Here is a 210356-nt window from a genome sequence, read left to right as displayed (position 1 = left end):
GTTTATGCATGTCAGTGGAGGCTTTGTGAAACAGAAATGTAGTTTGTGGTTGAAGGGAGTAGTTATGCACTTTAAAAGAACCTCATTAAACATTAAAGAAGGATAACATCTGGATGACATATAATGAAATCTGGCTGCTGAATCAATTCATAAGTGAAAACTGACACAAGGTGACAACACAAACATGTTTCCAAAAATTACATTGGGTAACAAACCGAGACAACCAACTGTATTAAAGGCAAAAAGCAAAACACATTTTTAAAAAAGAAAAAAAAGAGTTGGTCAAACTGGGGAGCACAGCGTTGTGGTGTCTAACACTGTTTCCTCACATCACTACGATTCTGGGTACTAATCTGCTACTAATCTGTAGTCAAAAGGCCACCTGAACAGGGTGCCGCTCGCGGTGTGGCAGCTGGGATATATTTTTTTATTGTTGGTGAAGAACTAAAAACTCAGAATTTTGGTATATGCATCATTTCCTTCTATTGTTAAGTTACCTCCTGCATCATATCACTTTTACAAAAAACACAAACATTTTACAGACATGCAACAATATTTTATTGAGATCAACAACTGGTCCTACATATTGTACAGTGTACTTTTCACAGAATATATGTAAAAGATGTAGAATTGAATTTAAATTATAACTACTTGCTTATGAACCATAAAATGGCCTGAGATGTTTACTGCATACAAACCCAATAGGTTTCTAAGGTCTGCAACATCTGGTCACTTGGAGCAAGAGAATTCAAAATACTACTGAGGCTATGATTATAATAAGACGGCCGGACTCACGAGGTTGGCAGGTGTAAACAAACCCCGGGGGGGTGGAGTCGTTGAGTTGCGAAAAGTCATTGGGCTGTTGCCATGTCTCAGTCAAGCAGAAAAAGTCAAACTTACGGTCTGTTAGGAGATCCTGGATGAGATGTCCTTTGTTCGTAAGCGAACGGATATTAAGCAGGCCGAAGTTGACGGAAGTACTGTCGGACTGGATGAGAGTGTTGGGCGACCTAGGCAGGTTAGCCAAAACATTGTGGTCAACAGACCTGCCGGGGTTCCGTTGAGAGCGACCAGAGGTGGACCAGAAGGAATGAATTGGCTTGGAATTATCCTGATGGAAATACCGAAATGTTAAACTCACACTAACAGCTATACAATGCAGTGACCTGTGGCAGCTTCGCAACTGAAGAACTGACTTTGTTGTAAAGACAAGATGAGCAAAGTTAACACAAACCTCAATTGGTCTCTAACCTTTGTAATAATACATAAATAAAATAACAAACTGGGGACAAGAGATGCCACAAAGGGCACATCCAATTAGAGCAGCCACACTTTGAAAATGTGACAGGAGTGGGCATGGTTTATGTTAAGGTTATATTTGGTTTGGTGTGTTAGGTGAAAAAAAAAGAAAGAAATCTTCTTAAACTTCCTAAAGTATTAATAGTAGTAATTAGTAGTATCAGTATTAATTTCTAGAACTCTGTGAAGACTCGGTGGATAGAGCCAAAGCTTTAGTGCCACGCTTACACTTTCAACTCATCCATGCACTCCAAAAAGGCACTGAACATTCTGCTCCTAAAAATACTAATAAATAAACGCTAATAATACAAATTATTACAGCCACATTAGGAGCAATATTAGACTCTTAGTTTTGTTCAAGTGTTAACATCGATGACATAAAGATCCAGACCCACACAGACAGTGCATAGATCCTGAGAGGCCACATCATGGACAGGAACAACCGGACAGAGACACCGGTGGGCCGTAGAGACAGGAACAGGACAGGAATCCGTAGCGACAGCGATAGCGGTGAGTAGCGGCAGCAAGTCGCGCCAGCGTTCACTCAACCGGAAGTATCCCTTACGGTTGAGTGAACGCTGGCGCAAGGAATCTAAAATCTCACAGTTCGGATCGGAGCACGGTTTTAAGTCATGGATCGGATCAATTTTCGGATCAGCAAAAAAAGAAACAAAGACAAAATTTTAACATTTACTTATTCACTTATTGAAGTATTTTTTTGCCTGTTAAAAACACTCTACTCAAGACTCATTCCACGCAATTGTTAAAAAATAAATAAAAATGGTACAACATAGGGCAATATAGGGCTTTGTATCTACCACTCAATTCAATTCAATTTTATTTATAAAGCGCCAAATCACAAAAACAGTCGCCTTAAGGCATTTCATATTGTAATTTAGACCCTACAATAATACATACCGCTCATTATATCGCACTCCGCTGTGATATAATGAGCTGTCACGGTCACGTATCTTTCCGTTGCCCTGGAGGTCCACCCATTTGTAGTAGTTAGGGCAACAGAAGATGCCTGGGACAGTTCAGCCATAACTTAAATCTTTTCCTGCTCATACATGCTTGGAACGATCTTGCCACTAAAGTGGACGCGCTACGGGATATCATAGCGTGGCTCAAGTACGTTCATCATAGTTTAAACCCCTTGTTTTGCACAACGGAATACGGCCTCACGTCTGCAGCTAAACACCCCAGTAGCTTTTGTAATAGCTTTAGCCCGGTCAGACTGGGCAGCAAAGGGCTGCTTAAATACCAAAAACTCCTCTGCTCCTCCACTTGGACTGCTAGCGCTGACAGACCCACTATCGCTTGACAGACCCACCACGCGCACCATACACATACTTTTTTCTTTTTCGAATCTTCGGATCACGTGCGTACCAAACCGTGGAGTGGGATCAGTTCGGATTACGGAACAACCGTGATCCGTTGTACCACTAGTGTTTATTCAAGTACAATACACCATGACCATTATAGCTGCCTTGCATACAAAGACACCACAGGATGTAACGTCCTGCTGTTTAAGATGTTTGCCGCAGACTACTCCAGCTGCTACATCACCCACAAATGTTTGTTAAATTAACCAAGTTAATATACCCACATAGCAAAATTGGTATGGTCCCGATCTGGCCCACACAATGTGCTTACACATGGCCCACATACTGCAAAGAATGACGGCCCTTTGGTGGCCCAGATCAGGTTTGCCAGAGGTGGCACACATGGGCCAGCACAAGGCCAGTTGCAGACACACTGGTGGTCCTGTGCTGGCCCATGTGTGGATGGTTCGGTTGTTGTGGGCAATCACTCAAGGTCAGGTAAGGTTCGTTCATTTAAATTAGATTCTAAGCTTGATAAAAGTCTAATAAAAACCAATGCCTGCAATTACTGTCATGAAAGGTCACTGGAAGGCAGAATTTCCAAGGTTGCAGGCCTCTGCACCTGTTACATGAGTTACATGTGCAAAATGCCTGATGATGTTTTGTTAATTCCTGCTGTTTGGAATGCTATAGTCCTCTTATTAGGGATGTTTTTGTTTTCTTGGTGGGAAGTGGGGATAAAGTCCCAGTTAAAATTCTGAGTGATTCAGGAGACTATGACTCCTATATAGTGAACCTATATAGTGTGCTGCCCTTCTCGAAGGAGTCTGACACAGGTGACTGCCTCCTCAGTAGTGGGAGGGGTTTGACCACCCTCCCTGTTCCTTTGCATAAGCTAACCAAACCATTAAGCTAGCACCATTACAACTTATTCTTCTGATAATGGAACCTTTTGAACATCTTGTTCTATACTGTGTGGGTCTTTTGCTGCCCTCAACATCTGGAAATAAGTATCTTCTTGCAGTGATGTGTCAAAGTACCAAAATTCCTGCTGGATATCCACTGAGGTCAATGACGAGCAAGGCAGTGGTGACAGCTCTAACTCAGTTTATTTCGGTGTGAGTGATCAGAGTTCACATTTTTCATCTCACATGTTCGCCAAAGTTTTGAAAACCCTGCACATAAACCATAATTGGCAATCAAGATACCATGCCCAAAGCCAGGGGGCTCTGGAAAGGTTTCACCAGATGCTAAAGTCTCTTTTGCGTACCTATTGCAAGCTTAGTAGAGACTGGGAAGAGGGTCTGCCATGGCTGATTTTGTCTGAAAGAAAACATAGGTTTCAGCCCTAATGAGCTTGGGTCTTGACATAGTGTGCGTCGGCCCTTGGCTGTAATAAAAAAATAAAGGGGTTTATTCCGAGCCACCTAAAAAACTTGGTTGAGTTTGTAAATGGATTTAGACTTTGATTGCTTGTAGCTGGGATTGCTAGTTGTCAGTTTTGTTGTGGGGACCAAGTTTCAGCCTTTTTGCCAGTTGTGGGATCTCTGTATCGTCCCCCATTTACAGGCCCTCACAGGTCCTTAATGAGAAACTTTAATATAAATTACTTTCAACCCTAAAATGAAAAAAGTTGGTTCAGCACTGTCATGTAAACTTACTCAAACCGTATTATGCAAGTGACCAAAATTCTAGTCGGTGTGTTAAGGACACCGTTCACCCTTGTTTGTTTCTTCACTTCCTTTTCTGAAATTGATGAAATACCAGAGCCTGATGACAGTTTGGTCATTTGAGAAAATTTCAGTCTCTTTGTAATCTGGATAAATTCCTGTCTCATTTGATAAATGCAATGAGCTGTCAGAACTGATTTTGTATTGCTGTTTGTTTGGTGAGGTTTCCACTTGCACGGACTTGATTGATCACGATACTTTTTTGTTGTTGTTTTCTTTAAAATGGGATTGTTTGGTGTTCTTTCCCATTTTTTGTCATAAGTCATGAGCCAGGTTGTGACATTTATTAAATGTCAGCATGGCTGCCTTCCAGACTGGGCAGAGATGCCAATGCATTTTCTTTCCATCAACGAACTGTTAATTAAGCAGATTTGACACAGTTTCTTGAGCTAGTTCAAAACTTGCCCCCTCCCTCTGCTATAAGTGTACCATATTTAATTCCAAATAATTAATAAAGTTAATCAGGGCCAGAGTTGGAGATTTGTGACTCTCTGAATGAAGGTCTAAAAATATCAGAGAGAAAACAGCACTTTGGACTCTCCAGGTTATCTTTTCAGCAATAATGCTGTGGCAATTTGTGGAGGATTGTGGAAGCTCAGAGCATGCGCATGATGATAAGAGGTGTACGGGACATTCACTCTATTGGTCTTGCTGCAAACACCCAGGTAATACAACACTTACCTTTCTACTGTTAAACTGGTTCTAAAAGTAATGCAGGTTCAGTAAAAATGTGTTTTGTAAATTTCTTTTTGTACTTTTCTCTCTTGAGAATTTGTTTACATGTATTATCAGACTGTTTTGATGCTTTGTTGTTTATCAACCTCTGACTCAACCTGGCTGTCACTGCACACATGTGCTTTAATGAGTCATAGTGGTTTTAATGATTTACTTTGAGTTACTAAATTGTGTTTAACATGGTTAAAGCTGTTCAATGTTTTGCAAAAAGACTGATTTATTAAAAAAAGCTTAGGACACTGAGAATGTGGTTCGGAGAATGGGAAGTGTTTTACCATTTCAGATAAACTGTGGCTAAGGAGGATTTGGAGTAAATTATTTCAGTAATTCATATTAATTGCAATTTAATGTAAATTACACTTAGCACTAAAAAAAAGTCTAACATTGCTCCTAATGTGATTATGATAATTGCAATTATGAGTGTTTATTAAATAGCATTTATAGGAGAAGAGTCTGGAGTGGGTGAATTGCTTGAAAGTGTGAGTGCACTGCCTTTGCCAGTGTCCAACTTCTTGGTGAATATCTCAAAAAAAGTTGACTTTTTATCTATACATAACGTTTCCTGGTGGGGGAAATGTTTCTTCACTCATCCAAGTGATTTCTCAGTCTAAGCTGACTGCACGCTTCCACTTGTTGAACAGTACTTTTGCATAATGACTGAAGTTTCAATCATTATGCAAATTTGAAAATGCTACGTCCTGATGAAGAGAATCAACTTTTTAGGGATTTCCTTACCTGAAGGGCTGAGCATGCATCTAGACTTTTTGGTGAATATCCTTTGAGATCAGGTCAGCAATATGAGAATGCTTTGGACTGTTGAATGATTTTCTTACCAGTTAAATTTCTTTTCAGGTTTATGATTTCCTCCTTATAGTTGTCAGCTGGTGATCAGCTGATCACGGGGCCGGGTTTAAAAGAGAGACGCTACCCACCTGTTCGCCGCTCAGACATCGTTCTCTTCATGTCAGGAGCTCCGAAACCTTGCCGACGTCAGTCTCCGCCTGATTCAGCAACTGAGTGTTTTTCCTCTCGATTCTTTTTCTCATCCCGGCTCCGCTCGCTCTCCGTCTGTAAAGCCAATTCCGAAGTCACGCTTCATGCACTGATCGTTACTAGAATAACTGTGTGTCTGTTCCAACCCATCGCTAGGTGGAAACCAAACAAAACACGCATTAAGAGGCTCAAATGCCCGTGTCTCAATCTCGAGTCTCATAATGACGTGAAGAAATGCTTTTTTAAATGATTTAATATGAAGGCAATAGCAGAGTGTTACAGGCATAGCCCTAAAGAATGTAGCCTCATGGGCAGTGTAGTCCGTGCTGCAGAGAGAATGGACTGCCATACACATTATGTATCTATGAGCGAGGGAGGGAGAAAAAGGCGAGTGGAAAAGTAGAGTTGTCATCGAGCAGAAACGGGAGCTGGACGCATGTAAATATAATAATTACCACTGCAGCCAAAAAAGAGTGTCTGACGAGCCCAGCTCTAAGTAAGCTATTAAGACTCGAGTGTACACCGTGTTCCTGTTTTCCTCCGAAACATTAAGTTCCGCTGGAGCAGCCTTTCAAAGCCTCTCACTGTCTCTCGCCAGCAAAGTTGACCAAGACAACAAAGTAAAGCTAGTTTACGGCTATGAGCCTGACACGGAAATCGACGTGTTAGCCAGAGGTCCCTTTACTACGGTTCGGAGCCGCGGACCTATTTTAAATACGTGTGGAATAGTTTTCTATACAAGATCGCTGCAAAAAGTGCAGCCTTACCTAATGTCCATCTACAGTTACTTATTTTACATTAAGATTTTAAATCTTAATAAGATTTCAAATCTTAATATAAAATGAGTAACAGTATTTTTTTTTTTTTTTTTGCCTGTCCCGTTTGGCTCTTTTGCCATCAGAATTATTGTCTAAAGGCGAAGAAAGATGCCCAACGGATTTTCTTTACCAAATTGACCATCCCAGCTTTGCTGTAATGGTCCATTTGATTCACCTTTTATTCTTTATTTTATTTTCACTTGCTGAATACGGGACAGACTTGACTGGGGGAAAGAAAAGGGAGAAAGAAAGAGAGAAAGAAAAACAGTTGAGAAGAGGGACGGGGGAGAAGGGCAAAAAACAAAAACCAACAGAATAAGCAGAAAAAAATAAATAAATAAAAAAAAAATACATATATCGATCACCTGGATCACCTGTTGAGAAAGAAAAAAGAAAACAAGCAGAAGAAAACGAGAGTAATACAATAAACAACATCACAATGATATATGGGAATATGACAGTAAATACTAAATATTAAACATTATTGTGCAGCACGTAAGATCGACAGCACAGTGTGCATTGAGGTAGGAGCCAAAAAGGGTGTAGTTTGTGTGTGTGATCACCCGTGTGTACACCTGTGAGCATGGACGCGCTTGTTTTCTTAAAAGGTTCCCTCATGTAATGATCTGCTAGAGGGTGTGGGGGGCCACTGCCCCGTCCTCCAGGGCATGAAGCAGGTATGGAGGAGATCAAAACTCCAGACATCCAGAGGCCCTCAGAACACAAGAGACCAAGGAAGACCAACAGAGGGGCAGCTGTGCCACTGTCCCAGAAAGAGCCGAGGAGAGTCCCAGATGAGGGGTCACCCAGCAGCCACGGAGCAGAAGCCAGGGGGGGTTGCAGTGACGTGCCCGTGAGCTCCGCCGGCAGCCAGCTGTGCCTGAGTGACCGAGCCCCAGGCCGAGAGGCCGGGGACACCCCACCTCCGAAGTGGCCCAAGCGAGCCCCAGGCTCCAGGCCCCGATAAGCAGCCGCCAAGGAGTGAGCCGGTGTGTACCCGGACGCCCACCCCCGGACACAAAGAACCACCAACGCACCGATGTCTGAGGGAGTCCGCCCCCGGCAGGGGAAGTGGTGGGGGGAGATAGGCCTCCAAACCTTGGAGGGCCTGAGCTGTCCTCAGAGAGGTGGCGTCTGATACCCAACCTCACATATGGACACAGACATACAGGCACACACAGATACAAACATCCATTCCCACCCTCATGCTCTCATATGCACTTACTCCACACTCAACCAACGTGGAGACAGACATAAAGAGACGCTGTACACACAATCACACTCCCCAAGCGTACTCTACGAACCGGGTCTAGGTACCCTTGCCCCTGGAGGGGGGAACCGCACCCAGACCCAGGTTGTGTTACCCTTTTCCCTGCGGTGGGGAGAAGCAGACCGCCCCGACTCCGCAGCAGCAGGGAGGCCCCACATTCCGGACCCCAGTCGGACGGCCAACTTCTCCTCCTAGCCCCCCTGCTCCAGCAGACCGCAGAGAACGAGGGTGAGAGAAGACTCCTAACCTCCCTCCACCCGCTCATTGTAGTGTTGATGTATGTGTGTTCTAAGGTGCATTTAAAACCCAGGAGGGCATGGAGCTACCTGCCAGAGAGCAGCAGGTAAGCGCATAGTCCCTCCTGCTAGCCCTCAATGTCTACATGTATTTAAAATTGAGAGGTGGGCAACGACGCCAGGGGTGAGGTGTACACCCTGATGGTAATTGGGATTCCGTGTAGCGTGCCCACCCCCAAGATCCTATATGTATGTGTAATGAGAGTGTGAGTAATGTGAATGTCTAAGTTGCGGGATAAAATTGAGGCAGAGGCAGCCAGAAGGGGACAGAGGGGGGGGGGTTACCTCCTCTGCACCCTGGTGACACACCCCTACTCCAAGGCCCTGCATGTGTGGGTGGTTGTGGTGGAGCGGGAAGAGGGAGGCAGCTGGAGATGGGGAGGGAAGGAAGGGAGGGGCAAGTGACCCCTCCCTGGGGCCAGCTCCCCCGCTGACCCCAGTAGGCACCCCCATACTCCGCGACCCGCCAGGGAAGGGGGGCCCAGGCCCATCCGAACCAGGGCCCAGTGCAGCGGCGCCGCCCGGCCCCACAGAGCCCGGGGCAGTCCACCCAACCCCACCACAGAGAAAACTGCACCCACCCCATCATCCACTCATCTTCCAGACTACATAAGACAATAGACGCCCAGGCTGAGATCTTCCTCCACCTCTCCTGTATCTCCCCCTCTTGCAGAGAGAGTTCCTGAGAGAGGAAAGCTCCTGCAAGATGTGACAACCCCCCCCCCCCCCCCCCCCCCCCCCCACCAGTTGAAGAGCCCCCCAGGTGGCTCGGCGCACCGGCGGCACCCTGCGCCAGTGGCGGGCCCCCACATACCCACCGGCCCACAACCCCGGCAACACACCAACCAGGACCCAGGCCCCCGAGGCCCGGCCAGGGCCCCAGGCCAGAGCCGGAGCGCCCCCAGAACCTCACGCCCGTCCCGGACCCACCCAGGGGCAGCCAGGCTACTAGGTCAGTAACCCCCGTCCGTCAGCACAGACCCTCCCCTAGCCCTGCTGCACGTAGCCACGAGGAAACCGTCACCTGAGAGCCAACAGAGCCCCCAATTGGCCATGACCGCTACCCTGGGTTGAGCCCCCCAAGGAAGATGCTCCCGGGGAACCCCCCGACGCCCTAAGCCTGACCCTACCCCCACACCAATCACAACAGTGAAGGCGAGACCAAAATATGACCCCCCACCCCCACTAGGTGATGGAGCTGATCAGAGGAGCCCAGAGCGATTGATCTGATGTGGTGGCAGAGGCTGTATCAAGACTAATGTAATCTAATAGATAATTTCTATATTGGTTAGAATTAAGATTGTTTTTATTTTTCCAGTTCATGAGGACTGTTTTCTTGGCTATGCATAGGGCAGTGAAAACCATATGGGCTATATTCTTTTCTGAAGTGACATTATCTAAGCTGCCCAACAAACACACTAAGGGGGAAGTTGGAATGTTACATTTCAGACACTTTGATAAGTCTTCACATATCTCGCGCCAAAACTTCTGAACTGGTGGACAGAACCAAAGAGCATGGATATAATTGTCCGGTGAATTGGTTTGGCAGTGTGAGCAGTTGTTGGTAGATGCAAAGCCCATCTTGAACATCCGATGACCTGTATAGTGCAGTATAGTGTAGTATTTTGTATTGAATTAATTGAAGACTGGGATTTCTGATTAGATGAAAGGTTTTTAAGCAAATCTGAGACCAGAAGTTTTGGTCTAAGTTAACTGATAAATCCGCTTCCCATTTTGCAATAGGAAGTGATATTGATTCATCTGTTTTAGAAAGCATTCTGTATATTTTGGATAGTAATTTGGGGGTTTTAAGAGTAAAAAATTGAACCACACTTGGTGGTGTTTGTAGTTCAACTTGACCCGGTTTAAATTTCTTTTTTATTATGGATTTAATTTGTTGATATTCTAAAAATCTTTTCTTGTTGATCCCATATTGTGTAACTAGTCTGTCAAATGAAATAAATTCTGTTCCTTCTAGTATATGTTCTACATATTTGATTCCTTTACCATTCCAATCTGAAAAGTTTATCATATTATTGTTTTGTAATATGTCAGGGTTGTTCCAGATAGGTGTACGTTTGCATGGGATTAATGAAGACTCTGTCAACTTCAGAAACTTCAGAGAAGAGCTGATGTTGATGCTTTTGAAGCATTCATGTCGTTGGATGTTTGAGCTGATAAATGGTAGATCTGAAATCTCTAGATTATTGCAAAGTGCTTGTTCTACATCTAGCCAAGGTTCATCTAAAAGGGTATGTTTTAGCCATCCTGAGATAGACTGAAGCCTGTTGGCTAAGAAGTAGTGCTGAAAGTTAGGTAGTTCTAATCCTCCTTTATCCTTGGTCTTTTGTAGTGTTTTTAAGCTTATACGTGGGGGCTTATTTTTCCAAAGGAATTTGGACATATATGAATCTGCCCTTAATTGCTGAATTCTGTCTAATTGCTGCTGCTAGTGGTTCGATAAAAATTGCAAACAGTGAAGGGGAGAGTGGGCATCCTTGCCTGGTGCCCCTCAGGAGACATAAGCTGGAGGATGTCTGGTCATTTGTTCTGACACAAGCTGTTGGGGAATTATATAATATTTTTAACCAGTTGATGAAAGAGGGTCCAAAACCAAATTTGTGTAAAGTTGCAAATAGAAATTTCCAGTTAACTCTGTCAAATGCTTTTTCTGCATCTAAGGAAAATATTGTAGTTTCAAGGTTTTTACTGTATGAGTAGTCTATCAAATTAAGTAATCTACGTGTATTTGTTGATGAGTGCCTACCTTTTATGAAACCAGTTTGGTCAGGATGAATTAAGAGGGGGGTTATTTTCTCTAGTCTCTTCGAGAGAGCTTTGCAGATTATTTTGAGGTCTACATTAATAAGGGATATTGGACGATAGCTTGAGGGATATACAGGGTCTTTGCCTGGTTTTAGCAGGAGATTAATGTTTGCAGAATTCATATTTGATGGAAGTCTGCCCTTTTCTTTGATTTCTAACAACGTTCTGTAAAAAACTGGTGCTAGAATCGTCCAGAATTCTTTGTAGAATTCTGCAGGAAAGCCGTCTGGACCTGGAGCCTTATTATTGGACATACTTATCAGGGCTTCCTGGAGTTCACCTGATGTCAGTGGCGAATCCAGTGCTATTGCTTGAGAGTCTAATAATTTTGGGAGAGTTATGTTGTCTAAAAATTGATCAATTTCCTTTTTAGATGGGTTTATTTGTGGTGAATACAAGATTTTTTAGAAATCCCTGAAAATGTTATTTATTTGTTTCGGTTCATATATTGTGTTCCCAGATGAATCTTGAACAGCACATATAGTTGTTTTTTCTTTATTTATTTTTAGCTGGTTTGCTAGAAATTGACCGGATTTATTACTATGTTCATAATTTTGTAAGCGTAGTCTTTGTACTAAGAATTTTGTTTTTCTATCAATTATCTCATTTAATTCTAGTTTTGTTTTGCGTATTTTGTTCAATGTTTCCTGATCTTGGTGGGACGCGTAGGCTTCTTCTAGTGATTTGATGTTTTTTTCTAATTCCTGAATATTTTTGTTTTCTTTTTTCTTTTTATGTGATGAGAAAGAAATTATTTTACCTCTCATCACAGCTTTCCCTGCTTCCCATAAAACAGAAGCTGATGTTCCGGGAGTGTCATTAAAGTCTAAATATGAAGTCCACTCTTTTTTAAAATATTTAATAAAGTCTTCATCTTTAAGCAGTGATGTATTAAATCTCCAGTTTTTACTTGGCATAGTATTATTCTTGTGCATTAGTGTTAAAGATACAGGAGCATGATCGCTGACAGCTATAGGGTGAATCTCAGTGTCTGAAACGTCACTCGAATTGGGAAGAGGACCCTGCGTCGTTCCAGGATCTCTTTGGGGAACTGATCGTTCACGCTGAAGTCCGTTCCTTTTAATTCCCTGCCGCGTCTTTTCACATGTTGCTTTTGTTTGAAGTGGCCGAATTTGGCCACGATAGGACGTGGTCTCCCGGCCGTAGCCCGAATGGGGCCGAGGCGATGCACCCTATCGAAGACGATGTTCTTCACTGTGTCCTCTGGCAGCTTCAGGTGGGTTTTGATGAAGCTTTTTACCGTGGTCTCCGCGTCCTCTCCAGCGGCTTCTGGAATACCAGAAAATACTAGATTATCACGCATGCTACGAGCTTGTAGATCAATAACCGTTTCTTTTATTTTTTTATTTTCTCTATTAAGCTGGGTAACATTTTCTGTGAGAGATTTCACCGACTCCCTTAGCGTGGCATTTTCAGCAGCGAGCGTTTCCACTTGCTGCTGGCTGAACTCCAGGGATTCTCGCAAGCATTTAAATTCCCGGTGAAGAATCTCCACCAGGGACAGCCTTGCGTCGAAACTGGACAATCGCTTGTCGATTGACTCCAGTATGTCGGCAATATCTTTGCCAGCTGGCGATGTTGTGCCGGGGTAATCTGCCGGGCGTTGTCTTTTCGACGACGGCGTCTCAGATTTGGCCGGGGAAGCTGCACTCTGGGCCTTCTTCATCACGAGATCCTGAAAGCACTGATCAATATAATCTTGGAGAGCCTCTAAACTCTCCCCGTTGTTCTCCAGGGTGTTGGAGATTATTTAGACAAATATTGTTAGTTATGAGACAATTGATAAGTGTATTTGGTAATACTGAAGCTTAAAGAAATTTGTTCAAATCTAAACTACCATTTGCTTTAATTTTCCGCCAAAATCTCCGGCGTCTGACGTCAGTTACAACATGAGTCGCTTACCTTGACCGTCACTTCCGCTTACCTCAGTGAGTAACAGTATTGTTATGAAGGAAGGAAGGCTCAGGGTTGAGTAATCAGCATCATGGGCTCATCGGATTAGAATAAGAATAAGCAGTCATCTAATCATTCACAGGGTTCTCCTTTTATTCTCAAATCAATAAAGCAAAGAAGGAAGGAAGGAAAGACACACATGGACTGCCAATGCTGAAAGAAAACAGAGATTTAAGTTACTCATTACCTTAAACAATACATAAAATACAAAACCTAAACTGAACCTCACCTCTGCTGCCGCCCCGTGTGGGAGTGAAGAAAGAGTGAGCCAAAAGTAAATGCAGTCCTTATATAATGTGTGACAGGTGAGTGCAATTGAGGACAAGCACCACACCCAATCAAAGGTGAGAGAACTAAACAAGGTGCATCTGGTGAAGTGAGTGGGTGTGCTGGGATGTGCTAAAAGGTGGGTCTTTACAACAAGTATGGTGGACACATTAGGCAAGGCTGCACTTTTTACAGTGATCTCGTATAGAAAACTATTTCTGTATCAGTAATATGTTTTCTTTTTCTCTGTTGATAATCATGTGGAACTGCACATGATTATTTTCAGCTAGCATGTTGCTAATGCTATCCATCAAGTCTAAAAACAGTATGTTACAATGTGGAGATAATCTGATCAGATTATATTCTGATTTGTAATTAGGCGTACATGTGCACTATGTTTATTCAGAGAGGTTAAGCTTGTGTTTCTGTCATGGAGGGATTGTGCTCAACTGAATGAAGCTTATTAGACATGAAACAGATGATACGTAAAAGCGAATTTTGCCAAAGTTCTTCTTTTTTTAAATTATCTTTTTCTTAAAGAAATCTACTACATCATGTGTAATTTTTTTTGTCATGTATAATTTCCATTGCAAATATTAATCACAGTTAAATTATGAGAGGATGGCAGTAAAAACTCTGGAGGTGTGATGCCATCAATTACACTGCTGTAGAACGATCGCACTGCGTTCTCGGGAGCACTCCCGTGTAAACTTACGAAGTCTGGACTAGCAAGAACACGAGGACTGGCGTACTTGAGTATTTAGAAATGGCCTAACAGTCTGCAGTCTATGAACTAACGTCAGCTAACAATGTTAGCTTGGTGGCGAGTAGCATTCAGTAATTGTAATAAAAATCACACAGCAATAATACATCAAAGATACTGAGGTTTCGCCCATCCCATTCTTTTTATGAAGTGGTGTTTTAATTTCCAAGTAAGAAAAGCATTCATGTCCGTTCACTGCTGGCCCTGTTATTCTGGCTCTGGGTCCATTGTGTAACGGACGCCAACAACATTAACAGGACGCTTACATTACACTCTTATTGCACGTTTTGTCTGGGTTTCCAGCAATCAAAATCAGAGTATTCCCCATGTATTCCCTTACTCCCAAACACTGCTCACTCAGCATCAATTTGCCATGCGAAAGCCAATCAGGGGTAAAAAAGACCCCCAACAATGTAGCCCCGAGGACCCTGGGACAAACAAACCTCTCCACCATGTGACTCACAGATTTTTCGTTCCTGTGTATATTTTTTTATCTGTCTTATGTAGAACCAGTATGGAGCAGATCAGAGATCTTCGTGTTTTCAAGCATAAAAACTACAATTTTCTGGTCGGTATTACAACTCCAGAGTACATAGACTCTCTTGAGAGTTTTGAAATAAAAGACAGCGATGTCTTCCTTGTCACTTATCCAAAGTCAGGTTGGTGAAAAATCTTACACATTATTTGTATTTGCAGTTTTGTGCTGGCCAGACTGATCCACTGATCATCTCTAACGTTTTCCCCACATCAGGCACTGTATGGGCTCAGCAGATCATCATTTCCATCTACGAACTGGATGGGAATCAGACTAAATATTCAACCAACGTGGAGAGGATGCCGTGGCTGGAGTACAAGACAGCTGAATACACTCTTCTTCCCTCTCCACGAATCTTCGCCTCACATCTCCCTGAACATATCATGCCTCCAGGAGTGAAAGAGAAGAAGGCAAAAGTCAGTACTTTATAGAAGCTCAATTCTTCTTGAAGAAAGAGGCAGTCTTAAATAGGGCTGTGCAATATGACCAAAATCTCATATCCCGATATAAGAATTCTATCGTCCGATAACGATATAAATCACAAAAATGTAACATTTTCTGTATATTCTGTGAATCTCGGGCAGCTTGACTTGCGGGAAGTGTTTCGAGCTGCGCGTCGTGTACCTGGAGTCGAGTGTTTTAACCGATGCATGAAACGATACATTTTTAGACATAAGTTGTAACGGCCGTCGTTTTCTTTGTGAGTATTTATTACACGGCGTGCTGCGGGGAACGGCCTGTTCTAACGTTTGAGTCTAAGGTTTATTTTTTAGCACCTGGTGGCTCTTTTTTACTTCTCATCCGTAAATAATCTGCTCTTTCACGTGATTCAGTTTATTTTGAAAAGTCTCAACAGGATCTTGAGCTTTATTGTGAAAGGCTTATGTGGAACATAAAGAAGCGGACACGCGATGGTGTTACCGTCGTTGTTGCTAACCACAACGCATAAAAACAGGCGTTTGTCCGTCCGTAGTGTGGTTATATTAAATATAAGAGAAAGAGAGAACTTTAAGAAATTAATATAGCCACTGCAGTGACCATCAAAACGATGAAAAAATATTGTCGTAAACAGTTTATTTTGCAACACCACGAAACAAACGATAGCGTAAAATGAAACGATAGACGTTGTAATGGGGTCATAAATCAAGGAATCTGAGGGTCATTTTTATCATAGACTTCTACACAAACACATGGTTCCAGGTCCAAAAAGCTAGCACTAGCATTTGTTTTATTTCAAGTGATTCTGTGTTTCTATTTCAGTATATTTTTTTTGTCCTTTTCCTTTCTTACGATGAGGTCATTGCAGACTAAGAGGTTCATCAAATCAAGTAGAAATAGGAGAAAAAGAGCTATAAAAAATTACAGCCTTTAAAATATATTTAAAAAATATTATTTGAAATAAATTTTTTAAATTATTTTTCTTTTAAACTAATGACTTTCAATTTTTACATTTAAGTAACAAACTGTTAATATTCGGATTTTTAAAAAAATATTTATCAGATCGTGTATTTGATGAGGAATCCAAAGGACAACGTGGTGTCTTTTTATCACTTCAGCAAAGCCATGACAGTCCTGGAAACTCCCGAGAGCTTTGACCAGTTTTTTGAGTGGTACATAACAGGAAACGGTAAGTTTCCTCACTTTCGATCCACATAATGATGAATCAGTTAGTGGTTATTATAAACACACTATATCTATTTATTATCTATATCTTTATTCACATAAATGTTTAAGAATTGTCGAGGTAGAATTATTGATAGATTATCATGGGCCTTGCACCACAGACTGCAGAAAAAAACAAATAAAACTTTTTATTAGTGTGCAAGGCTCAGAGTAACACTTGATAAGCTAGAGATGAACAAATGGCTGCCACTCCTCCCGCTCCTGTGCTTTGAAAAATGTACTATGTAAAGTGTTACCTTTGTTCTAGAATTTTTTGGAGAAAAATTACTGATTCATTAAAGTTTAAATTCCAAATACTGGACAATTCAGATTCAGTGGACTATGAGACAGGGTGTTTATTCTGAGTTAATATTTACTGAGTTAATATGACAAATGTGTCAAAACACCTGTTTTTCTTGGCATGCACCAGCAGGAAGGTCATGTGCACTCTATGCCCATGCAGTAATCCATGTTTTAAAAGGTACAGTTTAAAATGTATAAAAAAAAATCTGTTGCTAAACGTTTTATCTTTTCTGTCATGTGATTCATCTCACAGCTCTTGCAGCTCTACATACTTGAAAGACTTTGGTTTCTGTGACCTGAAGGTTTCAGTGTGTGGCAACAGTGGTTCCACTTTAGTACTCAGTGATTTTGTGGTGCTGTGCTAGTATTTAGCACCAACACCAGTTTTGTGTGTGTGTGGATTGAGCACATTGACAAAATCTGTACTACATTCGGAGGCCCACTATTCAATTCAATTCAATTCAATTTTATTTATATAGCGCCAAATCACAACAAAAGTCGCCTCAAGGCGCTTCATAGATACAGAGAAAAACCCAACAATCATATGACCCCCTATGAGCAAGCACTTTGGCGACAGTGGGAAGGAAAGACTCCCTTTTAACAGGAAGAAACCTCCGGCAGAACCAGGCTCAGGGAGGGGCTGCGACCGGTTGGGGTGAGAGAAGGAAGACAGGATAAAAGACATGCTGTGGAAGAGAGACAGAGGTTAATAACAGATATGATTCAATACAGAGAGGTCTGTTAATACATAGTGAGCGAGAAAGGTGACTGGAAAGGAAAAACTCAATGCATCATGGGAATCCCCCGGCAGCCTACATCTATTGCAGGATAACTAAGGGAGGATTCAGGGTCACCTGGTCCAGCCCTAACTATATGCTTTAGCAAAAAGAAAAGTTTTAAGCCTAATCTTAAAAGTAGAGATAGTGTCTGTCTCCCGAATCCAAACTGGAAGCTGGTTCCACAGAAGAGGGGCCTGAAAACTGAAGGCTCTCCCTCCCATTCTACTTTTAAATACTCTAGGAACAACAAGTAGGCCTGCAGAGCGGGAGCGAAGTGCTCTAATAGGGTGATATGGTACTACAAGGTCATTAAGATAAGATGGGGCCTGATTATTTAAGACCTTGTATGTGAGGAGCAGGATTTTGAATTCAATTCTGGATTTAACAGGAAGCCAATGAAGGGAAGCCAAAACAGGAGAAATATGCTCTCTCTTTCTAGTCCCTGTCAGTACTCTTGCTGCAGCATTTTGGATTAGCTGAAGGCTTTTCAGTGAGTTTTTTGGACATCCTGATAATAATGAATTGCAGTAGTCCAGCCTGGAAGTAATAAATGCATGAACTAGACAGGATATTTCTAATTTTAGAGATGTTGCGCAAATGGAAGAACGCAGTCTTACATATTTGTTTAATATGTGCGTTGAAGGACATATCCTGGTCAAAAATGACTCCAAGGTTCCTCACAGTGTTACTGGAGGCCAAGGTAATGCCATCCAGAGTAAGAATCTGGTTAGATACCATATTTCTAAGCTTTTCAGCGCAGAGTACAATGACCTCAGTTTTATCTGAATTAAGAAGCAGAAAGTTAGTGGCCATCCAAGTCTTTATGTCTTTAAGACATTCCTGCAGTTTAACTAATTGGTGTGTGTTATCTGGCTTCATGGACAGATAGAGCTGGGTGTCATCTGCATAGCAGTGAAAATGTATGCTATGTCTTCTAATGATGCTGCCTAGGGGAAGCATGTATAATGTAAACAGAATTGGTCCTAGCACTGAACCCTGTGGAACTCCATAATTAACCTCAGTGTGTGAAGAGGACTCTCCATTTACATGCACAAATTGGAGTCTATTAGATAGATATGATACAAACCACTGCAGTGCAATACCTGTAATACCTACAGCATGTTCTAATCGCTCTAACAGGATATTATGGTCAACAGTATCGCACTGCTGCACTAAGGTCTAGCAGGACAAGCACAGAGATGAGTCCACTGTCAGAGGCCATAAGAAGATCATTTGTAACCTTCACTAAAGCTGTTTCTGTGCTGTGATGAACTCTGAAACCTGACTGAAACTCTTCAAATAAACCATTCCTCTGCAGATGATCTGTTAGCTGTTTGACAACTACTCATGCAGCACTACCACTGCATGATTAGCATGGGGGACTGATCATGCCTACAGTCATGCTGTAGGTAACTACAGAGCTTACACTTGAGCTCTTCTTGTGACATGTGGGTTGTATGTGAACTCAATTAAGTCAGAATGCCAAATAACTGGATGCATTATGCAACTATACAGTTTTTGCGTCATCCTGGTTTGACCACGTCAGGGAGTGGTATTTAAACAGAGACCAGTACAACATCCTCTTCCTGACCTACGAGGAAATGATTTTGGTAAGATGTTTCTTCACACTTTTGTTGTTCCTAAGGAAACTCAAATAAAATATCTGGCAGAGTTTAAGGTTCTTTTTCTGTTGTGTTCCTGCTTTTCTTTCAGGACCTGAAAGGATCAGTGAAGAAGATCTGCAACTTCTTAGGGATAAACCTGACTGAAGCTGCTATCAGTCAAGTTGTGGAAAAAGCCACATTTCAGAACATGAAGAATGACTTGAAAGCAAACTATGAGCACATTCCACCAGAGACGTTCAGTGGAAAATTCCTGCGCAAAGGTAACATAACAGACCTGCAGCTGCTGTGCAGAAAAATGTGATATCAGGGTATCAGGTGTTGTGTTTTTGTCTTTATTACAGGTCAGATTGGAGACTGGAAGAACACACTGAGTGTTGCACAGAGTGAAAGAGTGGATCAACACCTTCAGGAGAAACTTGGTGATTTGCCTTTAAGATTCATCTGGGAATAAGCAGAGCAGCTCTTCAGGGTCTCCCAGGAGTTTTAAAAGCATTGATTTCTGTCATGATATGAGGTAATTAGACGCAGGGTTTCTTCAGTACAAACTGCTTTTATTGAACCGTAGCAGCAGTGTACGTGGCTGCATCAATTTTCTGAAAAAACATATACACATACAGTGTTCCAGCGTCCTCTAGTGGCCGCCCCTCACGGTATCCTTACTAGGATAACATAAACAAATCTCACAACAATTTCATTAATCAGAAAACCATAAAATTGTGTTTTTCTGCTATTTAAATAATTAATAAAAACATCAACAAAAGATTGTTTGTTCACCCAAGATGAATTCATGTCATGTAGATCATGATTCCAGAAATCAACAAAGTTCATTAATAAAATGTTTATCAGTCAACATATCTGACATGCCTGAAACCAGTACACGGTGCTTTGGATTCTCATAATTTCTGAATAGTCACTAACTGTTAATTGTGTTTTTGAATCACATTGCTTTTGAAAGTAGCCTTGACCTTCAAATATAAGAAATTTCTTGAAATACATGTACTTTTGCCATGAAGACAGTCTGACTTTTGGTTTACCCACAAGTGATTTCTCCTCCCATGAGTCAACATTTAAGACAGAAGTATCTCATTTATTTGTGTAGAAGAATCAAAAGGAAAGGATCCTTTTTTGGTAAGAAACAAAACATTACAAGAAGAAATTGTGCAATTGCAGTGTAATTTTGGTTAAAGTCTTGTTCAGCATGACAGTCTTCTGTTATTTAATCTGATACAGAATCAAACCTCAGACCTGTAAACAGCATCCACTGAATATCATTTAATTAATATGTGACATACAGCTTGTTAACACATGATTTATTGCAAGATAGTCTATTAAAAAATAATAATAAAAAAAATAATCTCATTTCTTTAATGTGACTTCCGTTTCTGAACATTACTAAACATTTTCATTTTCAGTGTTATGGCTGTAAAATGTAACTTTGATTTTCATACAAGAGTGAATGCTCTCCTCTGGAGGCAAGAGTGACATTTTGAATTTAGGTAGTTTATCTGTATGAAACTCATCTCACACAAGTAAGCTGATCCAAAGATGAAAAAACTCCACATTATTCATTATCATATAGAATAAAACTGCATGTTTCAAACACAAGTTTGTCAGGTTTTGAGAGTTTTTTTAATATCACTCCATTTGTGGTTTTAAATCTGAATAGCCTTCATTTTTCACACCAATCTTCCAGTAACGTCATTATTATGTAGTAATCAGGACACAGCATAAGTCAAATGTACACATTTTTTAGTATTAGTAAAACAGTAAAGCATAAATTAACACTTCACTTCAACATTAAGTATAGTACCTCTCAAGGAACCTATAGAATATTGTTACATGGGGTGAAGAACAGCATAAACTGTGTCACTTCCCCTCATCTATCTGTGTGATTCAGAACTAAGATGGAGCAGATCAGTGCAGGTATAAGAACTACAACTTTCTGACCACTGTACATAGACTCCCTTCAGAGTTTTAAAATAACAAACAGCAATATCTTACTTGCGTCTTTTACAAAGTCAGGCCAGTGAGAAATCTCTGTAGCATCCCATTATTTTGCAGTTTTATTCCGTGCAGACTGATCCGCTGGTTACATATAATATCTCATTAAGTTTCCATCAGAAGGCTCAGCAGATCATCACTTCTATCTATGAGTTGGACGGGCATCTGAATGAATGTTCTAACAACTCGCAGAAGATGTCATGGCTGCAGTTCACAGGGGTGCATACACTCCTAACCCCTCTCCACAGCTCTTCAGATCACATCTCTCCCAGGTTCTCATGCCTCTAGGACTGAAGGACGAGAAGGGAAAGGTCAGAGCTGTATAGATGCTCAAGCAGCCTGAAGAAAGAGCAGGTGATCCTTGACTGACTCTTGGTGGCGCTGTCACTTGGTGTTCGCTCTCTCTGCGGTAGAGTATTGATGGGATTTCCGGCTCTTTTTAGAGAACCGGCTCTTTCAGCTCGGCTCACTAAAAAGAGCCGGCTCTTTCGGCTCCCAACCGGCTCTTCAGGTTGTTTCGTTGCTTTAATTAATTTATTATTAACAACAATATAAAATTATGCACAAAAGGAATTATTAATGTAAAAAAATAAACTGTGGTTTTATTTATATATGTTTATATATAAATATATACGGTGGCCCCTAGAGACAAAGCATGTACAAACTCGCCACATGAAATGTAATAAATAAATCATAATACAAAAACCAACTATTTACATTTCAACTTTTAACTATTTAAATTTTCAGCTTCCTTTTAAACAAATTTAAAGTGAAACAACACAAAACACTGCAAACCACAACACTTTATTATTTTTTAATAGACTATTATCTTGCAATAAATCATGTGTTAACAAGCTGTATTTCACATATTAATTAAATGATATTCAGTGGATGCTGTTTACAGGTCTGAGGTTCGATTCTGTATCAGATTAAATAACGGAAGACTGTCATGCTGAACAAGACTTTAACCAAAATTACACTGCAATTGCACAATTTCTTCTTGTAATGTTTTGTTTCTTACCAAAAAGGGATCCTTTCATTTTGATTCTTTTACACAAATAAATGAGATACTTCTGTCTTAAATGTTGACTCATGGGAGGAGAAATCACTTGTGGGTAAACCAAAAGTCAGACTGTCTTCATGGCAAAAGTACATTTATGTAAAGAAATTTCTTATATTTGAAGGTCAAGGCTACTTTCAAAAGCAATGTGATTCAAAAACACAATTAACAGTTAGTAACTATTCAGAAATCATGAGAATCCAAAGCACCGTGTACTGGTTTCAGGCATGTCAGATATGTTGACTGATAAACATTTTATTAATGAACGTTGTTGATTCCTGGAATCATGATCTACATGACATGAATTCATCTTGGGTGAACAAACATTAATCTTTTGTTGTTGTTGTTTTTTTTATTATTATTTAAATAGCAGAAAAAACACATTTTTATGGTTTTCTGATTAATGAAATTGTTGTGAGATTTGTTTATGTTATCCTAGTAAGGATACCGTGAGGGGCGGCCACTAGAGGTCGCTGGAACACTGTATGTGTATATGTTTTTTCAGAAAATGATGTAGCCACGTACACTGCTGCTACGGTTCAATAAAAGCAGTTTGTGCTGAAGAAACCCTGCGTCTAATTACCTCATATCATGACAGAAATTAATGCTTTTAAAACTCCTGGGAGACCCTGAAGAGCTGCTCTGCTTATTCCCAGATGAACTTCAAAGGCAAATCACCAAGTTTCTCCTGAAGGAGTTGATCCACTCTTTCACTCTGTGCAACACTCAGTGTGTTCTTCCAGTCTCCAATCTGACCTGTAATAAAGACAAAAACACAACACCTGATACCCTGATATCACATTTTTCTGCACAGCAGCTGCAGGTCTGTTATGTTACCTTTGCGCAGGAATTTTCCACTGAACGTCTCTGGTGGAAGATGCTGATAATTTGCTTTCGAGTCATTCTTCATGTTCTCAAACTTAGCTTTTTCCACAACTTGACTGATGGCGGCTTCAGTCAGGTCTTTCCCTAAGAAGTTGCAGATCTTCTTCACTGATCCTTTCAGGTCCTGAAAGAAATGCAGGAACGCAACAGAAAAAGAACCTTAAACTCTGCCAGATATTTTATTTGAGTTTCCTTAGGAACAACAAAAATGCGAAGAAACATCTTACCAAAATCATTTCCTCGTAGGTCAGGAAGAGGATGTTGTACTGGTCTCTGTTTAAATACCACTCCCTGACGTGGTCAAACCAGGATGACGCAAACACTGTATAGTTGCATAATGTATCCAGTTATTTGGCATTCTGACTTAATTGAGTTCACATACAACCCACATGTTACAAGAAGAGCTCAAGTGTAAGCTCTGTAGTTACCTACAGCATGACTGTAGGCATGATCAGTCCCCCATGCTAATCATGCAGTGGTAGTGTGCCTCCGAATGTAGTACAGATTTTGTCAATGTGCTCAATCCACACACACACACACACACACACACACACACAACTGGTGTTGGTGCTAAATACTAGCACAGCACCACAAAATCTAAAGTGGAACCACTGTTGCCACACACTGAAACCTTCAGGTCACAGAAACCAACGTTTTTCAAGTATGTAGAGCTGCAAGAGCTGTGAGATGAATCACATGACAGAAAAGACAAAATGTTTAGCAACAGATTTTTTTTTATACATTTTAAACGGTACCTTTTAAAACATGGATTACTGCATGGGCATAGAGTGCACATGACCTTCCTGCTGGTGCATGCCAAGAAAAATGTGTTTTGACACATTTGTCATATTAACTCAGTAAATATTAACTCAGAATAAACACCCTCTCTCATAATCCACTAACTCTGAATCCAGGATTTGGAATTTAAACTTTAATGAATCAGTAATTTTTCTCCAAAATATTCTAGAACCAGACACGGAGAAGCCGCATTCAGCTTTTATGCTCCTTATATCTGGAACAAACTCCCAGAAAGCCTCCGATCAGCTGAAACACTCAGTTTATTTAAATCCAGGTTGAAGACTCACCTGTTCTCAGCTGCATTTGAATAAAGCACCAAATCCACACTTAGGCTTAAATTTCAAAACTCACATTTTAATTACTGATTTTATCTACTGTTCTGATTTTATCTGTTTTGATTTTATATACTGTTTTGTTTGTTTGTTTGTTTGTTAATTTGTTAGTTTGTTTGCTTGTTTTAATCAATTTTAAATCATGCTTTTTATTTGTTTTTGTTTCTAATGTCTCTGTAAAGCACTTTGAATCACCTTGTTGTTGAATTGTGCTATACAAATAAACTTGCCTTGCCTTGCCTTGCCTAGAACAAAGGTAACACTTTACATAGTACATTTTTCAAAGCACAGGAGCGGGAGGAGTGGCAGCCATTTGTTCATCTCTAGCTTATCAAGTGTTACTCTGAGCCTTGCGCACTCTAATAAAAAGTTTTATTTGTTTCTTTCTGCAGTCTGTGGTGCAAAGTCCATGATAATCTATCAATAATTCTACCTCGACAATTCTTAAACATTTATGTGAATAAAGATATAGATAATAAATAGATATAGTGTGTTTATAATAACCACTATCTGATTGATCATTATGTGGATCGAAAGTGAGGAAACTTACCGTTTCCTGTTATGTACCACTCAAAAAACTGGTCAAAGCTCTCGGGAGTTTCCAGGTCTGCCAGGGCTTTGCTGAAGTGATAAAAAGACACCATGTTGTCCTTTGGATTCCTCATCAAATACACGATCTGATAAATATTTTTTTTTAAAAAAGAACAATTTGTTACTTAAATGTAAAAATTGAAAGTCATTAGTTTAAAAGAAAAATAATTTAAAAAATTGATTTCAAATAATATTTTTTAAATATATTTTAAAGGCTGTATTTTTTATAGCTCTTTTTCTCCTATTTCTACTTGATTTGATGAACCTCTTAGTCTGCAATGACCTCATCGTAAGAAAGGAAAAGGACAAAAAAAATATACTGAAATAGAAACACAGAATCACTTGAAATAAAAGAAATGCTAGTGCTAGCTTTTTGGACCTGGAACCATGTGTTTGTGTAGAAGTCTATGATAAAAATGACCCTCAGATTCCTTGATTTATGACCCCATTACAACGTCTATCGTTTCATTTTACGCTATCGTTTGTTTCGTGGCGTTGCAAAATAAACTGTTTACGGCAATATTTTTTCATCGTTTTGATGTTCACTGTAGTGGCTATATTAATTTCTTAAAGTTCTCTCTTTCTCTTATATTTTATATAACCACACTACGGACGGACAAGCGCCTGTTTTTATGCGTCGTGGTTAGCAACAACGACGGTAACACCATCGCGTGTCTGCTTCTTTATGTTCCACATAAACCTTTCACAATAAAGCTCAAGATCCTGTTGAGACTTTTCAAAATAACCTGAATCACGTGAAAGAGCAGATTATTTACGGATGAGAAGTAAAAAAGAGCCGCCAGGTGCTAAAAAATAAACCTTAGACTCAAACGTTAGAGCAGGCTTTTCCCCGCAGCACGCTGTGTAATAAATACTCACAAAGAAAACGGCGGCCGTTACAACTTATGTCTAAAAATGTATCGTTTCATGCATCGGTTAAAACACTCGACTCCAGGTACACGACGCGCAGCTGGAAACACTTCACGCAAGTCGAGCTGCCCAAGATTCACAGAATTTACAGAAAATGTTACATTTTTGTGATTTATATCGTTATCAGGACGATAGAATTCTTATATCGGGATATGAGATTTTGGTCATATTGCACAGCCCTATTTAAGACTGCCTCTTTCTTCAAGAAGAATTGAGCTTCTATAAAGTACTGACTTTTGCCTTCTTCTCTTTCACTCCTGGAGGCATGATATGTTCAGGGAGATGCGAGGTGAAGATTCGTGGAGAGGGAAGAAGAGTGTATTCAGCTTTCTTGTACTCCAGCCACGGCATCCTCTCCTCGTTGGTTGAATATTTAGTCTGATTCCCATCCAGTTCGTAGATGGAAATGATGATCTGCTGAGCCCATACAGTGCCTGATGTGGGGAAAACATTAGAGATGATCAGTGGATCAGTCTGGCCAGCACAAAACTGCAGATACAAATAATGTGTAAGATTTTTCACCAACCTGACTTTGGATAAGTGACAAGGAAGACATGGCTGTCTTTTATTTCAAAACTCTCAAGAGAGTCTATGTACTCTGGAGTTGTAAGACCGACCAGAAAATTGTAGTTTTTGTGCTTGAAAACACGAAGATCTCTGATCTGCTCCATACTGGTTCTACATAAGACAGATAAAAAATATACACAGGAACGAAAAATCTGTGAGTCACATGGTGGAGAGGTTTGTTTGTCCCAGGGTCCTCGGGGCTACATTGTTGGGGGTCTTTTTGACCCCTGATAGGCTTTCCCATGGCAAATTGATGCTGGGTGAGCAGTGTTGGGGAGTAAGGGAATACTCTGATTTTGATTGCTGGAAACCCAGACAAAACGTGCAATAAGAGGCTCTAATGTAAGCGTCCTGTTAATGTTGGTGGCGTCAGTTACACAATGGACCCAGAGCCAGAATAACAGGGCCAGCAGTGAACGGGCATGAATGGTTTTCTTACTTGGAAATTAAAACACCACTTCATAAAAAGAATGGGATGGGCGAAACCTCAGTATCTTTGATGTATTATTGCTGTGTGATTTTTATTACAATTACTGAATGCTACTCGCCACCAAGCTAACATTGTTAGCTGGCGTTAGCTGACGTTAGTTCATAGACTGCAGACTGTTAGGCCATTTCTAAATACTCAAGTACGCCAGTCCTCGTGTTCTTGCTAGTCCAGACTTTGTAAGTTTACACGGGAGTGCTCCCGAGAACGCAGTGCGATCGTTCTACAGCAGTGTACTTGATGGCATCACACCTCCAGAGTTTTTACTGCCATCCTCTCTTAATTTAACTGTGATTAATATTTGCAATGGAAATTATACATGACAAAAAAAAATACACATGATGTAGTAGATTTCTTTAAGAAAAAAAGATAATTTAAAAAAAGAAGCACTTTGGCAAAATTCGCTTTTACGTATCATCTGTTTCATAATGTCTAATAAGCTTCATTCAGTTGAGCACAATCCCTCCATGACAGAAACACAAACTTAACCTCTCTGAATAAACATAGTGCACATGTACGCCTAATTACAAATCAGAATATAATCTGATCAGATTATCTCCACATTGTAACATACTGTTTTTAGACTTGATGGATAGCATTAACAACCTGCTAGCTGCAAATAATCATGTGCAGTAGTTCCACATGATTATCAACAGAGAAAAAGAAAACATATTACTGATACAGAAATAGTTTTCTATACGAGATCACTGCAAAAAAGTGCAGCCTTGCCTTATGTGTCCACCATACTGTTACTCATTTTATATTAAGATTTTGAAAAAATCTAGTTAGTATTGATATGGCGTGTGGCCTTCAGTAATAGTAAAAAAATCACATAGCAATAGTACATTCATGTAGTTGTAAAAAACATAACGATAAATCAAATCAAATCACTTTTATTGTCACATCACATGTGCAGGTACCCTGGTACAGTACATGCGAGTGAAATTCTTGTGCGAGCTTCACAAGCAACAGAGGTGTGCAAAAAATACAATAACATAAAACAAGCAAAATATAAGAATGGCTAAATCTGAGAGTAATAAATATATGTACAATATAAGAGTGTATGCATTACTGGATGTGTACACTAAATATGTTTTTATACATGTGTGTGTGTGTGTGTGTGTATACATATTTTACAAATTAAATAGAGTAAACAATAAATAAAATATATAAAATATACAGAGGTTGGTAGTTGGATATTGTGCAAAACAAGTGGCATTTATATACAGTGTGGATTGCATAATGTTGAAGTTCCAGTAGTGAAGGTGAGGTGTCTATGAAGTGTTCAGCAGTCTGATGGCCTGGTGGAAAAAGCTGTCTCTCAGTCTGCTGGTTCGGGACCAGATGCTGCAGAACCTCCTTCCTGATGGAAGTAGTCGTAGAACAGTTTATGGCTGGGGTGACTGGAGTCCTTGATGATCCTCCCCGCTTTCCTCAGGCACCGCTTCCTGTAGATGTCTTGGAGGGAGGGAAGCTCACCTCCAATTATCCGTTCAGAGCGCCGCACTACTCTCTGGAGAGCTTTGTGGTTGTAAGCGGTGCTGTTTCCATACCAGGTGGTGACGCATCCAGTGAGGATGCTCTCAATGGCACAGCAATAGAAGGTCCTGATGATGCAGGGGCTCATGCCAAATCTTTTCAGTCTCCTGAGAAAGAAGAGGCGCTGCTGCGCCTTCTTCACTGTTTTGTTTATGTGTACTGACCACGTAAGATCCTCAGCCAGATGTACACCAAGGAAGCGGAAGCTGCTCACTCTCTCCACAGCAGCGCCGTTGATGGTGATGGGGGTGTGTACTTCTCTGCACCTCCGGAAGTCCACTATCAACTCCTTTGTCTTTGCGACGTTGAGGGTGAGATGGTTGTCTTGACACCGGTGGGTCAGGGCGTTGACCTCTTCCCTGTAAGCCGTCTCATCACCGTTGGTGATAAGACCCACCACTGTAGTGTCGTCCGCAAACTTCACAATGATGTTGGAGTTGTTAGTGGCCGTGCAGTCATATGTAACCACGGTGACTTCTGTCCCCACTTCCGCTAGTCCCTTTATTGTGGCGGGAATGAACCCCATATAACTTCCGGGTCAATCAGCTGCATCTTCCCTGCTTCCCCGGCTGCTGTTGTCCCTGTGGTTGGCGTACTTGTCAGATATTGACAAATTTTACATTGCATACTAGTTGACAGCGTGCAATAACCCGGCCGATTCATTCATCTTTACACTACCTCACAATCGACTCAACGGTGAGTTATTTGTTTGTTTTGTTCGGTCGCAATCACTGTAAATGCGGAGCGGCGGTCGCACGTCCTAAAATGCCGGTAAGCTGATGCTAGGCTAGCGACAGTAAGTTGAATTACTGGTTTTATTCATTGAATATTGTTGTCTTTGTTTATTCTACTATGGCCGAATTTCAAATTAACGTATCTAGAGTTGAACGAGTGATTTGATTTCTGTAGTTTTGTCCGTTTTGGATGTTTTTTGTTACTTTTCTGATGAAATGCCAAAACGGCCTATGAGATTTTGCATTGAGTTAAAATCCATTTAGATTATTGAATCTGTTGCGCAACATCTGTGATTAAATGAGTTTTGTAAATATATTTGATAATGTTATGATAATGTTGGATAATGTTTATTAGCTTTATTGCTGATATACTTTGATGGGACCCATGATAATGTTTTTCTATAATAGTATTTTGAATGAGATTCATTATAAGAGAAGATGGTTTATTGATGGTTGTATGACACATGGCATTAATTACTTGACTTTGTTATTTATGGAGTTATGTATTTATTTTGTCACAGCAGTAGAATGCTGTTTCATTTTCTTCTGTGAATGATAATTTATGTTTTTGACCTTGTTTAGGTCAGGTTTTTTTCCCCGCGATCAGCCCTGATCAGCGCGGGATGGCGAGCCACCCGACCACCGCTATGTTGCAGTAGGAATCATAAACCTATGGACTGAATTACAAAAACTGTTGTCACATGACCTATCACAGGTCCATGGAACTGAACCAAATCTCATACTGGACTAAACCTCATCCCACCTCCTTTTGGAACATAATAAGCTGTTTTGTATTGTTAGCATTATTTTGTTTGTGATATATTATACATATATTTTTTTTGTATATCTGTCTCTATATTTATCATAACAAACACAATATATATATATTTTTGAGCTCTACTTTTGGTTTCCTGTGTTTTCTTCGCACACTCAGGCTCCATAGTCGAGACTACTTCTGAAAGCTCATTGTCTATATAGCTGCAGTCAAGCGCCCTGGTCCTTCAACCGCGTTGCAAGTGGCGAGCCAGCCAGGAGCCTTTGTGTGTGAATATTTTGGGGTCACGAACACAACTTTTCTTTACGTAATTGCTTCGTTTTAGTTTAAAATCAGAAATGGATTCAGTTGCACTTTCCGGCATAAATATATCACAGTCTGTGATGATCTCCGGTGTGTCTAACACAAAAGCTGATAACGAAATACTTGATTACTTGCGTACTTATGGTAATCTTAAGCGTCATTTTTATGTAAATGATCCTGCGAGTACCTTCTTTAAAAACCTGATCGCTGAGTTTGTGGATACCACTGCTTTTACAACTCTAGAGCCGCTTCTGCCATACACTTACTGTTCTAAAACTGTTGCCGACCTTGTCTTCCGCGTCACAGCTTTGGCCTGTGAGTACGCCGCCACAGAGGACAGCAGCAGTCCCCCTCCCAATTACCTCAAGGAGCTCAAGCATATTGCTGATCGTAGCGGGCACCGGTTTGAAGATGTCTTGAAGACAGTAATGGGGCAGATTGGTCAACATTTGCATGACGCAGGAGCAGGTGATGATGGAAAAAGTGAATATGATGAGGAAAATGGAGCAGACGAGGACATTGGCGTAGAGGAAGAAGAAAGGGAACTGGAGCGGCAGAAACTGTCTTCACCTCCTGCCAGACAGGTTTCCACTGACCAGCAGGGGGCACGACCTCGTCTGAGCCAGACTGGACCAGCTCCAAGAGTATCACTCACAGCACATGATCTCAACCCACCACAAATACAAAGGGTTGTTGTTGAGCATGTGGTCCGAAACCCAGACATAAGCGCCACAACTTCACTACGTCTCCGTGCTTTTTCAGGAAGGATTCCTAAGCCAAGTAGTGAAGCAGATTTTGAATCATGGCGTTCCCAAATTGAGCTACTGCTTGCCGACCCCAGTTTGTCAGCTCTATACGTCACCAGACGTATTATAGAGAGCCTGTTGTCACCTGCTGCTGATTTGGTTAAAGGTCTAAGTCCCAACACATTGCTTGCAGTCATACTCAGTGTACTTGACTCAGCTTTTGGAACAGTGCAAGATGGTGAAGAATTGTATGCTCAATATTTAAATATTCTCCAAAATCCAGGTGAACGACCATCCGCTTACCTCCAAAGACTGCAGCTAACCCTCAGCACTGTTGTAAAGCAAGGAGGACTTGCAGCTGCTGACATGGATAAACATCTGCTGAAGCAGTTTTGTCGTGGGTGTTGGGATAACACTATACTAACCAAATTACAATTAGAACAGCAAAAGGACAACCCACCACCTTTCTCTGACTTATTGTTGTCGTTACGGACAGAAGAAGACAGACAAATTGCTAAGGAGTCACTTATGAAAAAATACATCGGTTCATCAAAACAAAAAGCCAACATCCAATCCCAAAATACTTGTTATTGTGGGCACTCTACAGCCAATGAAGAGCTAAAAGAAATGAAAAAACAACTCCAAACCCTCCAACAGCAAATGTCCCAACTTTTGTCCCGAAAAAGTCCAACCGGGTCAAAGTTTAAGCCACGACAAAACAAGACCTGTCATTCTTCACCTCAGTCAAATACCAAACCCAAGCCATGGTACTGTTTTAACTGTGGAGAAGATGGCCATGTTTCTTCCACCTGCAACAACAGAGCAAACCCCTGTCTCGTTGAACAGAAAAAGAACCAATTAAGGAAAAAACAGCAAGAATGGGATGCTAGAAATACTTCATCTTTAAACTAGAAGGAGCTTCTGCGGTGGGACACACAGGAGCTGCGTGCACTAACAGTCCCAGAAACCACAAGAAAGTTCTATTGCTGCCAAAAGGGCTTGTGGGGACCAAAAGCACAGGACAAATTCAAATCAAGGGCGACCATTTCAGCTGTCTTCTTGATTCTGGCTCTCAGGTTACTACCATTCCTTATTTCTTCTATAATACTTATCTTTCAGACCATCCAATCAAACCATTAAATGATCTGTTGGAAATAGAAGGAGCAAATGGACAAGCCGTACCTTACCTGGGATACATCGAGATTAACATGACGTTCCCAGCTGATTTTCTTGGTTCATCTATTAATGTTGATACACTTGCTCTTGTCGTGCCTGACGTCCAGCAATCACACCCAATGATACTTGTTGGTACCAACACTCTTGACAGCAAACACTGTGATACCCACTCTGAGCAGTCATTCCTGCCAACTGGTTCCGGTTACATTGCAGTTTATAAAATCCTCCAGTGTCGCCGTGTCCAGAATTCAGATGACCAGTATGCTCCTGTGATCTTGAAATCAGACCAACCACATACCATTACTGCCGGCCAAACCATTGTCCTTGAGGGATCCCTGGTCACAAGGCTATTCCAAGGCGAGAAAGCGGTTATTCTGGAATACCCCACCTCCAGTTCTCTGCCTGGTGGACTCCTAGTAAAAACCTGCCTTGTGGACTTACCTAAACGTCGGCCATGTTTTCTGCCTGTTGTAGTAAGTAATGAGTCTGACCATGAAATCCATATTCCAGCTCGAGCTATTATTGCAGAAATCAGCGCCTTCCAGGAAGTCATTTCCAAAGAGCAACACATGCATTATTCAGATCCATCTACAGAGCCATTACCTCCATCTCAACCAAATTACAACTTTGGAGATTCCCCTTTGACTCCAGACTGGAAAGAACGCATTGTTCATAAACTCAACAGTATTCCTGAAGTATTTGCCAAACACGATCTGGATTTTGGCAGGACCGACAAAGTTAAACACCAAATCAAATTGTCTGATCCAACTCCTTTCAAGCAAAGACCACGACCAATTCACCCTCAAGATCTTGATGCTGTAAGGAAACACCTGCAGGAACTTCTTGACTCTGGCGTTATCAGAGAATCAGACTCCCCATTTGCCTCTCCAATTGTGGTTGCACGTAAAAAGAACGGCAGTGTACGTCTTTGTATTGACTACCGCAGACTCAATCTGCAAACAATCAAAGATGCTTATGCTCTGCCCAAACTGGAAGACACCTTCTCCGCACTTGCAGGATCAAAGTGGTTCACGGTGCTAGACCTCAAGTCGGGATACTACCAAATTGAAATGGAGGAGAAGGATAAAGCAAAGACTGCCTTTGTCTGCCCATTAGGATTTTGGGAATTTAATCGGATGCCACAGGGGATTACCAATGCACCAAGCACATTCCAACGGCTAATGGAAAAATGCATGGGAGAATTAAATCTAAAAGAAGTCCTGGTTTTCATTGACGATCTCATTGTTTTTGCACCAACTCTTGAGGAACATGAAGCTCGCCTGATGAACGTTCTCACCAGACTGAAAGATTTTGGCTTGAAGCTTTCACTTGAGAAATGCATGTTCTTCCAGACATCTGTGAAGTATCTGGGCCATGTAGTGTCCCAGGCTGGTGTTGAAACTGATCCGGACAAGATTTCCACACTCACTTCTTGGCCAGTGCCGAAAAACTTGAAGGAATTAAGATCTTTCCTTGGTTTTGCTGGGTACTACAGACGTTTTGTCCAGGGATATTCAACCATTGTCAAGCCGTTGCATGATCTCACTGCTGGTTATCCACCTTCCCAGAGGAAACTGAGACGAACAGTAAAGCCAGACAATTACCTCAACCCCAAAGAGCCATTTGGAGGACGATGGACGCAAATGTGTCAACAAGCTTTTGAGTCCATTATTGACAACCTAACTTCTGCCCCAGTTCTGGCATTTGCTGATCCCAGAAAACCATACACACTCCACACTGATGCCAGTGCCACAGGTCTTGGTGCGGTGCTGTATCAAGAGCAGGATGGAAAAAAACAGAGTTGTAGCATATGCCAGCAGAGGTCTTTCCCAGAGTGAGTCAAAGTATCCCGCCCACAAATTGGAGTTTCTTGCTTTGAAATGTGCGGTGACTGAAAAATTCCACGACTATCTTTATGGTGCTCAGTTTACAGTTGTGACCGACAGCAACCCATTAACATACCTCTTATCATCAGCAAAACTTGACGCTACCGGTTACAGATGGCTTTCAGCTTTGTCCACTTTCACCTTCAAATTAATCTATAGAGCAGGAAAGCAGAACTCGGACGCTGATGGTCTGTCTCGCCGACCTCATGGTGGATTGTCTGATGATCCTCTGTCACAGAAAGAACGTGAGCGAATCTGGAGATTTGCATGGCAATATCTCAATGAACCAGATCATGTCTCTATTGACCAGCATACCATCAACGCAGTTTGTGACCGTCATCTGGTGTACAGTTCAAGCACTGATCCTGATCTTGCTCTGGTGTTATCCATGTCTGTCAATGTCAACAGTCTGCCTGACAGTTTCACGGACGACATCCAGTTCACCTCCATGGTACTCCCCCAAATCTCAACAGCTGACCTTGCAGCCAAACAACGCCTTGACCCTGTCATTCGGCATGTCATAGCTCAGGTCGAGCAAGGAGAGTCACCACCGCCATTCCTGAGGGAAGAACTTCCCGGACTACCTCTATTACTGCGAGAAGTAAATAAACTGGAGCTCCATAACACCCTTCTCGTCAGGAAGAGACAAGTGGGAAGTGACTTCACATACCAGCTAGTGCTACCCGAGGAATATCGACCAGTTGTACTACACCACCTACATGATCAAATGGGTCACATGGGAATTGACAGAACGCTGGACTTGGTCCGTTCCCGGTTTTATTGGCCTAAGATGACTAGTGATGTGGTCAATAAAATAAGACACTGCGAAAGATGCGTGAGACGCAAATCCCCATCTGAACGAGCCGCACCTCTGGTCAATATCAAAACCTCTCATCCCACGGAACTGGTGTGTATGGATTTTCTCTCTGTGGAACCAGATCGTGGAGTCAAAGACATACTTGTCATAACTGACCATTTCACAAAATATGCCATTGCTGTGCCAACACCAAACCAGAAAGCCAGGACTGTTGCCATATGTTTATGGGACAACTTTCTTGTGCATTATGGTATCCCAGAACGCTTGCACAGTGACCAAGGCCCTGACTTTGAATCCAGAATCATCCGAGAGCTTTGTGAAATGGCTGGGATCCACAAAATAAGAACCACTCCATACCATCCAAGAAGCAATCCTGTTGAACGGTTTAACCGAACATTACTGGATATGCTAGGAACACTGACAGCTCAACAGAAATCTCATTGGAAAGATTTCGTAAAACCCCTGGTGCATGCATACAATTGCACAAGAAATGATGTTACAGGTTTCTCACCATATGAGCTTATGTTTGGCCGCCAACCTCGCTTACCGGTGGACTTGGCCTTTGGACTACCCCATGCCAAAGAAGGAACAACATCCCACACACAATATGTGGAAAAACTAAAGTCCCACCTGGAAGAAAGTTACAAGCTGACCATCGAAAACTCAGAAAAGGTGATGAAACGTAACAAAAACAGATTCGATAAAAATGTCACTGCGTCACAGCTGAATGTTGGAGACAGAGTTCTTGTAAGGAATGTGCGGCTAAGAGGCAAACACAAGCTTGCAGATAAATGGGAGTCATCTGTGTACATTGTAGTGAAGAAAGCCGGCACTCTTCCTGTGTATACAGTTCGACCCGAAGGCCAAGACAAGCCCCTGCGAACTTTACATCGAGACCTCCTACTGCCCTGTGGGTATTTACCACCTTCTGAAAAGGACATGCTTACTAAGCAGAAGAGAAAATTGCCTGCCTTACCTGTGTCTCCTGTACATGCTGATGATGATGATGACAATGACGAAGAAGAACCCATCTCATACCTACCTGTTCCTGTCTGTGCTGAACCTGTTACCTTCACAACAACCATTGACTTACCCAATACTCCGCAACCTGTTCCAGTTATCAACCAGCCAGACGTCCCTGTAGTATTGGCTACAGAGGAAGAGAACGCTATTCTCTCAGAAGAACCTATACTTGTACCTGTTGAAGAGGAACAAGTCATTGATAACGAAACATTGGAAGCTGGCTCTGTGCCAGTTACTCTTGCTGAAACTTCTCCCGATGAAGAAAGTCTGTCTGCTGATTCAGAAGCATCCAGGAATAACTTGTCACAACACTCACCTACTGAATCAGAACCTCTCAGTCCTGAGGCAGAACCACCCTTGAGGCACTCAACCCGCGCCAGGAATCCTCCTGATCGGCTGGAGTACATCAAGCCTGGTAAGCCTCTGTTAAAGAGCGTTCAGACCTTTCTGCATGGGTTAAGTTCTGTCTTCTCCTTCGCTCTTCAAGACGATGAAGAAGAGGAGACGATGCCTTCGCACCCCAGCCAACCAGTCATTCGCTGCCAGCCTAGTCCATGTACGAGGACGTCCATGAGATTGGGAGGGGAGAGTGTAACCACGGTGACTTCTGTCCCCACTTCCGCTAGTCCCTTTATTGTGGCGGGAATGAACCCCATATAACTTCCGGGTCAATCAGCTGCATCTTCCCTGCTTCCCCGGCTGCTGTTGTCCCTGTGGTTGGCGTACTTGTCAGATATTGACAAATTTTACATTGCATACTAGTTGACAGCGTGCAATAACCCGGCCGATTCATTCATCTTTACACTACCTCACAATCGACTCAACGGTGAGTTATTTGTTTGTTTTGTTCGGTCGCAATCACTGTAAATGCGGAGCGGCGGTCGCACGTCCTAAAATGCCGGTAAGCTGATGCTAGGCTAGCGACAGTAAGTTGAATTACTGGTTTTATTCATTGAATATTGTTGTCTTTGTTTATTCTACTATGGCCGAATTTCAAATTAACGTATCTAGAGTTGAACGAGTGATTTGATTTCTGTAGTTTTGTCCGTTTTGGATGTTTTTTGTTACTTTTCTGATGAAATGCCAAAACGGCCTATGAGATTTTGCATTGAGTTAAAATCCATTTAGATTATTGAATCTGTTGCGCAACATCTGTGATTAAATGAGTTTTGTAAATATATTTGATAATGTTATGATAATGTTGGATAATGTTTATTAGCTTTATTGCTGATATACTTTGATGGGACCCATGATAATGTTTTTCTATAATAGTATTTTGAATGAGATTCATTATAAGAGAAGATGGTTTATTGATGGTTGTATGACACATGGCATTAATTACTTGACTTTGTTATTTATGGAGTTATGTATTTATTTTGTCACAGCAGTAGAATGCTGTTTCATTTTCTTCTGTGAATGATAATTTATGTTTTTGACCTTGTTTAGGTCAGGTTTTTTTCCCCGCGATCAGCCCTGATCAGCGCGGGATGGCGAGCCACCCGACCACCACTATGTTGCGGTAGGAATCATAAACCTATGGACTGAATTACAAAAACTGTTGTCACATGACCTATCACAGGTCCATGGAACTGAACCAAATCTCATACTGGACTAAACCTCATCCCACCTCCTTTTGGAACATAATAAGCTGTTTTGTATTGTTAGCATTATTTTGTTTGTGATATATTATACATATATTTTTTTTGTATATCTGTCTCTATATTTATCATAACAAACACAATATATATATATTTTTGAGCTCTACTTTTGGTTTCCTGTGTTTTCTTCGCACACTCAGGCTCCATAGTCGAGACTACTTCTGAAAGCTCATTGTCTATATAGCTGCAGTCAGGCGCCCTGGTCCTTCAACCGCGTTACACATAGGTGTAGAGTGAGTACACGAGAGGGCTCAGTACACACCCCTGTGGTGCACCAGTGTTCAGTGTGATGGGGGATGAGGTGATGCTGCCCAGTCTGACCACTTGGCATCTGTCAGACAGGAAGCTAAGGATCCAACTGCAGAGGGAGCTGCTCAGTCCTAGATCCTGCAGTTTCCTGTCCAGCTTCGAGTGAACGATGGTATTGAATGCTGACCTGTAATCTCACATGCGTGTCTCTCTTCTCCAGGTGTGACAGGGCAGTATGTAGTGTCAGGGCTATGGCATCATCAGTGGACCTGTTGTGGCGGTATGCAAATTGTAGAGGGTCCAGTGAGTCGGGTAGTGAAGAGCAAACAAAGTCCCTGACCAGCTTCTCGAAGCATTTGCTCACAATGGGGGTCAGGGCTACAGGCGCCAGTCGTTCAATCAGGAGATGGTGGAGGATTTGGGTACAGGGACGATGGTGGCCATTTTGAAGCAGGCTGGGACTACAGACAGAGAGAGGGAAAGGTTGAAGATGTGTGTAAACACTCCAGCCAGCATGACTTGAGGATGCGGCCTGGAATCCTGTCTGGACCAGTAGCTTTGCGCGCGTTCACCTTCCTGAAGTACCTTCGCACATCCTCCTCAGACACAGTTTGCGCGCTGACGTCATCCGCGGTGCGCACACCGTCCGGTTTCATGGTGTTTGCTGTGTCGAATCTAGCGTAGAATACGTTTAGATCCTCACACAGAGAGGCCGTGGTCTGCGGTGTGCTGGTTTTCCCTCTAAAGTCTGTGATTGTGTTTAGTCCCTGCCACATCCTCCGAGGGTTGTCAAACTGTTGTTCCACCCTGTCCCTGTACTCACGTTTGGTTGCTTTGATCGTCTTCTGGAGCTGCCAGTGCCGTGCGAACATCTCTGTTAATCCAGGGTTTTTGATTTGGGAAGGATTTAATTGTTCTGGATGGGATGACACGCATTTCCTAATGAATCCGCAGACTGAGTCTGTGTACTCATCGATGTCATTAGCAGCCACGTGAAACATTTCCCAGTCCGCGTGATCAAACAGTCCCGCAGCATAGACTCCGATTGGTCCGACCAACTGTGCACCCTCAGGGTTAGAGCTTCCTGTTTCAGCTTCTGCATGTAGGCGGGCAGGAGCAGGATGGAGCGGTGATCTGATTGGCCAAATGGGGCGCGGGGGAGGGCTTTGTACGCATCCCGGAAAGAGGTGTAGCAGTGGTCAAGTAGCCGGTCTCCACGAGTGTTGAAATGGATGTGTTGGTGGAGTTTTGGTGAAACTTTCTTCAGGTTTCCCTTGTTAAAGTCCCCGGTCGTGATAAATGCCGCCTCTGGGTGTGCGGTTTCCTCACTGCTGATCGCGCTGTACAGTTCCCTGAGTGCTCGGTCAGTGTCAGCTCGTGGGGGAATGTAAACAGCCGTAATAATCACTGCTGTAAATTCCCTCGGTAGCCGGAATGGCCGGCACTTAATCATCAGGTACTCCAGGTCCAGTGAGCAGAAGGATTTGACCAGGTGCACGTTCGCATAATCACACCAGCTGTTTTTGATCATGAAACACACACCACCGCCTCTGCTTTTCCCAGTAAGATCCTGTGACCTGTCCGCGCGGTGCACAGAGAACCCCCGGTAGTTGTATTGCGGAGTCCGGTACCTTATCCGATAGCCAGGTTTCTGTGAGGCAGATCACGCAGCAGACCCGCATCTCTCGCTGGAATGAGATCCGTGCCCGAAGCTCGCACAGCTTGTTCTCCAGAGACTGCACATTAGCCAGTAATAAACTGGGTAACGGTGGTCTGTTAGTGCGCCGTCTCAGTCGAACCAGAACGCCAGATCTTCTCCCTCTGCGTCGGCATTTGCGGCCTCCAGGGTCAGAGAACAAAGGCGTCTCAGGTGAGATGAATGGGGGGGTCTGCAAACGGAGGGCCCGTGTTGCAAAACTTGAACTCCGCAAAGTGATGAGAAAGTCCGTCTTTTATGTCCAGTAAGGTTTGTCGGTCGTACACAAAGAGACATGTACTACTCGTGAAAAAATAAAATAAAAGTAAAATTAAACACAAAAAACAGCTGTTGCTTGGGGGAGCTCGCGACGAGGCTGCCATACTCGGCGCCATCTTCGATAGATATATTAAATAATCACAGTATTCAGAATACGTTACTCTCCGGTAACAACTGGCAATAAGTCAGACTTGTTCCGGTGGCTGTTTGACTCTGCCACAGCTGCGTTTTGTCACTGATTATTTTCATAGTTTTTATGGGGAGAATATGTGCTGCTCTCAGCTAATAGGTTTCCTAACCTGTAAGACCGAATTGCCCTGTTTTGGTCTGTTTGATATCTGACTTGTTCAGTGTGAAAGAAATTGCTGCGGCGTTTTGTTAACGGCATGCACTGTGCTTTTTTTTTCAGGAGAGCTGCCCTAGCAGATGCACAACACACATAGCTCATGGTTCTGTTTCTATATATTGCAGATGTTGCAGTGGTTTAGGTATATCGAGGTCTTGTTCACAAGTGAATGGAGAAGAGGAGTGGGAGATCAACAGACGAGATGATGCGTTCCTTCAAGCATTCCTTGGGAAAGATTTCCACTCCGACTGTTGCATGCAATTACCAGAGGAGACAGAGCTCATCCAGAGGACAGGAGAAGTATGGTTAGAATTGTTGTGGAGGACATGCAAGTTGACTGCAGAAACCCTAAATGTGCATCTTGTGAAGAAGTTGCTAAAATCATTGTAAACAGATACCCTCAAACATTTGCAGATTTTACTGAAAAGGGAGAAAGACTGGGTTGTGGACATTATTCACTACTAAGAAGCATCAAATCTAGAGTTGAACATGTTAATCGAGATAATACAACACATAGACTTCGTCAAACAAAGAGAACCAGGAATGAGGAAGATTGCAGTCCCAACAGTAATGCAACCCCTTCTAAAAAAGTTAGATGCCTTGTTGATAGCTATGGTTGTATTAATTGGCAGCCAGTTGAACTTCCTGAGGGGGAAACGCCAGCTTCTTTAGAGGAAAAGACCGAAGTCTTGGTCAACTTTGCTGGCGAGAGACAGAGAGAGGCGTTGAAAGGCTGCTCCAGCGGAACTTATTGTTTCGGAGGAAAACGGGAACACTGTGTACACTCGAGTCTTAATAGCTTACTTACAACTGGGCTCGTCAGACACTCTTTTTTGGCTGCAGTGGTTATTATTATATTTACATGCTTCCAGCTCCCGTTTCTGCTCGATGACAGCTCTACTTTTCCACTCGCCTTTTTCTCCCTCCCTCGCTCATAGATACATAACGTGTATGGCAGTCCATTCTCCCTGCAGCACGGACTACACTGCCCATGAGGCTACATTCTTTAGGGCTATGCCTGTAACACTCTGCTATTGCCTTCATATTAAATCATTTAAAAAAATATTTCTTCACGTCATTATGAGACTCAAGATTGAGACACGGGCATTTGAGCCTCTTAATGCGTGTTTTGTTTGGTTTCCACCGGTGTGGAATTACAAAAAATAGAGAGGACATAGCCTAACATATGAAACAGGAAAAGACCGCAGTGTAATCCCTTTATTTCAACAAAGTAACTGCACTCTAAATACCACCCTTTTAAACTGTAACGGAATACAGTTACTCATATTTTGTATTTTAAATACGTAACGGCGGTACATGTATTCCGTTACTCCCCAACACTGATGGTAGTATACCAATTTCTTAATCACAGTATGATCTTACTTTGTTGACGTAATTTACGACATAACAACATAACAAAAAGAAGCTACGGTGCGTTACCATAATTTGTCCAAGAGTATCATACCACAACAGCAAAAAAATGGTATCATCCTGCAAAACGGTAAGCTACCGTAACACGGCGTCACGGTATGACCCTGGCAACAGTGACGCCAGTATGTTACCGCAAAGTGGAGACGAAAAGTCTAACAGTGTACTATAGGAATCTGTATTTAAAAACAAATCTTATCAGAATTGTTGCTTGAAAATTTCAGTACTGCATCCAGAATGAAACCTGTATTTAAGACTCAATGCTATTGAGCCAACCAGAAAGCGAGTGCCAAAAACAACGTGAGTGCACATTTGCACTGTTTGAATGTGACTCTCAAATTAAGAAATGTGTTAAAATGTGTTACACTAAACACAAGCAGTACAGAAGAAAAAGTTGATCCAATCAAAAATGTATTATTGTAAATGTATTATTGTAAATGTATTATTGTAAATGGCGGACATTGAACAACTGGTTTTACAGTTGTAGTTCAGAGAAGTAGAATTTCTCTATCACGCATCTTATGAAGGACTTCATATCACCAATGCAGGCAACTCTACTTGAAATAGAATAATTAGCTATGGCACAGACAGAACTGATAAGATTAAGTCAGCAAACAGTACTATTGTCACGATCAGGCGAATTACACACAGTAATTCGGCGTGCCCGTGTGGCGTGCTGGCTAGACCCAAAAGCGGCGAAGGCTAGCGATGGGTTGGAACAGACACGCAGTTATTCTAGTAACGATCAGTGCACGAAGCGTGGCTTCGGAACTGGCGTTACAGACGGAGAGCGAGCGGAGCCGGGATGAGAAAAAGAATCGAGAGGAAAAACACTCACAGTTGCTGAATCAGGCAGAGACTGACGTCGGCAAGGTTTCGGAGCTCCTGACATGAAGAGAACGATGTCTGAGCGGCGAACAGGTGGGTAGCGTCTCTCTTTTAAACCCGGCCCCGTGATCAGCTGATCACCAGCTGACAACTATAAGGAGGAAATCATAAACCTGAAAAGAAATTTAACTGGTAAGAAAATCATTCAACAGTCCAAAGCATTCTCATATTGCTGACCTGATCTCAAAGGATATTCACCAAAAAGTCTAGATGCATGCTCAGCCCTTCAGGTAAGGAAATCCCTAAAAAGTTGATTCTCTTCATCAGGACGTAGCATTTTCAAATTTGCATAATGATTGAAACTTCAGTCATTATGCAAAAGTACTGTTCAACAAGTGGAAGTGTGCAGTCAGCTTAGACTGAGAAATCACTTGGATGAGTGAAGAAACATTTCCCCCACCAGGAAACATTATGTATAGATAAAAAGTCAACTTTTTTTGAGATATTCACCAAGAAGTTGGACACTGGCAAAGGCAGTGCACTCACACTTTCAAGCAATTCACCCACTCCAGACTCTTCTCCTATAAATGCTATTTAATAAACACTCATAATTGCAATTATCATAATCACATTAGGAGCAATGTTAGACTTTTTTTTAGTGCTAAGTGTAATTTACATTAAATTGCAATTAATATGAATTACTGAAATAATATACTCCAAATCCTCCTTAGCCACAGTTTATCTGAAATGGTAAAACACTTCCCATTCTCCGAACCACATTCTCAGTGTCCTAAGCTTTTTTTAATAAATCAGTCTTTTTGCAAAACATTGAACAGTTTTAACCATGTTAAACACAATTTAGTAACTCAGAGTAAATCATTAAAACCACTCTGACTCATTAAAGCACATGTGTGCAGTGACAGCCAGGTTGAGTCAGAGGTTGATAAACAACAAAGCATCAAAACAGTCTGATAATACATGTAAACAAATTCTCAAGACAGAAAAGTACAAAAAGAAATTCACAAAACACATTTTTACTGAACCTGCATTACTTTTAGAACCAGTTTAACAGTAGAAAGGTAAGTGTTGTATTACCTGGGTGTTTGCAGCAAGACCAATAGAGTGAATGTCCCATACATCTCTTATCATCATGCGCATGCTCTGAGCCTCCACAATCCTCCACAACATTTCCACAGCATTATTGGCTGAAAAGATCATATGGAGAGTCCAAAGTGCTGTTTTCTCTCTGATATTGTTAGACCTTCATTCAAAGAGTCACAGATCTCCAACTCTGGCCCTGATGAACTGGGAGACTTTACACTCAGCCTACTTCTACAGCCACCTCTAGATTACTTGATTCTACTTCATAATTACTTCATTAATTATTTGGAACTAAATATGGTACACTGATAGCAGAGGGAGGGGGCAAGTTTTGAACTAGCTCAAGAAACTGTGTCAAATCTGCTCAATTAACTCAGTTCGTTGATGGAAAGAAAATGCATTGGCATCTCTGCCCAGTCTGGAAGGCAGCCATGCTGACATCAAATAAATGTCACAACCTGGCTCATGACTTATGACAAAAAATGGGAAAGAACACCAAACAATCCCATTTTAAAGAAAACAACAACAAAAAAGTATCGTGATCAATCAAGTCCGTGCAAGTGGAAACCTCACCAAACAAACAGCAATACAAAATCAGTTCTGACAGCTCATTGCATTTATCAAATGAGACAGGAATTTATCCAGATTACAAAGAGACTGAAATTTTTTCAGTTGACCAAACTGTCATCAGGCTCTGGTATTTCATCAATTTCAGAAAAGGAAGTGAAGAAACAAACAAGGGTGAACGGTGTCCTTAACACACCGACTAGAATTTTGGTCACTTGCATAATACGGTTTGAGTAAGTTTACATGACAGTGCTGAACCAACTTTTTTCATTTTAGGGTTGAAAGTAATTTATATCAAAGTTTCTCATTAAGGACCTGTGAGGGCCTGTAAATGGGGGACGATACAGAGATCCCACAACTGGCAAAAAGGCTGAAACTTGGTCCCCACAACAAAACTGACAACTAGCAATCCCAGCTACAAGCAATCAAAGTCTAAATCCATTTACAAACTCAACCAAGTTTTTTAGGTGGCTCGGAATAAACCCCTTTATTTTTTATTACAGCCAAGGGCCAACGCACACTATGTCAAGACCCAAGCTGAAACCTATGTTTTCTTTCAGACAAAATCAGCCATGGCAGACCCTCTTCCCAGTCTCTACTAAGCTTTATGCAATAGGTACGCAAAAGAGACTTTAGCACCTGGTGAAACCTTTCCAGAGCACCCTGGCTTTGGGCATGGTATCTTGATGACCAATTATGGTTTGGCGAACATGTGAGATGAAAAATGTGAACTCTGATCACTCACACCGAAATAAACTGAGTTAGAGCTGTCACCACTGCCTTGCTCGTCATTGACCTCAGTGGATATCCAGCAGGAATTTTGGTACTTTGACACATCACTGCAAGAAGATACTTATTTCCAGATGTTGAGGGCAGCAAAGGACCCACACAGTATAGAACAAGATGTTCAAAAGGTTCCATTATCAGAAGAATAAGTTGTAATGGTGCTAGCTTAATGGTTTGATGAGCTTATACAAAGGAACAGGGAGGGTGGTCAAACCCCTCTCACTACTGAGGAGGCAGTCACCTGTGTCAGACTCCTTCAAGAAGGGCAGCACACTATATAGGTTCACTATATAGGAGTCATAGTCTCCTGAATCACTCAGAATTTTAACTGGGACTTTATCCCCACTTCCCACCAAGAAAACAAAAACATCCCTAATAAGAGGACTATAGCATCCCAAACAGCAGGAATTAACAAAACATCATCAGGCATTTTGCACATGTAACTCATGTAACAGGTGCAGAGGCTGCAGCCGGTTTAATAAAAGATGTAATTCTTGTGGTTTTGGCCTGCAACCTTGGAAATTCTGCCTTCCAGTGACCTTTCATGACAGTAATTGCAGGCATTAGTTTTTATTAGACTTTTATCAAGCTTAGAATCGAATTTAAATGAACGAACCTTACCCGACCTTGAGTGATTACCCACAACAACCGAACCAGAACCTCTCCTCACACTGTCTGCTATCTTTACTTTGCACGCTGGAATATTACTCTTATGGAAGAGTGCAAACTCATCTGCCCGTGTTCCATATTAACTGGTGTCACAGATTAACTGGTAACGGTCAAACAGATGTGTAGAAGACAACAAACCAGGAAATAAAAAGTTAATATTTCATCTGTGACATTTGTCAGGTTCATTTAAACACACTCCGTCAGTCCTATTGCTCCTGACCAAGTTGTGTCAACTAGCTCCAGCTGTGGCCAAGTGCCATAGCCTACAGCCAAATTAACATCTGACTTGCATCTGCACCTGGCTCTATCACCACGTTTTAATTCCCGTTTCATGCGAAATTAATTTTTAACTTTTAATGTTTTAGGTTACTGCAACTAAATTAAATGGTACTGAGTATTTATTTTTGGCCTACATCAGTAAAAGATGACAAATTATATACATAAAGTTCTAAAATCGCTACTCCTAATGTTCATGATTATTTAAAAAATATTTTTTTCCATAACAAAGAATTATGTCATAAACAAATATTATGCATTAATATTTGACTAGTGTTGTAACATCACATCTGATTAGCATAGTCTGCTGTTTCTTTTCTCTGGAAATAAACACTTGGGGTCAAAAAAGATAATATAGATCGACACAGCTGGAGAGAGCTGGTAGTTATATACAGTATATGTAACCCACATAGCAAGCATGTCTGGCCTGGATTTGGTATCAGGCCAGTACTGCTGGTTGACTTCTGGCATGATAACACGTATTTCATCCAGATATGGGCCAGGCCTGGCATTGATGGCACTGTTTATGTGATCGCATGCCACATCTGGCCCGATTGTGGTTTGGGTTTTGTGGACAAGCTCATAGAAAACAGCTCTGGTCCGGATCTGGCATCAAGCAGGCACTTCTGACTGACCGGTGTCATGGCAGGGTGTATGTCAACCAGATGTGGGCCAGGTCTGGCAATGATGGCACTATTTATGTTCCTATTTTAGTTAGAAGAGCCAAATGCCACGTTGCAATACTATACTGCTATAGTAGCCAATGTTTCAAAGGCAGATTTGACAGGTTTGTGAGTGTACACTTTATCCAAAACCTAGTGACGATCTACTCATGCTTACCTCTGAGTGGCTGCAGTTTAGGCAGTAGAGCAGGTCACCTGCTGATCTGAAGGTTAGTGGTTTGATTCCTGGCTCCTCCAGTCTGTAAGAGTGTGTATATGTACAGCTGTGTCCCAATCCAGCGACCACACGCTTCGTAGTGCGCATTTGTAGATTGATTATGTCACAGCGACGCGCCGAAGGGAGTCCCAATTCGAAGTGTACTCCAAATGCGATCGACAAACGCACAGTTAATTTTCCCAAATTTGAAGGGCGGGTCCGGTGTGTAGACTCCGTGGTCCCGTGTATCCCAGTATTCCTAGTGCGGCGGTGCGTGTGGATATTTCTACGGGAAAAAAGGCGGAGCGGCCGAAGAGTAAACTTTCAAAAGTTAGTACTGAATATGATGTCACTTATTAGGGGTGCAACGATACACAAAATTCACGGTTCAGTTCGGTTTGATACTTTGGTGTCACGGTTCGATATTTTTTCGATACAAAAAAAATGTTCATGCCTTTTTAATTTTTAATTTAAGAAAATTATAAATATATTTTAACTCAAAAGTACAGTTTTTAAATTTAATGTTGCTGAAACAAAGTAATAAAAAAATAAATCTATCTGATTGAGGAATCACTCATCTTTGGAAAAGAGAGTTTATTACAGAGAAATGGCTCTTTCCAAAATAAAAGCTATACTATACGCTTCTTCTGGGCTTTATTCTCAGCAGCATATTAAACATATCAGGTCCCCATAAGGAGAATCATGTGCTAACGGCTGTCTAAATGACTCGGGTAAAGTTTGTAGCATGCGTGCTTGTTGTTTTTGTCTGCTTCAACTTGTCTTTGCACTAGGATGATGTCAGAGTAAATGTGCAGTCATATTCGCTGTGTTCCCACTAGTGCTGTCAGTTTTAATCTCGTTGAAATTACGTTAACGCCACAACACGGCAAATCTCCGTTAACGAGCTACCGCTGATCGCCCCGTGCATGGGGCTGGACGGCCAACACGTTAACGAGCTAAATGTGCTAACGCACTGGTTCTCACCAATGTAACTGAGCATTGTGGCACATCCGACATACTGTTTTACTTTTGTCCATGACGCGCTTACCTTCAGGGTCATACGTCACATGAAGACCAAAATAGTTCCAAACGTCAGATGTGAATGAGGGTGGGGGAGGTTCAATTTGCCATGTTGCAAGGAGAGCTTAACGTCTGTCTCGCTAGCTTGCACTGTGCTCAGTGAATCTGCGTTCGACTACTCCGCCTAGGCTGCACTGTCGAGCGCAGATCCACTGAGCGCTCAACACAGACAGCACCGTCAGAAGGAAAGTTGATAAAATAAATTAAAAATTTTGTATTGTTCATACATATGCGTACCGAACCAAAATCACGGTTGATCCGTAATCCGAACTGATCCCACTCCACGGTTCGGTACGCACGTGATCCGAAGATTCGAAAAAGAAAAAAGAATGTGTATGGTGCGCGTGGTGGGTCTGTTATGTTATGGCTGAACTGTCCCAGGCATCTTCTGTTGCCCTAACTACTAGAAATGGGTGGAGCTCCAGGGCAACGGAAAGATACGTGACCGTGACAGCTCATTATATCACAGCGGAGTGCGATATAATGAGCGGTATGTATTATTGTAGGGTCTAAATTACAATATAAAGCGCCTTAAGGCGACTGTTTTTGTGATATGGCGCTTTATAAATAAAATTGAAATGAATTGAGTGGTAGATACAAAGCCCTATATTGCCCTATGTTGTACCATTTTTATTTATTTTTTAATAATTGCGTGGAATGAGTCTTCAGTAGAGTGTTTTAACAGGCAAAAAAAATATACTTCAATAAGTGAATAAGTAAATGTTAAAATTGTGTCTTTGTTTCTTTTTTTGCTGATCCGAAAATTGATCTGATCCATGACTTAAAACCGTGCTCCGATCCGAACTGTGAGATTTTTGATCCGTTGCACCACTACATATAAACATATACATGTTTGCAGGATGGCATTTACTGTAGACTGTACTTAACACTCGAACAAAACTAAGAGTCTAATATTGCTCCTAATGTGGCTGTAATAATTTGTATTATTAGTGTTTATTTATTAGTATTTTTAGGAGCAGAATGTTCAGTGCCTTTTTGGAGTGCATGGATGGGTTGAAAGTGTGAGCGTGGCACTAAAGCTTTGGCTCTATCCACCGAGTCTTCACAGAGTTCTAGAAATTAATACTAATATGACTAATTACTACTATTAATACTTTAGGAAGTTTAGGAAGATTTCTTTCCTTTTTTTCACCTAACACACCAAACCAAATATAACCTTAACATAAACCATGCCCACTCCTATCACGTTTTCAAAGTGTGGCCTGCTTTGCAAGGTACTCTTGGCAGCACATGTCAAATATTTAGTGCAGGTTACAATAACAACAAGTCAATAATTATATCGCATTTTCTAAATGCTGGTTTTGATTTTACCATTATCTTTTGGATTTTCACAATATGATAGTCACATAAGATGTGTTGGTGGCTCTGCACCTGCCCACAAGATGAGGACAATGTGCATGGATTGTTTACTGTTCTCTCATTCAAGTACATGCAACTTACATACATGAACCTCCAGTCTTTACACATGACTGCACCTGGCAACTGTCCTTTCTGAAATCCTGTCACTGGTTTTCAAAATAACAAGATAATGCTGCTGACTCTTGCTGTCGTATGCATTAAAACCTGGTTTACAGGTTACACCTGTGTCTTTTCAACATTTTGCTACTGGAAATTCTCCATTATATTATTACTTAATTGGATGTGCCCTTTGTGGCATCTCTTGTCCCCAGTTTGTTATTTTATTTATGCATTATTACAAAGGTTAGAGACCAATTGAGGTTTGTGTTAACTTTGCTCATCTTGTCTTTACAACAAAGTCAGTTCTTCAGTTGCGAAGCTGCCACAGGTCACTGCATTGTATAGCTGTTAGTGTGAGTTTAACATTTAAAGAAAAAGATCAGTAAGCCAGTGATGAGGTGTATGCTTGGTTGAGTGAGCGGAAAGGCTTGAGTCCATCAGCCAAGGAGCTTACTTACCATGCAGCGTGAAGAGGTGACATAATGGCGGTGCCTTATCTAAACTGGGCCACAATCAGCCCTGATGACAAACAGCTGCCAAGAAATCCTCTGCTTCCTCTGAGTCACATGACCCAACAAAAAAAAGATGTTTTTTACACCCTGAACTCCTCAAGGCTAGGTTTCTAAGGTCTGCAACATCTGGTCACTTTGTAGTGCACAGTTAAGGAACTAAGCAGAGCTTAGATGTTTTTTTTTTACCTTATAATATTAAGAGCCTTGAGGAGTTCAGGGTGTAAAAACATCTGTTTTTGTTGGGTCATGTGTCTCAGATGAAGCAGAGGATTTCTTGGCAGCTGTTTGTCATCAGGGCTGATTGTCTCACATGTCACATCTCACATGTTCGCCGAAGTTTTGAAAACCCTGCACATAAACCATAATTTTAATTGGTAATCAAGATACCATGCCCAAAGCCAGGGGGCTCTGGAAAGGTTTCACCAGATGCTAAAGTCTCTTTTGCGTACCTATTGCATAAAGCTTAGTAGAGACTGGGAAGAGGGTCTGCCATGGCTGATTTTGTCTGAAAGAAAACATAGGTTTCAGCCCTAATGAGCTTGGGTCTTGACATAGTGTGCGTCGGCCCTTGGCTGTAATAAAAAATAAAGGGGTTTATTCCGAGCCACCTAAAAAACTTGGTTGAGTTTGTAAATGGATTTAGACTTTCATTGCTTGTAGCTGGGATTGCCAGTTGTCAGTTTGTTGTGGGGACCAAGTTTCAGCCTTTTTGCCAGTTGTGGGATCTCTGTATCGTCCCCCATTTACAGGCCCTCACAGGTCCTTAATGAGAAACTTTGATATAAATTACTTTCAACCCTAAAATGAAAAAAGTTGGTTCAGCACTGTCATGTAAACTTACTCAAACCGTATTATGCAAGTGACCAAAATTCTAGTCGGTGTGTTAAGGACACCGTTCACCCTTGTTTGTTTCTTCACTTCCTTTTCTGAAATTGATGAAATACCAGAGCCTGATGACAGTTTGGTCATTTGAGAAAATTTCAGTCTCTTTGTAATCTGGATAAATTCCTGTCTCATTTGATAAATGCAATGGGCTGTCAGAACTGATTTTGTATTGCTGTTTGTTTGGTGAGGTTTCCACTTGCACGGACTTGATTGATCACAATACTTTTTTGTTGTTGTTTTCTTTAAAATGTGATTGTTTGGTGTTCTTTCCCATTTTTTGTCATAAGTCATGAGCCAGGTTGTGACATTTATTAAATGTCAGCATGGCTGCCTTCCAGACTGGGCAGAGATGCCAATGCATTTTCTTTCCATCAACGAACTGAGTTAATTGAGCAGATTTGACACAGTTTCTTGAGCTAGTTCAAAACTTGCCCCCTCCCTCTGCTATCAGTGTACCATATTTAATTCCAAATAATTAATAAAGTTAATCAGGGCCAGAGTTGGAGATTTGTGACTCTCTGAATGAAGATCTAACAATATCAGAGAGAAAACAGCACTTTGGACTCTCCAGGTTATCTTTTCAGCAATAATGCTGTGGCAATTTGTGGAGGATTGTGGAGGCTCAGAGCATGCGCATGATGATAAGAGGTGTACGAGACATTCACTCTATTGGTCTTGCTGCAAACACCCAGGTAATACAACACTTACCTTTCTACTGTTAAACTGGTTCTAAAAGTAATGCAGGTTCAGTAAAAATGTGTTTTGTGAATTTCTTTTTGTACTTTTCTGTCTTGAGAATTTGTTTACATCTATTATCAGACTGTTTTGATGCTTTGTTGTTTATCAACCTCTGACTCAACCTGGTTGTCACTGCACACATGTGCTTTAGTGAATCATAGTGGTTCTTTTAGTCATAGTGATTTACTATGAGTTACTAAATTGTGTTTAACATGGTTAAAACTGTTCAATGTTTTTCAAAAAGACTGATTTATTAAAAAAAGCTTAGGACACTGAGAATGTGGTTCGGAGAATGGGAAGTGTTTTACCATTTCAGATAAACTGTGGCTAAGGAGGATTTGGAGTATATTATTTCAGTAATTCATATTAATTGCAATTTAATGTAAATTACACTTAGCACTAAAAAAAGTCTAACATTGCTCCTAATGTGACTATGATAATTGCAATTATGAGTGTTTATTAAATAGCATTTATAGGAGAAGAGTCTGGAGTGGGTGAATTGCTTGAAAGTGTGAGTGCACTGCCTTTGCCAGTGTCCAACTTCTTGGTGAATATCTCAAAGTTCACTTTTTATCGATACATAACGGTTCCTGGTGGGGGAATTGTTTTTTCACTCATCCAAGTGATTTCTCAGTCTAAGCTGACTGCACGCTTCCACTTGTTGAACAGTACTTTCGCATAATGACTGAAGTTTCAATCATTATGCAAATTTGAAAATGCTACGTCCTGATGAAGAGAATCAACTTTTTAGGGATTTTCTTACCTGAAGGGCTGAGCATGCATCTAGACTTTTTGGTGAATATCCTTTGAGATCAGGTCAGCAATATGAGAATGCTTTGGACTGTTGAATGATTTTCTTACCAGTTAAATTTCTTTTCAGGTTTATGATTTCCTCCTTATAGTTGTCAGCTGGTGATCAGCTGATCACGGGGACGGGTTTAAAAGAGAGACGCCACCCACCTGTTCGCCGCTCACACGTCGTTCTCTTCATGTCAGGAGCTCCGAAACCTTGCCGACGTCAGTGTCCGCCTGATTCAGCAACTGAGTGTTTTTCCTCTCGATTCTTTTTCTCATCCCGGCTCCGCTCGCTCTACGTCTGTAAAGCCAGTTCCGAAGCCACGCTTCGTGCACTGATCGTTACTAGAATAACTGCGTGTCTGTTCCAACCCATCGCTAGGTGGAAACCAAACAAAACACGCATTAAGAGGCTCAAATGCCCGTGTCTCAATCTCGAGTCTCATAATGACGTGAAGAAATATTTTTTTTAAATGATTTAATATGAAGGCAATAGCAGAGTGTTACAGGCATAGCCCTAAAGAATGTAGCCTCATGGGCAGTGTAGTCCGTGCTGCAGGGAGAATGGACTGCCATACACGTTATGTATCTATGAGCGAGGGAGGGAGAAAAAGGCGAGTGGAAAAGTAGAGTTGTCATCGAGCAGAAACGGGAGCTGGAAGCATGTAAATATAATAATAACCACTGCAGCCAAAAAAGAGAGTGTCTGACGAGCCCAGCTCTAAGTAAGCTATTAAGACTCGACTGTACTACAGTGTTTGTGTTTTCCTCCGAAACATTAAGTTCCGCTGGAGGAGCCTTTCAAAGCCTCTCTCTGTCTCTCGCCAGCAAAGTTGACCAAGACAACAAAGTAAAGCTAGTTTTCGGCTACGAGCCTGACACGGAAATCGACGTGTTAGCCAGAGGTCCCTTTACTACGGTTCAGAGCCGCGGACCTATTTTAAATACGTGCGGAATAGTTTTCTATACGAGATCGCTGCAAAAAGTGCAGCCTTACCTAATGTCCATCTACAGTTACTCATTTTATAGTAAGATTTCTTATCTTATTAAGATTTTAAATCTTAATATAAAATGAGTAACAGTATTGTTATGAAGGAAGGAAGGCTCAGGGTTGAGTAATCAGCATCATGGGCTCATCCGATTAAAATAAGAATAAGCAGTCATCTAATCATTCACAGGATTCTCCTTTTATTCCCAAATCAATAAAGCAAAGAAGGAAGGAAGGAAAGACACACATGGACTGCCAATGCTGAAAGAAAACAGAGATTTAAGTTAATCATTACCTTAAACAATACATAAAATACAAAACCTAAACAGATCCTCACCTCTGCTGCCGCCCCGTGTGGGAGTGAAGAAAGAGTGAGCCAAAAGTAAATGCAGTCCTTATATAATGTGTGACAGGTGAGTGCAATTGAGGACAAGCACCACACCCAATCAAAGGTGAGAGAACTAAACAAGGTGCATCTGGTGAAGTGAGTGGGTGTGCTGGGATGTGCTAAAAGGTGGGTCTTTACAACAAGTATGGTGGACACATTAGGCAAGGCTGCACTTTTTACAGTGGTCTCGTATAGAAAACTATTTCTGTATCAGTAATATGTTTTCTTTTTCTCTGTTGATAATCCTGTGGAACTGCACATGATTATTTGCAGCTAGCATGTTGCTAATGCTATCCATCAAGTCTAAAAACAGTATGTTACAATGTGGAGATAATCTGATCAGATTATATTCTGATTTGTAATTAGGCGTACATGTGCACTATGTTTATTCAGAGAGATTAAGCTTGTGTTTCTGTCATGGAGGGATTGTGCTCAACTGAATGAAGCTTATTAGACATGAAACAGATGATACGTAAAAGCGAATTTTGCTAAAGTGCTTCTTTTTTTTAAATTATCTTTTTTGTCATGTATAATTTCCATTGCAAATATTAATCACAGTTAAATTAAGAGAGGATGGCAGTAAAAACTCTGGAGGTGTGATGCCATCAAGTACACTGCTGTAGAACGATCGCACTGCGTTCTCGGGAGCACTCCCGTGTAAACTTACGAAGTCTGGACTAGCAAGAACACGAGGACTGGCGTACTTGAGTATTTAGAAATGGCCAAACAGTCTGCAGTCTATGAACTAACGTCAGCTAACAATGTTAGCTTGGTGGCGAGTAGCATTCAGTAATTGTAATAAAAATCACACGGCAATAATAAATCAAAGATACTGAGGTTTCGCCCATCCCATTCTTTTTATTCAATTCAATTCAATTTTATTTATATAGCGCCAAATCACAACAAAAGTCGCCTCAAGACGCTTCATAGATACAGAGAAAAACCCAGCAATCATATGACCCCCTATGAGCAAGCACTTTGGCGACAGTGGGAAGGAAAAACTCCCTTTTAACAGGAAGAAACCTCCGGCAGAACCAGGCTCAGGGAGGGGCGGCCATCTGCTGCGACCGGTTGGGGTGAGAGAAGGAAGACAGGATAAAAGACATGCTGTGGAAGAGAGACAGAGATTAATAACAGATATGATTCAATACAGAGAGGTCTGTTAATACATAGTGAGTGACAAAGGTGACTGGAAAGGAAAAACTCAATGCATCATGGGAATCCCCCGGCAGCCTACATCTATTGCAGCATAACTAAGGGAGGATTCAGGGTCACCTGGTCCAGCCCTAACTATATGCTTTAGCAAAAAGGAAAGTTTTAAGCCTAATCTTAAAAGTAGAGATAGTGTCTGTCTCCCGAATCCAAACTGGAAGCTGGTTCCACAGAAGAGGGGCCTGAAAACTGAAGGCTCTCCCTCCCATTCTACTTTTAAATACTCTAGGAACAACAAGTAGGCCTGCAGAGCGGGAGCGAAGTGCTCTAATAGGGTGATATGGTACTACAAGGTCATTAAGATAAGATGGGGCCTGATTATTTAAGACCTTGTATGTGAGGAGCAGGATTTTGAATTCAATTCTGGATTTAACAGGAAGCCAATGAAGGGAAGCCAAAACAGGAGAAATATGCTCTCTCTTTCTAGTCCCTGTCAGTACTCTTGCTGCAGTTTTTTGGATTAGCTGAAGGCTTTTCAGTGAGTTTTTTGGAAATCCTGATAATAATGAATTGCAGTAGTCCAGCCTGGAGGTAATAAATGCATGAACTAGTTTTTCAGCGTCACTCTGAGACAGGATATTTCTAATTTTAGAGAAGTTGCGCAAATGGAAGAACGCAGTCTCACATATTTGTTTAATATGTGCGTTGAAGGACATATCCTGGTCAAAAATGACTCCAAGGTTCCTCACAGTGTTACTGGAGGCCAAGGTAATGCCATCCAGAGTAAGAATCTGGTTAGATACCATATTTCTAAGCTTTTCAGCGCCGAGTACAATGACCTCAGTTTTATCTGAATTAAGAAGCAGAATTATGAAGTGGTGTTTTAATTTCCAAGTAAGAAAACCATTCATGTCAGTTCACTGCTGGCCCTGTTATTCTGGCTCTAGGTCCATTGTGTAACGGACGCCACCAACATTAACAGGACGCTTACATTAGAGCCTCTTATTGCACGTTTTGTCTGGGTTTCCAGCAATCAAAATCAGAGTATTCCCTTACTCCCCAACACTGCTCACCCAGCATCAATTTGCCATGGGAAAGCCTATCAGGGGTCAAAAAGACCCCCAACAATGTAGCCCTGGGGACCCTGGGACAAACAAACCTCTACCACCATGTGACTCACAGATTTTTCGTTCCTGTGTATATTTTTTATCTGTCTTATGTAGAACCAGTATGGAGCAGATCAGAGATCTTCGTGTTTTCAAGCATAAAAACTACAATTTTCTGGTCGGTCTTACAACTCCAGAGTACATAGACTCTCTTGAGAGTTTTGAAATAAAAGACAGCGATGTCTTCCTTGTCACTTATCCAAAGTCAGGTTGGTGAAAAATCTTACACATTATTTATATTTGCAGTTTTGTGCTGGCCAGACTGATCCACTGATCATCTCTAACGTTTTCCCCACATCAGGCACTGTATGGGCTCAGCAGATCATCATTTCCATCTACGAACTGGATGGGAATCAGACTAAATATTCAACCAACATGGAGAGGATGCCGTGGTTGGAGTACAAGACAGCTGAATACACTCTTCTTCCCTCTCCACGAATCTTCGCCTCGCATCTCCCTGAACATATCATGCCTCCAGGAGTGAAAGAGAAGAAGGCAAAAGTCAGTACTTTATAGAAGCTCAATTCTTCTTGAAGAAAGAGGCAGTCTTAAATAGGGCTGTGCAATATGACCAAAATCTCATATCCCGATATAAGAATTCTATCGTCCTGATAACGATATAAATCACAAAAATGTAACATTTTCTGTATATTCTGTGAATCTCGAGCAGCTTGACTTGCGTGAAGTGTTTCCAGCTGTGCGTCATGTACCTGGAGTCGAGTGTTTTAACCGATGCATGAAACGATACATTTTTAGGCATAAGTTGTAACGGCCGCCGTTTTCTTTGTGAGTATTTATTACACGGCGTGCTGCGGGGAAAAGCCTGTTCTAACGTTTGAGTCTAAGGTTTATTTTTTAGCACCTGGCGGCTCTATTTTACTTCTCATCCGTAAATAATCTGCTCTTTCACGTGATTCAGTTTATTTTGAAAAGTCTCAACAGGATCTTGAGCTTTATTGTGAAAGGTTTATGTGGAACATAAAGAAGCGGACGCGCGATGGTGTTACCGTCGTTGTTGCTAACCACAACGCATAAAAACAGGTGCTTGTCCGTCCGTAGTGTGGTTATATAAAATATAAGAGAAAGAGAGAACTTTAAGAAATTAATATAGCCACTACAGTGACCATCAAAACGATGAAAAAATATTGCCGTAAACAGTTTATTTTGCAACACCACGAAACAAACGATAGCGTAAAATGAAACGATAGACGTTTGTAATGGGGTCACAAATCAAGGAATCTGAGGGTCATTTTTATCATAAACTTCTACACAAACACATGGTTCCAGGTCCAAAAAGCTAGCACTAGCATTTCTTTTATTTCAAGTGATTCTGTGTTTCTGTTTCAGTATATTTTTTTTGTCCTTTTCCTTTCTTACGATGAGGTCATTGCAGACTAAGAGGTTCATCAAATCAAGTAGAAATAGGAGAAAAAGAGCTATAAAAAATACAGCCTTTAAAATATATTTAAAAAATATTATTTGAAATCAATTTTTTAAATTATTTTTCTTTTAAACTAATGACTTTCAATTTTTACATTTAAGTAACAAACTGTTAATATTCGGATTTTTTTAAAAATATATATCAGATCGTGTATTTGATGAGGAATCCAAAGGACAACGTGGTGTCTTTTTATCACTTCAGCAAAGCCCTGGCATACCTGGAAACTCCCGAGAGCTTTGACCAGTTTTTTGAGTGGTACATAACAGGAAACGGTAAGTTTCCTCACTTTCGATCCACATAATGATGAATCAGTTAGTGGTTATTATAAACACACTATATCTATTTATTATCTATATCTTTATTCACATAAATGTTTAAGAATTGTCAAGGTAGAATTATTGATAGATTATCATGGGCTTTGCACCACAGACTGCAGAAAGAAACAAATAAAACTTTTTTAGAGTGTGCAAGGCTCAGAGTAACACTTGATAAGCTAGAGATGAACAAATGGCTGCCACTCCTCCCGCTCCTGTGCTTTGAAAAATGTACTATGTAAAGTGTTACATTTGTTCTAGAATTTTTTGGAAAACATTACTGATTCATTAAAGTTTAAATTCCAAATACTGGACAATTCAGATTCAGTGGACTATGAGAGAGCGTGTTTATTCTGAGTTAATATTTACTGAGTTAGTATGACAAATGTGTCAAAACACCTGTTTTTCTTGGCATGCACCAGCAGGAAGGTCATGTGCACTCTATGCCCATGCAGTAATCCATGTTTTAAAAGGTACCGTTTAAAATGTATAAAAAAATCTGTTGCTAAACGTTTTATCTTTTCTGTCATGTGATTCATCTCACAGCTCTTGCAGCTCTACATACTTGAAAGACTTTGGTTTCTGTGACCTGAAGGTTTCAGTGTGTGGCAACAGTGCTTCCACTTTAGTACCCAGTGATTTTGTGGTGCTGTGCTAGTAATTATTACCAACACCAGTTTTGTGTGTGTGGATTGAGCACATTGACAAAATCTGTACTACATTTGGAGGCACACTACCACTGCATGATTAGCATGGGGGACTGATCATGCCTACAGTCATGCTGTAGGTAACTACAGAGCTTACACTTGAGCTCTTCTTGTGACATGTGGGTTGTATGTGAACTCAATTAAGTCAGAATGCCAAATAACTGGATGCATTATGCAACTATACAGTTTTTGCGTCATCCTGGTTTGACCACGTCAGGGAGTGGTATTTAAACAGAGACCAGTACAACATCCTCTTCCTGACCTACGAGGAAATGATTTTGGTAAGATGTTTCTTCGCATTTTTGTTGTTTCTAAGGAAACTCAAATAAAATATCTGGCAGAGTTTAAGGTTCTTTTTCTGTTGTGTTCCTGCTTTTCTTTCAGGACCTGAAAGGATCAGTGAGGAAGATCTGCAACTTCTTAGGGAAAAACCTGACTGAAGCCGCCATCAGTCAAGTTGTGGAAAAAGCTAAGTTTGAGAACATGAAGAATGATTCGAAAGCAAACTATCAGCATTTTCCGCCAGAGAAGTTCAGTGGAAAATTCCTGCGCAAAGGTAGCATAACAGACCTGCAGCTGCTGTGCAGAAAAATGTGACATCAGGGTATCAGGTGTTGTGTTTTTGTATTAATTACAGGTCAGATTGGAGACTGGAAGAACACACTGAGTGTTGCACAGAGTGAAAGAGTGGATCAACTCCTTTGGGAGAAACTTGGTGATTTGCCTTTGAAGTTCATCTGGGAATAAGCAGAGAAACTCGTCTCCCAGGAGTTTTTAAAGCATTGATCATTAAGTGCATTAATCAGAAAACCATAAAAATGTGTTTTTCTGCTATTTAAATAATAAAAAAAACAAAATAAAAAAAAGATTAATGTTTGTTAACCCAAGATGAATTCATGTCATGTAGATCATCATTCCAGAAATCAACAACGTTCATTAATAAAATGTTTATCAGTCAACATATCTGACATGCCTGAAACCAGTACACGGTGCTTTGGATTCTCATAATTGCTGAATAGTCACTAACTGTTAATTGTGTTTTTGAATCACATTGCTTTTGAAAGTAGCCTTGACCTTCAAATATAAGAACTTTCTTGAAATAAATGTACTTTTACCCCTAAGACAGTCTGACTTTTAGTTTACCCACAAGTGATTTCTCCCATGAGTCAACATTTAAGACAGAAGTATCTCATTTATTTGTGTAGAAGAATCAAAAGTAAATCGGAGGAAAGGATCCTATTTTTTGGTAAGAAACAAAACATTACAAGAAGAAATTGTGCAATTGCAGTGTAATTTTGGTTAAAGTCTTGTTCAGCATGACATTCTTCCGTTATTTAATCTGATACAGAATTGAACCTCAGACCTGTAAACAGCATCCACTGAATATCATTTAATTAATATGTGAAATACAGCTTGTTAACACATGATTTATTGCAAGATAATAGTCTATTAAAAAAATAATGATAAAAAAAATAATCTCATTTCTTTAATGTGACTTCCGTTTCTGAACATTACTAAACATTTTCATTTTCAGTGTTATGGCTGTAAAATGTAACTTTCATTTTCATAAGAGTGAATGCTCTCCTCTGGAGGCAAGAGTGACATTTTGAATTTAGGTAGTTTATCTGTATGAAACTCTTCTCACACAAGTAAGCTGATCCAAAGATGAAAAAACTCCACATTATTCATTATCATATAGAATAAAACTGCATGTTTCAAACACAAGTTTGTCAGGTTTTGAGAGTTTTTTTAATATCACTCCCTTTGTGGTTATAAAATCTGAATAGCCTTCATTTTTCACACCAATCTTCCAGTAACGTCATTATTATGTAGTAATCAGGACACAGCATAAGTCAAATGTACACATTTTTTAGTATTAGTAAAAAAAGTAAAGCATAAATTAACACTTCACTTCAACATTAACTATAGTACCTCTCAAGGAACCTATAGAATATTGTCACATGAGGTGAAGAACAGCATAAACTGTGTCACTTCCCCTCATCTATCTGTGTGATTCAGAACTAAGATGGAGCAGATCAGTGCAGGTATAAGAACTACAACTTTCTGACCACTGTACATAGACTCCCTTCAGAGTTTTAAAATAACAAACAGCAATGTCTTACTTGCGTCTTTTACAAAGTCAGGCCAGTGAGAAATCTCTGTAGCATCCCATTATTTTGCAGTTTTATTCTGTGCAGAGTGATCCACTGGTTACATATAATATCCCATGAATTTTCCATCAGAAGGCTCAGCAGATCATCACTTCTATCTATGAGTTGGACGGGCATCTGAATGAATGTTCTAACAACTCGCAGAAGATGCCATGGCTGCAGTTCACAGGGGTGCATACACTCCTAACCCCTCTCCACAGCTCTTCAGATCACATCTCTCCCAGGTTCTCTTGCCTCTAGGACTGAAGGACGAGAAGGGAAAGGTCAGAGCTGCATAGATGCTCAAGCAGCCTGAAGAAAGAGCAGGTGATCCTTGACTGACTCTTGGTGGCGCTGTCACTTGGTGTTCGCTCTCTCCGTGGTAGAGTAGTGATGGGATTTCCGGCTCTTTTTAGAGAACCGGCTCTTTCAGCTCGGCTCACTAAAAAGAGCCGGCTCTTTCGGCTCCCAACCAGCTCTTCAGGTTGTTTCGTTGCTTTAATTAATTTATTATTAACAACAATATAAAATTATGCACAAAAGGAATTATTAATGTAAAAAAAATAAACCGTGGTTTTATTTATATGTGTATATATAAATATATACGGTGGCCCCTAGAGACAAAGCACGTACAAACTCGCCACATAAAACGTAATAAATAAATCATATAATACAAAAACCAACTATTTACATTTAAACTTTTAACTATTTAAATTTTAAGCTTCCTTTTAAACAAATTTAAAGTGAAACAACACAAAACACTGCAAACCACAACACAATTAAATATAAATTAAAATATTAAAACAAAAAGAAGATGCACATTCTCTGTCATATGGGCCTGCTTTATCATCTGCAACTGAAAATAGTGGATGATTATTATACCTTTCTAATGTGACGTTGTTGTCCCTCGCGCTCTTTCTCTCTGGCTCTGTTCCTGTGCTACTGCGAGTGTAACTAACGCACCTCTGCCCAGCGCAAAGTACAGGCCGCGCGTGCGGAGTTTAGCGGAAAAAAGGGCGAGAGAGAGACGGTGAGAGAAAGGAAAAAAAAAAAAAAAACCTCGGAGCCGGCTCGCGTCGTTCACTTCAAAGATCCGGCTCTAAGAGCCATTTCGTTCGTGAATGACCCATCACTATAGTGAAGCAGAAAAAAGTGCGAGAGAGAGGGTGAGGGAAAGAAAAAAAAAATCCACGTCGTTCACTTCAAAGAGTCGGCTCTAAGAGCTGTTTCGTTCGCGACCGACACATCACTACGGTAGAGTATCACTATCACTTCCTGTTCCTGCTCAAACAGAGTGGTGTTTTTGAGTAGCTTATCTGCTTAGCAGTTTAATTAAAAACTGTTAGATACATTCTTTTTTCATAATATAATCTTAACATGCTTTATCCGAAGCACACTTCCTGTGTACTCACCACCTAACTTATAGCCAAAGTATTCACTCACTGTGCTTTTACTGTTTCGCTAGCTTAGCTTAGCTCATAGCCAACTCGCTATCAGCATTGCCTCTTCACCTGTCCCTACTGCACTTTCCTTCTCATTGTGTCAGATGTTTAGTTACTCCTCGGTCTCCTTTAGCAGTAATAATACTTGTAACAAATGTAGCATATTTGCAGCTCTGGAGGCCAGGATTACTGAATTGGAGACTCTGCTTCGCACCCTTCATTCACCCGTAGCTAGCCAGGCCCCTGTAGCTGGTGCAGCCGAAGATAGCGTAGGCCCCACTAGCTGTTCCCCGGCAGACCCCAAGCAGCTGGAGGAAAAGGGCAGCTGGGTGACAGTGAGGAGGAAGCATAGTCTTAAACAGGTACACCACCAACCTGTTCATGTGTCTAACCATTTTTCCCAAACTCTGGTAATTGATGATTCTGTTCTCAGACATGTGAAGGTAGGGCAACCCTAGTCAATTGTCTTCCAGGGGCCAGAGCAGGCGACACTGAGGGAAATTTAAAACTGCTGGCTAAGGGTAAACGTAAATTCAGTAAAATCATAATTCACATCGGCAGTATGTATCTAACAGTTTTTAATTAAACTGCTAAGCAGATAAGCTACTCAAAAACACCACTCTGTTTGAGCAGGAACAGGAAGTGATAGTGATACTCTACCGTAGTGATGTGTCGGTCGCGAACGAAACGGCTCTTAGAGCCGACTCTTTGAAGTGAACAATGTGGATTTTTTTTTTCTTTCTCTCACCCTCTCTCTCGCACTTTTTTCTGCTTCACTACGCACACGAGCCTTGTGCTTTGCGCTGGGAAGAGGGGGAAGGGGCGGTAGTTACACTCGCAGCAGCACAGGAACAGAGCCGGAGGGAAAGAGAGAGAAAGAGAGCCAGGGACAACAACGTCACATTAGAAAGGTATAGCAATCAACCACAACTATTTTCAGTTGTGGATGATAAAGGATTCAGAAAGTTTATTCATTCCATATGACAGAGAATGTGCATCTTCTTTTAATTTATAATCTATATCTATAGATATAGTGTGTTTTGTGGATCGAAAGTGAGGAAACTTACTTACCGTTTCCTGTTATGTGTGTTATGTGTGTTGTGGTTTGCAGTGTTTTGTGTTGTTTCACTTTAAATTTGTTTAAAAGGAAGAAGCTGAAAATTTAAATAGTTAAAAGTTGAAATGTAAATAGTTGGTTTTTGTATTATATGATTTATTTATTACATTTTATGTGGCGTGAATAAATAAAAGTATATTTACGGTGGCCGCTAGCGACAAAGAACGTACAAACCCCGAAGCACGTACAAACTACAAAAAACATACAAAACACAACAGAAGTGCTCCAGGATGCAGGCGCAGTGTTGAGCTTTTGTTACCTAGTGGCTACACAAGCCAGGAAGTACCAACGACTGGTGTGTGGTAGTAACAGGTAAATGAACATTTTTTTGAATTATTTGAATATATATGAGTGCTTGTGTATAAATACACAAACAATACACATATGCTTTCAGTTGTGTAATTTAAGTAATCTAGGTAGCTCTGTTTTGGAGCTCAGTTAACGCTATAAATGTGTTTTGGAGTTTGTACGTGCTTTGTCTCTAGGGGCCACCGTATATATTTATATATAAACATATATAAATAAAACCACGGTTTATTTTTTTACATTAATAATTCCTTTTGTGCATAATTTTATATTGTTGTTAATAATGAATTAATTAAAGCAACGAAACAACCTGAAGAGCCGGTTGGGAGCCGAAAGAGCCGGCTCTTTTTAGTGAGCCGAGCTGAAAGAGCCGGTACTCCCCACACAGGTAGGGCTTTGGGGTGCGGGTGTGTCACCAGGGTGCAGGGGAGACATTCCCCCCCCCTCTGTCCTCTTCTGGCCACCTGTGCCTCAATTTTATCTCACAACTTAGACATCCACATTACTTACACTCTCATAACACACACACACATATATATATATATATATATAGGGCCTTGAGGGTGGGCACGTTAACGGCGTCCAGTAGAGGTCTGTGTATTCAAACCTACCTCTGGCGCCGGTGCCCACCTCTCAATTTTAAATCCATGTAGACATTGAGGGTTCTCGGGAGGGGCCGTGCTAACACCTGCTGCTCTCTGGCAGCAGCACCATGCTCTCCCTTGTTTTAAATACACTTTAGAGCAACACGCAGCAACACTACACTTGAGCGGGAGGAGGGAGGTATGGGGTCTTAACACACCCCCGTTCTCTGCTAGCCATCGGGGCGGGGGGGCTGGGAAGAGATGCTGGCTGTCCGATTGGCCTCCCTGCTGCTGCGGAGCCTGGGGCGGTCTGCTTGCCTCCACCCCGGAGGGAAGGGTAACATCTCTTGGGTCTGGGTGCCGTTTCCATCTCTGGGGGTGAGGATACCTGGACCCGGGGTATAGAGTATGTTTGGGGAGTGTGATTGTGTGTACATGTCCATTTACGTTTATTCCTACGTTGGGTGAGTGCTGAGTGTTTGTATATGTGTGCATGAGGGTGGGAATGCATGTCTGTGTCTGTGTGTGCCTGTTTGTCTGTGTCTATATGTCAGGTCGGGTCTTAGACTCCACCTCTCTGGGAACTCCAAGGCCCTCCAAAGTGTGGAGGCCTATCTCCCCTCACCACACTCCCTGCCGGTGACTGATGCCCTCAGGGGTCGGTGCATTGTTGGTTCTTGGTGTCCAGGGCTGGGCGCTCAGGTCATGTGCCAGCTCACTCCCGGTGGCTACTTGGCGGGGCCTGGCACCTGCTGCTCGGTCAGGCCTCTTCCGGGGCGCGGGGGGCCCTCGGGCCTCCGGCCTCTGTGCCTGCGGCCCGGTTCACTCTGGCACAGCTGGCTGCCGGCGGGCACGCCGGTGCAGCCCCCTCTAGCTTCTGCCCGGTGGCTACTGGGTGACCCCTCATCTGGGGATCCTCAGCCCTTCCCATGAAGGTGGCACGGATGCCCCTCCGGTGGTCCTCCTTGGGCTCTTGCACTCTGGGGCCTCTGGATGTCTGGGGCCTGGATCTCCTCCATGCCTGCTTCATGCCCTGGGGGACGGGGCTATGGCTCTCTACATCCTCTAGCAGACCATTACATGGGGAAACCATTTGAATACAAGCGCGCCGATCCACACAGGTGTGCACATGGGTGTTCACTGTTCGTAGACTTAAATCACACCTTTCTTGGCTGCTACTTCAAAGCACATTGTGCGCTGTCTGTCCTGCGTGCTGCACAACAACATTCAATATTTAGTATTTACTGCTGTTTACACTTAGCTAGATTAATGCGATGGTGTTGTGTATAGTATGTTGCATTGTTTTGTTTTTTTTTGCTTGTTTTCTCTTCTTTTTCTCTCAACAGGTGATCCCGGAGATATTTTTTCTTCCCCCCTTTCTCACTGTCCCTCTCCCCTTCTGTTTTTCTTTTCCTTCCTCTTTCTTTCTCCCTTTCCTATCCCTCACTCATGTCTGTCCCGTCTGTAACAACTGAAAATAAAATAAATAATAAAAACAAAGGTCGATCAAATGGACCAATACGGCAATGCCATGATGATCCATTTGGCAAAATAAATCCATTGGGTATCCTTGTTGGTCTTCAGACAACAATTCTGACGGCTAAAGAACCAAATGGGACAGGCGGGAAAAAAAAAAAAAAAAAAAAAAAAAAAAAAGAAAGAGCCGGTACTACTACTACTCGGTACTACTCTACCGCAGAGAGAGCGAACACCAAGTGACAGCGCCACCAAGAGTCAGTCAAGGATCACCTGCTCTTTCTTCAGGCTGCTTGAGCATCTATACAGCTCTGACCTTTCCCTTCTCGTCCTTCAGTCCTAGAGGCATGAGAACCTGCACTGTTAGCCTTTGCAGTAATTTCCATAGCTTAGTACTGCGAAATCAACAGTAAAAAACTCTAAAGGATGTTAGCAGTGTAGTACTGTAATTTGCATGTAATTGTGGGAAAATTCCATGAGATGACATTATTTTTACGGTAACTCACCGTACTCATGGAAACAGCTGTAAAATACAGCAAATGTAACAATTGGCGATGTTACTGAGATTATACTATTACACCATCCGGATTTCTGTTGTTTTCTACTGTAGATCTAAGAGTAATTACTTAAATCCTCATCCAGAGTGTATTACTATAAAATGCAATTCACTGTGAAAGTAGTATAACATATAAACTACAATATACAGCATAATTTTCAACTTAAGGAGTAAGTTGCAGCCACACCAAAATTTAATTCCTTGAACTGAATGGAACCTCATATATTAATAAATGTATTTGTTTATTCAACCAATGTGAAACATTATTAATACTATTAATTAATAGTATACTTGTATGGTTAGTATTGTGATAGATTCGAGTATATTTTAATTATACTCTTGTAGACATTATGACATTATGCTAGTACAATTATGGTGAACAAAAAGTACATCTAAAAGTTAATTTCAAGAATACTGTTATGTACTAAAACGGGGGCCAATATAGTCCCAAGAAGCATTATTAGTATACGTACTAGTTAAGGTATACTTGAGAAATATAATTGAAGTATACTTATTTTTTGTATGGCCAGCAACAAAAACTAATGGCTACATTTAGAGTAATGTTTAAAAATGACTTCATTTAGCAGGGTGTTCCTTTTTTCTCTTCTTATTCTTTCTTATACTGGACCTTCATTTGTTTTGTATTTTTGTACTTTTTAAGACACCTCTGCCTAACTACAGTGAACTAACCTAATAATATGCTCTGGTCGTCATTTTACATAAGTTAAGGTGTCACATCCATGAAACCTACACCACTAACCAGCATCAGTCCTACAACTTCACTCTCAAAATTAATAAATTCTGGGACAAGCAAAAACTGTATTTTTAGCGGTGCATTATGTTGCAGGCCAGACTGCTATTAAATGCACTCTCCTAAAGAAATAATTCCTTTGTAGCACCACTTTGTCTTGGTTCAGAAGAGATGTCCTGGATATACGTGATAATGTAACACGGGTGTTTATGTTTGCTCATGTTTAGCGCGTTGGGTTGTGTTTTTAAAGCGATTGTTACGTTTTTAAAGCTTTTTAATGCGACAGGTGCGATAGCCGACACCACACCTTCACCTGACGTACAACGTGACGTATGACGCACACGTCGGGTATTCACTTTCAAAACAGCAATGGGGATAGAAAATATTGCTCGAGGTTGTTAATGCTCCTTTCACTGGTTGCCAACCACCATTAAATAACAACAAGAAGAAAATTTTGATCTGCTTCTCTTAGTTTTGCACATTTAAGCTGCAAGTCAGACTCAAACAAAGCTGCAAAGCAGGAGAACAACATGGCCATCAACTATTCTGTGCCACAGATCCAGTTCGCTGCAGCACAGAGTGATGATGAGACCGTTAACATGTGCAACTTAGAAGTAGTCAGAGGTAACTGGATGTTTAATCGGGTTAAATGCAAGGTTGATTGGATTATATCTGAAGATCATAGGCTATTCGTGATAACTCTGCTAGACTCCAAATTGCTCATCCATGCGGGAGTATCTCAAAATTAAATGAAACCACTTAACACTTTTTCCCTAAAACGGACTGACATGGGACACATTAAAGTTAGATCGCAACCAGCTAATCAGTCTGAAGGTAAGTGTTTTTTTCACCTATTCGAGAGAAGTCCGAAATGTGTTCTTATTACTGTTTGTTTTGACTTTTAAGCTACCCTACCAGGATATTTTCATTCAAATGCTAAGACAAAATGTCAATATCTATGAATGTGGAGACTCAAAAGACTAGTTAGGTAATAGTTGCCAATGGATTTATGAGACTTGATAGAAACTTGGACGTTTGCAACAGGTGAATTGGTGAGCTACCGAGGTTGCGCCCAAATGCTTAATGCTGTTAGCTGGTCAGTGTTTTCAGGTGTGCTTGTACTACCTGTACGGTGCGGAGTGCTGACTAAGTCATGTTAAACCCATTAAAGTGTCGAGCTCAAATATCTTTTCATTTTTGTGCACTGTTCTCTTGTCGGCACACATTTTCTGTTTATTGAAGCCCTTTGTGAATCATTTTGATCATGTAAAAACTGGGAATTGGTTCCTATTGACAATACTCTTATTTTTTGCATTGCATATGTCATTTAGGAAAGGTAATTGGTCACTGAACTTTTTGCAACTATGTGTATTTCTAAATTTTGTGGCTTCAGTGCACGCAAATTTATATTGTTCAGTTTGCATGTTAAAAGCCTGCCAAGCACCCCAAGGCTGATTATGCTTGGTAAGAAGTCATTTATGAATTAGAGCTGATTAGACCATATTACAATTTCTGTTTGGCACAGGAGCTTTTTGTGGACACAGGTATCCAGTCTCTGTTTTGTTAGCTCAAATTTCTGTAATTTCCTTTATAAACCAAGGTTGTTGGATATGTGTCTCAGTGAATTCAGCAAAGTAACAATATCAAATTTCACATTACATATTACTGATCAACATAGTAGTCTAGCTACATTAACAGCAGAAATACTGAAGTCAATACTGTAAAGTTTAACAGCAGCACAAACTATAAACTCCAAAATAACCATACAGTTGATTCATCTCCGGTAATTTAATTGGGCTGACTCTTTGTTAGGTGTGTTTAATGTGCAGAATAATTCCCAATTATGTACAATTATAATATGTTAAGACGGACTTGTGTACATAAGACCATTAATAATCAACTGTACGTAGCTATTTGCTTTATGACTATCTAGACAGTGTGAAGAAGTGAAGTATTGAAATTATTTTATGTTGCATAATGACAATGTTGCCCCTATACATTTAAGGACAAAGTTCAATGACCGCCACCTGCTGGATGGTGAGTGCAGAGGGGCGTGTAATTGTCGAGCTGGACAAAGAGAACACCTTTGCTGATGCAATGTCAGTCTTCTTTGGTTCATTCTATGTATTGAACCTGGAATACCAGGAGTCAGCGCAGGGGCGATTTTAGCCCAGTTTTGGAGGTGCTTCAGCACCCCCAAAATGAATCAAAGCACCCCCAAAGATGTCTTACTTTTTTTGAAAATATTTGCTGTTTGTGGGACACACTACTAAAAGTATAAAAAGCATACAGTACTTAATTGAAGGAACAAGGAACAAGTAGTAGAATTTAAGAGTGTAATAACGGACTGAAACAGAAGATGGCAGCACTGCATGTACAAGGATGCCAGCTGCCGTTAAACCCCGAAGAAGAAGAAGGAGCTGTGTCCCAGAATTCATAGCGCAGCCCAGCTCAGTTTCCAACAATGGCGGCAGCTAGTTAGTTTTAATATTACTCTTATTATTCTTTCTGGGTCACAAAATAAACGTTTAGCATATTTTCAGGCGAGAATGTAGCTGTGTAAACCTCAAATATCTGTTCAGTTTATCAAGACACCACATATTTTCAAAAGCGCTCCTACATTTTCGGAGACGTCTGTTACCCACTAGCTTGATAGCTAGCCGGGGGCAAGGCTCACTAGAGCCCGTGAGAACACCGGACTCCGGCAAATCGTTTTCAAACCCACTGCGGTCTTTCGCTACTCAGGTTAAACATGATATATAAGTCACTTAGATAACTTATAAATGTTATTGTTTGGCTTTTTTTAGTATTTTATTTGTTCCTGAGTAAATCGGTTAGGCTGAGATTAAAGTTATAGTTTTTACACAGCTGAATAAACGTCAAGCAGACAACTGATTATCAGAAGTGTGAGATGCTCGAGAATATACTCCGGTGTTCCGTTATATTTTAGATAACAATGAGTTTATTAAACTTCACTGAAACAATCCGCAAATTTCATTCAAATTTAATAAACTATCATCTTGTCTTTATTTTTAGTCAGCACAGACCTTAAACACTTAGAGCTGTAAGCTAATGATTATATGAGAGCAGATGCATGCTGGTGCAATAAGCTGTACACTGTACATCCAATGGATAATGATCTGATTAGTCGACTAATTGCAAAAATAATCGGTGACTAGTCGACTATCAAAATAATTGTTTGTGGCAGCCCTAGTTGAAAACGTGTTTTCCGACGATGTTTGCTCTGTAGTAAAATTAGCGATATTTGACTGCCCTGTTGATCTCATTGAAATGTATGCAGCCTATTTAAAATCTAAAACTTAACATTGTCCGTAGCCTGCTGTTGTTACCACTGTCCTGTTTGAAATGTAATGAGAGAAATTGGTTATTTTGCCATATGTGCATGTGCCGATATTGAACCCAAGGTACTAACTAGCTAACTGACTGGATGCCCATTAACCTTATAACTCCTGTTGTGTGTGTGTGTGTGTGTGTGTACAGATTGTCAGTCCAAAGAGGGAGAGAGGAAAGAGGGGAACATGAGGACAAAGTACAAGATCAGGAAGTACTAGGTAAGAAAACAGACAGGGAGAACTAACAGGCAAAACAGGAACTGTTAAACTGGCAAAGAAAAAGAAAGACAAACAACTAATACAAACAACTCATACAATCTGGAAGTTGTGTTCTCCCTATATTAAAGCTGCTATACAGAATCTGCAAAACAAACTGGGTTGTCAGCCCTGGCACTGCATTACCATATTGAGCTTCAGTCAGAGGAAGTCACGGTTGCCAAAGACTTTATAAAGCTCAAGAGTGAGGCTGGTGCCATTCCAGATATGTTAACATTGTACAATCTTCTGGATAATCAAATCTTCCCCAAACAGAAAACTGTTATTCAGGTTGCCCTAACAAACCCAGTTAGCAGCTGTAGCTGTGAAAGGTCTTTTAGTGTCTTGAGTCAGCTCCATACCTGGCTGAGAAGGACCATGGGTCAAAGCAGACTCCAGCACCTGGCTGTGATGTCAGTTGAGAAAGAGATGCGTGAGAGACTTGACCACCAAAATGTGATAGACAGATTTACCAACCTCAAGGTGAGGCGACATAGGTTAAAAGAAAAGAAAAAATCTGCAGAGCCATAGTAGTATCTGCAGTAAAGATATTTTCATACATTGTATACATTGTACCAAAGTCCAAGTGTCTCCATTTTCTAATAATATTTTGTATATTTCAAGGACTCTTCTATTTTTGGAGTGTATTTTTTATGTATCTGTATTGTATTATACATACACTTTAGAAGTGAATCTCTGTCCAAAAAATGCACTCAGTTTACTTTTTACTCACTATGAGCATCATTCATCATTTTTCCCCAGTAATTAAGGTTAGGATATGTATTTTTTTTTAAAAATTCCAATCCATTCTTCTTTGGCAGCATTTTAATAACCTTGATCAGATTTGATGGTTTTGTTACAGACTTTTCAAAAAAGTGTTTTGCTATTCTTTCAAAAATGTGGGGATTAAATTGTGTTAAAATGTACAAAACAGTGATGTCATGTTTTGTGACGAGGACCCAGGCACAGAGAGACTTGATGAATTTAAGAAACTTATGATTTAATAAAGAAATTTGCAGACTTGCAAAGAGAGGGTAAAATTATGATGACTGATAATGGAGATGAAGACAACAGACGATGAGGACAGGGAGGAACAGGGGTTTAAATGCACCAAGGAAGCAGTCAGAGAGAACTCGGGACAACTGGAGGCATTTAGGGATGCAGGGACTGACAGAGACGGGGAAGAAGTCTCATTGTGATGAGTAAAGTTTACCTTGCCTGGATGGGCAGCTCTCTGGGTGCTCAGCACCCCCAAAGCTCTGATCCTAGAATCGCCCCTGAGTCAGCGTGTGCAACATTGGAACTAATTCAGAGGTATGTTTGAACAGTTAGCTAATAGTGATAGATGATGAATAAATTATCCCTAAGTAACTCATTATTTCAAATCACAACTCAATGTTACTGTATGTTACTATTTATTATGGCATGTTTTAAGTTTTTTTTGTAAGGATAAACCCTGAAGAGGGAACAAAATGTACCTCCAAGGTTGAGACAAGCAGAAAGACTGGGACCACTGTGAAGCGATTAACCCTCATGTCACAACTTTCCTTCAGCGACTTACTGAATTTGAGTGGAGAACTTCAAAATAGGTAACTGTTTTTGTCATTTTTAGTGAATTCCTTCTATAATATAAGTGAACAATGTGTTGTTACCTGTGTCTCCACAGATAATCCATGGCCCATGCTTTCTGGACATTTACACAAGACGAACAACAAGCTCTCTCGCCGTCTTGCAAGACACTGTCTCTGTCCAATAGTTTTTTTTTGTGTAACAGTTTTGATTTTTTTTCCTTCTTTTACCCGTTTGTTAAAAATTATTTCAGCTACTTACACTTTAATTGTCACATGTATTGGCTCACCCTACAAATCAATGAACTCAGTCCCCAAAGCAAGATCAGGGTTCAGTGCAGGTCAGTCAAGTTCCTTCACACCACACACGCTCATCCATGTCCTTGTGGACCCTGTTTTGTGCATTGATTTGAATGTGTGAGACAGTATTTTGGACAAAGTGTATATAAAGGCAGACGTGTGGGGCTTGATATTATATTCATTACAATTCAGTTTATTTGTATGGTGCCAACAAAATGAATGCCAAGGCACTTCATATTGTAGGTTTAAGACCCTACAAAATATAACTAAGAAAACCCAACACTTGAGCATATGTTGTCTGCCATGATATGGATATGACATAATATCGTTATTGTTTGTACAACCATCTGAGAAAATAATGGATTACATAGTTTAGTAAAAACAAGTACTTCCTCAATGAAAATATGTTTTCAGTTCTTTTCAGTTTTTGATTTTGGAAATGTGTATTTCTGCAGAGGAAAATCAGAACTGAAATAAAAAGTGGTGTGAAGCACATGAACTATATTTTGTGTGTGTGTGTGTGTATCTATCTATCCATCCAATTTTTTTGGAACCCTCCAGTCTCTTACAGTATGTTACTGTTAACTGAAATTACGGTCAATTACGACCTGTTAAACAGTAAATGACCGCCTGTTGGGACACGGTGTCCTCTAGCAGAGATGAATATTTTTGGTACTGATGATGCGTGATAACGGTAAGTTACTGGTTAATATATTGCAGTTTATTACCTTGCAGCGGACTTACAGTGACATACCATGAATAAACAGTAGTATACCAGTTTCTTAATCACAGTATGATGTTACTTTGTTGACGTAATTTACGACATAACGACATAACGGTATCTTGAGATACCGTAAAAAAGGCTACGGTGCGTTACCATAATTTGTCCAAGAGTATTATACCACACCAGCAAAAAACGGTATCATCCTGCAGAACGGTAAGCTACCGTAACACAGCGTCACGGTATGACGCTGGCAACAGTGACGCCAGTATGTTACCGTAAAGTGGCGATGAAAAGTCTAACAGTGTGGGAGAGATGTGATCTGAAGAGCTGTGGAGAGGGGTTAGGAGTGTATGCACCCCTGTGAACTGCAGCCATGGCATCTTCTGCGAGTTGTTAGAACATTCATTCAGATGCCCGTCCAACTCATAGACAGAAGTGATGATCTGCTGAGCCTTCTGATGGAAAATTCATGGGATATTATATGTAACCAGCGGATCAGTCTGCACAGAATAAAACTGCAAAATAATGGGATGCTACAGAGATTTCTCACTCGCCTGACTTTGTAAAAGACGCAAGTAAGACATTGCTGTTTGTTATTTTAAAACTCTGAAGGGAGTCTATGTACAGTGGTCAGAAAGTTGTAGTTCTTATACCTGCACTGATCTGCTCCATCTTAGTTCTGAATCACACAGATAGATGAGGGGAAGTGACACAGTTTATGCTGTTCTTCACCTCATGTGACAATATTCTATAGGTTCCTTGAGAGGTACTATAGTTAATGTTGAAGTGAAGTGTTAATTTATGCTTTACTTTTTTACTAATACTAAAAAATTTGTACATTTGACTTATGCTGTGTCCTGATTACTACATAATAATGACGTTACTGGAAGATTGGTGTGAAAAATGAAGGCTATTCAGATTTAAAACCACAAATGGAGTGATATTAAAAAAACTCTCAAAACCTGACAAACTTGTGTTTGAAACATGCAGTTTTATTCTATATGATAATGAATAATGTGGAGTTTTTTCATCTTTGGATCAGCTTACTTGTGTGAGAAGAGTTTCATACAGATAAACTACCTAAATTCAAAATGTCACTCTTGCCTCCAGAGAAGAGCATTCACTCTTGTGTGAAAATCAAAGTTACATTTTACAGCCATAACACTGAAAATGAAAATGTTTAGTAATGTTCAGAAACAGAAGCCACATTAAAGAAATGAGTTTTTTTTTTAATTATTATTTTTTAATAGACTATTATCTTGCAATAAATCATGTGTTAACAAGCTGTATTTCACATATTAATTACATGATATTCAGTGGATGCTGTTTACAGGTCTGAGGTTCAATTCTGTATCAGATTAAATAACGGAAGAATGTCATGCTGAACAAGACTTTAACCAAAATTACACTGCAATTGCACAATTTCTTCTTGTAATGTTTTGTTTCTTACCAAAAAAGGATCCTTTTCTTTTGATTCTTCTACACAAATAAATGAGATACTTCTGTCTTAAATGTTGACTCATGGGAGAAATCACTTGTGGGTAAACCAAAAGTCAGACTGTCTTCATGGCAAAAGTACATTTATGTAAAGAAATTTCTTATATTTGAAGGTCAAGGCTACTTTCAAAAGCAATGTGATTCAAAAACACAATTAACAGTTAGTAACTATTCAGAAATCATGAGAATCCAAAGCACCGTGTACTGGTTTCAGGCATGTCAGATATGTTGACTGATAAACATTTTATTAATGAATGTTGTTGATTTCTGGAATCATGATCTACATGACATGAATTCATCTTGGGTGAACAAACATTAATCTTTTGTTGATGTTTTTTTTATTATTTAAATAGGAGAAACACACATTTTTATGGTTTTCTGATTAATGCACTTAATGATCAATGCTTTAAAAACTCCTGGGAGACCCTGAAGAGCTGCTCTGCTTATTCCCAGATGAACTTCAAAGGCAAATCACCAAGTTTCTCCTGAAGGAGTTGATCCACTCTTTCACTCTGTGCAACAGTCAGTGTGTTCTTCCAGTCTCCAATCTGACCTGTAATTAATACAAAAACACAACACCTGATATCCCTGATGTCACATTTTTCTGCACAGCAGCTGCAGGTCTGTTATGTCACCTTTGCGCAGGAATTTTCCACTGAACCTCTCTGGCGGAAAATGCTGATAATTTGCTTTCGAATCATTCTTCATGTTCTGAAATTTAGCTTTTTCCACAACTTGACTGATGGCAGCTTCAGTCAGGTTTATCCCTAAGAAGTTGCAGATCTTCCTCACTGATCCTTTCAGGTCCTGAAAGAAAAGCAGGAACGCAACAGAAAAAGAACCTTAAACTCTGCCAGATATTTTATTTGAGTTTCCTTAGAAACAACAAAAGTGTGAAGAAACATCTTACCAAAATCATTTCCTCGTAGGTCAGGAAGAGGATGTTGTACTGGTCTCTGTTTAAATACCACTCCCTGACGTGGTCAAACCAGGATGACGATGCAACTGTATAGTGGTATAATGCATCCAGTTATTTGGCATTCTGACTTAATTGAGTTCACATACAACCCACATGTCACAAGAAGAGCTCAAGTGTAAGCTCTGTAGTTACCTACAGCATGACTGTAGGCATGATCAGTCCCCCATGCTAATCATGCAGTGGTAGTGTGCCTCCGAATGTAGTACAGATTTTGTCAATGTGCTCAATCCACAGACACACACACACACACACACACACACACACACACACACAAAACTGGTGTTGGTGCTAAATACTAGCACAGCACCACAAAATCACTGGGTACTAAAGTGGAACCACTGTTGCCACACACTGAAACCTTCAGGTCACAGAAACCAAAGTCTTTCAAGTATGTAGAGCTGCAAGAGCTGTGAGATGAATCACATGACAGAAAAGATAAAATGTTTAGCAACAGATTTTTTTATACATTTTAAACTGTACCTTTTAAAACATGGATTACTGCATGGGCATAGAGTGCACATGACCTTCCTGCTGGTGCATGCCAAGAAAAACAGGTGTTTTGACACATTTGTCATATTAACTCAGTAAATATTAACTCAGAATAAACACCCTCTCTCATAGTCCACTGAATCTGCATCCAGGATTTGGAATTTAAACTTTAATGAATCAGTAATTTTTCTCCAAAAAATTCTAGAACAAAGGTAACACTTTACATAGTACATTTTTCAAAGCACAGGAGCGGGAGGAGTGGCAGCCATTTGTTCATCTCTAGCTTATCAAGTGTTACTCTGAGCCTTGCACACTCTAATAAAAAGTTTTGTTTGTTTCTTTCTGCAGTCTGTGGTGCAAGGCCCATGATAATCTATCAATAATTCTACCTCGACAATTCTTACACATTTATGTGAATAAAGGTATGATAGGATTAGAGAATCAAGTCAGTTCTATTTGTATTGTCACCTGAAGGCAAATTATGCTGATTTGACCGCAAGACAAAATGTGTTCACAAATAAATGAAATCTGCAAAGTGTTTTGCAACGTCACCACTGGTTTAAATTTACAGCTTGTACTGCATTTACAAAGAATAATAACACAAAAAGTAACAAATAAATAAAAATACACACACACACACACACACATATATACTGTATATATATATATATATATATATATATATGGATAGATAGATATGGATAGATAGATAGATAGATAGAGATATAGAGAGATATCAATCGAAAAGTGAGGAAACTTACCGTTTCCTGTTATGTACCACTCAAAAAACTGGTCAAAGCTCTCGGGAGTTTCCAGGTCTGCCAGGGCTTTGCTGAAGTGATAAAAAGACACCACGTTGTCCTTTGGATTCCTCATCAAATACACGATCTGATAAATATTTTTTTAAAAAAACAGTTTGTTACTTAAATGTAAAAATATAAAGTCATTAGTTTAAAAGAAAAATAATTTAAAAAATTGATTTCAAATAATTGCTTTTAAATATATTTTAAAGGCTGTATTTTTTATAGCTCTTTTTCTCCTATTTCTACTTGATTTGATGAACCTCTTAGTCTGCAATGACCTCATCGTAAGAAAGGAAAAGGACAAAAAAATGTTACATTTTTGTGATTTATATCGTTATCAGGACGATAGAATTCTTATATCGGGATATGAGATTTTGGTCATATTGCACAGCCCTATTTAACACTGCCTCTTTCTTCAAGAAGAATTGAGCTTCTATAAAGTACTGACTTTTGCCTTCTTCTCTTTCACTCCTGGAGGCATGATATGTTCAGGGAGATGCGAGGTGAAGATTCGTGGAGAGGGAAGAAGAGTGTATTCAGCTGTCTTGTACTCCAGCCACGGCATCCTCTCCGCGTTGGTTGAATATTTATTCTGATTCCCATCCAGTTCGTAGATGGAAATGATGATCTGCTGAGCCCATACAGTGCCTGATGTGGGGAAAACGTTAGAGATGATCAGTGGATCAGTCTGGCCAGCACAAAACTGCAAATACAAATAATGTGTAAGATTTTTCACCAACCTGACTTTGGATAAGTGACAAGGAAGACATCGCTGTCTTTTATTTCAAAACTCTCAAGAGAGTCTATGTACTCTGGAGTTGTAAGACTGACCAGAAAATTGTAGTTTTTGTGCTTGAAAATACGATGATCTCTGATCTGCTCCATACTGGTTCTACATAAGACAGATAAAAAATATACACAGGAACAAAAAATCTGTGAGTCACATGGTGGAGAGGTTTGTTTGTCCCAGGGTCCCCGGGGCTACATTGTTGGGGGTCTTTTTGACCCCTGATAGGCTTTCCCATGGCAAATTGATGCTGGGTGAGCAGTGTTGGGGAGTAAGGGAATACATGGGGAATACTCTGATTTTGATTGCTGGAAACCCAGACAAAACGTGCAATAAGAGGCTCTAATGTAAGCGTCCTGTTAATGTTGTTGGCGTCAGTTACACAATGGACCCAGAGCCAGAATAACAGGGCCAGCAGTGAACAGGCATGAATGGTTTTCTTACTTGGAAATTAAAACACCACTTCATAAAAAGAATGGGATGGGTGAAACCTCAGTATCTTTGATGTATTATTGCTGTGTGATTTTTATTACAATTACTGAATGCTACTCGCCACCAAGCTAACATTGTTAGCTGGCGTTAGCTGACGTTAGTTCATAGACAGCAGACTGTTAGGCCATTTCTAAATACTCAAGTACGCCAGTCCTCGTGTTCTTGCTAGTCCAGACTTCGTAAGTTTACATGGGAGTGCTCCCGAGAACGCAGTGCGATCGTTCTACTGCAGTGTACTTGATGGCATCACACCTCCAGAGTTTTTAATGCCATCCTCTCTTAATTTAACTGTGCTTAATATTTGCAATGGAAATTATACATGACAAAAAAATTACACATGATGTAGTAGATTTCTTTAAGAAAAAAAAGATAATTTAAAAAAAGAAGCACTTTGGCAAAATTCGCTTTTACGTATCATCTGTTTCATAATGTCTAATAAGCTTCATTCAGTTGAGCACAATCCCTCCATGACAGAAACACAAGCTTAACCTCTCTGAATAAACATAGTGCACATGTAGGCCTATTTACAAATCAGAATATAACCTGATCATTTCTGATTAGATTATCTCCACATTGTAACATACTGTTTTTAGACTTGATGGATAGCATTAGCAACATGCTAGCTGCAAATAATCATGTGCAGTTCCACATACAGAAATAGTTTTCTATATGTGGCAGGAGGAATGTTATTCCTTGGTTCAACCCACTTTCAGCCTGGCGCATTAGGGGGCGCTAGTATAAATAGTGGCCATTTGAGCATTCCTGGATCACTTACCTGTGATCTCCTTTTTGGTCACCTGACTTCCCCTTGGTGTTGCAGAGATCATTCTGAAGCCTCCATCGCGGCTGGTAGGTGTTTACTCATTGTAGTGTGTGCATTACCTTACTTGGTGGTAAACAGATATTGTTTTTAGGTCATAGCTGTGGAAGCCTCCTATGAGCCCCTGCTCATGTTTCATGACGTGGGTTTTCTCGGTAAGTAATTCAATTTCGTTACGATCCCTGCCTTTTATTGTTTGTTTTATAGTAATTACTTATTATGCTTTGCAGGAAGTGTGGGCCTTAGTTTTACGCAACGCCACGCTAACTGAGGTGCTGCTGCTTTGCTTTGCTTGGCTTTTACCGTCTGTTCCCGTTGCGAAGTTTCTTTTCCTGCTGCTGCCAGCTTTTTAAAGTGGACGTCGGCGTGGACAGCGGCCATATGCATGCCGGTTATGGGAGTCAGCTGGCGTACATATTGACTGACCGTATGATTAATTTATAGTCGGGCAGACGGTTCGTTGGAGCAATACGGCGATTCCGTTTGCTCCAGATTTTAAAGTTTTATCCAGATTCTATGTTTTTCTGTTTTGATTTGTAGTTTGGATTTTTGTTACGCCACTGGTGGGAGGCCCTTTTTATAGCTGCAGATCACCAGTGTGGTCCTGCAGTTGGGTTATCCCCCAGCGCTACATTAGTTTTGTTGTAATATATTAAAATTTTCTTTGTTTCTTTTATTCAGATGCGGAGTGCCGACGTGGAGGAGACTAGGGTGCCTTGGTGGTGGGATCCTCTGAGTGTACACACCTGCCTTGTTTAGCTTATTAGTGTGAGTGTGTGATTTTTGTGTTGCACTTGTGTCTTGGTGTGTTTTCTTTTTTTGAGTTTGTGCGTGGCATCCCTGCCCCTCCACTGGTAAGCCTCAGCTCTGAATACCTTTTTAAGCATATTTGTACCTGGATTTTTATGACTGTGCTTTTATACGGTGTTTTAAATAATTATTAATAAATTGTCAACTTGTTTTAACATTGAACCTCGTCTCTGTACTGAGTATAACAAACCTAACTGCCTTCGTGGTGATTAGTGTTACTTATTATTCTCTGGGTGAAATTCCCAGAGTGGCGTTGTCTTTTAAAACTGTGAAGAGTATTTACTTTATTCTCACCTCGTGCTGCCACATATACGAGATCACTGCAAAAAGTGCAGCCTTGCCTAATGTGTCCACCATACTGTTACTCATTTTATATTAAGATTTTGAAAAAATCGGGGGGCGCTAGCGAGCCAGCAATGGAGTAGGACGTTTTTCTGAAGGCTCCCGCTAACCGAGTTTCAGAAATAGTTTTTTTTCAACCTACAAAGTCTCATTTTATGTCACAGAAGCTAACAGTTTTATATACCATATTAAAGCTTCATTCGAGACAAAATGGCATCTAACCTAAGGAAATACAAGTACACTGGAGGAACAGCGGCTAGGCCTGGCGCATCCTCGGGCGAGAATACCAATGGTGGCCCAAGGGCGGCGCTCAGCAGAGTGATGGGCGTTTTGTGGACACTGATGCCCTGAAATTGGAGCTTCTTCAATCCATCAAAGACGATATCAGCGTGGTGTTAAAAGAAGAACTCAGGAATGCACTGAAAGAAGATTTTGATAACATTAGGGCTGACGTGCAAGAAGTGAGAAATGAGATTGGTAACAATACGGCGGCAGCGCGCGCTGAAATGGATGGAGTTAAGGCCACGGTGAAAGAAGTAGAGGACGGGCTGTCAATGTGGAGCGATGAGGTGGTCACCTTGCAATCTACAGTGAAGACTTTGAGGAAGGAGCTATCTGACCTGAAAGATAAATGTGATGACATGGAAGGCAGGATGCGGAGATCTAATATCCGTATCATAGGGGTCCCGGAGGGCCCGGATTCGAGCTCCACCACGGCCGTATCCGCACTACTACGTGAAGTGCTGGGTATGGATAAAGATGTTATTGTCGACCGCTCACACAGGAGTCTGGTCCCGAGAAGGCCGGGTGGTAACCCGCGGGCCATCATAGCCAAGCTTCATTACTACCAGGATTGTGTGGAAATTCTACGCCGTGCCAGGACCAAGCTCCGCTGAGGTTCAATGGACAACCAATTGCAATATTTCCGGATTTTACGACCTCGATGGCCCGAGCTCGGGATGCTTTTACAGAAGTCCGGAAACTTCTCCGTGAGCAGGAAGGTATCCGTTTTGGGATCAGGTTCCCAGCGCGACTTTGTATCACGCACAACGGGGAGGAGAAAGAATTTCTGGATGCGGCGAAGGCAATGGAATATGTTAAAGAACATATTATCAACGTTTGAGGAGGCTGCGCCTGATGCTCTATGTGGGAGCACCGGGCCTAAGATCAGTGCTACGGTTGGTTGTCTCAGTTATGGCTGAGTGTACATGACTCTGCTTATTGTAGCGTTCGCACTGTGATGAAAAGTTTAAAGAGACACTTCTTGTTCAGACATTTAAACTTATTTCATAAACACATTTTGGTTCATTTTATTTCATGACAATATCACTGGGTTTAGAAAAGTTCTATACTTTGGATGTCGATATATATATATATATGTATATATATGTATTTTTTTTAATTTATTGTCTTTTTTTTGTAGGATATGTTATGTCAAGCGGCCAGCGGGAGCCTAAGGGTCTGGCTTATAGTAAACCAAACAAGCACTAGGCTATATGTGTGGATCTGTTTGCAGGGGGTTTGGCAGTCACCATGTTCAATCTGGTGTAATTGCTCATTGTTTTCTTGGTTTGGGCTTCAGCCAGATATGTTTATTTTACTTTTCACTGTTTTTTTTTCTTTTCTTTTTTTCCTCCCCTCTCTTTCCTCTTTTCCCATGCGTGTTGTGCATCTGGAGCTTTCATATTTTACTGTTTGAGCAGGGATGAGTACAGCGCGATCATTTAGTGATTGGGTGGTAAATTTTGTAAGCTGGAATGTAAAATCACTTAACCATCCGGTCAAGCGGGAAAAGGTCATTACTCATTTACAACGACTTAGAACGGATATAGACCCAGCAGTCTTAGCTAATTATAGGCCAATCTCCAACCTTCCTTTCATATCAAAAATCCTTGAAAGAGTAGTTGTCAAACAGCTAACAGATCATCTGCAGAGGAATGGTTTATTTGAAGAGTTTCAGTCAGGTTTCAGAGTTCATCACAGCACAGAAACAGCTTTATTGAAGGTTACAAATGATCTTCTTATGGCCTCTGACAGTGGACTCATCTCTGTGCTTGTCCTTCTTGACCTTAGTGCAGCATTCGATACTGTTGACCATAATATTCTATTAGAGCGATTAGAACATGCTGTAGGTATTACAGGTATTGCACTGCAGTGGTTTGTATCATATCTATCTAATAGACTCCAATTTGTGCATGTAAATGGAGAGTCCTCTTCACACACTGAGGTTAATTATGGAGTTCCACAGGGTTCGGTGCTAGGACCAATTCTGTTTACATTATACATGCTTCCCCTAGGCAGCATCATTAGAAGACATAGCATACATTTTCACTGCTATGCAGATGACACCCAGCTCTATCTGTCCATGAAGCCAGATAACACACACCAATTAGTTAAACTGCAGGAATGTCTTAAAGACATAAAGACTTGGATGGCCACTAACTTTCTGCTTCTTAATTCAGATAAAACTGAGGTCATTGTACTCGGCGCTGAAAAGCTTAGAAATATGGTATCTAACCAGATTCTTACTCTGGATGGCATTACCTTGGCCTCCAGTAACACTGTGAGGAACCTTGGAGTCATTTTTGACCAGGATATGTCCTTCAACGCACATATTAAACAAATATGTAAGACTGCGTTCTTCCATTTGCGCAACATCTCTAAAATTAGAAATATCCTGTCTCAGAGTGACGCTGAAAAACTAGTTCATGCATTTATTACTTCCAGGCTAGACTACTGCAATTCATTATTATCAGGATGTCCAAAAAACTCACTGAAAAGCCTTCAGTTAATCCAAAATGCTGCAGCAAGAGTACTGACAGGGACTAGAAAGAGAGAGCATATTTCTCCTGTTTTGGCTTCCCTTCATTGGCTTCCTGTTAAATCCAGAATTGAATTCAAAATCCTGCTCCTCACATACAAGGTCTTAAATAATCAGGCCCCATCTTATCTTAATGACCTTGTAGTACCATATCACCCTATTAGAGCACTTCGCTCCCGCTCTGCAGGCCTACTTGTTGTTCCTAGAGTATTTAAAAGTAGAATGGGAGGGAGAGCCTTCAGTTTTCAGGCCCCTCTTCTGTGGAACCAGCTTCCAGTTTGGATTCAGGAGACAGACACTATCTCTACTTTTAAGATTAGGCTTAAAACCTTCCTTTTTGCTAAAGCATATAGTTAGGGCTGGACCAGGTGACCCTGAATCCTCCCTTAGTTATGCTGCAATAGATGTAGGCTGCCGGGGGATTCCCATGATGCATTGAGTTTTTCCTTTCCAGTCACCTTTCTCACTCACTATGTATTAACAGACCTCTCTGTATTGAATCGTATCTGTTATTAATCTCTGTCTCTCTTCCACAGCATGTCTTTATCCTGTCTTCCTTCTCTCACCCCAACCGGTCGCAGCAGATGGCCGCCCCTCCCTGAGCCTGGTTCTGCCGGAGGTTTCTTCCTGTTAAAAGGGAGTTTTTCCTTCCCACTGTCGCCAAAGTGCTTGCTCATAGGGGGTCATATGATTGTTGGGCTTTTCTCTGTATCTATGAAGCGCCTTGAGGCGACATTTGTTGTGATTTGGCGCTATATAAATAAAATTAAATTGAATTGAATTGAATATAGCATTTCTCCAGGAAACGCATCTGCGTACCTCTGATCATCTTCGAATCAAGTCTGGATGGGTAGGCCAGATATATCACTCTAAATTTAATTCTAAAGCTCGGGGGACAGCAATATTGATAAGCAAAACTTTACCGTTTATAGCCACAACTGTAGATGAAGACCCTGCAGGCTGTTTTGTTGTAGTTGTAGGACATTTATATGGTTTCCCCTTGATTTTAACGAATGTCTATGCCCCTAACTGGGACGATCATAGTTTTTTCACTAACGTCTTTGCACGGCTTCTCAACATGGCAACACATAATATTATTCTTGGTGGGGACCTAAATTGCTCATTATCTGCTATGGACTGGAGCTCGCACAAAAGCACGCCTGTTTCAAAATCAGCACGTGTTATACAGCGTTTTCTTCTACGGGTACTACGGGTTAGCTGATGTATGGAGATTTTGTAACCCAAATTCAAGTCAATATTCTTTTTTTTCTAATGTCCATAAAAGATATACTCGTATAGATTATTTCTTTCTGGACAAAAAACTCCTCCTTTTAGTAACAGACTGTGATTACAAGGCCATGGTGATTTCAGATCATTCACCTGTTGTTCTTTCAATGCGTATTCCCAATGCCTACTCTAATTATCGGCCATGGAGGTTCAATCCAGTATTGTTAGCAGACGAAGAGTTTGTTAATTATATTAGGTCTCAAATAGATTTCTTTCTTGCTATCAATCAAACTCCAGAGATGTCACCATCAACTGTTTGGGAATCCCTAAAAGCATATCTGAGAGGCCAGATAATCTCATTTTGTGCGAACAAAAAGAAGAGGGATACTGAGCGACTCTCTCAATTAGCTGACGAAATTACTAAACTAGACGCTGTATATAGCCATTCCCCTGATCCGGTATTATATAAACATGGGCTGAAATTTCAAACTGAATATAATCTTATATCTACAAAACAGGCTGAGTATCTAATTTCAAAGTTGCATAGCTACTCGTATGAACATGGAGAAAAAACAGGCAAGCTGCTAGCCCATCAGCTACGACAAAGAACAGCTAATCAAGCTATCCCTGAGATCCGGAATGACCAGGGAATAAGGTGCACGGATAACCAAGGTATAAATAATAGTTTTTTTTAAATACTATCAGACTTTATACAGCTCCCCCCAGCTAAGGATGAAAATTTGGCACTAGAAAATTTCTTTGAGAAACTTGATGTCCCTTCCTTAGGAGACGATGCGGCCACCATTTTGGAGGAGCCCATTTCTAATGCTGAAATTGAAATGGCCATACGGAGTATGCAGTCTGGAAAAATCACCTGGCCCCGATGGGTATCCTTCTGATTTTTTTAAGAAGTTTTCTAACCAATTGAATCCATTGTTAAAATCGACTTTTGAAGAATCTTTCCTCTCACAATCCTTGCCTCCAACAATGCGTCAAGCAGTGATCTCCCTAATTCTAAAAAAGGATAAGGATTGTGGCTCATACCGTCCAATATCTTTGCTGAACACGGACACCAAAATCCTTGCTAAAGTGTTGGCCCGCTGTTTAGAGAAACATCTGCCCTCCATTATCTCACCCGATCAGACAGGCTTTATCAAAAACAGGTAGTCATTTTTTAATATTAGACGTTTATTAAATATAATCTATAGCCATGTTATGTATTGGAAACTGTTATTTCGCTTGATGCTGAGAAAGCGTTTGATCGGGTGAGATGGGACTTTCTTTTCCATACGCTTGAAAAATTTGGCCTCGGGAGTAATTTTGTATCCTGGATAAAAGTATTGTATTGTGACCCTGTAGCGGCCATTTGGACCAACAATAGTCTGTCCCCCTTTTTTCAGCTTCAGCGTGGCACACGACAGGGGTGCCCTTTGTCACCTCTCCTTTTTGCCATCGCAATTGAACCACTAGCTATTGCTCTGAGACACTGTGTTGAGGTTGAGGGAATACGTCGTGGGGATATCGAGCATAAAGTCTCTCTTTATGCCGACGACATGCTCTTGTTTATTTCCAACCCTTCAAATAGCCTCCCTAAACTTTTAGGTGTACTTAAGGAATTCGGGACAATTTCCGGATATAAGGTGAATTTCGGGAAAAGCGAGGCAATGCCTTTAGGTACAATAACCGGGGAGCTTTCATCTATTTTAGCACCTTCTAAACTCAGCTATAACAAGTTCAAATACTTGGGCATTTGGATTACGCAGAACCATAGAGACTTGTATAAAACTAATTATCTTCCTTTATTGTCTAAGCTAAAAGAGGATTTTGGAAAGTGGGAGTCCTTGCCTCTTTTTTCAGCCTCTGGGTGTGCGGTTTCCTCACTGCTGATTGCGCTGTACAGTTTCCTGAGTTCTCGGTCAGTGTCGGCTTGTGGGGGAATGTAAGCAGCCGTAATAATCACTGCTGTAAATTCCCTCGGTAGCCAGAATGGCCGGCACTTAATCATCAGGTACTCCAGGTCCGGTGAGCAGAAGGATTTGACCGGGTGCACGTTCGCATAATCACACCAGCTGTTGTTGATCATGAAACACACACCACCACCTCTGCTTTTCCCAGTAAGATCCTGTGACCTGTCCGCGCGGTGCACAGAGAACCCCCGGTAGTTGTATTGCGGAGTCCGGTACCTTATCCGATAGCCAGGTTTCTGTGAGGCAGATCACGCAGCAGTCCCGCATCTCTCGCTGGAATGAGATCCGTGCCCGAAACTCGCACAGCTTGTTCTCCAGAGACTGCACATTAGCCAGTAATAAACTGGGCAACGGTGGTCTGTTAGTGCACCGTCTCAGTCGAACCAGAACGCCAGATCTTCTCCCTCTGCGTCGGCGTTTACGGCCTCCAGGGTCAGAGAACAAAGGCGTCTCAGGTGAGATGAATGGGGGGTCTGCAAACGGAGGGCTGGTGTTGCAAAACTTGAACTCCGGAAAGTGATGAGAAAGTTCGTCTTTTATGTCCAGTAAGGTTTGTCGGTCGTACACAAAGAGACATGTGCTACTCGTGAAAAAATAAAATTAAAGTAAAATTAAACACAAAAAACAGCTGTTGCTTGGGGGAGCTCGCGACGAGGCTGCCATACTCGGCGCCATCTTCGATAGATATATTAAATAATCACAGTATTCAGAATACGTTACTCTCCGGTAACAACTGGCAATAAGTCAGACTTGTTCCGGTGGCTGTTTGACTCTGCCACAGCTGCGTTTTGTCACTGATTATTTTCATAGTTTTTATGGGGAGAATATGTGCTGCTCTCAGCTAATAGGTTTCCTAACCTGTAAGACCGAATTGCCCTGTTTTGGTCTGTTTGATATCTGACTTGTTCAGTGTGAAAGAAATTGCTGCGGTGTTTTGTTAACGGCATGCACTGTGCTTTTTTTTTCAGGAGAGCTGCCCTAGCAGATGCACAACACACATAGCTCATGGTTCTGTTTCTATATATTGCAGATGTTGCAGTGGTTTAGGTATATCGAGGTCTTGTTCACAAGTGAATGGAGAAGAGGAGTGGGAGATCAACAGACGAGATGATGCGTTCCTTCAAGCATTCCTTGGGAAAGATTTCCACTCCGACTGTTGCATGCAATTACAAGAGGAGACAGAGCTCATCCAGAGGACAGGAGAAGTATGGTTAGAATTGTTGTGGAGGACATGCAAGTTGACTGCAGAAACCCTAAATGTGCATCTTGTGAAGAAGTTGCTAAAATCATTGTAAACAGATACCCTCAAACATTTGCAGATTTTACTGAAAAGGGAGAAAGACTGGGTTGTGGACATTATTCACTACTAAGAAGCATCAAATCTAGAGTTGAACATGTTAATCGAGATAATACAACACATAGACTTCGTCAAATAAAGAGAACCAGGAATGAGGAAGATTGCAGTCCCAACAGTAATGCAACCCCACCTAAAAAAGTTAGATGCCTTGTTGATAGCTATGGTTGTATTAATTGGCAGCCAGTTGAACTTCCTGAGGGGGAAACGCCAGCTTCTTTAGAGGAAAAGAAACACATCTTGTTTACAATTTTTAATTCACAAGGACCTGGAGCTGTGGAGAGACCTGATGTGGATGACTTCATGTGCCTCACATATATTTCTCTATATATATCATAGGATTATTAACTATTTCTCCAGCCAGAAACTCAAATGGAATCTTGGTATAAGGACACTCATCCAGCAGATAGAAAGTGAGGGAGTTTTGACCAACAACAAGGTTGGCACAGCAGCCATACTTCTCATGAACAAATTTCCCAGAGGAACCTACCCGAGGGATCAATAAAGTTTTATCTAATCTAATCTAATCTAATGATAAAGTATTACAAGGAAGACGAAGACTCCCTCTTTGTCCTAGCAGATGTAAGCTTTTTTCATACAGCTCTATGCTTAATTTTGTTGCTTGCTGTCCTGTTTTTGTTACATAAAATGTCCTGGTCCTTTTTCTGGCAGGAAACATCTACCAGGATGTCTCTTGAAGCAGAGAGCAACCTGCCAAGCACCCCAAGGCTGATCATGCTTGGTAAGAAGTCATTTTTGAAATAGAACTGATTAGACCATATTACAATTTCTGTTTGGCACAGGAGCCTTTCGTGGACACAGGTATCCAGTCTCTGTTTTGTTAGCTCAAGGTTGTTGGATATGTGTCTCAGTGAATCCAGCAAAGTAACAATATCAAGTTTCACATTACATATTACTGATCAACATGGTAGTCTAGCTACATTAACAGCAGAAATACTGAAGTCAATACTGTAAAGTTTAACAGCAGCACAAACTATAAACTCCAAAATAACCATGCAGTTGATTCCTCTCCGGTAATTTGATTGGGCTGACTCTTTGTTATGTGTGTTTAATGTGCAGAATAATTCCCAATTATGTACAATTATAATATGTTAAAACTGACTTATGTGCATAAGGCCACTGATAATTAACTGTACATAGCTATTTGCTTTATGACTATCTAGAGAGTGTGAAGAAGTGAAGTATTGAAATTATTTTTTGTTGCATAATGTTGCCCCTATACATTTAAGGACAAAATTTAATGACCGCCACCTGCTGGATGGTGAGTGCAGAGGGCCGTGTAATTGTTGAGCTGGACAAAGAGAACACCTTTGCTGATGCAATGTCAGTCTTCTTTGGTTCATTCTATGTATTGAACCTGGAATACCAGGAGTCAGCGTGTGCAACATTGGAACTAATTCAGGGGTATGTTTGAACAGTTAGCTAATAGTAATAGATGATGAATAAATTATCCCTAAGTAACTCATTATTAAACATCACAACTCAATGTTAATATTTATTATGGCATGTTCCCTGAAGAGGGAACAAAATGTACCTCCAGGGTTGAGACAAGCAGAAAGACTGGGACCACTGTGAAGCGAAAGGTTGTTCACATTAACCCTCATGTCACAACTTTCCTCCAGCGGCATACTGAATTTGAGTGGAAAACTTCAAATTAGGTAACTGTTGTTGCCATTTCTAGTGAATTTCTTAAGTGGCCAATGTGTTGTTACCTGTGTCTCCACAGATGATCCATGGCCCATGCTTTCTGGACATTTACACGAGTCGAACAACAATGAAGACAAGCTCTCTCGCCGTCTTGCAAGAAGCTGTCTCTGTCCAATAGGTTTTTTGAGTGCAACAGTTTTGATTTTTTTTCCTTCTTTTACCCGTTTGTTAAAAATTATTTCAGCTACTTACACTTTAATTGTCACATGTATTGGCTCACCCTACAAATCAATGAACTCAGTCCACAAAGCAAGATCAGGGTTCAGTGCAGGTCAGTCAAGTTCCTTCACACCACACACGCTCATCCATGTCCTTGTGGACCCTGCTTTGTGCATTGATTTGGTGATGTGAGCCAGTATTTTGGACAAAGTGTATATAAAGGCAGACGTGTGGGGCTTGATATTATATTCTTTACAATTTAGTTTATTTGTAAGGTGCCAACTTCACATTGTAGGTTTAAGACCCTACAAAATATAACTAAGAAAACCCAACACTTGAGCATATGTTGTCTGCCATGATATGGATATGACATAATATCGTTATTGTTTGTACAACCATCTGAGAAAATAATGGATTACATAGTTTAGTAAAAACAAGTGCTTCTTCAATGAAAATACTCCTATATAATAAACCACTATATAGGTTTATTATATAGGAGTCATAGTCTCCTGAATCACTCAGAATTTTAACTTGGACTTTATCTCCACTTCCCACCAAGAAAACAAAAACATCCCTAATAAGAGGACTATAGCATCCCAAACAGCAGGAATTAACAAAACATCATCAAGCATTTTGCACATGTAACTCATGTAACAGGTGCAGAGGCCTGCAACCTTGGAATTCTGCCTTCCAGTGACCTTTCATGACAGTAATTGCAGGCATTAGTTTTTATTAGACTTTTATCAAGCTTAGAATCGAATTTAAATGAACGAACCTTACCTGACCTTGAGTGATTACCCACAACAACCGAACCAGAACCTCTCCTCACACTGTCTGCTGTCTTTACTTTGCACGCTGGAATATTACTCTTATGGAAGAGTGCAAACTCATCTGCCGGTGTTCCAGATTAACTGGTGTCACAGATTAACTGGTAACGATCAAACAGATGTGTAGTAGACAACAAACCAGGAAATAAACAGTTAATATTTCATCTGTGACATTTGTCAGGTTCAGGTTCATGTCAGGTCCTATTGCTCCTGACCAAGTTGTGTCAACAAGCTCCAGCTGTGGCCAAGTGCCATAGCCTACAGCCAAATTAACATCTGACTTGCATCTGCACCTGGCTCTATCACCACGTTTTAATTCCCGTTTCATGCGAAATTAATTTTTAACTTTTAATGTTTTAGGTTACTGCATCTTGCAAATAAGCCTTTAAACTAAATTAAATGGTACTGAGTATTTATTTTTGGCCTACATCAGTAAAAAATGACAAATTATATACATAAAGTTCTAAAATCGCTACTCCTAATGTTCATGATTATTTAAAAAATATTTTTTTCCATAACAAAGAATTATGTCATAAACAAATATTATGCATTAATATTTGACTAGTGTTGTAACATCACATCTGATTAGCATAGTCTGCTGTTTCTTTTCTCTGGAAATAAACACTTGGGGTCAAAAAAGATAATATAGATCGACACAGCTGGAGAGAGCTGGTAGTTATATACAGTATATGTAACTTATAGCCACATAGCAAGCATGTCTGGCCTGGATTTGGTATGAGGCCAGTACTGCTGGTTGACTTCTGGCATGATAAGACGTATTTCATCCAGATATGGGCCAGGCCTGGCATTGATGGCACTGTTTATGTGATTGCATGCCACATCTGGCCCGATTGTGGTTTGGGTTTTGTGGCCCAGGCTCATAGAAAACAGCTCTGGCCCGGATCTGGCATCAAGCTGGCACTTCTGACACACCGGTGTCATGGCAGGGTGTATGTCAACCAGATGTGGGCCAGGTCTGGCAATGATGGCAATATTTATGTTCCTATTTTCCTATTTTAGTTAGAAGAGCCAAATGCCACGTTGCAATACTATACTGCTATAGTAGCCAATGTTTCAAATGCAGATTTGACAGGTTTGTGAGTGTACACTTTATGCAAAACCTAGTGACGATTTACTCATGCTTACCTCTGAGTGGCTGCAGTTTAGGCAGTAGAACAGGTCACCTGCTGATCTGAAGGTTAGTGGTTTGATTCCTGGCTCCTCCAGTCTGTAAGAGTGTGTATATGTACAGCTGTGTCCCAATCCAGCGACCACACGCTTCGTAGTGCGCATTTGTAGATTGATTATGTCACAGCGATGCGCTGAAGGGAGTCCCAATTCGAAGTGTACTCCAAATGCGATCGACAAACGCACAGTTAATTTTCCCAAATTTGAAGGGCGGGTCCGGTGTGTAGACTCCGTGGTCCTGTGTATCCCAGTATTCCTAGTGCGGCCGTGGGTGTGGATATTTCTTCGGGAAAAAAGGCGGAGCGGCCGAAGAGTAAACTTTCAAAAGTTAGTACTGAATATGATGTCACTTATTAGGGGTGCAACGATACACAAAATTCACGGTTCGGTTCTGTTCGATACTTTGGTGTCACGGTTCGATATTTTTTCGATACAAAAAAAATGTTCATGCCTTTTTAATTTTTAATTTAAGAAAATTATAAATATATTTTAACTCAAAAGTACAGTTTTTAAATTTAATGTTGCTGAAACAACAAAGTAATAAAAAAATAAATCTATCTGATTGAGGAATCATTCATCTTTGGAAAAGAGAGTTTATTACAGAGAAATGGCTCTTTCCAAAATAAAAGCTATACTATACGCTTCTTCTGGGCTATATTCTCAGCAGAATATTAAACATATCAGGTCCCCATAAGGAGAATCATGTGCTAACGGCTGTCTAAATGACTCGGGTAAAGTTTGTAGCATGCGTGCTTGTTGTTTTTGTCTGCTTCAACTTGTCTTTGCACTAGGATGATGTCAGAGTAAATGTGCAGTCATATTCGCTGTGTTCCCACTAGTGCTGTCAGCTTTAATCTCGTTGAAATTACGTTAACGCCACAACACGGCAAATCTCCGTTAACGAGCTACCGCTGATCGCCCCGTGCATGGGGCTGGACGGCCAACACGTTAACGAGCTAAATGCGCTAACGCACTGGTTCTCACCAATGTAACTGAGCATTGTGGCACATCCGACATACTGTTTTACTTTTGTCCATGACGCGCTTACCTTCAGGGTCATACGTCACATGAAGACCAAAATAGTTCCAAACGTCAGATGTGAATGAGGGTGGGGGAGGTTCAATTTGCCATGTTGCAAGGAGAGCTTAACGTCTGTCTCGCTAGCTTGCACTGTGCTCAGTGAATCTGCGTTCGACTACTCCGCCTAGGCTGCACTGTCGAGCGCAGATCCACTGAGCGCTCAACACAGACAGCACCGTCAGAAGGAAAGTTGATAAAATAAATTAAAAATTTTGTATTGTTCATGCATATGCGTACCGAACCAAAATCACGGTTGATCCGTAATCTGAACTGATCCCACTCCACGGTTCGGTACGCACGTGATCCGAAGATTCGAAAAAGAAAAAAGAATGTGTATGGTGCGCGTGGTGGGTCTGTTATGTTATGGCTGAACTGTCCCAGGCATCTTCTGTTGCCCTAACTACTAGAAATGGGTGGAGCTCCAGGGCAACGGAAAGATACGTGACCGTGACAGCTCATTATATCACAGCGGAGTGCGATATAATGAGCGGTATGTATTATTGTAGGGTCTAAATTACAATATAAAGCGCCTTAAGGCGACTGTTTTTGTGATATGGCGCTTTATAAATAAAATTGAATTGAATTGAGTGGTAGATACAAAGCCCTATATTGCCCTATGTTGTACCATTTTTATTTCTTTTTTAATAATTGCGTGGAATGAGTCTTCAGTAGAGTGTTTTAACAGTCAAAAAAAATATACTTCAATAAGTGAATAAGTAAATGTTAAAATTGTGTCTTTGTTTCTTTTTTTGCTGATCCGAAAATTGATCTGATCCATGACTTAAAACCGTGCTCCGATCCGAACTGTGAGATTTTTGATCCGTTGCACCACTACATATAAACATATACATGTTTGCAGGATGGCATTTACTGTAGACTGTACTTAACACTCGAACAAAACTAAGAGTCTAATATTGCTCCTAATGTGGCTGTAATAATTTGTATTATTAGTGTTTATTTATTAGTATTTTTAGGAGCAGAATGTTCAGTGCCTTTTTGGAGTGCATGGATGGGTTGAAAGTGTGAGCGTGGCACTAAAGCTTTGGCACTATCCACCGAGTCTTCACAGAGTTCTAGAAATTAATACTAATACGACTAATTACTACTATTAATACTTTAGGAAGTTTAGGAAGATTTCTTTCTTTTTTTTCACCTAACACACCAAACCAAATATAACCTTAACATAAACCATGCCCACTCCTGTCACATTTTCAAAGTGTGGCTGCTCTGCAAGGGACTCTTGGCAGCACATGTCAAATATTTAGTGCAGGTTACAGTAACAACAAGTCAATAATTATATCGATAAACATTTTCTAAATGCTGGTTTTGATTTTACCATTACCTTTTGGATTTTCACAATATGATAGTCACATAAGATGTGTTGGCGGCTCTGCACCTGCCCCACAAGATGAGGACAATGTGCATGGATTGTTTACTGTTCTCTCATTCAAGTACATGCAACTTACATACATGAACCTCCAGTCTTTACACATGACTGCACCTGGCAACTGTCCTTTCTGAAATCCTGTCACTGGTTTTCAAAATAACAAGATAATGCTGCTGACTCTTGCTGTCGTATGCATTAAAACCTGGTTTACAGGTTACACCTTTGTCTTTGCAACATTTTGCTACTGGAAATTCTCCAATATATTATTACTTAATTGGATGTGCCCTTTGTGGCATCTCTTGTCCCCAGTTTGTTATTTTATTTATGTATTATTACAAAGGTTAGAGACCAATTGAGGTTTGTGTTAACTTTGCTCATCTTGTCTTTACAACAAAGTCAGTTCTTCAGTTGCGAAGCTGCCACAGGTCACTGCATTGTATAGCTGTTAGTGTGAGTTTAACATTTACAGAAAAAGATCAGTAAGCCAGTGATGAGGTGTATGCTTGGTTGAGTGAGCGGAAAGGCTTGAGTCCATCAGCCAAGGAGCTTACTTACCATGCAGCGTGAAGAGGTGACATAACGAAGGAAGGGTTGCTGCTATAAAAATGATGGTATTACCAAAAATAAATTATTTATTCTCAATGATCCCAACTAAACCACCGCAAGATTGGTTCAGATCTCTAGATTCATATATGTCCAAATTCCTTTGGAAAAATCAGCCCCCACGTATAAGCTTAAAAACACTACAAAAGACCAAGGATAAAGGAGGATTAGAACTACCTAACTTTCAGCACTACTTCTTAGCCAACAGACTTCAGTTTATCTCAGGATGGCTAAAACATACCCTCTTAGATGAACCTTGGCTAGATGTTGTGGGATTATAATATTATTTTATGCCATGTTTAGTTTGCAATTTAGGGCGACCGTGGCTCAGGGGGTTGGGAAGCATATCTGTAACCCAAAGGTCACTGGTTCGATCCCTGGGCTCTCTGTCCTGGTCGTTGTGTCCTTGGGCAAGACACTTTACCCTACCGCCTACTGGTGTTGGCCAGAGGGGCCGATGGCGCAATATGGGAGCCTCGCTTATGTCAGTTTGCCCCAGGGCAGGGTAGCTTACCTTCACCAGTGAGTGAATGAATAGCGGAATTGTAAAGCGCTAGATGTTGTGGGATTATAATATTATTTTATGCCATGTTAGACCCCTAATTCTCGTGAGCTGTTCGCATGAAAACAAACCAACAAATTCGAGATCATAATGCAGACACCACCACGGCGCCAGCTGCAGGCCCAAGGCTGAAACCGGACAAACACTCCCTGATAACGACTGTGTGATGACTATTCTCCCATCCCATGCAAGGCCACCTGGATTGCCTGAAGGACTGTTTACTTAGCCTGATAGGGCGAAGGACACTGTCTCAGCTAAACTATGGACATGCACACACACACACTTACACTGATAAGCACTCACTCATCCCCCCCTCCCTTTCCAAACGCCTTCAAAGCTTGTTTCCTGCGAGGGAACACGGCGGGTCTTTGTGCCGCGCTGGGGTGATAGCGCTGTGCAGGGCGGCTGCTGTGTTCGCTTCGTATTACTCCTCACCCCCCACCCAACCCTGTGGCTTGTTATGTCTTCACAATGTTGTACTGTGGACATTTGTGTGCTTTTTTTGTGCAGAGGAGTTTTTTTGTTTCCTGTTCTCGTGCTGTCCTACCATGGAAGCACAGCATGAGTAGAGGTCTCTTTTTTTCCTCTTGTACTTTCCCGATATTGTGTACATTCAGTGTTTTTTTTCTGTAACGCTACCGGTCTCCGACTTGTATCCCCATGTAATGTCTGTGTTATGTGTGTAAGGTCGGGGGGGTCCCATTTCACTGCAGGGCAACCTGCATGTGGCGAATAAAGCTTTGATTGATTGATTGATTGATTGATTGATTGAATTAGAAGAAGGTGATAACTATTACATTTGTTAAACTGATTTGCATTACATTAGACTGCTGATTTATTGTGAATGAATGATATTGTTTTATGATGCATTATACTGCTGAGTTATAAGAAATACTGTTCGCAGAAAGTCATCGCCTTATTTGTCTGATTAGAAGAGAACAGAACATACTAGGAGAGGTTTTCTGCCCCATCTCAGCAGGAGCAGATAAACAGGGAGCCAAGGTCGTAGCTTAGGCGCTGTGTGAGAGAAAGAATGTGAATGTTGAGGCTTTTATGATTAGGTGGGGGCCACTAGAGGCTATAAGAGTTTGATCAATGCTCCACCATTTTGAGATCTGATGCTGTCTGCGCACAGTGTCCATCTCCCATGCGTGTATTCATTAAATCATCGTTTGACTCAACCCGGCCGGACCACTGTTGTTATTTTGGTTTTTCCTCTTGTATCCATCCCCAATATTTGAATCCGTGACAATGTAGAACAAGCACTTTGCAATAATCTAGAGATTTCAGATCTACCATTTATCAGCTCAAACATCCAACGACATGAATGCTTCAAAAGCGTCAACATCAGCTCTTCTCTGACAGCATGGTGGGAGTTTCTGAAGTTGACAGAGTCTTCATTAATCCCATGCAAACGTACACCTATCTGGAACAACCCTGACATATTACAAAACAATGTTATGATAAACTTTTCAGATTGGAGTGGTAAAGGAATCAAATATGTAGAACATATACTAGAAGGAACAGAATTTATTTCATTTGACAGACTAGTTACACAATATGGGATCAACAAGAAAAGATTTTTAGAATATCAACAAATTAAATCCATAATAAAAAAGAAATTTAAACCGGGTCAAGTTGAACTACAAACATCACCAAGTGTGGTTCAATTTCTTACTCTTAAAACACCCAAATTACTATCCAAAATATACAGAATGCTTTCTAAAACAGATGAATCAATATCACTTCCTATTGCAAAATGGGAAGCGGATTTATCAGTTAACTTAGACCAAAACTTCTGGTCTCAGATTTGCTTAAAAACCTTTCATCTAATCAGAAATCCCAGTCTTCAATTAATTCAATACAAAATACTACATAGAGTGCACTATACAGGTCATCGGATGTTCAAGATGGGCTTTGCATCTACCAACAACTGCTCACACTGCCAAACCAATTCACCGGACAATTATATCCATGCTCTTTGGTTCTGTCCACCAGTTCAGAAGTTTTGGCGCGAGATATGTGAAGACTTATCAAAGTGTCTGAAATGTAACATTCCAACTTCCCCCTTAGTGTGTTTGTTGGGCAGCTTAGATAATGTCACTTCAGAAAAGAATATAGCCCATATGGTTTTCACTGCCCTATGCATAGCCAAGAAAACAGTCCTCATGAACTGGAAAAATAAAAACAATCTTAATTCTAACCAATATAGAAATTATCTATTAGATTACATTAGTCTTGATACAGCCTCTGCCACCACATCAGATCAATCGCTCTGGGCTCCTCTGATCAGCTCCATCACCTAGTGGGGGTGGGGGGTCATATTTTGGTCTCGCCTTCACTGTTGTGATTGGTGTGGGGGTAGGGTCAGGCTTAGGGCGTCGGGGGGTTCCCCGGGAGCATCTTCCTTGGGGGGCTCAACCCAAGGAAGTTGAGCGGTCATGGCCAATTAGGGGCTCTGTTGGCTCTTAGGTGACGGTATCCTCGTGGCTACGTGCAGCGGGGCTAGGGGAGGGTCTGTGCTGACGGACGGGGGTTACTGACCTGGTAGCCTGGCTGCCCCTGGGTGGATCCGGGACGGGCGTGAGGTTCTGGGGGCGCTCCGGCTCTGGCCTGGGGCCCTGGCCGGGCCTCGGGGGCCTGGGTCCTGGTTGGTGTGTTGCCGGGGTTGTGGGCCGGTGGGTATATGGGGGCCCACCACTGGCGCAGGGTGCTGCCGGTGCGCCGAGCCACCTGGGGGGCTCTTCAACTGGTGGGGGGGGGGGGGGGGGTTGTCACATCTTGCAGGGGCTTTCCTCTCTCAGGAACTCTCTCTGCAAGAGGGGGAGATACAGGAGAGGTGGAGGAAGATCTCAGCCTGGGCGTCTATTGTCTTATGTAGTCTGGAAGATGAGTGGATGATGGGGTGGGTGCAGTTTTCTCTGTGGTGGGGTTGGGTGGACTGCCCCGGGCTCTGTGGGGCCGGGCGGCGCCGCTGCACTGGGCCCCGGTTCGGATGGGCCTGGGCCCCCCTTCCCTGGCGGGTCGCGGAGTATGGGGGTGCCTACTGGGGTCAGCGGGGGAGCTGGCCCCAGGGAGGGGTCACTTGCCCCTCCCTCCCTTCCCTCCCCATCTCCAGCTGCCTCCCTCTTCCCGCTCCACCACAACCACCCACACATGCAGGGCCTTGGAGTAGGGGTGTGTCACCAGGGTGCAGAGGAGGTAACACCCCCCCTCTGTCCCCTTCTGGCTGCCTCTGCCTCAATTTTATCCCGCAACTTAGACATTCACATTACTCACACTCTCATTACACATACATATAGGATCTTGGGGGTGGGCACGCTACACGGAATCCCAATTACCATCAGGGTGTACACCTCACCCCTGGCATCGTTGCCCACCTCTCAATTTTAAATACACGTAGACATTGAGGGCTAGCAGGAGGGACTATGCGCTTACCTGCTGCTCTCTGGCAGGTAGCTCCATGCCCTCCTGGGTTTTAAATGCACCTTAGAACACACATACATCAACACTACAATGAGCGGGTGGAGGGAGGTTAGGAGTCTTCTCTCGCCCTCGTTCTCTGCGGTCTGCTGGAGCAGGGGGGCTAGGAGGAGGAGTTGGCCGTCCGACTGGGGTCCGGAATGTGGGGCCTCCCTGCTGCTGCGGAGTCGGGGCGGTCTGCTTCTCCCCACCGCAGGGAAAAGGGTAACACAACCTGGGTCTGGGTGCAGTTCCCCCCTCCAGGGGCAAGGGTACCTAGACCCGGTTCGTAGAGTACACTTGGGGAGTGTGATTGTGTGTACAGCGTCTCTTTATGTCTGTCTCCACGTTGGTTGAGTGTGGAGTAAGTGCATATGAGAGCATGAGGGTGGGAATGGATGTTTGTATCTGTGTGTGCCTGTATGTCTGTGTCCATATGTCAGGTTGGGTATCAGACGCCACCTCTCTGAGGACAGCTCAGGCCCTCCAGGGTTTGGAGGCCTATCTCCCCCCACCACTTCCCCTGCCGGGGGCGGACTCCCTCAGACATCGGTGCGTTGGTGGTTCTTTGTGTCCGGGGGTGGGCGTCCGGGTACACACCGGCTCACTCCTTGGCGGCTGCTTATCGGGGCCTGGAGCCTGGGGCTCGCTTGGGCCACTTCGGAGGTGGGGTGCCCCCGGCCTCTCGGCCTGGGGCTCGTCACTCAGGCACAGCTGGCTGCCGGCGGAGCTCACGGGCACGTCACTGCAACCCCCCCTGGCTTCTGCTCCGTGGCTGCTGGGTGACCCCTCATCTGGGACTCTCCTCAGCTCTTTCTGGGACAGTGGCACGGCTGCCCCTCTGTTGGTCTTCCTTGGTCTCTTGTGTTCTGAGGGCCTCTGGATGTCTGGAGTTTTGATCTCCTCCATACCTGCTTCATGCCCTGGAGGACGGGGCAGTGGCCCCCCACACCCTCTAGCAGATCATTACATGAGGGAACCTTTTAAGAAAACAAGCGCGTCCATGCTCACAGGTGTACACACGGGTGATCACACACACAAACTACACCCTTTTTGGCTCCTACCTCAATGCACACTGTGCTGTCGATCTTACGTGCTGCACAATAATGTTTAATATTTAGTATTTACTGTCATATTCCCATATATCATTGTGATGTTGTTTAGTGTATTACTCTCGTTTTCTTCTGCTTGTTTTCTTTTTTCTTTCTCAACAGGTGATCCAGGTGATCGATATATGTATTTTTTTTTTTCTGCTTATTCTGTTGGTTTTTGTTTTTTGCCCGTCTCCCCCGTCCCTCTTCTCAACTGTTTTTCTTTCCCTCTTTCTTTCTCCCTTTTCTTTCCCCCAGTCAAGTCTGTCCCGTATTCAGCAAGTGGAAATAAAATAAAGAATAAAAGGTGAATCAAATGGACCATTACGGCAAAGCTGGGATGGTCAATTTGGTAAAGAAAATCCGTTGGGCATCTTTCTTCGCCTTTAGACAATAATTCTGATGGCAAAAGAGCCAAACGGGACAGGCAAAAAAAAAATAAAATAAAATAAAATAAAATAAAATACAACTGTAGCTGCCTCCACCAGTGTGTGAATGTGAGAGTGAATGAATAGTGTAATTGTAAAGCGCTTTGAGGGCCTCGAAAAGCGCTATATAAATGCAATCTATTATTATTATTATTATTATTATTATTATTATTTCAGTAATTCAACTTAAAAAGTAAAACCGATATTAAATACTCATTATATGCCAAACTGGACATTTTTAGCCCATTTAGTAATTATGATGATTATGATTTGGAACATAAGAAAACCCCAACTTCAAAGCCAGAATAAACCATGTAAAGCACTTTGTGCTACATTTCTGTATGAAAAGTGCTTTATAAATAAAGATTGATTGATTAATCATTAACATTATAACAAATACTTGAAATACCTCACTTTGTATGTAATGAGTCAATATCGCTAATTTCACATTTAATTTGAATTACTAAAATAAATTAACTTTTGCACATTACTCAAATGTTTTAGAGTTTTGCGTGTGTACAATCCCTTTCGATAGAAAACATTTTAACTGACTGGAGTCTATATATGATTCAGTTAAAATGAACTGTAAAGTCCCATGCGATGACGTGTTGTGAAATGATGCCATGTAAACAAACTAAACTATTTCTAAACAAATTTTTTTTTTTAACAATTTCTCTAGGGCTCAGTTTTGGTTGGAGCTGTTTGCGGATCTTCAAGATGCTGGACACTTCAATGGAAGTCATGAGCATCAGTGCCTTTTGAGATTTTGCTTCACTGACATTGTTCTAAAGGATCTTGATGAATGTGTGAAGCTGTGGAACACTCATCGGATTCGTCCCTCAAGAACAGCTTCATGTCCAGGAGGTGTGCCAAATGAACTGTACTACCTACCCCACAGGTAATGGATAATAATGATCAAATAATTACTTTATGTGTAAACCTATATTAATGCAATTGTCTTCCATTGACCACAGATACGGCTCCAGGGACTGTGGATTCCTGATTCAACAATCTGAACTGGACGCTTTTCCTGAGTCCAGGCTGTCAGTAGTTGTATGTGGGGACTCAAACATACAGTATCTGAATTTTGTAATGGAGCAAAATCATTTTCAAAAGCCAGTCTGCTGGGATTCTGCCACTGAACTTTACATGAAGTTATTAGAAATTGCACATTTCTAAAAAAAAAAAAAAAAAACTGGCTTTTTGTCGTTTTTACCAAAACCTAGCGCATATCCTGTATTTTTGGACTAGGCTACATGAGTTGGCTGAAGATGCCAAAAGTTTAAGTTTGTGTTTGTAAAAGCACATTCTTACTGCAATGTCTTGCTAATTCTGGTCCTTGTTTAGCTGATGGAAGTTGAGATACAGTCCTGAACATTTAGATCAATAATAAATCAAATCAAAATCAAATCTTGCACTGTATTGTGTGTTTATTACAACTTTTAAGAGTAGAACACTTTTAAATGCCTTTACTTTTAGTAGCACTGTCAAACCTTTGAACAAATCAAGTCAAGCCATTGTATTTTAAATGTCCTTTGAACATATGTACCTACATTTTAGAATAAAAAAAACATGCTCAAATACACAACTGATTTCTGGATAAGTCCCGTAGCAAAAAAACTACAGAATTTACAATGTAATGCCAAGAAGAAGCAGCTGTAAGTGACTGGGTTATCTAATAAAACTACAATAACCCTGGTAAACTATAATGGATTTGTGCTGCACCACCAGCATGTCCCACCTTCTCCTATTCATAACATCTTTAAAAAAAAAAAAATCTTGACTTAAAAACTTGAGAAACAAATCAACAGCAGGTTTGAACTACAAGGCCAGACATCCTAGAAACATCCAAATCCTGGGGAGTTTTGAATTCCAAAATCCATGTTGGATTTAAACACTGAATATGAGGTTATCATTGGTAGTTTCAATAAGTTTAAGCATGTATTTGCCATCGGGAATAAAGAGTCATCCAGGAACTGTAGGCTTGGTAGTGGATCTAATCCAGAAGGTGGCAGTGATGTTAGCCCAGTTGCAAACATCAGAATATCGCCCACTGACACAGCAGTTTGTGATTCTGCAAAAAATAAAAATACATGTAAAAAATTATATATGTATATGTGAACTCAACACATTGTCTTGTAATGAGTACTAAAAGAAATACTGGTATACACCTTCACAGTCAAGCAGATAGTCTGACCAGTAGCCCACAGTTTCCAGACGTCTCCTGTTACTTCCAGATGGGCTGAAGTCAGGTTTGAAAAGTCTCTCAAGTTCAAGAGCTGTGAGTTTCTTTTCCATGTGACACAGGACCGGGGAAAGCAAAGTAGGGTGTTGCTGGAGTGCACTCAGGAAATGAAGTGCTGAAAGACTATCTTTAAATCTAAAGAATGAGGAGAACTTTATGTAATTTACCAGTTCATAATACATGCACAAACTATGGACAAACTTTGAACTCTGGAAACCTTGGAGAATGTAAAACATTTCAGTCGGAAATTGTCACGGCTGGCGGGGTGAGCCGTGTGGTGTGGAGGAAAGGAGGACCCAAAATGCAGACAGCGACTGGTGATTCGAGTGAGGTTTATTTACAAGTGGTGGAGTGGCAAAACAGGCAGTGAGGGGAGAGTATTTACAGTACACAAATAACAGAACCGAGGGCAGGACAGAACATAAACCTAAACTGGGTGAGCTAAATAACAAACCTGAGATCATACGAATGGGGTGGGAGGCAGAGAGACGCAGACGAGGAACAGGACACCATGAAACACAGACGAGCCGACAACGAACACAGACCGACACCCACTATAAATACACACACCAGGTAATCAGGAAATGGCACACAGGAGGGGACACAGCTGGAACTAATGGGCATAACGAGACACAGACCTACAAAGTAAAACAGGAAACACACAGACTGTTTTACACAACCAACTGGGGACACGATCAGAACGCAGAGGAGAGACACAGGTAGGGATGATAGAACACACAACTCAAACCCTACGAACAAATACAAGATCAGAATAAACTAGAAAAGTGATAATAATGAACTGAAAGCGCTGGGTCACCGACCCAGGACCATGACAGAAATTATGCACAACATAACAATAATTCTATAGTCTCTTCTATAGTAGTCTCACCTCTCAATTACAGATGAGTTTCGAGCAATTATATACCACCGGAGATAGTCAGACACAATGTCTTTCTTTTCCTCAACTGTGGAAACATGCCTTAGACAACCAGCCACCTGTAGCATAGTACTGTGTTTTATGACACAGTCACGCAGGACATCCACTGAATCCACTGTTGCTTTTACTGAAGTCTGGCCTGCAAGATAATGTACCAGCTCTTCTGACAGGAAATGGGGCCCTGGACCACCATGCACAACTGACACGGCTATCATCTTTCCTGCTAGGTAGTATTCATCCTCCCTTACAGCTGTGAATGAATACAGTAAATGATAAACTCTCTCACACACACACACCTCTCTCTATCGATCGATCAGATCTGATCGATGTCAGATCGATCAATCAGATAGACAGACAGACTAATGCTGTGTTGAAATAATCCAAAAAACTATTATGAGTTGCTTCTGATAATAATTAAAAACAAATTGATTTACAAGTCCAAAAAAGCCTTTAAATTAAGTTTATCAAACATCTGATCATTGCATACCCTTTGCATTGTAGACGAGGAATCGATGTCCTTCTGGTCCATCAAAAATGGGACGATCTTTCATGTGTTTCATTAGCAGACTCAAAAACTCTCGTTTTGGGCCACCTGCATCAAGTCCTTCTTCTAGAATGCCAGCATCATCAGTAAATTTAACCAGCATGTCAGTGGTTTCAGTATGACAACCGCCTGAAACCCCTGACTGCTCCATCCCAGACATTTGCTCTTGAGATGTTGAATCTGCTGACACTTCCATGATGAATAGCAATGGATAAGTTTGCAATGATGTCAGGTAGAGTAATGTTAACGTCTTCCCTGTAATCACAAAAATGAAAGACATAATGCAAGACTATACAATTTAGCGTTGTTATTTTAAGTAGTATTTGATATTTTATAGTGCTTTGTAGTCAATCGGTGAAGCAACTTCAACCAGCTCTTCATCCTCGTCCTCAATGCAGGGGGCACACAGGTCTGCATATTTACTGTTGAGAAATTATAATTCCAAGATTAGACTAACTTCTATTCACCCTATAACTATCTTTACCCATTTCACAAACCCAAACGTGTACTGTAGTTACAGGTTTAAAATTACGTATAAGACACATTTTTATTTACCTATAGGGACTCATGACTGGATTTGTTTCGTTTTGGTGATCAAGATCCTCTGTATCAGATATTACAATCTGAAAAACAACAACAACAAAAATTGCATACTGTACATAAACATACATAGCATTGTATTATTTCAACAATTGCAAAAAACCTCATGCTGACAGAAATTGCCCAAATACCTGACTTGACTGTATGGTAGATGAAGGTCCTGGAGCATGTCTGAAACAGAATACGAGTATTGGAATTAAAATGTCCAGATAAGTAGCTCATACCGTTTAATATTATTTATGATACCAACATTATAAAAAGGCTATGAAACCAATAAATATTTATATTAGGGTGGGGCAATAAAATAACAACAATATGTATTGCAGTATACTTTTTTCTCAATGGAAAGCAGTAGCAGCAGAAAGCAATGGAAGCAGTGCCACACGCGGAGATGTTTGGGCACCACTTACATCTAAACCAACCATTAAAATAAATATACAAGGAGAGATTAGGAGAATTTGCTTTTATTTCTTAGCTTATTCATATGATATTGACAAAAACTTTGTCAATTTTACGTCTGCTCTCATGTATAACTTACTGTAAACTAAGATTTATTTTTAGAATCATTCTTTTTTGTTTTTAAATGTAATTGACCAAGAATTTGAGTGATCTGGTGTTTGTTGTTGTTACGTGCCTGTGTTGGTGGGTTATCTGTTTCCTAACGTGTGTATGCTAATTCACCTGTGCAGGGGCTCGGCTGTGATTGGTGGACCTAAGGAACGGCCTGATGTAACTGGTTCCTGCTGTGGACACGGACTATAAAAGGGCGACCGAACAGCTGCGGTGGGGGGGTGCGGCAGACTTCCCGTGCACTTGCCTCAGGTCCAGACGGAGCAGCCGTAGCAATAGCTATTTGGATAAATGGTCGGGCATGTGTGTAAAGTGCGGAGCAAGTAGGGGTGAGCTGCCGATTATTTTGGGAAGCCTTCTTTTCTCCTGTGTTTTTAGACCAGGGAGGTCAGACTGTGTCATTCCTTTCTTTTCTTTTTCGTGAACAGGTCAGAGGAGAACCGAAGCCTAGGTTGTGTTTTGTTTGTTGTGTTGGCCTTAGCTCACCCCGAAATCATTCACTCCCACTACCGTGAGTGCCATTGCTGTCAATAAATCATTGTTAAAAGTCCGATGCTGTGGCTGTGTCTGTTTGGGCGTGGGAAGTCACGGGACACCCCGCTCTTGTTACGGTCATCTCGAGCCGGGTCGTAACATGATTTGGGGGCTCGTCCTTTGTCTCGTTTTTGTGGTCTGTGGTTTGTTCGGGCGGTTTTTCTTTTGTGTGTGGGGAGGTGTGTGGTGTGTGTGTGTTGGAGGATGGAGTTTTCTTTAGATGACTTTGCTACCTCGCCTTCCTGGGATAAGATAGAGTTGTGTAGAAAGGCGAATTTGCTTATCATAGCAAGTTTTTTTGATATTAAAGTGTCCTATAATGCCCGGAAAGCGGAGGTGAAGGATGCTTTGTGTGCAGGCTTGGTGGAGCGGGGCATTCTCCCTTCCCCGAAGGCAGCTGTAAAGCGGCCTGGTAGGGGCGGCGTGGAGGTGGCTCCGGAGGCTGAGCCGGAGCCAGATGCCAAAGGACCCGTTGGCGTGTCCCCGGCTGAGGTGGAGCCTGATGCGGATGAGGCGGGGTCGGATGCGGCAGAGGTGGGGTCTGGGGCGGCTGAGGAGCCTCAGGCAGTAGGGTCTACGGAGGACCTCCGTTTGACCCTCCGTATTAGGGAGGTAGAGGTTCGCGCCAAAGAGCTTGAGGTGCAAGCTATGCACCTCCGGGTCAGAGCGTTGGAGTTGGAACGTAAGCCCGCCGCTGTCTCGACACCCGTTTCCGCTGCCTCCACACCTGTCTCGAGTCGCCCTGACACGTCCACAGTTACTTCACCAAGTTTTGACATCACCAAACATGTTAAACTCGTACCTCCGTTTTGGGAGGCTGAGGTTGATTCCTATTTTCACGCTTTTGAGCGTATAGCAGCTGCCTTGAGTTGGCCTAAGGAGTTTTGGGCACTGCTACTTCAGTGTAAGTTAATCGGCAAGGCTCAGGAAGTATGTACTAGCCTTTCCGTTAACGACAGCCTCCAATATGATATTGTAAAAAAATCAATTCTGCACGCGTATGAATTAGTTCCTGAGGCTTACCGTCAGCAATTTCGTAAAAGTGAAAAGACCGCTGAACAAACCTTTGTGGAGTTTGCCCGTGAGAAACATCGCTTGTTTGAACGCTGGATGCAAGCCAGCAAAGTGAGGGATATTGAGGGATTGAAGGAGTTGGTTCTTTTAGAAGAATTTAAAAAGTGTCTCCCGGATCAGTTAGTAGTTTATCTAAATGAGCAGAAGGTGATGTCCCTGGCAAAAGCAGCAGTCTTAGCAGATGAATTCACCCTCACACATAAAGTCATTTTTCCATTTCCAACTGGGGCAGGACGAGAAGTGAGGGGAGGGCAGGAAAAGAGACAAAAATCTCCTAAACAGACCCGAAGGGCGAGACAGGAGGAAACTGAAAGGCGGGAATGTTTTTATTGCCGTGAGTCTGGTCACCTGATCGCCAGTTGTCCTGCGCTGCGGAAGAAAGAACAGCGCAGAGGGTCTAAGGGACCCGTGGGGCTCATTAAAGTAGTTTCCCCACCTATCGGTCCTGATCAGATGCAGGGGTGTGACCCAGAGATGGAGGTAGAGTCACGTTTTAAACCCTTCCTTTCCCAAGGCTTCGTTTCGGTGGCAGGAGAAGAGAAGGACAGGGTTCCTATCACCATTCTCCGAGACACCGGGGCACATCAATCTTTTATGTTAGATGATGTGTTGCCACTGTCGGATAAAACCGCCTGCCACACGGATGTGTTGGTGTGGGGAATTGAAATGAGTGTTCTTCGGGCGCCCCTTCACAGAGTATATCTACACTCACCTATCACAACTGGACCTGTGAAGGTCGCCATAAGACGACAGTTGCCGTTTAAAGGTGTGTCGTTTATCTTGGGCAACAATATTGATTGTAAATAAGGTTAGCACGTTGTTAAAGCAGGCCATACGAAAGGCGTCATACGTTTTGTATGGCCTGGATGAAGGCTTAATGCTCTTGCTCTTGTCATTCTCAGGTCTGTAGACTCATCCTCCTGTCGGTGGCGCTGTCACTTGGTGTTCGCTCGCTCGCTCTGTGGTATAGTATCGCTTCCTGTTCCTGCTCAAACACAGTGGTGTTTCTGAGTAGCTTATTTGCTTAGCAGTTTAATTAACAACTTTTAAATACATTCTTTTTTCACAGTATAATCTTCACGTGCTTCATCCGAAGCACACTTTCTGTGTACTCACTCCCTAATTTATAGTATTCACTCACTGTCTCTGTACTGTTTCGCTAGCTTAGCTCGTAGCCGACCCGTTAGCACCATGGCTACTTCACCTGTCCCTTCTGCACTTTCTTGCTCATTGTGTCAGATGTTTAGTTACTCCTCGGCCTCCTTTAGCAGTAATGATATCTGTAACAAATGTAGCATATTTGCAGCTCTGGAGGCCAGGATTACTGAATTGGAGACTCGGCTTTGCACCCTGCTCTCACCCTTAGCTAGCCAGGCCCCTGTAGCTGGTGCAGCCGAAGATAGCGTAGGCCCCGCTAGCTGTTCCCCGGCAGACCCCAAGCAGCTGGGGAAAGGCTGGGTAACGGTGAGGAGGAAGCGTAGTCCTAAACAGAAGCCCCAGGTACACCACCAACCCGTTCATGTGTCTAACCGTTTTTCCCCACTCGGTGACACACCCGCCGGGGGTCAAACTCTGGTAATTGGTGATTCTGTTCTCAGACATGTGAAGCTAGAGACACCGGCAACCATAGTCAATTGTCGTCCAGGGGCCAGAGCAGGCGACATTGAAGGAAATTTAAAACTGCTGGCTAAGGGTAAACGTAAATTCAATAAAATCATAATTCACGTCGGCAGTAATGACACCCGGTTACGCCAATCGGAGGTCACTAAAATCAATATTGAATCGGTGTGTAACTTTGCCAAAACAATGTCGGACTCTGTAGTTTTCTCTGGTCCCCTCCCCAATCAGACCAGGAGTGACATGTTTAGCCGCATGTTCTCCTTAAATTGCTGGCTGTCTGAGTGGTGTCCCAGAAACGATGTGGGCTTCATAGATAATTGGCAAACCTTCTGGAGGAAACCTGGTCTTGTTAGGAGAGATGGCATCCATCCCACTTTGGATGGAGCAGCTCTCATTTCTAGAAATATCGACAAATTTATTAAACCCCTCAAAACATGACTATCCAGAGTTGGGACCAGGAAGCAGAGTTGCAGTCTTACACGCCTCTCTGCAGCTTCTCTCCTCCTGCTACCCCCCCAAAAACCCATCTCCATAGAGACTGTGTCTGCTTCCAAAAAGACAAAAAACAAACTAAAAACCAGCAACAAACAACTTAAACAATCACAAAGAAAGAACAATACAGTATCCACATCTGAACCAAAGAGTAAAACAGTGAAATGTGGATTATTAAATATTAGGTCTCTCTCCTCCAAGTCTCTGTTAGTACATGACTTAATAATTGATCAACAAATTGATTTACTCTGCCTTACAGAAACCTGGTTGCAGCAGGATGATTATGTTAGTTTAAATGAATCAACACCCCCGAGTCATTCTAACTACCAGAAATCTCGAAGCACAGGTCGAGGGGGCGGTGTGGCAGCAATTTTTCACACCAGTCTATTAATTAATGAAAGACCAAGACAGACTTTTAATTCATTTGAAAGCCTGATGCTTAACATTGTCCACCCCAGCTGTGAAACTCAGAAACCAGTCTTACTTGTTATCATCTATCGTCCACCTGGGCCTTACACAGAGTTTCTGTCTGATTTCTCAGACTTTATATCTAATTTAGTTCTGAGCTCAGATAAAATAATTATTGTGGGTGATTTTAACATCCATGTAGATGCTAAAAATGACAGCCTCAACATGGCATTTAATCTGTTGTTAGACTCAATTGGTTTCTCTCAAAATGTAAAAGAACCCACCCACCACTTTAATCACACTCTAGATCTTGTTTTAACATATGGCATAGAAACTGAACATTTAACAGTGTTTCCTGAAAACCCTCTCCTGTCTGATCATTTCTTGATAACATTTACTTTTACAATAATTGATTACGCAGCAGTGGAGAGTGGACTTTATCAAAGTAGATGTCTTTCTGAAAGCGCTGTAACTAAGTTTAAGAATATAATCCAGCCACTGTTATCATCGTCAATGCCCTGTACCAACACAGAGCAGAGCAGCTATCTGAACGCTACCCCAACAGAGGCCGATTATCTTGTTAATAATTTCACCTCCTCACTACGTACGACTCTGGATACTGTAGCTCCAGTGAAAACTAAGATCTCTAATCAGAAGTACCTGACCCCGTGGTATAATTCTCAAACACGTACCCTAAAGCAGATGACTCGTAATCTGGAGAGGAAATGGCGTGTCACAAATTTAGAGGATCATCATTTAGCCTGGAAAAATAGTTTGTTGCTTTATAAGAAAGCCCTCCGCAAAGCCAGAACAGCTTACTACTCATCACTGATTGAAGAAAATAAGAACAACCCCAGGTTTCTCTTCAGCACTGTAGCCAGGCTGACAAAAAGTCAGAGCTCTTTTGAGCCAACCATCCCTTTAACGTTAACTAGTGATGACTTCATGAACTTCTTCACAAATAAAATTTTTATCATTAGAGAAAAAATTACCAATAATCATCCCACAGATCTAATATTATCTACAGCTACTCTTAGTACCATTGATGTTAAGTTAGACTCTTTTTTTCCAATCGATCTTTCTGAGTTAACTTCAATAATTACTTCCTCCAAACCATCAACGTGTCTTTTAGACCCCATTCCTACAAAACTGCTCAAAGAAGTCCTGCCATTGATTAATTCTTCGATCTTATATATGATCAACCTATCTCTAATAATCGGCTATGTACCACAGGCCTTCAAGGTGGCTGCAGTTAAACCTTTACTCAAAAAGCCATCTCTAGACCCAGCAGTCTTAGCTAATTATAGGCCAATCTCCAACCTTCCTTTCATATCAAAAATCCTTGAAAGAGTAGTTGTCAAACAGCTAACAGATCATCTGCAGAGGAATGGTTTATTTGAAGAGTTTCAGTCAGGTTTCAGAGTTCATCACAGCACAGAAACAGCTTTATTGAAGGTTACAAATGATCTTCTTATGGCCTCTGACAGTGGACTCATCTCTGTGCTTGTCCTTCTTGACCTTAGTGCAGCATTCGATACTGTTGACCATAATATTCTATTAGAGCGATTAGAACATGCTGTAGGTATTACAGGTATTGCACTGCAGTGGTTTGTATCATATCTATCTAATAGACTCCAATTTGTGCATGTAAATGGAGAGTCCTCTTCACACACTGAGGTTAATTATGGAGTTCCACAGGGTTCGGTGCTAGGACCAATTCTGTTTACATTATACATGCTTCCCCTAGGCAGCATCATTAGAAGACATAGCATACATTTTCACTGCTATGCAGATGACACCCAGCTCTATCTGTCCATGAAGCCAGATAACACACACCAATTAGTTAAACTGCAGGAATGTCTTAAAGACATAAAGACTTGGATGGCCACTAACTTTCTGCTTCTTAACTCAGATAAAACTGAGGTCATTGTACTCGGCGCTGAAAAGCTTAGAAATATGGTATCTAACCAGATTCTTACTCTGGATGGCATTACCTTGGCCTCCAGTAACACTGTGAGGAACCTTGGAGTCATTTTTGACCAGGATATGTCCTTCAACGCACATATTAAACAAATATGTAAGACTGCGTTCTTCCATTTGCGCAACATCTCTAAAATTAGAAATATCCTGTCTCAGAGTGACGCTGAAAAACTAGTTCATGCATTTATTACTTCCAGGCTAGACTACTGCAATTCATTATTATCAGGATGTCCAAAAAACTCACTGAAAAGCCTTCAGTTAATCCAAAATGCTGCAGCAAGAGTACTGACAGGGACTAGAAAGAGAGAGCATATTTCTCCTGTTTTGGCTTCCCTTCATTGGCTTCCTGTTAAATCCAGAATTGAATTCAAAATCCTGCTCCTCACATACAAGGTCTTAAATAATCAGGCCCCATCTTATCTTAATGACCTTGTAGTACCATATCACCCTATTAGAGCACTTCGCTCTCGCTCTGCAGGCCTACTTGTTGTTCCTAGAGTATTTAAAAGTAGAATGGGAGGGAGAGCCTTCAGTTTTCAGGCCCCTCTTCTGTGGAACCAGCTTCCAGTTTGGATTCAGGAGACAGACACTATCTCTACTTTTAAGATTAGGCTTAAAACCTTCCTTTTTGCTAAAGCATATAGTTAGGGCTGGACCAGGTGACCCTGAATCCTCCCTTAGTTATGCTGCAATAGATGTAGGCTGCCGGGGGATTCCCATGATGCATTGAGTTTTTCCTTTCCAGTCACCTTTCTCACTCACTATGTATTAACAGACCTCTCTGTATTGAATCGTATCTGTTATTAATCTCTGTCTCTCTTCCACAGCATGTCTTTTATCCTGTCTTCCTTCTCTCACCCCAACCGGTCGCAGCAGATGGCCGCCCCTCCCTGAGCCTGGTTCTGCCGGAGGTTTCTTCCTGTTAAAAGGGAGTTTTTCCTTCCCACTGTCGCCAAAGTGCTTGCTCATAGGGGGTCATATGATTGTTGGGCTTTTCTCTGTATCTATGAAGCGCCTTGAGGCGACATTTGTTGTGATTTGGCGCTATATAAATAAAATTGAATTGAATTGAATTGAAATTGGCCGGGGGGAAAGTGTTTCCACTGCCTGAAGTGATGGATACGCCTGTTGCTGCTGATTTAAAAGCCACAGTTTTTCCCGTTTGCGCTGTTACGCGGGCGCAAGCGCGCAAATTTGCTGATGTGGTTAGTATCGCAGATACGTTTGTGGCTGGGGAGCAAAAACCTTCTGTACGGGAGAAAGACAGTGTGGGGGATAAACGCAGTGTGCTAAAATTAATACCGGCATTGAGCGGCGACGTGAAGAAAGAAGCTTTGATAAGCGCTTAGGAAAACGACAAGTCTTTGAGTTCCTGTTTTGCAGCCGTTGTCACGGCTGGGGAAAGCACCCTTCCCCGTTTTTTCCTGCAGGATGGCGTGTTAATTCAATTCAATTCAATTCAATTTTATTTATATAGCGCCAAATCACAACAAATGTCGCCTCAAGGCGCTTCATAGATACAGAGAAAAGCCCAACAATCATATGACCCCCTATGAGCAAGCACTTTGGCGACAGTGGGAAGGAAAAACTCCCTTTTAACAGGAAGAAACCTCCGGCAGAACCAGGCTCAGGGAGGGGCGGCCATCTGCTGCGACCGGTTGGGGTGAGAGAAGGAAGACAGGATAAAGACATGCTGTGGAAGAGAGACAGAGATTAATAACAGATACGATTCAATACAGAGAGGTCTGTTAATACATAGTGAGTGAGAAAGGTGACTGGAAAGGAAAAACTCAATGCATCATGGGAATCCCCCGGCAGCCTACATCTATTGCAGCATAACTAAGGGAGGATTCAGGGTCACCTGGTCCAGCCCTAACTATATGCTTTAGCAAAAAGGAAGGTTTTAAGCCTAATCTTAAAAGTAGAGATAGTGTCTGTCTCCTGAATCCAAACTGGAAGCTGGTTCCACAGAAGAGGGGCCTGAAAACTGAAGGCTCTCCCTCCCATTCTACTTTTAAATACTCTAGGAACAACAAGTAGGCCTGCAGAGCGAGAGCGAAGTGCTCTAATAGGGTGATATGGTACTACAAGGTCATTAAGATAAGATGGGGCCTGATTATTTAAGACCTTGTATGTGAGGAGCAGGATTTTGAATTCAATTCTGGATTTAACAGGAAGCCAATGAAGGGAAGCCAAAACAGGAGAAATATGCTCTCTCTTTCTAGTCCCTGTCAGTACTCTTGCTGCAGCATTTTGGATTAACTGAAGGCTTTTCAGTGAGTTTTTTGGACATCCTGATAATAATGAATTGCAGTAGTCTAGCCTGGAAGTAATAAATGCATGAACTAGTTTTTCAGCGTCACTCTGAGACAGGATATTTCTAATTTTAGAGATGTTGCGCAAATGGAAGAACGCAGTCTTACATATTTGTTTAATATGTGCGTTGAAGGACATATCCTGGTCAAAAATGACTCCAAGGTTCCTCACAGTGTTACTGGAGGCCAAGGTAATGCCATCCAGAGTAAGAATCTGGTTAGATACCATATTTCTAAGCTTTTCAGCGCCGAGTACAATGACCTCAGTTTTATCTGAGTTAAGAAGCAGAAAGTTAGTGGCCATCCAAGTCTTTATGTCTTTAAGACATTCCTGCAGTTTAACTAATTGGTGTGTGTTATCTGGCTTCATGGACAGATAGAGCTGGGTGTCATCTGCATAGCAGTGAAAATGTATGCTATGTCTTCTAATGATGCTGCCTAGGGGAAGCATGTATAATGTAAACAGAATTGGTCCTAGCACCGAACCCTGTGGAACTCCATAATTAACCTCAGTGTGTGAAGAGGACTCTCCATTTACATGCACAAATTGGAGTCTATTAGATAGATATGATACAAACCACTGCAGTGCAATACCTGTAATACCTACAGCATGTTCTAATCGCTCTAATAGAATATTATGGTCAACAGTATCGAATGCTGCACTAAGGTCAAGAAGGACAAGCACAGAGATGAGTCCACTGTCAGAGGCCATAAGAAGATCATTTGTAACCTTCAATAAAGCTGTTTCTGTGCTATGATGAACTCTGAAACCTGACTGAAACTCTTCAAATAAACCATTCCTCTGCAGATGATCTGTTAGCTGTTTGACAACTACTCTTTCAAGGATTTTTGATATGAAAGGAAGGTTGGAGATTGGCCTATAATTAGCTAAGACTGCTGGGTCTAGAGATGGCTTTTTGAGTAAAGGTTTAACTGCAGCCACCTTGAAGGCCTGTGGTACATAGCCGATTATTAGAGATAGGTTGATCATATATAAGATTGAAGAATTAATCAATGGCAGGACTTCTTTGAGCAGTTTTGTAGGAATGGGGTCTAAAAGACACGTTGATGGTTTGGAGGAAGTAATTATTGAAGTTAACTCAGAAAGATCGATTGGAAAAAAAGAGTCTAACTTAACATCAATGGAACTAAGAGTAGCTGTAGATAATATTAGATCTGTGGGATGATTATTGGTAATTTTTTCTCTAATGATAAAAATTTTATTTGTGAAGAAGTTCATGAAGTCATCACTAGTTAACGTTAAAGGGATGGTTGGCTCAACAGAGCTCTGACTTTTGTCAGCCTGGCTACAGTGCTGAAGAGAAACCTGGGGTTGTTCTTATTTTCTTCAATCAGTGATGAGTAGTAAGCTGTTCTGGCTTTGCGGAGGGCTTTCTTATAAAGCAACAAACTATTTCTCCAGGCTAAATGATGATCCTCTAAATTTGTGACACGCCATTTCCTCTCCAGATTACGAGTCATCTGCTTTAGGGTACGTGTTTGAGAATTATACCACGGGGTCAGGTACTTCTGATTAGAGACCTTAGTTTTCACTGGAGCTACAGTATCCAGAGTCGTACGTAGTGAGGAGGTGAAATTATTAACAAGATAATCGACCTCTGTTGGGGTAGCGTTCAGATAGCTGCTCTGCTCTGTGTTGGTACAGGGCATTGACGATGATAACAGTGGCTGGATTATATTCTTAAACTTAGTTACAGCGCTTTCAGAAAGACATCTACTTTGATAAAGTCCACTCTCCACTGCTGCGTAATCAATTATTGTAAATGTAAATGTTATCAAGAAATGATCAGACAGGAGAGGGTTTTCAGGAAACACTGTTAAATGTTCAGTTTCTATGCCATATGTTAAAACAAGATCTAGAGTGTGATTAAAGTGGTGGGTGGGTTCTTTTACATTTTGAGAGAAACCAATTGAGTCTAACAACAGATTAAATGCCATGTTGAGGCTGTCATTTTTAGCATCTACATGGATGTTAAAATCACCCACAATAATTATTTTATCTGAGCTCAGAACTAAATTAGATATAAAGTCTGAGAAATCAGACAGAAACTCTGTGTAAGGCCCAGGTAGACGATAGATGATAACAAGTAAGACTGGTTTCTGAGTTTCACAGATGGGGTGGACAATGTTAAGCATCAGGCTTTCAAATGAATTAAAAGTCTGTCTTGGTCTTTCATTAATTAATAGACTGGTGTGAAAAATTGCTGCCACACCGCCCCCTCGACCTGTGCTTCGAGATTTCTGGTAGTTAGAATGACTCGGGGGTGTTGATTCATTTAAACTAACATAATCATCCTGCTGCAACCAGGTTTCTGTAAGGCAGAGTAAATCAATTTGTTGATCAATTATTAAGTCATGTACTAACAGAGACTTGGAGGAGAGAGACCTAATATTTAATAATCCACATTTCACTGTTTTACTCTTTGGTTCAGATGTGGATACTGTATTGTTCTTTCTTTGTGATTGTTTAAGTTGTTTGTTGCTGGTTTTTAGTTTGTTTTTTGTCTTTTTGGAAGCAGACACAGTCTCTATGGAGATGGGTTTTTGGGGGGGTAGCAGGAGGAGAGAAGCTGCAGAGAGGCGTGTAAGACTGCAACTCTGCTTCCTGGTCCCAACTCTGGATAGTCATGTTAATGAGGCGGTGGTCTTCTGATCAGAGTGGAACATCAAGTGTTACACAGGTGGTGGTACCATCTCAGCATCGTGATCAGGTGCTAAGCTTAGCACATGATGCCGGCATGGCTGGGCACCTCGGAATAAATAAAACTTATTACCGAGTGCTGGGCAGTTTCTTTTGGCCTGGCTTAAAAAAACACGTGGCTGCTTACTGTCGATCTTGTGCCACCTGCCAGTTGGTGGGCAAACCCAATAAGCCCATTCCACCTGCGCCATTAACTCCTATTCCAATAATGAGTGAACCGTTTAAAAAGGTAATACTAGACTGTGTGGGACCGTTGCCGAGAACAAAAGCCGGTCATCAGTATATTCTTACTGCAATGTGCTCAGCAACGAGATTTCCGGAAGCCATTCCGCTGCGCACGGTGAAAGCCAAAGCAGTAATCAAAGCTTTGATTAAATTCTTTTCTGTGTTTGGGTTGCCGACAATCATTCAAACGGACCAAGGCACCAACTTCATGTCCAGAATCTTTGCACAGGTCATTAAAGAACTACATGCCAAGCATGTTACATCCAGTCCATATCACCCCGAGAGTCAAGGTGCTTTGGAAAGGTTCCACCAAACTCTCAAGGTTATGTTACGTAAGTTCTGTTTGGAGTCTGGTAAAGAGTGGGATGAGGGGTTGCCCCTCTTGTTGTTTGCCATTAGAGAGGCTAAACAGGAGTCGCTGGGATTTAGCCCCGCGCAGTTGGTTTTCGGACATGTGGTCCGAGGCCCTCTCCGACTTTTGAGGGAAAAATGGATATCGGAGGCCCCGGAGGAGCTGTGTAGTGTACCTGACTATGTGAGCCAGCTTCGAGATAGGCTTCGCCTAGCGTGGAAAATAGCCGGGGAAAACCTCAAGCAAGTGCAAACCAAAATGAAGGCTCGTTTTGATAAAAAAGCTGTGGATAGAAGTTTTCAACCAGGGGAGAAGGTGTTGATGTTACTGCCTGTGGTAGGGTCCAGTCTACTAACACAGTTTGCTGGTCCTTACAGTGTTGACTGTAAACTCGACAACAACCATTATGTGATTAGCACTCCAGATCGACGGCGAAAAACCAGGGTTTGTCATGTGAATACGTTGAAACTGTTCTATCCCCGTAAGCAGAATACAACAGCGCCCCCGGTGTGCGCTGTTGCCATCCTCCCCGCCTACAAACTGTCAGATGACGGATTATCTGGGAGGGATGATGCTGCATTAGGTAGTGGGCTGAACAATTCAGTAATTTTAAATGATCTTGAATCATTTGTCGCCGATTTGCCTGAAACTGCTCAAGCTGATATCATTACTCTGATAAAAAACAACTTGTCGCTTTTCTCTGATCACCCGCGCCAAACGACTGTTTTAAGTCATGACATTGATGTGGAGGGGCATAAGCCAATTAAACAACATGCGTACCGGGTGAATCCAGTAAAAAGGGGAATAATGCAGAGAGAAGTCAATTACCTCCTTGAGCATGGCTTAGCCGTTCCGAGTGCTAGCGCATGGAGCTCCCCATGTGTGTTAGTGCCCAAATCTGACAATACTCCTCGATTCTGCACGGATTATCAAAAGGTGAATGCGGCCACTAAAGCAGACTTTTCCCATTACCTAGGATGGATGACTGTGTTGATCGGGTGGGATCCGCTACTTATGTGACCAAATTGGATTTATTAAAGGGATATTGGCAGGTTCCTTTAACTGCAAGAGCGTCTGAGATCTCTGCATTCGTTACCCCCGATCACTTCCTTCAGTATACCGTGATGCCCTTTGGCTTGAGTAATGCGCCAGCGACATTTCAGCGCCTGATGGCTAAGGTTTTGGCCGGGGTCCCTAACTGTGAGGCCTACTTAGATGATGTGGTCATTTATTCTGCTTCCTGGAGCAGTCATCTCCAAACCCTCTTAACTGTTTTTAAGCGTTTCAAGGAAGCATCGCTCACCGTAAATCTGACCAAATGTGAGTTTGGTAAAGCCACCATCACCTACCTCGGAAAGCAGGTGGGTCACGGGAGAGTGTGCCCTGTAGCCGCTAAGGTGGAGGCTATTATTGAGTTTCCCATCCCACAAACAAGGAGGGCGTTACGCCGCTTCTTGGGAATGTGTGGTTACTATCGCGGTTTCTGTAAAAACTTTGCCTCCGTAGTCGCTCCCCTGACTGACCTAGTCAGCCCAACCAAACCCTTCACATGGACTGCGGCGTGCCAAACTGCTTTTGAGTCAGTGAAAACTTTACTGTGCAGTGCCCCGGTTTTAGCAGCACCTGACTTTGAATCTCCTTTTAAGTTGGAGGTGGATGCCAGCGCGACTGCAGCGGGTGCGGTTCTGCTGCAGACAGATCAACACGGAGTGGACCGTCCGATCTGTTATTTCTCGAAGAAGTTCAATAGACACCAAGTGAACTATAGCACCATCGAGAAGGAAGCGCTTGCATTATTGCTAGCCTTACAACACTTTGAAGTCTACGTCGGGTCTAGCTCCGTGCCAGTTCAAGTGTTCACAGACCATAATCCGCTTGTGTTTCTTTTCCGAATGCAAAACTCCAACCAGCGACTCATGCGCTGGTCCCTCCTTTTACAAGACTTCAACCTGCAAATTAGCCATAAAAAGGGCCTCGACAATGTCCTCGCTGATGCCCTCTCTAGAGCAGTGTAAACGTGTAGGAATTAAACATGCAGTGGTTGTTTAATTCTTATGGTGGGGGGTGTTACGTGCCTGTGTTGGTGGGTTATCTGTTTCCTAACGTGTGTATGCTAATTCACCTGTGCAGGGGCTCGGCTGTGATTGGTGGACCTAAGGAACGGCCTGATGTAACTGGTTCCTGCTGTGGACACGGACTATAAAAGGGCGACCGAACAGCTGCGGTGGGGGGGTGCGGCAGACTTCCCGTGCACTTGCCTCAGGTCCAGACGGAGCAGCCGTAGCAATAGCTATTTGGATAAATGGTCGGGCATGTGTGTGAAGTGCGGAGCAAGTAGGGGTGAGCTGCCGATTACTTTTGGGAAGCCTTCTTTTCTCCTGTGTTTTTAGACCAGGGAGGTCAGACTGTGTCATTCCTTTCTTTTCTTTTTCGTGAACAGGTCAGAGGAGAACCGAAGCCTAGGTTGTGTTTTGTTTGTTGTGTTGGCCTTAGCTCACCCCGAAATCATTCACTCCCACTACCGTGAGTGCCATTGCTGTCAATAAATCATTGTTAAAAGTCCGATGCTGTGGCTGTGTCTGTTTGGGCGTGGGAAGTCACGGGACACCCCGCTCTTGTTACAGTCATCTCGAGCCGGGTCGTAACAGTTGTCTTTTGAAAATGGAAATCTTTATCCCTGACTTTTTATTTAGTTTTTAACATGTACCTTTTTTTAGTTATCCGAAACAGATGTAATATGTTAATACATCTGTCTGCCTGAACTTATGACAGGAAATAAATATTTAAATCAAAACAAGCTTCTGAGGATTTCACAACTTACTTATGTGAAATTTTAAGTTCATCTTGTAATGAACTTGTAATGATCTTGGAAGGTTGCCGGTTCGAGCCCCAGCTCGGACAGTCTCGGTCGTTGTGTCCTTGGGCAAGACACTTCACCCGTTGCCTACTGGTGGCGCCAGTGGCAGCCTCGCCTCTGTGCACCCCAGCGTGGCTGTGGCTACAATGTATCTGCCATCACCAGTGTATGAATGTGTGTGTGAATGGGTGGATGACTGAATGTGTAAAGCGCTTTGGGGTCCTTAGGGACTAGTAAAGCGCTATACAAATACAGGCCATTTTCCATGAGCAATAGCACATTTAATATGTAAAAATCTAGCGGTTTATATCATGATGTATATCAATATTCCCTGAAATAAAACAAAGAAATATTGTGACATGAAAATATTGTATTGCCCAACTCTAATATATAGCAGAACAAGCTCTGAAATAACTTACTCCTTCTCTGCATGTCTACCATTAGGGGTACTCTGGTCTTGTGGTTTGAAAACCTAAGATGAAAAATATGCACTTTTCAAAGCTTTCAACAACTTCGTATCGTATTTCGATAGTTCATCAATACTTTAAAAATATATATATATATTTTTAAGAACATATAATCACACAATGAAAATAATCCACCCATGGATGTTACAGAATTATGATCATTATAGAGAAAAAAAATACAGCACTCAGAGGACATGCACCTCTGCCAGGGCCACTCATAGGCCTCTGGCATGGTGGAGGGGAGAAAAAAAAGTACACACCAATGTGTCTGCCTGGTTGAACTCAGCTGTGCTTCTTGATGTAATCACAATCTCAGGGTCTGAGTCTGAGGTACCATCCTCTGCAATCAGAGCTGAGAAAATAAACACATTATTAGTTGCTCTATATGTAAACACATCAAAATATAAAATTAACGAATGTTTGAAGTGGCTCTCTAGGAGAAATCCTGTTGTAGTTCTTTCCTATTTCCTCTTTGTAGTCTGCCAATCGGAATGGCCTTTCTGTCCCAGGCACATTTATCACCTCTGTGCAGTCGGGATACAAAAGGACATATGGTCCCTCCACCAAGTCCTTGTTGAATGTTCTCATTTTTTCTACAGCCTGCTTCAGGAGGTCAGGGGCTGTAATTTCGGGGCTGATAAATAAGGGCAGTGTTTTCCCTCTTAGCGGTTTTAAGTCTGTTTGTTGTGACACCATTAATCCTATATTGATATAGAAAGAAATAATAAAAGCCAGATCACTTTAAGAATAATTGCCAAATCCTCATTTATAAAGTTACCTGTGATGGCTTACCTTGACAGGTTTACTCTGTTGCTTGAGTTTTAATTTTGCTCCACAGCTGAAGGCCTGACGCTCTATGGATTTTGATCTTTTGTACTCCATGAACTGCTTGTATGACGGACATGTTTGTTCTGGTTGAATGAAAAACGTTTAACATCAAAACGGGGTTATAAGCACTCTCCATTACTAAACGTAGACGAGAATACAGTATAAGCAAACATAAAAAGAAAACGGAGCCAAAATGGTAAATAAACGTGCTATTTAACTGAAATAGCATAGACTGTCTGAAGAGAATAAAAAGTGAGTAATATATCAAAATTACTTTGTTCAGAATTTTCTGTTTGTTTTGATGTCCCTGGGGAGTCTGACCCTTCAGCCTGGTCTGTGTGCCGCAAAAGCTCCAGAGACCGTCCACAGGAAGCACAAAAAGGGGTGAAGAGGCTGAAGCTAACGCCACAAAACGGACAAAACATTTTCCGGTTCTCTATGTAGTGCAGCGAGCACCGTCAGGGTAATGAGGAAGCGCTGTGAGGAGTGAGTTTCTCGACATTTGTTGACATCCTGAATCACTTTTCTGAGCTACAAATATGGAGTAAGCCTAATCGTTGTGCCACTTCTGGTATTTCAGACAATCCCTTTCCGTCAAGGAGTTTTAATTTGTTGCGGTTTTTTAATTTGTTGTGGGTTTTTAATTTGTTGTGGATTTTTAATTTGTTGTGGATTTTTAATTTGTTGTGGATTTTTAATTTGTTGTGGGTTTTTAATTTGTTGTGGGTTTTTAATTTGTTGTGGGTTTTTAATTTGTTGTGGATTTTTAATTTGTTGTGGATTTTTAATTTGTTGCGGTTTTTTAATTTGTTGTGGATTTTTAATTTGTTGCGGTTTTTTAATTTGTTGTGGGTTTTTAATTTGTTGTGGGTTTTTAATTTGTTGTAGATTTTTAATTTGTTGCGGTTTTTTAATTTGTTGTGGATTTTTAATTTGTTGCGGTTTTTTAATTTGTTGTGGATTTTTAATTTGTTGTGGGTTTTTAATTTGTTGTGGGTTTTTAATTTGTTGTGGATTTTTAATTTGTTGTGGATTTTTAATTTGTTACGGTTTTTTAATTTGTTGCGGTTTTTTAATTTGTTGTGGGTTTTTAATTTGTTGTGGGTTTTTAATTTGTTGTGGGTTTTTAATTTGTTGTGGGTTTTTAATTTGTCGTGGATTTTTAATTTGTTGTGGGTTTTTTAATTTGTTGCGGTTTTTTAATTTGTTGCGGTTTTTTAATTTGTTGCGGATTTTTAATTTGTTGTGGGTTTTTAATTTGTTGCGGATTTTTAATTTGTTGCGCTTTGCACTTCCCAGCCACCGTAAGATGGTGCTGATTACACCATTCTTTCAAACTATTTGAGATTTATAGATTTGTCTTGTTGGAATTCATTTTGAAACAAGTCTTACAAGAAAATTGGTCATGTTTATGGCATTGGAATGTGTTAATTCCCTTTAGTCTAGTTGGTAACACATATGGAGAATGTGTGAGCTATGTTTAGGAATAAGTAAATACACAATTGTAAAACTGTAAAAGTGATAAAAGGAGTGCATATTTGTGAATTTAAATAAATAATGGCGGAGTATTCAGGAAACTGCAAGCCACGTCTCCCTGTCTTATTGCACACTACCTAATTTGTGTGTGAATCCATTAAAACAAGGTGCCAGCAGCAGCATTATAGTGCACAAAAATAGTCCAGGAAATGTTTTTCTGTGAAGTAAAAACGAATTGTTGAACTTTTTAGTTTAACATTAACTATAGTTGTTCTCAGGGCCGTGCAGAGAGGTTTAAAGGGGCGGGTGCTCAAAGTTAAAAAGGGGCACATTGAGCCAGGCTGAATAACAACAACACACATTCATCAAGAATCTAATATGGGAAGGGCAGGGCTGTGTTGATCTGAGACTGTAGACATTAAAAAGTCCATAGGAGAGATGGTAGCTGATTAAACAAGTATCATGAGATAATAACAAAATGCAAAGATTGGTGACAGCTCTTGGAACCATAAGGCAACAAAAAACTGTTGAGAAATAATTTAGGCTCTGCCTGTGAATCACTCTTTGCTTCTCTTCTTCCTTCCATCCTATCATTTCATATATCACTCTCCACTTGCTGTCTATGTGAGAACAAGGCACAACTTGCTATTGCAATAAACTGTAATCTGATTATCCAAACCTAACAACTCTTGCACTTAATCTATAATAAAATGATGACAGAAAAATGTTATAGCACTGCCTTTAGTAGCCTCACACAGCTCCTACTGTTTCCTCCTCATGTCCTTACCAGGCATGTCTGGACAATGTTATATCATGAGTAATATTTTTTTTAAAAATCCATCTAAATAAAACACACACATGCACGCACACACAGGGACATTTTAGATCTTCTTCAGAATACTGTATATACTATGGGCATCATGGTGCTGATCCAGAATCCTTACATTATTATTTATTACTAGAGCTACAATAATAAAGCAATGAGGAGGGGGAAGTAATAAATATGAAATAATGTATTTATGATGATTCCATTTGTTTCACTATCCACTCTGTGCAGGGGCAAAGCTTATTACATTTTAAACTGTAGAGATACAATAATTTTACTGCTGTAAAATCCAAATTTTGTCTTATTTAAAATATAAATCTAATATAATCTGCTTCTTAATGTATGTTCTTTAAAATACAGCGTGTGTTTTTTAATATAATTATAATAATGCATAATTATGTGGACATGCATATTAGATCATTTTTAGTGAAATATAATCCCTCCAGAAAGGCAGGAAAAGCCCGGAAACGATCATTGGTTAAATGTGATCATGTGACAGATGCAAGCCAGATCCTTTTATTTAGCAAAACTGTGATTAATAGTTAAATATTATTGTTGAGGGGCACAGACAGGACTCCGCACGCACACACACATTAAATTTATTTATTTATTTTTTTAAAGTTGCCTCAACAAAAGGGCACTTTGGGCACCCATCAGGAAAGGGGCGGGTGCTCAAGCCCCTCTAGCGCCCCCCCCCCCCCCCCCCTGCACGTGCCTGGTTGTTCTTGTACCCTGCAGAATACTGTCACGTTGGATGAAGGGCAATATATACTGTGTCTCTTCCCCCGTATCCGTATGTGTGATTCAGAACTGAGATGGAGCAGATCAGTGACTATCTGTGCAGGTATAAGAACTACAACTTTCTGGCCACTCACACAACTCCAGAGTACATAGACTCTCTTAAGAGTTTTGAAATAAGAGACAGTGACGTCTTCCTCGTCACTTATCCAAAGTCAGGTTGGTGAGGAATCTTACGCATTATTTATATTTGCAGTTTTGTTGCTGGCCAGACTGATCCACTGATCAGCTCTAACGTCTTTCCCCACATCAGGCACTGTGTGGGCTCAGCAGATCATCATTTCCATCTACGAACTGGACGGGCACCGGAATAAATATTCAACCAACGTGGAGAGGATGCCGTGGCTGGAGTACAAGATGGCTGATTACACTCTTCTTCCCTCTCCACGGCTCTTTGCCTCACATCTCCTCGAATATCTCATGCCTCCAGGAGTGAAGAAGAATAAGACAAAAGTTAGTACTTTATAAAAGCTCAATTCTTCTTGAAGAAAGAGGCATTCTTAAAGTTTGAGAAAGTGAAAACTATTTGATTGCTTGTTGTTGAAAATATAAAGCAAGTTCAAATTTTTACTTTCTAAAATCACTTTAACTTCTGTCATGTTAGCTATTGGTTACTGAACTCCAGTTTTTTGTTGATACTGAACAGAGGTTTATCAAATCAAGAAGAAATAGGAAAAAGAGCTATAAAACAGGAATGACAGCCTAAACTCCAGTTATCATTAAATAGTGAAATATTACATTTAAGTGGCAAGTGTGACAGACTATACACTGAATTCTGGGGTTCTTTGTTTTGTTTTTTGTTTTAATATATATCAGATCGTGTATTTGATGAGGAATCCAAAGGACAACGTGGTGTCTTTTTATCACTTCACCAAAGCACATATAGCCTTGGGGTCTCCGGAAAGCTTTGAGCAGTTTTTTAAGTGGTACATAGCAGGAAATGGTAAGTTTGTCATTTCTGCCATCTGCATAATGATGACTACCTGCTAGATTCCATTGCTGACACTTAATTTTTTATAGTTAAACAATTTAATTGTTAAATGTGTCTATAAGGTGACATGTTGACAGAAGTTGAAATATTGATATATATTGTATATTAATTGATGTATATTAATTGCTTATAGACTTTGCGTGAAAAATTATTTGTAAATGCAGCACAATCTGTAAATTTAAATCAGTGGTCCTTGTATTGTTTAAACTGTGACATTACCAAATGCTTTGCAGATTTCAGCGGTCAGTGGACACATTTCATCTTTAAGGCGATTTTTTGGTCAAACCACAATAACTGTCTATGCAAATAGAACTGAACTGATTCAATTCAATTCAATTTTATTCATGCAGCGGCAAATTAAAATAGAATCGCTTCAAGGCATTTTACATTGTAGAGTAGACCCTACAATAACACATACAGAGAAAACCCCAACAATCATATGAACTCCTTTGAGCAAGCACTTTGGTGACAGTGGGAAGGAAAAACAACCAGCCATCTGCCATTACCGGTTGGGGTGAGAGAAGGGATTCTCTGATCATGTCCTGTCCTTGGTCACATAATTGCTTGAGAATTGTAGAGGTAGAATTATTGATAGATGACCTTGAGCCATGGACCGTATACAGCATTATTAGCATGAATAATAATAGACTGAGTGTTAAATTATTATTGAGTTTTGTCCATCAGAACCAAAAGGGTGGATTGATCATGCCTGCAGTCATGCTGTAGGTAACAACTGACTGTGACATGTGGGTTGTATCTGAACTCAATAAAATGACAATGCCAAATAACTGGATGCATTATACCACTATACAGTTTTGGCATCATCCTGGTTTGACCACGTCAGGGACTGGTATTCAAACAGAGACCAGTACAACATCCTCTTCCTGACCTACGAGGAAATGATTTTGGTAAGATGTTTCTTCACATTTTTGTTGTTCCGAAGGAAACTGAAATAAAATATCTGGCAGAGTTTAAGGTTCTTTTTCTGTTGCGTTCTTGCTTTTATTTCAGGACCTGAAAGGATCAGTGAAGAAGATCTGCAACTTCTTAGGGAAAGACCTGACTGAAGCTGCCATCAGTCAAGTTGTGGAAAAAGCTAAGTTTGAGAACATGAAGAATGACTCGAAAGCAAACTATGAGCACATTCCACCACAGCACTTCAGTGGAAAATTCCTGCGCAAAGGTAACATAACAGACCTGCAGCTGCTGTGCAGAAAAATGTGATATCAGGGTATCAGGTGTTGTGTTTTTGTCTTCATTACAGGGCAGATTGGAGACTGGAAGAACACACTGACTGTTGCACAGAGTGAAAGAGTGGATCAACTCCTTCAGGAGAAACTTGGTGATTTGCCTTTGAAGTTCATCTGGGAATAAGCAGAGCAGCTCTTCAGGGTCTCCCAGTAAAAATACTGGCAGTGGCATGTTGTACACCTCAGGCCTCCTAGTAGATACACCTGTGTTATCACATTCACAAGATTTTCAGTAAACTTCATCTCTGTCCTGACGCCACTGAGATTTATACTCACCCAACACTTTTAGTAGATACACCTGTTATCAATTTGAAAATCCTGTGTGGCTTCATTCTCGAGTTATCACATTTACAAACTTGGGTGTCCACCTGTCCGTTCATTAGGGTGACAAAAATATCCCATCAGTGTTGTAAAAAAAGTAATAGTAACTGTTATTCAAATATTAAGTAAATTCATTTTCTTCTTTTATGAAAAAATCAAACAACCATCAGACTTGTCCTTTGCAAACATTTTCCTGAGTTTATGTTCAGTCACATCCACTCCTCGTTTATCAAGCTCAGTGTTGTGTCTGTTGTGCTCAGCTATAAAATGCTTTATGACAGTGGTTCCCAAACTTTTTTTGCTGGGCCCCCCTTGTTTTACAAGAAAAATGTTTGTGCCCCCCTTCTCGCGCGTGCACGCGCGCACACACACGCACTAACACATCCTCCAACCACACACACCCATATTTTGCTCCATTGCGGTTTATTTCACACCTCAAACATTTAGTAAACAATTAAGCAAATACAAGTAATCTGCAATAAATTACAGGTAGTAAGAAAATAAACTACTAACTCTTTTACTCTACGTCCACACCTACATGGGTATTTTTGAAAACGCAGCTGTTTTGTCCACACGTAAACAGCGTTTCGAATCACCGAAAACTCAGATTTTTTAAACACATTTTTTGCGTTTAAGAGTTTGTAACGCAACGTGCCTTTTTCACATCACGCTGTGCGCATGTTCTTTTTTTACATGAGATGAATTGCAGAATGGCAGATAGGGAGAAAATACTGTTAATCTGACTATCTGCAGGTTTTACACGCTTACACACGCAGTTACTGTCGCTCCATTTACAAAGGCAGAGGCCTCACAGTGTGATTATTTTACGTGTAGTTTTTTTTTCATGTGTAATAATATTCAACATTGCTATCAATACATTTTTCAAAAAATGCCTCTCTGTGCAAAATGGGTTTAAAAACATAAACAAACATAAACAAAGTTGGTTTGGAAACATATTCAGCAATGCTTCATCTCCTGCTTTGCGTTTCTGTGGGCGCCCCATGCTAGCAGTGTCCAAGCGTTTTGTCCCCCCCCCCTCTTTTCATTCCGCGCCCCCCCTGCAATGGCTCTCTTGGAGGCGAGAAAGAGATGATTTATCCAAACTAGTAAACAGGGAATTACAGTAGTCTAAGCGTGATGGCACAAATGCATGAATGAGTTTTTCCAATTCAGGTGAGGAAACCATATGTCGCAGTTCAGTGAGAAATCTCTGTAGCATCCCATTATTTTGCAGTTTTATTCTGTCCAGAGTGATCCACTGGTCAGATATAATATCCAGTACATTTTTCCTCAAAAGGCACCATATGGGCTCAGCAGATCATCACTTCTATCTATGAGTTGGATGGGCATGTGACTGAATATTTTATCAACTCACAGAAAATGCCATGGCTAGAGTTCACAGGGGGTGCATACACTCGCCGCCCCTCTCCACGGCTCTTCACATCACATCTCTCCCAGGTTCTCATGCCTCCAGGACTGATGGACAAGAAGGGAAAGGTCAGAGCTGTATAGACGCTCAAGCAGCCTGAAGAAAGAGCAGGTTTAGAGATGTAGTACGACAAAGTTCTTTAAGTGGTTAAAAAATATAATTTGCTCAGTATTTATGAGTAATTGTATGAAATGATAGATACATTTGTTAAAGAAAGGCAACATTTTATTGAAGTTTATTGTTAAGGAATGGCATTAAAGGATTAGAGGCAGTATTTGTAACAAGTTCATATGAAATTCAGATGTTTTTTCTTAGTCAGTTACATAGCACTAATTATCATGTTGATGATACCTTAGCACACAGCTTTTTGAAACATAGACACTCCTGAGTAGAAAAAACAAACATAGCAGCAACTAGAATGCTCAAATGAAGCTTCAAAATGTGGTTTCCATATCAATGGGTCACCTTATGGTGACAACATCTAGCTTTTATATACAGCCAATGAAAACAAGTTTGCTTATAAAACAACTGTATATATAAAACAACTCTTAAAACTAGGAGAAATTAATAAACTGCTCAAACTCAAGATATTGTTAAAGAGTTAGGGATTTTGAAAGTGGCATGGATTCTGTTTTTTCGTTTTGTTTTTATGTCAGATTGTGTATTTGATGAGGAATCCAAAGGACAACATGACGTCTTACTATCACTTCAGCAAAACCCTTGCAGGCCTTGAGACTCCTCGGAGCTTTGCTCAGTTTTTTGAGTGGTACCTGACGGGAAACGGTACGTGTCTTCATCTCCACTATCTGCCTAATGATGATGACCGAGAAGAGTCCAGGTCTGATAAATGATAACAGATATCAATGTGATCAGGAAGAACTGAAATTGATTATTTCAAACTGAACTGTTTGACATACTTACCCAAGTGCACAGACTAACGGATAATAGCACATCATATAGAAAAAATTATATGGCTTTATACTTCTTCCACATAGCATTTCACAAAAATACTTTTGATAAGACACATACTGCATATCTATTAGTTACTTTACAAATTAAAACAGTGGTACCTCAGTTATTTGACTCTTGACATTGTAAAACCTTTTCACCAGATTGAGCTATTAGCAGATAAGATAAATGTCTCAGAGTTGAAGAGACAGAAATCATTGACAGGTTATTTGGAAAAAAAAACACAAAGGGTGTTCTTCCCACCTACCTGTGCTTGTGTCCTTCCTAAACAAACAGAGGTGGGTCACACAAGAACAGCTTGTAATCTTTTGAACTCATTCCCCTTTTGACCCTTTAAATCACTGACATTCTGGTATCAGTAATATACTTTACTTCACTTTAATCCAAATTGAAAGATTTCCTAAAGCACTGACTTTGTTCTAACATTGTTTTTTGCTATTGATAAAAGTTCAGTCTTCTGGCTGTAAGTGATTTACTCCAAGTTAGCTTCTAACATCCGAAGAGCACCACTTGTGAAGAGGACAGTGCCGTTGCACATCTATTGTTAAAACAAAAACTCCAAAAAGATATTTGTTTGTGTAGCAAAAACCTTTTTTCTTCCTCCACCTGTTATCATGCTGCTGGTATTAGAATTGTAGTGGGGTAAATACAGTCAACAGACACTTGATTTTAAATTAAAATGCCAAATGACCAGATGCCTTATGCTGCTATACAGTACCAGCATCATCCTGGTTTGACCACGTCAGGGAGTGGTATTCAAACAGAGACCAGTACAACATCCTCTTCCTGACCTACGAGGAAATGATTTTGGTAAGATGTTTCTTCACACTTTTGTTGTTCCTAAGGAAACTGAAATAAAATATCTGGCAGAGTTTAAGGTTCTTTTTCTGTTGTGTTCCTGCTTTTCTTTCAGGACCTGAAAGGATCAGTGAAGAAGATCTGCAACTTCTTAGGGAAAGACCTGACTGAAGCTGCTATCAGTCACTGCAATGGCCCCACACTTTGGGAAGGTCTGTGTTAGGGCAACCTGAATAACAGTTTTCAGTTTGGGGAAGATTTGATTATCCAGAAGATTGTACAATGTTAACATATCTGGAATGGCACCAGCCTCACTCTTGAGCTTTATAAAGTCTTTGGCAACCGTGACTTCCTCTGACTGAAGCTCAATATGGTAATGCAGTGCCATGGCTGACAACCCAGTTTGTTTTGCAGATTCTGTATAGCAGCTTTAATATAGGGAGAACACAACTTCCAGATTGTATGAGTTGTTTGTATTAGTTGTTTGTCTTTCTTTTTCTTTGCCAGTTTAACAGTTACTGTTTTGCCTGTTAGTACTCCCTGTCTGTTTTCTTACCTAGTACTTCCTGATCTTGTACTTTGTCCTCATGTTCCCCTCTTTCCTCTCTCCCTCTTTGGACTGACAATCTGTACACACATACACAGACACACACACACACAACAGGAGTTATAAGGTTAATGGGCATCCAGTCAGTTAGCTAGTTAGTACCTTGGGTTCAATATCGGCACATGCACATATGGCAAAATAACCAGTTTCTCTCATTACATTTCAAACAGGACAGTGGTAACAACAGCAGGCTACGGACAATGTTAAGTTTTAGATTTTAAATAGGCTGTATACATTTCAATGAGATCAACAGGGCAGTCAAATATCGCTAATTTTACTACAGAGCAAACATCGTCGGAAAACACGTTTTCAACTAGGGCTGCCACAAACGATTATTTTGATAGTCGACTAGTCACCGATTATTTTTGCAATTAGTCGACTAATCAGATCATGCATCCATTGGATGTACAGCGTACAGCTTATTGCACCAGCATGCATCTGCTCTCATATAACTATCATTAGCTTACAGCTCTAAGTGTTTAAGGTATGTGCTAACTAAAAATAAAGACAAGATGATAGTTTATTAAATTTGAATGAAATTTGCAGATTGTTTCGGTGAAGTTTAATAAACTCATTGTTATCTAAAATATAACGGGACACCGGAGTATATTCTCGAGCATCTCACACTTCTGATAATCAGCTGTCTGCTTGACGTTTATTCAGCTGTGTAAAAACAGGGGGGGGCACGGAATGAAAAGAGGGTGGGGGGACATAACGCTTGGACACTGCTAGCATGGGGCGCCCACAGAAACGCAAAGCAGGAGATGAAGCATTGCTGAATATGTTTCCAAACCAACTTCATTCTAAACCAAAGACTAGAAAATATGGTGAAGCATATCTGCCCTTTGGTTTCACCTGCACAAGTGCCGAGGTAGGTCTCCCCTGCAGAATTGGTTTTCCCTTCGTCAGGAGCAATCGCTGGGCTGTATAAATCACTGGCAAACAGTATCCCACAGTTGTTTATGTTTTTAAACCCATTTTGCACAGAGAGGCATTTTTTGAAAAATGTATTGATAGCAATGTTGAATATTATTACTCATGAAAAAAAAACTACACGTAAAATAATCACACTGTGAGGCCTCTGCCTTTGTAAATGGAGCGACAGTAACTGCGTGTGTAAGCGTGTAAAACCTGCAGATAGTCAGATTAACAGTATTTTCTCCCTATCTGCCATTCTGCAGTTCATCTCATGTAAAAAATAACATGCGCACAGCGTGACGTGAAAAAGACACGTTGCGTGACAAACTCTTAAAAGCAAAAAATGTGTTTAAAATTTTTTTAATGTTTTCGGTGATTCGAAACGCCGTTTACGTGTGGACAAAACAGCTGCGTTTTCAAAAATACCCGTGTAGGTGCGGACGTAGAGTAAAAGAGTTAGTAGTTTATTTTCTTACTACCTGTAATTTATTGCAGATTACTTGTATTTGCTTAATTGTTTACTAAATGTTTGAGGTGTGAAACAGGGGCGATTCTAGGATCAGAGCTTTGGGGGTGCTGAGCACCCAGAGAGCTGCCCATCCAGGCAAGGTAAACTTTACTCATCACAATGAGACTTCTTCCCAGTCTCTGTCAGTCCCTGCATCCCTAAATGCCTCCAGTTGTCCCGAGTTCTGTCTGACTGCCTCCTTGGTGCATTTAAACCCCTGTTCCTCCCTGTCCTCATCGTCTGTTGTCTTCATCTCCATTATCAGTCATCATAATTTTACCCTCTCTGTGCAAGTCTGCAAATTTCTTTATTAAATCATAAGTTTCTTAAATTCATCAAGTCTCTCTGTGCCTGGGTCCTCGTCACAAAACATGACATGGCTCTGCGCGCCCCCCCCCCCCCCCCCCCAGGGGGCGGGCCCCACACTTTGGGAAGGTCTGCTTTATGACATGTTTTGAACTTCAGCACAGGAAATAAAACACAAGACATTAAAAGCAGTTTGTATAATCTACTATTGCCTTTATTGGATGTCAAAAGGAATTCACTTGTTTCTCAGTGAAGGATCAAGGCTGTTTTGGTCACTGAAGCTGACTCCACACTTGAAGAACTACATAAACTGTGTCTCTCCTTATCCGCCTGTGTGATTCGGAACTAAGATGGAGCAGCTCAGTAACCGTCTCTGCCGGTATAAGAACTATAACTTTCTCTCCACTAACACAACTGCAGAGTCCATAGCCTCTCTTCAGAGTTTTGAAGTAAGAGACAGCGATGTGTTCCTCGTGTCTTATCCAAAATCAGGTGAGTGAGAAATCTCTGTAGCATCCCATTATTTTGCAGTTTTATTCTGTCCAGAGTGATCCACTGAGCAGATATAATATCCAATACATTTTTCCTCAAAAGGCACCATATGGGCTCAGCAGATCATCACTTCTATCTATGAGCTGGATGGGCATGTGACTGAATATTTTAACAACTCACAGAAGATGCCATGGCTGGAGTGGGTGTGGGGGTGCACAGGGGGTGCATACACTCGTCGCCCCTCTCCACGGCTCTTCACATCACATCTCTCCCAGGTTCTCATGCCTCCAGGACTGATGGACAAGAAGGGAAAGGTCAGAGCTGTATAGACGCTCAAGCAGCCTGAAGAAAGAGCAGGTTTAGAGATGTAGTACGACAAAGTTCTTTAAGTGGTTAAAAAATATAATTTGCTCAGTATTTATGAGTAATTGTATGAAATGATAGATACATTTGTTAAAGAAAGGCAACATTTTATTGAAGTTTATTGTTAAGGAATGGCATTAAAGGATTAGAGGCAGTATTTGTAACAAGTTCATATGAAATTCAGATGTTTTTTCTTAGTCAGTTACATAGCACTAATTATCATGTTGCTGATACCTTAGCACACAGCTTTTTGAAACATAGACACTCCTGAGTAGAAAAAACAAACATAGCAGCAACTAGAATGCTCAAATGAAGCTTCAAAATGTGGTTTCCATATCAATGGGTCACCTTATGGTGACAACATCTAGCTTTTATATACAGCCAATGAAAACAAGTTTGCTTATAAAACAACTGTATATATAAAACAACTCTTAAAACTAGGAGAAATTAATAAACTGCTCAAACTCAAGATATTGTTAAAGAGTTAGTGATTTTGAAAGTGGCATGGATTCTGTTTTTTCGTTTTGTTTTTATGTCAGATTGTGTATTTGATGAGGAATCCAAAGGACAACATGACGTCTTACTATCACTTCAGCAAAACCCTTGCAGGCCTTGAGACTCCTCGGAGCTTTGCTCAGTTTTTCGAGTGGTACCTGACGGGAAACGGTACGTGTCTTCATCTCCACTATCTGCCTAATGATGATGACCGAGAAGAGTCCAGGTCTGATAAATGATAACAGATATCAATGTGATCAGGAAGAACTGAAATTGATTATTTCAAACTGAACTGTTTGACATACTTACCCAAGTGCACAGACTAACGGATAATAGCACATCATATAGAAAAAATTATATGGCTTTATACTTCTTCCACATAGCATTTCACAAAAATACTTTTGATAAGACACATACTGCATATCTATTAGTTACTTTACAAATTAAAACAGTGGTACCTCAGTTATTTGACTCTTGACATTGTAAAACCTTTTCACCAGATTGAGCTATTAGCAGATAAGATAAATGTCTCAGAGTTGAAGAGACAGAAATCATTGACAGGTTATTTGGAAAAAAACAAACACAAAGGGCGTTCTTCCCACCTACCTGTGCTTGTGTCCTTCCTAAACAAACAGAGGTGGGTCACACAAGAACAGCTTGTAATCTTTTGAACTCATTCCCCTTTTGACCCTTTAAATCACTGACATTCTGGTATCATTAATATACTTTACTTCACTTTAATCCAAATTGAAAGATTTCCTAAAGCACTGACTTTGTTCTAACATTGTTTTTTGCTATTGATAAAAGTTCAGTCTTCTGGCTGTAAGTGATTTACTCCAAGTTAGCTTCTAACATCCGAAGAGGACCACTTGTGAAGAGGACAGTGCCGTTGCACATCTATTGTTAAAACAAAAACTCCAAAAAGATATTTGTTTGTGTAGCAAAAACCTTTTTTCTTCCTCCACCTGTTATCATGCTGCTGGTATTAGAATTGTAGTGGGGTAAATACAGTCAACAGACACTTGATTTTAAATTAAAATGCCAAATGACCAGATGCCTTATGCTGCTATACAGTACCAGCATCATCCTGGTTTGATCACGTCAGGGAGTGGTATTCAAACAGAGACCAGTACAACATCCTCTTCCTGACCTACGAGGAAAGGATTTTGGTAAGATGTTTCTTCGCATTTTTGTTGTTCCTAAGGAAACTGAAATAAAATATCTGGCAGAGTTTAAGGTTCTTTTTCTGTTGTGTTCCTGCTTTTCTTTCAGGACCTGAAAGGATCAGTGAAGAAGATCTGCAACTTCTTAGGGAAAGACCTGACTGAAGCTGCTATCAGTCAAGTTGTGGAAAAAGCTAAGTTTGAGAACATGAAGAATGATCCGAAAGCAAACTATGAGCACGTTCCACCAGAGCAGTTCAGTGGAAAATTCCTGCGCAAAGGTAACATAACAGACCTGCAGCTGCTGTGCAGAAAAATGTGATATCAGGGTATCAGGTGTTGTGTTTTTGTCTTCATTACAGGGCAGATTGGAGACTGGAAGAACACACTGACTGTTGCACAGAGTGAAAGAGTGGATCAACTCCTTCAGGAGAAACTTGGTGATTTGCCTTTGAAGTTCATCTGGGAATAAGCAGAGCAGCTCTTCAGGGTCTCCCAGGAGTTTTAAAAGCATTGATTTCTGTCATGATATGAGGTAATGTACGTGGCAGTGTACGTGGCTACATCAATTTTCTGAAAAAACATATACATATACAGTGTTCCAGCGACCTCTAGTGGCCGCCCCTCATGGTATCCTTACTAGGATAACATAAACAAATCTCACAACAATTTCATTAATCAGAAAACCATAAAAATGTGTTTTTCTGCTATTTAAATAATAATAAAAAAAACAACATCAACAAAAGATTAATGTTTGTTCACCCAAGATGAATTCATGTCATGTAGATCATGATTCCAGAAATCAACAACGTTCATTAATAAAATGTTTATCAGTCAACATATCTGACATGCCTGAAACCAGTACACGGTGCTTTGGATTCTCATGATTTCTGAATAGTTACTAACTGTTAATTGTGTTTTTGAATCACATTGCTTTTGAAAGTAGCCTTGACCTTCAAATATAAGAAATTTCTTTACATAAATGTACTTTTGCCATGAAGACAGTCTGACTTTTGGTTTACCCACAAGTGATTTCTCCTCCCATGAGTCAACATTTAAGACAGAAGTATCTCATTTATTTGTGTAAAAGAATCAAAAGGAAAGGATCCTTTTTTGGTAAGAAATAAAACATAACAAGAAGAAATTGTGCAATTGCAGTGTAATTTTGGTTAAAGTCTTGTTCAGCATGACAGTCTTCCATTATTTAATCTGATACAGAATTGAACCTCAGACCTGTGAACAGCATCCACTGAATATCTTTTAATTAATATGTGAAATACAGCTTGTTAACACATGATTTATTGCAAGATAATAGTCTATTAAAAAATAATAATTAAAAAAAATAATCTCATTTCTTTAATGTGACTTCCGTTTCTGAACATTACTAAACATTTTCATTTTCAGTGTTATGGCTGTAAAATGTAACTTTGATTTTCACACAAGAGTGAATGCTCTCCTCTGGAGGCAAGAGTGACATTTTGAATTTAGGTAGTTTATCTGTATGAAACTCTTCTCACACAAGTAAGCTGATCCAAAGATGAAAAAACTCCACATTATTCATTATCATATAGAATAAAACTGCATGTTTCAAACACAAGTTTGTCAGGTTTTGAGAGTTTTTAATATCACTCCATTTGTGGTTTTAAATCTGAATAGCCTTCATTTTTCACACCAATCTTCCAGTAACGTCATTATTATGTAGTAATCAGGACACAGCATAAGTCAAATGTACAAATTTTTTAGCAAAAGTAAAAACGTTGTTAGTAAAAAAAGTAAAGCATAAATTAACACTTCACTTCAACATTAACTATAGTACCTCTCAAAGGAGCTTGCAAAGAAAAGCGTCTGGACTTCTTTAAGTTACTTGAAGACGTTTCACCTCTCATCCGAGAGGCTTCTTCAGTTCTAAGGTCAATTGGTGGAGAGTCCCAGATATAACCGTAGTGGGAGTGTCCCCCCACAGAGGGACAAAAGGACCCCCTGATGATCCTCTAATCGCCTGAGCCAAGGTGTGGAACTGGGTGTAGGTCCCAATCAGCCAGAGTTTCGGGTGATTTCATTGTGAAACCTGGCCCCACCTTATCATGCGAATTCCTGAGGTCAGATGGCCCAGGGTGTGAGTGGGCCTTAAGGCGTCTGGGAAGGGATCTCAAAACTGGATTATAGATGGCAGAGAGTTGGTGTCGTAAACCACCGCCTCTGTTCAAAGATGGTCGCTCACAGTGGACATAGATGGCTTCTTTCACTCCTCTTTCAAACCATCTTGAAACGTCTTCAAGTAACTTAAAGAAGTCCAGACGCTTTTCTTTGCAAGCTCCTTTGACTACGATGACCTGGATGACTGAGAACCTTCACAGACATATTGCCGTACATTTTGGGAGGAACACCCTTCAACTGGTGCGGGAGTATGAAAGGGAATCAAGGAAACTAGCGGATTATAGGAACCATCTCCGTTTCAACCTAAGATGCAGACAAACCAGAGTTGTTCCCAAGAGCCTGCGCCTTGGATCCACTGTCAGGGGATACAGAGCAGACTTGATTCTACAGAGAGCGCAAAATCACCTTTTAAGTGAAAGGATAAGACAGGTCCATTTCACTATAGATGCCCTCCAAATCAAGATTAGCCAGACTCTGCAGGAACTGGAAACACTTCTACCCTCTCCAATCTTAGAAGAGGTTTACAAGTTTGTGGACAAGGCTCAGCGGGCCCAACACTCGAAAGGAAAAGAAAGACAACGCAGGAAATTTCACACCTTGCATTCAAAAACACACACTCCTCATTCTGAATCTGAACCTACACAACCCATAGAAGAAAACACACCTGAAGACAGTCAGGAGAAATGGGTTAAGAACTTTTCAGACAGGAATCTCACTGAACCTGAAAAGAGAGTATTAGCCAAAGGTCTCAATTTTGCCATTTCTCCACAACAGTTGCCCATAGTGGACCTCATCACAGCCACAGAATCTGCCATTCGGATTAATAAATTATCACAGACAGAAGCAGAGCAAATCAGGATGAAAGTCTCAGCCACCCTCTCCAGTGCCAAAGTCCCTCCGTCCAACCTCACAATACAGGAAAAGAAGGCCGTCGCTTCCCTGAGCAAAGACCACAACATCACTGTTTTACCAGCGGATAAGGGAAGATGCACCGTGGTCCTTAACACTACAGATTACCATACAAAGATCACTACTCTCCTCAGTGACAACAATACCTACGAAGCCTTAAAGCGAGACCCCACAAGCAGCTACAAAAAGAAAGTTATAGCTTGCCTTCAAGACTTGGAAAAGGACAAAATCATTGACCGCCTTACTTATCACCGCCTTTACCCAGGGGATGCCATACCCTGCATTTACGGACTTCCAAAAATCCACAAGGAAGCTGTCCCACTCAGACCCATAGTCAGTAGCATAAACTCAGCCACTTATAACATTGCAAAACACCTTGCTACCATCCTTGCTCCTCTCGTGGGGAACACCCCACACCACATCAAGAACTCCACCGACTTCACTGACAAGGTCCAGAAACTTACCCTGGATCCAGATGAAACCATAGTGTCCTTTGATGTAGTCTCTCTCTTCACGTGCATACCCACCACGGAGGCAGTGGAGACGGTCAGAAAACGACTACAAGAAGACAGCTCCTTGGAGGACAGGACCAACTTCACACCCGATCAGATTTGCACACTGTTAGACCTCTGCCTCACCACTACATATTTCAAATACAACGAAGGCTATTACAGACAAAAACATGGCTGTGCTATGGGCTCCCCCGTGTCACCTATTGTAGCCAACCTTTACATGGAGGAAGTGGAAAGGAAGGCTCTTGGCTCTTTCAAAGGAAGAGTACCCAGCCACTGGTACAGATATGTAGACGACACCTGGGTCAAAATCAAGACACAAGAAGTGGAATCCTTCACTGCGCACATCAACGCTGTGGATAAAAACATCAAGTTCACCAGGGAAGACACGAAGGATGACTGTTTGCCTTTCCTGGACTGCGCTGTGCACATTGAAGAGAATGGCAACCTCAACATCGAAGTTTACCGGAAGCCCACACACACGGACCAGTACCTCCTGTTTGACTCCCATCACCCTCTGGAACACAAACTTGGAGTAATTAGGACCCTACACCACCGGGCAGAACATGTTCCCTCTAAGCCTGAAGGGAAAAAGAAGGAACACACACATGTAAAGGAAGCACTCAAAACGTGCGGCTATCCTAAATGGGCGTTTTTAAAGTCAGCAAAGAGGCACAGAAAAGAAGATCAGACACCAGCGAGGGAGGATAAGAAGGACAGGCGCAACAACATTGTCATCCCCTATGTAGCCGGTGTATCAGAGAAACTCAGGAGGGTTTTCTCCAAGCATGACATCCCGGTGTACTTCAGACCCAGCAACACACTCAGACAAAAACTGGTTCACCCGAAAGACAAAACGCCAAAACACAGACTTAACAATGTGGTGTATGCCGTACAGTGCAGCGAGGAATGCCCAGACCTCTACATTGGAGAGACCAAACAGCCACTTCACAAGCGCATGGCACAACACAGAAGAGCGACCTCCACAGGACAAGATTCAGCTGTCCATCTGCATCTTAAGGATAAAGGACACTCTTTCGAGGATGCCAATGTTCACATTTTGGACAGAGAGGACAGATGGTTTGAAAGAGGAGTGAAAGAAGCCATCTATGTCCACTGTGAGCGACCATCTTTGAACAGAGGCGGTGGTTTACGACACCAACTCTCTGCCATCTATAATCCAGTTTTGAGATCCCTTCCCAGACGCCTTAAGGCCCACTCACACCCTGGGCCATCTGACCTCAGGAATTCGCATGATAAGGTGGGGCCAGGTTTCACAATGAAATCACCCGAAACTCTGGCTGATTGGGACCTACACCCAGTTCCACACCTTGGCTCAGGCGATTAGAGGATCATCAGGGGGTCCTTTTGTCCCTCTGTGGGGGGACACTCCCACTAGGGTTATATCTGGGACTCTCCACCAATTGACCTTAGAACTGAAGAAGCCTCTCGGATGAGAGGTGAAACGTCTTCAAGTAACTTAAAGAAGTCCAGACGCTTTTCTTTGCAAGCTCCTTTGACTACGATGACCTGGATGACTGAGAACCTTCACAGACATATAGTACCTCTCAAGGAACCTATAGAATATTGTCACATGGGGTGAAGAACAGCATAAACTGTGTCACTTCCCGTCATCTATCTGTGTGATTCAGAACTAAGATGGAGCAGATCAGTGCAGGTATAAGAACTACAACTTTCTGACCACTGTACATAGACTCCCTTCAGAGTTTTAAAATAACAAACGGCAATGTCTTACTTGCGTCTTTTACAAAGTCAGGCCAGTGAGAAATCTCTGTAGCATCCCATTATTTTGCAGTTTTATTCCGTGCAGACTGATCCGCTGGTTACATATAATATCCCATAAAGTTTCCATCAGAAGGCTCAGCAGATCATCACTTCTATGAGTTGGACGGGCATCTGAATGAATGTTCTAACAACTCGCAGAAGATGCCATGGCTGCAGTTCACAGGGGTGCATACACTCCTAACCCCTCTCCACAGCTCTTCAGATCACATCTCTCCCAGGTTCTCATGCCTCTAGGACTGAAGGACGAGAAGGGAAAGGTCAGAGCTGTATAGATGCTCAAGCAGCCTGAAGAAAGAGCAGGTGATCCTTGACTGACTCTTGGTGGCGCTGTCACTTGGTGTTTGCTCTCTCTGCAGTAGAGTAGTGATGGGATTTCCGGCTCTTTTTAGAGAACCGGCTCTTTCGGCTCCCAACCGGCTTTTCAGGTTGTTTTGTTCCTTTAATTTATTATTAACAACTAGGGATGGGTACCGGTATCCGGTGCCATCATGGCACCGGTTCTGACATAAACGGTAGTAACCAGACCGAAAAGCAGCGCGCATTTCGGTGCTTTATTTCGGTGCTTTTTTTTCCTGAGCTGTGATACACTTTCTTCTTCCTTACATTTCTATTGGCGTTTGGCAAACAACTGAAAGGTGCATTACCGCCACCAACTGGTATGGAATGATACACTTTAGATTCTAGCCAATCATTTTACGTTTCGAGGATAGTAGGCGGGTCCAGGTACGTACGTTCTTTTAGAGCAGAGCTACAGATTAAAAATGCCCAAGGCAAAGCGGTCAAAAGTCTGGCTGTACTTCACAGCAAAAGATGCAAACTCAGCAGCCTGCAACAAGTGCTTTAAGCTGATACTGTCAAAGGAGGTCACACTTTAAATCCGATGAACCTAGCCCTGCCAGTGTAGCAGAAATGATGATGGCAGCAGCAGCCGTTCTTCTCTGCGTGAGTAGCTTAATGTTGTTCGTGTGTAATTTACGTTGAGTAAGCTAACCGCGTTATTAAATTAATGCATGTAACGTGAACTAGCAAACACCATCATAGCTACATGCGGCTGTCTTCTTGTTTGATGGCAGATATTCCCTTCACCCTGGCCAAAAAGGCTAAAATGACCGAAGAAAAAGTGGAAAACAGCTAAACATGAGAGGTTTTTGGACAAAGTTTGTGTTTTTTCCATTGTTTAAGCACTGCTTCCAGCCCAGAGTGATACCATATATGCCGTATACCTGCAGAAAAGACTAACATTGTTATCTTTTTACAAAAAAAACAGCTGAACATGAGAGGTTTTTGGACCAATTTTGTGTTTTCCATTCTTTAAGCACCGGTTTGGGCACCGTTTAAGCACCGGCACCGTTTCAAAAGTACCGGTTTGGCACCGGTATCGGATAAAACCTAAACGATACCCATCCCTATTAACAACAATATAAAATTATGCACAAAAGGAATTATTAATGTAAAAAAACAAACCGTGGTTTTATTTATATATGTTTATATATAAATATATACGGTGGCCCCTAGAGACAAAGCACGTACAAACTCCAAAACACATTTATAGCGTTAACTGAGCTCCAAAACAGAGCTACCTAGATTACTTAAATTACACAACTGAAAGCATATGTGTATTGTTTGTGTATTTATACACAAGCACTCATATATATTCAAATAATTCAAAAAAAATGTTCATTTACCTGTTACTACCACACACCAGTTGTTGGTACTTCCTGGCTTGTGTAGCCACTAGGTAACAAAAGCTCAACACTGCGCCTACATCCTGGAGCACTTCTGTTGTGTTTTGTATGTTTTTTGTAGTTTGTACGTGCTTCGGGGTTCGTACGTTCTTTGTCGCTAGCGGCCACTGTAGATATACTTTTATTTATTCACGCCACATAAAATGTAATAAATAAATCATACAATACAAAAACCAACTATTTACATTTCAACTTTTAACTATTTAAATTTTCAGCTTCTTCCTTTTAAACAAATTTAAAGTGAAACAACACAAAACACTGCAAACCACAACACAATTAAATATAAATTAAAAGAAGATGCACATTCTCTGTCATATGGGCCTGCATGAATAAACTTTCTGAATCCTTTATCATCCGCAACTGAAAATAGTTGTGGTTGATTGCTATACCTTTCTAATGTGACGTTGTTGTCCCTGGCTCTCTTTCTCTCTCTTTCCCTCCGGCTCTGTTCCTGTGCTGCTGCGAGTGTAACTACCGCCCCTTCCCCCTCTTCCCAGCGCAAAGCACAAGGCTCGCGTGCGTAGTGAAGCAGAAAAAAGTGCGAGAGAGAGGGTGAGAGAAAGGAAAAAAAAAAATCCACGTCGTTCACTTCAAAGAGTCGGCTCTAAGAGCCGTTTCGTTCGCGACCGACACATCACTACGGTAGAGTATCACTATCACTTCCTGTTCCTGCTCAAACAGAGTGGTGTTTTTGAGTAGCTTATCTGCTTAGCAGTTTAATTAAAAACTGTTAGATACATTCTTTTTTCATAGTATAATCTTAACATGCTTCATCCAAAGCACACTTCCTGTGTACTCACCACCTAACTTATAGCCAAAGTATTCACTCACTGTGCTTTTACTGTTTTGCTAGCTTAGCTTAGCTCGTAGCCAACTCGCTATCAGCATGGCCTCTTCACCTGTCCCTACTGCACTTTCCTTCTCATTGTGTCAGATGCTTAGTTACTCCTTGGTCTCCTTTAGCAGTAATGATACTTGTAACAAATGTAGCATATTTGCAGCTCTGGAGGTCAGGATTACTGAATTGGAGACTCTGCTTCGCACCCTTCATTCACCCGTAGCTAGCCAGGCCCTGTAGCTGGTGCAGCCAAAGATAGCGTAGGCCCCGCTAGCTGTTCCCCGGCAGACTCCAAGCAGCTGGGGGAAAAGGGCAGCTGGGTGACAGTGAGGAGGAAGCATAGTCTTAAACAGGTACACCACCAACCTGTTCATGTGTCTAACTGTTTTTCCCAACTCGGCGACACACCCGCGGGTGTCAAACTCTGGTAATTGATGATTCTGTTCTCAGACATGTGAAGGTAGGGCAACCCTAGTCAATTGTCTTCCAGGGGCCAGAGCAGGCGACACTGAGGGTAATTTAAAACTGCTGGCTAAGGGTAAACGTAAATTCAGTAAAATCATAATTCACATCGGCAGTAGTGACACCCGGTTACGCCAGTCGGAGGTCACTAAAATCAATATTGAATCGGTGTGTAACTTTGCCAAAACAATGTGGGACTCTGTAGTTTTCTCTGGTCCCCTCCCCAATCAGACTAGGAGTGACATGTTTAGCCGCATGTTCTCCTTAAATTGCTGGCTGTCTGAGTGGTGTCCCAGAAACGATGTGGGCTTCATAGGTAATTGGCAAACCTTCTGGAGGAAACCTGGTCTTGTTAGGAGAGACTGCATCCATCCCACTTTGGATGGAGCAGCCCTCATTTCTAGAAATATGGACAAATTTATTAAACCCCCCAAAATATGACTATCCAGAGTAGGGACCAGGAAGCCGAGTTGGAGTCTTACACGCCTCTCTGCAGCTTCTCTCCTCCTGTTACCCCCCCCCCCCCCCCCCCCCCCCCAAAACCCCATTTCCATTGAGACTATGTCAGCTCCCAAACAAACTAAAAAACAAACTAAAAACCAGCAAGAATTCTGGACAATTCTGGCACCAGTTTTTCACAGTAGTTGCAGGAAATCAAAGAAAATGGTAGACTACCACCAAATATGAACTCAAATATCATTCTCTTACAAAAACCAGGTAAAGACCCTGTATTTCCTTCAAGCTATCGTCCAATATCCCTTATTAATGTAGACCTTAAAATAATCTGCAAAGCTCTCTCAAAAAGATTAGAGAAAATAACCCCTCTTTTAATTCATCCTGACCAAATTGGTTTCATAAAAGGTAGGCACTCATCAACAAATACACGTAGATTACTTAATTTAATAGACTACTCATGCAGTAAAAACATTGAAACCATAATATTTTCTTTAGATGCAGAAAAATTATTTGACAGAGTTAACTGGAAATTTCTATTTGCGACTTTACACAAATTTGGTTTTGGACCCTCTTTCATAAACTGGTTAAAAATATTATATAACTCCCCAACAGCTTGTGTCAGAACAAATGACCAAACATCCTCCAGCTTCTCTCTTCTGAGGGGCACCAGACAGGGATGCCCACTCTCCCCTTCACTGTTTGCAATTTTTATTGAGCCACTAGCAGCAGCAATTAGACAGGCTACAACAATTAAGGGCATAAAATGTAAGAATATAGAACATAAAATCAGCCTTTATGCGGATGATGTGTTACTTTTTCTCCAAAACTCACAAACCAATATCTCTGGGGTAATTGCATTGATAAATTCTTTCTCAAGTGTCTCAGATTATTCAATTAACTGGTCAAAATCAACAGTTCTTCCGATTAATTGCTCCTTCCATAATTCTTCTCCTTCCCCACTGCAATGTGGAAATATAAAATATTTAGGTATTAATGTCTCTCCTAAACTTTCAGAATTAACTAAATTAAACCACATCCCACTTTTATATAAAAATGATGGTCTTGCCAAAAATAAACTATTTATTTTCAATGATCCCAAATAAGCCATCACAAGATTGGTTCAGATCTCTACTCGTATATTTCTAAATTCCTTTGGAAAGATAAACCCCAAGGATAAAGGAGGATTAGATCTGCCTAACTTTAATCACTATTTTTTAGCCAACAGGCTTCAGTTCATCTCTAGATGGTTTAAACACACCCTCTTAGATGAACCTTGGATAGATGTAGAACAGGCACTATGTAATAAACTAGAAATTTCAGACCTACCATTTATCAGCTCAAACATCAAACGACATGAATGCTTTAAAAGCATCAATATTAGCTCTTCTCTGACAGCATGGTGGGAGTTTCTAAAAATGACAGCATGAGTCTTCATTAATCCCATGCAAGCGTACTCCTATCTGGAACAATCCGGACATATTACAAAACAATAATATGATAAACTTTCCAGATTGGAGTTGCAAAGGAATTAAATACTTGGAACATATATTGGAAGGAACAGACTTTATTTCGTTTGACAGACTAGTTACACAATATGGGATCAACAAGAAAAGATTTTTGGAATATCAACAAATTAAATCCATAGTAAAAAAAGAAATTTAATTCCAGTGAAGCTGAATTACAAACACCACCAAGTGTGGTACAATTTTTTTAGTCTAAAACCCCCCAAATTATTGTCTAAAATATACAGAACACTTTCTAAAATAGATGAATCAATATCCCTTCCTATTGCAAAATGGGAAGCAGATTTATCAATCAACTTAGACCCAAACCTTTGGTCTCAGATATCCTTAAAAACCTTTCAATGGATCAGAAATCCCACTTTGCAAATCCCTCTGTTCCTTCCAATATATGTTCCAAGTATTTAGTCTAAAACCCCCCAAATTATTGTCTAAAATATACAGAACACTTTCTAAAATAGATGAATCAATATCCCTTCCTATTGCAAAATGGGAAGCAGATTTATCAATCAACTTAGACCCAAACCTTTGGTCTCAGATATCCTTAAAAACCTTTCAATGGATCAGAAATCCCACTTTGCAATTAATACAATACAAAATATTACACAGAGTGCACTATACTGGTCATAGGATGTTCAAGATGGGCTATACGCCTTCCAACAACTGCTCACACTGCACAGCAAATACACCGGACAATTACATCCACGCTCTTTGGTTTTGTCCACCAGTTCAGAAATTTTGGCGTGAGATATGTGAAGACTTATCAAAGTGTCTGAAATGTAACATTCCAGCCTCCCCTTTAGTATGCTTGCTGGGCAACTTGGATGAGGTCACTGCAGAAATAAACACAGCCCACGTTGTTTTTACGGCCCTATGCATTGCCAAGAAAATGGTCCTCATTAACTGGAAAAATAAAAATAATCTTAATTCTAACCAATATAAAAACCATCTTATAGATCACATTAGTCTTGATACAACCTCTGCCATCAAATTTGATCAATCCCTTTGGGCTCCTTTGATTGGCTTCATCACCTAGTGGGGGTGGGGGGTCATGGTTTGGTCCTGCCTTCGCTATTGTGGTTGATATGGGGGTAGGGACGGCCTTAGGGCATCTGGGGAGTCCCTAGGGATGTTTCCCTGGAGGGCCTAACCTGGGGGATGTGGCCATGACCTGGTTAGGAGCTCTGGGGGCTCTTAGATGGTGTTTTCCTTGTGGCTGCGTACAGCGGGGATGGGGGAGGGTCTGTGCTGGCGGACGTTGGTTACTGGCCTGGTAGCCTGGCTGCCCCTGGGTGGGTCCGGGACGGGCATGGAGGCTTGGGGGTCTGGGGGTGCTCTGCCCCCCCGGTCTGGGGTGCTGGCCGGGCCTTGGGGGCTTGGGTCCTGGCTGTTGTGTCGCCGGAGCAGTGGGCGGGTGGGTGCAGGGGGGCTCAGCCCCAGTGCGGGGGACCTCTGGTGCATCGGCCCAACTAGTGGGCTCTCTAACTGGTGGGGAGGTTGTTATATCTTTGCAGGTGGTCTCCTCACTACAGGAGCTCACTCTGCAGGTGGGGGGAGAGATATAGGAGAGGTGGAGAATGAACTCAACCTGGGTGTCTATTGTCTTGTGTAGTTTGGGAGATGATTGGATGATGGAGTGGGTGCAGTTTTCTCTGGGGTGGAGTCAGGTGGGCTGCCCCAGACTCTGTGGGGCTGGGCGGTGCTGCTGCTGCGGGCCCCAGTCCGGATGGGCCTGGGCCCCCTTGCCCTGGTGGGTTCCAGAGTGTGGGGGTGCCTACTGGGGTCAGCAGGGGTGCAGGTATGTCACCAGGGTGCAGGGGAGGCACTCCCCCTCTGTCCCCTTCTGGCCGCCTGTGCCTCAATTTTTTTTCTGCAACCTAGACATCCACATTACTCACACTCTCACATAACACATACATATAGGGCCTTGGGGGTGGGCACGTTTTACAGCATCCAGAGGATGGTCGTTGTATTCCAACCCACCTCTGGCGCTGGTGTCCTACCCTCAATTTTAAATGCATATAGACACTAAGGGTTTTCGGGAGGAGCCGTGCTGCTCTCTGAGAGGAAGCAAGTACCATGCTCCTGAGTTTTAAATGCACTTTAGAACAGCACACAGGAACACTACATATGAGTGGGCATAGGGAGGTTTGACGTCTTCACTCAACCCGGTTGTGTTAGCCGTCAGGGCTGGGGGGCTGGGATGCGGGGCCTCCCTGCTACTGCAGATAAGGAGGTGGTCTGCTTGCCTCCACCTCAGAGAGAAGGATTACATCTCCTGGGTCTAGGTGCGGCTTGCCCCTCTGAGGGCGGGGGTACCTGGACCTGGGATATAGAGTATGTTTGGGGAGTGCGACTGTCTGTCCAGTGTCTATTTGTGTCTGTCTACACGTTGGGTGAGTGCCGAGTATTTGGTTGTGTATATGGGGTGGGAATGCACGTTTGTGTCCGCGTGCGCCTGTACGTCTGTGTCTATATGTCAGGTTGGGTCTTGGACTCAACCTCTCTGGGTACATCTCAGGCCCTCCAAAGTACGGAGGCCTATCTCCCCTCACCACACTCCCTGCCGGTGGCTGATGCCCTCAGACGTTGGTGTGTTGGTGGTCCTTGTCGTCTGGGGCTGGGCGCTCATGTATGTACCGGCTCACTCCTGGTGGCCGATTGGCAGGGCCTGGCGCCTGTGGCCCGGCTGGGCCCCTTCCGGGGGGTGGGATGCCCTCAGGCCTCTGGCCTCTGGGCCTGAAGCTCGGTCCTCTCTGGCACAGCTGGCTGCCGGCAGAGCCCGCGGGCACGCCAATGCAACCCCCTCTGGCCTCTGCTCCGTAGCTGCTGGGTGACCTCTCGTTTGGGGCTCTACTCAGCTCTTCCCAGGAGGGTGGCACGGTTCCCCCCCTTTTGGTGGTCCTCCTCGGGTCCTTGTACTCTGGGGCCTCTGGATATCTGGGGCCTGGATCTCCTCCATACCTGCTTCATACCCTGGTGGACGGGGCTATGGCTCCCCACACTCCCTAGCAGATCGTTACATGCTGCCTCAAAGCACATTGTGCACTGTTTATCTTGCGTGCTGCACAATATCGTTTAATATTTAGTATCTACTGTTATCTACTGCTAGCTAGTTTATTGTGATGGTGCTGTTTTTTTATTATGTTGCTCTTTTTTTTGTTTGCTTTCTCTTCTGTTTTTTTTTCTCCATACAGGTCATCCAGGTGTTTTGTTTGTTTTTCTTTCTTTCTTTCCCCCTTTCTCACTGTCTCTTCTCCCCTTTGGTTTTCTTTCTCTCCCTCTCTTTCTTTCATTCCTTCTCCCTGTCCTATCCCCCAGTCATGTCTGTCCCGTTTGTAGCAACTGAAAATAAAATAAATTCATAATTATAATAAAGGTCAATCAAATGGACCAATATGGCAAGGCCATGATGATCCACTTGGTAAAATAAATCCGCTTGGCATCTTTCTTGGCCTTAAGACAACAATTCTGATGGCTAAAGATCCAAACGGGACACACGCACAAAAAAAGTGAGTTTTTTCTCCCCTCTGATGTCAAGTACTCACAGGTTGTCTGATTCTTGAGGTTTTCTCTCCATTACTTACCTTACAATATACTTACTACATTTTAACAAAAATATCTGTTCTTTCTAATCCTTACTGTTTCAAAAAAGAAAAGAAAAGAAAAAGAAAAGAAAAAGACTTGTTATTTGGTGTTTTTGGTGAAGATGTAGTAGATTTAGTTTAGATGCAGTTGTGAAGGAAAAAATGTAGAAAAAGAAAAAGAAAGAAAGAGAAAGCTTTTGATTGTACTAATATTATTTTATTATTACATTAATATACCCTTTACTTTTTCACTTTTACTCAAAGTACAGATGCATTTTTTGAAGTATTTTAGCACAAACATCTGTACTTCTGTTTAAGTAAAGAATATCTGTACTTTTGCCACCCCTGCCTGTGGATAGTTGCCCCTTCTCTCTCTAAATTTGAAGCTATCAGTCTCCCTCATTTATTCTGTGATTAATTTTAATTTTAACATATAAATTTGTTTTATTTAAAGAGGTGTGTTGTGTTCTTAATTTGTTGTAGTTTATTCTTGTACAAGTGCATAGTAAAAAGACAACATATAGATAAAACATATATGTTAATATGGATATAAACATGGATAATCTTTATCAATTGAATTACATTTTTCTCAAATTAAGACACATTTTGTTTGTAACAAAAAAAGTGGACAATAAAGTTGTTTTGACAACTGAATCTGAATCTCTTGTCTGTGTTTTTAATCTTCAGTGACTTATCTGAGAATATAAGGAAACGGTAGATGTATTAATCCTTTACTTCATCACCCTGCATCTAGAGAGCACACTGGTGAGTTTCCTTCTCCTGCTTCTCATTCTTTACAGACACCTTAAGCATTTTAGTTCAGGAACCTTATTTGTTGTGTAACTGTCTCAAACCTCGAGCTGTTAGCACCGCTCTGATCACAGCTGGTTTAACAACATTGTTGCTGCTATTGGCTGGTGCCATCTTATCCACAGAACAATATGGGATAATGTCACTGATTCAGCGTTTGGATATTTACAGATTCAAATACATGCTTATGTATGTGAGCTTTTACGTGCAACAGCTTCACATTGTGGTCAGAGGGGGAATTACATCCATGCTGAAAAAAAAATTAGTGGGAAGAATTAAATGAGTTTATGCATGTCAGTGGAGGCTTTGTGAAACAGAAATGTAGTTTGTGGTTGAAGGGAGTAGTTATGCACTTTAAAAGAACCTCATTAAACATTAAACCAGGATAACATCTGGATGACATATAATGAAATCTGGCTGCTGAATCAATTGATAAGTGAAAACTGACACAAGCTGACAACACAAACATGTTTCCAAAAATGACATTGGGCAACAAACCGAGACAACCAACTGTATTAAAGGCAAAAAGCAAAACACATTTTTAAAAAAGAAAAAAAAGTTGTACAAACTGGGGAGCACAGTGTTGTGGTGTCTAACACTGTTTCCTCACAGCACTACGATTCTGGGTACTAATCCGCCATCTGTCCTGAGTGGAGATTAGATCTTGTCCCCATTGGTGTGCCAATGGTTGTCTGTGTTAGTCCTAGGACAAAAGGCCACCTGAACAGGGTGCCTCTCGCCGTGTGGCAGCTGGGATATATTTTTTTATTGTTGGTGAAGAACTGAAAACTCAGAATTTTGGTATATTCATCATTTCCTTCTATTGTTAAGTTACCTCCTGCATCATATCACTTTTACAAAAAACACAAACGTTTTACAGACATGCAACAATATTTTATTGAGATCAACAACTGGTCCTGCATATTGTACAGTGTACTTTTCACAGAATATATGTAAAAGATGTAGAATTGAATTTAAATTATAACTACTTGCTTATGAACCATAAAATGGCCTGAGATGTTTACTGCATACAAACCCAATAGGTTTCTAAGGTCTGCAACATCTGGTCACTTTGTAGTGCACAGTTAAGGAACTAAGCTCTTAATATTACCTTATAATATTAAGAGCCTTGAGGAGTTCAGGGTGTAAAAACATCTGTTTTTGTTGGGTCATGTGTCTTAGAGGAAGCAGAGGATTTCTTGGCAGCTGTTTGTCATCAGGGCTGATTGTGGCCCAGTTTAGATAAGGCACCGACGTTATGTCACCTCTTCACGCTGCATGGTAAGTAAGCTCCTTGGCTGATGGACTAAAGCCTTTCCGCTCACTCAACCAAGCATACACCTCATCACTGGCTTACTGATCTTTTTCTGTAAATGTTAAACTCACACTAACAGCTATACAATGCAGTGACCTGTGGCAGCTTCGCAACTGAAGAACTGACTTTGTTGTAAAGACAAGATGAGCAAAGTTAACACAAACCTCAATTGGTCTCTAACCTTTGTAATAATACATAAATAAAATAACAAACTGGGGACAAGAGATGCCACAAAGGGCACATCCAATTAAGTAATAATATAATGGAGAATTTCCAGTAGCAAAATGTTGGAAAGACACAGGTGTAACCTGTAAACCAGGTTTTAATGCATACGACAGCAAGAGTCAGCAGCATTATCTTGTTATTTTGAAAACCAGTGACAGGATTTCAGAAAGGACAGTTGCCAGGTGCAGTCATGTGTAAAGACTGGAGGTTCATGTATGTAAGTTGCATGTACTTGAATGAGAGAACAGTAAACAATCCATGCACATTGTCCTCATCTTGTGGGGCAGGTGCAGAGCCACCAACAGTAAAAATGTGTTTTTAGAAAAGAATGACTTTGCAGCAAGAGGAAATGCAAATTCTGCAATATGAGTTTGCAAAACCTGTTATGGAATAACAAATGTGACTTTATTTTTTGCATGGATTGTGCATGGATTGTTTACAGCATGCTATGGTTAGCATGTTAGTTTGGGTCCAGTGTTGGGAAGGTTACTTTTAAAATGTATTCCATTACAGAATACAGAATACATGCCCCAAAATGTATTCTGTAAAGTATTCCGTTACGTTACTCAATGAGAGTAACGTAACGGAATACTTTGGATTACTTAATATATTATTATGCTGTTTACGACTACGTGAATGTACTATTGCTGTATTTCATTACTGTTACTCAAGGTCCGCGGCTCCAAACCGTAGTAAAGGGACCTCTGGCTAATACGGTGGGTTCTGTGTCGGGCTCGTAGCCGAAAACTAGCTTTACTTTGTTGTGTGGGTCAACTTTGCTTGCGAGAGACAGAGAGAGGCGTTAAAAGGCTGCTCCAACGGAACCTATTGTTTTTGGAGGAAAACACGAACACAGTGTACAGTCGAGTCTTAATAGCTTACTTACAACTGGGCTCGTCAGGCACTCTTCTTGGCTGCAGTGGTTATTATTATATTTACATGCTTCCAGCTCCCGTTTTTGCTCGATGACAGCTCGTACTTTTCCTTTTTCTCCCTCCCTCGCTCACAGACACATAACGTGTATGGCAGTCCATTCTCCCTGCAGCACGGACTACACTGCCTATGATGCTACATTCTTTAGAGCTATACCGGTAGCATTTTGCCTATTAGCTTAGCACAACTACAACAAAAAGGCCTCTCTCACCCAGGAAACACGCAGAGCAAGAGCGTCACCCTGTAACCATGGCAACCGTAACGCTGCCACCTGGAACGACAGAACGTAGCTGTCAAACAAAACCCAAACAGGCCTGACCCGCGACAATATGAAACAGGGAAGTACCGCCATGTAATCCATTTATTTCAACAAAATAACTGTATTCTAAATACCACCTTTTTAAATGGTAACTGTAACGGAATACAGTTACTCATATTTTGTATTTTAAATACGTAACGGCGGTACATGTATTCCGTTACTCCCCAACACTGTTTGGGTCACACACCTATGCTCTGTGATGTTAGTGACTCCACCGTTATTCTGTATTGTTTTAGTATCTTGTTTTCTGCCATAAAGTGTTTCCATGAATTCAGTGCACATGTCAAGATGGTACGGTGGCTGGGAAGTGCAAAGCGCAACAAATTAAAAATCCGCAACAAATTAAAAATCCACAACAAATTAAAAAACCGCAACAAATTAAAAATCCACAACAAATTAAAAAACTGCAACAAATGAAAAATCCACAACAATTTAAAATCCACAACAAATTAAAAAACTGCAACAAATTAAAAAACCGCAACAAATTAAAAATCCACAACAAATTAAAAATCCACAACAAATTAAAAATCCACAACAAATTAAAAAACCACAACAAATTAAAAATCCACAACAAATTAAAAACCCGCAACAAATTAAAAATCCACAACAAATTAAAAAAACGCAACAAATTAAAAACCCACAACAAATTAAAAAACCGCAACAAATTAAATATCCGCAACAAATTAAAAATCCACAACAAATTAAGAAACCACAACAAATTAAAAACCCACAACAAATTAAAAAAATGCAACAAATTAAAAATCCACAACAAATTAAAAATCCACAACAAATTAAAAAACCACAACAAATTAAAAACCCACAACAAATTAAAAATCCTTGACCGAAAGGGATTGTCTGAAATACCGGAAGTCTGCTTCCTGTGGACGGTCTCTGGAGCTTTTGCGGCACACAGACCAGGCTGAAGGGTCAGACAACCTACAATACTGCATTAAATATTTCAACGAAGGTCACTCATATAGTGTTATCGTGGACATGATGTTAAGTTTGCATGGTGTAAAGATGAGTTTAAGGAGTCTTAAAAGTAAACTCAATAATGCTGGACTTTACCAAAGAAAACATTTTCACTCCAGAACAACAATCATTAACGCAATCAGAGCGGAGCTTCAAGGACCTGGGCGATTGTTTGGGTATCGAACAATGTGGCAGGTACTTAAACAAAAGCATCATCTTAAAGTGAAGAGGGATGATGTGATGAAAATACTCCGGGAGCTTAATCCTCATGGATGCCAGATGAGAACACGCAGAAGATTCATTAGGAGAACCTATCATTCGCTGGGACCCAACTACATGTGGCATGCTGATGGTTATGACAAGCTCAAACCATTCGGTTTGGCCATTTCAGGGTGCATTGATGGATTTTCACGCAAGGTTTTGTGGGTAGAATGTGGACCAACCAATAATAATCCAGTGGTCATAGCTTACTATTACTTGTCATGTGTTGGGAGCCTTGGTGTTGTACCGATGAGACTGAGAACTGACTGTGGGACAGAAAATGGCATTATGGGTGCAGTTCAGTGCGCACTACGTCACCATCATGATGACCACTTCAGCGGAGAGTCCAGTCACATGTTTGGTTCATCAACGAATAACCAGCGAATTGAGTCCTGGTGGTCCATATATAGAAAAGGAAGGTAAATATAACATTTAATTTTGCCTGATATTTAAAGGTGTAACAAATTTGAATGTTGTGCAAAAGTTGATTTATTGTCAGTCTGCCCCAGGACACCATTGTGTCCTTGGGCAAGACACTTCACCCGTTGCCTACTGGTGGCGCCAGTGGCAGCCTCGCCTCTGTGCGCCCCAGCGTGGCTGTGGCTACAACTGTAGCTGCCTCCACCAGTGTGTGAATGTGAGAGTGAATGAATAGTGTAATTGTAAAGCGCTTTGAGGGCCTCGAAAAGCGCTATATAAATGCAATCTATTATTATTATAATTATTATTATTATTATTATTTCAGTAATTCAACTTAAAAAGTAAAACCGATATTAAATACTCATTATATGCCAAACTGGACATTTTTAGCCCATTTAGTAATTATGAGGATTATGATTTGATTATTATGAACCCCAACTTCAAAGCCAGAATAAACCATGTAAAGCACTTTGTGCTACATTTCTGTATGAAAAGTGCTTTATAAATAAAGATTGATTGATTAATCATTAACATTATAACAAATACTTGAAATACCTCACTTTGTATGTAATGAGTCAATATCGCTAATTTCACATTTAATTTGAATTACTAAAATAAATTAACTTTTGCACATTACTCAAATGTTTTAGAGTTTTGCCTGTATGCAATCCCTTTCGATAGAAAACATTTTAACTGACTGGAGTCTATATATGATTCAGTTAAAATGAACTGTAAAGTCCCATGCGATGACGTGTTGTGAAATGATGCCATGTAAACAAACTAAACTATTTCTAAACAAATTTTTTTTTTTAACAATTTCTCTAGGGCTCAGTTTTGGTTGGAGCTGTTTGCGGATCTTCAAGATGCTGGACACTTCAATGGAAGTCATGAGCATCAGTGCCTTTTGAGATTTTGCTTCACTGACATTGTTCTAAAGGATCTTGATGAATGTGTGAAGCTGTGGAACACTCATCGGATTCGTCCCTCAAGAACAGCTTCATGTCCAGGAGTTGTGCCAAATGAACTGTACTACCTACCCCACAGGTAATGGATAATAATGATCAAATAATTACTTTATGTGTAAACCTATATTAATGCAATTGTCTTCCATTGACCACAGATACGGCTCCAGGGACTGTGGATTCCTGATTCAACAATCTGAACTGGACGCTTTTCCTGAGTCTAGGCTGTCAGTAGTTGTATGTGGGGACTCAAACATACAGTATCTGCATTTTGTAATGGAGCAAAATCATTTTCAAAAGCCAGTCTGCTGGGATTCTGCCACTGAACTTTACATGAAGTTATTAGAAATTGCACATTTCTAAAAAAAAAAACAAAAAACTGGCTTTTTGTCATTTTTACCAAAACCTAGCGCATATCCTGTATTTTTGGACTAGGCTACATGAGTTGGCTGAAGATGCCAAAAGTTTAAGTTTGTGTTTGTAAAAGCACATTCTTACTGCAATGTCTTGCTAATTCTGGTCCTTGTTTAGCTGATGGAAGTTGAGATACCGTCCTGAACATTTAGATCAATAATAAATCAAATCAAAATCAAATCTTGCACTGTATTGTGTGTTTATTACAACTTTTAAGAGTAGAACACTTTTAAATGCCTTTACTTTTAGTAGCACTGTCAAACCTTTGAACAAATCAAGTCAAGCCATTGTATTTTAAATGTCCTTTGAATATATGTACCTACATTTTTCTATGCTGTGGTGTGCTGGGGGAGCAGCACAGCAAAGAAGGACTCATCCAGGCTGGAGAAACTGATCAGGAAGGCTAGCTCTGTGGTCGGCATGAAGCTGGACACTCTGGTGACAGTGGCAGAGAAAAGGACACTAAAGAAACTGCTGGACATTATGGACGATGCTGGGCATCCTCTGCACATGGCCATAAACAACCAGAGGAGTCTGTTCAGTGACAGGTTGCTTCTCCCAAAGACAAGAACCAACAGACTTAAAAACTCCTTTGTCCCACACGCCATCAAACTGTTTAACTCCTCTCTGGAGGGGAGAGGGAGGGGAAACAGGAGGACAAAGGAGGGGGGAACAACTAAGCTGTAGTGCCTCTTCTCTTCACTGTGCAATACCTTTTGTGCAATACTTTTTGTTAATAATCAGCAGTGCAATAGACTTCATACTTGAAATGTGCAATTCACTTGTATTTTTTATCTTTATTTTTATTTTTATTCCTATTTATTCTATTTATCCCCTTTGTATATTTTATCTATATATGTCTTTGTATTTATATATGTGTGTATATATATATATATATATATATATATAATATTCTTAACTCTGTAACTTCTGTCGGTGCTGTGCTTTTTGGAAAAACAAATTTCCCAGAGGAACCTACCCGAGGGATTAATAAAGTTTTATCTAATCTAATCTAATCTAATCTTTTAGAATAAAAAAAACATGCTCAAATACACAACTGATTTCTGGATAAGTCCCGTAGCAAAAAAACTACAGAATTTACAATGTAATGCCAAGAAGAAGCAGCTGTAAGTGACTGGGTTATCTAATAAAACTACAATAACCCTGGTAAACTATAATGGATTTGTGCTGCACCACCAGCATGTCCCACCTTCTCCTATTCATAACATCTTTAAAAAAAAAAAATCTTGACTTAAAAACTTGAGAAACAAATCAACAGCAGGTTTGAACTACAAGGCCAGACATCCTAGAAACATCTAAATCCTGGGGAGTTTTGAATTCCAAAATCCATGTTGGATTTAAACACGGAATATGAGGTTATCATTGGTAGTTTCAATAAGTTTAAGCATGTATTTGCCATCGGGAATAAAGAGTCATCCAGGAACTGTAGGCTTGGTAGTGGATCTAATCCAGAAGGTGGCAGTGATGTTAGCCCAGTTGCAAACATGAGAACATCGCCCACTGACACAGCAGTTTGTGATTCTGCAAAAAATAAAAATACATGTAAAAAATTATATATGTATATGTGAACTCAACACATTGTCTTGTAATGAGTACTAAAAGAAATACTGGTATACACCTTCACAGTCAAGCAGATAGTCTGACCAGTAGCCCACAGTTTCCAGACTTTCCAGACGTCTCCTGTTACTTCCAGATGGGCTGAAGTCAGGTTTGAAAAGTCTCTCAAGTTCAAGAGCTGTGAGTTTCTTTTCCATGTGACACAGGACCGGGGAAAGCAAAGTAGGGTGTTGCTGGAGTGCACTCAGGAAATGAAGTGCTGAAAGACCATCTTTAAATCTAAAGAATGAGGAGAACTTTATGTAATTTACCAGTTCATAATACATGCACAAACTATGGACAAACTTTGAACTCTGGAAACCTTGGAGAATGTAAAACATTTCAGTCGGAAATTATGCACAACATAACAATAATTCTATAGTCTCTTCTATAGTAGTCTCACCTCTCAATTACAGATGAGTTTCAAGCAATTATATACCACCGGAGATAGTCAGACACAATGTCTTTCTTTTCCTCAACTGTGGAAACATGCCTTAGACAACCAGCCACCTGTAGCATAGTACTGTGTTTTATGACACAGTCACGCAGGACATCCACTGAATCCACTGTTGCTTTTACTGAAGTCTGGCCTGCAAGATAATGTACCAGCTCTTCTGACAGGAAATGGGGCCCTGGACCACCATGCACAACTGACACGGCTATCATCTTTCCTGCTAGGTAGTATTCATCCTCCCTTACAGCTGTGAATGAATACAGTAAATGATAAACTCTCTCACACACACACCTCTCTCTATCGATCGATCAGATCCGATCGATGTCAGATCGATCAATCAGATAGACAGACAGACTAATGCTGTGTTGAAATAATCCAAAAAACTATTATGAGTTGCTTCTGATAATAATTAAAAACAAATTGATTTACAAGTCCAAAAAAGCCTTTAAATTAAGTTTATCAAACATCTGATCATTGCATACCCTTTGCATTGTAGACGAGGAATCAATGTCCTTCTGGTCCATCAAAAATGGGACGATCTTTCATGTGTTTCATTAGCAGACTCAAAAACTCTCGTTTTGGGCCACCTGCATCAAGTCCTTCTTCTAGAATGCCAGCATCATCAGTAAATTTAACCAGCATGTCAGTGGTTTCAGTATGACAACCGCCTGAAACCCCTGACTGCTCCATCCCAGACATTTGCTCTTGAGATGTTGAATCTGCTGACACTTCCATGATGAATAGCAATGGATAAGTTTGCAATGATGTCAGGTAGAGTAATGTTAACGTCTTCCCTGTAATCACAAAAATGAAAGACATAATGCAAGACTATACAATTTAGCGTTGTTATTTTAAGTAGTATTTGATATTTTATAGTGCTTTGTAGTCAATCGGTGAAGCAACTTCAACCAGCTCTTCATCCTCGTCCTCAATGCAGGGGGCACACAGGTCTGCATATTTACTGTTGAGAAATTATAATTCCAAGATTAGACTAACTTCTATTCACCCTATAACTATCTTTACCCATTTCACAAACCCAAACGTGTACTGTAGTTACAGGTTTAAAATTACGTATAAGACACATTTTTATTTACCTATAGGGACTCATGACTGGATTTGTTTCGTTTTGGTGATCAAGATCCTCTGTATCAGATATTACAATCTGAAAAACAACAACAACAAAAATTGCATACTGTACATAAACATACATAGCATTGTATTATTTCAACAATTGCAAAAAACCTCATGCTGACAGAAATTGCCCAAATACCTGACTTGACTGTATGGTAGATGAAGGTCCTGGAGCATGTCTGAAACAGAATACGAGTATTGGAATTAAAATGTCCAGATAAGTAGCTCATACCGTTTAATATTATTTATGATACCAACATTATAAAAAGGCTATGAAACCAATAAATATTTATATTAGGGTGGGGCAATAAAATAACAACAATATGTATTGCAGTATACTTTTTTCTCAATGGAAAGCAGTAGCAGCAGAAAGCAATGGAAGCAGTGCCACACGCGGAGATGTTTGGGCACCACTTACATCTAAACCAACCATTAAAATAAATATACAAGGAGAGATTAGGAGAATTTGCTTTTATTTCTTAGCTTATTCATATGATATTGACAAAAACTTTGTCAATTTTACGTCTGCTCTCATGTATAACTTACTGTAAACTAAGATTTATTTTTAGAATCATTCTTTTTTGTTTTTAAATGTAATTGACCAAGAATTTGAGTGATCTGGTGTTTGTTGTTGTTACGTGCCTGTGTTGGTGGGTTATCTGTTTCCTAACGTGTGTATGCTAATTCACCTGTGCAGGGGCTCGGCTGTGATTGGTGGACCTAAGGAACGGCCTGATGTAACTGGTTCCTGCTGTGGACACGGACTATAAAAGGGCGACCGAACAGCTGCGGTGGGGGGGTGCGGCAGACTTCCCGTGCACTTGCCTCAGGTCCAGACGGAGCAGCCGTAGCAATAGCTATTTGGATAAATGGTCGGGCATGTGTGTGAAGTGCGGAGCAAGTAGGGGTGAGCTGCCGATTATTTTGGGAAGCCTTCTTTTCTCCTGTGTTTTTAGACCAGGGAGGTCAGACTGTGTCATTCCTTTCTTTTCTTTTTCGTGAACAGGTCAGAGGAGAACCGAAGCCTAGGTTGTGTTTTGTTTGTTGTGTTGGCCTTAGCTCACCCCGAAATCATTCACTCCCACTACCGTGAGTGCCATTGCTGTCAATAAATCATTGTTAAAAGTCCGATGCTGTGGCTGTGTCTGTTTGGGCGTGGGAAGTCACGGGACACCCCGCTCTTGTTACGGTCATCTCGAGCCGGGTCGTAACATGATTTGGGGGCTCGTCCTTTGTCTCGTTTTTGTGGTCTGTGGTTTGTTCGGGCGTTTTTTCTTTTGTGTGTGGGGAGGTGTGTGGTGTGTGTGTGTTGGAGGATGGAGTTTTCTTTAGATGACTTTGCTACCTCGCCTTCCTGGGATAAGATAGAGTTGTGTAGAAAGGCGGATTTGCTTATCATAGCAAGTTTTTTTGATATTAAAGTGTCCTATAATGCCCGGAAAGCGGAGGTGAAGGATGCTTTGTGTGCAGGCTTGGTGGAGCGGGGCATTCTCCCTTCCCCGAAGGCAGCTGTAAAGCGGCCTGGTAGGGGCGGCGTGGAGGTGGCTCCGGAGGCTGAGCCGGAGCCAGATGCCAAAGGACCCGTTGGCGTGTCCCCGGCTGAGGTGGAGCCTGATGCGGATGAGGCGGGGTCGGATGCGGCAGAGGTGGGGTCTGGGGCGGCTGAGGAGCCTCAGGCAGTAGGGTCTACGGAGGACCTCCGTTTGACCCTCCGTATTAGGGAGGTAGAGGTTCGCGCCAAAGAGCTTGAGGTGCAAGCTATGCACCTCCGGGTCAGAGCGTTGGAGTTGGAACGTAAGCCCGCCGCTGTCTCGACACCCGTTTCCGCTGCCTCCACACCTGTCTCGAGTCGCCCTGACATGTCCGCAGTTACTTCACCAAGTTTTGACATCACCAAACATGTTAAACTCGTACCTCCGTTTCGGGAGGCTGAGGTTGATTCCTATTTTCACGCTTTTGAGCGTATAGCAGCTGCCTTGAGTTGGCCTAAGGAGTTTTGGGCACTGCTACTTCAGTGTAAGTTAATCGGCAAGGCTCAGGAAGTATGTACTAGCCTTTCCGTTAACGACAGCCTCCAATATGATATTGTAAAAAAATCAATTCTGCACGCGTATGAATTAGTTCCTGAGGCTTACCGTCAGCAATTTCGTAAAAGTGAAAAGACCGCTGAACAAACCTTTGTGGAGTTTGCCCGTGAGAAACATCGCTTGTTTGAACGCTGGATGCAAGCCAGCAAAGTGAGGGATATTGAGGGATTGAAGGAGTTGGTTCTTTTAGAAGAATTTAAAAAGTGTCTCCCGGATCAGTTAGTAGTTTATCTAAATGAGCAGAAGGTGATGTCCCTGGCAAAAGCAGCAGTCTTAGCAGATGAATTCACCCTCACACATAAAGTCATTTTTCCATTTCCAACTGGGGCAGGACGAGAAGTGAGGGGAGGGCAGGAAAAGAGACAAAAATCTCCTAAACAGACCCGAAGGGCGAGACAGGAGGAAACTGAAAGGCGGGAATGTTTTTATTGCCGTGAGTCTGGTCACCTGATCGCCAGTTGTCCTGCGCTGCGGAAGAAAGAACAGCGCAGAGGGTCTAAGGGACCCGTGGGGCTCATTAAAGTAGTTTCCCCACCTATCGGTCCTGATCAGATGCAGGGGTGTGACCCAGAGATGGAGGTAGAGTCACGTTTTAAACCCTTCCTTTCCCAAGGCTTCGTTTCGGTGGCAGGAGAAGAGAAGGACAGGGTTCCTATCACCATTCTCCGAGACACCGGGGCACATCAATCTTTTATGTTAGATGATGTGTTGCCACTGTCGGATAAAACCGCCTGCCACACGGATGTGTTGGTGTGGGGAATTGAAATGAGTGTTCTTCGGGCGCCCCTTCACAGAGTATATCTACACTCACCTATCACAACTGGACCTGTGAAGGTCGCCATAAGACGACAGTTGCCGTTTAAAGGTGTGTCGTTTATCTTGGGCAACGATTTGGCCGGGGGGAAAGTGTTTCCACTGCCTGAAGTGATGGATACGCCTGTTGCTGCTGATTTAAAAGCCACAGTTTTTCCCGTTTGCGCTGTTACGCGGGCGCAAGCGCGCAAATTTGCTGATGTGGTTAGTATCGCAGATACGTTTGTGGCTGGGGAGCAAAAACCTTCTGTACGGGAGAAAGACAGTGTGGGGGATAAACGCAGTGTGCTAAAATTAATACCGGCATTGAGCGGCGACGTGAAGAAAGAAGCTTTGATAAGCGCTTAGGAAAACGACAAGTCTTTGAGTTCCTGTTTTGCAGCCGTTGTCACGGCTGGGGAAAGCACCCTTCCCCGTTTTTTCCTGCAGGATGGCGTGTTAATGAGGCGGTGGTCTTCTGATCAGAGTGGAACATCAAGTGTTACACAGGTGGTGGTACCATCTCAGCATCGTGATCAGGTGCTAAGCTTAGCACATGATGCCGGCATGGCTGGGCACCTCGGAATAAATAAAACTTATTACCGAGTGCTGGGCAGTTTCTTTTGGCCTGGCTTAAAAAAACACGTGGCTGCTTACTGTCGATCTTGTGCCACCTGCCAGTTGGTGGGCAAACCCAATAAGCCCATTCCACCTGCGCCATTAACTCCTATTCCAATAATGAGTGAACCGTTTAAAAAGGTAATACTAGACTGTGTGGGACCGTTGCCGAGAACAAAAGCCGGTCATCAGTATATTCTTACTGCAATGTGCTCAGCAACGAGATTTCCGGAAGCCATTCCGCTGCGCACGGTGAAAGCCAAAGCAGTAATCAAAGCTTTGATTAAATTCTTTTCTGTGTTTGGGTTGCCGACAATCATTCAAACGGACCAAGGCACCAACTTCATGTCCAGAATCTTTGCACAGGTCGTTAAAGAACTACATGCCAAGCATGTTACATCCAGTCCATATCACCCCGAGAGTCAAGGTGCTTTGGAAAGGTTCCACCAAACTCTCAAGGTTATGTTACGTAAGTTCTGTTTGGAGTCTGGTAAAGAGTGGGATGAGGGGTTGCCCCTCTTGTTGTTTGCCATTAGAGAGGCTAAACAGGAGTCGCTGGGATTTAGCCCCGCGCAGTTGGTTTTCGGACATGTGGTCCGAGGCCCTCTCCGACTTTTGAGGGAAAAATGGCTATCGGAGGCCCCGGAGGAGCTGTGTAGTGTACCTGACTATGTGAGCCAGCTTCGAGATAGGCTTCGCCTAGCGTGGAAAATAGCCGGGGAAAACCTCAAGCAAGTGCAAACCAAAATGAAGGCTCGTTTTGATAAAAAAGCTGTGGATAGAAGTTTTCAACCAGGGGAGAAGGTGTTGATGTTACTGCCTGTGGTAGGGTCCAGTCTACTAACACAGTTTGCTGGTCCTTACAGTGTTGACTGTAAACTCGACAACAACCATTATGTGATTAGCACTCCAGATCGACGGCGAAAAACCAGGGTTTGTCATGTGAATACGTTGAAACTGTTCTATCCCCGTAAGCAGAATACAACAGCGCCCCCGGTGTGTGCTGTTGCCATCCTCCCCGCCTACAAACTGTCAGATGACGGATTATCTGGGAGGGATGATGCTGCATTAGGTAGTGGGCTGAACAATTCAGTAATTTTAAATGATCTTGAATCATTTGTCGCCGATTTGCCTGAAACTGCTCAAGCTGATATCATTACTCTGATAAAAAACAACTTGTCGCTTTTCTCTGATCACCCGCGCCAAACGACTGTTTTAAGTCATGACATTGATGTGGAGGGGCATAAGCCAATTAAACAACATGCGTACCGGGTGAATCCAGTAAAAAGGGGAATAATGCAGAGAGAAGTCAATTACCTCCTTGAGCATGGCTTAGCCGTTCTGAGTGCTAGCGCATGGAGCTCCCCATGTGTGTTAGTGCCCAAATCTGACAATACTCCTCGATTCTGCACGGATTATCAAAAGGTGAATGCGGCCACTAAAGCAGACTCTTTCCCATTACCTAGGATGGATGACTGTGTTGATCGGGTGGGATCCGCTACTTATGTGACTAAATTGGATTTATTAAAGGGATATTGGCAGGTTCCTTTAACTGCAAGAGCGTCTGAGATCTCTGCATTCGTTACCCCCGATCACTTCCTTCAGTATACCGTGATGCCCTTTGGCTTGAGTAATGCGCCAGCGACATTTCAGCGCCTGATGGCTAAGGTTTTGGCCGGGGTCCCTAACTGTGAGGCCTACTTAGATGATGTGGTCATTTATTCTGCTTCCTGGAGCAGTCATCTCCAAACCCTCTTAACTGTTTTTAAGCGTTTCAAGGAAGCATCGCTCACCGTAAATCTGACCAAATGTGAGTTTGGTAAAGCCACCATCACCTACCTCGGAAAGCAGGTGGGTCACGGGAGAGTGTGCCCTGTAGCCGCTAAGGTGGAGGCTATTATTGAGTTTCCCATCCCACAAACAAGGAGGGCGTTACGCCGCTTCTTGGGAATGTGTGGTTACTATCGCGGTTTCTGTAAAAACTTTGCCTCCGTAGTCGCTCCCCTGACTGACCTAGTCAGCCCAACCAAACCCTTCACATGGACTGCGGCGTGCCAAACTGCTTTTGAGTCAGTGAAAACTTTACTGTGCAGTGCCCCGGTTTTAGCAGCACCTGACTTTGAATCTCCTTTTAAGTTGGAGGTGGATGCCAGCGCGACTGCAGCGGGTGCGGTTCTGCTGCAGACAGATCAACACGGAGTGGACCGTCCGATCTGTTATTTCTCGAAGAAGTTCAATAGACACCAATTGAACTATAGCACCATAGAGAAGGAAGCGCTTGCATTATTGCTAGCCTTACAACACTTTGAAGTCTACGTCGGGTCTAGCTCCGTGCCAGTTCAAGTGTTCACAGACCATAATCCGCTTGTGTTTCTTTTCCGAATGCAAAACTCCAACCAGCGACTCATGCGCTGGTCCCTCCTTTTACAAGACTTCAACCTGCAAATTAGCCATAAAAAGGGCCTCGACAATGTCCTCGCTGATGCCCTCTCTAGAGCAGTGTAAACGTGTAGGAATTAAACATGCAAGTGGTTGTTTAATTCTTATGGTGGGGGGTGTTACGTGCCTGTGTTGGTGGGTTATCTGTTTCCTAACGTGTGTATGCTAATTCACCTGTGCAGGGGCTCGGCTGTGATTGGTGGACCTAAGGAACGGCCTGATGTAACTGGTTCCTGCTGTGGACACGGACTATAAAAGGGCGACCGAACAGCTGCGGTGGGGGGGTGTGGCAGACTTCCCGTGCACTTGCCTCAGGTCCAGACGGAGCAGCCGTAGCAATAGCTATTTGGATAAATGGTCGGGCATGTGTGTGAAGTGCGGAGCAAGTAGGGGTGAGCTGCCGATTACTTTTGGGAAGCCTTCTTTTCTCCTGTGTTTTTAGACCAGGGAGGTCAGACTGTGTCATTCCTTTCTTTTCTTTTTCGTGAACAGGTCAGAGGAGAACCGAAGCCTAGGTTGTGTTTTGTTTGTTGTGTTGGCCTTAGCTCACCCCGAAATCATTCACTCCCACTACCGTGAGTGCCATTGCTGTCAATAAATCATTGTTAAAAGTCCGATGCTGTGGCTGTGTCTGTTTGGGCGTGGGAAGTCACGGGACACCCCGCTCTTGTTACGGTCATCTCGAGCCGGGTCGTAACAGTTGTCTTTTGAAAATGGAAATCTTTATCCCTGACTTTTTATTTAGTTTTTAACATGTACCTTTTTTTAGTTATCCGAAACAGATGTAATATGTTAATACATCTGTCTGCCTGAACTTATGACAGGAAATAAATATTTAAATCAAAACAAGCTTCTGAGGATTTCACAACTTACTTATGTGAAATTTTAAGTTCATCTTGTAATGAACTTGTAATGATCTTGGAAGGTTGCCGGTTCGAGCCCCAGCTCGGACAGTCTCGGTCGTTGTGTCCTTGGGCAAGACACTTCACCCGTTGCCTACTGGTGGCGCCAGTGGCAGCCTCGCCTCTGTGCGCCCCAGCGTGGCTGTGGCTACAATGTATCTGCCATCACCAGTGTATGAATGTGTGTGTGAATGGGTGGATGACTGAATGTGTAAAGCGCTTTGGGGTCCTTAGGGACTAGTAAAGCGCTATACAAATACAGACCATTTTCCATGAGCAATAGCACATTTAATATGTAAAAATCTAGCGGTTTATATCATGATGTATATCAATATTCCCTGAAATAAAACAAAGAAATATTGTGACATGAAAATATTGTATTGCCCAACTCTAATATATAGCAGAACAAGCTCTGAAATAACTTACTCCTTCTCTGCATGTCTACCATTAGGGGTACTCTGGTCTTGTGGTTTGAAAACCTAAGATGAAAAATATGCACTTTTCAAAGCTTTCAACAACTTTGTATCGTATTTCGATAGTTCATCAATACATTAAAAAAATATATATATTTTTTAAGAACATATAATCACACAATGAAAATAATCCACCCATGGATGTTACAGAATTATGATCATTATAGAGAAAAAAAATACAGCACTCAGAGGACATGCACCTCTGCCAGGGCCACTCATAGGCCTCTGGCATGGTGGAGGGGAGAAAAAAAGTACACACCAATGTGTCTGCCTGGTTGAACTCAGCTGTGCTTCTTGATGTAATCACAATCTCAGGGTCTGAGTCTGAGGTACCATCCTCTGCAATCAGAGCTGAGAAAATAAACACATTATTAGTTGCTCTATATGTAAACACATCAAAATATAAAATTAACGAATGTTTGAAGTGGCTCTCTAGGAGAAATCCTGTTGTAGTTCTTTCCTATTTCCTCTTTGTAGTCTGCCAATCGGAATGGCCTTTCTGTCCCAGGCACATTTATCACCTCTGTGCAGTCGGGATACAAAAGGACATATGGTCCCTCCACCAAGTCCTTGTTGAATGTTCTCATTTTTTCTACAGCCTGCTTCAGGAGGTCAGGGGCTGTAATTTCGGGGCTGATAAATAAGGGCAGTGTTTTCCCTCTTAGCGGTTTTAAGTCTGTTTGTTGTGACACCATTAATCCTATATTGATATAGAAAGAAATAATAAAAGCCAGATCACTTTAAGAATAATTGCCAAATCCTCATTTATAAAGTTACCTGTGATGGCTTACCTTGACAGGTTTACTCTGTTGCTTGAGTTTTAATTTTGCTCCACAGCTGAAGGCCTGACGCTCTATGGATTTTGATCTTTTGTACTCCATGAACTGCTTGTATGACGGACATGTTTGTTCTGGTTGAATGAAAAACGTTTAACATCAAAACGGGGTTATAAGCACTCTCCATTACTAAATGTAGACGAGAATACAGTATAAGCAAACATAAAAAGAAAACGGAGCCAAAATGGTAAATAAATGTGCTATTTAACTGAAATAGCATAGACTGTCTGAAGAGAATAAAAAGTGAGTAATATATCAAAATTACTTTGTTCAGAATTTTCTGTTTGTTTTGATGTCCCTGGGGAGTCTGACCCTTCAGCCTGGTCTGTGTGCCGCAAAAGCTCCAGAGACCGTCCACAGGAAGCACAAAAAGGGGTGAAGAGGCTGAAGCTAACGCCACAAAACGGACAAAACATTTTCCGGTTCTCTATGTAGTGCAGCGAGCACCGTCAGGGTAATGAGGAAGCGCTGTGAGGAGTGAGTTTCTCGACATTTGTTGACATCCTGAATCACTTTTCTGAGCTACAAATATGGAGTAAGCCTATTCGTTGTGCCACTTCTGGTATTTCAGACAATCCCTTTCCGTCAAGGATTTTTAATTTGTTGTGGATTTTTAATTTGTTGCGGTTTTTTAATTTGTTGTGGGTTTTTAATTTGTTGTGGATTTTTAATTTGTTGCGGTTTTTTAATTTGTTGTGGATTTTTAATTTGTTGCGGTTTTTTAATTTGTTGTGGATTTTTAATTTGTTGTGTTTTTTTAATTTGTTGTGGGTTTTTAATTTGTTGTAGATTTTAATTGTTGGGTTTTTAATTTGTTGTGGGTTTTTAATTTGTTGTGGGTTTTTAATTTGTTGTAGATTTTTAATTTGTTGCGGTTTTTTAATTTGTTGTGGATTTTTAATTTGTTGCGGTTTTTTAATTTGTTGTGGATTTTTAATTTGTTGCGATTTTTTAATTTGTTGTGGATTTTTAATTTGTTGTGGGTTTTTAATTTGTTGTGGGTTTTTAATTTGTTGTGGGTTTTTAATTTGTCGTGGATTTTTAATTTGTTGTGGGTTTTTTAATTTGTTGCGGATTTTTAATTTGTTGTGGGTTTTTAATTTGTTGCGGATTTTTAATTTGTTGCGCTTTGCACTTCCCAGCCACCGTAAGATGGTGCTGATTACACCATTCTTTCAAACTATTTGAGATTTATAGATTTGTCTTGTTGGAATTCATTTTGAAACAAGTCTTACAAGAAAATTGGTCATGTTTATGGCATTGGAATGTGTTAATTCCCTTTAGTCTAGTTGGTAACACATATGGAGAATGTGTGAGCTATGTTTAGGAATAAGTAAATACACAGTTGTAAAACTGTAAAAGTGATAAAAGGAGTGCATATTTGTGAATTTAAATAAATAATGGCGGAGTATTCAGGAAACTGCAAGCCACGTCTCCCTGTCTTATTGCACACTACCTAATTTGTGTGTGAATCCATTAAAACAAGGTGCCAGCAGCAGCATTATAGTGCACAAAAATAGTCCAGGAAATGTTTTTCTGTGAAGTAAAAACGAATTGTTGAACTTTTTAGTTTAACATTAACTATAGTTGTTCTCAGGGCCGTGCAGAGAGGTTTAAAGGGGCGGGTGCTCAAAGTTAAAAAGGGGCACATTGAGCCAGGCTGAATAACAACAACACACATTCATCAAGAATCTAATATGGGAAGGGCAGGGCTGTGTTGATCTGAGACTGTAGACATTAAAAAGTCCATAGGAGAGATGGTAGCTGATTAAACAAGTATCATGAGATAATAACAAAATGCAAAGATTGGTGACAGCGCTTGGAACCATAAGGCAACAAAAAACTGTTGAGAAATAATTTAGGCTCTGCCTGTGAATCACTCTTTGCTTCTCTTCTTCCTTCCATCCCATCATTTCATATATCACTCTCCACTTGCTGTCTATGTGAGAACAAGGCACAACTTGCTATTGCAATAAACTATAATCTGATTATCCAAACCTAACAACTCTTGCACTTAATCTATAATAAAATGATGACAGAAAAATGTTATAGCACTGCCTTTAGTAGCCTCACACAGCTCCTACTGTTTCCTCCTCATGTCCTTACCAGGCATGTCTGGACAATGTTATATCATGAGTAATATTTTTTTTAAAAATCCATCTAAATAAAACACACACATGCACGCACACACAGGGACATTTTAGATCTTCTTCAGAATACTGTATATACTATGGGCATCACGGTGCTGATCCAGAATCCTTACATTATTATTTATTACTAGAGCTACAATAATAAAGCAATGAGGAGGGGGAAGTAATAAATATGAAATAATGTATTTATGATGATTCCATTTGTTTCACTATCCACTCTGTGCAGGGGCAAAGCTTATTACATTTTAAACTGTAGAGATACAATAATTTTACTGCTGTAAAATCCAAATTTTGTCTTATTTAAAATATAAATCTAATATAATCTGCTTCTTAATGTATGTTCTTTAAAATACAGCGTGTGTTTTTTAATATAATTATAATAATGCATAATTATGTGGACATGCATATTAGATCATTTTTAGTGAAATATAATCCCTCCAGAAAGGCAGGAAAAGCCCGGAAACGATCATTGGTTAAATGTGATCATGTGACAGATGCAAGCCAGATCCTTTTATTTAGCAAAACTGTGATTAAGAGTTAAATATTATTGTTGAGGGGCACAGACAGGACTCCGCACGCACACACACATTAAATTTTTATTTTTTTTTTAAAGTTGCCTCAACAAAAGGGCACTTTGGGCACCCATCAGGAAAGGGGCGGGTGCTCAAGCCCCTCTAGCCCCCCCCCTCTGCACGTGCCTGGTTGTTCTTGTATCCTGCAGAATACTGTCACGTTGGATGAAGGGCAATATATACTGTGTCTCTTCCCCCGTATCCGTATGTGTGATTCAGAACTGAGATGGAGCAGATCAGTGACTATCTGTGCAGGTATAAGAACTACAACTTTCTGGCCACTCACACAACTCCAGAGTACATAGACTCTCTTAAGAGTTTTGAAATAAGAGACAGTGATGTCTTCCTCGTCACTTATCCAAAGTCAGGTTGGTGAGGAATCTTACGCATTATTTATATTTGCAGTTTTGTTGCTGGCCAGACTGATCCACTGATCAGCTCTAACGTCTTTCCCCACATCAGGCACTGTGTGGGCTCAGCAGATCATCATTTCCATCTACGAACTGGACGGGCACCGGAATAAATATTCAACCAACGTGGAGAGGATGCCGTGGCTGGAGTACAAGATGGCTGATTACACTCTTCTTCCCTCTCCACGGCTCTTTGCCTCACATCTCCTCGAATATCTCATGCCTCCAGGAGTGAAGAAGAATAAGACAAAAGTTAGTACTTTATAAAAGCTCAATTCTTCTTGAAGAAAGAGGCATTCTTAAAGTTTGAGAAAGTGAAAACTATTTGATTGCTTGTTGTTGAAAATATAAAGCAAGTTCAAATTTTTACTTTCTAAAATCACTTTAACTTCTGTCATGTTAGCTATTGGTTACTGAACTCCAGTTTTTTGTTGATACTGAACAGAGGTTTATCAAATCAAGAAGAAATAGGAAAAAGAGCTATAAAACAGGAATGACAGCCTAAACTCCAGTTATCATTAAATAGTGAAATATTACATTTAAGTGGCAAGTGTGACAGACTATACACTGAATTCTGGGGTTCTTTGTTTTGTTTTTTGTTTTAATATATATCAGATCGTGTATTTGATGAGGAATCCAAAGGACAACGTGGTGTCTTTTTATCACTTCACCAAAGCACATATAGCCTTGGGGTCTCCGGAAAGCTTTGAGCAGTTTTTTAAGTGGTACATAGCAGGAAATGGTAAGTTTGTCATTTCTGCCATCTGCATAATGATGACTACCTGCTAGATTCCATTGCTGACACCTAATTTTTTATAGTTAAACAATTTAATTGTTAAATGTGTCTATAAGGTGACATGTTGACAGAAGTTGAAATATTGATATATATTGTATATTAATTGATGTATATTAATTGCTTATAGACTTTGCGTGAAAAATTATTTGTAAATGCAGCACAATCTGTAAATTTAAATCAGTGGTCCTTGTATTGTTTAAACTGTGACATTACCAAATGCTTTGCAGATTTCAGCGGTCAGTGGACACATTTCATCTTTAAGGCGATTTTTTGGTCAAATCACAATAACTGTCTATGCAAATAGAACTGAACTGATTCAATTCAATTCAATTTTATTCATGCAGCGGCAAATTAAAATAGAATCGCTTCAAGGCATTTTACATTGTAGAGTAGACCCTACAATAACACATACAGAGAAAACCCCAACAATCATATGAACTCCTTTGAGCAAGCACTTTGGTGACAGTGGGAAGGAAAAACAACCAGCCATCTGCCATTACCGGTTGGGGTGAGAGAAGGGATTCTCTGATCATGTCCTGTCCTTGGTCACATAATTGCTTGAGAATTGTAGAGGTAGAATTATTGATAGATGACCTTGAGCCATGGACCGTATACAGCATTATTAGCATGAATAATAATAGACTGAGTGTTAAATTATTATTGAGTTTTGTCCATCAGAACCAAAAGGGTGGATTGATCATGCCTGCAGTCATGCTGTAGGTAACAACTGACTGTGACATGTGGGTTGTATCTGAACTCAATAAAATGACAATGCCAAATAACTGGATGCATTATACCACTATACAGTTTTGGCATCATCCTGGTTTGATCACGTCAGGGAGTGGTATTCAAACAGAGACCAGTACAACATCCTCTTCCTGACCTACGAGGAAAGGATTTTGGTAAGATGTTTCTTCACATTTTTGTTGTTCCTAAGGAAACTCAAATAAAATATCTGGCAGAGTTTAAGGTTCTTTTTCTGTTGTGTTCCTGCTTTTCTTTCAGGACCTGAAAGGATCAGTGAAGAAGATCTGCAACTTCTTAGGGAAAGACCTGACTGAAGCTGCCATCAGTCAAGTTGTGGAAAAAGCTAAGTTTGAGAACATGAAGAATGATCCGAAAGCAAACTATGAGCACGTTCCACCACAGCACTTCAGTGGAAAATTCCTGCGTAAAGGTAACATAACAGACCTGCAGCTGCTGTGCAGAAAAATGTGATATCAGGGTATCAGGTGTTGTGTTTTTGTCTTCATTACAGGGCAGATTGGAGACTGGAAGAACACACTGACTGTTGCACAGAGTGAAAGAGTGGATCAACTCCTTCAGGAGAAACTTGGTGATTTGCCTTTGAAGTTCATCTGGGAATAAGCAGAGCAGCTCTTCAGGGTCTCCCAGTAAAAATACTGGCAGTGGCATGTTGTACACCTCAGGCCTCCTAGTAGATACACCTGTGTTATCACATTCACAAGATTTTCAGTAAACTTCATCTCTGTCCTGACGCCACTGAGATTTATACTCACCCAACACTTTTAGTAGATACACCTGTTATCAATTTGAAAATCCTGTGTGGCTTCATTCTCGAGTTATCACATTTACAAACTTGGGTGTCCACCTGTCCGTTCATTAGGGTGACAAAAATATCCCATCAGTGTTGTAAAAAAAGTAATAGTAACTGTTATTCAAATATTAAGTAAATTCATTTTCTTCTTTTATGAAAAAATCAAACAACCATCAGACTTGTCCTTTGCAAACATTTTCCTGAGTTTATGTTCAGTCACATCCACTCCTCGTTTATCAAGCTCAGTGTTGTGTCTGTTGTGCTCAGCTATAAAATGCTTTATGACAGTGGTTCCCAAACTTTTTTTGCTGGGCCCCCCTTGTTTTACAAGAAAAATGTTTGCGCCCCCCTTCTCGCGCGTGCACGCGCGCACACACACGCACTAACACATCCTCCAACCACACACACCCATATTTTGCTCCATTGCGGTTTATTTCACGCCTCAAACATTTAGTAAACAATTAAGCAAATACAAGTAATCTGCAATAAATTACAGGTAGTAAGAAAATAAACTACTAACTCTTTTACTCTACGTCCACACCTACACGGGTATTTTTGAAAACGCAGCTGTTTTGTCCACACGTAAACAGCGTTTCGAATCACCGAAAACTCAGATTTTTTAAACACATTTTTTGCGTTTAAGAGTTTGTCACGCAACGTGCCTTTTTCACGTCACGCTGTGCGCATGTTATTTTTTACATGAGATGAATTGCAGAATGGCAGATAGGGAGAAAATACTGTTAATCTGACTATCTGCAGGTTTTACACGCTTACACACGCAGTTACTGTCGCTCCATTTACAAAGGCAGAGGCCTCACAGTGTGATTATTTTACGTGTAGTTTTTTTTTCTGTGCAAAATGGGTTTAAAAACATAAACAACTGTGGGATACTGTTTGCCAGTGATTTAAACAGCCCAGCGATTGCTCCTGATGAAGGGAAAACCAATTCTGCAGGGGAGACCTACCTCGGCACTTGTGCAGGTGAAACCAAAGGGCAGATATGCTTCACCATATTTTCTAGTCTTTGGTTTAGAATGAAGTTGGTTTGGAAACATATTCAGCAATGCTTCATCTCCTGCTTTGCATTTCTGTGGGCGCCCCATGCTAGCAGTGTCCAAGCGTTTTGTCCCCCCCCTCTTTTCATTCCGCGCCCCCCCTGCAATGGCCCCACACTTTGGGAAGGTCTGTGTTAGGGCAACCTGAATAACAGTTTTCAGTTTGGGGAAGATCTGATTATCCAGAAGATTGTACAATGTTAACATATCTGGAATGGCACCAGCCTCACTCTTGAGCTTTATAAAGTCTTTGGCAACCGTGACTTCCTCTGACTGAAGCTCAATATGGTAATGCAGTGCCAGGGCTGACAACCCAGTTTGTTTTGCAGATTCTGTATAGCAGCTTTAATATAGGGAGAACACAACTTCCAGATTGTATGAGTTGTTTGTATTAGTTGTTTGTCTTTCTTTTTCTTTGCCAGTTAAACAGTTCCTGTTTTGCCTGTTAGTACTCCCTGTCTGTTTTCTTACCTGGTACTTCCTGATCTTGTACTTTGTCCTCATGTTCCCCTCTGTCCTCTCTCCCTCTTTGGACTGACAATCTGTACACACATACACACACACACACACACACACAACAGGAGTTATAAGGTTAATGGGCATCCAGTCAGTTAGCTAGTTAGTACCTTGGGTTCAATATCGGCACATGCACATATGGCAAAATAACCAGTTTCTCTCATTACATTTCAAACAGGACAGTGGTAACAACAGCAGGCTACGGACAATGTTAAGTTTTAGATTTTAAATAGGCTGTATACATTTCAATGAGATCAACAGGGCAGTCAAATATCGCTAATTTTACTACAGAGCAAACATCGTCGGAAAACACGTTTTCAACTAGGGCTGCCACAAACGATTATTTTGATAGTCGACTAGTCACCGATTATTTTTGCAATTAGTCGACTAATCAGATCATCATCCATTGGATGTACAGCGTACAGCTTATTGCACCAGCATGCATCTGCTCTCATATAACTATCATTAGCTTACAGCTCGTGTAAGTGTTTAAGGTATGTGCTAACTAAAAATAAAGACAAGATGATAGTTTATTAAATTTGAATGAAATTTGCAGATTGTTTCGGTGAAGTTTAATAAACTCATTGTTATCTAAAATATAACGGGACACCGGAGTATATTCTCGAGCATCTCACACTTCTGATAATCAGCTGTCTGCTTGACGTTTATTCAGCTGTGTGAAAACAGGGGGGGGGGGCGCGGAATGAAAAGAGGGGGGGGACAAAACGCTTGGACACTGCTAGCATGGGGCGCCCACAGAAACGCAAAGCAGGAGATGAAGCATTGCTGAATATGTTTCCAAACCAACTTCATTCTAAACCAAAGACTAGAAAATATGGTGAAGCATATCTGCCCTTTGGTTTCACCTGCACAAGTGCCGAGGTAGGTCTCCCCTGCAGAATTGGTTTTCCCTTCGTCAGGAGCAATCGCTGGGCTGTTTAAATCACTGGCAAACAGTATCCCACAGTTGTTTATGTTTTTAAACCCATTTTGCACAGAGAGGCATTTTTTGAAAAATGTATTGATAGCAATGTTGAATATTATTACACATGAAAAAAAAACTACACGTAAAATAATCACACTGTGAGGCCTCTGCCTTTGTAAATGGAGCGACAGTAACTGCGTGTGTAAGCGTGTAAAACCTGCAGATAGTCAGATTAACAGTATTTTCTCCCTATCTGCCATTCTGCAATTCATCTCATGTAAAAAAAGAACATGCGCACAGCGTGACGTGAAAAAGGCACGTTGCGTTACAAACTCTTAAACACAAAAAATGTGTTTAAAAAATCTGAGTTTTCAGTGATTCGAAACGCTGTTTACGTGTGGACAAAACAGCTGCGTTTTCAAAAATACCCGTGTAGGTGTGGACGTAGAGTAAAAGAGTTAGTAGTTTATTTTCTTACTACCTGTAATTTATTGCAGATTACTTGTATTTGCTTAATTGTTTACTAAATGTTTGAGGTGTGAAACAGGGGCGATTCTAGGATCAGAGCTTTGGGGGTGCTGAGCACCCAGAGAGCTGCCCATCCAGGCAAGGTAAACTTTACTCATCACAATGAGACTTCTTCCCCGTCTCTGTCAGTCCCTGCATCCCTAAATGCCTCCAGTTGTCCCGAGTTCTCTCTGACTGCCTCCTTGGTGCATTTAAACCCCTGTTCCTCCCTGTCCTCATCGTCTGTTGTCTTCATCTCCATTATCAGTCATCATAATTTTACCCTCTCTGTGCAAGTCTGCAAATTTCTTTATTAAATCATAAGTTTCTTAAATTCATCAAGTCTCTCTGTGCCTGGGTCCTCGTCACAAAACATGACATCACTGTTTTGTACATTTTAACACAATTTAATCCCCACATTTTTGAAAGAATAGCAAAACACTTTTTTGAAAAGTCTGTAACAAAACCATCAAATCTGATCAAGGTTATTAAAATGCTGCCAAAGAAGAATGGATTGGAATTTTAAAAAAAATACATATCCTAACCTTAATTACTGGGGAAAAATGATAAATGATGCTCATAGTGAGTAAAAAGTAAACTGTGTGCATTTTTTGGACAGAGATTCACTTCTAAATTGTATGTATAATACAATACAGATACATAAAAAATACACTCCAAAAATAGAAGAGTCCTTGAAATATACAAAATATTATTAGAAAATGGAGACACTTGGACTTTGGTACAATGTATACAATGTATGAAAAGATCTTTACTGCAGATACTACTATGGCTCTGCAGATTTTTTCTTTTCTTTTAACCTATGTCACCTTACCTTGAGGTTGGTAAATCTGTCTATCACATTTTGGTGGTCAAGTCTCTCAAGCATCTCTTTCTCAACTGACATCACAGCCAGGTGCTGGAGTCTGCTTTGACCCATGGTCCTTCTCAGCCAGGTATGGAGCTGACTCAAGACACTAAAAGACCTTTCACAGCTACAGCTGCTAACTGGGTTTGTTAGGGCAGTGGTTCCCAAACTTTTTTTGCTGGGCCCCCCTTGTTTTACAAGAAAAATGTTTGCGCCCCCCTTCTCGCGCGTGCACACACACGCACTAACACATCCTCCAACCACACACACCCATATTTTGCTCCATTGCGGTTTATTTCACACCTCAAACATTTAGTAAACAATTAAGCAAATACAAGTAATCTGCAATAAATTACAGGTAGTAAGAAAATAAACTACTAACTCTTTTACTCTACGTCCACACCTACACGGGTATTTTTGAAAACGCAGCTGTTTTGTCCACACGTAAACGGCGTTTCGAATCACCGAAAACTCAGATTTTTTAAACACATTTTTTGCTTTTAAGATTTTGTCACGCAACGTGCCTTTTTCACGTCACGCTGTGCGCATGTTATTTTTTACATGAGATGAATTGCAGAATGGCAGATAGGGAGAAAATACTGTTAATCTGACTATCTGCAGGTTTTACACGCTTACACACGCAGTTACTGTCGCTCCATTTACAAAGGCAGAGGCCTCACAGTGTGATTATTTTACGTGTAGTTTTTTTTTCATGTGTAATAATATTCAACATTGCTATCAATACATTTTTCAAAAAATGCCTCTCTGTGCAAAATGGGTTTAAAAACATAAACAACTGTGGGATACTGTTTGCCAGTGATTTAAACAGCCCAGCGATTGCTCCTGACGAAGGGAAAACCAATTCTGCAGGGGAGACCTACCTCGGCACTTGTGCAGGTGAAACCAAAGGGCAGATATGCTTCACCATATTTTCTAGTCTTTGGTTTAGAATGAAGTTGGTTTGGAAACATATTCAGCAATGCTTCATCTCCTGCTTTGCGTTTCTGTGGGTGCCCCATGCTAGCAGTGTCCAAGCGTTTTGTCCCCCCCCCCCCCCCTCTTTTCATTCCGCGCCCCCCCTGCAATGGCTCTGCCCCCCCCCCCCAGGGGGCGGGCCCCACACTTTGGGAAGGTCTGCTTTATGACATGTTTTGAATTTCAGCACAGGAAATAAAACACAAGACATTAAAAGCAGTTTGTATAATCTACTATTGCCTTTATTGGATGTCAAAAGGAATTCACTTGTTTCTCAGTGAAGGATCAAGGCTGTTTTGGTCACTGAAGCTGACTCCACACTTGAAGAACTACATAAACTGTGTCTCTCCTTATCCGCCTGCGTGATTCGGAATTAAGATGGAGCAGCTCAGTAACCGTCTCTGCCGGTATAAGAACTATAACTTTCTCTCCACTAACACAACTGCAGAGTACATAGCCTCTCTTCAGAGTTTTGAAGTAAGAGACAGCGATGTGTTCCTCGTGTCTTATCCAAAATCAGGTCAGTAAGTAAGTAAGTAGGTAAACTTTATTTATTAAGTGCTTTTCACAGACAGACAATCACAAAACGCTGTACACAAATATTAAAATAAACAGTAAAATCAATAAACATTATATACAATGTAAAAGATCAAATGTAAATAATGTAAAAAATATAAAATATGTAGATCAACAAAAGGCTTGTTTGAACAGAAGAGTTTTTAACTGTTTTTTAAAAGAATCCACAGAGTCAAGCAAACGTAATTGTAGTGGTCAACTGTTCCACAGCCTTGGTGCAACAGACTGAAAGGTTCTGTCCCCTTTTGTCTTCAGTCGTGTACGGGGAACAACTAAGAGACTCTGAGTCTGTGAGCGGAGATGACGAGCAGCAGTGTATTTTATAAGAAGCTTGGATAAGTAATATGGAGCCATATAGTGCTCTGTATGTTAAAACAAGAATTTTAAAGCAAATTCTAAACTCTATTGGGAGCCAATGTAAAGAATATAAGATGGGAGTAATGTGAACACGCTTGGTAGAGCGAGTTAGTAGTCTGGCTGCTGCGTTTTGTATAGCTTGGAGGCGAGAAAGAGATGATTTATCCAAGCTAGTAAACAGGGAATTACATTAATCTAAGCGTGATGGCACAAATGCATGAATGAGTTTTTCCAATTCAGCTGAGGAAACCATATGTCGCAGTTCAGTGAGAAATCTCTGTAGCATCCCATTATTTTGCAGTTTTATTCTGTCCAGAGTGATCCACTGGTCAGATATAATATCCAGTACATTTTTCCTCAAAAGACACCATATGGGCTCAGCAGATCATCACTTCTATCTATGAGTTGGATGGGCATGTGACTGAATATTTTATCAACTCACAGAAAATGCCATGGCTAGAGTTCACAGGGGGTGCATACACTCGCCGCCCCTCTCCACGGCTCTTCACATCACATCTCTCCCAGGTTCTCATGCCTCCAGGACTGATGGACAAGAAGGGAAAGGTCAGAGCTGTATAGACGCTCAAGCAGCCTGAAGAAAGAGCAGGTTTAGAGATGTAGTACGACAAAGTTCTTTAAGTGGTTAAAAAATATAATTTGCTCAGTATTTATGAGTAATTGTATGAAATGATAGATACATTTGTTAAAGAAAGGCAACATTTTATTGAAGTTTATTGTTAAGGAATGGCATTAAAGGATTAGAGGCAGTATTTGTAACAAGTTCATATGAAATTCAGATGTTTTTTCTTAGTCAGTTACATAGCACTAATTATCATGTTGATGATACCTTAGCACACAGCTTTTTGAAACATAGACACTCCTGAGTAGAAAAAACAAACATAGCAGCAACTAGAATGCTCAAATGAAGCTTCAAAATGTGGTTTCCATATCAATGGGTCACCTTATGGTGACAACATCTAGCTTTTATATACAGCCAATGAAAACAAGTTTGCTTATAAAACAACTGTATATAGAAAACAACTCTTAAAACTAGGAGAAATTAATAAACTGCTCAAACTCAAGATATTGTTAAAGAATTAGGGATTTTGAAAGTGGCATGGATTCTGTTTTTTCGTTTTGTTTTTATGTCAGATTGTGTATTTGATGAGGAATCCAAAGGACAACATGACGTCTTACTATCACTTCAGCAAAACCCTTGCAGACCTTGAGACTCCTCGGAGCTTTGCTCAGTTTTTTGAGTGGTACCTGACGGGAAACGGTACGTGTCTTCATCTCCACTATCTGCCTAATGATGATGACCAAGAAGAGTCCAGGTCTGATAAATGATAACAGATATCAATGTGATCAGGAAGAACTGAAATTGATTATTTCAAACTGAACTGTTTGACATACTTACCCAAGTGCACAGACTAACGGATAATAGCACATCATATAGAAAAAATTATATGGCTTTATACTTCTTCCACATAGCATTTCACAAAAATACTTTTGATAAGACACATACTGCATATCTATTAGTTACTTTACAAATTAAAACAGTGGTACCTCAGTTATTTGACTCTTGACATTGTAAAACCTTTTCACCAGATTGAGCTATTAGCAGATAAGATAAATGTCTCAGAGTTGAAGAGACAGAAATCATTGACAGGTTATTTGGAAAAAAAACACAAAGGGCGTTCTTCCCACCTACCTGTGCTTGTGTCCTTCCTAAACAAACAGAGGTGGGTCACACAAGAACAGCTTGTAATCTTTTGAACTCATTCCCCTTTTGACCCTTTAAATCACTGACATTCTGGTATCATTAATATACTTTACTTCACTTTAATCCAAATTGAAAGATTTCCTAAAGCACTGACTTTGTTCTAACATTGTTTTTTGCTATTGATAAAAGTTCAGTCTTCTGGCTGTAAGTGATTTACTCCAAGTTAGCTTCTAACATCCGAAGAGGACCACTTGTGAAGAGGACAGTGCCGTTGCACATCTATTGTTAAAACAAAAACTCCAAAAAGATATTTGTTTGTGTAGCAAAAACCTTTTTTCTTCCTCCACCTGTTATCATGCTGCTGGTATTAGAATTGTAGTGGGGTAAATACAGTCAACAGACACTTGATTTTAAATTAAAATGCCAAATGACCAGATGCCTTATGCTGCTATACAGTACCAGCATCATCCTGGTTTGATCACGTCAGGGAGTGGTATTCAAACAGAGAGCAGTACAACATCCTCTTCCTGACCTACGAGGAAATGATTTTGGTAAGATGTTTCTTCACACTTTTGTTGTTCCTAAGGAAACTGAAATAAAATATCTGGCAGAGTTTAAGGTTCTTTTTCTGTTGTGTTCCTGCTTTTCTTTCAGGACCTGAAAGGATCAGTGAAGAAGATCTGCAACTTCTTAGGGAAAGACCTGACTGAAGCTGCTATCAGTCAAGTTGTGGAAAAAGCTAAGTTTGAGAACATGAAGAATGATCCGAAAGCAAACTATGAGCACGTTCCACCAGAGCAGTTCAGTGGAAAATTCCTGCGCAAAGGTAACATAACAGACCTGCAGCTGCTGTGCAGAAAAATGTGATATCAGGGTATCAGGTGTTGTGTTTTTGTCTTCATTACAGGTCAGATTGGAGACTGGAAGAACACACTGACTGTTGCACAGAGTGAAAAAGTGGATCAACTCCTTCAGGAGAAACTTGGTGATTTGCCTTTGAAGTTCATCTGGGAATAAGCAGAGCAGCTCTTCAGGGTCTCCCAGTAAAAATACTGGCAGTGGCATGTTGTACACCTCAGGCCTCCTAGTAGATACACCTGTGTTATCACATTCACAAGATTTTCAGTAAACTTCATCTCTGTCCTGACGCCACTGAGATTTATACTCACCCAACACTTTTAGTAGATACACCTGTTATCAATTTGAAAATCCTGTGTGGCTTCATTCTCGAGTTATCACATTTACAAACTTGGGTGTCCACCTGTCCGTTCATTAGGGTGACAAAAATATCCCATCAGTGTTGTAAAAAAAGTAATAGTAACTGTTATTCAAATATTAAGTAAATTCATTTTCTTCTTTTATGAAAAAAATCAAACAACCATCAGACTTGTCCTTTGCAAACATTTTCCTGAGTTTATGTTCAGTCACATCCACTCCTCGTTTATCAAGCTCAGTGTTGTGTCTGTTGTGCTCAGCTATAAAATGCTTTTTGACATGTTTTGAACTTCAGCACAGGAAATAAAACACAAGACATTAAAAGTAGTTGTATAATCTGCTATTGCCTTTATTGGATGTCAAAAGGAATTCACTTGTTTCTCAGTGAAGGATCAAGGCTGTTTTGGTCACTGAAGCTGACTCCACACTTCAATTATCATCGTCTGAAATGAAAAGGGTTCAACATAAATGCAAGAAGAATCTGATTTATGAACAATGAACAATCAAAAACCAAAGAAACATAAACTTTGGAATTTATAATTTTAAAAAAAGTGCAAACAAATCCATTTCTTCACCCTGGAATTGAATTATTTAATTTATAGCATTTGAAAGATGAGCTGTAAAAAAAAAAAAAAAAAAAAACACATTAAAATGTCTCTTTGAGGTTACAGGCTACTTTTTATTTTATTCCTTTTTAACTCTGAGTAACTTCTTGTGACCCCAGAGGTTCATGTGATTGCATGTTCCAAAGAAAGTGTTCAAAAACAATGACAGCAATCATAAATAAACGTTTATGTCAAAAAAATAATCATGTTTCTTGTCAATGCACATAAGGGAGCCACTGGAGAGAAAAAGACCTTCTCAACCCCAGAAACAGACTTAAGAATTAAGTTTTATAAAAAGACTAAAACACTAAGAGAAAATGTGATTTTTAACAAATTCCAACAGTTTCTTGGATTTTTACAGCGTTTATATCTGTTCTCTGACAACTAAGCATGCAGTCTGGTCCAGTACAGATGTGATAATGTTACTTCTTGAATAATAAGGGTAAAACACCAAAATGGGCTAAAAGTGACAAAACACTCAAATTTGAGCACCAAACACTGAATGTGCAAATGTAGCATGCATTACAATCCATTTTAAAATATGAATTGGTTAATCGACTGGCATTTGTGGCCCTGACCAATGAGGGCAGCAGCACCATCAGCTGGTCGGGCACATCCCTGCTGTCCTGTGTGTAAGAAACATTCGTACCTGAAGAAATCCTGCACTTGTTTTCACCGCTAACACACACCAGTGACAGAAACCATTTTCACACCAGCACCAACATGTTAAACTGGAACATCCTGTGCTTCCCACACAAGCTTTAGTTCAACCTCTATTTAAAATAGGAGCTAAACCATACCTTCTTCCTCCTCGTCTTCTTCATCCTCCTCCTCCTCCTCATCTTCATCAGAGCTGAAGGTCCCATCAGGCAGGCTGTACACACGGATCACTTGCTGTAGATGAGAAACAGAATATCAGCTTGTGAGCTCACACACCTCCCAGCTGCCTTTCAGTTCTGCTCTCTGCGCCGGCTCACCTTGTTCGGGTCCTTCAGGATCAGGTACTTGCCCTCGTCCAGCTTGAGGCAGATGTCGATGACGCAGCGCAGGATTCCCCAGGCGTTCTCCATGCTCAGGTTGATCTGGCTGGCGAATTCATTGGGTTTGAACTGCTGGGTGCCCAGGATGACGTGGCGAGCAGAGTCTTTCACGTGGTACCGAGAAACATATCTGGAGAAACCACAGAGTGACGCAGAGACAGTCAGTCCAGCTTACTGCCTTGGCCTACGAGCACTGCAAGAAGGAACTGGATTGCTCCTCAATCAACGATCAGTGAAAAACCTTTTTCTGCATCTTAATATTTAAATTAGCCTCTTCTTTTACACACAGAATCGGAATCTCGCTCCTCACCCCAGTTTCAGGTACTCGGATCCAGCCAGCATGGCGCAGCAGGTCCAGCGCGCCAGTTTGTAGCTGTTATTCTTCAGCTCGGTGGCCAAGACGGCTCCTCTCTGAGAGTCCAGCTTCTGACGCCAGTCCACACCATTACAATACTACAGGACAAGACAAATCAGAGGCACCAAAGCTTATAAACAGAACAGCATATACTCAGCTGAAGGAGGAGGTTAACTGCCTGTGAACAGAGGAGTGGCTCTAGTAGCGGATGCCTTAAAAGCATCTGGGATAACAAAACTGCCTTCATTACAGCAATATTTCACAGAGTCTGAATCTGGAGATCTGTCACCACTTCTCTGATTTTTACTCACTGAAAATACACATCAGACAGATGCAGCTGAGAGGTACAACCATGGTTCTGTGTGAGGTGAAACATCTGGAAGGACCTGTGTCTGTATGAGAGCTTGGTCGCCAACAATAGACTCAACCCACAAACATAGCTGACCATAGGTTCAGAAGCACTGAAGGAGTCCTACTTCCTTTTGCTGACATCTAGTGATCAAACACGTGAAGTACAGAATGCAGCAGTTTTTAGAAGCACGTGAAAAAGACTGAAGAAAAACACATTTCTGTTGGGTTTTTTTTGGAATTGCCATTTAGGCCTATTCGTTTTCTCCAGATCACCTTCTTTCCTTATTTTTCTACGTTTTTGTAAAAACTGTCAGGGAGATATATCGAATACATTTTAAGCTGAGCAGATGAAGACGCCGCACCTAGCAAGGGCTTTAATTATTTCGGGCCATTTCCTCGACTAACAGACAGATGAGCCTGACTGACTAAGCTCTACTTCATTAAACCCGTTTCCGGTCTTACCCTGGAGTCCCACTCATTCAGAGTCTTGACGTTAATGAAGGACACTTCTCCACTGGCTCCAGTCATCACGCCATCGTGCTCACAGCGGACGATCAGATCGATGTCTTCTCCGAGCTTCCAGTGACGGTACCTTTAACACAAACACAAAATATCAGGAATTAAATCCAGGAATATTTACTACAGCAGTTACAACAGCCTCCTGTTCTGCTGGAAAGATGAGGAATTACAAATTGGTTTGAAGCTACTGAACATACCGGTAAGCCACAGATGCCACCTCACTCTTGTCCATATCCTCCTCCACAAACGGGTTGGAGTTAGGAAACTTGTAACGCTCTCCACCCTACAAGAAAGAAAACAAAGACAACTCACTTTCATGAGCCAACTTTGTGTAAGGCTAGCTTAGCTTAGCATAGAAAGGCGTTGGGGCTTCCAATCATGTGACTTCGTACCATGCGTAAACACTGCTGGCTGAAGTTGTGGTTAATGTACGTGGCCTCCATCGCCAGGTTGCGAGGAGAGTTGAAGGAGTTGCCTTCATCCTGGGGAGGCTCGTTGGCAGTCTCGCTCACAGTTAGCAGATCTGAGGGGAACAGTTGGAGATCAGAGCGTCACTATGTCTGATAGAACTCAGTCATGTTCACTGGTGAATGTTTTGGGGCATTTTCCCCCACAATGAGAACGTCTTTCAGGGTTGTTAACAGCAGGGTCAATGCAGTCACTCACTATGAGATTTTGTTTTCCTTTAAGTAGTTGGATTGTCCCAGCGCAAAATATAATGGAGCCACATACAGATAAAGCAAAGTGTTATGTTGCTTAACTGACATTTATGCCATTTTCTGTACAAAAATATATGTTACATTCAAGTAGAGCTGGGCGATAACATATCACGATATGTTTTTTTCATTTCAGGTGATAACGATATATATCACGATATAAGCCAAATAACTATATTTGTAAGATTTAAATGTGCCTCACAAGTAAAATGTGAAATAATCAGCAGCTTGTTTTGATTTAAATATTTATTTCCCATAATAAGTTCAACAGGGTAGATGTACTTAAGGAACATGAGACTTTTTCAGATAAATAAAACTACACAAAAGGCAGCCGCTAAAGCGTTTAAGTTTCAAAATAGAACAAACAAAACAGACTAAACTGTCAATTCCACTTAGAAACAAAATATTAATTCTAAAAATAAATCTTAGTTTGTTTTACAGAAGAACAGACAAAATTGACTAACTTTTGTCAATTTCAAATAAACTGAGAACTAAAAGGAAATTCTCAATCTCTCCTTGTTGTATAGCTTAGCTTTTCAAACAGTTTTAACAGTTACTTTAGTCTGACAAAAGCCGAATGACGAATTAGCGCTTCCAGTCAGAGATTGAGCATGCACCACTTTATTGTATTTCCAGACTTGCTTTCGGCACATTTACAGTGCGCGCTACTCTGTTTTTGTCAGACTTGAAATAGCCGAAATACCGTCACACTACTGAACTTCTATGGCTCTTCCGTTCAACAATCTCTCCGGCATTGGAACCATCATCTGTACACTCATTTCCTCCAATACCCGGGCGGCTGGCTGCTTCCCAAACAAATACACATGTGCGGCTTGGCACTTGTGCTGTACGTAACAAGTCTCCTGACGTGACGCTGCGGCTGTGATTGGTTTGGCTCTGCATTAGTTAATTTGGATTGGCTGTTCTTATTCTTCTTCTTTTTTTTTCTTTTTTTTTACGAGGACAAGCGAGATGAGGCTTATCGCAATAGTTTAACTTTTCTATCGAGAAAAGGTTATTTCGCAATACATATCGTTATCGTTCTATCGCCCAGCTCTACATTCAAGTAAACAAAATCCGGGGTAAATAAAAAAGTGGTTTAAATGGTAAATGGCCTGCATTTGTATAGCGCTTTTTTTAGTCCTTAAGGACCCCAAAGCGCTTTACACTACATTCAGTCATTCACCCATTCACACACACATGCCACACACTGGCAATGGCAAGCTACATTGTAGCCACAGCTGCCCTGGGGTGCACTGACAGAGGCGAGGCTGCCAGACACAGGCGCCACCGGGCCCTCTGACCACCACCAGTAGGCAAACAGGGGGTTAGTATCTTGCCCAAGGATATTTGGCATGCAGCCAGGAGGCAGCCTGGGATCAAACCACCGACCTTCTGATTAGTGGCTGACCTGCTCTGCCACCTGAGCTACAGCCACCCCCACAAAAAAATTCTCATTGCAATCCTTCAAATGTTCTTCTCTGCAGAAAAACACCTGGGTCATGAGCTGTTCTCTCAGGCTTTATTTAACTTTAGTCAAACTTGTTTTTCAGAGCAAACTAAGTGTAAAACATCCGAGTGAAACCAGCTGCTGGTGACTGCAGGTCGCTCACCAAAGTCTGAGTTATCTCTCTTGTCGAAGAACAGCTTGTTGCCCACTCTCTGCACGATGATGTCCCAGGAGTTGACTGAGCGCGTGCAGCACATCAAGGTGGCCAAGATGGCATCAGTGGCAAACACGTTACCCTGAGTCTTAGCCAGCTGGAGGGAGGAAAGAAAGAAATAATCATGTAAGAAAGCTGCCAAACACAGACTTCAGACAGCAATGCATTTTCAGGCAACGTATTTTTTACCTTGCGGATGACGGGGTCGTCGGTGGTAGTAACGGTGTGGAAGATCCTTTTGATGCTCTTCAGCTGCTTCTCGTTGCGGGTGGTGATTCGATCAAAGGCCTTATCGTAGTACTCCAAAGCACCACAGCACTCACTGCAGGAAATGAGAAGTGAAACCTCATCATCACCTGTATTTCCCCCCTATAATAATCTATTACAAACAGCGGCTCAGCTTCACCTACATGTCAAGGGGGTCAGACACCTCCATGTATCTCATCTTCATCAGTCTGGGGAAGTCCATCTCCTCCTTCACCTCCCAGTCACTCCTAACCTCCACAGAGGAGTCTCTGGGCTTCAGCTGCGCCTTCGTGAACAGACAGGGATGTCAAGAACAAAGTCAATAACACCAGAGTACAAACACACCTTTGAGTCTTAAAACCTTGAGATCACATTATCTTTAAAAATGGGTTTAAACATGATGTGAGCCACAAAAGCAATCATACCAGAAAAAATGTAATTCTTACTGTTGGTGAGGGCTGAGATTTAAAGCAGCATATGCTGACATTACTTTAAGATGCACTACAAAACTAGCCAATATTAAATGATACGAGGTCAGGCTCACTGGCATTTATTTACTTCTTAAGCTTATTTGTGAAACAGCCAGAGTGTGAAACTTAAATTTACGCTGTGGCCAATATTCTTTCTGGACTTCCAGTATCAGTTTGCCTTCCAGTTATTTTCTTGATTAATTACATCATAAAAATGAAAGAATCCAAAACAACCTGAAGCAAAAACACATGAACCTTCCCATTATTACATCACAAAAAACTGAATTTATATTTCAACAGTAAATAAACACCTGGGATTTTTGGTCCCATTTCTGACGGACACCAAACTGCTTTTGGAACTTCTTCTGCAGCCGCATTCGCTCTCTGACAAGACAAAAACATGAGATCAAACTTCAAGATGTGACGATTTCACCGCCTGTGACCAAAAGCGTTCAGATGTGCTCTCCTCTCACCTCTCTTTCTGCTTAGCGCTCTTCGGGAGCGTCTGCATGTTGAACTGCGTCATGTTCCTGCGGTCTTTGTCCCTGCGCAGGTTCCTCTGTGAAAACAAAAACATACTGTTACCAAAGTCCTAAAACGTTAGATTAAAAACATTTTAAATATCACCCACTCTGCGATGATCCGTCGTACCTGAGCAAACCTCATGCGGTTCCTCTGGTAAGCCGTCTTCTGGGTCTTGGCAGTGTCCACCAGCTGGAAGCTCGTCTCATCCTCCTCGTGAAAGTAGGCGTACTGACTGCCGCCTCCAAACTGAGAGGAATATTTATCTGAGGACAAAATAAACATAAACAATTAAGAAATCAGCAAGAAACCACGAAATAAATTGAAGGTTTTTTGATGATGTTTGAAATGCTTGTGCAAACAGAAAAGTAAATCAGAATATAAAAGAGAAGAAACTGTGATATCATACAAATAAAACAGATGTTGTCTAATCCTGTTGATATTCTAATTAAACACAAGAAATTATCTTTTCCACATAATTTAGGTATAACAGATTCGCTTCAAAACCAGCTATATTCATCTAAAAACTTTATTTTAGATATAAGAAAATCAAAGAAAATCTGCCAAATAAAATGTACCAAAGAGGCAGATTTTGTACAGCTAGGGCTGTTCGATATAACGATATATATCGGATGACGATATAAAAACGTCCAGCGTTTCCTATCATGCTAACGTTTGTTTCGTGGTGTTGTGAAATAAACTGTTTACGGCAATATTTGTTCATTGTTTTGATGGTCACTGTAGTGGCTATATTCATTTCTTAAAGTTCTCTCTTTCTCTTATATTTAATATAACCACACTACAGATGGACAAGCGCCTGTTTTTATGTGTTGTCGTTAGCAACAACGACGGTAAAACCATTGCGTGGCTCCGCTGTCCACTTGTTTGTTTTCCATGTAAAGAGCCGTCAGGTGCTAAAAAATTAAACTTTAGACTCAAACGTTAGAACAGGCTTTTCACCGCAGCACGCCGTGTAATAAATACAAAGAAAACATTGGCCGTTACAACCTATGTGTAAAAAGGTATAGTTTCATGCATCGTTTAAAACACTCGACTCCAGGTCAAGGACGCCCAGCTGAAAACACTACACACCAAGTCGAGCTGCCCGAGATTCATAGAATTTACAGAAAATGTTACATTTTTGTGATTTCTATCGTTGTCAGGACGATAAATGTCTTATATCGGGATATGAGATTTTGGTCATATCGCACAGCTGTGACTTACTTGTGTATCTCTTGTCTTGGTAAGTAGCTCCGGTCCAGTCTGCAACCTACCAGACACAAAACACACAAAGTCAGTAAAAAAAACAAACCCTGGAAAACCTTTTTCCTCTTTTCAGAGCAAAACTGATAACAAACCTTTCCCAGACGATCTCCTTTGCTGAATGGCTGGTAGGGCATGTCTTTAAATTTCTCAGGGACCGCACAAGGACCCCAGCCGGATGGGTTGTCCTGGATCACAGGGGCGTGGAACTTTGCCATGGCCTGAAGACAGAGGGGAAACGGAAAAAGACGACAAACCCTATGAGACCAAACATTAAAAACCTTCTGGGTCTAGCTGACTGATAGTACGCATACAGGGTCTCAGGCAATGAGCAGCACTGATTTCTTCAGCAATGCACTAAAAGAAACAGGCATTGATCAGCTTGCGCAGTGGGCTAGTCATCACTGACCCCTGAAAGTTAACTCCATGATTTATGGCTATAATACAACATATTAAAACAGTGACAGGATTCTTCAGTTAAACAAATTTTTGTTTTAGTTACAATTTTGGCTTCCACTGATTGTTAAAATCTAAATGCAATAATTATTTTCTTTACAACAATTGCCTTGTTTGAGTTTTTATTTCATTTATCTCCTGCATAATTAGCCAATATAAGCAAGTCTTTGGGATAGTTTCTTCCCACATTTCTCTTTTCTTTAAGTGGTGGATCTAACTGATGGTTAGTTGTGATTTGCCCCTTCTCAATTTTTTTTAATAATTCAATGCTTTTAATGTGTCTTGCTGTATTATTTCCCACCATCTATCAACAAAGAAATTTTGGATCCCTTTGACAAAAACAGAAAGAATTCTGGTACATGAGTGCCTAAAAAGTACTTACATAGCTCGTGAATCAGTCATTACAGCTGTATGATCAACATAGGATCCTGCAGTACAACACTTGGGATCCTATGGTACAAACTGTTGCCTAAGCATGTAACAAACACCTTTTGAGCTATTAGCGTGGGTGGAGGGTGTCTCTGTTACTCTATAATTAAATCAGCAGGGTGCCGTGGGGTTTATGGGTTTCACAATGCTGTTTAATTACAATAAAGCAAAACAAAAGGGCTTTTGAACAAAAATGAATGTGTGTGGATGCACCCCAAATGATTTTAGTGTGGGGCAGCTTGACCTGTAGAAATCTGGTCTACTTTTGAGACTCAAGGCTCAGTTACAGCACAGCAAATGCTGCATGCCCCACAGACATGAACCACAGGCCACAAATACAGTATTTAAATGGTTTAAATGTGGATCGACCCACATGTGGGACATCTGGGCCATTTCAGATGGACCTGAGGTTGCATTCATGTTAACATACTTATCTTGAGTCAAGCCTAAATGTAGGCCAAAGGAAGCTGCAAATGTGGGCCACAGCTGGGTCAGATATTTCTTTAAGGTTTAGGTGGTACAGTTAAAAAAATAGAGTAAAGGAACCGGTACTGTGTTGAGGGAACGCCCTTCATGATAACATCTGGCATGCTCCCACCAACAAAGAACCGCTCTGTGGCTAAAATAAAACATCCCCTACTAACTCGGTGTCTTTTAAGACCGATGAACAAATACCAATCGAGACAATCTCCAAAGCAGATTGAGAGCGCAGTAGGCCTGACGTGGATCATTTCATCATCCAGTGATGCTGCATTAAAGTTGGTAACATAAAGTAATGATCGGTGCTCACTGCTGGTACATTCACGATTCTAAGATTTCAACCATAAGGACGTCCAAGAACATTATTTTATTGTTTGATTTGATGTTTAAGATTTGTGATATTAAAAACGAATAAATGGGCTCTTTACGGGCTTTCGGTAGCCAACTGGTAATAATCGCTGCTTAAAAACTAGACATACTGAGACTAAACGCACAGTTGCCAACTTGAGATCAGCCAGTGTAATTATTTAAAAGAAATAGAGCAGCATTGAAACGCTTTTTCTGCACCATTAGCTCATTGTGGCTAATGCTAACCCTAGGCACCGCCAGGTGGTCATGCTAGCAATGCTAAGCTAACCGGGTGGAGGGCGTCATGCGCGTAAACACAAATCTCTGATATTTGACTGAAAATGCTGCTAAAAACAAGAGCTTTTCACACGTCTGTGTGTGCTTTCTCTGCTCTTACCGTAAATTCTGTGTCAGTATATGGAGTCTTTTAATCCAGCAGTTCCTCTGACGCTGCTCTGCCCCAACACAGCGCCGGTATGAAAGGAAGTGCGAAGTGCCGTATAGCGCAGTGTTTCCTGCAGTGTTACAGCAGCAGCCGACGTAGTACGTCAGGTTTTTTTTGTTTTTTTTTACCGTCGTCTGAAATGAGCATTCCCTAAAAAAAATAAAATAACTGCTATTTTTACATTACATGAAAAAGAAAAAAAAATACAGGTTAATGTATGTAATTTTAATAATTAATTAGGCCAAAGACCAAATAAATGGTTGAATGGCCTTTTGAAATGCTACTCTCAAATTCTATGCTTATGAAGTTTAATTTTCAATATTGTTACAGAGAAATACAACAATCATTCATACAGATATACTGTAGATCTTTGGATGTTGTATAATTTTGCATTTTACTACATTTTCAGCCAATTTTATTTGGGTTTCATTAGCTAATTTTCGAGAGATTTTTTAATCCCTTTGCGTTAGTTACGTGTCTTTTTATTTTGAAAGAACGCATCGGATGTAAAGCTATGCTATCACGTCTAACTTGGCAGCTGTTGTGTGCTGCAGTTCAGTGACCTCACCGCTAGAGGGTAGCAACTACATGTGTTCCTGCTAGCGGTCAACGACACAATCAAAATATGTTTCCAAAAAAGCCTTAAATACTGCGGTTTGTCAACGGGGGTGGTGTTTTTCAATAAATGCAACAATAATCACTCAGACGTTTTCCTTTTAACAAGTATTTAAAAACTTTTCTTGTCAAAAAATGCTGCAATTTCCCACTTTGACCACAGGAGGGCAGTGAATACTTTACATTGTGATCACCCACGGTCTCCACAAACGTCCAAAAATATATATTTACACTTCCGGGCGCAATTTCCAAAATCAAACATTCAAACAGTTGTTAAAATATCAAAAAACAAGGTAAATGGGGTAAATATTATGTTTTCTTACATTGATGTGTAGAAATACATTTGAAACTACAAATTATATCCAATATTCACAGCCTAAAACACCTATGCTTTCTAAAAAGCATGGAATGAGTATTATTTAATTAATTTTGTTAAGCCATTTAAAACAGGAAAGTATTTCCATATGGTCATTTTTATATGGTAATTTTTTGGTATCTTAATTTTTGTTCAGTCAGTAGCAGAATCCTGGTAAACCCATCAATTCATCCATCCATCCATCCTGAGGGTGTCATAGAGTTTGGTTACTGGGACAACAAACTCAGTTTTAAGGTTCTTTTATTTGCATTTTATGCTACTTTTTACTGCATGCACATTTATTGCACTGCACTTATCTGACAGTTTGCAGATTAAATTACATTTTATGGCTTGATTTAAACTCCTGTGTTTGAATATAAATGGAGCCTTTGGAAGCAGCTGTGAGTGATGGTGTTTCTCAGCCTATTCTTTGCGCAACTGAACCAGCGACAACTAAAAACGAGCACAACTGGAGCTGATTAACGTCAGCCAACAGTTACTACCACTGAAACTCCCGAAAGTCAGAAAGGAGATGAGACGCTCATCAGAGCTTTGTAGCAAGAGAACAGGAGACAGCCACATTAGAAAAATCATTCAGAGGATTCAAAATCATTCTGCAGATCAATATGTCATGTTTACAGATTACTATAATTATAATTACATAATTACGTATGCGTCACCACACTGTGCAGTCACATTTGTGGGGAGCTGCACGTGAACCTGCAGCAAAACAACACTGTTTGCCACCTGAGAACTACAGGTGTGTGTGTGTTGTGTGTTGAAGGCTGGCCTGGAGGATTTGTTAATCTGTATGAGTAACACCTGGACACGTTATTGGGTTAGAAAATGCAGATAGTGTCCCTCATCCAAGCTCCTGCTGTTGCGTTCCATATAAAGTGCTGGTTACTGAACCTTGCCACGTGTAAGTTGTTGTTTTCTTTCCTTTTTGTGTGTTGTCTTCTCTTCTTTTTGCCATTTCTGAGATGGCCTGTGAAGGTGTAGCTCACAGTGTTGGACTGTATGGACTCAACTAGAGCAACTGGAGCAAAGTTCACCTTAGAGGAAAACAGGTTTGCTTTCTGAGCATGTTTCTTTTTCTTTTCTCTCTCCTTGTTTTCTCAGCAGATACAAGATTCATACAGGTTCCATTTATTGTCAGTCCACCGTGTTTCATCTTGTCTTTTTAATGCTGCTTTATGCAAGTAATTAGAGCTTGATCTCATACACGTTCTGTCAAAAGTGCTTTGGAAATGTAAATCAGACGCACATCACCTCAGAGGCCTCGAGAGGGGCTTCTAAACGAATCCCCGATCCAATTAAGATGTTACTCATGCGGCGCAAAGGTCAGGAAATCTGATTAAAACACAAAAAGGAGTCTGTGTGCGCGACTGTTGTCAATTTGGCAGAGAGAAAATGAATTCTCCTGCAGCAGCGTCAGCCCTTCCTGCTGCTCAGGGATCAGTCGGGTGATGAATAATGCTGCCATCTTCGCATATCTGCAAGCCTTTCTCCACATCTGCATTCTCGTCCCCGACATGTAGTCGAGCTCGAACAAAACCACAGATTCTCACTGTGTAGACAACAGATACAGCACTACAGTGAACTCTGCCATTTTCCTTGTTTTGTGTGTTGATTATCTCCCGGCAGCTGGGCAGTGAGTCATATCAAACTTGCCCACAGTCGTCCTTCCGGGATTTCAGGAGCGGCGCTGACAACAGATGGTCAGCACAGTGTGTGCTAAGTGATTTTATTATGTATCCTGATGGATGTATGAATTATTTCTGTAAACCAAAAAGAATATCTTTTACACCCTCACGCAGAGGGTGTTTTGCTAGCAGGTGGAAAGGAACAACACGGCCGCCGTCTGACAGAGAGGTGTATTTTTGTCAGACTTGATGTTTCTTTGCAATTTTACAGCAGCAGCAACATCTTTCACACGACTTTGTTCTAAACCAAAGGTGTCAGACTCAGCTTTACTGAGGGCCACCGTGGGAAAATCAAGTGCCAGACATATATGGCTCCAGTTTATTGAAAAATACTTGTTTCTCCGTTTTTTCAAGTAGTAACTAAACACAGGTCAGGGAAAGGTTGCACCATGGAAGAGAGTTCAAAACTCTTTGGATTTTGTTCACAAAAGAATGGGAAACTGGAGCGTGAGGAAGGCGAAGCTTTCAATTTTAGATCTACGTTGCAACTCTCACCTGTGCTCACGAGCTTTGGGTAGTGACTGAAAGCACAAGATTGTGGTGGGGAGGTCAAACATCTGGAGGCAGCTCAGAGAAGAGTTGCTGGTCCTTCCCATCAAAGGGAGCGCGCTTCATTGGCTCAGGCGTTCGATTAGGATGTTCCCAAGAGGTTTTCCAGCCACGACCAACTGGAAGGAGAACCCAGGAGAGATGATATGTGTTGAATGGCCTGTGGAAGGCCTCAGGATCCTTCAAGGGGAACTGGAAAGCATTGCTGGAAAGAAGGCTATCTGGGAAACCTTGCTAAGCCTGCTGCCATCGTGACCCAAAGATGATGATTGATGTATGTTGAAGGAACAATGGGCTGGGTGGTCAGTTCCTTAATCTTAATTATGCAAATTCTCATGACCATTGATCAACAACCACTGACCAAAACCCACTGATCAAGGACCATTGATCACTGGCCATGAGTACCATTCACAATTGTTCCTTCAGTGGGTTGGTTTCAGTCATTATGCAAATGTACTGTTTATAAGATTGGGGAAACCTGCAGTCAGCTGAGACTGAAGAAGTCATTTGGATGAGCGACGAAATGTTTCTCCCACAAAACGCTACATCCAGATGAACAGAATCAACTGTTTTACTTACCTGGATGATTGAGCATGCATCAAGATGATTGATGGATGGATAGAAAAGAATGTATTTTAGTAACAGTTTCTCAAGAAAACTGCCATTTAGTTGTTTCAAGTTAGCAAGTTTGAGACATTTATTGGTAAAGAATGAATAGTGAAAAACTAGCAGGCTGGAGGTGTCAACGTTCTGCAACATAAGTGTCAAAACACAGGAGGTCTCCCCGAGTGAGACAGGGAGCTAACGGAGCTGCAGATGAGGAATATTGTTTGCAGAGCTGAGTGATAAACTGTGTCAGTCTTATTTGTGTTGTTGGAGACTGGAGGGGGGTCCGTGGGCGGCTGGAGGCAAATCAGAAGTTAGTAAGGGGAACAGGCAGAGCGTGGGTAGGCTGGGGAGCAGGTGATTCCTTTCTTTGACAGGTTACAGAGAACAAGTGATGAAGTGGGCAAGTTTGCTCCACAGGCAGCAGCCGAGTGTGTTTCCGAAGGAGGAAAGGTTTCCAAAGCAGCTGGGAGCAGGTAACCAGGAGAGGCGAGGAGAGACGGGATTATTACAGGCAGATGATTGCAAACAACAGGTAACAGCACAATGTTCATCACAATAGTAATGACGATCTGCTGCAACCTCCAGCACTTGATTAATAAATCAAGCCGGATCCCAGTGAGAGGAGGCAGCGCAGCAGCTCCACTTGATACTGACATCCACCTCACACCAAGCTGCTTCACAGCTGCAGGAGGTACAAGATCATTATAAAACTAAACATCCTGAAAATTTAAAAGCAAAAAAGTAAATCTTTAACTTTCTTTTTGAAAACATCTACAAGTCTTGCAGAGCCCGTTTTACAGGTTTGGACCAAGCAACTGGAAAACAGAGTACAAAAACATGTTCTAATGTCCTGCCTTAGACATCATCCTATCATCCCACAGATAATGTAATAACTGAAATAACATAAATAAAAATGAATAAATAAAAGAAAGAAACACCTGAACGAGCAGATTTTATATAGCTGTTCTTGGGAAAGCAAAATGTATTCGGCACCAGCGTGCATTCAGATCACAAATCTGATTGGAAAAGCTGTCAGACAGGACAGGATTTGAAACAAATGCCAAACTTTACAGAATTAAAAGGCATTTTATACCATATTTATGTTTTTGTCCTCTTCATAAATCCTGATTCTTTATAGCTCATCCACCTGGATGCTGGAGTTAGGGGCATGGCCTACTTTGATTGGCAGGTGTGCTGACTCTCCTCTGCTGCTTGGAGTCACTGATCACAAACTCTCCACTGAGCGTTTTCAACAATAATGTGGCTCCCTGTGCAGGACAGAGCATCTCAGAAAAGCGTGCTTCAGCTGTGCTGAGTTAAATTCTAATATTTCGTTATTCTGTTGCTTCAATGAGCAGAAGAATCTGATTCTTTGTGTTTCGCATATTCACTTTGAGCGTGACAGCTAGCCTTAGCTGAACCTAGCACGCTATTTTTCATCCCAGAGTGAGTCTATAATCAGAGTTACATTTCATATCAACACAAAAGTGTAACCATGATTTATTATCATTATATTTTCCACTGTGTTACATACCATAGCTGTTTGGTAGTAGACGTACACGAGGTACTACACATTTGAAAAAGCATGTCCTTGAAGTCTGAGCTATCCTCAAATGTAGTATTTTTTCAACATTACACAGAATTTATGGTTATTCAACATCTTTATGTAAGACTTCGATGTCTAAAAACGTACCCTAACATTTATTTTACCATTTATCTGATATTTAAGACACAGAAATCACATGCAGCACACCTCACACTATGGATTAGGGGGAAAATAGAAACATCTTTTTAAAACAGTTTATTTCCTCTCTGTGTGAAAATAAATATGAAGCTTTTTTCTCAGAATCAGGACCTGGCGCTGCTTCCCAATTGAAGATAATCTCATCTTCCTAAAACATAAAACACTTTAATGTGTGTAAACGTGTGAGTATGATGGCTTAAAGGAGTACTTTGCAGTTTTCCAACCTTCCCCTGTTATGGATCAAATTAAAGAAATGTCAGCAGAAATGTCACCGATCTTTTCACACCTCTGACTCATATATGATTCATACTTCCTGAAATCATTATTCCCTCAATTCTTTCCAAGATAACGCTGAAAAACAGATGCTCTTTAAGCAGGCAGGGAGGTCTGCTGGGAGTCACTGTATACGCTATAATAGTGTTTAGATCAGTTACAATAATCCCGTATAAATTATCATGTCAATAACAAGCTTTTACGCATTTATATGTTATTGCATTTTTTTCAATGTAAACATAAACTATGACATCACGCCTAAGCCCTGATATACTATCAGCTGCATAGTATGTAAGTGTAACACTGTGGGCATGTGTTAACCACTAAATACTAACATGTAAACTCAACTCATGTTTAAATAGACTTTCTCTGCATTTTTTTGTAAAATATATGAATTAAAATCTGTAAAACAAGTAAATATGTGATGTCATATTGTCTTTAAAACACGTCTCTCAGTTTTAATGATTATTTTGGACAAATAATGACGAACGTAATATTCAAAAACATGTATCCTAGTGCAGCGGTCCCCAACCCCCGGGCCTTGGACCGGTAATGGTCCGTGAGTCGTTTGGTACCGGGCCGCGAGAGTTGAGGCTCAGGTGTGAAATGTATAGTTTTCAGGGTTTTTATCGGTTTTCAGCGTTATTTTGTTATCGTTTTTATCGTTTACTCGGTTTTTCTTGGTCTTTTCACGTGTGTTATGAATAAATTTTCTTTTTTTCAGTACTGGTACTAGTTTTATTTTGTTGTATTTATCCGCGACACCTTAAAGGCCGGTCCGTGAAAATATTGTCGGGCATAAACCGGTCCGTGGCGCAAAAAAGGTTGGGGACCGCTGTCCTAGTGTAAAGCAAAACTTGATATCCAGCAACACAAAAAAGCACATTCTAGTGTAGCGTGCACACTTTCTGTTAATAAATGATGGAACCTGCAGACTTTTTTGCAGTAATTAAAAATAAATGTGCCTCATTTAAAACTGATCACTGCTTGTAGTAAATAATCAATAAAATTGATAAATACAACCTGTGGTCATGGCATGTGCCCCTAATCATAGGATGCAAAAATGGGCATGTTTGTCTGAAAAAAGGAATATAGCTGAAACCAAAGAACTAGATTTAGAACAGATTCAGCCCAGAGAGCAACATCCATGCGTCACCATCCTGGTAATATGAAGCTTAAATGCTTTGGTGATTGGGTCTTTGTCATGGCTGCGGTTCAAAGTGGGCTGGTGGTACATGTGCTGAAAAGACACTGAGCATTTGAAGGACAAATGACTTCACAGTTCACTCTCAAAGTGGATACGGTGAGGACAAAAGGAAGGACAATGAAGACAAAGGGAAGCTGAAGTTTGCTTCTGTTATGCAACAGGCAGCTAACACTCATTCTCCTTTAAAACTGTTGTTTACTGGTATTTATGTTTAACCTTGTAATCATTCGGCTTTCAGTAAGAATGAATCAACTTGCATGACTCTTTTTGAACTGCAGCTTTCTAATGAAACATAAATATCTTTCACTAGTTTTGTGCAGTTATTTTTTATTATCTAAATTTGTATTTTTTTTAATTTGTTGGACATTTCTTAAAAATTCCACAAAAATCATTTACAATTATAAATATTTTTTTTTAATATTATAGGCAGCAAAAGACAATTACATGTTAGCCTGCAGGAGACCTGTGACTCCTTTATTCAAAGTCAAACTAAAGCCAGACACTCAAAAAAAGTAATAAAAGGCCTTAATTCTGCAAAAACCCAGCCAAAGTCCAAATTTGTCAGTTTCTTTGCTTTTTTGCTTCCTAAAAAAGTTCTAGATAATCAGATCAATTTTTTTGCACAGAGTAATAAATTAAATTTTTCAGCCATAGCTTTGAAAGATCTTTCCAGACAGTGAAGTCAAAGTAGCAAACACGGGAAATATTGGGAAGTTCCTCGTTTGGCTGTTTTAGTGCAGCTGGAGGATTTTCTGTTCTCTGTTTTTCCTGAACTGTATCACACAACAAGTCTTTGATCCGCCCATTTTAACCTCCAACAGGCTTTTGTAAAATGACGTTAACTCGCATTAACTAAAACAAGTCTTCACAGTCCTGAGGTCTTTGTTAGAATAGAATAGAAGAATAGAATAATCCTTTAATTGTCCCACAAGGGGAAATTTGGTTGTAACAGCAGCCAAAAAGACAAATATACAAACAAACAGTACACGGAACAGAAACATACACAATTTTTCTTACATATTTACATTAAGGACAATGGTTACTATAAACTGAGAGTACTGTACAGTTATTAAATTAAATAAAAATAATTACAGGTAAGAGGCAAACCAGGTTGTAGTGCGAATTGGTTAATTAACTAACTTATTGCAGTTACAGCATTGATGTAAACATCTATGTTTGTTGGGAGCAGTTCTGATCGTACAGTCTGACAGCTGCAGGGAGGAAGGACCTGCGGAAACGCTCCTTCATGCATCGAGGATGCAGCAGTCTGTCACTGAAGGAGCTCTGCAGTTCAGCAACATCTACATGCATGGGGTGGGAGACTCTGTCCATCAGAGATGTTATTTTGGCCAGAGTCCTTCTGTCTCCCACCACCTGCACTGGGTCCAGGGTGCATCCCAGACAGAGCTGGCCTTCCTGATGAGTTGATGTTTGTAAGACTAAAAGTGAGGATATTCACTGACTTCACTCAGAACTACCAGAGAATCATTGGAAAATCAGATTGGCCAAACGTTTGCGATGTAAAAAAAAGAACCAATCACATCGTCTTTGTTTTTAGTAGAGATCATAGTGATCAAACTATAAACACTGTTTGCTGGGATAATTTCAATAACATCTCTTTCTCACAGTAAAACAACATGTAAAATTTGAAAATGCCCAACCTGACCGATCATTTGTTTTTAAAAATTATTCATTCTGTTTGAACACGACCCCGAGGTAACACATTTGTACTGTTTGTTTCTGGTTGAAGTTCAGCAGCAGAAAATGATTTTTGTTCACACACACGTTATGCGTTGTAACACAGTGAACAATGATGTGCAGCAGGAATGAACTCCTGCACATAGTCAGCACAGATGTTTGTTAAACAGATATCAGCTGATGATGATGTGCCATTCACTTGTTATTAATAAGAATTATTGTAGGGTTTTTACTTTACAATGTAAAGCACCGATTTATAAATAAAACTAAATTGAATTGAGTGAAAACAGACATTTGTTTTCATCGAATTAGACTTACTCACACTCCAAGTGTTATGATCTAAAGCTGATTTGTCATTTCTGTAACAAACCCAGAGCATTGCATCAAATATTATTCTACAGTTTCATTATGGAAGTGTACAGTGGAGAGGAAGACAATCAAGCACTGCTATCCACAATATTTTATTTCCTTTCTCATAATTTGTAAGGGAAAAAAACTGAAGTGCATTTTGTGAATTTCAAAGGGTAATTTTAAAATTTGGGATAGATGGCTGCTCCAAACATGTTAGATCATATAAAAGGTCCCTTTGTTATCTGGCTGAGCTGCGATTTCTTCTGGGAGAAAATAGCTCGGTTCAAAGTCCAGTACTGCATTAAACCAACCATCCCTCAACGTTAATACACTTCTCACACTGCTTTGTAACAGTCATTAATGTTGTCTTTGGGGCACATTTAATTTGTATTCAAAAGCAGAGCAGCAGCTGCACGGAGAGATTACTGAAGATGCTGGGCACAAGCCCAGGGCCCGAGCTGGGAAATCTGAGAATAATCAAAGGGCTACAAAGAGATGCAGCAGAACAAACAAATACATAGTGACACAAAATTATCACAAAGATATGGAGAATGCCCAACAAAGGATGCCAGATGACCATGAAAACAACCTCAAAAACCAGAGAACTGCGAATGAGCTACAGGGAGACTGGGCCTGTTGAAGACTTAGTGAAAAGCTCAGAGAGAAACACATGGTGCTGAGGATGGTGCTGAGACAGCCAAGTTTGCTGTTTACAATTTTTACACTAATCTTAGCTACAGCAGCTGACCTATTAGATTTATATCTACCATAAAATGCATAAGAGCATCAACACACATAAACTAAACAAACCTGTGGATTTTCCTTAGTTTGTATTACTGTTTCATTCATACAGTCGGAGAAATAAGTATTAGAAAAAAAAAACATGAAGAAAACCCTTTACAGAAAAGTTATGAATTGATTTGCATGTCACTGATCGGAATAAGTATTTGATCCCAGGTACTTGGTGGAGAAACCCTTGTGGGGAAGCACAGCTGATCACCGGGTTTGCACACATATCAGGAGCCGTGTTGTCGCTCTCCTCTTTACAGAAACTCCTTAAGTCTTTGAGGTTTCTTGGCTGCCGCTTGGCAATTCAAAGCTTCATCTCTCTTCACAGATTTTCTATGTGATTAAGGTCTAGAGACTTCAGCCACTCCTTTGTTGGCTTGGTGGTAATGTTTGGTTCAGTGTCATGCTGGGAGACCCATTCTCATCATCCTGGCTTTTGGAAGGAGAAGCTCATCCATGATTTTGCAGCACATGGCCCCATCCATTGGCCCCTCGATGTGGTGAAGTTCTGTTGTACCTTTAGCTCAGGCTGTACATTTGCCTTCTTAAGCAGAGGGACTTGGTGGATGCTACAAGATGTCAATACATTACTGCACAACGTGTTACAAATTGTCATTTTGGTGACTGTGGTCCTCTGGTCAAGTTTTGGGCTAATCCACCATCTTTCTTATGTTCATCCTCACCCCATATATTGATATTGATATTGCTTCCATTTCTGAATAATCTCACCCAACAGTTATCACCTTGTCACCAGTTTCTTGCTGATGGTCTTATAGCCCATTCCTGTCACAGCTGGGGCAGCAGTCGTGTGGTGGAGCGAATGAGGACCCAAGTTGCAGACAGCGGTGGAGATGCGAGTGAAGTTTATTTACAGTGGTCAATAACAAAAGTGAGGGCAGAACTGAACAAAAACCTAAACTCAGAGAAACTAATAAACAAACCTGAAAATATAAGGACACCGGAAGACACATGGAAATGGCACGGAGAAAGCAGGGCAGAGAGACGTGGAAAAACACTGATTAACACTGAGTAACACAGACGACACGACGAGGAACACAGGCAGACACACACTATAAATACACACAAGGTAATGAGGGAATGACACACAGGAGGGGAGCACAGCTGAACCTAATTCGCAAGACGAGACACAGACCTACAAAGTAAAACAGGAAACTCACAGACTCTTTTACAACACAAAACTCGGGGACATGAACAGAGCACACAGGTAGGGAAAATAAAACACGAGAACCAAACCCCAAGAGCAAATCCAAAATCAGAATAAACTAGAAAATAATAACAACAGACTCAAAACGCTGGGTCACCGACCCAGGATCATGACAGTTCCAGCCTTGTGCAGCTCTACAGTTTTGCCCATGAAGAAAATTATTCTGTGGACAGGTGTGACTTACACATACAATTTGTTAACATCAGTAATATCTGTAACAGATTGCGTGATTGTAATCAATCCCAATCCATGGAAGCCAGAATTCTTGTATGAACTGACCAGCTTTTCTGTATTTTGCAGTTGATATTCTATCCAGGTCTACAGATGGTGCAAAATGCAGCTGCTCGCATTTTAACAAGACCTGGGAAATTTGAGCACATTAACCCTGTACTGAACTCTCTTCACTGGCTACCTTGTCAGGTTCGAGCAGATTTTAAGGTCCTGCTGCTCACCTACAAGGCTTTAAACGGACTGGCACCTTCATACCTCTCCGACCTTTTACATCTTTACGTTCCATCCCGTGCTCTCTGATCTCAGGACTCTGGCCTTCTAAAGGTTCCTAGAGCCAGAAAAAAGACAATTGGAGAGTGTGCTTTTTCTTTTCATGGAACAACCTCCCTCAAGATATTAGGCAGGCTGTGGAGGTTTTTAAAACTAAGCTGAAGACACATTTGTTCACCCTATCTTACATGTCTTAATTCTATGGCTTTTAGTTTTTAAATTTTTACTGTTTTTAACTTGTATTGTGTCTTTTACCTGTATTGCTTTTATTTCTTTTTTTAACCTTTTTAGTTTCAAATAGTTGTACAGCACTTTGTTTGAAAGCACTTTATAAATAAAGTTCTTCTTCTTCTTCTTCTTTCCATTAAAATCAACTAACATGATTGAGCAGGGGATCAAATAATTCTTTCCCCCACTGTACATTTTTTAGTCATTACTTTTCTTTCATTCTTTCTTGTCTCTTTTGGATCATTTTAGCTTCTTTGTGGTTGCTTTGCATCACTCTGCAGTCGGCGTCCATTCACTGGTCTTTTTGTGTCTTGATGGTGCGATTTTGTGTTTGTGCTCTGCAGCTGGTGTTTTCAGTCATTAGAGTTTCTTTGTGGTCACATTGTTCTGATTACTTTGAGTTTTGTTTAGGGTTGCCTCTAAAATTCACATTTTGCAGATGCTGGCCACTCTGATTTTCTTCCAAACTGAAACTATCCCAAATGTTAACAGTGCTTAATATTCAGTTGTCAAACCAGCTGAGTTGTGGGATGGTTCTCAAAAAGGATCAAGGCCGAAGATTCCACACAGCTGCTTTATCCTTGGGAAAAATGCATGTAATCATGTGAAACAGAAGTCATGTGGTTATCCTCTTTTTCATCAGTGTCCATCTTCAGGATACAACACTTTAAAATCTCTGGAATGGTGCATCACACTTTAAATTCTTTTCTCTTGAACGCAACATTTAAATAAGGAGTCCAATACAAAAGCTTTACAAACCTACCTGGACCTACATCTTATCCGAGACCTTGGACAATAAAACCATCAAATCTAAATTTAAAGGTCATAACTGAAGACTTATTTGCACAGTATGTTACATTGAAAAAACACGTTGGACAGGAAGGTCTGATTACTTTCCCAGAAAACTCATTTCCTGGATTCTGTCTTTTTTTCTAATTCATTTATTTTAGATGCATCAATTTCTGCCATTTTCAGAAATCAATTTGTGGTGGAAACCTTATTTATGCAAGAAAAATACAAACACCAGGCACCAGCATGAAGCACAACATTTACTGGAATATAATGTTCTTTATTCTTTATTGCTTTCTGAGTCAACACACACAGATAAGACTCTTCTGTCCTCCCTTTTGTTTGCTTTGTTTCTGAGATGAGTTTAATGAGCTGACATATCTGACAGGCTCCTTCTGAGTCTTCTGTATAATGAAACAACCATGCATGTGTCACCTTTTCATGAACAGTTGACTTATTAGGCAGTGGAACTTTGTAACCAAGTTTAATACTTCCTCCAAATGAAGGACAAAAAGTATTTAGGTTGATTTACTTTAACAAGGAGTTGAATAGATGTACCTAATAAATTGGCTGGTGAGTGTATATTTACTTTCTGTAAAAAGGCGTTAGGTGCCAAAAGCCACAGAATATTTGGCTCTTTCCATTTAATTAATTTATTTTCTGTGATTAATTTATTTCTATTTCTTATGGTTGACATCGACTGTAAATAATGGCCAGCATAGAGCTGATTATCGAATAAAAGACCCATGACTGAAATGGAAAAGACTAATAACGTGACTGAAATTAGTTGTAGTGGTGGGGAGCAGAGATGGGCAGTAACGCGTTACTGTAAAGTAAAGTAAGGGATTACTATTTCAAAAACGGTAATTAGATTACCGTTACTTTCCCGTAGGAACGCTGCGTTACTGCGTTACTAAAACCGTGATTTTTTTTGCGAGAATGTCTCATGACAGTGACGTAAGCGAGTGCGACATTTGTGACAACAGCTGTGTGCAGATCAACAATGGATCATATATCGAGTGCGGGAGAGAGTATGAGCGTGCAGCGTTTAAAGCGTGGAAGTACTGACCTTACTTTGAGTTTGATTCCATAAAAAGTGACAAAAACATTAGTGTCCGTTGTGCGTGGGAAGAAAACTTCTTTTTACAGCGAAAAACCCCTAAACTTCCGAGCAAACACCGAGTAGCTACGACGTAATGGGAAATTCACAGAGAAACTCGCGGATTCTTCCACTGACCGCCGCAGCACACCTGCACCAGGGTAAACCTCCGCCTACCCTATTCCTGCTTTACAGGTGAAAATAGAGCAAAAGGACCGCTAGTCTTTGACTTTATTTATTTTCTGCTGTGTTTTACTTGCATCTATTTGAAAGACTGAGTGTTAAGACACACACACAAAAAAATATTTTATGTGCTGGAATGTGCAGAAAATAGGTTTAAATATTAAACAAATTTCTTCCAGTCAGAGAATGTTGCATATAATTAAATTTTTTACTTGATGCATAAAGTTAAAAGATTAAAACTAATAAAACAAGTTTTAAAAAGAGACTTTTCCATTTGATTACATTTTGTATGATGGATTATGTAGAAAAAGTAGAATTGGGCTGAAAGATCTATCACTTTATCACCTATTCAGGTTGTAAATCATGTTTTTAAAAAGTAACTAAGTAACTAAGTAATTAATTACTTTTGAAAATAAGTAATCAGTAAAGTAACGTGATTACTTTTTGGGGGGTGTAATCAGTAATTAGTTACTGATTACTTTTTTCAAGTAACTTGACCAACACTGGTGGGGAGGCGGGTTAGCAGTTTTTCCTGATTTTTAACAGGGAGGACAAACAGCTGTGTTGTTAATACTTGGATCTGTCTCTGGAATCTGTAGTTATGCATATAAATGTGTTTAGATTCTTCGTCTGAATAACTGACTGAATCCTAAATCCAAACACTGGAACTGCAGCAGCACTGCTAGGAAAAACAAAACAAAACGACAACAAATAGAAACTCTGCTCTAACCAGCATCCAGGAGAACTGTGAGACTCATTTGTCCCTGATGGTTTGAGTCGAGTCAGACAGTCTGACGAGAGGAAACATAACACATGAGACACATACTGTTGCTATGCACCGAAGCAGCAGTATGTGTCTGTACACTTCAGGTAAAGGTTGATTTCTGAAAATAAAGACTCCCCCTCATTTGTGTTAGCTGTGTTTTAAAAGCCTTCAGTGATTAAAATGCTTGCATGTTTGTACATGTTGCTGTTATTTTAAATGTGCTGCAGAATCAGCTGCAGTCATGTAATGTGTTCATTAGGATCGTGTGTGGACCTTGTTGTGCTCGTGCTCTTGAGCTGATGACAGTGTTCACTCTGAGTTTCCATAGTTTCTCCTGCCAAAAAAGTGAATAATCGCCTATTAGAGTTAACTTGAGTCTTGGTCCATATTATACGTGGGTGAGAGCCTGTAGGCAGAGAATCAGAGTGAGTCATAGTGATGCCACCAACAGACCCATCAACTGACTATCACCTCTCCATGTACAGTAAGCGCCGCTGGAGGAGGAGGAGGAGGGGGGGATCACACTATATTTATAGTCTAACAAACTGTAGTAAACAAGAGCTCTGCTCGGCCACAACAAACCTCCACTCTCATCAAACTGCAAGCCACAGGGGCCGGGCAATATAAAGTATGTGCCAAGCAAACCCAGTTTTAATGTGTCTTTAATGACGGTTTTATGCTCCTCTGAGGATCATTGCAGAAGGCTGTGCGTGGGCTGAAGACCAGCGAGCAGCGGCAACTCGATAAAACTGAACAGAAGCATTGTTTCATTGTATTTACAGCTGGACAAATAAAACATGCTGTGAGGCATGTTTAGATTCATGAATGAGCCACGGGACGTTGGGTTTCCATTAAAGATACAGAGTTGTTATCACATTTACTGACAATTACATTTATTGTATCACCTGCAGGTTTTTTTAGTTGGTGGAAAATATGAACTGTAATTGAAATAAAAAAAATTTTTACTTCAATTTTTGAGCACCACGTGTCCACACAACCACCTAAATCTTTGGCTTCTGGTGTATCAATCACTTCCGTGGCCACAGGAGTATAAAATCAAGCACGTACGCGTGCAGACTGCGTGGTACGCTGTCATGTTAAGTTTGGTGGAGGGACGATTATGGGTTGGAAAGTGTTTACTGAGGTCAGACAGAAGGTAGACACGGAAACACCCCCTCCAACTGCATCTACCTCTCCATCAGCTCCCCTCCTCAGGGGATATGTCCTAAGTCCTTGACTGCAGCGCTGCATCTGCTTCTAATCATATCATCAAGTATGCAGATAACACAACTGGGGTGGGTCTCATTAGGGAAAACGAGGACCTGTCCTATCAAGAGCAGGTGAAGTGATTGGTGGACTGATGCACTGTCAACAATCTGATCTTGAACGTTAAGAAGATAGATGAGATGAGATGATCATTGACTTCAGCACAAGCCAGCCCAGGCACTCCCCATTCATCACTGACAGTGGAGTGGAGGAAGTCAATAGTATCAAGTTTCAGTGGTGCAGATAACCGATAGTCTTGACTGGTCACTTAATACATTATTACGGGTTAAATGGGCTCAGCAACTGCACTTCCTGTGCTGGAAGAGGAGACCACACCTTTCCCCCTCCTGTCCTCACCACCAGGGGGCACCATAGGGAGTGTCCTGACCAGCCATCTCCCTCTGGTTTGTGAGCTGCACGCCATGAGAGAGGAAATCGCTGCAGAGTGTGGTGAGGACTGCAGAGAAGATCATCGTGACTTCTTCCATCGAGGATGCTGTGCACAGACGCTGTCTCAACGGAGCCCGTAACAGCATCAAAGACTCAGCCCACATTCACCATGTACCAGCCGTTCCCCCTCCTGCCCACTGGAAAGCAGCATCAGGTCCAGGTTCTGCAATAGCTTTATGTATGGCAATTTCATGAATGTATACTGGATTTCTACATATTAATTTCCTAATATTTTCTACAGTTTTCCCCACAAATAATAATGTTTATGTCTATTATAATCTTACGTTTATAATATAATAATATAATCTTAAGTTTTTAAGGACATGCCGCAGAGTACCTGTATATCGTACGGTTTCAGCTAATATCCTGATACATGTTCAATAATCCACGTAGGCAAATGTTAGAAAGGTGATTCAGGTTATCTGGATGCAGTGTTTTTAGTGAGACAGATGTTTCACAACCAACTGAAAACGAGTGGAAAAAGCAGCCAAAGAAAAACATTGAAAGAACTTCTGAAGGTGTGAAACTATTGCTCAAGAGCACTTTAAAAAATTACAAGCAAGTCTGACTCCTTGGAAGTAAAATGAGCAGTGGCTCAAGGTTTTTGCACAGACCCATACAATTTATGAATAATCACTCCCCCGATACTGGTGCCATGATTAAAGTATAAAGTAAGTTCGTTCTGGGGTTCTTATGCCATAATGTTTTAACGTGTTTCATGAATAAATGATGACTAAATGTAAACAAAACCTATTTCCATTTTCAGTTTAAATGAGCCGTCATTTAAATGCAAAGTGCTGTGGAGTAGCATGGATCTCTGCTTCTGTGACGGGGTTTGTACAACTGTGTTTTCAACTTTACGCCATTGCTTTGCCAGCAGTTGTGAACTGAGGGCGTAGTTGTTAGTAAATCCACTTTAATTACTACTTTTTTAGGGCAGGAAAAAGAAGAAAGGCAGGTTGGTAGCAAATTTTAAGCAATATTTGGCGTTTAATGGAGATCCTCTTCCATGATCCCCAATAAACCTTTGTATGCTCAATAGAGGCAACTTGACACTGTTTGTGAGTAATGAACAAAATCATTTTTACAGTTATGTGAAAAGTGTAATCGCACCAAAGTGCAAACAGTGTGAACAGGAGTCCATTCACATGTACCGGAGTGTGATAAAGAAAGGACGCCTGTCTGGCACATAGCTTTACTTTATGACAATTAAAACACACAAAATTACCAAGTATGCAGACCAACACAAAGCCAGTGTGAACACATTTGTTTTACATGATAACTCACATTCCCGAAGCAGCTCAGTACACCACAAAGACATAACTTCAGATAAGAAAATAGTAACTTATTAACTTTTTAAAATATTTTTCAGTGTTGCAGTTATACAGATCATAACGGTTAATTAAGGCGCAGATCCTTCAGAATTATATGTTTAATTACAGCTGTACTGATTGAAATCGATGAGGACCATAAAAACAGTATTGTGGCTACTGCTCAAATATTTCTGGATCCACCCCGGCCTACACACCTCAGGCAGCACGTGTATAATTAATCAGCGAGCCTCGGCATGATGGCTCAAGAAACAACACAGACAAATGAGCTCTTTCGCTAAGGTCACAATCTGAGCAGCGACACAGATTAATTTCAAAGTACACCCATGTAATCAGATAATTATCTACATTATTTGTATAGAATCAATAAGAATGCTGTAACATAAAAAGCCATGCAACTCTGTCTCTTAGAAATTGTCCTTATGAATCATTCCTGCTACGGCAAACACGTTTTCATGGAAACTGAATGCAGCTTGATTTCTTTTATAGCAATAGAAAATAATACAGCACACTCGATACACATAGGGATGGGCAATTCGAACAAAAAAGTATTCAAGACACTATTCAAGTGTCCTTCAAAGCTCGTCTCCTTGCACCTGTTCTAAGCGACCGGGACGTGACAGCTTTATCTGGCAGTGTTTGCTCGTCTTCACTTTCATTGACTTTATTTCCACACAGTCTGACAGCTGTATTGATCTTTAGTGCTGCATGTTAGTTACCAAAAAACCTTCTAAATCTTGAACTTCTGATCTTAAAACTAAATAAAAATCATTACATAGAAACAAAAAAATATGCACAGGCCTGAATGTCTGATGCAGAATTGGCGCAATTTTAATATCTTTGCCATAAATCAAACCCGCTGGCACACTTTCTGTAACATCTCTGCAAAACTGGTGATGGTTTAGACTTCTACCCTGGAGAAAGTTGCAGTTTCCTTGAATAGGGGCCACACATTACCTTTGGCATCCTGGTTCTGGTCCAGGCTGTATGTCTAATATCCCTGTTCTAAATAGTGGAGTCCCACTTGTCTGGCCTTGAATATCAAAAGTCAAAATGGCAGCTAGAGACAAAAAAAAAAAGTTCCCGGGTATAGGGGCGATGTTTTCTTTTCACTTTTAGCTTAGCTTGATCATATTTTCAATACGAGGGCCCGAGACAGTAAATATCTAAATTACTAAAATATGCACATCGAAGATTCTGGTGTGGTTTAACTGTTTTGTGGAGCAGTCAGCATGTGTTGGGAGAGTGCTGGAGTTTTATGGGTAAATTCGTCTTCCACGTGTGAAAAACTAGGATACAAGTATTGTTTTAGTTAAATTTAGACATCAAAGAAATATGTAATTTGCTAAATTAAAAGATAACATGGGTTTCTTTGTCTGTATGCAGGTGTAATAACATTATTTTAGCAACCTGTGCATAGCAAATAATTCTAATAGTAGGGCAATAAGCGAACCTGTATTTTAAAACCAGAAATAATTGCAACCCTATTGTGGAGGGGCGTGGCCTGCGGTGCCGTGCAGGGAGGGCGGACGCACCTGCACGGCATCCTTAATCACGTCCACCAAGTTTAAAACACGGGGACTCAGGTGTGTGTGGTGTGAGGTGTTGTGAATAAAATGTCTGAAAACGCTGATCTCTGGACCCGCCGTGCCGCCTCCTGGGTTTCGGCACCACTGTGGCATGAATAAGGCACGGCGGGTCCAGGGATCAGCGTTTTCAGACATTTTATTCACAACACCTCACACCACACACACCTGAGTCCCCGTGTTTTAAACTTGGTGGACGTGATTAAGGATGCCATGCAGGTGCGTCCGCCCTCCCTGCATGGCACCGCAGGCCACGCCCCTCCACACCTATGATTATAACCTTACCAACTTCCCTACGTCAAGCAACCTTACTGAATGAACAGACATCAATTTAAAGAACTAATGACGCACTCTCATAGTATATTCCCTAATTTCTTCTTTATTAATACATTTTTGTCTCTTTCTTGTGGGAAAACGTTGCCATGCATGGAAAAAGTAAACGTGTCAGTTAAAAAGCAGTGTCGGTGTGAACTGTGGACGTAGTATTTCTATAGATGGAACTGCTGAGATCAGCCACCCACATCTGATATTATCTTAAAAACCCTTATGCTGCAAAAAAAAAGCACATTATATAAAATCTGAATATGTTATTTGCAGACAATAGCTTGAAAGATATGATTAGAAAAAATAATCTAAGAAGAATAACAATATCCAGCAGAAAATTTATGAAGCATTTTAAACTGATTTCAAGCTCACTGGTTAAATATTTAAGCTTTTCTGCAGCATAAGGAGA

General features: G+C 41.0%; 11 protein-coding genes, 2 long non-coding RNA genes and 3 pseudogenes across 21 annotated transcripts; 8 read left to right on the top strand and 8 right to left on the bottom strand.

The window, feature by feature from the left end:
• Window positions 1-10883: 10883 nt before the first annotated feature.
• Window positions 10884-14020, bottom strand: LOC146519531 (uncharacterized). The gene is made up of 2 exons (XM_085157670.1): window positions 13496-14020; window positions 10884-13419 (listed from the first exon to the last, which is right to left on the bottom strand). The coding sequence occupies exon 2, from the start codon at window positions 12977-12979 to the stop codon at window positions 12263-12265; it is 717 nt and encodes a 238-aa protein (XP_085013796.1). The 5' UTR covers window positions 12980-13419; window positions 13496-14020; the 3' UTR covers window positions 10884-12262.
• Window positions 14021-14803: 783 nt separating this feature from the next.
• LOC146519520 (amine sulfotransferase-like) lies at window positions 14804-135819 on the top strand. 3 transcript variants are annotated; one of them, XR_014873800.1, is made up of 7 exons: window positions 14804-14955; window positions 15048-15247; window positions 16332-16458; window positions 19091-19185; window positions 19289-19460; window positions 19542-19818; window positions 134838-135819. XR_014873800.1 is itself a non-coding variant. In XM_085157654.1 (6 exons), exons 1-6 carry the CDS (start codon window positions 14811-14813, stop codon window positions 19649-19651), a joined length of 849 nt encoding a protein of 282 aa, XP_085013780.1. In that variant the 5' UTR covers window positions 14804-14810; the 3' UTR covers window positions 19652-20212. The 3 variants fall into 3 exon arrangements, 1 of the variants encoding a protein (XP_085013780.1); XR_014873801.1 differs by lacking the exon at window positions 134838-135819 and adding an exon at window positions 70141-70730 and having other exon boundaries at window positions 19542-19714; XM_085157654.1 differs by lacking the exon at window positions 134838-135819 and having other exon boundaries at window positions 19542-20212.
• LOC146519529 (amine sulfotransferase-like) lies at window positions 15128-59982 on the top strand. The gene is made up of 7 exons (XM_085157664.1): window positions 15128-15247; window positions 55853-56004; window positions 56097-56296; window positions 57382-57508; window positions 58444-58538; window positions 58642-58813; window positions 58895-59982. Exons 2-7 carry the CDS (start codon window positions 55860-55862, stop codon window positions 59002-59004), a joined length of 849 nt encoding a protein of 282 aa, XP_085013790.1. The 5' UTR covers window positions 15128-15247; window positions 55853-55859; the 3' UTR covers window positions 59005-59982.
• Window positions 19600-129593, top strand: LOC146519522 (amine sulfotransferase-like). The gene is made up of 6 exons (XM_085157557.1): window positions 19600-19714; window positions 70141-70211; window positions 127472-127671; window positions 128260-128386; window positions 129288-129382; window positions 129486-129593. Exons 1-6 carry the CDS (start codon window positions 19710-19712, stop codon window positions 129591-129593), a joined length of 606 nt encoding a protein of 201 aa, XP_085013683.1. The 5' UTR covers window positions 19600-19709.
• Window positions 22005-42712, bottom strand: LOC146519530 (amine sulfotransferase-like). Of its 2 annotated transcripts, XM_085157658.1 has the most exons (8): window positions 42345-42712; window positions 26324-26475; window positions 26032-26231; window positions 24827-24953; window positions 23902-23949; window positions 23374-23468; window positions 23099-23270; window positions 22005-23017 (listed from the first exon to the last, which is right to left on the bottom strand). In XM_085157658.1, exons 2-8 carry the CDS (start codon window positions 26466-26468, stop codon window positions 22908-22910), a joined length of 897 nt encoding a protein of 298 aa, XP_085013784.1. In that variant the 5' UTR covers window positions 26469-26475; window positions 42345-42712; the 3' UTR covers window positions 22005-22907. The 2 variants fall into 2 exon arrangements, with proteins under 2 accessions (XP_085013784.1, XP_085013785.1); XM_085157659.1 differs by lacking the exon at window positions 23902-23949 and having other exon boundaries at window positions 42345-42707.
• Window positions 73811-77492, bottom strand: LOC146519528 (amine sulfotransferase-like). The gene is made up of 6 exons (XM_085157655.1): window positions 77348-77492; window positions 77056-77255; window positions 76566-76692; window positions 75247-75341; window positions 74972-75143; window positions 73811-74889 (listed from the first exon to the last, which is right to left on the bottom strand). Exons 1-6 carry the CDS (start codon window positions 77490-77492, stop codon window positions 74780-74782), a joined length of 849 nt encoding a protein of 282 aa, XP_085013781.1. The 3' UTR covers window positions 73811-74779.
• LOC146519527 (uncharacterized) lies at window positions 77846-87732 on the top strand (annotated as a pseudogene). Its single transcript, XR_014873780.1, has 3 exons — window positions 77846-78861; window positions 79388-79474; window positions 86904-87732. The product of XR_014873780.1 is annotated as an uncharacterized LOC146519527 (transcript).
• LOC146519526 (G2/M phase-specific E3 ubiquitin-protein ligase-like) lies at window positions 102843-103809 on the bottom strand (annotated as a pseudogene). Its single transcript, XR_014873779.1, has 2 exons — window positions 103412-103809; window positions 102843-103174 (listed from the first exon to the last, which is right to left on the bottom strand). The product of XR_014873779.1 is annotated as a G2/M phase-specific E3 ubiquitin-protein ligase-like (transcript).
• On the bottom strand, window positions 104204-120116 carry LOC146519525 (uncharacterized). Of its 2 annotated transcripts, none has more exons than XR_014873807.1 (3): window positions 119945-120116; window positions 119637-119689; window positions 104204-104239 (listed from the first exon to the last, which is right to left on the bottom strand). It is a non-coding gene; the product is annotated as an uncharacterized LOC146519525 (long non-coding RNA). The 2 variants fall into 2 exon arrangements; XR_014873806.1 differs by lacking the exon at window positions 104204-104239 and adding an exon at window positions 119350-119548.
• LOC146519524 (uncharacterized) lies at window positions 120128-122007 on the bottom strand. Its single transcript, XR_014873808.1, has 3 exons — window positions 120787-122007; window positions 120477-120595; window positions 120128-120385 (listed from the first exon to the last, which is right to left on the bottom strand). It is a non-coding gene; the product is annotated as an uncharacterized LOC146519524 (long non-coding RNA).
• Window positions 123525-126169, top strand: LOC146519523 (amine sulfotransferase-like). Its single transcript, XM_085157666.1, has 6 exons — window positions 123525-123771; window positions 123866-124065; window positions 124429-124555; window positions 125417-125511; window positions 125615-125786; window positions 125868-126169. The coding sequence occupies exons 1-6, from the start codon at window positions 123630-123632 to the stop codon at window positions 125975-125977; spliced, it is 846 nt and encodes a 281-aa protein (XP_085013792.1). The 5' UTR covers window positions 123525-123629; the 3' UTR covers window positions 125978-126169.
• Window positions 131824-135222, top strand: LOC146519521 (amine sulfotransferase-like). Its single transcript, XM_085157660.1, has 6 exons — window positions 131824-132201; window positions 132304-132515; window positions 133104-133230; window positions 134134-134228; window positions 134332-134503; window positions 134585-135222. Exons 1-6 carry the CDS (start codon window positions 132060-132062, stop codon window positions 134692-134694), a joined length of 858 nt encoding a protein of 285 aa, XP_085013786.1. The 5' UTR covers window positions 131824-132059; the 3' UTR covers window positions 134695-135222.
• A 21075-nt stretch (window positions 135820-156894) lies between the features above and the next one.
• LOC146519519 (uncharacterized) lies at window positions 156895-166997 on the bottom strand (annotated as a pseudogene). Its single transcript, XR_014873782.1, has 8 exons — window positions 166460-166997; window positions 166150-166268; window positions 165772-166058; window positions 165618-165695; window positions 165312-165364; window positions 158187-158226; window positions 158011-158078; window positions 156895-157794 (listed from the first exon to the last, which is right to left on the bottom strand). The product of XR_014873782.1 is annotated as an uncharacterized LOC146519519 (transcript).
• Window positions 166998-168912: 1915 nt separating this feature from the next.
• On the top strand, window positions 168913-171682 carry LOC146519518 (amine sulfotransferase-like). The gene is made up of 6 exons (XM_085157667.1): window positions 168913-169284; window positions 169379-169578; window positions 169942-170068; window positions 170930-171024; window positions 171128-171299; window positions 171381-171682. The coding sequence occupies exons 1-6, from the start codon at window positions 169143-169145 to the stop codon at window positions 171488-171490; spliced, it is 846 nt and encodes a 281-aa protein (XP_085013793.1). The 5' UTR covers window positions 168913-169142; the 3' UTR covers window positions 171491-171682.
• Window positions 171683-176709: 5027 nt separating this feature from the next.
• LOC146519517 (amine sulfotransferase-like) lies at window positions 176710-181096 on the top strand. Its single transcript, XM_085157665.1, has 7 exons — window positions 176710-177043; window positions 177821-178020; window positions 178609-178735; window positions 179636-179730; window positions 179834-180005; window positions 180087-180231; window positions 180369-181096. Exons 1-6 carry the CDS (start codon window positions 176902-176904, stop codon window positions 180194-180196), a joined length of 846 nt encoding a protein of 281 aa, XP_085013791.1. The 5' UTR covers window positions 176710-176901; the 3' UTR covers window positions 180197-180231; window positions 180369-181096.
• eif3d (eukaryotic translation initiation factor 3, subunit D) lies at window positions 180720-190380 on the bottom strand. Of its 2 annotated transcripts, none has more exons than XM_085157642.1 (16): window positions 190256-190380; window positions 188241-188366; window positions 188107-188152; window positions 187012-187148; window positions 186834-186919; window positions 186672-186744; window positions 186055-186176; window positions 185834-185966; window positions 185594-185741; window positions 183657-183787; window positions 183462-183547; window positions 183208-183337; window positions 182350-182492; window positions 181977-182169; window positions 181800-181893; window positions 180720-180837 (listed from the first exon to the last, which is right to left on the bottom strand). In XM_085157642.1, exons 2-16 carry the CDS (start codon window positions 188361-188363, stop codon window positions 180824-180826), a joined length of 1659 nt encoding a protein of 552 aa, XP_085013768.1. In that variant the 5' UTR covers window positions 188364-188366; window positions 190256-190380; the 3' UTR covers window positions 180720-180823. The 2 variants fall into 2 exon arrangements, with proteins under 2 accessions (XP_085013768.1, XP_085013769.1); XM_085157643.1 differs by having other exon boundaries at window positions 186055-186170.
• Window positions 190381-210356: the final 19976 nt, after the last annotated feature.

The sequence above is a fragment of the Neolamprologus multifasciatus genome, chromosome 4 (assembly GCF_963576455.1).
Source record: "Neolamprologus multifasciatus chromosome 4, fNeoMul1.2, whole genome shotgun sequence".
Classification (NCBI taxonomy): Eukaryota; Metazoa; Chordata; class Actinopteri; order Cichliformes; family Cichlidae; genus Neolamprologus; species Neolamprologus multifasciatus.
The sequence above is the reverse complement of the archived record's forward strand: the minus strand, read 5'-3'. Positions and strand labels throughout refer to the sequence as shown.

What these genes read in the sequence shown, in the direction of transcription:
- LOC146519531 (XM_085157670.1), bottom strand. Translation starts at nt 12,979, where the DNA reads ATGAAGAAGGCCCAGAGTGCAGCTTCCCCGGCCAAATCTGAGACGCCG.
- LOC146519520 (XM_085157654.1), top strand. Translation starts at nt 14,811, where the DNA reads ATGGAGCAGATCAGAGATCTTCGTGTTTTCAAGCATAAAAACTACAAT. An exon ending in TGTCACTTATCCAAAGTCAG is followed by an intron (nt 14,956 to 15,047) that starts GTTGGTGAAAAA and finishes TCCCCACATCAG; the next exon opens with GCACTGTATGGGCTCAGCAG. An exon ending in CCTACGAGGAAATGATTTTG is followed by an intron (nt 19,186 to 19,288) that starts GTAAGATGTTTC and finishes CTTTTCTTTCAG; the next exon opens with GACCTGAAAGGATCAGTGAA.
- LOC146519522 (XM_085157557.1), top strand. An exon ending in GTGGTACCTGACGGGAAACG is followed by an intron (nt 128,387 to 129,287) that starts GTACGTGTCTTC and finishes GCTGCTATACAG; the next exon opens with TACCAGCATCATCCTGGTTT. An exon ending in CCTACGAGGAAATGATTTTG is followed by an intron (nt 129,383 to 129,485) that starts GTAAGATGTTTC and finishes CTTTTCTTTCAG; the next exon opens with GACCTGAAAGGATCAGTGAA.
- LOC146519530 (XM_085157658.1), bottom strand. Translation starts at nt 26,468, where the DNA reads ATGGAGCAGATCAGAGATCTTCGTGTTTTCAAGCACAAAAACTACAAT. An exon ending in CCTACGAGGAAATGATTTTG is followed by an intron (nt 23,271 to 23,373) that starts GTAAGATGTTTC and finishes CATTTCTTTCAG; the next exon opens with GACCTGAAAGGATCAGTGAA. An exon ending in TGGAAAATTCCTGCGCAAAG is followed by an intron (nt 23,018 to 23,098) that starts GTAACATAACAG and finishes TCTTTATTACAG; the next exon opens with GTCAGATTGGAGACTGGAAG.
- LOC146519529 (XM_085157664.1), top strand. Translation starts at nt 55,860, where the DNA reads ATGGAGCAGATCAGAGATCTTCGTGTTTTCAAGCATAAAAACTACAAT. An exon ending in TGTCACTTATCCAAAGTCAG is followed by an intron (nt 56,005 to 56,096) that starts GTTGGTGAAAAA and finishes TCCCCACATCAG; the next exon opens with GCACTGTATGGGCTCAGCAG. An exon ending in CCTACGAGGAAATGATTTTG is followed by an intron (nt 58,539 to 58,641) that starts GTAAGATGTTTC and finishes CTTTTCTTTCAG; the next exon opens with GACCTGAAAGGATCAGTGAG.
- LOC146519528 (XM_085157655.1), bottom strand. Translation starts at nt 77,492, where the DNA reads ATGGAGCAGATCAGAGATCATCGTATTTTCAAGCACAAAAACTACAAT. An exon ending in TGTCACTTATCCAAAGTCAG is followed by an intron (nt 77,256 to 77,347) that starts GTTGGTGAAAAA and finishes TCCCCACATCAG; the next exon opens with GCACTGTATGGGCTCAGCAG. An exon ending in TGGAAAATTCCTGCGCAAAG is followed by an intron (nt 74,890 to 74,971) that starts GTGACATAACAG and finishes TATTAATTACAG; the next exon opens with GTCAGATTGGAGACTGGAAG.
- LOC146519523 (XM_085157666.1), top strand. Translation starts at nt 123,630, where the DNA reads ATGGAGCAGATCAGTGACTATCTGTGCAGGTATAAGAACTACAACTTT. An exon ending in CCTACGAGGAAATGATTTTG is followed by an intron (nt 125,512 to 125,614) that starts GTAAGATGTTTC and finishes CTTTTATTTCAG; the next exon opens with GACCTGAAAGGATCAGTGAA. An exon ending in TGGAAAATTCCTGCGCAAAG is followed by an intron (nt 125,787 to 125,867) that starts GTAACATAACAG and finishes TCTTCATTACAG; the next exon opens with GGCAGATTGGAGACTGGAAG.
- LOC146519521 (XM_085157660.1), top strand. Translation starts at nt 132,060, where the DNA reads ATGGAGCAGCTCAGTAACCGTCTCTGCCGGTATAAGAACTATAACTTT. An exon ending in CGTGTCTTATCCAAAATCAG is followed by an intron (nt 132,202 to 132,303) that starts GTGAGTGAGAAA and finishes TTTCCTCAAAAG; the next exon opens with GCACCATATGGGCTCAGCAG. An exon ending in GTGGTACCTGACGGGAAACG is followed by an intron (nt 133,231 to 134,133) that starts GTACGTGTCTTC and finishes GCTGCTATACAG; the next exon opens with TACCAGCATCATCCTGGTTT.
- LOC146519518 (XM_085157667.1), top strand. Translation starts at nt 169,143, where the DNA reads ATGGAGCAGATCAGTGACTATCTGTGCAGGTATAAGAACTACAACTTT. An exon ending in TGAAGAAGAATAAGACAAAA is followed by an intron (nt 169,579 to 169,941) that starts GTTAGTACTTTA and finishes AATATATATCAG; the next exon opens with ATCGTGTATTTGATGAGGAA. An exon ending in GTGGTACATAGCAGGAAATG is followed by an intron (nt 170,069 to 170,929) that starts GTAAGTTTGTCA and finishes ACCACTATACAG; the next exon opens with TTTTGGCATCATCCTGGTTT.
- LOC146519517 (XM_085157665.1), top strand. Translation starts at nt 176,902, where the DNA reads ATGGAGCAGCTCAGTAACCGTCTCTGCCGGTATAAGAACTATAACTTT. An exon ending in CCTACGAGGAAATGATTTTG is followed by an intron (nt 179,731 to 179,833) that starts GTAAGATGTTTC and finishes CTTTTCTTTCAG; the next exon opens with GACCTGAAAGGATCAGTGAA. An exon ending in TGGAAAATTCCTGCGCAAAG is followed by an intron (nt 180,006 to 180,086) that starts GTAACATAACAG and finishes TCTTCATTACAG; the next exon opens with GTCAGATTGGAGACTGGAAG.
- eif3d (XM_085157642.1), bottom strand. Translation starts at nt 188,363, where the DNA reads ATGGCAAAGTTCCACGCCCCTGTGATCCAGGACAACCCATCCGGCTGG. An exon ending in AATGGGACCAAAAATCCCAG is followed by an intron (nt 186,177 to 186,671) that starts GTGTTTATTTAC and finishes CTGTTCACGAAG; the next exon opens with GCGCAGCTGAAGCCCAGAGA. An exon ending in TGAATGAGTGGGACTCCAGG is followed by an intron (nt 182,493 to 183,207) that starts GTAAGACCGGAA and finishes CTTGTCCTGTAG; the next exon opens with TATTGTAATGGTGTGGACTG.